The sequence below is a fragment of the Nilaparvata lugens genome, chromosome 11 (genome assembly GCF_014356525.2).
Source record: "Nilaparvata lugens isolate BPH chromosome 11, ASM1435652v1, whole genome shotgun sequence".
In the NCBI taxonomy this organism is placed as follows: Eukaryota; Metazoa; Arthropoda; class Insecta; order Hemiptera; family Delphacidae; genus Nilaparvata; species Nilaparvata lugens.
Window position 1 is genome coordinate 20,307,630 of NC_052514.1, and position 241,510 is coordinate 20,549,139.

The window sequence follows — 241,510 nt, forward strand, 5'->3', positions numbered from 1 at the left end:
AAAATATGCACTATCAGCCTCCAACCAGATGTCATTTTGAAGCTTTGGAAATATTCTACAACACTGTGCCAATAATACTAGTGTTTGTCTACTGCGAATACATATACAGAGTGGAAAGTGAAATATTGTCCCCGAAAAATGTATGTTTCAAGTTTTTGAAGTTGAATAAATCATGAAAAGAGTGGTCGAAATAAGACGATTCTCTCAAATATCATAGTATGGTTGATTCTAAACACTTTGGTGGTAAAACCAATCCTATATCTCTCACAATAACTGAATAACAAGCAATATAAAATGTCTGTCAATAATAACCGCCATCTTGTATTTTTCAATGATGTCGAATATTCTCGTTGCTTCCATCATCAATATTCTTATTCGAATTGTTATAACGAAGAGATTGAGACCATTTGCAAGTCTCTATCTTGAAGTAGTCATGAAAAAATCGATTTTATAGTTCTAGCTTGTTACCTCATGCATATGGAAAATCGCACCAGAAATCATGCAGGGTTTTCTTTGGAGGGCGCTGGAGAACTCATTTTTTGACGTACAGCGCATGAAGATATATCGTTCCAAAGTTCAAAAAACGCTCTGAATTTCATAGATTTAAAATTTATCTGTATATCTTGCACAAAAAAAGTTATAATGGAATGGAATTCGAACAAATTTAGAAAAAACGTTTTTTTGGGCTTTTGAAGGTTATAACTAAAAAGATAACTTATGCGTTTTAAAGGAACATTTTTTAAAACAAAAATTGTAAAGGAAGATTTTCTAAATATTTTCGTCAAAAAACGGTTGAATATCTTGAACGGTTATTGAAATACAAGCGATATAGCAAGACCCTGAAAATTTTGGCGGCCATCCTGTTTCCATTTGATTTCGACTTATCATCATTACGATCCTTATTATGCTAGACCTAACAAAGGAATTGAGACAACTTCCATGTAACGGCTGTTACTCAAAAATGACCACGGAGTGCCTTATTCATGACATTTGCGCCCGGACTACAGGTTGGTTCATTGATTTTCAAGTTTTCAATGGATCATCTAGCAGGCTATAATTTTTCATTTGAATTTCTCATCCATCTAAATTAGCTAGTACCGTAAATATTTTTGAGACTTTCGTCAAATCATGAAAATGTTGGTTTGAAACATGAACTAGTATTGCATTCTAACGAGATTTAAAAGCAGAGTTTGATGTTTCTCTCAATCTAAATTCTAATGAATCCCAAGTTTTCAGGTTGGTTCATTAATTTTCAAGTTTTCAATCGATCATCTAGCAGGCTATAATTTTTCATTTAAATCTCTCATCCATCTAAATTAGCTGGTAAATATTATTGAGACTTTCATGTCATGAAAATTGTGATTTGTAACATGACCTTGTATTACATTCTATCAAAATTTGAAAGCAAAGTTTGTTGTTTCTCTCACATCATAATATATGTAATATGAGTTCTGGTTAAAATAATAACTAATGTGGAGAGCATAATCAGAGCAGGCTTTGAGCAGCACGGTAAGCTACTCAAATTAAACAATAAAGCTAGAGAAAAACAGATTTTATTTACAGTAGGAAATACAATGTACACACAAGCTGCAACTAGAACGAATATTCACAATCCAATATTTACAATAATCACCACTTGTCACTCGAAGTGACAATATTATTCCAGTGACATGATTACGAATAAACCACAAAACCTAATCACTGGCTTCATATTCTTCGTATTCGTCGTCGAATACACCATACATGTCGTCATCATAACCGAGGTATTCATCATCTCCATTGTAGTCATAGTAGAGATCATCAAACATCTCAAATGGTTGTGCATTCAACTCTTCCACATCGAAATCATTTTCAGCGTCGTAATCTATCGACTTCAGCAATCTCCTTCTGACAATGGTCTTCAACTGAGCTGGCAAACTCTTGTAATCTGACTCGGGCAAAAATTCTTCTCTCTCCAGGGCATCCAGGCAGAGCCTGTAATCACAGACAAACAATAATTATTACTGTTAGACAGTCTCCAAAACTAAGGAGATTCCATGCCTGTTAACTGAACTGGGACAAAAACAACAACCTAACCATCGATCTCATCGGAAAAAATAGATATATAACTCTAGTATCTCTATGGACCTCCCTCTTCATATATTGTATTTATTCTATAATGTATGGTAATCAATAGATTACTCTAGTTTTCGCATGTGAATGGATAAGACCCGGTTTCTGAGACACTAATTAAATCTAATGAATAATTGAACCAGTAGATTCAAATAAGAGTTCTAGAAACTGAGAGTCAATCAATCAACCCATCTTTGCTCTTTCGAAAATAATTCATTCAAGGAGATGGATGTTACATTTTAAATAGACTATAACATTGGAATTTCTAATATTGATAATAACAATGACGTATTTTGGGTGTTGGGTAGAATATACAGCCACCACGAAAGAAATTGTAAACAAATGACAGGGAAGTTCATCGAATAACAAAAATTTAATGATGATGACTGTATTCATCATTATCATTCAACACAAACAAATAATTTTGGAATTGTATTGTGAGCTTTTCCTTTGGATAAAACTGGTTAGTGTTATATCAAGAGTGATGAAATTTGTGATACTATGTATTGTTAACATATACAATACTAATTTTAATAGAAATAAATTTGTGATTAAATAATAATTCGTTTTCATTATCTTTTTAGGGCTACTAAATGTACATAAAAATAAAAAATCAATTTTATTTCATGTGAAAATAAATGTTTAAAGGGTAATTTGATTTTTTATTTTCATGTAAAAAGATGATTTTGTTTTTATGAATGATTAATTCGATTCAAACATGTAACAAGGCTTTTTGTTGGTGCGGCCAAATGTCGATTTTGATAAACATGGCCCTGGAAGTGATAGTATATAAAGGCCAAATCGCTAACCGTCATCTGTAACGAACCTAGGAGCGCTGTATCACTACCTCCGTAAACAAAGCCATAGTGCATTCGTGTGACGTCAGCACAGGTAGGGCTCCTACACTAATAGAAACACTTGCTGATATAGATCAGCTGAAATCAACGAATTTTTATTGGTGTAGGAGCCCTACCTGTGCTGACGTCACACGAATGCACTAGGGCTCTGTTTACGTAGGTAGTGGCTGTATTCACTGCTGAAGTCGACATATATAGAATAGACTACAAAAGATGATTTAGACTGTAGTCGACTAATAAGTTAATGTAACGCGGCTATAGCCTCGTGGTTAATTGAACAGACGTCGCTTAGAAACTGCACCTTAAGACTACAAGAACGTCCTATTATAATTACTAGACACTAGGGAAAGATGTCCAACATCGTGAGATGATGAGAATAATGAGAGTGCTATTTTAACGGTTCAAAATAGTTTGCACATTAAAATTGATACGAAACATTTTATTTTCAATAGAAAATGGATTAACACAAAAATTAGAACTGATATGAATATTTACACTCTTTTAGTTATAACAATGTTGAGCACTTGCTGCCACTCTTGAGTAACAATCTTATAAACTCGACTTCACCAATACTAATCACTATAATCGAGGAATTCCATAAAGTCAAGATAGTCATCATAATCACTGAATTCCTGGTTATTTAAATCATAATCTTGATCTAAATCGTAATCGAAGAAATCATCGTCGAACTCGTTGAATTCATCTCGATCGTAAAATGAAAAGTGAAAATCTGTCTCCGGCATTCTTCTGCTAACGGTGACTTTCAACTGTGCAGGCAAACTGTTGAGTGCTGCTTCAGGCAATTGGCCACATCTCTTCAGCGCATCAAGACTTTGCCTGCAAGTCATAACAAAACAATTACACGCTTTCCAGAACTGAAGTTATTGCGGGTCTAATAACTGGGCCAAAAACAAAAAATATAAACTCTTCCAAAAAAATAAAACCAGCCACTATCTGGGTAGTATGCAATTTGTGTGAAGGTGACGCATCACCAGCATTTCTCATGAAAATGAGTATAAAACGTTCTGCAATCGTCGAAAAACGCTTCAACTTTGAGAAAGTCACCGCTAGTTGTTTTGCAATCGTTGAATGCTTGTCTTGCAGTCAGTGCACGATGTCTGCTATGCTTCTCGATAATACAAATTTCAATGATGATTTTCATTTTCGTTCTATGCGTAATATTCTCATAAACCAATTGTTCGCCGTTGTAGAAGAGTAGAAATTAGAATATCCGTGTTCGGTGTTACTGAGCAGGCAGTATCAAAGCTTCAACTTGAATTTATTAAATTTTATTTCGTAAAAGATGAAGAAGGCGTAGAAATAATCGCCTGAAAGTCAAAAACAATCAATAGAAGCCACCACGAACGAGCATAAATCCGAGCTAATTAATGAGTAAGGATGCTTTTTCGAACAATTTCTCTAAAAATTAGCTCAACAAAATGTAGACAGTATTGTGGATTTCTATTTAGACAGGTTTGACGTTGTCTGTGGATGATGAACCGTTATTGTTATTTAGTATCATTCAAAATACAACGAATAAATACACTAGTTGACATTTGGCGTCAACCAAATTTAACCTATTTTATAGAATTTGCGCAAAATAATAGAATTATGAATAACAAAGTGAAAATTTTAAAGTAACTTTGTCCAGAAAAATTTGTCTCAAGGAACACAACAGATCAATTTCACAATCAAGGCTGTAGTGCACTAAATGAGACTACGGCAATTGGGATGGTTAGGTTTGATGAAACTAGGTTTCGAATCTAAACTGCTATATTCCGCATTCCCATAGAATGCATTATTTGAGCTTCTCTTAGAAATTATTATGTGAATTTTAAAGTATGAAACAAACTGGGTGATCTTTCCAAGTGATCATTTCTACACTTTATTGACAGGATCCCACTTAGTTCGTATTCTCTTTAAAGTAGTTGAGTTGGATAATTCTTTATATAGATTCTACTCTTATATATAGTGTAATATTTAATTTAACGTAGATCTACTAATGTTATAGGTAAGTAAAGTTCAAGGTTATAATTAACGTTGAAAACAGGGCTCAGTTGAAGTTAATATGTTATAATCTGGTTCTAGTTTCAGTTCCGTTCAAGGTAGTTAGGCCTCGTTTCCATTACCACAGATTCAGTGCTGCAACATGACTAGAGATCGAATGACGGAAACTTTTAGAAATGGAAACGGCCTATCTACAACATTTCAACTAGGCAGTTTCTCTGCAACAATTGCGCCAGCCCAGAGCCGCAAAAGAAGTGTTGTTGCGATCTCCTTTCTCGCAAGTGATTGCTCATCTCTTTTTCTCTCAAATTTTAACTTTCTTACAAATAAAGATAGAACGATACTGTTTTCGGATTTGGATTCAGCACCACCAAATACTAAACGCGTAAGTCAGTTTTCTGAAAATACATAAAAATTAGGGAGTTTTGGTTATTTTTAGTGCTCAAGGTCTTTAGGGCAAGGTCTCACGTTAGCGTCAACGTTGTCATTGCACCCACTTTCATGCAGTTTGCTCCGAAATGGAAACAATGAGCGAAAAGTTGTAAAAATCGCTCAACAAGATGGCACAGCTCGCCGTGTTTTCATGATATTGCAAATTACCAGAATTGAAACAAAAAGAAGTGAATCTGAACTCTGCTCTTACCTAAACAATGATTTTGGTGAAAGACGTAAGTTGAGCAATCTTTCAGGATGATTGGAATACTGAAACAAGAAGAGATTGTTCACAATTATTCAAAGTTACCTGATACAAAAGAATAACTACGTGAGCAAACACTAGCTTTATCATTATTACGAAATGTTGAAATCTTATAGGCCTACAATAATTCAGACATAGTACTACACCCATTGAAAATTTCCTATTAGATGCCTATGTTTAGTAGTGGCTTTGTAAACAAGTTGAAAATCAAGTTTATTTGTTCAATAAATAATTATAAGTTCACTATAATTTTAATAATTATCAAGATATAAAAATAAAAATAAAAAATCTAAATACTTTTTTTTCAATTGAAACATGTTTCAACAGTAATGTCATTTTCTCTTGACTCACTTGAAAATGACATTACTGTTGAAACATTTTGTGAGTAAAAACTTTTTAAAAAGGGTATTTAGATGTTTTATTTGTAATTATATCTTGATAATTAAGAGCAGCCCTAACAAAAAAGGTACGTTCAATAATATATGAGCGATAGTTCAATAATGATAAGTATCAAAAACTTTGTACTACATATTATTATGTTGGCTTAGTAACAAAAATACACGTTTTGGACTATTTTAGCATTTCAAAACATTGTGGGCTAGAAAACGTTGGGATTTTGAGTGCTTTGTCAAAGATTACGAGGTGATTTTTTAAATGGTCTCTCTCCAGGGGAAATAGTAAGCCGATTGCCTTTTAATATCAAATTGATTAAATGGAAAGCACAGAGACAAGATTGAGCAAAGAATATACTGTTGACGTGAAATTGGAAAAGCAGCTTATTACCATAGAGAAAAGGTAGCTTATGCTATGTTTCCTTGTGATATTACTGTAAAAATAACCGATGAAGAACAACCACCTGATAGAATAGAGGGATACAGATGGAGAAAATTGGTTTTGAAATCTGGAGCGTTGCATATTGAATAAATATTCAAATAACTCAAAATCATCTCTCCTTGATGATTGCAAGTGGTGAATTGATACTTTTTCAACTCAATTTATTCCACATAGTCAGTAGTTACAAAAGAAACAATTCAAGCAGAATTGTGATGTGGAGTGGAAAGTAAAATATAAGGTTTTAATCTGAAATCTAAGGTTTCAGATTAAAACCTTATTTAGAACTCGTAATCTAAATTTGGGAGAGGAATATTGAAGAGTTCACCAGTTTTTGCTCTTCGAATAACATTTTAATGAAAAGTAATTTTGTCCTAATGAATAAAAGCTCTAGTATGGAATCCTAACTAACTCACTAATTCCTCAACTAACCCATAGCCCTACATAAATCCTTTTCTTCTTATCTTGTATTGCCGTTTGTTCTTTGCTCTTCTTTCTAAATCTGTAAAGGTTATATTCATTTATTTCTCTAAACTTCTACTCAACTATTTTAGTCACAAAATATCACAGTATAATGATACTCGTCCCACACACAAGTCCAAGACTCATGTGGGACTATTTCCTTTGTTGTTGTGTCGGTGCAAGTCAATGATGTATTTTGTAAGTTATATTTCTTATAGGTTAATAGGCTAGTTGTTTTGGGCCATCGGTTGTTGGCTGTGTCGTGGTTGTTTGTTATTGAATAACATACAGTATAGTGGGCATGTTTCCGATGCAGTCGTCGACCGATGGCTCGGAATTTTGGATAATAGAATTGCAGGTTTTGTTAATTTTTTTTTAAGACTTGCAAACTTTTTATGGCTTAGCAATAATATTCTAGGTCAATAATGCAATACGGTACATCTTTGTGAATTGATATTTTTTTTATCCCTTTATACTAAAAGCATATATCTATGTATTCTTGTGCACTGTATATGACAATAAAGAATTATTGAATTGAATTGAAATTGATAATAGAAAATTTATAAATAAATCCCCATTTAGACTATTAATCTAGACTGATACTATTGTACTATTGGTAAAAAATTCTGTATAAAATTCTATCACAAGGTCCAGGCATGGAAGTAGCTCAAACCCTCAAAACAAAAAATTCATCAAACCAGACACGCTATTGGAGAAAATTCTGGTAAGATAAAAGTCTGAATGATCTACAGGAATTCCTCAGCAGTTCTTGGATATGCTTTGATCTAAAAATTCCAAGTTACCGAAAACAGAAATAGGTGTTAAAAATAAAAACGAAATTTAATCAGCATATGGCAGATACACAGAATATCATCCTCTGATTGTTGGTCAAAAATTTACCATCAGAGTTATAAGTAAAAAACCTGCCAGATCTCATTCACTTCTTCTATTTAGAGCCAGAGAAGTCTTACCTTTGAGGTATCTGTATTTTTTCGAAGTTTTAGAAATATTTTATAGACAGAGTGGGCAAAACATCAATAATTTTAATTACAGCGATCCTACGTTACGGTTCAGAGGCGCTATTGTTCTCCAGGACCAAGAAAAGAAAAATGTAGGGGTTTTTCTGTATGTAGCACCTCAAGTTTTCAATGCACTGCATTGCCTTTAGAAATTAAAAATAGTATTAGTCGCTATGCTTTTAAAAAGTTAATTAAAAACTTGTTATTCGAAAGGAATGAGGTTGAATCTATGTTTTAGATTTTAGAAACTTTGTAGTATCAAGAAATTTTTCAAACACTTTCTACTGTAACATTACAAACTAGTAAACTAGTTCTGTATCTAGATGATTATTTACTTCTTAGACCAAACGTTAAGTTTAGATTGATTTAAACTACAGCAATTTATCAAATGTTTAATAATTAATAAGGATATTCTTTTTAGAATCTCAAGTTGAATTTTTTAAAAAAAATTCTGTTTCATACTGGTATGATGGATAATGAACTCATGTTTGTTTGTAATATAATCGACCCTGCACCGTTCTCTCAGGAGTGGCATTCATTATTTTTTCAAACTGTAATATATGTTTATTCTTGTTGTTTTGAAAAATAAATTTCTTTCTTTTTTCTTCTTCTTTCGTAAGTCTAAAATTATTATTATATTTGTTGCTTTGAGCTGTTTAAGTGAGCAGAGCTCCTGCAGCATACAACACGTCATTCTATATTCTATGCTATAACTTATTAATTTATTCAACAGAGACAAAAACACATAATCATAAAATGACTGGAAATGAAAAAAACAGGCTTATAGCCCTTACTATTTTATTACTGAATTTTGATTGAAAATTTTTCCAAAAGAGGACATGGCTAAAATGCCTACATATACACTGTATTTTGAATGTCTATGAGATGTTGTGTAGTCTTTTGTGGAGAACATAAGTTTGTCTGAACGTCATTATTTGCTAGGCCATTCAGCGTTGACCAAAGTGAACCATTTGGAGACTAACTAGTGTTACACATAATTGTATTTATAAAAACTGATTGGTTGAACAATTTTGATGGTAAAATTTTGTAACATTCAATTTTCAAAGAGAAAAAACAAGTTGAAAGCATTATCAAGAAGGGAATGGAAGGTTACAATTGAGAAAATGAACTCACCTCATTATTATTCAGCTCTTTGAGGCCTCCAATTGTGATGATTTCGTTTCCTTTTTGAAAGAAAACACTCTTATGCCATAGTAGCGGGCAGGCTGCGCCTCCCTCTATGATGTGGCTTGGCTGCATTTCACATTCAATCGCATCATCTTCAATGGTAAGCTTCCACACGTCATCTGAAAATAATGCGAATAAATGAAACGGAAATTAGCACGAACTACCACTTGACCTATTAACATTTTTCGTCGTCATATTTAGTACTTCATTTAGCATTCTGATCCAATCACTCCTGTCATAAAGCTGAGAGTAGCGCCACTAACTATTTCAACTATTTGAAGCACATCAAATCACAATTATTTTTTATTATTTTATTTTTTTACAAGAAAGCACTAAACGGGAGAAAAAACTAAGAATACACCTTGTACTATTTCTCTTCCAAATTTAGATAACATGAAAAATAGAATTTACTTTCCTGACATTTAGTTAGGAAAAATATTGGAACATAAATTCGAAGTTATTAATCAACAGTAAGTACACACAAAACTTTCTGACACAATTAACATAATTATTCTTTTGATACAAATGAAATCTGCAAATACAGTATGGAAACTCTAACTTTTGACTTGACGGAAATCGCGGCTGAATTAACACAATGGAACGGTCCCAGTAGTTGAGTTATTAGTTAATCTTTCATGCGATAAATAAATAAATTTATTAGTATAAAAACTATTTTACAAATAATAATAAACTTTCAACTACAGTATAAGAAATAAATTGAAGTTTTCAATAGTATTTTATTTTCAATGGAGGTGGGATAGATAATAAGATACTACAATCATTCAATTTCTAGTAAAGTCATTGTGATTAATGAAACAAAAATACCTTTCAGTGTAGTAAAACATTCTGAAGACTACTGTACTTTTAATAATTAATCAATTATAGTTTTGCAAATTCTTCTGTTATCAATAATATATTATTATTATTTTTGGAGGGACGGATTCAAAAGATCAGAGAGCCATACACCTCAACCAAAGCTTATTGTGTTCCCAAGTAGTATGTTAGTTGGGCAAACCAATACCTGTGTCCTTTACAAGAACCAGGAGTTTTTCCCTATACTAACATCCCATTCATCACCTGGTTGCTTGTCGCTATCCAGTATGATATGCTTGGCAGTCTCTTCAGACTGATTGGTCCTCGTGATCTATGTGAGTTCCACTCCTGGCCTTCTTTGAAGGTTCTTCCGCTAAGGAAGGGGTCGCCAAGTTGTCTCTAGGACGCCTGGTCACCCTTGACCCACATCTGTGCCTGGAGTTTCACCCATCTCTGGTCCCTTCGGTTTTTTCTTTTTGCCTGAGTGGTCTGAGAAGCTCCTCCTTCCTCTCTAGTTGAGATGATGTGATGTGAGATGTGTGAGCTTACATCATACATGTCGTGATCAGTAGAAGCCTTCTCAATGTTGATAGCCTCTATAATTATGAGAATGCAACGGAGCTTCCTGTGTTCCTGAAGCACACATTCCAGATTAAGGAACCTGCTCTAATGGGCCAGATCCCGTGGGTTTGGAGGCAAGGCAACTTCTGGAGTTGCCTTGGGGTTTGGTTTGTTCATGTGGTTGCCACGAACAACTAGGGAAGTGGAGTCAACCCAGACAGAGCCCCGCATGTTCAGGCAAGGCTAAATACTACAGGATGGCACCTGAGGGCTGCCCTGCAGGCACCGTTACAGACACCATATAAAAGTAGGCCTACCACTCATCAGCACGGTCCACATAACACCTTCGGTTGGCCTAACAACAAGTAAGAATATGGCCAAGGAAGGCCGACAGATAGAAAAAGAAATAAAGAATGGCACAAAGCTAAGTCAATGGAAAAAGTGCAATTCTAGAAATGAAAAGTTCCAAAGCATATTAAGAAGGTTAAGAAGGGTTTTGGAAGAAGGGCTGTGGAAAGGGGGTCCCTTTTAGTCGCCTCCTACGACAAGCAGGGATACTGTGAGTGTATTTTGGTTTCAACAAATTCTTGAGTACGATGTTCGACTCAAAGCCCCCCCAATCCACAGGGGGCTGTCAATTTCTTAAAAATGGCTTCAACGCCGAAACATGTAGAAAATAAACTAGCGGGAAAGGGTTCACGGCTTTAAAAAAGGCTTTGGGTGCTCGATCTAGACTGAGCTCCAACTGTCCCACTATTGCTCCTCTCATTATCTTATCAGATGATGAGGTAGTAAAGCTGTAAACAGGGTGGCAGAGCGGCAGCTCGCCTGACTTACATATTGAAAAAGGTACTTTTTTTCATGTTATTCTGTTATATATTGTAAATAATTGAATAAATGACACTTTACCTAGGGTTTGGTCGGAGTTGGACAGTCCTCCATGGATGAAAGCTACATTGGGCGCGGTGAATGTGAATGTATGCCACGAGCGCCCAGGCGGCCAATGGGGACCCTTCATCATGCATTTCAGGCTGAAAACAAACACCATCAACAATCGAATATCAACATCAATACAATTATTTTAGAACGAGCGTTAGCGAGTTATCACTTCTGACTTACTGAAGGCCAAAATCGTTTTCCGTCTGTTTGTATGTTCTACAATAACCTTAGCTACAAAACAATTTAAACTTTTACATCAACAAACTAATACGGGTTGAGATATCAATGTGCGATTTTTGCCATTTATTTTCTCTTGGAACTCTGTATAGAAATCATGTATCACATTACCACCTTCTCATTTCAAAAAATGATTGGTTTCATATATGAGGGTCGAATATGTTGAAGCGTCAGAGTAATTTTTCATTTCAAATGGGATTCCCAATGAAACCTACTGTCAAATTATTCTTGTTGGAGGAATATTTAGCTGTTTGCATGATTTTCATCAACTCTTTACAATTAAAAGTTGCGATTTGCAAAGATTACAATACAACAGTACTTGAGCGAGTTCTAAAACCCAGGGGGTCACTAGTAATATAGATATGATGAATGGGCGAGAGCAACAGGCCTAGCCCACAACTGCTCTACTCCCAAATTTTATAAGTTGTGCAATTTTTTCAAAAAATGGGTTATATTTTCACTGCTAAGAATTTAAGTTCAATATTTTATCTCAAAAATAAAAAACTAGAACAATTGAATTTAGGGTGATAAAGTACTGAATTAGAAACTAATATTACATTTCTTTAATAAATAATTCATAATATTTATGTTAACACATTATGTAGGGTACGGTCTTGCGCGCATTTCTGTTTGAAATTTCCCATTTCCCTGCGTGTAGATGCTAGCGATAACAATAATCAGACAGGCAAGATAAAAGACCACGGGTTGAAGCTTCAATCTGTCTTTCCCCGTTTTCAATATTAAGAGTTCAGTAGTTGTGAATCTGAAACGCTAGAGGAAGGAGCACGCTGCTCGTCGCCACAACATCACCATCACCCGCAAACCCGCAACCGCTATATAAATTCACCGCATATGAAGTACCCTGCGCAGGTAATTCGATAGGCATTATATACATTCCTACCAACAAACGGTGAGTCGCTTTATCTTTTTTATCTCGCTAAAATTATACAGTCTATTTATGCCATAACCGCCCCTCCACTGCAACATACTGTATTATAATATAACTAGTATCTTATTATTGAACTGACTCTCCACTCCAGGTCATGGTGTCCATGTTGAGCCGGTGCAGCTGGTCGTTGCGGACGTCGTCGAGTCGGCCGCCGAACACGTAGACACAGTTGCCCTGGATGGCGGCCGAGTGGGCCGCCCTTGGTTGCGGCTTGGGCCCGTAGGTGCGCGGCCACTGCCACTGCTTGGTGGCGGGGTCGTAACAGAACAGCTGGTTGTTCCAGCCGCGGCCGGTTGGCTGCTCTTCGGGTATCCATTGCGAGTCGGCGAAGCTCGCCACGTGCCGGCCGAACCCTCCGAAGAAGTACAGCCTGCAAACCAATCAATCAGTCTTAGATTAGGTTAGGTTAGGATAAATTCAATCAATTAGGATAGAGTCAATCAAGTTCATTCAATTCCTACATATTATTTGAATGACAATTGCTCAGTTGTACCATAGAGAAAATATAGCACAAGAAGATACGTATATAGGGCGTTAAGGTTCCAATTTTAAATGTTAACTCAAGCCGATAGTCCTAATAGTTACATGTGACGCTGGTAGTATTTCATACTGGGTATTCTTTTTTCTATTCTGTACATAACGAATAAGTTTTACTCTTTGTTTCAAAAAGTTTTCTACTCATCTACATATTTTTATTCTCTGTTCTGAATGAACAAGTTTTTTTCATTTGTTCTAATAAAAAAATGTAGTTAGAACGTAGTTGGCCGATAATTATTATATAATTGAATTGATTTTGGTTGTCTACTTTAATTATGATACTAGACTAATATTATTTATACTAAAAAACAAACTTTTTGAACATATTATGTTATTACCAGTGTTAGTGTTAGTATGCAATGGGTCTTGCAAAGACCTGGCTATACATTTGTCATTTGTGATAAAAGCCTAAATTAATGGTTTCTGGGGCCGCTTTGATTCCGGCATCTTTCTTTATCTGCCTTACTTTACCATCTCTAAGACTCATTAGAACTCATATGAAAGATGTGTGCCTCCACGCGGTGCGGCTGGATAGCTTGACTTGAAAAGGCTAAAGTCAAGTGAACAAAAACGGAATCACTTCACAACTTCATAATCACCCAATCCACACTTCACTATCACCTCTATTGATAACATCCTTAGTTGTAACTCGAGATTTATCTCACCCAGTGGTTTAACAACCCTCGACAGTCATGGAAAGTCTTTTAAGAAAAAATATTCCACCGCCTAGCTGCGGCCAGGGAAGACTGCATTCGGATCCGGTGGGCAGTCACTTGAAAGATAATGACAAATCAGATCGTCTGGACAAATCAAATATTCTAAAACACAAACTTAAGTTCAAGCAAATTAATTATATTGCAACACACAACATAAATTCTCTCTTGCAAGTTGGAAAACTAAAGGCATTCACTGACATTCTTAAAAAACAGAAAATACTGATTTGTGCCCTACAAGAAATGCGAAACACAGATCAATACCCAATGGAAACACAAGGATTCAGAATTTACAAGGGGATTCCTGGAAGAAAGGTAATGCGGGATATGCCACAGTTTGGAACAGGGTTCATAATTGATTTAAAGATTTCAGATGTTATCGTAGATTTCAGGGCAGTAAACTCTAGATTGGCGCTTTTGAAAATTAGAGCTTCAAACAAGCTTTACACACTAATCAACGCACACGCCCCAACCAACGATAAAAATTCAAAATTAGCCTCCAGACAAGAAACCGAAGATTACTGGAGCGAACTCGTTTAAAAAATTTAAACATAAAGAATTTCAAAATGTAAAGGTAAATAGACACAGGGTCCGATCATTACATAGTCAAAATTAAGTTTACTCCAAATAAAACAATCAGGAACAAACAAAGAATAGCAAGAAAGTATGATCCATCCAAATTAATAGGTAACTCTACATATGTAGAAATGACCAATAATTTGAAATCCGATAATCTGAAAGAGCTTACAAAAAACTTGATTCAGGCTGCTACTTCTGCAGCACCACCAAATCCACGGAAGAAACATCTTTGGTGGAACGAAGAATGTGACAAAGCATTTGAAAATCGTCACAAGTCTTGGCTTGAGCACCAAAGCAAGAAAACAGATGAATCATACAAAAATTTCATGGATATTCGCAAACAAGTCACAAAAATTTTCCGAAAAACCAAAAGACAGTTTGAAATAGAGAGAATAAGATAAAATAGAAGAAAATAGTCAAAAAGCCAACAGCCGGGATTATTTCCTAAATTTCAAACAGTCAATCTCTAAATTCGAACCAAATACCCTTTTACTAAAAATATTCTGAGGGAAAACTTGCACACAGTGACAGGGAAAATGTAGTGATCCTTGCTACTACCTTCAGATCTCTTCTGAACTGCGATGATCCGATCTCGACTCTTGAAATTGATACAAATACTCCAATAAAATCAATGCAATCGCAAATAGATCCACCTACACGGGAAGAACTCATCAGAGCAATGTCAGAACTGAAGAATTACAAAGCCAGTGGTGAAGACACATTGACTGCAGAGATTTGAAGAATGCCTCAGCTCAGACAATAAACGAATTGCATCACCATTTAATCAAAATTTGGGAAACTGAAAGATTGGAAGAACACTGGACAACTGCGATTATTCACCCACTGCACAAAAAAGGCGACAGAAGCAATCCTGATAACTACAGGGGAATTTCGCTTCTAGATTGCACATATAAGATACTGTCGCGAATAATTTAAGAATTAATTATTCATTAATTATTTTATTAATTATTAATTAAATAAACAGAATTAAAGATTAGCTAGATCTAGAATTGGGAGAATACCAGGGGGGTTTCCGACCGTGGCGAAGTTGCGCTGACCAAATATTAACGCTAAAATTAATCATGCAATATTACAGGAAACGAGGCAAACAACTAGTACTCTCTTTTATTGATTTCAAAAAAGCGTATGACAGCATCCATAGGCCATCTTTACTGAACATTTTAAGGCATTTGGGTCTCAACCCGAAGTTGATCAAAATGATTGAATTATCTTCAACAGATACAATATCAAAAATAAAGTTCAGAGGAGAACTGTCTGAGGCATTTGAGATAAAAACCGGAGACAACATCAAACTTAACTGCTTGGGTTTTGCAGATGATTTGGTTTTCCTTGCAAATGGAGTAGCAGAAACACGGCAACAAATAACATCTTTGGAAGAAATAGCAGGAAAAGTCGGACTGAAGATTTCTTACGAAAAAACGAAATTCATGATAACTGATCCTTTGTGTATAAATAAAATTAATATTAACGGAAGTCTTATTGATATTGTGGACAGTTTTAGATATCTAGGAGAGACGATCACATATAATCTTAGTGAGAAGGCCTCATGGAAGACCAGAATTTCAAAGCTTTCCAAGGGACAGCATGTAACTAGGGACACTTATAAGAGAAAAAGTCTTTCCATTCATACAAAACTAAAACACTACAAGGCAGTTCTAAGATCACAAGCAATGTATTGCAGTGAAACACTTTTCAATATTGATGGAAATGGAATTAAAGAAACTATAAGAAGAGTTGAAAGACGGATTCTTAGAACCTGCATAAACAAAAAACATGTAGTTGACAACCAGTTCAGATTCCTTCCAAGAGAACAGATTTATAGAGAAATCGAACCAATAACTGACGCAATGCGCAAAAAGAGAATTTCTTTCTTTGGACATATTCTCAGAACCCCAGCGAATCGATTGTTAAGAAGACTTATTGGAAAATTCATGAGTGCGAAAACAGACAGAGCCACAATTCCTTGGCTTGTGGAGATAAAAAAAGACATAAAGGAACTAAATTTAACTATTGACGATGTCAAAAATCGCACAAAAATCTATAGGGAAACCATCACTGACAGAAAGAGGATCTTATCTATAAAAATAATTAGGAGAAGGCAACAGGTTTGTTCACATGAATTGAGAAAAGAAAGATCTGACAGAATGAAAAGGTACTGGGAAGAAAGGAAGAGAATTGAAGCGAATAAACGAAGAAAGAGGACTAACCAGAGACTACAGTGATCCTATGTGGTCATAAAATTGAAAATAAATGGTTTCTGGGTTCCCTCAGGGTTCTATTCTGGGCCCCTTGTTATTCTTAATCTATGTGAATCATGTTGCAGGGTCGGTTACCACTGAGAATCTCTATTTTTTTGGGGGGGGAGCAATTGAAAAAAATTGATAGTAAAATAGCGAGTAGAATTTTTGTGTTGTTGAATTTAAGTAAATTAAATAATAAGACTCTATTGAAGTCGGTCTATCATTGCATGGTGGAGTCACATATAACTTATTTTGTGGCCCTATGAGGAGCTTGAGAGAGTAACCTTCAACAAATTTTCATTTGTCAAAAGAAAGCACTGCGCACTATGTTGAGGTTGCATCCACAGACACATTGTAGGGATTATTTCATTGAAATGGAGATTCTCAGTTTCCCATGTCTCTATATTTTGGAAATAAGGTGTGTATATATTAGAAGGTGTTCACTACAGACTATTAACAAGACACATGAATTTAATACACGGCATAAGAGTACCTTCTCTGAGTACCATAGATTGACTTTGTATGAAGAAAAACCTAGTTATATTGGTGGAAAGATTTTTCAAGTACTACCAATTCGGTTGCGGGAAATATTAAGCATAAAGGAGTTTAAACAAAGGTGAAATCATTTCTAAAGGAGGAGTGCTTTTATAGTCTAAAGGACTATTTTGACTACTGTAATAGTGTCGAAGACAAATAGTAACTATATACCAGATATACATTTTATGTAACATTAATGGTGTCTTGCTTTTTGCGAGCACTTTCACCTATTTGACGCCGTTCGAGGCCAACAGACGTAATACCTAAAAACAAAAAGAAGTCCGCGAAAAGGCGCCGGCCCATTTTCCAATATTAGCTGGTGGATTGCGATTGCAAAATTGGCAACACTGCTACATAGACTCAATGCTACAGGATGGGACACTCGGAGTTGTGTCCTAGCAATGCAGCCTGTATAAACTCTTACAATTTTGCCACGTTGAACCATATCGATGCTCGCTCGGTTCAATGATCTTAATCGATTACACAATCGATCAATGATCGATGATCGATGTTACAACGATCGTATGCTTCACCCACCGGCAGCGGGAAATTTGAACGTTTTATATAATTTGTATTGACTTTTTAAAATTAAAAATAGTAATAAAATCTGAAAATATGGAACAAAATAAATTATTGAAGCTTTTTAATTACGGCAATGATTTTTCTTCAGAATTACAAGGTGGACAGTGTCCGAGCTGTAGTGTCCCTGCTGTAGCCAGCCACCCCTGATTGAAAATCAACCAATCAGGAACTACCCTATATGGTAGGAGGGTTCAAATAATAGAAGAATAATACCGAATATATTTAACGTGTAAGGTAAAAAATACTTTACAACTACTATTACAAACTACAAACTATAACTATTAATATTACAAATACTATTATAAAATGTAAACAAATACCACCTAACTACCATTACAATAACAATCCAGTTTAAATCTTCCACTCTCAGTTTTACTCTTTCCTAAAATAAAAGCAATTCATAGAAATAAATAGAAAATATATAAATTCAGTCTATTTTGAGTTTCTCCCATACTCATTTATTTGAGAGAGTATCTACTTTAATCCTTTTATTCATTATTTCAGAGATTATAAACTCTAAATAGTTCAAGGGAATCTCTGTGTTTTTTTTTAAATAACAGTACTGTACTAGCAAATAATTGCAGAATAGTATTTCGTTCTTCTCAAGAAATAAAACATAATTTTAAAGTTTTGATTAACTTTCAAGGTACCACAATCTTCATTGAATTTTATGTTAGATAATAAGTACAGCACTCACTTGTCGCCATACACCCAGCCGGCCAACTTATCACAGGGAAGCGGACTCGTGCCTTTGGGAGAAATGTGATTCCACGTGAGTCTGTTGGCCGTCAAGTCCAGTCGGTGAAGGAGATTCGAGTACTCCAGGTTGTGATACGTCTCACCAGTTTGAGTAAATCCTGCACAACAAAAGTTACTTAAATTCATGCACGCAAATGTCATTCATAAGAAATTTATTCATTCATCAATATATTTAATTATTTATTTAATCATGTATTTATGTCCATGTTAATTTCTACAACAAATCGTTAATTTTAAAATTACAAATCAGAATAAAACAAAAACATTTTAATTTAGATAGGTTGATAATAAAACTTTTGAAAAAACTGAAAACAAACTTTGAATTCAAAAAATAAAGAATGAAAATATACACATTTTGAGCCCAAAAATATCGCGTTCACACTTTGAGATACTAGTTTTGGTTGTTACACCGTTATCAATCTCTAGTAAACTGAAGGCTTAAACATTGAGCAGAAGATATATTGTTTGGGTGAAGCCCTACGATTGGCCATCGGCTGCTGACTAGTAAAAGCTGAGCTCTACTAATGGCCGTAACAAGACACGCCCAAGTATTCCAGATATGATCTTCAGAACCGTTAGACAACAAGAAGAGAAATTTAGTAGCTAACAAAACTAAATGGATATGAGAAAGAATGGAAGAATATTTGAAAACCAGTAAACAATGGCATGTGTTGCTAGGTCATGGCGTTGCTAGGTTTCTGTCAACTATGGCGTAGCTAGCCATTTACACACACATTCCTTTCTATTGAATGTCAGTAATCTCTTATCAGACCAAGATGCCTGTTCAGTGGTACTATCAACTGAAGCAATATAGAACTATCAGAATCATCCATTGTGATTCGAATTGGGGGCTATGAAAGAGTAAGAAAAGCTAGTGAATGTCGATGTTGTGCTGACTTAAAAAGCATGATGCAAACATTTTATATTTCTGTACAAATTCTATATTTTTATATGAACAATGAAAAACAACAAAACGAATATTTCACATTCTACTATTAAAATTGTTTTGAAATTTTTGAATAGAAAACCTCTTATTTTCCACTATTTTTACATGTTTATTGAATCGTATTCCATCAAACTTGCAATCATTTTGAAAATGTTGATGTCCATGACCATTTGTCAATTTATTTATCTTCCAATAAAACAATACATTTAAGTAGTAATTTATGTTAATTGAGATGTTTCGATGTATAGGAAGTCTTCCGATAAATCAAATGAAATTGATATGAAGAGTATATTATTTATTCATTGGCTAGAGCATAATATTTTAGAGTATAATATTTTTAAAAACACAAGCAGAAAAACCTTGAAATGCAAACTTGATTATTTGAGGGTAAATCTGTAATTGGATCACAATTCAGTCCATCGAATTACAAGGGAAAAATTTCAATGACTCAATACTTATAGTCTGAATAAGTTGACATGATTACAAACAAATATGATTGATTGTTCTATAAATTACCTCCAAATATATACAATGAGCCGTCATGTATAACAGCACAAGAGCCACAGCTTCCAGGGGGTGCTACACCGAAAATGGCATGTTTGGTGCTGCAATAGAGTGAGAATATATGGATAAATACTTAATAACAAATGTATTGTTTCATACAAGTTGTAAAACTTTAACGACCGGCTACAACAAATTTGGGAACTTTACCAGTGGACCAGAGTATATTTTGTGTTTCTTTTTCACAATAAAAAAATTGCAACCCAAAATAATAATCAATAATGAATAATGCGTTTTATTACCACCATAAGAAACAAACATGTTTTCATGCATTCTGCTTAAAATTATTTGCTAGAGCAATGAATTATGAAAGTCGTTCAATGTTTTTAAATAGTTTAAATTAAGAGTCAACATCTTGGAGACACATGTAATGATTATGGAAATTCAAGTTTTTCGAGTGTCAGTCGTTTCGGCTATGTCTATGTAGACACATGCATCATACATCTGATATCAAGATGAAATTAATATACGGAATTCAACTACGCATTCAAGCTGAATATGGCATCTTGGCGTGGAGGGTGCCTCATCCAATGTATTGCAGCCCCTTGCACTTTCACAAAGATCACTCATTAAAACGCTTCTTTTGAAAAATAACAGATACCCTACTCATTTGTTGTTCCTGGAATTTCCAGTTTTCAATATTAAACAGCTCTTCATTAAAAGCCTTCTAATCTTTATTTTTAAAAAAACAATTCCCTATTATTTACAGAAATTCAGCATAATACCAAAAATAGATATCAACATCCAAATCCCTCGTCTCGAAAACTCAATGCAATTAATCAAGCTCTTTCAATTTGGCTCATTGGCTTTATCGTAATGCTCCTTCAGAAATTCTATCAATTGGTGAGGGGTGCATCAATTGGCAATCTATAAGCGTGGAGTGAGCAGGTGGCTTCTTAGTATTGGCCCGGCGGCTGCAGAGGCTCTGTTACGGTCTCCTTATGTCTATCTATATTGCTCCTAGTAGTCCATCCTTACCTATTGAGTTTGTTCAGTTTTTTTTCTTCCCCTTCAACCACAGATACTGTACTTTTTATTTATATTTTGATCGTGTGTTACCTTAAATGCCGCAAATTGAATTAATTATTTTTTTTTAGTTCAAGTCACTTGTTAAACTATTATTTTTGCTTACAATTTTCAATTTCTTATTTTATTATTAATTTTCTTATAGTAACTAGATTTTATATAGTATCTAGTGTCAATAAAGAATTGTTATTATTTTTTTTTCGATTGTCAGAAGACTCCTCCATGCACACGGACTTATCGTCCAAGCATGGAGTTATTCATCTACTTTCTACTTGTTTTTCATATTAATGAAAAACTATACTTGTTTTTCATATTAATCTAATATACTACGTTTACTTTGTTTTTACATACTATTTAATGTATAAAGTTTTTGAATAAAATGAAATTGAATTGAAATTCCTATCAACTTTGTTCAAGCCTTGCTAAAACGTGCCAATACTACAATGTTGATAGAATGAACATTTAAAATAGAATGAGAATTAAAAATTTTTAAGCCAATAAAACAAAAATCACAAAACCTTGCAAATGATTTGATTAGTAATAACATAGAGAAACAATAGCGTAAGTAGATATCCCATGGTATAGGGAATTTATGTCGCAACATTTACTGTTATCTCAAGCCGATTACTGTCGATTATTGTAAATTTTTACTGTTTTGTTGGGGTGAGAGTGTATGAACGGCACAATTTGAGAGACTACCAGCGTCACACAGCTGCATAGGAAAGAACTACGTGAACTATCGGCTTGGGATAACAGTAAAAGTTGCGACATAAACAACCTATACCATGGGATATCTACTTATGCTATCGTTTCTCTATGGTAATAATTTACAAGAATATTTACTTCATGAAAAATGGAACTTACTAGACATCATTCAGAGTATTGTATACCCATAGTATATTTGGATCACAGTAATCCTGGAAAAGAAAAATTTTATTTTATTTTTCAAGTGATGTAATTAAATTAAGATTTTTTAATAAAATATTAGAGACACAAGTGTTCTAAGCAAAATTGAGAGAGAGGGGGACCAATTAACGGAATATGCATTCCACAACAACAAAAAAAATGGTATTGTTGGAGAGGAGTAGGAAAATAAAGAAAATGAAGTGACAAGTAAAAAGTAAATTCGTATGGCTTTTGTTGGTGGGGAGTCCCTTGCGGGAAAGTGACAAGTATTTTTTATTAAGCAACACACTTATACAGAAATTTATATATTACATGCAATGATTTAAGCTATTATTAGAAAGCAGAAGTATGATTCATTTGTATGATTTATATGTGAAAAAGTTCCAAGTTCAAGTCAATATCACTAGAAAAATTAACCAATAGAGTTGTATGATTTAATACACAAAACAGCACAAAGCAGAAATTCAGCCAAAGACTTTTGACAAGATATAAGATAGAACACTAAATATAATTACAATATATAACACTCCTTTGTTAGTTTTTGATAAGTAATAAAATTAATCATACCAAAATAGCATTTGGAAGAATGACTATGCAGTCTATCGGTTAACTATTTCAAAAAGTAACTTCTATTATGTGTAATCCGCTAGCATGATGACACAACGAAACTCGTATCTCTGCATCTGCTCTAGTTATAATCTTCCAGTAATAATTATTGTAACCCTATTACTATCAAGAGAAATATTGTTTGGGTCCACTCTAATATATGAACAGTGAATATACAGATACTGTGTTTCGGAAATGTTTAGTCAAATAAATTTTTATTGGAATTGATTAACTCAGAGCAGAGCACTGTTGCTAAGATCACGGTGAGAGCAGAGTAGGCCTACGTGTGACTTACTGGTAAGTCAATGTGACTAACTTAGACAGACCAGTTACATAACTCAGTACATGACCGATACGGCTGTGCAGTCAAAACCCTTAACGTCACTTCGATGTAGGTCTATAATCACTTTACAGGTGAACAGAGATGATTAATTACAAATTTATTTCTACCTGAGCATAAGAGATTGGCGTCATTTGTCATTTGGTTGTTGTGTCTACAACTCATTTTTGTTTATTTCTTTGCTGCTCTATTTATTTGAGGATATTTTTCAATATTGACAAATGAAACTGGACAGTCCAGATTATATAAATGAGTTTTCCTTGATACAATCACCGAATTGGTTGTAGGCATTTCAATATCAGCTGTTGATCCAGCTATACAGGTGCTGCTCATTTGCGTCATTTGGGGCTATTGCCAGTGAGTGTCTGGTCACGGAATCAGGAAACCCTAGTGTTCTTTACTCCGTGGTCTGGTTGAGATGGTTTGAGGGCCTCCTACAGCCAGGATATGTATGGTCTCTCTGTTGATGTGTTAAGGAAGGTCATTGTTGTTACGATTGATCCCCTTGTACTGCTGGATGCCTGTTTGTTGAATGGAATATTCCCTGCTTGTCTTCAAGTCACTAAAACTGTCCCAATTTACAAAGCTATATGCAGCATGGCTTTCGTAAAGAAAGATCCACAACCTATGTCCTTTTATCTCTGATTGAGACCATGCGTGAGGCTTTTGAGAGTCGTGAGTCAGTGGACCTGAATCCTGATACTCTGAGACCTATCAAAGGCATTCTTGTGCCGCATGATGTCCTGCTCGGAAAACTAAAAAGGTTTGGTGTACATGGTCATGCAGGAACAATGATTGAGTTATTTTCCTCCACCTACTGTCTAAAGTACTTACTTTACTCCCTGGAACATTATGATAGAGTGTCACTTTTTCGCTCATGGGACTAGATAAAAGAAAAACTCCCAATGGACTAAAAGTAACTCCATTTGAATAACATGGGAAGCATCTTTATTTTAAAAGCTTACATTGGGAATAGGGTGGAAGGTTTAAGCTTAGATGAGAAACCATGTAGAGTTATTATTGTAGCTAACTGAATTCAAGACCACAACCAGAAATTTGATCAACTTATAAAATATATGTTTCAATGTTTATATGCTATACTTATTACATACTTAATAAGGATGTATGTAGACTATAAAAATTTATACATATCGTTCAAATATTTCATGGTTTTCAAAATACCAGCCTATAAATATTTTTCATCAGAATCAAATCTGAAACGATCATTTTTGAAGTTGATCAATATTACAACTTTTGCCGATAGATAGCGCTATCGGCAGTGCCCGGCTGAAAACTGTTTTCTACAGCAGAATATGATAGGTAGCCTACACTATTTGTGGAATATTAGAGGTAGAAGGGAATGAGACGTGAATAAAGTTGAAACTTACATTAGCTGGTGCGGAAACACAGCGAGTACCGCCCCAGACGATAAGCTCGTTTTCGAATGCTATTGCCACGTGACCTGATCTCGAGAATACCTCACTGTGATCAGGCTCAGGTACGCATATATCGTCGTTGTAAAGGTCACTATCAATGGAATCATTCGGCTCATAATCACTATCTGCTAATGATGACATCATTTACATCAATACAAACATGTGCAGCCTGTAAAAAAGTTATGTCATTAGGCAACTTTAAAAAAATAAAATATGAAGACACATTACTTTGTCAAAATATCGATAGTATGAACATGAAACTCATATAATGAAAGCAAACTGGAATAACTAACTGAATTAGTAACTAATCAATAACTAGAAATGAAATAAAATATAATTTATATTAGCGTTAATATTTAAACATAGTTTTCATTGAATGTCATGCTTTTGATTGGCTAGCTTGATCACGATTTACAAATCAAGATTCCAAACTGAAGGCTATAATCATTACTTTCTTATTGTATTGGAAATTTGTAACTAATCACTTATTTTACCAATTTTGAACATATGATGAGTTCGCTGTAGCATTTTGGAAGTGAAATTGATTATACTTTAATATGGACCAATATAAATCATTTTAAAAATCACTAAACTGATAAACAGTCAGTAATCTTTCAGGTTACGGTAAAGTAGGCTACCTTTATTAATACTTGTAATTATCCAGCTTTTACTTTTTCACGTTCCAAAACATTTTTTGGAAATTGTAGAACGTTGAACCAATTAAACGTGGGGATTTTACTTATAATTTCATATAAGCCCCATAATAAAATTCAAAAAGATGGAGTAGCATATTTAATTACTGCGGCGGCGAGAAACACAGTTCCAATGGCTAAACAGTAATTGTGCTCGATATCGATATATTTTAATACTATCGATACTATCAATATATTATTTTAATATTGACATGGAATATAGGCCTAGTAAAAGTAATGTCTAGGTCTAAAATAAATCAAAGTTGAATCTAGCCATTGATAAAGCAATGGAATTTTCAATTTTCAATTATTTGTCTAAAAACATTGAGGTGAGATTATATTTGATAATGAGTTCCAACCATATATCAATCAAATATGAATAAAAGAGAATCCATTAACTTTCAAAAGGAGAATAACGTTTACTTACAACTTTATAATCGTTACCAGATCATTCATATTAACTTATGTCTCAAATCAAAAGTTACATTGAAGCAAGAAGAAAGTATGATTATTAAGTTATAAATATTGACAGAATGGTCAGTTAATAATTTGAAAATACTCATGAATTGGTTTGTATTTGATTTATTCTAGATGTAGATGCGAATTTAAGTAAAATAAAATGTTAATACTAAAAAAGCCAAAATATTAAATGACTCTGTTGCATATCCATACTTTTTCACTATTAAAATTAAACTTGAATCTTAAAAACATTTATCAAGTGAAAATGCACTTACATTGGTATTGACGATCGTTTCGACCTGTTGTTGGTCATCAGTTGGTCTACAGTCTGATGATGACTAACAACAGGTCGAAACGATCGTCACTACCAATGTAAGTGCATTTTTACTCCATAAGTGTTTTTTTTAAATTCAAGTTATATATTAAATGAGCAGGCCTAAGAGTTGGATCTGCTTATTCACGAAGGAGTTGCGGTTAACTTGCAGGAAAGATAAAAGAATACCATAGTAGAATACTTTCTAAAATTTAATGGAAACTATAAAAATGTAAATAGGTATATTATTATAATAAATTTTTATTATAGCATTAAGAACAATATTATTATAAGTGGAAAAAATAAAGCCACACTCACCGCATAAGACTAGTAAGAACTCGACAAGACTTTACAAACATCAACAGGTTTTAGATCTGCCTTTAAATTATTATGTTCAGTATTGCAATTGATACCAAGTTTTCAAACAGAATGAATTAGAGAGATTGATAGTTATTCAATGCAAAAGCTATGCAATATGCATTCGATTCCAACACAAAAATATTTCTGGTAGAGCTAATTGAGGACTAACCTATAATATGAGTATGTGATGTCAAATTCTTGTGCAGTGTGCAGTAGTTACTAGACATTTTTCCACTGCCATCTTTATAATAATGAGTTAGAATAATTGAATTAAATTATTAAAAGAAAAATTATTATCTTTTTTAAATTAAAATATTGAACGAAATTTTATATTTGAATTTGGTTAGAAGTTTACTTACCTAGGCTACACTTTGTGCGACTCTAATCGTACTACTATAAATATAGACGCTGATACCAGACCTTTCAACCTGACTTATTTGAATTGAAGACTCTCATCAAGACTTTTTCAGTAGTAAGAAAAATAAATTTTACTACTAATGCACTAATTTTACTGCACAACTAAGTTAATTTGGAAGTTTTCTCTTTTTGCTTTTTCACTTTGACTCATAACCTCACTTTATTGGACCATGTATGTCTCAGGCCTTAGGCCAGTTATAGAATAGACACGCTGGGAAGTCTAGCCTCTAGCTAACATTTACTGTCAAATCCACCCATCTTGACGTCACGCATCGTATGGAAAACTTTCAGATTGTGTCTATTTCAGATTCAAGGTGTTTTCAGGTTACTAGCTAAGGGCAAAAACGATATCGGTTAAGTTATAATGTGTTATGTGATATCGGCTTCAAAGTTATAATGTGTTTTGAAAATAATAAGGTACGGTATTCTACAAAACTAATTTATTGTCATGCTGCAATGAGTCCACTCACATCATAACTAACTAGGGATAATATTACAGTTACAACTAACAACATTTATGTGTATAAATTTCAACTTACGCATGAAAAGATATTCTACTTTTTTCCTAAAAATTTCAGTGCAATTATATGCTGCGCAGGAGATTACCATTTTTATAAATAATAATTACATAAATAAATAACAATCTGCTATGGAAAACAAGCTATGTTTAACAACAATGCATTGTTTAACAACAATGTAAGTTAAACACCACAAACACACAACAAACTCAAAAAAGTTTTCTAGTTTTCATACGATGCGTGACGTCACTTGTGACGTCAAGATGGGTGGATTTGGCAGTACATGTTGGCTTCATCGACTTTCAGTATGAATATACAATGGGCCGTGTCTATTCTATAACTGGTCTAAGCTTTCAACAGTGTACAGTAGTTTTGATTTTTAGCCTTTCGTGTTTATAGAAGGCTAAAAACTAACCTATACTAAAAACGAAAACTAACTCAGATCTAAAGCAATCTGCCAATTTCATTTGCAACAATTATTGTTTTGGTGATTCCTTGGTTGTTTATTTTTGTTTGGTTGAATGTCTAAAAAATTTAGAATTGTTTCAATATAGAATTTTTCATCTTGAAGTTTAGTATCAGTATTTTGCGCATTATCGTACATTAAATTGTTGGTGCTGTTCAAAAATTCATGTCACCAAAAATATCATCGCAATTTTACAACGAAAAATTATTATGAATCAATGGTTGTTGCTATCTGATCGTGAGAAAATTTTCAGTCGACGTCCTCTTACAGATTGTGTGAATACTGTTGGAATTGATAGTGAAAATAATATGATGAATTGTGAGGTATGTAAGCCTATATTAATTAGGTATACTGCAATAACAATTAATTATCAATTAAACCACGTATTAGCTATTTCACATGCTTACATTACTGGGTTAGAACATACAATAACATTTCAACCGGCTCAACTACTTAGGTCTATAGTGCGGTCCACGTTGAATTGAATTGAAAATTCCTTTATTCATCAAAATGCACAAAATACATATGAACAGTGTCAAATTACAACAAGAATTATTAATATCGTCACAAAATCATCCTTTACACATAAAGAAGTCACAAATTTTGATAGAAAACAAAATTCTAAAATCTTGCAGTCAAATTGACATACTCCTGCAAAGAGTATAGGGATAGTCCCACCATATATTCCTTCAATTTTTTTTGTAGGTATTCAACCTCCTCTATTTCTTTCAACTCTCTAGGAAGTATATTGAAAATTTTTCTCCCCATAAAAAATGTTTTTTTCTTAAAGTAATCCAATCTATGCCTCTCCTCGATCCTTCCAAATCTGGTGTTGTAGTCATGTGTTTCGTTTCGTGATCCTGTTGACGAGTATTTTTTAAAGTACATGACTACGTCAAAAATACGCCCATAGATTGTTAAGATTCCAAACTGTGTAAAAACGAGTTTTACTGAGTCTAATCTTTTTAACTTCATTATTATTCTGAGAGCTCTTTTTTGTTGTAATAGTATCTTATCAAGGTTACTCTTGGTTGTACTTCCATAGATAGCAAGTCCGTATGCCAAATGAGAATGTATTAAAGAGTGGTACAGGCATTTCATTGTCTGTATACTGCAGATATCGGTCAATTGCCGCAAAGCAAAAAGGCCGGGGGATATCTTTTTCACAACCTGAGAAACATGTTTATCCCATGATAAGCTGCTATCAATATCAAGGCCTAAGAATTTAGTGCCATCCACTAGTTCTAAGGTTTTGCCATTTATTTCAACATTTGGGGACCAATAATTAATTCTTTGCCTTGTTGAAAAAGGAACTACAATGGACTTGCTGGCGTTTAAAAGAAGAATCCTATTATTTAGAAATTTATTAATGGAAGACAAGCCAACAGCGGATGCTGCTTCAATCTCTTCAATGGATTCACCCGAGAAGATGATGTTTGCATCATCAGCATAAAGACAAACAGCAGCTTTCCCCGTTATAACGTTAATGGCAGTATTTGACTAACTTTTATGTTGCTATCCTTTCCTATCATTCCACAAAATAGGTGGTACTATCCTTTTTTAGCTGCATAAAGATGCCAAATATGTTATTGACAATATGGAAATATAATTAATTAAGGCAGAGAACAGGCAACGCTGCTCTTCTATCTTTATCCACTGCCATTATAACGTGGACCTCACTATAGGCACTTGTTTTGACTTAGCAGTCTTCAATAATTTTTCCGGAGGTGACACACGTTATTCAACTTATGCTTTGCCAGGAAAGTCTATTTCAGTGCAAAACATTATATTGCTCACATGTCATTGCTACAAAAAATTAAATTGTACGGTAGGCTAGTTGTTTTGTTAATTCCTTCATTACTCCGGCTTTCAGGAGCTTCAATCTATTGTGTGTCTTGTATGTTTGTAAAATTAAACATAAAACACATGGAATCAATAAATTTTATTTATAGAACTTACTTTACAGTCTACAAAGATTGCGATTCGCACTAAAAGTTTCGCACTACTAAGTTTCTATATGTAAGTTATATCAACGTCTAATTCCTAAACTACGACTCTCAAAGTCTATTTATTAATAAACAGAACACAATTCTCTAAAATGATTGTGTTTATATTTCACATCTGGCTATATATGTCATGAATTTCGGGGATGCGATATTTTAATTTTTTACATACTCACTCGCTCACACACTTTTTTACTATCCACAGCTGTTTCAGACAAGGATGAATTATCCTGTTAGTGTCGTTCAGCGAGTTTTCTCAAGGATGAGACCTAGTGCAATCGAATGTTTATAGCATAAACCTACTATGTTCCAAATTTCGTGAAAATCGTTAGAGACGTTTTCGAGATCCGTTGAACATATATATAAAATAAGTTAATTGAATTAGAAAATGTGTTTTTAAAAAGATTATTTTATTTACTGATACATGTTTACAGCACGGCAGAGAAACTCAGACTGAGCGCTCCCGCCTTGAATAAGTTACAATGCAGAATGATGGCTCAGCTCTATCTATACTATACTATTGGGAGAGGGTACATAACTCCTCCCGAAAATAAATTTAAGTTTTGACAATAACATGCTAGACTAAAATTTTGCTAAGGCTAATATTACAGATAATAAAAATATCAAAAGTTATTACAAACGATTACCTAGCTGGACTAATATAACTTATAGTTGGTAATGGTTGCACTTCCACTTTAGCATTGCTAATTGCATAATTAACCCTTAGTTACTATCGTGGTATAAACTTACACTGTTACTATCCCACGTCTCTAAGACGTCTATTTTTCAAATTCGAATTTTGACCTTAAGGTATTTTGTAACAGGCCTGGCTCGTACATCATCACTTTTTCTGGTCTTTCTTCCTATTATTAATATAAATAAAACCTTTCAAAAGTGGTTTTTTTCTTAAAAAATGTCAGCACCAAAGATTGTTTACATTTATTTGACATAGTTTTTGAAAAGAACCCTTTTGTTTATAAATGTGTATGTAAATGACTAAAACATGTTTTGTATACCATTATTTGTAAGCTAGATGGCATCTTTTTATATTGGCTTTAAGAAACTTGTCACTAAATATATCTTATTTTTGTGATTTAAAAATGCCTCACAATTTAAATTTTACATTGGCGGGAAAAACTCACATTAGCACTACCCAGACGTCTCACGGACGTATTTTTTACCTATGAATATTTACTCATTTAGAAGGTCAACATAAGTTGTTAAGTGCTCATAATGTTTCTTTTAATGATTTATAGCATATATGCCTTTAAAATGTAAAATTATTTCCAAACATTATAATATATAAACTTTTATTATTTTTGAATTTCGGGACATCAATAATAACTAATTTTAGTTTTGAAGCACATGAGATCATTTATTACATATTTTTAACATATATGCAATACAAGCTTAAATTAAATATTAACTGAAATACAATATTAAAATAAGAAATAGGTATTAGCTTCTTTGAAAAAGATACAAATTACGAGCGTTATTTTATTAGTGCACAAGTTTTGGATTACAGTTTCTGCTTGGCTACTATTAAAACTAATACTATTTTAACAAATACAATATTTTAAAAAGGGAAAGTAAACATTTTAATGAATAAACTGAATATAATGAATAAATAAAATGCTGAATATAATGAATATATAGGGTCAAGAATAAAAAAGTAAGATTGAGAGTGTTACAAATAGGCATTTCAGTAAACTTACTGACTGACATCACCACTGTCTCTAGGATTGCACTTACTTCTGCTCAGCTGAAAAACACTTTCTGCAAATTTTCTTAGCACACTCCACACCGATGGCAGGGATACCTTGTCTGGAGCTTTTTCTTGGGAGGACAAAAGGCACAGGTTTTCCTCTTGGCTAAGACATCCGGCTGTTGCTGTTGTCCGGTTGGTTCAGCTTCGTCCTGGAGTCCAAGGATTCGTTTTATTGAGAAGGCCAAGTCTCTGTCGAGCCGTCCTCTTTCAAGTCTTCTTTGCATGTGGGGGTGGGTCAAAGATGCAGCAAGACTTTTCATAAATGTCATTCTGGTGATGTTTTTCGAAGTGTCTTTGTAGGATTGGTGTAATACGAACGCATTTACACCAGATGCTACGTCTAACATTGAGTAGAACACAGCCATTGGCCACCTTTTTGTACGCCTGTTAGATGAATGGTTGGCACACTTGAAATCTAGGCCATCAACACCTCCTTTAGTGTGATTATAGTACACGATGATTTCTGGCTTGCCCGTGTCAGGATCATCTTGCTTGCTATGGTGCATTGAAGACACCATTATTACTGCCTTTTTCTGCTTTGGGACATAAGACATTAGGGTAATGTCATCAGTAAATCCATAGATAGAGGATGACACGTTTCGGCCAGCACTTGGTTTAAACTCCTCTGGTATTTCCGTTTTATTTTTCTTTACAGTCCCAACGTAGGTTAAGTCTCTCTTTTTCAGTTCTTTAACTAGTTCTATTGAAGAGAACCAGTTGTCTCCAGTGATGTTTTTTCTCGACTTTTCAATCGGTTTTACCAATCTCAGCACTGATTGGGTGGGTTTGCTAAGCCTTTTTTCAACTGAACTCAGTCCCTGACTATAACAGTCCTTCCCACTATACACATACGCATTATATAAGTATTCAGTTCGAGCATCGGTCAAAGCCATAATTTTAATTCCATACTTTGCCGGTTTATTTGGCATATACATCCTAAACCAGCATCTTCCTCGAAATGCAATCAACATTTCATCAGCACATGCAGCCTCACCGGTATTATAGCATTGACAGTTATCTATAAATGACTGAAGCTGGTGAGAGATTGCAGCGGCTGGATCCTCCTTGGCTCGTTCTGTTCTATCAGCAGGGTTGTCAAACCTTAGGGCACCGAGTAAGAAAAGGAATCTTTCTTTTTGAATGAAAAAGACTAAGAAATTGTCATTCAAATTGTCAGTCTTTTTCATTCAATAAGAATAATTACCACAATATCAACTTCTCAACTACACAAAAAGTGAATCTTTCTTTACTGAAAGTGCACCTAAACACCTCACGACCAGTGCCGTCTGTTGCGTAGAAGGATAAAACAGACTCATTATTAGCTTTAAACACGGAAGTGTAGATCAACATGCCAACAAGAGCTCTCAACTCCATCATATCCATGTCTTGAATAAAAGATAAACTCTTCCGTTTGTACTTTCCCCGAAGTTGACTGATCTTTAGGTTTGTCCAACGCAAAATATCTTGAAAAATATTTTCCGAAAAGAGTAGCTCAAAAATCTGCAAAGGACTTGGATTATCAACCAAACGTTTGGCTTTCTCTTTCAATGTTGGAAGTTTCAACACAATATTGTGAGCTCGTGTTCTAACAATTGCATTTGGTTCCTGTTTTCTCCATTTAAAAGCAGTCTTGTTTTTAGTTTCTTTTCCGAAATAGTATAATTCATCATTAGATGGTTTTCCGGCTCCTGAAACAACAGATTCAATGACGTCATCCATGTGTTGATAATGTTCATCAGTCATAGGAGCAGTTTGTTGACGCTCGTCAAAGTCATCACTGATCTCATAGTCAATGTCCGGGTCTAGTTGGGAGTCATTAGGTGGAGACAAAACAGGTTGAACAAGTTGTAGACTTGGTGATCTTTGGATTCCATCATCGTCGTCACTCACCTCTTGCTCACTTTCCGATTGATGATCACTAAATTCAAAATTTGGATCTTTGTCAGTATCATCACTTCCAAAGTCAGAGAGATCACTATCTTCGCCATGAGAACCAAGAACATCACTAAGCATTTGTTCAACGGACTGTTCGTAATGCTGGTCGTTGATGGACACTCGTTGTCTCAAAATAAGTGATGGTTGATTCGGAACAGATCCAGAGGGCGATGGAACTCCAACAGGAGGTTTGTTCGGTAAACTGTCCATTATGGAACAATAAAAATATCACCTTCTTTCACTAAGACTATCGAACGTCTATCAGACACAATACATAAAAAAATTACATCATAACTACCAAACAATATGACGCGACTTAAGGACAAAAGAATCGTCAGAGTTTACAAAATCCAAATCTTTAATTTCAAGTTCATCAATTTTACTAATATCATTCAGATCAATAATTTTGGAATGTATTTTTTGTGGTAGATTACTCAATTTCTGTGCAAATGGAGTAGTAACTGACGTGAATGGAAGTTTGATACCTGTCATGTTGTCATTAAAATCGAGATTAAGAAGAAAAGATGACGGAGTATTTATAGTTTCATTATTAATATTAATCTGGTCAAACTTATATACTAGAATACAATATTACAATTTTCGTAATAATTCAAAAATACTTTATCATTGATAACTTCAATTTTCATACAATTATCTAAATTTTTGTTGTTAATCACAGACGAAATACAGTGATCATTGATTAGCTTTTTAACAGTACAAAATGAAATACTAGAAAATATTTGGCAATTGGTCAATTTCCAGAGCTCTTTGTTTTGAGATACAGACACAGAATTTTCCTTTAATTTCATTGTGTGAACTTTTGAATCGATTTCAACTGGATAGGACAAAAGGTCATCTATCAAGTAAATCATTAAATGTTGGTAAGTTTATAACATAAGTAATAAGAGTTTTTGACAAAATGCATGTACTATTGCTAATTTCCCATAAAATACTAAAATTTGTACTTGCTAAAGTATAATATTGTTATAATTAACTAATCTACTCAAGTCCTCGTTACTAAGAATAGAGGGGGGTGGAGTTTGCCTTCTCTGCTGCTACGTCGTCATTAATTTGTTGGTCTAGTAATTGAATAGTCGTCAGAGTCATTGGGTCAACTGCAACTTACATATTAACTCAACAATTAAAGCGGTGTCATTAGTTGTTCCAATGCCTTATTATTAGAATTAATATGTTCAACATCATAGTTACCTTTCTTTATTAGATCATGATTCATAGCTATATCCAATTTTTCGTTTTCAACTAAATGTAGTTCATTACTTTCAATTTGATCAATTACTTTGTCGAGGCGATGTTGTTTGTCGTCAGCTGTCATAAGTCGTGTCAACAATGATATGGCGTTCCCTAATCCATTAATTAATCCTCTTTAAATTTTCTATTACTAGTTTGAAAATCATTTCTAACTTATAATATTGGTCATGTGAAATTTTCTTCAGAGTTAATTATGTCAGTTGAAATGTAAGAGTCTTGTGAGTTATTTATACTGTCCTGTAATTTCAATGATTGTATTTTGAGGTCAGTCACATTAGTAAAATGAATAACTTTGTAGGTGTCGTTCATGTCCTATTTCAATCGGAATTATGCCGGCTGTCTTGGTCAAGTGAGTCAGTGTGTAAGTTGGTACTGCTGGGACCAGGAGCAGGAGAAGAATGGTGATTGTTGTCATGTAGAACAATAGTATTGTCTTTCATTAAGGCCAAGACATTCTGTTCAAATGAATCTGAATTACATTTCGTTTCAATTTGAACTGATCGCCTTCTCTAGTAGCTGTACTATATCTACTTATCTAGCAACATTTTTATGCAACTTTGCGTTTTTAATAAAAATCCTTTCCGGTATTTTTGGTGGTTCTTCTCTATTTTTGTTGAGCTTCCGTCCGTTGCTCTTTTTCGTCAATCATTTTTTTGTAAACAGCTCTTCTGAATTGCGGGATTATCTTCATCTTGATTTTTTGGCAAATAATTTTGGATTCCAAAAGTTAATTCGTTTGGAGTCAAGTTGAATTTATCTTTTATGGAATCGTTGTTGGTTCTCAATGCTAATCTAAGTTTTTGTTCGACACTATGTTTAGGAAATTTGATTTCGTGTGCTTGTAGAATTTCGATTAATGTTGAATGAGTTCTTTCAATTAACCCTTGAGATTGAGGGTGGTACGGTGTAGTGAAATAGATTTCAATGCCATTGACTGCTGTAAATTGTTTGTACAAAGCGTTGTTGAATTCTAACCCGTTATCGGTTTGAATACATTTCGGGATAGGAAATACTGAAAGATAATTATTTAAATTCTTTACTATTTCTACAGCATTAGCTGTTTCAGAGTATAAGCGGAAAGTCTTTTTGAAAAGCGGAAAGTCTTTTTGAAAATCCTCACAAAAACTGTGAGGATTTTGACGTTATCGTAGGTGAATGTGTTCATTTGAATTTTTTCGAAAAGCTTTGTAGGCGTGGGAGTAATTTTGAATTTTGTTTTAATCGGATTTCTTTCGTACTTTGTTTTCAAACAAGTTTCACATTTATTTACAAATTCTGTTACATCTTTGTGCATTGCTGGCCAATAATAGTTTTTACGGATCTGTTTATAATTTTAATTGATTCCTCTATGGAAGCTCTTGTCTTCATGACATCGGGCTATTATCATTTGTTGTTCATCCTTATCGGTTATGTCAGCGTTCATTCTCTTATAGATTCGAAATTTAACTGAAGGAATTAGTTTTACTATTCCCTCTGTTATTGCACTTAGTAGTTCTGTTTTCAAAGTTTCGAAAAATGGACTCGGGTTCGAAAATACTATACCGTATACAGTATCAGGTTTTAAATATTCCTTAATCTCTTCTACATTGTTTTTGATATCTCGGGAGTCTCTATACTTGAAAGTGATTCTATTTTTGTTGAAGATCTTTTTAAATTGGGGTTTTCCTTTACCTCTCGTAACTACTATTTGATTGTTTTCTGTATTTATAATACAATTATCGTCCATTATGCCTATTCTATCATCTGAACTTTCTTGCGAATACTGAGTCGATAATGAATCGTTATCATTGTCCCTATCTGTATTAATTACAATGTTTTCGTTTACAGTTTCTACATCGTTTTCGTTATGTTCAATATTTACATCACCAATCAAACTGTCACCTAACTGCACTTCTAAGTCATCAAGTATACTCTCGTTTATAGATGGAGGAGCTTCATTGTTATTGAACCTGAGAAGCTCATCAATATTAATGTCATCATACTCATCGTTGTCGTTGGCATTATTTTGCGCGGGAAAGCCTAGCAACAGTTCATCTTGGAATCGTAGAAAGTGATTGTCCTCATTTGCCATCATATTTACATTTCAGGGTCTACAAAGAGCTACAGTCAGCTAGATCATTTCATCGTCCTTTCATATATTGCACCCTATAGTCATATTCTTCCATTAAAAGTTTCCAACGCATTAATTTTGTAATCGCAAGCATCTCTTTTCTATTGTCGAAAGATTTTGTTCGGCTGGATTTAGTGTACGTGACGCAAATGAAATTGGAAGATCTTTTCCATCTGTTATCTGAGAAAGTACAGAGCCAAGGGCGTGATTTGATGCGTCTGTAGTCAAAATAAATTTTTCATTCAATTTAGGAAGCTGCAAAATTGGGACATTAGTGATAGCGTCTTTCAATAGATTTACTGATTCAATAAATTTTGGATCTTTTGGATTAATGATTGATGTTTTTCGTAATGAGTTTGTCAAGGGCTGAGCGATTTTTGCAAATCCTTGAATCATTTTTCGATAATATCCTGCTAAACCAAGAAATTGTTTTATCTGTTTTGTAGTCTGTGGAATTGGAAATTCTTTGATTGCTTTCACTTTCTCTGGATTAGGCTGAATACCTTTTTCTGAAACGATGTTTCCTAAATACAGTTCTTTTTTGAAAAATTCAGTTTTGTCCAATTGTGTTTTCAGTTGATATTGTTTTAGTTTTTCAAATACAACTTTCAAGTGTTTCATATGTTCTACTAAAGAATCAGAAAATATTATAATATCATCCAAGTATACTAGCACATTTGGAAGGTCACAAAAAATCAAGTTCATAGCTTTCTGGAAATTGCTAGGAGCATTTTTCAAACCAAATGGCATTCTTACAAATTCATAATGACCATTTTCAGTACTAAATGCAGTTTCAGGAATTGATTCCGGATCAAGTTCAATTTGATGGAAACCGGAAACTAAGTCTATAGCCAAAAAGTAGGTTGCTCTACCTATTTTGGAAAATAAATCTTCAATGTTCAGAAGAGGGTAGTGGTCAGATTTGGGTTTTTCATTCAAATTTCTGAAATCAAGGACTAGTCTCACTTTACGTTTTCCCAAAGGGTCTGGTTTCTTAGGAACCACCCATAATGGAGAATTGTAGAGCGAACTAGAGGGCCTAATAATTTTTTGTTCCAGTAACTTGTCAATTTCCCTACTTATGTCTTCTCTAAACGCGATTGGATACCTATAATTTCTTGAATATACTGGTTCTTTGTCAGTAGTCACAATTTTATGCTTTAATAGATTAGTAGCAGTTAGTTTGTCATTTTCGAGTTTGATTATCTCAGAATATTTATGTAAGATGTTAATTATATAACTCCTTCCTTCATTAGACATATGGTCTGTTCTCAATAATGTAGAAATGTCTTCAACAGTGAGTGGATGATTGATCTGTTCACTGGAGTACAATTCACACTCTTCAATAGATAAAGTTTCAATCTCAACATCTTTCTTGATATCAGAAAAATAATTAATTTCTATGTCACCATTCTTGTTTACATTTGCAGCAATATTATACAATTCTAATTCCTTAACATTTACTATACACAACGTGTCAATCTTATCTCTATAATTTGTTTTTGGGCGATGTTTGAGTAGTAATGGTGGTACCCAGCAGCTGCATAATGAGCGTCCACTGGTCACCAGGTTGTTGAGTACTGAGTCCTGCTATCCGTGATGGATGATATCCGATGAACTAACACTTTTGCATTTGCGAAAACATCTCACTGATGGATCGGGCATGAAGAATTAAAATTCATTGAAAATTTAAATGATAATTGATCACAAACTTTTTGTCACTCGGTCCCTGTTCGGGCGCCAAATAAGTTAATTGAATTAGAAAATGTGTTTTTAAAAAGATTATTTTATTTACTGATACATGTTTACAGCACGGCAGAGAAACTCAGACTGAGCACTCCCGCCTTGAATAAGTTACAATACAGTAGACAATGCAGAATGATGGCTCAGCTCTATCTATACTATACCACTGGGAGAGGGTACATAACTTATATACAAATATACAGATTGCTCGCTTAATATAATAGGATTATAAAGATATGGTTAGAAGAGGAAGAAATTTCCAATAAGATTAATAGACTATAATTTGTTCCTTTGATGCTTTTGAGGTTTTTATGAGCACGCAAAGTTGAAAAAAGTAAATTTGTTCAGAGCTAGAATTTATACAGTTTGAACGTGCATAATATGTTCAAAAACATGAAAAAATTATTTGTCTTTTTGGATTTTTTTCGACTTTCCAACCATATCCTTAGAATTAGAATTTGACTGATAGTTTGAAGTTTTTCACAAATATCAAAGAATCTATAAATCTCGAAAAATAAGGTCGATATAAAATACTTTTACTGGTCATTTTTCGTTGCAAATGTAATGTAGAATCTATGGTCTTCAGCTGTTGGGACACTCTGTATATAGACTACAATAATAAACAGTAATTAGTGATCTGGGACTCGTAAATACCTAGTAACTTAGGTAAATAGAGATTGGGTGGTGTATTTACTTGAGGCCGGGTGAATACCCAAAAAACAGGGTATCTATATAGAGGAAAAGTTTCAGGCTGGAGACACAAGGTGACTTGAAAAAGTGCTGTATCTCTGGATTTTCAATTCAAATTGCAGTTCCCAGCTCATTACTACCAACCTAGACATGTATAAGGTATTAATTTTTTCTATTGCGATGAAATTAAGGTCTGGTTTCAAGATGGCAATCATTGTACAAGAAGCAATCAATACAATATCTACAAGTGTGATTAGGTATAAGGTCCTGATATTTATATTTTTTATTTTAGATAGTTACAAACTGTTCACAAAAGCATGTAGAATGCTGTTAATGATATAGTTTTCGTCTAGATGTAGGATGAAAATTTAATTGATACGATTAAAAAAATTATGTACTGAATTCAATTCAATTTTCTTTCCATCCATGACCAGTCTTTACACTGGATAGATTTCGTCATAAGGAATTAAAAACACAAACGTTCATAAAATTTACACAAACTATCGAGATGACATGTCAAAGAGACAAATAAAACGAGTGATCTCCTCTTCACTCAAGGAATATAGTGGAAGTTTGAGGAGTTTATCTCGAAGTACATTTAAATTGTTTATATTCCAATTCACGGGCACACAATGGAAGCCTGTTGAAAATTTTCAGTGTGCGAATTGGGAAACTGGTGTGTGATCTGGCCAATCGCAATTGTGGCAGGTCTACATCAGCACGTCTTCTAGTATAATAATCATGAACCTGGCCTCTTACTTGAAATTTATGTAGCTGTTCTAATTAACGAGTTAATCAGGTACTGACTGAAGACTGTGAGAATCCGCAGTTCTTTGAACAGTGGCCGGCAATGTTCCAGGTATGGCGAGAATGTAATGATGCGGATCACCTTTCTCTTGAAGAAGCAGAACCCTCTCACAACAACCCACTTGTCCCCAAAGCACAATCCCATAATTAATACCAGGGAGGCTTGAGAAAATTGGTTTAAAGAGGCTTGAGACACATCCTTCCAATGGTTTTGCTTATACTATCTTTAACCTCCCTCTATTTTTCCTTAATATTGAACTGATTTATCAATATCAATCCTTCCAATTATTGTTTTTTGCAGAATTTATCACTATTAGAGTAATGGAGTCACGTTCAAAAATATCATGATGTAAAAAAAAAAAAACAAAAAAACAATAGCAATGGCCCTGAAGGTCGATTTCGATGTTCTTTCTGAGAAAGGAAGAATTTACTGAGGTAGCCTATTCAAATAGGTACTTCTTCCTTACTTAATCTCAAATAATAATTAATTATTTTCCCAGTTGAAGGACTAAATTTATATAAATTAATAATTTGATTAATTATTATAGATGTGGGACATTTTAGTCAAGTGTTTTTCAATTACTTTCAATAAATATCTCAGTTTTGAAGGATTTTTTTTTAATTTCATTGTGTTTAACAGGGGAACCTTGAGACAAAAAACATCAGGATGGTAAATATTGATTAGCCTAAAATGCATTATAACAGGCAGAAAGTGTACAGATGTATTCAATGGTTCACTGGAGAGGATACAATGGATAAAAAGCTGAATTTTACAATTTAGAATGATTCATGCCATAAAACATGAAAAATAGCTCAAGCCTCCCACTTCTACCCTATTAAAACTAGGCTTTATAGTTAACCTTGTTCAAACTCCATACCTAGACCAACCTAGAATTAGTGTCTGCCAGGATTTTTATTAAAAAAATCAATTGACTACGTAGGCTACTGCAGTGTTTGATTTTTGAAAAGAAATTCATGCACTTTGTGAATTAGGACAAATATGATAAGTAACTTAGCCATTTCCATTTATTTGCAGAGCCACATTATCAAATTAATGATTGAGAGAAAATCACAAGGATAAACCCAAAACTGTTTCTCTCCCAAATTCTGATGTCTAAATAAGGTTGTGACACACAAATTATCTCAAAATTTACTGAATACTTTTTTCTAGGAACAGAACAAAGAAGAAAAGTATCCCGAACTGCCTTCTTGTCCAATGGTCCAGGAATGGACATACACTATGCGCCGTTCCATGCAAGAAATAGTTCCGAATCTTTTCCTTGGACCATACTCATCGGCAGTCAAATCCAAACTAGATGCACTTGAATCCTCAGGAATAACACACATTATTTGCATCAGACATCGGCTGGAAGCTCATTACATAAGGCCTAATTTCCCAGATAAATTCAGGTTTGTTTTATAGAATATTTTATTTTATCCTCTCCCATAGTTTTACTGTGCTCTTCATGATGACCAATTTGAAAATATTTTATTGAAATTCAGTTGAAGATCATCTTTCAAATTGAACGAGAAAATTCACTCAAAAATTGGAAGAAAAATGACTCTCCATTCAATATCCTGCAAAGGGTTTGTGTTATTATTATATTAGCCGTATCTAGCAATTTCTCTGCTCCGAAAATTCAAACCACCTTCAATCACTTTCACCATTCCTATGATGTTTGCTCTCTAGATTTTTATATTGCAATACAGATCTCATCATATACATTAGGTTGCATTCTGGTGTTGATGAAATCAAAAGTAGGAAAAAGAGTTGATCTGTTTAATTATTTCCAATAGTTGTGAATGTTAATAATGCCACACGCAGTACACTGACTGCATAGGCTCACTAATTTACGATATCAAATTTCTACTTCAATTAAAGTATCATGTCAATTCAACTTTTCACATTGACATGATTTGTTTCATAGTGATTATTAATTGCTGATGGCTATGCATTTATGTTTAATAATTCGTAGTGTTTTATTCTGAATAAAACTTAGAACAACAACTATAGAGTTTTTTCAACCACTTTCATTTTTTTATGATAAATGATTGTAATGCTCCATCATTGTTGAACCTGGTCTTTTCTTGATTAGGATGATAATAGGCAGGGAATGTAGAGACGAATAGTTACTGGCGGCTCATTGTCGTACGTCACTTTCTTTTTTCTCTAGTCAGATCTTTGTTAAATGGAAATTGGTGGGAAGTGACTTGAGGTAAAGCATCTAAATTCCGACTCTACTTTCCCTGTTAAGAAAAAGTTTTTACAGTAGGGTAGTGAAATATGATATGTTGATCAATCCAGTTCCATGAAGTGACTTCATAGTGTAATGACCATTTGCTTCATTCCATGTATTTTGAATACGTTCTGATAGTGTTACATTTTTATATTGTTTGCAGGTACCTAGTATTGGACATAGCTGACTCGCCGATGGAAAACATAATTTCACATTTCGGCAGAGTCAAAACGTTCATAGATGACTGTCTTCATAATTTCGGCAAATGCCTCGTACATGGAAATGCTGGAATATCTCGAAGCGCAGCGTTTGTTCTTGGCTATCTTATGCAAAAATACGGATTGACATTGAAGTAAGTTTTCTATAGGCTAACTCAACAGTTGAATTCAGGCACTATTCAAACTGCAAGTTTTTCCTTTCATGGCCATGTTATTAAAAGAGTTGAGATAAAAATGAAAATAATAAATTTATCAATCTTTTGTGCAGATTTTAAACAACAGCTAAGAAAAAAATGAATTTCGTTTTAGTTAATCAACGAAAACATACATTAAAATAAGTATTTTTCCCTTTAGGGAATATAATATGAATGAAAATAGAAATTTAAGTACCCTTTTTAAAATTGTTTACTCACAACATGTTCGGGATATATAATGCCATTATCAATAATAATAGACTTAATATAATGACATTATGTAGCAGAAAAATGTTGTGAGTAAACAATTTTAAAATGGGTACATAGATTTATATTTTTATTTAAGTCCAGTCAAATGGTCGTTTTTCAGGAAACAGCCCCGAAAGATTTTTTCTCGACGGTTCTATATGTATTTTGGGGCGCTGAATTCGAATCTGAAATTTGCTGACATGCAAGAGGGTGGCTTCACCCCCAAAAACCCCTAAAATTTCGGGTTTTTTTATTTCTTCCATTTAATCTCGAAAACTTCGAGTTTTTGGAGAAAAATCATTCTCTACAGAATTAAAGATAATAAAATTTCCAATAATTTGAGTGGTCGCGCAGGATTCTACCATACTTGGCTCCAGAGCTACGAATTTTCAAAAAAGGGGTACTTTTTAAGGGGGTTTCAAAATTAGCATACCTACCACTTCTACCCTATACAACTTGGATATTTTTCTAGTATAGATAAAAACCACACGTGAAAGAACAATTAAATTAATTCTGAACAGGATTCCTTTGGAATTTTTGAATTTAGTAGTTGGGGGAGGGGGAATACACCCAAAAATAGAAAATCATGTCCTGCAACCAAAATACAAATTTTTTGATTTTTTATCTAAAGTATTTCACAAGATACGCAAATTTGTGATACGTTAATCATTTTCACAGTCTCGCATATTCAAAGTTGCGTATCTTGCGGTCTTGACCTGGACTCTCACCTGATTCATATGATGGTAGAGAAAAAAATGAATGAAATACACCCGTTTAACTAATATTACTGTTATATGTGATGGATGCTCGGTAGTAGTATACACGACCAAAGATTCATATTTATAAAACAATCCATTTATCACAGAGAAAATGACCAACGATTAGAGGGGGGAAAATGAAACATTAATAATTGAACTCTTCTATTATTTGCTTTCTATACCTCAGCCGCCCTCACATACCCCACGAAAAGTTTCCAATCCTTTCCATCCAAGTATTCTATAGCCTCTCTTCTTTCCAGTCTCCACTTATTGAATCATGTCTTTCTATCTTATCTCTCCTAGAATTCTACATTTACCTAAGAAATGAAACATTTCTTCGTTTTCCTGACTATTGCACATTGAACATCTGTGTGTTTCTTCCCGTCTTTCCGGTCTGTAATTGAGCGGGAATAGAGCTTCTCTAGCTTTGAAAATAATACTTATAAAATTCCGCTCATTCCTATCATTTATATATTCTCTAGTCAGATCTTTGTTAAATGGAAATTGGTGGGAAGTGACTTGAGGTAAAGCATCTAAATTCCGACTCTACTTTCCCTGTTAAGAAAAAGTTTTTACAGTAGGGTAGTGAGTTATTTTTTTCAAAAAACAAAATATGATATGTTGATCAATCCAGTTCCATGAAGTGACTTCATAGTGTAATGACCATTTGCTTCATTCCATGTATTTTGAATACGTTCTGATAGTGTTACATTTTTATATTGTTTGCAGGTACCTAGTATTGGACATAGCTGACTCGCCGATGGAAAACATAATTTCACATTTCGGCAGAGTCAAAATGTTCATAGATGACTGTCTTCATAATTTCGGCAAATGCCTCGTACATGGAAATGCTGGAATATCTCGAAGCGCAGCGTTTGTTCTTGGCTATCTTATGCAAAAATACGGATTGACATTGAAGTAAGTTTTCTATAGGCTAACTCAACAGTTGAATTCAGGCACTATTTAAAACTGCAAGTTTTTCGTTCATGGCCATGTTATTAAAAGTGTTGAGATAAAGATGAAAATAATAAATTTATCAATCTTTTGTGCAGATTTTAAACAACAGCTAAGAAAAAAAATTATTTCGTTTTAGTTAATCAACGAAAACATACATTAAAATAAGTATTTTTTCCTTTAGGGAATATAATATGAATAAAAATAGAAATTTAAGTACCCTTTTTAAAATTGTTTACTCACAACATGTTCCGGATATATAATGCCATTATCAATAATAATAGACTCGATATAATGACATTATAAAGCTGAAAAATGTTGTGAGTAAACAATTTTAAAATGGGTACATAGATTTATATTTTTATTTAAGTCCAGTCAAATGGTCGTTTTTTAGGAAACAGCCCCGAAAGATTTTTTCTCGACGGTTCTATATGTATTTTGGGACGCTGAATTCGAATCTGAAATTTGCTGACATGCAAGAGGGTGGCTTCACCCCCAAAAACCCCTAAAATTTCGGGGTTTTTTTATTTCTTCCATTTAATCTCGAAAACTTCGAGTTTTTGGAGAAAAATCATTCTCTACAGAATTAAAGATAATAAAATTTCCAATAATTTAAGTGGTCGCAAAGGATTCTACCATACTTCGTTCCAGAGCTACGAATTTTCAAAAAAGGGGTACTTTTTAAGGGGGTTTCAAAATTAGCATACCTACCCTATACAACTTGGATATTTTTCTAGTATAGATAAAAACCACACGTGAAAGAACAATTAAATTAATTCTGAACAGGATTCCTTTGGAATTTTTGAATTTAGTAGTTGGGGGAGGGGGAATACACCCAAAAATAGAAAATCATGTCCTGCAACCAAAATACAAATTTTTTGATTTTTTATCTAAAGTATTTCACAAGATACGCAAATTTGTGATTCGTTAATCATTTTCACAGTCTCGCATATTCAAAGTTGCGTATCTTGCGGTCTTGACCTGGACTCTCACCTGATTCATATGATGGTAGAGAAAAAAATGAATGAAATACACCCGTTTAACTAATATTACTGTTATATGTGATGGATGCTCGGTAGTAGTATACACGACCAAAGATTCATATTTATAAAACAATCCATTTATCACAGAGAAAATGACCAACGATTAGAGGGGGGAAAATGAAACATTAATAATTGAACTCTTCTATTATTTGCTTTCTATACCTCAGCCGCCCTCACATACCCCACGAAAAGTTTCCAATCCTTTCCATCCAAGTATTCTATAGCCTCTCTTCTTTCCAGTCTCCACTTATTGAATCATGTCTTTCTATCTTATCTCTCCTAGAATTCTACATTTACCTAAGAAATGAAACATTTCTTCGTTTTCCTGACTATTGCACATTGAACATCTGTGTGTTTCTTCCCGTCTTTCCGGTCTGTAATTGAGCGGGAATAGAGCTTCTCTAGCTTTGAAAATAATACTTATAAAATTCCGCTCATTCCTATCATTTATATATTCTCTTATCAGACTTTCCTCCTTATTTAACAGGGCATATATGGAATGAAATTGCGCAGCATTAGTTCTTGGCTATCTTATGCAAAAATACGGATTGACATTGAAGTAAGTTTTCTATAGGCTAACTCAACAGTTGAATTCAGGCACTATTTAAAACTGCAAGTTTTTCGTTCATGGCCATGTTATTAAAAGTGTTGAGATAAAGATGAAAATAATAAATTTATCAATCTTTTGTGCAGATTTTAAACAACAGCTAAGAAAAAAAATTATTTCGTTTTAGTTAATCAACGAAAACATACATTAAAATAAGTATTTTTTCCTTTAGGGAATATAATATGAATGAAAATAGAAATTTAAGTACCCATTTTAAAATTGTTTACTCACAACACGTTCCGGATATATAATGCCATTATCAATAATAATAGACTCGATATAATGACATTATAAAGCTGAAAAATGTTGTGAGTAAACAATTTTAAAATGGGTACATAGATTTATATTTTTATTTAAGTCCAGTCAAATGGTCGTTTTTTAGGAAACAGCCCCGAAAGATTTTTTCTCGACGGTTCTATATGTATTTTGGGACGCTGAATTCGAATCTGAAATTTGCTGACACGCCAGAGGGCGGCTTCACCCCCAAAAACCACTAAAATTTCGGGCTTTTTTTATTCTTCCATTTAATCTTGAAAAATTCGAGTTTTTGGAGAAAAAACATTCTCTACAAAATTAAAGATAATAAAATTTCCAATAATTTAAGTGGTCGCAAAGGATTCTACCATACTTCGTTCCAGAGCTACGAATTTTCAAAAAAGGGGTACTTTTTAAGGGGGTTTCAAAATTAGCATACCTACCCTATACAACTTGGATATTTTTCTAGTATCGATAAAAACCACACGTGAAGGAACAATTAAATTAATTCTGAACAGGATTCCTTTGGAATTTTTGAATTTAGTAGTTGGGGGAGGGGGAATACACCCAAAAATAGAAAATCATGTCCTGCAACCAAAATACAAATTTTTTGATTTTTTATCTAAAGTATTTCACAAGATACGCAAATTTGTGTTCGTTAATCATTTTCACAGTCTCGCATATTCAAAGTTGCGTATCTTGCGGTCTTGACCTGGACTCTCACCTGATTCATATGATGGTAGAGAAAAAAATGAATGAAATACACCCGTTTAACTAATATTACTGTTATATGTGATGGATGCTCGGTAGTAGTATACACGACCAAAGATTCATATTTATAAAACAATCCATTTATCACAGAGAAAATGACCAACGATTGATTAGAGGGGGGAAAATGAAACATTAATAATTGAACTCTTCTATTATTTGCTTTCTATACCTCAGCCGCCCTCACATACCCCACGAAAAGTTTCCAATCCTTTCCATCCAAGTATTCTATAGCCTCTCTTCTTTCCAGTCTCCACTTATTGAATCATGTCTTTCTATCTTATCTCTCCTAGAATTCTACATTCACCTAAGAAATGAAACATTTCTTCGTTTTCCTGACTATTGCACATTGAACATCTGTGTGTTTCTTCCCGTCTTTCCGGTCTGTAATTGAGCGGGAATAGAGCTTCTCTAGCTTTGAAAATAATACTTATAAAATTCCGCTCATTCCTATCATTTATATATTCTCTTATCAGACTTTCCTCCTTATTTAACAGGGCATATATGGAATGAAATTGCGCAGCAATAGCCCTATCCAACCACTTACCCCGAACCGTTTGTCTAATTTTAGTGACCAATAGCTGTCCCACTTTGCTCCATTCTCACGCTTATCCTGCAGATTATCTGGCCAGTCCATATTATTATTATCTCTACGAAGTCTCAGTCATTCTCCATACCAACCACATTTCTTCCTGATGAATATTTCACTGAGGATTCGCGGAAATCTATGCTCAGGCAGCGCAAGCGTTTTTAATATATAGTTGAAGTGTAGGACAAAAGTATTAACCCACATTGTATCTACTCCAGATTCAAGGTAGATGACGTAGTTCGGCGTATTTCTTGGTAGGGATAACAATCTCTTGATAAAAAGCTTTTAAAAATTTTCCAACTCTTCCGATTGCACGTAGCCCCACACCTCAGCCGCATAAGTCACCACCGCTCTGCTTGTAGCATTATAAGCATGCCACTTGCTAGAGATATGTACTTCGTCATTTAAGATAAGCCTACGCCATACACTATTTAAACCAAATTTTGCTGTTGCTACTTTATTTTTAAAATGTGGAGGCATCGATAGAGCAAGTGTGAAAGTAACTCCCAGATATTTATACTCCTTCACCACCTCCAGTCTTTCCTCTCCATAATACCACCTCTCATCCCTCCTCAGTCTTCCTCCTCTCCTAAACACCATTATTTTTTATTTGGTCATGTTCAATTCTAGATTCCATCGCATACAATATCTTCTCAAATTATTAATCATTCTCTGTAACATTACTGGGTTAACTGAAAAAATTACCATATCATCTGCGTACAGAAGAGCGTTTATTTTGGAACTATCTATAGATAGGCCTCCACCTATACTCTCACATCTGTCATGCACGAAAATAAGAAATAACAATGGTGAGGCCAAGCAGCCTTGTTTTAATCCGCTCTCAATGCTGAAACTTTCTGTTTTTCCTCCTTTACACCATACTGCAGCTTTTGTATTGTTTTAGAGACCTTCAATCAACTGTATGAATTTATTTGAGAGTCCCAAATTATGAAGCTTGTAGAATAGGGCTTCTCTATTCACACAATCGAATGCGGATTTGAAGTCAATGAAGAAACAATAGGTTTTTCTTTTCTCAATGCTCAATTTATAACTTATTATACTGTAAAGAGTAAACACGTTATCTACTGTTGAATATCCTCTTCGAAATCCCGCCTGATTCTCCTCCAATACGCTTCTGCTTTCTATTCTTTTCAATAATATTCCTACAAATATTTTAGCAGTAGAGTTAACGAAACTTATAGCGCGGTAGTTAAAAACAATTGAATTATCGCCTTTTTATGCAGAGGGAATATGATCGAACTAGTGAAAGCCGCAGGCACGGCCTCACTCGAAAAAATATTATTGATAAACTGCAATAGTTCTCTCTCTCTCTCTCTCTCTCTATATATATTCAAATGGTGACTTTTTACAAAATTCTCCTGGTATCCTGTCATCTCCTGGGGCTTTATTATCACGCAGATTTCTCAAATCTGAATTTACTTCATCCATCTCAATAGCTCTATCCAGATGACAATCCTCAACTTGTGGTGCTGCAGTTGTGTCTCTTCTAGCTAGCGAGTACAGTTGTTGAAAGTGTCTCACCCAATTTTCAGACGTGATACATGACACATTCAATGGCTGTATACCTCTAAAATTCTTTATCAGTTCCCAAAACTTTTTCGAGTCTCTTATTGAACTTAATTTGAGCTATAATTCTCTCATGAATAATTTTCTCTTTTCCTTAAATAGTTCTTTGTATTCTTTTGTCGCTACATAGTTCTTTGTATTCTTTTGTCGCGCTCAAATAATTGTGTCTTACTACTCAGAGCTGGTTTTTCTAATCAATCTTGAAAGGGAAAACATGTTTAATTTACATTTTCACAATCTCTATCAAACCAGCTTTGCTTCTCGAACATATTCTTATTGTGATTATGTATCAATTTATCGTTTGCCGAATTGATGATGAGCTCATTCAGTACAACCTTAGCGTTATCTAAATTCTGAGGTAGGCCTATATATGACTTAATCAACTAGCTCTTTCGGATAATTTTGAAGCATACTGATAATAGTCTAATCGTTTCCATTTCAATTTCGGCAGCATGGGTTTACAGAATCGCGATCAATCTCCGTTCGTTTCAACTTTACGCAAATGGGCGTATATATATCTGAGAAATATTCATTAATTACGCAAACATTTTCAACAATATCTAGATACCAATGAAACACAGCACAAATCAATTACTGTTGTACCTCTGCTACTGATATAAGTGAATTCTCCATGAGCGTCACCCTCAACCCTGCCATTCATAATTTCTAAGTTGAACTCATCGCATAATATTCTATTATCTTCTCCCTTTTACGATTACTTGTCATGTCCTTGGTAACTCTAGAACAATTTATTCCAGTATCTTCCTAAATAAGAATAATATGTTGTGGGTGATTTGCAAGCGATCCCCCAGATCTTCCGTTCAGATCCCCCATTATAATTACTAGTATCTTCCCATTCAGATAAATAATCCTATAGACAATTATATTCCCTAATCCATTCATTCTCGGACCCTCCACTGAGATAAATCGGTAGTATATAAGTTTTTCTATCATTTCTTACGATCTCTAAAATTTATGTATCATTTATATTTTTCATATTAATATCATCACAGGTCTCTTTATAGCATAAAAGTCGTCCCTTTTTTACTCTGCCCATTCGAGACTCCTTAATTGCATAATCCCAAAATACCTTATATCCCTTTAGATATCCCAAAAATTCCTCCTGCTTTAGCTCTTCAATAAATGTTTCCAGTAAAATAAAACAATCGAATTTTCTTTAAAAAATCAAACAAATCATTATAAGGCTTACCTCGCAAACCAGCCACATTATACACAACTATCCCTGGCTCACAAGTATTGTCCATTGCCGGCTGACGGTTTCACTTCATTTATTGATTGGTTGCTGGGGTGCATTGGGTGGTCCCTGGGTGGTCTCGTTCATGGTGCTCAAAATCAGCGCAGCTCGGTCCCCGACGATCTCTTCCAGCTTGGCTCTGCCATCCTCGCCTCCGCATTCAAGACCGCACTCCTCGTCCCACTTGAATGCTAGTTGTCTCACGATTAATCGGTCATGTACCTGGTATGCATTCTCAGTCTGAGTAACTTGGCTCTAGAATTTCTGGTCTCAATCGAATAGTCTTAGTGAACAAAGTAATTAGTATGTTTTAATTAGTAATTAGTCCAACAACACGTTTTTGAAGATCTTCATTTTGACGTTTCATTGTTTTTATATCCTCTTTTACTAACTACTATATTGTCCTCTATAATCGATCCCATAGTTGAATTGAGGGAAGAAATATCACTTTTTGTCGCCAGGCCTGAAAGCTTTTTGTCCATAGCTTCTAATTTTTTTCCAACTCTTCAAAATAATTTTTAAATTATCCCAACTCAATGTCAATTTTCTCTATTGTTTTTTAGCAGTTTGTCGGACTGCTTCTGGTGAACTCTTTGACCGATTACGTTTTGCAGAACCGGAAGATGATCAATAAATTTTTATGTCCTTCTGCATTCGTGAAGGACTTAACTAGGCACTAGCGCGATTGTAATTAATTTATTAGCTATAATTACGATAGTTTGTAAAACAATTCTCAATTCACAAGAATATGCAGCAAACGACAATTACACTTTCATCTTTTCACTTGAAAAAAATTACTCAACGATTAGATAACGTTTCACTTGAAACAAACAACTCAACGATTAGATAACGGAGCATCGAAAAACACGACCGTCTCTGCCGGCTGCTCTAACTCAACTCGTGAGTGTGTGTACACGTTATCTCATCTCCCAATGAACTGAATGACTTGAAATTTGAAACTTAAGGTCCTTAAACTATAAGGATCTGACACGAACAATTTCAATCAAATGTAATCCAAGATCTCGGCTAAAATGGCGAAAATATTGTCAAAAACAGGGTTTTTCGCGATTTTCTCGAAAACGGCTCCCAACGATTTTGATCAAATTTATACCTAAATTAGTCATTGATAACCTCTATCAACTGCCACAAGTCCCATATCTGTAAAAATTTCAGGAGCTCTGCCCCATCTATGCAAAGTTAGATTTTAGATTACAAATTATCAAGCTTCAGATACAATTTAAACGGAAAATTTCGAACATGAAAATCTCTATAATTAATGTCCAGTAACATTTTCACCTAAAATTGAAAATAAGCTCGAAATTCGAGAAAATGTGATTATTGAAATGCAGACTTAATGGGAGAGACAATATTACTGTAGATTCTATAAAACCATCCACTGGAATAGATAGCAGAATTGATCTCGTCAGCTGATCAATTTTAAATTATGTTTCCGAAAATTCGGCAAGGAAAGTTGTGCGAGTGCTCCACACCAGATTTTTAAGGCTGTGCAAAGGCTAAAAATAAACTATCTACTGGTGATATTTTTCAAAGTTTCTCGATTTGTATATCATCTAGCTATCATCATGAAAAAGTTATCTCAGGAAAACATTTTTTCTCCGATCATTACTTTTTGAGATATGAGCGCCTAAAGTTAAAATTTTTGGGACAGAACATTTCAAATTCGGTAAGAGATAAATCCATGCGATTTAGAGGATTGATTCTTCATGCTATTATTGATCTAGTAAAACAAAAATTTTCTGAAAATATAAATTTTTGATAAAGTTATTCAATTTACCAAAAATGACCGAAAATAACTCAACAAAAAGTCAATTTTGGTAATTTTTAGTAAATTTAATAACTTTCTCAAAAATTGATATTTTCAGAAAATTTTTGTTTTACTAGATCAAAAATACCATAAAGAATCAATCCTCTAAATCTCATGGATTTATCTCTTACCGAATTTGAAATGTTCTGTCCCAAAAATTTAAACTTTAGGCGCTCGTATCTCAAAAAGTAATGATCGGAAAAAAATGTTTTCCTGAGGTGACTTTTTCATTTTGATAAATCTTGATTATCTTTATCTTTTGATAAATTTTTATTTACAAATCGAAAAACTTTTAAAAATATCACCAGTAGAAAGTTTAGCCTTTGCACAGCCTTAATGTAGCCGTCGCTCTGTATCTCGGGCAGCGCTACACAATGGTACTTGGCCACAGATTAAACTGTGATCAAATACAAAAAGAATGAAAAAACATATTTTGGTATGAGCTGTTCATACATACATACATACATATCCGGGTCCCGTTCCAGCTAGTGCCGGGTCTGGGTGTTTACAATGCCTCTCCATCTTGTTCGGTCCTCCCACCATCGCTTGTCCTCCACCTGCCGCCATCGGTGTCCTCTCTTCTCCACTTCGTTGGCCACTGAGTCTGTCCATCGTCGTCGCGGTCGTCCTCTTTGTCTCCTCCCTTCAATCCTCATCTCCTCCATCCTCCTTGGCAGCCGATCCTCTCTCATTCTCTTCATGTGCCCAAACCAGCGTAGTCTCATACTTTCAACCTTTTCCCTTATACTCCCCATGTTCAATTCTCTTCTTATATCCTCATTTCTAACTCTGTCTCTTCGTGTCTTCCCCTTTATTGCCCTGAGGAACCTCATTTCTCCTGCCTGTATTCGACTCCACTCTCTTTCCGTCATCGTCCATGTCTCGGCTCCGTATAATATGATGGGTACGTAATACACCTTGTACATCATAATCTTTGCCTTTTCTGGTACTTTTCCATCCCAAATCAAATGTTTCACTGTTTGGTAGAAATTCCCCCCCTTTTGTAATCTTCTAGTTATCTCGTGGTTTATTCTCCCATCATCTGCAATTTCACTGCCCAAGTACCTGAAACTTCCAACATTTTTCAGGGGTTCTCCATTCAATCTGATATCTCCGGCAAAATTGTCATCCCTTCCAAAAACCATTACTTCACTCTTTTCCCTGCTTATTTTCAGACCATATTTCTCCATAACCCTGCTCCAAGCATCCAACTGCATCTGTACATCCTCAACTGTTTCTCCCCAAATCATCATATCATCCGCAAATATCATTTTCTTATCCCTTTCTCCTACTTCCTCTCTCACTTGTCTATTCATTCCTTCCATAACTACATTGAACAAGGCTGGTGATAGAATACTTCCCTGTTTTAGCCCATTCCTTACTTCAAACTCGTCTGTACAACCACTTTGTGTTCTTACTCTGCACTTATATCCCCTATACATCTCCTTTATTATGCCAATATGTTCTTTCTCAATCCCAAAATTTCCCATTTCCTGCCACAAACCTTGCCTAATCACTGAATCATACGCTTTCTCTATGTCTATAAATAGCATCACAATCTTCTTATTATATTCCCAGCTCTTTTCCATCAGTTGTCTTATGGAGAATATAAGATCTACTGTACTGCGGCCTGGTCGAAAACCATATTGTTCCTCACTTTGTTCAAGCTCGATTTTTGGGCTTATTCTGTTTAGTAATATTCTTTCGAAGATTTTCGCACAGTGGCTCATCAAGGTGATTCCCCTATAATTTTCACAATTCTTCTTACTTCCTTTTTTAAACAAGGGAATTATTTCTCCTTTCTTCCAGTCCTCTGGGATTACTTTGTTTTTCCAGATTCATTTCAGAACTCGGTAAAACCATTGTATTCCAATCGGTCCAGCTGCCCTAATCATGTCGACTGATAATTCATCAGGTCCGGGTGCCTTTCCACTGCTCATTCTCTGAATTGCATCTTCCATCTCCTTCCAGCTGATATTACCCTGGTTTGTCTCCCACTGGTTGTTTCCTTCTTCCTCTATTTCTCCCTCGTTGTTGTCTTCATCTTGTCCATTTAGAAGTTTCCTGAAATATTTTTCCCATAACAGCTGTTCATAGCATTGCTTAATAATAATATGCTGAGATACGCGCTACATTGCTCGAAGACGTCGCTCAAGCTACGGCGGTCGGCCTTAGTTTCCATATTGGCTCCTCATGCCACACTACCTTTTGACAAAATCTCGAACTACTAAAGACTCATAGCCGTATGTTATTTTGCTGTATTTACATTCACTGTCAAATAGTGTATATGGACCTTTCTATATCATCACATCAGTCCTTGGTTTCAAAAGTTACAGTCAGTGAGATTTTTTAACTGATCTACTTCTCTCATTCATGATATTTATTTGAAATATTTATTAATTTCTCTATGATATCACTGTTGATTATTACCTTTACTCTATTCTAGGAGAGCGTTTCAGGTTGTTCAGTCGAGAAGATTCTGCATCAATCCCAACGAAGGGTTCCTAGCCCAACTGATTGAGTTCGAACCGATCTACAGGGCACAGAGGATATTTCAAAATAATGGTCAGCATTCGGAAATATTCAGGAACAAAAGACCGTTGGACTGTTGACACAATCAATCGTTCATCACAATCAAAAGACTTGTCGTGTGCATTAAGCTAATTATTGAAAAACTAAATTTTGTGAGTATGGCTGACCCATTAATGAAAAACTAAAATTTGTGAAGTGAATTTTAGTGTTTTTCTAGACAATCAGCTGTATAAATTATTATGTTTGAATTTTTGTTACCATTTTTTCTCTTTTTCATTTGTAAGGATATTTTTTATTTCACGTCTTATTTGTAAATATTTTAATACATTATCTACTTAAGGATCAAATTGAGATCTTGAGAACTGTGGTATGCTAGTTGTAGTTTTCTTGAAACAAAGTTAAATTCTTCTTTCATGCCATATTCTCATTGGCTGCTTTCGAAATGAGAGCTAGCACAGCCCAATACAGAAATGTAATTTTGGAAAATACAGAAATGTAATTTTGGAAAAGTGTCTCATTGTAAAGAAAGACACTTTAAAATAATATACTACCAACATTTACTCAACTTGAATGTTATATAGTAAGCTTGATTTTGAATTTTTGCTTGAAGAAAGTATTCATAAAAAATAATTTTTCAACAAAATCCAAAAGTAAGGGAAACGTGAACACAATATTCAAAACAAATTGTACAAATCTAAAAATTATCGCGTTCCAACTTTATAATTTTACTACTTGTTATAATATTTTCTCATGGCATCATTTAAAATTTTGCATATTATTATTTGTTGTTCTTACCAATCTTGTAAAATAAATGCGAACAAATAATTTTAAGGTATAATCATTCAAATTTCTGACTTGAATTTTTCCAGAATTTCATGAAATACTATAAATAGCACACTTCCTTATTTATTTCCTCTTCGGATCACTTCAATTTATTCCCTTTCTGTCTGTCAAGGTTTGAATATGATTGCGTTGTTTAAACCGTAATAAGCATCGATTTTTCATTCATCAAGAATTATGAATCCAAGAGTTGGTAGGAAAGGTTTATTACTAATGTCGATTTGTGTTATTTGGTTGTGAATCCTGTAACAAACTATTTTTTAATTTAATGTTTGTTACAAAGTTGTTACTTTTTGAATGTTATATATTTTATCTATTATATTGTTTCAGTCTAATCTATTTTGAACACTTACATGGTTTTTTTAGCATGTTTCCATTATCTCAATGTTTCATTACTTCTATGCATGGAAAATTGAGAATATGGAAACATGTTAAAAAAACAAATAATTTATTTTTGAAAAAGTTTCAAATAATTCAAAAAGAGTCGATAATTATAGTTTTCTTATACTTCACAAACTTTTACTCTTCTTTCCCATTAATCATTATATTATCCCACTGACAGAAATTTAGAATCTTAAAACCACTAGAAATGTATTTTTGTAGTAGAAAAACCTCAAAGCGTGTTCTGATATCTCACGAGCTAACAAACTCAACAATTTGTTTCAACAAGTATTTCAACATTTATTCAACAAGTTGATTATCAACTAATTGTATTCGAAAAAGAATGAATAATGAATGCAATCCCAAGTTTTTTAAACTAAAAATTGGCTAGTTTTCCATATGCTATGGAAGTCAAAGCTATAAAAAAATGGATACGGTAACAATGATTGAACACAGTTTTCATTACAAACACCAAATAAACTATTATAGCGATAAATTCAAAGAAGACAAGCTCGAAAAATAAATAAATTTTCAGTAATCCTCTGTTACTTGTAAGCTGCAACTCACTCAGTCATTATTCATAATTTTTATGGAAAAATCTATTATGAATACGATTTCTACGTCTATTTTGACTGTCTTAAATTATTTCAGTAATAAACATTGAAATTGTTATTCATTTTAGAGATATCACAATTTTAAGGTGAGTGAGTTCATTATCAATGAGGTTGTTTGCAGCCTTTTTGAATGAAGTGTTCAGAGAAAATTTCAGAAATGTGTAGTCTAACGTGCATTGCTCTATTGATAGGCATACCACACAACATTGGAAGAAAAGAGGCGAGGAATGAGCTGTGACCATACTCGTCTGAAATCTCTGGATCACGCTTCTCCTCTCTTCTAATACTTATTAGCTGACTGTGCGAATCTTTGGTATTTTCCAGAAGAGATTTGCCCGGAGACTTTATTTTGGGCACACTATCAGTATGACTTAGGACTTTCTGTGGAAAGATCATTCTCGCTCTTTTAGCACCAATTTTATCACAATCATTATTTGAATTATCTGAGAACGCACTCATGTTTGGTGCAGATAGTGAACAGTCCATATTATCATCATTTGAAGACTGAACATTTTTGAGTCCCTTGGTGACTGGTAGAAGGAACTGTAATTGGTCGAAAAATACATACTTCCTCCTATGTTGATTGTTTTTCGGTTTCAAAACTGTCGCCTTGTAATTCCTCACAAAAGCGTCTCTAATAAACCTCCACTTCTTCATCAGATCCACAACTGAAAATAGGGAAATATCTATTCAGAAAACAGAAAATTAAAAGTGATTCAATAAATCAAACGTTTCAATTCAAGTTTTTAGCGGACGAAATGTTTCTTATATCTATAGTGAGGTCCACGTTATAATGGCAATGTGTGATTTGCAATGGTGTTGCTATCTTTGTCTGTCGTTCAACAAAGCAGATGGAGCTATCTCTTTCACGCATTGCGATGTTGCCACATCGTTTATCAACAATGTAGAAATTCATCTCATTGACAAAATATTTAATCTTGCCGTGCTACCAATTTTTCCTTAAACGGTTGGAATAGCATTTAACACCTACATTTACACAACAATGGATAGATTTTAGAAAAGGTAAGTTTTATCAACAATTTAAAGATTAGGAAAATAAGCTACTATTTCAACTTCTAATATTATTTCAGAAGAATACAAATTTAAATGACTATGGACAAGATTGGTTAAGATATGCTTCATAGAAGAAATTTACTGAATATTACACAAAGACAGGAAAGAATCGAAAATTGAAAAGATTAAGGGCCAAGAAATAGGCTACAGGAAAGAAAAAAGACACAATTATGGACTCTTACCATACACTGTGTAGCGATTATGCTATTCTGAATCCCGGCATAACACAGGATTCCTAATCATTGTGTACTGGGGAATACCCTTCCATCATGTGATTCACAGTCATCATCTTGTAAGTAAGCAACTTGAAACAACCTTTGAATACTAACACATCAATGGAAACTTTGCGTTTTGTTTTCTTCAATAGCATGATTTTATTCATAGGTTCATTTGTTTCAACAAAGCCGTTTTGCCTACAAAAGTTAGTCATGTTCACTTGAGAATGCATAGCATACACTTTTTCAATTCTAAGTTGAAAGTTGAACTCATCAACTTGACTCAAACCAACATTCATTTTGTTTACATTGTTCCTAACCTCTACAGAAACCTGTCTCATGTAATCATTCACTTTGTTTATAGTTTTCCTAACCTTCAATGTAGCAATATTACTTTCATGATAGTTGACTTTCAGTGAAGACAACTCCCTACCTACTTCTTTATTCAATTCTACTATCTCACTAGGGTTGACTTTTTCAACAACAGTAACTTGGCCTACATTGTCAGAAACTTGAATGAGTTGATCCTGTATCTTAACACTACTATTATCATGCTTCAATTTGTTTTCATCTTCATGATTGTCACTCAGTTTTTCATGTGCATCTTTCAATAGAAGGTTTATACTAACCTGCTCTAGTCTAATGCTAGTACATTCTTGCTTCATATCATCAAACCTAGCATTTTGATTTTTAAACATTTGGTCTAACTTAGCATTTTGCTTATCAAATTTAGCATTTAACTCATCAAATCTAGCATTTTGATTTTTAAACATTTGGTCTAACTTAGCATCTTGCTTATCAAACAGTTGTGTTAAGGCAGCTATTAACTCATCATCAATTTTAATATTTTTCATATTGTATGCCATTTTGCTAGTCTGCACAGATAATATATTCATTAGGACTTGATCTCTCTTGAACTGATTTCCCACTCAGCAACAAACCATTCATAACCTATCAAGATATCTATCCTACTAATAATTTCTATAACCAGGGATTTCATGGTGTACCATTTGGGACATATTTATTTTGTAATTCTGTCCCACCACAGGGGTAACATTTGCCGTGCTACCAATTTTTCCTTAAACGGTTGGAATAGCATTTAACACCTATCAACCTAAGGATAGTTCTCGGCTCCAATAAAATAGATTCTTGATAAACTGTGAATGGATCTATTGCCTATGAATGAGAAATCCAGTTTTCAGAGCAAATTAACTTATAATCTTCAGATGAAAATACACAAATACATAAAGAGAATATATGTTAAGACTAATTATTTCAGAGTTATTACGAACTAAAATACTTATCTAGTTTACAGTTGAAACACAGTGGCTATTGGCTTGAAAATACAAACCACTATTTAATAATAAACTAGTACACAATAAACTTGTATAAAACTCAATTTAAAACATTAATAAACGAAAATGATTTAGAGCAAAACTCCACGACAACACTTATAGCCAGCCATTTTTCAGAGAAGGGCCAGGAAAAAGTCAAAAAACAGGAAAAGACCAACAAGTTGCAAGTCATGAAGCCAACGCCTCGTTCAATATCGATTTTTACAGACACGTCACGAAAAAATTATAACTTATAAGTTTAGAATTCACATTCTACATCTGTTCTCAATAAAACTTTATTTTGAAAATGTTATTTTAAATTTTATATATCTCGATTTAAATAAACCATTTATCCAGTAATTTGTTAACCCTGCCTCGGTGACACCATGGAACAATGCAACAATCATTTACGATAATAAATTCTCCGTCAAAAAATTTGTCCGTCTATTGATAACTCTGACATTTACTATAAAGTTCCATAGATCTCGAATTGAAGATTCGATTCAAATGTGAGAAAAAAATGTAATATTACAAATACCCCCCTCTTGACATAAAAAATTTTACTGTTTGAAAATTTAAAGAAAAAAATTTACATTGACCCTAATGAAAATTGTTGAAATTTAAATTCGAGAACAGTAACAATTTTTTCTAGAAAAACATTACATGTCATCCAAAAATATTGAAAATTATTATAAAAATTCATCAATAGCGTTTGTTATATGTTTCCAAACAATATCTCAAAATATAGAATATCAATATTACTTTTGATTTAGCTTTATAATTTAAAGAAAAATATCTCAACAGAAAGTTTAATATGTAAAGAATAGTTTTTTGAAATTGCACATAAATTTAATAGATAGAAAAATTCAATTTTTTATTGCATAAAAAAAATTTAGTATGTTGAATAAAAAAAATTATTATTATTATTATTATTTTTTTTTAATGAATTGATGAATTGTTACATTTAATTTTCACATAAAATTTCAATAAATCAAAAAATGTTCATTTCTTTCACTATCGCGGTTGATTTTATTGATGCACATTTTTGAAAACAGTCCGTTAAGGCACTCAGTATGATTTTCAGTTAAGTGTGACTCCAATGTGATGACGTTAAGTGTTGGGCTGATCTGGATGCACGTAGTGTTGGGCTGATACTTGTAGTCGACTGATGCATATCAAACTCGATACAGGTGACATCTCAGTTAGCATTGCTTCATGTTTGTAGTAGACGGCTGCATTCCAAACTCGATACAGGTGACATCTCAGTTGGCATTGCCTCATGCTTGTAGTAGACGGCTGCATTCCAAATTCAATACAGAGTCACATAAATTTTGTATCATATTTGTAATTATACAATGTACATTTCCGGCTTGAAATGACAATGTAATTCGTTTTTTGGAAAAGAGATAGACGCTGCATACAGGATTAATTTAGGTGAGGATTAATTTAGGTAAGGTTTGGTTTTTTGATATTTTCAGCTTTCAAGGTTTAGAGTTCTGCATACAGGAATAATTTAGGAGAGGATTTTTTGAATCAATTCTTTCATGATACTGTGACTGTTCTTCTGAATTCAAAGTTGTGAATGTGAACATGGATGGCAATTACCTCCAGGTAATGCAGTAGTGTTGAAGTTTGAGATACAGAGTCAGCAATAAGCATTGGCATTGCTATTGGTGTATGCTTTGGTGTCGGCTTTGGCATCGGCGTTGATATTGGCATTGGCGCAGGCATTGGCATTGGCATTGGCACAGGCATTGACATCAGCACAGGCATCGGCGTTGATTTTGGTGTTGGCATCAGCATTGGCGCAGGCATTGGCGTAGCTATTGGCATTGGCGCAGGCATTGACATCAACACAGGCATCAGCTTTGATTTTGGTGTTGGCATCAGCATTGGCACAGATTTTGGCATCAGCATTGACGCAGATATTGGCTTCGGCACAGGCATCGGCGTAGATATTGGCATTGGTGCAGCATTGGCGCAGATTTTGGCATTGGCGCAGGCATTGACGTAGCTATTGGCATTGGCGCAGGCATTGACATCAACACAGGCATCAGTGTTGATTTTGGTGTTGGCATCAGCATTGGCACAGATTTTGGCATCAGCATTGACGCAGATATTGGCTTCGGCACAGGCATCGGCGTAGATATTGGCATTGGTGCAGCATTGACGCAGATATTGGCTTCGGCGCAGGCATCGGCGTAGATATTGGCATTGGTGCAGCATTGGCGCAGATTTTGGCATTGGTGCAGGCATTGACGTAGGCATTGACATAGCTATTGGCATTGGCGCAGGCATTGATATCAGCACAGGCATCGGCGTTGATTTTGGTGTTGGCATCAGCATTGGCGCAGGCATTGGCGTAGCTATTGGCATTGGTGCAGCATTGGCGCAGATTTTGGCATTTTGGCGTAGTTATTAGTGTTGATATTGGTGTTGACATTGGCATAGTTATTGGCTTTGGCATCAGCATTGGCGCAGATTTTGGCGTAGCTATTGGCATTGGCGCAGGCATTGGCGTAGATTTTGGCATTTTGGCGTAGTTATTGGCGTAGTTATTAGTGTAGGCATCAGCGTAGATTTTGGCGTAGTTATTGGTGTAGGCCGCAGCGTAGATGAGTCACACTAGTTCGAAAATCACCCAAATGTTCTTAACACTCTTCATGGCGTTCACTTGTTGCTGATTTCGAGATTCACATGATAACTATTTCAATGTTAATGTCTGTGCTGTACCTGTTATCTTAAAATGCTTATAAACTAAGAAGAAAAACTTGATTAGGCTATCAATACAATCTAATACACATGAAAATTATTTTTAAGTATTTATGAAATTGAAATTTGTTAACATCTTATTATACAGTCAGCAATACATAAATTGTGAAATATGGACATATCAATGATAAATTAAAAAAAAAATCATTCATTTTCATCTATTCACTGTTCAATTATCAAAATTTTAATCCATTCTTCAAAATAGAAATATAATTTCATAACACCCTGTATCATTATCAAAATTGTAAAAAACATACATCATCACAACAAAATTTAATTTCAATACATATTTCAATAATTTCAGACAATTGGTCTTCTATTCACAATCATTTCATAATATATCTGCATTTCATTATCATTTAATGTAACATTTCATTTATAGCAAGTTCATTTCACATTTATGATTTATCATTCAGGGTTTCAAAATTATTTAGTTTTAATTTTGTTTTCAAAAATTGTATAAAAAGCAAATTATTTAATATTGTTAATCATCGTTTGTTGGATACTATAGTTTATTTCGACTTTTCAATGTTCTAAACACAAACTACATTTCATGACAAAACTTTACTATCAATCATTAAACAAGAAACCATTCAAAACATCAATAATATTTTGCTTCAAAGGCAAACAATATTCATAATTAATCATCATTTTGCATCTATGGCAATCAACATTATTAATCAACACAAAAAATATTATCTCATTACTGCCTCTCTAAGTCATAACCTCTGTTATTCCTTCTTTAGGCAATAATGGGTTTCCATCTCAAAAAACAATCACATACCAGCAAAATTCTAATCAACAAACCCCACTAAAAATTCTACATACACTCCAGCATCCATTTCAAACGATAATCAATCATATCAAAATTTATAGAACAAACAATTTTAAAATTTTGAAAAAGATATCAATCACAAAAAACTTATTTCAATTAATAATATAACAAAACGTTTTAAATTGAACCAATTATTTTTTTAAAATAATTTAAAATTTAAAGACTGTATAATAAGTACAAACATTTCAAGATTATAATACAAAGATGATCAAGATGAATACTGGGTAAATAAGTTCCCTAAAAAATACAAAAAAGAGAAATAGAAAACTGGGTAAATAAATTCCCTAAAACAACACACATTTCAAAATAAGTGATACATGATGGAAAAATATGTCACAAGCACACAATTATTTACACAACAATGGATAGATTTTAGAAAAGGTAAGTTTTATCAACAATTTAAAGATTAGGAAAATAAGCTACTATTTCAACTTCTAATATTATTTCAGAAGAATACAAATTTAAATGACTATGGACAAGATTGGTTAAGATATGCTTCATAGAAGAAATTTACTGAATATTACACAAAGACAGGAAAGAATCGAAAATTGAAAAGATTAAGGGCCAAGAAAATAGGCTACAGGAAAGAAAAAAGACACAATTATGGACTCTTACCATACACTGTGTAGCGATTATGCTATTCTGAATCCCGGCATAACACAGGATTCCTAATCATTGTGTACTGGGGAATACCCTTCCATCATGTGATTCACAGTCATCATCTTGTAAGTAAGCAACTTGAAACAACCTTTGAATACTAACACATCAATGGAAACTTTGCGTTTTGTTTTCTTCAATAGCATGATTTTATTCATAGGTTCATTTGTTTCAACAAAGCCGTTTTGCCTACAAAAGTTAGTCATGTTCACTTGAGAATGCATAGCATACACTTTTTCAATTCTAAGTTGAAAGTTGAACTCATCAACTTGACTCAAAGCAACATTCATTTTGTTTACATTGTTCCTAACCTCTACAGAAACCTGTCTCATGTAATCATTCACTTTGTTTATAGTTTTCCTAACCTTCAATGTAGCAATATTACTTTCATGATAGTTGACTTTCAGTGAAGACAACTCCCTACCTACTTCTTTATTCAATTCTACTATCTCACTAGGGTTGACTTTTTCAACAACAGTAACTTGGCCTACATTGTCAGAAACTTGAATGAGTTGATCCTGTATCTTAACACTACTATTATCATGCTTCAATTTGTTTTCATCTTCATGATTGTCACTCAGTTTTTCATGTGCATCTTTCAATAGAAGGTTTATACTAACCTGCTCTAGTCTAATGCTAGTACATTCTTGCTTCATATCATCAAACCTAGCATTTTGATTTTTAAACATTTGGTCTAACTTAGCATTTTGCTTATCAAATTTAGCATTTAACTCATCAAATCTAGCATTTTGATTTTTAAACATTTGGTCTAACTTAGCATCTTGCTTATCAAACAGTTGTGTTAAGGCAGCTATTAACTCATCATCAATTTTAATATTTTTCATATTGTATGCCATTTTGCTAGTCTGCACAGATAATATATTCATTAGGACTTGATCTCTCTTGAACTGATTTCCCACTCAGCAACAAACCATTCATAACCTATCAAGATATCTATCCTACTAATAATTTCTATAACCAGGGATTTCATGGTGTACCATTTGGGACATATTTATTTTGTAATTCTGTCCCACCACAGGGGTAACATTTGCCGTGCTACCAATTTTTCCTTAAACGGTTGGAATAGCATTTAACACCTATCAACCTAAGGATAGTTCTCGGCTCCAATAAAATAGATTCTTGATAAACTGTGAATGGATCTATTGCCTATGAATGAGAAATCCAGTTTTCAGAGCAAATTAACTTATAATCTTCAGATGAAAATACACAAATACATAAAGAGAATATATGTTAAGACTAATTATTTCAGAGTTATTATGAACTAAAATACTTATCTAGTTTACAGTTGAAACACAGTGGCTATTGGCTTGAAAATACAAACCGCTATTTAATAATAAACTAGTACACAATAAACTTGTATAAAACTCAATTTAAAACATTAATAAACGAAAATGATTTAGAGCAAAACTCCACGACAACACTTATAGCCAGCCATTTTTCAGAGAAGGGCCAGGAAAAAGTCAAAAAACAGGAAAAGACCAACAAGTTGCAAGTCATGAAGCCAACGCCTCGTTCAATATCGATTTTTACAGACACGTCACGAAAAAATTATAACTTATAAGTTTAGAATTCACATTCTACATCTGTTCTCAATAAAACTTTATTTTGAAAATGTTATTTTAAATTTTTATATATATCTCGATTTAAATAAACCATTTATCCAGTAATTTGTTAACCCTGCCTCGGTGACACCATGGAACAATGCAACAAACATTTACGATAATAAATTCTCCGTCAAAAAATTTGTCCGTCTATTGATAACTCTGACATTTACTATAAAGTTCCATAGATCTCGAATTGAAGATTCGATTCAAATGTGAGAAAAAAATGTAATATTACAATCTCAATCATGAAAATTTATTATCACATCTTTAAAAAATATATATTCTTGCCAAATAAAATATGTTTAACTATTTTCAACAATAATGAACAGTTTAATTCATCAGATATACCAGTATCAGCTGTTTGGGTGGCAAGGCTGAGATCTGGCAACCCTTTTCTCCTATGAATTGAAAATTTCTTTATTCATCAAAATGCACAAAATACATCTAAACAGTGTCAAATTACAACAAGAATTATTAATATCATCACAAAAACCATCCTTTACACATAAAGAAGTTATAAATTTTGATAAAAAAACAAGATTCTAAAATCTTGCAGTCAAATTGACATACTCCTGCAAAGAGTATAGGGATAGTCCCACCAAATATTCCTTCAATTTTTTGTAGGTATTCAACTTCCTCTATTTCTTTCAACTCTCTAGGAAGGTTATTGAAAAATTTTCTCCCCTAAAACATGTTTTTTTCTTAAAGAAATCCAATCTATGCCTCTCCTCGATCCTTCCAAATCTGGTGTTGTAGCCATGTGTTTCGTTTCGTGATCCTGTTGACGAGTATTTTTTAAAGTACATGACTACGTCAAAAATATATTGCCCATAGATTGTTAAGATTCCAAACTGTGGAAAAACGAGTTTTACTGAGTCTAATCTTTTTAATTTCATTATTATTCTGAGAGCTCTTTTTTGTTGTAATAGTATCTTATCAAGGTTACTCTTGGTTGTACTTCCATAGATAGCAAGTCCGTATGCCAGATGAGAATGTATTAAAGAGTGGTACAGGGATTTCATTGTCTGTATACTGCAGATATCTTTCAATTGCCGCAAAGCAAAAAGGCCGGGGGATATCTTTTTTGCAACCTGAGAAACATGTTTATCCCATGATAAGCTGCTATCAATATCAAGGCCTAAGAATTTAGTGCCATCCACTAGTTCTAAGGTTTCGCCATCTATTTCAACATTTGGGGACCAATAATTAATTCTTTGCCTTGTTGAAAAATGAACTACAATGGACTTGCTGGCGTTTAAAAGAAGATTCCTATTATTTAGAAATTTATTAATGGAAGACAAGCCAACAGCGGATGCTGCTTCAATCTCTTCAATGGATTCACCCGAGAAGATGATGTTTGCATCATCAGCATAAAGACAAACAGCAGCTTTCCCCTGGACCACCCCAGGCAACCCTTTGATGTAGCACAGGAACAATAAAGGACCCAATATTGAGCCTTGAGGGACACCATATTTCAGACTCCTCAGGTCAGAGCGGTATCTGATTTTATATTGCAGCGCATGCGTCTCTTCAATATGCTCTATCTCAACAAATTGTTGCCTATCCTTCAGGTACGATGCAAACCATGTCTGTTCCATTCTATTTACACCTAGAGTTTTCAACATATCAATCTATCAAAACATCATGCCTCACACTGTCAAAAGCACGAGTCATATCTAAGAATATCCCAACAATTTTCTCCCCTTTGTCGATTGCATTCACGATAGAGTTAATGAATTCGACTCCAGCAGTTATCGTGGACTTTTTAGAGCGAAACCCATGCTGCTCTTTGTCCAAAATGTTATTTGTTTCTAAATATTCCATTAGCTGCATGTACACAACACGTTCAATAATTTTGAATCTGAATCTCAGTGTGGATTGACAGTTTGGATAAATCGGGCTTTCAACAGGTTCACATCTATCAGGAATATTTGGTATGACAAACTTATCTACTGCTGTAACAAAGAAATCATTAAAGATATTACTAATAGTAAGAGGGTTTGTTACATGAATTCCATTATCTATAACACTTAAATTTGAGTTTTATTTTTGTTTTTACCAACATTATCGTTAACAATCTTCCAGATAACTCTATTTTTATTTCTTGCATTGGCGACTTTTTTGTCAAAGACTTTTTGTTTACTTATTGATATTTCATGTCTTAAATCTCTCTTTCTAGTTTTAATTTGATCTTTTTAATCATTACTCTTTGTATTTTTAAATATTCTTTCAAGCTCTAATAAGTCTCTCTTCTTCCTAATGGCCTCGCTGCTCGAATATTATTTATCCTTATTTGTTTCCTTCTCATTCATAAATAGCTTTGGAAAATTAATGTTGAAATAATATGAAAAAAATGAAATAAATACATTATACTTATCACTTACTGAAGATTGATAAACATCCATCCAATTGACGCTCTCTAAATCTTCGAAAAATACATTGGAATTACAGTCGTCAAATCTCCTGCTAAGACCTCTTATTGGTTTTTTGTGAAATCTAATAACATTAAGAATTTCAAATAGCTGAGCATCATGATCTGATATATGGGTTATAATGCCTGACACTTTTAAGTTCTCATCACAAATATTTGTAATAAAACTATCTTCCCTACACTGCCATTATAACGTGGACCTCATTATACGCCACTTAGGGCCGGTTTCCAAGCTCGGGATTTAGCTAAGTTCTAGACTTTAAGGCTGTGCAAAGGCTAAAAAATAAAAATAAACTCTCTACTTGTAATATTTTCCCAAGTTTTTCGATTGGTATATCATCAAGCTATCAAAATGAAAAAGTTTTCTCAGGAAAACATTTTTTTTCGATAATTACTTTTTGAGATATGAACGACTGAAGTTTGAATTTTTGGGACAGAACATTTCAAATTCGGTACGATATAAATCCATGAGATTTAGAGGATAGATTCTTCATGGTATTGTTGATCTAGTAAAACAATAATTTTCTGAAAATATCAATTTTTAAGATAGGAAAATTAATATTTTCAGAAAATTTTTGCTTCCAGATTCGGATTCAGCGCCCTCGAATTAGTAAAATGGTTCACGGGAACTCTAAAATAAAATAAAAACTCTGTGAGCACTTTATTGTTATTAATGAAGAATTTTATTTCTATGAAGAATTTGTTTGAACCTATAGCAAGAAAGTACTAGTACTGTACAATAATAATACCATTGTTTTCCCAAAATTTTTATTAGCTTTAACATATTTCAATTTTTTATTCAATAAAAATGAACTTATATTAATATTATTTTTGTCTACTTGTGTGAAATTTTATCGAGAAAGCTGAAATTGAATCAAAATTTTTAATTTCTCTATTTTTACAGGATAATATTGAGTATGACAACCTTTTTCAATCAATGAATTGTCATAGTAAAGTTTAAAATTAAAAAAAAGTTTTAAAAAATAATGTTAATGCTAAGACCTAAAATTTCAAGTGTTTAACACTTCTAAAAACCTTTGCCTGTCCCTTTGTGAGCAAAAAAATTATTATCTTATTAACCTAGTACGTTTTTACTATTATAATAGAAAGCTATATTAAAAACAGCCATAACTCCCTTGTTTCCGGTTTTTTTCAAAAGTGGGACTGACGCTTTAAAGAATTAGGGGTCGCTGAATTCAAAGCTGAAATCAAAATTCCTCTATCTCTATTATGGATGATTTAGATTTTGGTGGAGAGGATAGCCTTGAAAAGTACGGCAGGCCGAGCTCGCGTTACTCACAACTAGTGTGTAGTGATTTTGCACAGTCGTTCAAGGACACAGGCCAAATCCGTAGATGTGTAGGGCCCGGAGTCAGAAAATTGGCTTTCCGAAACGGGGGCGTAGTCGCAGCTTTTATGATAATCTTTATGTTCTCATTTCTATAATTGGAAACGTTTTTCCTTAACGAAATGAAACATTCCTAAATAATTCAAAGTAGCTGAAACTTTACACTATTTTCTCTTTATTTTATTTTGTGCTCAATTTTCTAGTTTTTCGAAATTAAATTTAAACATTGATTGCGACTACGCCCACTACCTCTGTAAACAAAGCCATAGTGCATTCTGGTGACGTCAGCACAGGTAGGGCTCCTACACCAATCAAAATTTGTTGATATCAGCTGATCTATATCAGCTAGTGTAGGAGCCCTACCTGTGCTGACGTTTCCATCAACCAACTGTCTTGCACTATGCTGGCTTTGTTTACGGGGTAGTGCTACGCCCCTTTTCGGAAAGCCAATTTTCTGACTCCAGCTGTTTAAAGACTAGAACTTAGGTGAATCTCGAGCTCGGAAATCGGCCCTCAGCGTATCTACTCAATAGAGGATTTTTCCCACTTTATTATCGGATGGGCACGTTAATCGTCGATTCCGGATGAAATACCAATAACAGTCGTGAGGCCCATTGATGGCTTAAATTATACTCAGGCGAGGTGGAACTTCCGTCAGAGACTCCCCACCAATAAAAGCCATACGGATATTTTTTATAAATCGGCTGCTTCAGCGACAACAGAAGAAACAACCCAATATAAGGTTGTAATTTTGGCGAAAAAGTTGTCCATTTCAGGTTGTGTGCACACAGAGTGATCAGGCGTAGATATAAATAAGGGCGAGACCATACTGACCGTATGTTATGCATTTACAGACGAGTCAGTAGGACAGGAAGCTCTCCGATTGGTTGATTGTTGATAAGGGTTTTTCATTCGAGAATCAGCTGATAGTCAGCCAATCGGAGAGCTTCCTGCCCTGCCGACTTGTTTAAAAACGCCTAATATGGTCTCGCACTAATTGTTTTTATTGTCAACTAATAATGCTATTTAGGCTTCTTTTTTTAATAATATTCTCTGAAATTTAGATGTATTTTAATATTTTTTATAGCCTTGAACATCGTGTAGGTAGTCTACCTAGGACCATTTACGCACCATCCACGCTGAACAACGATTACTTGTTAGTATAGTCGCATTCATTCTAATGTGTTACATTTCGCATTTAAACGATCAGCTGATATTTCTCTGTTTTAACATAAAATGTGCATTATAATATAAGGGTCTAATTCTCTGTATTGTAACAATAAAGTTTATGTCGTCAACTACAAGAACGTTCAACAATTTTAAATATTACAATTTTTATCAGTCTCTAATTATTATTAAATTCAAGTAAAATAAGATTATCATGATTTTCCGCTTTATAATGATATAATTTATGAAGATCAACTTACCTGTGTCGAATTGTTCTTCAGAATCAAGTGTTTCCCAATCATCGAACATTGCATTTCCTATTTCAAACCAACATTTCTGCTTCAATTCTCTGTTATAGTAGCCTTCAATTTGTGTGTTGTAGATGATAGGGCGATGCTCAACTTCTTTAATAAATTTTCCAGTGTCAAACATTTTTTAAAGATTTGATAAGAAAAACAACTGCTAATAATTAACGTTTTTCAACGGACGACGAAGTTTCCACGTTTGTCGTTTGTGTGATTGTTGATTGATATAGGTCTATTACTGATCAGATCACCTGACAGTGAACAAAATATTCAAATCGCGGCAATATTCAAATTCCTTGAAAACTGATTTTGGTAAAATTGAAATAGGCCTATGCGAGCTTACAATATCAATATTACGTACCCTTTATTTTTTAGTGCTACTTACTTTACTGCTTCCGTACATTAATTTCATTATTACTCAACATGTTTCGAATTTTGAAGTGTGAACCATAACCATATTATATTATGTAGATTTTTAGATACCATATATTTTTCTGTGTTTTATTGTGTTACATTAGATACGGTAGGTATTACATTTATCAATCTCTAGTGAACTCATTCTCTTATAAATCTCAGGTTACTAGCAATTAAGAACATACAGAAAGGAATACGCTTTATTCGATTGTCTCTAATAATGGTAAAAGAACCCAAACTATTATCTCAAAAAAATCAATAAGCGGATAATTCGAAACTTTTAAATAGTTTTTATTTAAAGTATGCGAACCAAATGTCATCCAACTAGTTTGTCAATAAAGGGTACTCAGTACCCTGACAAGAATATCAATGAAAATAAAATTGCATTCCTATAGATCAGTGGTCGCCAAACAGTCGATCGCGAGCTACTGGTAGCTCGTGGGGTTGGTTTTGGTAGCTCACAGAAATGCTCGTGCAAAAGAATGTCGTCCAGTGTGAATATAAACACATTCCCAGTCTGCAGAAAATCAATGACGAGAAAAATTCTCCACAACACCGCAGCATTAACCAAGTTACAATTCTTTCAGACTTGAGATTAGATCGATCAACGATTTCAAGATTTTAAAAGCATATCAAATATGGTAAAATTCATCAACTCTCTTTTGTAGAGATCCATGCAGAAGATTTTGCAGCTTGTGCTGTAAAACATTTTGGTGGAGATCAGGCTTCAGTTGAAATAGAATTTGTGGATTTTAAAAATGATCTGTCTCTCAGATCACTTTCTACAACTGGAAATATTTGGCCTCAAGTCCCCAAAGAAAAATTTCCAAATATTATTCAAGTTTATTTATTTATTTGCTTATCATTTACAATCAACTTAAGGACAATGAAACATACTACAGTCCAAAACTTCTTTTCATCCCAATTTCATAAAATAAATTTATTGTCCAAATAAGTTGTATTGAGGTTGAAAGCTACGTTCAGCTCTACTTACTTGTGTGAAGCATCTTTTTCAAGTATGAAATTCATAAAAAATCGATATAGGAACAGACTGACTGATGAACAATTGGACAACTGCATCGAATGGCAGCTACAACGTACACTCCAAACATCAAGAAAATACTTGATAACCAAAAAGAGTTCCACTGCTCTCATTGAAATGTGCATTTCAACTTTTGTTATACTTTTTGCTGAGATAAGTAGATTTCAATACTAATGTATCTTTATAGGCAATAAAAGTGTGAAAATTTCATTTTGCATACCGTACTTTCTTCAGTCTAATAATCCTTGGTAGCTCACTAGAAGATTTATAAATTCTATTCTAGCTCGCAGGCTCATAAGTTTGGCGACCATTGCTATAGATCGATAAAAAAGTTTTAGAACCCAACCCTTCAGGAAGAAGACCCCGTGGGAGACCCAGACAGAGATGGTGGCAACAGGTTAAGACTGACAAGGAGAGGCTTGGAGCAACAGAAAAAGATGCTGAGGAGTGAACTACATGGAAACAGTTTGTTGGTGCGGCCAAATATCAACTTAGATATTTAGATGGCCCTGGGAGTAAATAAGTAATATAGATAGAAACATTTCTGTTTTGAGTATTTGAGTTGTGTTAAAAAGTATTTTACACAGTTACTTTCACTGAAAAGTGATAATTAAGAATAAGAACAGAATAGAGACATTATAATGAATACTTTCGGTGGCCCCGCTGCATCTTTACTTTTGAGCTTATGCTGATAAGCTCACTTATTGTTCCTATAGTCTTGTAATCACAAACCTTGCGATCAATTTGAAAATAAAAAGGCGAAACATACTAAATATTAATTGCAATATAATTAGAAGAAAAAATCAAACAGTAATTACTTAAGTGGATACTAAATAGGAAACAGCCCACTATTCTATTTTGATTCCAGGTACATTAGTCAACGATATCAGATTTGTCCTTCGCTACGATCACGGTCATCTGTAAAAAATAATATTTCAACTTTATGCTGCACTATATAGCAAACTTTTTTCATGAACATACTGCTAAAGCCTTCTTGAGGCAAAGAGACGTTATCCTTCTACCGTTACTTTACCCTTCTGATGGACACACACACTCAAAGAAAATTTCAACTAATGCATCTCTTATTGTTCTTATATTGCACACAATTCTTGAATTATCTATTACAAACAAGTAAGAAGTACTATTTGAACTTTATAATTTTTCAATAAATTCTAAATAATTCAATATTACTATTTGATTCAGGAATACCGTATCTAATTTTTAGTCATTATAACAACCATCCACAAAAATACATTTTTCACAATATTCATTAACTCTACCATCTATTTTTAATAGAATTTTAAAAATCATTCATATATCTTTCCTACCTTGAACAAATCTCACTACGGTCGCTTATACTTCTTTCCAATTTGCTATTCTCGACACCTGTTAAATCTTTTATAGAGAGTGTATCTCTGATAACCATTGCATGCACTTACTGGTTTAAACAAAAAAGCTTCCTAATTTATTTTGTTTGCTTTTTTGGTCGAAAAGTTTACTAAAAACTAAATTTAGCTGTGTTCTAGATGTAGAAATCATAAATCTCCCAAAGTTCCACAATCCGGCATTGATTCTCTAGAGAAAAATATAGTTATAAACAAATATTATTATCTCGGAAAATCCATATCTTTTTTATTAATGAAAATGAAAGAGAAATCAATTCTCACCTGAGGTATTGGAAATTATGGTAGAATTGCAGCTGTCTGAGTCGAGCAGGTCGTTTCTCGTTCTGATAAGCGAGGATTCTTTATGTGAACATGTATGCTGTTTCAATAGCTCAGTCCTTCCAAGCTCCTGCTCTAAAGAATTAGTTGAACTGAAAAATGTTTTCAATACGTCCTCTACACTTTTCACTCCACTCGATGATCCAATTTCATTAAGATCGGGGTTTTCAACTCCGGTTTCCCCATATGATTTTCCAGTAGATACATTTAACTTCGATTTACCTCCATCTCCATTGTTTGATAAGTTGTTATCGCTTTCAATGCCTTGATCAAGATTAGCATGAGATTGACGACCTTTGCGTTTCCTGATCAAACGGAAAAGAGAGCTAGAATCAAGCTCCTGCAGTTTTTCAATCGCCACCTCTGAATCCCCAGACTCATCTGAGATTACAACAGTTGAATGTGGCTTATCATTTTGACGGCTTTTAGTAAGAAATTGTGGTTTTTCTGTCTGATAATAATTTTCCTCACCAAATTCACTAGGTTGATACTGAAGCACTTTATTTCTAGGAGAATGGTACTGAGTACCACTTTTAGCTGCATGATTTACAACGGAAGCAGTCATCTTAAGAGACATATCACTGGTACTTCTTCTCAAGCACTCACAGTGCTTTAGAAACTGCGCATCAAAATTCTCTTGTGATCTCTTGAATTTCATTCTGGCTTCCATTTTCTCCCTTTTCAACTCATCCAAGATATTCTCCACCACATTTGTAAAACTCTTAGAAGCAGACACTCTACTCTGGGATAGTGATTTAGATTTGAACTTGAACACTCTTCTCATATCAAGGCTTATTTTTGTGCAGGAATCCACACTCTGAGACCCACTGCAGTCCGAAGATGTTCTCTGTGCATGTCTAACGCTCACCTCACCATCACTTTTCTGCAAATTCGGGTAGGATCGTTTCATGCTCAACTTTTTCACACCGTAAGTTCCACATCTAGAGCAACCAGACATTTTTATCTCGCCAAAGCTGCAAGAACAAATGGCGGCATCCATTCCAACTTCACCTTCAGATAATTCCTGTAAAGAAAGGAGAATAGTCAACTTGTTATCACCATTCAAAATGTTGTAACTATAGTACTGCAGGTTTCCAGTACGGTACCTAATATCATAGAAAAATAGCATAAAAAGATATCCCATGATAGAAAACATATCTAGATATCATATTTGAATTGTCCGGAAGTCTTCAGTTACTCACACAGCGGCCATTTTGTTTTTTCACTTATCATTCTTTTATAAATTATATGGTTAAACATACGAAATTGAAACGTTGCCCAATTTTATAACAACTAGACAAAACTACAAAAAATTATGATAATTTTTCAAATTAATAAAACAAAATGGCGGCCATTTAGAATTTTGTTTCTTTAATAACTCAGTAGCTGATGGTTATAGAAAAACTTTACAAGAATAACGTTTTTTAGTAAATTTAATTGCCTATCGATTGGTACCACATTAGACCAATATTAACTGAGATATGGCAGCTTTATTGGTTGGTGACCCACCTTCAGAGGGTTATGTAACGTTATTTTATTGTTTGAAATGGCCTAAAATCGCTCACTATTAACATTCAATGCAAATAGAGATTGTTGCATCATCGAGGCGACTCTAATAGCATGCCTTGATTTGCACTGCAAACTTTCAGTGGTCACCCACCACTAAGGCTGCCATATCTCAGTTAATATTGGCCCAATCTTAACGAATCTGGTACCAATCGATAGGAATTTACTAAAAAAAGTTATTCTTTTAATTTTTGGTAAAACCAACGGCTTCTGAGTTATTCAAGAAAAAAAAACTAAATGGCCTCCATTTTGTTTTATGAATTTGAAAAATTGTCATAATTTTTTTGTAGCTTTGTCTAGTTGGTATAAATGATTGTGCAGAGTTTCAATTCTGTACGTTTATCATTATTTAGAAAAATAAATAATAAGTGAAAAAATCAAAATGCCCGCTGTATGAATTTAAATATGATATTTAGATATATTTCTTACCCAGGAACAATGCCCTAGAGTATTGGTAGGGAGTTCTTAAACACTCTGTATATGCTAATATATTCATGAAAAAAGTAACCACTAAACGAATTTAATGGTGGGTTTCAATAGTCTTTTTGAATTTTGTCAATTGAAGAACTACAAGACTTAACCACTTTTGGACTATGTGTAACCTTATCTAAATTTGGGAGAGGAATAGCACAAGGTTACCTTATTATATACCTACAAGGTTCCTCTCCCTATCATTTTGATAATGTGCTTATTGTATAAATGAATAAATAAAGAATAAAGGTATGTCTTTAATTTTAGATAATGTAAACCATGTTGTTCATTACCGGTATCTGGAATCATTGCTATTCCACTCCTTACAGTGATTGATTACTAGTGTAGAAAAACAGATCAGAAAATTTATAATACACTGATACTTTGGTGCTTTAAAATCGGTATGGTGTATTCACTTCCACTTTTTATATTATATCATGATAATAGTGTATCATTGGGAATAATATATTATTATGGGAATTAATTTCCAGTAATAATAATGAAAAATATGATGGATGTGTGAAAAGCTCCTCACTAAAAGTTGACTTGAAAATAATAGAAATTGAGTTCTATATAGGGTTTGTTCGGGTATAATGTATTGGATAAGGTTTGTCAGATATGAACAATATCAGATTTAATAGTTGGATTAGAAAATCAATGTTTCTTGATAATATTTTATAGAGAATGTTTATTCTTAAAAATTAATCACGTTAATAATTTTTTTAATTGAACTGGCTCGTTGGAGTAAATGATAACGCGCCGGTTTATTAATCAAGAGAACCCGAGTTCGAATCTCGACCGGGACAAAAGTTTTTGACTACAGCACAATCACATAGATACGGCCACCCCGTCTTTCGGAGGAGACGATAAATCCGTCGGTCCCGTCTACCTAAAAAGTAGTCGTCATCTCTCATCATCATCCCTCTCACGCATTACCCACGCACAAGCCTAAGAGCTTATGTGGGAATCACCCTCAGTATTATTATTATATGCTACTACTGTGTATAATCATTTTCTTCTTTTGAAAGATAAGTAGGTAGTACCGTATTTAGAACTTTGGATGAGATGTAACCCATTTATAACCATTTCAATTATTGTAACTACGCATTGAATTCAAGTTTTGAAAGTGTTTTATATGAGTACTTTTTGTGCATAAAATATAGATATTAATGTAATTCTTTCAGTTCTATTTTTTACTATTATCGTCAATGAATAGGAATAAACTTAGGAAGTAGCATGTAATAAAATTGACAACGTTTATAAAAAACTTACTGATTGCGATTTCTCTTCACTTCCAGACAAACGTGGGATGGATACCAAAGATGAAGACTGTGAGCTGGATGATTGCGTTCGATATTTCCTTTGATGACAATTCTTATTCGTTGCTGAAATTTCCACTGGTTTCTTGAATTTCTCCACAGCAACTCCTCGATTTACATTGAATATCTTATTGATTTCATCCACCAATGATGTTTTTGGCATAGGCTGATCCTCCGTTGTTGTATGTAGCAGATTACTTTCCGTAGCTTTTATTAGTTGAAAATCGTCAGTTTGACAGTGAGAGGAGCGGATCTCATCCAGTTTGCAAGAAACGCCAACATGCATACCTGATGTGGAAGGTCGTTTGGCCAAGTCGCTGCTCAATTTCTCCAGCACAACACCAACAGTTGAGTTCAAAGTTGACTCCAAGCCTTCAATACGGTTTCTCAGCTGAGCAAGATCGTGAGACTTTGTTTGCCAATCAACTTGTTGTTCAACTATTTGAGCCAACCCTTCAGCTACACCTGAACTAGCTCCTTCAGCTCTTTCTTGACAAACTACTTCAGCAGCTCGCTGTGAAACTTCTCTCGGTTTACCAGCATCTTCCAACCTTTGGCTTCTAATGGAAGTTCCCAAGTCATTCCCTGAAATATTTTCAGTATTCACTGCTTTACTGGTTTTCCGTTCAAAACTTTTATCGTTATCTATTGGAACACGACTCTGTTCTCCATCATTCAACTCATTTGATGATTTTGCAGAACTCAAAGCACCTGAATTATTTTTACTCAACTCCAATACAACTTTGAACTCTTGATTTTCAAAATTAGAAGTCATTGTGATTTTATTCTTAGAATGATTCATTGTCTCTGGAATCGATAAATGGAAAGAAGTTTGTGGCATAGTATTATTATTACAGTTTCTATTATATCGTCCCATATTTTCATTCACCATTTCGCATGAATCAAGTTTTCGAGCACTAGGTGAATCCACAGTATTAATATTAACAGAATCACGCATCTCTGCAGTGGTACCGCTCCTAGCTGATAACGGTACCAAGTAATTATTACCATTAGTGTTCTTGGTGACAGCGAAATCTTCAGCGTTTAAATTTAATTTGCTATCGTTTTGCAGAATTTCAGAAGATACTGATGATGATATTGTAACTGTATTATTCTTATCAACCTGGGCAACTTCAACCACATCGAATGTTTTAGATTCACTTCTTTCAACTAATACTTCATCTACAGATTCTTGTTTGTTTTCAATAGTTTGTCCTACATTTTCAGAGATTTTCTGATTTTCTTCTGTAAAAACATCTTTATTCGAATGAAGTTTCAAACTCAATCCGTCAAGTACACTCTCATTCAATCTCAGATGTTCACCCTGATCTATTTCATTCTCTGAAACGTTGAAGGGTGATTTTTCCTTTACATAAGTCTCGCCACCACTTGAATCTTGTGATTTAGATGATTTGTTATCATCATTTTTAATCTCCGACACGACTGAAAGTGATGATGAGGAGGATGAGGATGAACGTCGTTCTTCCGTCGAATGATGTGACTCAACTTCCTTTGACTCATAATCGATGTTTTGTTTGTCATCAGTTGCGTCCTTTTCTGAAAATTTCATGAGGATGAACAGAAATATATAACTTGAAAAATAGTAACACAGAATCAAGCTATTAGTTGTATCAACTGTATAAAATAGGATATTTCAAAACGTTGTATTCTAAAATGGTAATAAACAGGAGAATTAAATTATTGAATTTACATCAAGTACATAGTGATTAAAACAAAACATCAATTGATATGCATTCGAATACCCTGAAGACTTCTGCGACTGCAACAGAATAGAAATAATAGTTATTGGGAGAGAAGATAAATGTTATTAAAAGAAATATTCGGATTACTATTCTCTATGCCGCAATATTATTTGCAGTTGCCGCGAAGTCTCCGGTGGATTCAATAGACTTTTCAATGTAATTCTTTAAATTGATTATCATAGGATTTGCCATTTCTCAAAAGATCTAAAGATTAATATACCAAGTATAATATTTGAATTCAACGGTATCATGATTAAAGTTTTGGCACTCCTTCAATCGGAATTGTAAGAAAAAATCGGAATTAAGAATTATTGTTGACATTTAATCATTTTCTTGCTTTACTCATGATTAAACTCTTAAAAAAAATATTTTTCAAATGATTACAATGATGACATATGACAATTTGTCCAGTTAGTTTAACTTTCCACTTCTATAATCAGTGTATATTTTGGAATGGAATAACATTGATTTCATTCAAATATTGAGGATTAATAATTGATATTCGAATATGAATACAATTGAACTACTCTGGTAATCCCTATTAATGCTTATTCTTATTAGAATAAACCAAAATATTCTTTCTGGGATGAAAATTGTAAATTGTAAAATTGCCATGTTACAAAAAAAATTTAAACTGATTATCAATGCATGCAATCCGGAGTAAATAGTGAGTTGGAGAGTTGATAGTGAGTAAATAGAGTTAAACTAAATTATTTAAATTGTATTTATAAATAAGCTTTTGTACCTTTATTGACCGATGCATCATCCTGATCAATCTCCCAATCATCTTCGTAGCTTTCATCATCTTTTTCCTTCAAAAATATAGAAAACATAAAATTTAATATGAGACTCATACAGTGCGTGCATTATTATTTCAAATTTTAATCATTTTTTCGGTGTAGCTCAAATCATGTTACCTATCAATAGACTACCGTTGTTAAAAACAATTGTAGGTGACACATTGACAATTTCTGGACAAAACTGTTTAAAATTGCTTATGAATCTTCAAGTTGATGATTTGTCTCAATTTAACTCTGAAATACGCCAGAGTTCAACTATGTCGACTCTGATAGAATTCCACTTATGAGACGTTGATTTTTTAAAATGTATTGTTTCTTCAACTTTGATTACGCTTACGTACAGTCCAATAAATAACTAGTTCTCTCCAATAATAGATAGGTTCATTCCAATAGTTCCTATAACATTCGGTTGTAGTTATCCCAATAAAAGTTTCATTCTTATTTTCAGAAGATGCAGTGAACATGAGAGGAAACGGTTTCATTTTGAATAGGTATATGTATAGTATAGGACCTACGCATGATGATAATATTATAAACCATAACCAAGTATAATAGTACTGTAGTAAGGATCTTAAATAAAATGGGTGAATATTGTAAATTCTCATCAATATACTGTAAAAGATTTGAGACAATTCATGTGTGATCAATTTCAAGAGAAATGCCTTACCTTCTCAGATTTTTCAGATTGATCGCTTGATTTATTACAATCAGTGCCTGCTTTATTACTGACTGATGGCTCCGTTTCCTCATCGACTGTCTCAAGCCTTATAATTTCATTTACCTCAATTTCTTCACTATCACTTTGCATCAGAGGGTATGGCAAAATCTTCTCTTCATTGTTTTGGACAACATCAACATTAGCAGTAGGCTGCGATTCCGAGGCAATATCATTGCTGTTCAATATTTCTCCATCACATTTGTCAATCTATAAAATAAAAAGTGAAGTTGATTATCATTTTCATATTAGATTACAACTTTGCAAACGTTATGACCAAGAAAAACAAACAAAATGAGTTTGCATGAGGATGAACAAAGAGATTCATGGAGAGCTTTATGTAATTTAATAGAACTATATCATATTTACTTTTTCAACATCCAAGTGATAAAATAATCTGTTTGAAATAATAAAATTACGCTATTATAGATAATAAGGATTATTGTGAAAGTCAACGTTTAAAGTTGGGTCTAGCGTCATAGGGTTCACTGATTATATAAATTTAAAATCGATAAGTTATTCTATTATTTTCAAAATTTTCAAAAAGTTAATTTCATAATTCCAAAGATGAATGACTTTTTTCTCACGCGATAAAAAGTTTCATGTGCGTCCAATACCGGACTGAATTCCAAAAATGAATTAGCCCATAACATTAGAAATTTAAATAAAATAAAAATATAAATCTCAGTGTATGAAACTCAGAAAATGGCTTTAATGTCCGAAACATGTTGTGATAAAATAATTTCAAAGGGTACTGAGATTTATATTTATAGGTATGTTATTTATATTAAAAGTGGCCCTAAAGAAAAATACATTAGAAATTTGACTGTAAATAATTATATTCAAGGTCATTTCTATAATATTCAATTCTTATTGACCATATTGAATTGGTATTATTAGTTTTCTGTATAAATAAAAAAAATAAGAGAAAACCATAGCCTTCTCATCTCAAATCAACTCACCGATTTTACTTGCTCCAATACCAGAGGTTGATTATCTTCTAATCTATCAAATTCCAATGTTGAAGTTGTTTCTCTGCTTTTGCAAATTGATTTCATGCATTCTGTTGAACGATGTCTGAAATATAAAAAGATCTTCATTCTTCATCAATTATTGATAAGTTGGTAGTTCAGACACAACCTTACTCTAAACTCTAGACATGTTTCGCATCGGAAAAATATTTTCGTAATATATAAACGAAGATTGTTATATATACGTAATTCAGAAGATTGTTATAAATTTTAAACAAATTTCCGTTGAATAAACTTTAAACTGCCGTTTTTTTTTAAATCAAATGTGAGATTAATTGGCAGTGGCATAAGAATAGACAAGCTATAATAGGAACACGATTGTAACTTCTTGTAGATTTTAGTAATGGTATGGTGGGCTACATAAAAATAGAATTTTGAGCATAAAATTTGTAATTTTTTATATCTAATAAGCAATTATTATGGAAAGGATAGTACTAGTTCAAATAGTACTAGCCGTTATTTAATTAGAATCCAATTGATGATTATTGGATTGAATAAGATCAGTAGTTATTAAACCTACCTTATTATTGCTACAATAATTGTGAATAATATTAAGTTCCATTTTTATACTAATGCAATAATTTTTTAATACAGAACTAGAATAGCTGGAAACTCAATTTTTTTCAAAATCTATTATTGTTTTCAATTTTTTAACGGCTAGTTAACTCAAATGTTCCATTTTTAAATTTGATTGATACTGTATAAAATTATGAAATGCATAATAATTTATTATTGATTTCAGAAAATCATATCTTCATGAATCGCTGGTAAGGTAATTCAATTTTTTTGTTTATTATTTTTTACAGCCATTCATGGTTAGTCAGCCAATATCATACTAATAAAGTTTGATACAGTTAAAATTATATTGATTATGAAAATCATTGATTATGATTGAAATTATGTGTTAAATTGATTTTCTTTAAGTAGATTTTCTCACCTCTCAATACTTGACGAAGAATTTGGTTTCTTTTCTTCTAAACTTTGAGCAGCTGAATTCAGTGATTCAGCACTGAATATTTCGGCAATCGTTTTATTTGGTGAATGTAGTTTTTTGTTTAACTTATAAAGTGTGTTGATGCGCTTGAACCGCATGAGGTCTTCATCATCACATCGATTCTGTGGCCTGTTGATGTCTGGGGAGTCATCAGCATTTCCTATCGAACACTCAGGGAAAACAGAGTTCTCTACTGGAGGAGCATCACAAATTTGGGTTCTCTTGGAGGGCGATTGCTTGCTCTTTACTGGATCTCGAAGAAATGGATTCTGTGCAGGAATATATTCCAATTGACTTCCTCTGTAGTTCCTGTCCGACTCCTTTCGACTTTCAATGAAAACTGGTCTTTTTTGTACGGGTTGATTGGGATATCGACTCCTCTTGAAATCTGTCAACATTTTTCTACCCTCTGGTGTTTTGATAGTTCTGGTAGTGTTCGTCTTGAAGTTGGGTCTCGATTGAGTTGTAGAAAGCTTCACAAATCGTCTCTCAAGTTGCTTACTCCCCTCTGCAGTAGAACGTCTACCTACACCACTAGTAGAACTGCATGTAAACTTTGTGGTCAAAGTCTTTTCAGTTGTACTTTTCGCAGGTTTTTCTCCAGCTCTCGATTGAGTCGATTTTTTGCGACAGTCTGAAAATGAAACGATTTTTTTTCTAACTGTGTCAGAAATCAATCATTTACAAAGTATAAGTTTATGGATCTCACCGTAACTAGAATGTAGAGAGATAAAGAAAAAAGAGAATGATGGAATGTTATTCTATTATTTATACCGTAACAAAAAATATTGACGAATGCTCTTTCAATATTTCAAATAACATTATAAAAAAGCAAATATTTGCATGTGCGGATGGAGGTTCTCGGAATGTACTAAAATTATTCCAGAAAGTTTATTTCAATACAGTATGATTATTTCTTATCTGAAAAGACGAGTATTTTTATTTATTTATTTGATAGATTAAACAATACAGTATAATATATTTCACTGAGAATGAGAAGATTGTGAGTAGTATTATTAAAAGTAATTCAGTAATATTCGAAAGCTCCATATTTGCGACCACAATAACTGTCTATTGTTATTGTAGCCGACTTACTTTTGTATTATGATGGAGCATAAACTTTTTTCCGAAGGTGATGCCTACATAAATTCTTGGCTTGTGCGTGGTTAATGAGAAGGATGATGATGATGATGAGAGAAGAGCGGACTTACAGTCTCAGGTGATTAGATTATTTACTATACAAGAATGCTTCCACACTCCACATCAAGTCATGTGCACCGGTATTGCAACAATTTCTGTAGAGAAAAGCCGCTGGTAACGATTGAATGAATATTGTCTCAGAATTCGGAAAAGTAATCACATAACTTTTAGATAGCGCAAGTCTTTATAATTTGATCTATTTTAATAGGATAAATGGCTAACATTAAAATCAATATTAAACACATGATAGGCAAAACTCTATTTGAAATAGTTTTCAATAATGTCTTCTGTCTGTCTCATTTTGTTGCCATTCGTTCAAAACAAATATACATTTGCAAACTCTTTCAAAAATTTAAATTAACTCAAGAAAGAAAAATAATACTCATAATTTGCCACATTTCATTCATTTTTATTCCATTAAATGATATAGTACAAAAAAGAACAGATAAATTAAATTAATTATTCTATCACAATCTATTAAAAATATATTACGTTGATATTAATAAAAAACAGATAAATCCATTTTGACTTCTAAAAATCACAAAAAGTATTGCTTTTGATACGTTGAAATACCGTAGTAGGATCAAATATGCTGCATTAATTTTTGTAGAAACTTTGCATGGCTCCAATAGTATCAGTTTAATTATTTTTGAATTGATGTGACATAATTCCAGAAATTTTACTCCGAACTTGCATTGCTTCTTGAAGTGGCATACTGTACAGTATTGGAGCAAAAGAGCTGAGAAAAGTGCCATGACCATACTGATCGCGGTTTTCATTTTCTTTCTTCATCTCAAAAGATTTAGTCACCTTTTGGATGTTTATATCAGTTTTCTCAGTAGAAATCATCAAATCCTCTTTTTTCTTTTCAATATTTATTCTACTATAGAATTGTTTTGAATGACTTAGCACGTTTTTTCGTGTAATTACTAATGCTTTACGAGCTACTATTGGCTTAGCAGGTTTCAGTGTAGGTAGGAGACTTGATTCATTATTCACATCTACAGCATTTCGAAATGATGGTGTGGATGGTGGATTTGAATCATTCAAATTCTCACAAATTGAAAATGCATTCTTGGAGGGCATTGATAAAACATTCGACCCATTTATAAATTCACTATCAACTACATTTTTAGTCATTGTGGAAGTTTCTAATGAATGTTTTGAATCATCTTTAGGTGACGGTACTAAAACATTATTTGTTCCACATGTATTCGGTACTGCAACATCTTCAATTGTGTCAACGGCTTCAATAGTGTCTGATGACTCAATCTCTTGTTGGGGGGTTGGATGTTTTATAAACGGCAAAAGAAACATCATCTGTTCAAATGTGGGTGATGAATTATCGTTTTCTTCTAATGATGGCTTCTTGCGTTTTGACTGATCTGAAGACATTAGCTGCAATTTGTAATCCTTTACAAATGCATTTTTCATCTCGTTCCACTTCATTAACATATCTTCAACTGCAAAAAAATAATTGATGTAACTTAGATTAAGAGAACTAGCTTCTACTTGATAAATACTACTGGAAAATCAATATTAAATTCTCTGATACATTCAATAAAAAAATATATATTTATGATAAAAATTATAATATAAGATGATCAGTGTTGAAATCGGCAATATGATTTTTAGCAACAAAGTAAGGTTTTATCTACAGCAATAAAAAAAAATACCAAAACAAAACTATAATTTATTATAAATAATGAAATATAACTATTGGATTCCACTATTTGTACCGTACGGTATCGTTAATAGTGTATAATATATTGTAAATGGTGTAGGCGTAATTAACTTGGAAAACGTTGATTATGTTGAAATGCCTACGTGAAATGAAAGCATTCAGCATGATTATAATATAGTCCTATACTTGTAAAATTCAACTACATATTTAAGTTTCAATAAAATATGATTTGTTATATTTTTCCAATAGCTGAACCAATAATCAGTTTTTATACCATTTTCCTAAAGCAAATTCATTGAAACTCGTCGATTTTATTTTTTAACATTTTTCCCAAACTGGATAACTGAGAAAATCTCTTTCTTTACGCATACAGCATTCATTTGAAATTGCAGATTGCATAATGAATTTTATTTAAACAATGTTTTGAATTATAAAAAAAACATCAACTTAACCTCAAATCACTCAACTGAATTATTATTAGTATTTCAACGACAGGATTATTATAATAAATGTATTATTTTCCAAGTAGCTCCACTTAAAACCGTTTTGTATGGCATTCTAATAAAAAAGATTCAATGCTATTATAATAAATAATTATTACTCACCTCTTTCGAATTTTTCATCATCATTGACAGCTTCCCAATCATTGAAAAGAGTGTTTCCAATTGCATACCAACATTGAGCTTTCAAATCATTATTTGAGTAATCTTGATGCTCAGTATCATAAATAATAGGATGCGCTTTGATTTGTGAGATTAAAGTTTCAATATCAAACATTTTGAGCAATAACAAAATACAGAAAGACGCGGTTATTCAAATCGACGAATCCCGATGAACGCTATGAATGACTGCTTCCGTAACAGATACAATGCTTCATTGTTGAAAATTGTTTATCAATTCTTATTTGAAAAAAATTGAATTTTATACCAACTTATTAGAAAAATAAAATGGTAATATTTTATGAGGATTCACAAAATAATTATTACAAACTTGATAATTATCTTAATTCAATAATGTAGCTACTACCACGGTATTTAGAAAATATATACGGTACCTTTTTCTATATACCGTGGCTACTACAATATACACCATGTCCCACAAAGAGGTATACACATTTAATTTTATATTTCATTCCATCCCATTCATGCATCAAACTTTTTTTAAATTTTACCCAGTTTACAAAGTAGGTTCTAAACATATTATTTTGCGAAAATTTCAACTTCCTAACCTTCATAGAAACAAAATGGCGGCATATTGAAAATTTTAATAAATTGGTAAAATTTTCATTATGTCGCCATTTTATTTCTACGCAGGTTAGGAAGTTGAAATTTTCCCAGGATATTTTCAAAACCTACTTTCTAAACTGCGTTAAATTCAAAATTATTTAATTTCTTATCCCAGAAATTGAAAATGTTAATGAATTGGTAACATTTTCAATAGGCCGCCCGCCATTTTGTTTCTACGAAGGTTAGGAAGCTGAAATTTTTCCAGAATATTTTAAGAGCCTACTTTGTGAACTGTGTAAAATTTTAAAGAGTTTGTTGCTTGAATGGGCACGTTATATAAAATTAAACGTGTAAACCTCTTCGTGGGACGGTGTATAATTATTATATAGTGCAACATTATACAGTATTTTGTTAGGCTACCCGCCACTTGTTGGTTTTGAAATCCAAGGGCCGGGTTGCACAGAAGCTTGTTATTCTAATCATGATTAAATTCCACGATAATCAATCAGAGAAGATTTTTTTGAAAAGATGGCTTCTCTGATTGGTTCTCGAGGCATTCGATCGGAATTGGAAGTTAAAAGACTCTTGTGCAACCAGGTGATAGTCTTAGGCCCAGCATTCACAAACACCTGTTAAATTTTGATCATGATTAAATTCTATGAGAACAAAACAGAAAAGGTTTTCCTGAGAAGAAGGCTTTTCTGATTGGTTCACGTGACATTTAATCGGGATTGAAAGTTAACAGACGTTTGTGCAACCAGATCATAAAAAATATTATTTTTTAGTGAGGTATTTCTATAGACCTTGCATAGATCATTGGCTATTTTAATCGATTTATTAAAATTGTTCGTGAAAACGTGATATATGAGTACGGTAATTAAAATTTTACTTTCAGTTCAACGTTATATCAGTTCATTAGACTCAAATTCTATAAAAGTATATAGATTCATTCATTGGAAAAGAATCGAAATATTGAAAGAAACGCTGAAAATGTTTGGAAATATTCTTTTTAAGACTGAGAGTAATTTCAGAATTCTCTATGAGAATTTTTGATAAGATCACTATTTCACGCTATATTGCAAATGTTATTTTCATTCATTACGAGCTCACTGAACTCAGATGCGTTTGGCTAACTGCTCTTTGGAGAATAGAGTAAGTTGTAGAACTGAAAGAAATAAAAAAATAAAACCTTTCAATAATTATGATTTCCAGAAAATCCTTGCTATGAAATTTGTTATTTATTAGCAAACATTGATTTCATTACGTTTTTGATTGAATATGAAACCTTTAAACTTTATTATCTATACAATCACCAAAACAAAGTAAATCGAATTATATGGAATCATAGAAGGTCTCATCTTAGCAAAATTCTATTTAGTTTCAGATTCTATTAATGATAATGTTGTTAGTTTTTAGCTTCCCAGTATGGAAAGGGATCGCTTTCCTTCAACCCAATTTTAACCTAGGTTAAGATTTTATCTGTTTCACTTACTGAGACTAAAATTAGTTGGTGACAAATAGTGCAATATAATTGACTAATTTGAACAAATGAGACTTCAAAAAATAGTTCTAATAAAAGCACAATGTAATACTGATGTTGTTAGAAAGGAGTTTCAACTGCCTGTACCTAAACAAAGGTGGACCAAATGGTTTGTAGGTACTATTTATACGGATTATGACAAAACCTATTACTATTGAAGTAGGCCCACTGTTGAGTCTAAAAACTTCCAACTATTTTTTTTCGAAATCTGAGAATTCTACAGGGGTTGAATGAATCGTTACTGAGTTTTAATTTTATCTACTGAATAGAATACCCAAATAATCTCACCATTTGTCAGCAAATTAACAAAACACAACCACTCTAATTGAGAGAGAAGCCATAGTATTGTTTAAAATTGTGATATTTCTTATACCAAAATTACAGAGCTCAAAGTATGGAAATAAATCGTATAAAATGTCATGTATGAGATTCGTTGATAGGTTGAAATTATTTGAAGTAGAAAAATACAGTACAATATAAGCAAGATTGTTTGAAATTATTAATAAGTATAAAATAAATAATGATGTGGATTAAAGTATTATTTCCATGCATGATTAAAAACAGAATTGTGCAAACAATGTGATGGATTCCTCACTTGAAAGAATTTAAAGATTATTTCATGTTAGACATACCCAAATGGTTGTTTTTGAGTGGCGAGTTCTTCATGTGTACTGGAGCCTTCTTCGTTTTCAATGAAACATTTTCTCTAGCTGTTGCCTTGAATGGCACATCCTCTTTGATGGCATCTTCTAGATCATGCACTAGATGATGAATGATCTGCTCGATTTGTGAATAGTGTTCCTCCGAGGGATAAGTGCGAAGTTCCAGTTCTTCCCAGAGCAACTCGGCGACAGCCTTCATGCGGTAAGAGAGAGGCGCCTGCACATCTCTGCTTCGCCCACACTGGACATACTCATTCATCTGGTTGTTGTAGAGACGCGAAATGTTGAAGCTCAGCTCTTGGAGTGTTTCTCTCAGCTGTTTTTGAATTTTTGTACTACTCTGAGAATTCAACTTGTTGGAATACGTTCTCACAGCATTGTACAAATGTTCTTGTATTTCATTATTATTCAAACCTTCCCCCACATGTTTATCAACCACCTTCGTATTCATAGGTTTTTGAATTTGAAGATGAACAAATTCTCCACCTACATTTTTTGAATCCTCAGGTCTCTTATCACAAACAGCTTTACCACCATCATATTTTTTACCAACAGCGACATTATTTTTCACTACTTTACCATTATCGACAAATTCTTGTCTAGGAGGACAAACAATAACTTCTCTCTCAGTCTCCACATGAACCACTTCTTTCAATAGAACGTTTTTATTTTTCTCACTAGACACAGAAAATTTACTAACAGCTGGGATGTGAATTGTTGGCCCCGATTGTACACTCAGTTCCGAACGAATGTTGACACCTGGTAGAAGTGCTTTCTTCAGCCTGCTAAGCTTAGAGTTGCTTGTCAGGTGAATTTCTGATTGACTATTTACGCTTGTCGAGGATTCCCGACTCACAACACGATGTACAGCCGCATTTGGTTGGAAGGAGCAGTGGATTTCTGCGTTCCGTCTTCTATCCATCCTTAAGCAGATGTCTTCGCCTTCTCCAACTTCACATGAATAGTCCAATCTTGCTGAGGATCCATATCGACTTTGTGACCTCGTATTGGCTATCAACTGAGGTACTTCATTTTCGATAAATTCTTCAGGTGATCTATCACATCCCTCAAAACATCTAAAATTCAGTTGACTTTTAACATCTGAATCGTGTAATTCGAATGCGTTATCAGGGCCAGAATAGTTCATGCTCATCAGTTTATCTTGCCATCTACAATCACTCCTGCTAGGTTGAGGCGAGACAAACTTTTCAATATATTCTCTATTTTTATTTTGCATCTCTACCAAACCTCTATTAAAACTATCAGGATTTGATTGATGAGTATTTCTGGACGTTTTTGCGCAATCATTTGATTCTTTGGAGAATTGTTGATAGTTGTTTTTTGTTGAGTGCTTCTCAGAATAATAAGAATTGCCTCTATCAACTTGATGATCATCTCTGTGGGAAGATTTCCCTTTGATTTCTGGATTTTTGTGATTTGGTGGGGAATTCTTTGGCTTGGAGCAGCAGAGGCATGTTTTCTCAGATGTGATAAAAGTGGATTGAGGTGCGATTGTTTTGAATGCGCAGTCATGCGTGGTTTCGTGATGAGACATCATGTTTTTGTCATTTTTTGAAGTCACATCCTAGAAAAAAAATTCTGGATTTATTTTCGTTATTCACAACCGAATCATGATTCCAATTTTGAAATTTTCATCTCTTTTCACATTCATGTACAGGTACATAAGAACAGTGTTAATATTAAATATTAATTAACATTAAACTTAAACTTTATTAATTAATAAAATCAAACTTAATAAATTTTATTAAGTTTAATAAAATTAAACTTAATAAATTTTATTGAGTCAAACAAAACATTAAAAAAGACAATAATCATGAACTGAACAGTCATAAAACTTCAGACAGTCAGATCTGTAAACTCTTAAAGGGAGTACAGGGATGATGCAAACAAATATTTCTTGAGTTTTAATCTCAATTTTCAACATTTTCTATTGATTGTAGTTCTTCGAGTAGCATTTCAAAGTATTTTTCTCCCCATGTCATGTTTATTTTTTTAAAAAACAGCAACCTGTATCTGTCTCTCTGTATCCTCCCAAATCTAGTACCATAGCTATGAGTATCATTTCTTATTTCTTGTTCAGGGTAGTTCCTAACTTGCATGATTGCATCAAAAAATATATATTGCTCATAGATTATGAGGATACCAAGCTGACAGAAAACCAATTTAACAGAATCCATTCTTTTTAGATTAATTATTATTCTCAGAGCTAAAATTTTTAATGCCTTCTGCATTAGCAGCCTGTTTATTCTAATATTAAAGCAAGTGCATGAATGTTTATATTTTTTCATTATTTATCCATGAATTATTCATTATTCAATTATATCAATTCAGTCAATCGTCAAAACACCCAATTTTATTATTAACAGTGCATCTTACTTCAACGTTTAGTTTTATATCAATAGTATTACTCCAAGTCTATTATGTGAGGTACATACATACCTTTTGGTCTCCTTGATTTTTCCCACTGGAATAACCACTGAAAAGAAAGAATTTGATAAGTTAATGGTACGAGTCCTTCAAGAGTTCAGTAAATGAATTGGCATTGAATATGATTAGTTTTATCGTATTAATAACAATCATAAATTCAGATAATAATTGTGATTATCTTGGTTCGAATATAATTAGTTACATCGTCCCATATATGTTATTATATATTATAAGTTATATCGTTTATTAGTTAAACTGTCGGTCCCGGCTGAAGTATGACAGTCGTAAGGCTTGTATGATAACCTATTTGACTTTCAACTAAAGAGTATTCCTCCCATATTTCCACCATAGCCTACTACTCTCTCAGAAATTGTTCCTTTTCTATTCCAACAATTCCATATAATAATATGAATAAAATAATTATAATATACAACATTGAATGTGAGATAAAATTATGAATTACATCAGATATATAATTGATAACTGTGTTTTATAATTATCAAAACTAGCATTTCTCAGGAACATCATCTTCGGAAGGTGTTCCTATTCACCATTATGCAACACTACAACTCCCAAGTGGAACTTGTAATGAAGTTATACACTGAATTCATTAAGAAATCTACTAACATATAAAACTTTTCAAGAGAAATTTTTTAATTGAGATTTCAAATGAGAAAATGATATAAAGGCTCTATAATCACCTGAACCCACTATCAATCTTTACTATTGACTCCGCTTGGATTTTGAGAATATCCATCTCACTTTGCATTATCTGCTTTCTGATGGCTTGCATCGCGCGATCGATCTCCGCCATTTTGGATTCTCGTTCTGTCGATTTGGGTATATCTGGAGTTTTCGGTGAGTTCTCTGCAGTAGTTGAAAATTTTGTTTGACGAAGACCCATGGATTTTGGGAGGTTTTTGAGATTGGATTGCTCATTTTTAGGCTCGGACATTCTTGGAGTGCCACTCGAAGGTGCAGCAAGATGCTCGACTGAAGTGGATTCACGAAAATCCGATAGCTGTAAATAATTGCCCTTTCCAATTACTGCTGGCACCTGCAATGATAAAAAATTAAGTCAAAGGGTGAAAATTTTCATGGTTCCTAGTGAGATAGAAATATTGCAATTTTTCAATGACTTGCAGTAGGCCTACTCTAGGCTACTAATCTCTTATATAATAGAAGCAGTTGACAAAATGTACTTCATTGTTAATAATGGAATTCACCTACTAGTTTTGGATCTCTATTGAAACTCTAACAAAACTCGTAGGCGTTAGTGAAGAGCTTTCCAAAGAAAACCCACAAAATTGAGGCAACTATCATACAGTAAAATGGCATGAGGCCTATATGCCTCATGTTCAAATCTGTAATATGATTTTCAATGATTATCTCTTCTTGGAAAGCATCTTAGATGAAATGTCAACTTTATTGAACATTTATCATTGCTTGGATTTGTTGAGTTCTATAAATTGATACCTATTGAATCTCTATTTTGGCCTTTTTTGAAAAAAGTCGATTTTTCTACTTTCCTTAAATTATTTACATACAAATTTCCCTTTACACACAGTGAAGTCTAGTCTAGTGAGTGAAATTCTCAACTTTGTTTAATTAGGTACTGTATTCCGCATTTCGTAATGCACAAAATTCTCTTCTAGTTGTAAATGAAAATGTTCCAATTCAGTTGATCCAATCTCTTCCAAGTTTATTAAAAAATTGAATGAATTGATTCAAGAAATGAAATAGTGATATTGAAATATAAATATGTTTGAGAACAAAATTAACAATAGGGCTAATTTTAATTTGGAAGATCATGCTAAATACATTATAAAGAACAATAATATACATTATTGTGTGAGTTATTCGGTGATTGCTCCTTCCAATTGAAAGTTTCAAGGTTTGACACTAAAAGGGATTCTACAATAGGTATACAACTAATTTTAGTTGTTAAGGTGCGTACAGATTTACGCGCCGCGAACATGAGCAATTCACTTTCAATCAGCTGATTCCAAGCTTTTTATATCTATATCTTATACCGTTTCTGTAAAAATACAGATATCAGCTGATTGAAAGTGAATTGCTCATGTTCGCGGCGCGTATATCTGGACGTACCTTTATATAAACATTCAACAATCTCAATGAGATTCATATAGTTTGTCATTGACTCAATAAATCTTGGTGAATATGTGGTAACTGTTGTGACTTCTCTTGTTTAGTACAAAATTGACGTGAAATTATTTTCAATTAATTTTCAACTTTTGAGTTGTGAGTTCTGGAAGAACATACATTAGTTTAATTTCAATTGAATGGAATTACTAATCGAACAATATTATTTGATACTTACTAGATAATTATCAATTGGATAGAGGTTCTTGTTCATAGTGGAAGTGTTATTTTGCATCGAATGTACTGCTGAATCTCTCCCAATTGTCTTAGATGGCATCACACAGGACGGTTTGTTCCCATTATTTGAAGATATAATATTGAGCTTGGTACCATCTAGTCTGTCCTCGCTTTCATGTCTGTAACAAGAATTGTAATTTGTTATGTATTTCACAATTTTCAAATATGGTACTCCTTGCTGCTGCTTGCACCTGTTCGCGGGGAGAAGTTATTAGTATTGGAAAAATTTGGAATAAAATAGAAGAAAATATTGAAAATAATAGGATAACTGGAAAGAATAGGCCCAAGCAAAATTATATAGGTAAGAAAGATAAGAGTATCCAGTTCATATTCGACTGTGATTAAGCTGGACTCGCACACAACAGTGACAGTGAACCGTGAAAATATAATTTCCATAAGTTCTAATTGCTTTATTCATACTCACTCGGCTGCGCTGAATGGGAATGGTCCAATTAGAACTGTAGGAAATATATTTTCACTGCTCACTGTCACTGTCACTGAGCGTATTGGATATTACCGTATGGAAGCAATTGAGACTTTTTAAAATTATGAAAAACCAATCATTTTAAGGTTTCAGTTATCCATAATAGTAACTAACAAAGAATCATTTTTGATCAGATAATTATCATAGATAATAATACCACTATTGTTACTATATTATGATTAGGCCTAATGTATGAATTAGTTGATCAATCAATCAAGAATTTCTTTATTCCACAATACAGTAAGTACAAAAATAATTGAGTACTTAAGTTAAGGTTTCATATTATAGTCAGGTGGTGCATTTTAATGGTGCAATATCAATATAAAAAATCTCTTGTACTGTACCCCAAAATGTAATTTATATAAGTTTTTTAAAAAGAGTATTGACTGGAGCACTAGATGCATATAAAAGCTCAAAAACACAGCTTAAACAATATATTTCACAAATGTAATGTGTATGGTTTATCAACTTTCGAAGTTTTCATACAGTGTAGGCCTACATACTTCCTACATTGGTGCAAAAAGTAACGAGTTGCAGATGAATGGTTTTATACCTCAAATATTGACTGGAGGTCTCAGAAACTTCTAAGAATTACCCGCAAAAAGTACAAAAATGTACGTTAAAAGTACTTGCATACGTTGGTGTAAACATGGAATGAGTTTATGACTGGTGTTAGGCCTAGGACAGGAAACCGGGCAGACAATGTGGGAAGACACGCCATCTGTACGTCGGTCGTTCGATAACCGACAGACCCTAAAAACCTGCCGAGTTGTTGCTTGCAAATAGCACCACCATCTGCACTTACTGCACAAGGCTGTAAAATAATTATTATTTGAAAGGAAATGCAAGACAGACGAGAGCGTGGGTCTGTATACTGGCCTGCCTATTTATTAGTTCTCAGTAAAAGAGTCTCATCGATGCCAGTTTTCTCACAAACCCATAAACGGCCTATGAGTTTCTTCCAGCTCCAGAAAGAAATGTATCATATTATTTAGTAGTTCGAGCGATTCTAATATCTGAAAATCATACATTTCTATAGAGAAGCTGTTATAGTTCATCATAATTTCTTAATCCTTGATTGATTTTATGGAGTTTTTAGATTCATATCTTATGTTACCTATTTAGTACCACAACCCACAACTTTCAATTCTGTCATTAATATAAGTTATTAAATATAACTAGTTTTTTAATGTGAGAGATTTTCTTGAATGTTATTAATTTGTATTTCATTGAGTGAAACTACACTCTCTGGAAGCTGATAGGTTCATTATAGATTGTATGGAGAAAGATTTTTTGCTTGATTAATAAAATAATTGGTAGCTATAATTAATTGCGATTGTGAGTATGAAATAGAGAGACATTATTGTATTCCAATGCCTTTCATCATCCAAGAAGAAGAAGAAGACGATAATCAACTATAGATATTGAAAACTTCATTTTCCTTGAAGAGATATAGATATTGTAATATTATGAACGACGCTTAGTCAAAATTTCGACTTTTAGTTGTTTAAGAATGAATAAATTATATACTGTACTAGATACACGAAACATACTAAACAAGAACTCCAGAAGGGACTTGTCTGATGCAAAAACAATCTACTGAGTGGTAGAAAAGACTTTAAAGTCCCAACTCTTCCAAATAAAGAGTATATATATTTCCATTCGTATTTTCAGCTTTCGAAAGTATTGCCTTCTCGAATTAATTATTTTATTTGAACAGCATGAGAGAATTAACCTTCCTCAGCACCCTCAGATTTTATACTTAACTTATGGCGTACCTAACACTGTTGATCCTCATTCATAATCAAATCTATATTATTCAAAACCGTTTCACTATTTGCTTGATAATCTACGGGTAATTTGGTTCAAGGGTTGTTCTCGACAATGGTTGTTGCCATCTATCATGTCATGGCTTCGATCATATGTTAGGGAGGCTTTCACGCTTGACAAGCTAGTCTTGCGTCACGTCACGTCAAACCACGCACGAGCACGTGCTTTCTGCAGTGAGCTTCCTCCCCCCTCCCCTACCAACCACCGTATTTCGTCATCATAACGAAGATGAAATCAGGCCCCTAGGGCTGCTGTGGAGGAGGGTAGGTGTTGAGAGGGAGGTGTAGGTGGTGATGGAGGAGGAGGAGGTAGTGGGGAGTAAGCTTTGTCAAGGGCTCGGTTCGAGTCCCGGGCTGGATGCGATCGATAGCGGGGAAATCCTGGGTTGCTATGCTCGATGGTTCGGGACGAAGGAGCCCCGCTGCAATCGGGGAAGGGTGATGGGGAACTGCGAGGAAGAAGATACGTCGAGAGGAAAGTGGGGGAATGCGGAAATAGGCTGAGATTTGCGACAGTTTACACTTGCAGTTACAAACTGCTGATTGTTGCCAAAATCCATCATCACAGATCACACCACACATGGAGTTGTAGTGGACGAAAACGTCATACGTCATATCCATATTTCAGTCAAATTTCATCACAATTTCCCGTAATAGAATATTGATGATCTGCTTTACATTCACAATGGGAAACGGGGATGGATGGACCCATTGTAGCAAACAATACAAAATGAAAACACTCCAAAATTCTAGATGGAAGCAATAGAATGTTAACATTTTATTCTAATATACCGTATGAATTTTTTTTCAAATCATCAATGAATGATTTAATATATATATTTTTTTAATTGGTGAAAAATATTTAATTAAGATATTCCTACACTTGAGAACTGTTTCATTGAAATAGACGGCTTTTAGTTGTAGAAGGTCTAGAGGAAAGCTCTATTTACTATATAAAAGGGGGTGTTATGGCAATTAGGTACTACAAAATAAAGCTAACACTTCATAATCATTGGTTGATTAAACATTCATATTATGATTTATGTTTTCTACCGAATACAGATAACAGAAGGTCATATGCACCAAATAAGATAAAATGAGTTAAAACGCTAAACTGTTTATTATCTATTTTTTTATTGTGTTGTTCAACCTGATGTAAACCAGCTGCTGGTTGAACCTGAAATGTGATCAGGTTCAACGTACAATCTCCGTTTAAACCGAGGTTTTCTTGATCAATTATTAACATAAGTCTCAAAAAAACGAATTTGAACTACAGATTTTGAAACTATTGACTACTACTAAATGCAGGATCATTTAATTTTAAGCTTCAAATACGTTATTCTTCAGAAACTGTTTAATTTTAATAGTTATTTGTATATCTAGAGTGAAAAGTACTGTTTTTTCTCCCTGAGGGAAAAGTTTGAAGCCCGAGGCGAAACCGAAGGCAACAATTTTCCTGAGGGAGAAAAAACATTTTTCATTCGTGATATACACAACATTTTTCCTCCACCTACATTTTTATAAAAACTGAAAATGTAATAATTTTTAAAAACGTACGTGATCAAACAATGTGTTCCAACATAATCTAAAAAGTAAACAGCTGGGCTGGCTTGTAATCACAGTTCTCCGCCGACAGCGCTATTTGTCGGCAAAAGTTGTAACAACAATGGCCGCCACAACTACAACTATGATGAAGTTCCCGTTTCAAATTTGATTAGTTAATGAGGAATATATTCGTTGGCTGGTATTTTGAATAACATGGAATGAAAATAATTCGTTATACATTTTTTTAGTATAGTGTTATGAAGTTTGTAATAATTTTAGCATACAAACATAAATTTCATATATTGATCAAATGTCCGGTTGAGGTATTGAATTTAGTTGATTTAATGACTACTCTATATGCATCCTCATCTGAGCTTAGACCTTCTAACCTATTTCAAATGTACGTTTTTAAAATAGAGATATGCTTCCCATGTTAAATGGAGTCACTTTTACGCTCTAGGGAGTTTTCCTTTTTTTCCTTCCGAGAGCGAAAAAATGACACTTCAGTATTATGTTCCAGTGAGTAAAGTAAGCACTTTAGACAGGAGGTGGAGGAAAAATTATTTGTCAGCCCGGGAATTTATTATAATATTATTTTATAAATATTTCAAAGATTACTATAATAATTATATTTTATGAATAAATAGAAAATAATAGGCTTGATGGTGCGGTGGGTGTGTTGAAAAGAATGAAAGGAGGAAAATCACTCATTGTGAGATTCACGTTACTTGTAATGGCAGTGGATGAAGATAGGAGAACAGTGTTGTCGATTCTCTGCCTTGCCACTACCTTCTATAAAGGATAGCTGATACCAGTATATCTGATTAGTAGATAGTAGCTAGTGACTATTGAACCCATAATGAGCTAAGATCCTGGAACATGTAGAATACAGAGTTGTGGTCAAAGAAAGTGAGTTTTGATCTGCTCTTCCGCAAATCAATAGGACGGCTGGAGTGGGAAGAGCCAGGATCTGGAAGAGTACTGCAGGTTGAGCATCGTAAAAGTCCAATGTGATCAATACTTGACAATGGCAATAAAACTCTACGAATCATGCCTGAGAATCAACCTTTCCGATATCATAAACCTTGATGGGATAAAAATTCCCAACAGAATGGCCCCCACGCCCCACATCCAAGATCAGGGCCGGGCTTCTCAATCTCCTACTAAACCTACTCCTAATCTTGAAATTTCATATGGAATTGCATAGAAATATTTTTTATCAAGATTAGATTTTGAGAAGAGGCAATTAGTATCATAAAAAAGTTATTCACAAACAGGTAATTGTAATTAATTAAATTAACATTGAAGAATTATTGTTATTATTAATATAATTATTATTATTATCATTATTTTCATTGATCACTACAATAAGTCTATGAGAAATAACGTCTAAATTAAAGCCAGGGCCAGCATCCATAACATTCCGATGACAATGGCCTAGAATTGACCATGCCACACATGATCTGTCTACCACAACCCCTCCACCCAACACAAATATCGGACATGAGTAGGATCGGAACGCTGAATGACAGGTGTGGCCCGGGCTTGATGATTAATACTGAAATGTATTTGCCACAGATTCTTACATTACAAGATACATTCCATTAAGGAAAGTCCAATTTTAACAGAAAATCTCCAGCTAAAATTATAATAACATGAAAACTTAACTGAACAGTGAACAGAAAAGTATTAATTGAAAAGCTCTCTTTTGGAACCACCAGCAAAAGAATGAATCTGGTCAATTTGATAGAGATCTTTCACAAGGAAGGCACAATATCAACAAATCAATGAAAAAACAATTACTTTACGAGTAGAGTACTCGAGGCTCCCTGAAAAAAGCAGCTGTTCCGCTCTCCAGCATCTACCATCACTCTCTCAATCTCTCTCTCTCTCTAGTCACGCGCATGCCCTCGCACGAGCAAAACTGCCCGGATTTTGACCCGGACTCTAGCTGTTTTGTCCCTTTGTCAGTAGCGCCGCACCCACCCCTCATGCAACCTCAAGGGCTTTTACGTCACAATTCAGGTTATTGAGTAAGGTTAGGCTGGGGGTTGAATCGAACAGAGTTGTTGCCCAGATGTACCCCCACAAACGTGGCCTCACAGCGCATGCGCGAGATTATCGACCTTATACTACCCACTGAAAAGCTGGAGGCGGCAGGGAGTAGAAAGTTGTATGGGTTTCCTCCCCTCTGATGAAATCAACGCGTCCTTACGACATCAACAACACATCGACGCATGCCTTGTTGATCACAGTTTGATGACGAAATAATTTGCATGAAAAATTGTTTGATGTCCGGTGTACTGAGTAGGCCTACCAAGTTACAAAATAATATAATTTATCGATTCCAGTCATTTTATGAGCATAGATTAATTCATGCTCAACTGGAGGAAAAACTGAGAAGGATATATTCCTCTAAGAGAAACACAATATCATGCATACGCTCACTCCTTGTTCCAATATGGAATAGAATTATGGGGGGGGGGGTACCTTTGACACGCACTTTAATAGAATATTTACTCTGCAAAAGCATTTAATTAGAGCCGCTCTAAAACGGCCTAGACTGTATCCAAGCAGGAATTTGTTTGTTGAATTTGGGGTTCCAACGCTACGACAGGTCTTTGTAGGGAAAATCATTACACATGCCAATAGAAATAAGCAGCATCTTACTTTGAATACACATTTACACAACCTTCGTCCGTCTGTACTCAATCCTTATACTCGAAACTTTACAAGATTAACTATAAATAAACATCAATTCACATACTTCATGGAATACTTTGCTAATATAGTCCCATATCACTTTATAAACAATAGAATAACAAAAAAACTAAGTAGTGAAATAGAAGAGTGGGTAAAATCTAGAGTTTATTTTAAGATAAGTGTATGAAATGATAATTTTGTAATAACTGTAAGATCATAGTGTATAATACGTCTGTTATAGTACGTTTTTATTGATTCTCTACTATGGATATTATAGTATATATATAGACTGTTAGTCTTGATTAATGTTATAATATTTGTAATTTTCAATCGCACTCACTGCTGGCGAACAAGTTCCACTTATGCCGGTAGTGCCTTTTATATAAATTTACTTATTTATAATATTACTTATAGTATCTATCATATTTTTAATGTAAGTACTGATTGTAAAATGTTATGGCAAATAAATTTCAATTTCAATTTCAATTTATGCTACGACAGATAATACAAAAATTCCAAAAATCTAAAACTATATCTGTTACCCTAAGCATCAACTAGCACAATGATACTAAACCGAGGTACTATTTTCTACCTATAAATTACCTTATTTAAAAGAATACTAATTTAATCTAAATCCTACTTACTATTACTTCCTCACTACTTTGTATCCCAATACTGAATAACCAATGTCTAATTTTTCTTTTGAAGCTATTGAAATTTTCCTCTCCTTCGATTTCTAATGGTATTCTATTAGATATTGTAGGCCTTAAATATCCTAGTGATCTTTGCCCAAATGCTGTATCCATTCTTGGTACTTCTTGGTTCTAACGTTCTCTTATTCTAGTATTATGGCTATGATTTATGATATGGTTCCTATTTTGATTTTTTTTCATATACCCTAATAACAACAATATATACAATTGTCTAACACTGAGAACTCTATTTTCTATAAATAGTTCTACAGTTGGAAACCGGATTTCCCAATTCTTTTAGAAATGCGTTTTTGAGTTTTAAATAATGGATCTATAAAACTGAAGTTAGCTGCACCCCAAACTAACAGACCGTACCTTAAAAGAGATTCAACTAATGTTAAGTATACAGTTTTTAACATACTGTATATCATCAGTATTTATAGCATTACAGCTTGGAAGTTGACATTTCATAAGTATCTGAGAGTAATAGGTTTTAAAAAGAAGAGCATTTGAAAGGAATAGTTGTTTGATGAGGGGTATCCAGGATGATTTTGTATTATTCAAGACAGAAATATTTCGAGAAAGAGCATTTGAGAGGAAGAGGTTGTCTAAAGGAAAAAGAATTCGAGAAGAAAAGGTTTTTACGATCAAGTAACGTTTAAGAGGTAAAGTTATATTGAAAAGCATTAAATTGTTTGAGAGTAATAGATCTATTCTACAACCATAATCCTATGATAAACCATACTGATGTCCTGATTCACAATAATGCGATGTTGATTGATTTTCAACTGCAACTGCGACTGATCTTCCAACTGCAACTTCCAAGCTTGTAGTGGAAGACGCGTTGGTGGCATACGAATACGACGCAGGTGATTTGTCCACTTCAATCTGTATATTTTTATGATTTCTGTTAGTGGTTGCACATTGCACTCATTTCGAATCTTTTCATTTCTTATGTGGTCTTGTCTTGAGTATCCTTGAATGCTGCGCGGGAACCTCATCTCTGATGCCTGAATTCGTGAGTCATCATTCTTGGTCTTTGTCCATACCTCACTACCGTATGTCATTAAAGAGATGGTCATTGTCCTATAGAACTTAATCTCTGTCTCTTTTCTGGCCTTACCCTTTAATGTTCGGTGAATGACTCCACAAATTGAGTTAAATTTTGCCATTTTCTGAAGCATATCACATTCTCTGTCATTGGATAGATACATCACAGCCGAAATTCATATAATTATCAATTATTCACAGTATTATCAATCACCCTAGTCCTTGTTCTATAGGCTACATCTCTTTTCTCCAAATCCACCCTAAAATCAAAAGTTACACGGGAAAAGTTCTTTGCCACAATTTCTCATGATTGAAAATTTTTGAGTTGAATTGAATCCCAATATTTCCTAGCTTCCTCATTTGTACATCTCACTCAGCTTATCACTTTTCATGATTGATTTTTATTACTGTGCCAAGACTGGAAAGATCCATTCTTATGCAAGGTAGAATAGAGAAGAAAATCTGTTTGAATTTTTTCTACATTTTAGAAACTTCAATTTTGAATGAGGTGAGCGCTCATCAATCAATGAACTACCAACTTATTGGGGAAGGGAGGGGATGAGATCAACACAAACAAGTACGTGTCGAGAAAATGTTACTCAAAGTGGAAATTTTCTATCTTTTTTCCCAAATTCTTATGTTGATTCCACAAATTCTTGGTTACACTTTTCCAAGCGAGTATTCCAGTTAGGAACAAAATCAGTTTTCCTATATTGGAGGCATTCATATTTTATAAAATTGCTTAAGTAGGGGCCAGATCAGATCAGTGATTTCATGATCACTCTAATTGTAAACACGTTATACAGCGCAGTCTCTGTTCAATACCTTGAATTTTCAGTTTTTTCACGAGATCGATATTGTATCGATTACGAAATACGTCAAGTTTAATCGCCGGTGCTCGGTGCACAACACATCGATAATAGTGACTCAAACATAATAGTATATATCTCACTCATCCCATCCACACAAAGTGCAAGTACGTGCTGTAATGAGGTTCACTTTAAACTTTCAGCAATAATTCTCATGAAGAACATCTATGCATTCCATTCTATCAATGCCGACAGTTTGAGATTCACTATAAACTTTTGGCATTTCTTATAAATGCAGACATCAACGTTTTCCATTCGACCAATGGTGACAGTTCGAGATATAGTTTAAATTTTCAGAATATCCCATAAATAGCATCAATGCTGACAATTACAAGTGAATCTCGCAATATGAAGCACTCAATGGCGACTGCCGGACGCGCACGAGCCACAGTGCGCCGCCAACTCGGATCGATAGAGTGCATCGCCGGTGAGGGGCAGGGGAAAGGGAAAACCAAAAGGGAAAAGGGAAAACAGAGCTTTCCCTCACGCTGAGCGACAGAGATAGCAAGTGGAGAGGTAGCGTGAAATCAAGCCACATCAATGGTGTATCAGAGCCGTACCCCCAAACCCAAGAGTGGGTGGCCGTACCCCCAATCCCTGAAAATAAGAGTGCCAGCATCAGCCAATCAATAACATCAGCCCCCAACACAGGTGGGGGCCCACCTCTGAAACCCCGCAGTTCACCCCTTCGCACATTCCAGTGAGCTCAGCCCGACACTGGGTTACAACGGGGCACCCCTCCCACCCTCCCACCAAGCCCCATAGTCGGGCGTCAAATTCACACGTACGCCTAGCTTACTCAGCTGGACTTGTTGTGTCACCAATGCAACATAATAAGGTGATTTTCATGCTGAATGTTAGGGTATTACATACGATAAAATTAATTTTAATAACTTCGAATTGGTTTGATTTTGATTTTTGTTTAATGTTGTATGTTGTATTCATACTGAAATTTATCAAAAAAGCTTTTGATTCGAGTTTATTGAATCTATTATAAGATTAATAGGTTCGGTTGCATAAAAGCCTGTTAAATTTTAATCATGATTAATACCACCGGAACCAATCAAAGAAGTTTTTTTTTTAAAGAAGGCTTCTCTTATTTTTTTGCTCTCGTGGCTTTTAATCACGGTTTTACACACACTTTTAATCAAACAGGCGCTTTTGTGCAACCGAGCCATAGTGGATGAAAATACAGTTTTAATACAACAATTCATTTTCCTATACATAGGAAATAGTTGAAGATTTCCCCTCGATGTAGGAGATGAAAATGTTGGGAAGGGAATTTTGAGAGAGTTTATGTTGGTAAACTTGTTCAAGTGACGTTTCACTATGATCCTGAGGACCGATTGTTTTGTTATTCTGAATACCACGCAGTACTGTTGATCTTTTCCTCCAAATGAGAAAAGATACTTGTATTTCTCTTATTTCTTATCTGTTATCACTCATACATTATATTACATGAGAAGTAGTAATCTCTATTAAGTGGTAATCCCACTATATCTCAATGTTATTTGATCTCTATAAATATTAATCATCTATCGATAATCGATGGATCTGATCACCTATATTCATATGAAGCAAGAAAACTAAAAAAATGTTGGGTAGATGTCATTATTTTGTTTTAAGGCCATTCCTACGCTGTGAAGCACAAGAATATTGGATAAATAAATCAAGTTTGGACAAAAACCTATTAGAGACTCTATATTTCTCAACAATGAGAATATATCTTACAGTCATGAAGATTTTCAAGAGTACCGTGGTACATAATATCCAAATCCCAATCAAACATCCAAAACTCAAAACCCAATAGCTTCATTGGTAACTTTTGTTTCAATTTCTTTAGTCAATTCTTAATTTGTAAGTTTTGATTTGTGGAATATGAAATTATGAGTTATTAGTTACAAAACTTCCAACTGCTGTTCTCTAATAGAAACTTGCTCATCATGTAAACGTCACCCCATTCATAATATTTCCTCCTTCCTTGTACCTTAATCATTCTGAGAAAGATTATCGCACTTCCTTATTTTTCTGAAAAGTACTTAACGCTAGATTTTGTTCAAATCTATCTCTAGTTGATAACTGTTCCATCACAATTTATCCACTTATAAATTATTATTATTATTTTAATCATGATAATGGAATACAGGTTCAGAGTTAGTTTTATATAAAAAAAACTCGATCATAAATAATTCTATAAATTGAATAGGAAATTTACTAGTCAATGAGAAAAAAATTACTTCAATGTTGACATTATCTTTAATCATCATGAATATCGATAAGAGTAGAATGTATTGTGTAATAATGTTAAGGAATGAAGATGGGTAGAATTCAGTCTTTTTCAATTTAACCAGAGTTCTGCACAGAAAAGGAACAGACATTTTATTTTCGTATTATTTCTCCCAAATGAGGGAATTTCAAAGCTGTAAATAAATACGTATTATGTAAGAAGTACAATTCTATTTCTACGTTCAAACTTGGAATGGAAATGACAGAAAAACCTGCTTTCAAATTTGTTTTCTTCCTGCTCTGAACAGCTATTATTTTATTTTCCCTCGTAAGCTCTCCATGAATTCCAATTCGAATCATTCTTGAGTATAACCAACTCAGAGAAAATTGAATTCAAAATTAGCTTCGCACTTGTCACTCACAACCACATTGAGTGGGTTGAAATTTCAATTGAGACTACTCAACAGATTGGAGCATCTAATAATAGTAGTCTCCATTTTGAGAGTTTTGAGATTCTATTATCAGCGCAAATGGGTGTTAGTATTTATGAATCAAATTTGATGAACAATTATTAGGAAAACCAGAATAAAAATAATAAATGGATTGACTCATTCTGAATGCAAAGAAAGTTTCATAAATCTTTTCGAAAATGAGTTTCTAGTGACTAGCTTTTCTGCCAATTTATAGTTGAGAAAATGGTGGAGACATAAGATGTCTCCTTCAGATTGTCTCCTCAGAAGATGAATCCTTGAGAGTTGTTGTATTCTTTCTAAATTTCATGTGTCAATTTAATTACTGTTATTATATTTTGAAGCCTGTGAAATAATTCAAAACTAGAAAATGAAGCCGATTTCGAATAGGCGTTCAAACATGTACCGAGAATTAATTTTTATATTTTCTTATTCGTCTTTTCCAATTCACAAGTGTCCACTTCACATGACAATAAATCCTGACGATGCGATTATTGTGTAACTAGGTTAATTTTTTCGTACTTGGATTAAAAGTTTCAAAATACTGTAATTTCTCAAATAGTTTTTAAGCTTCCATTTTCTGGAGAAAAAATGAGAAATCTTTCGTTTCTTTTTTGCTTCACTTATATTTCTTAACTTGAATGAGAAATATGAAGATATGTTACAATAATTCACATCCTAACACTTATCCATGCTCAAATAGCCTTGTCATTTATTTTTAACTCGTTCATTTCTTCATAATTTAGGGAATTATATTAGTTTTATGAAGATCTATTTTATTTTAAATCAGATATACATATTTTTTTAAACATAGCAGGCTATGTTTAGGCCTAATCTTTGATCTGCATCATATCCATCTTTCAATGTTGCAATTCTATTTGTTTCCTTCCATCTTTTATTTTCAAATGATACTTCACTCAGAAAAATGTATCTTTAAAAAAGTTCAGCATGATTTCTAAGATGGTGCTTTCCCAGATCAGAGATTCAACAGATTCGACGGTTTTGAGACTTGAATGAATTGTATCGAAACAAATGCATTTTTCACAGTAATTCTTATTCAATTTGTTTATGTTCATTATTATATGGAATTTATTCTTTTCAATTGCCAAGAAGAAGCCAAAGGCATTATTTTATGAGTGAAAAATGACAGGATGAAAAAGTGGAATCGCATATTCAAAATTGAATTCACAATAATTACAACCTTTCCATCTATAAATCGATGAAAATCTTAAATCAAGTATTATTTCCACATTTCAGCAGATAATATGTGACTCATACGTCTTTAGAGTTCGGGTGGGTACGGTGTTCACAATCATTTAAACCCTACGCATTTTATCTAAGAGTGGCTGTAGCTGGCTTGAATTCAATGACGGGCTGAAACTTATCCAAAAGCAGTTGCGAGCGCTATTTTGGAACTAGGAATAAATAGACAAAGAGAGATGAACATAGATAGTGAAGAAAGAAAGAAATTGGCGGTAGCTACAATTACGTAGTTCATAGATCTGGCGCCAAACAAAAAAAAAATGAAAAACAGTTTTGCTTCATGGCTAGTGAGTGGATGAAGCCGTGTAGGCGAGGGCAAATCTATTACGAAATTCACTTAAAACTGACAGTATTGGATGAATGAGGAGCAGTGATGTCATTTATTGGGAAAGCTGAATTGTATCGAATTAATATGACTTGTCAGCATTTATCATTAGCAACCGCCTTAACGCTTTCCATTCGACCAATGGTGACAGTATGATGTGAATCTCACTACGAAACTACTGTAGTTTGGCAGCGATCTGAAAATCTTGCAGCTTTCCTGCTCTACCTGTCATCACACCACATCCATTTCCCTCAACCAACGCAGCTATTCAACCGCTTTTGCAAAATAAACTTTCGGTTTTCAGAATAGACTCCGGATTTTATAGTCGAAGGTGATTCAGAAAGTATATATAAATAGTGATCTTTATTCGAACAAACGAATTGGAGAACAGGATGATCTGGAATGGAGAAAGTCAGCTTCCTCCCTCTTGGCCTCATTAAACTAGAACAGCAGATGAATATGACAAAAAAGCTATTCACAAATAAACTTGTTTTGTGCCTGATATACATAAGCCACTTGCCATACTGTAATTGGGGATTCATAACGTATTATGTTTGAGATCCATTCCAGATTGAGACTAATTTTATTTATTAAAATCTGGGTAGTTACCCCTCCCCCCCCTACTTCTGAACTACGGTACTTCTATAAAGCTTTTACTATTCATATAATGTGACTTGGGTATTGAGAATTACGGTATGAACTACAGTAATTCTATACAGCTTCCTAGCTTCTACTATTCATATAATGTGGCTTGTGAATGTAACAAAACATTGCTTGGAGTCACAAAACAGCACAGTACGATCATAGACGAATAATATGATAAAAGCACCTAACAGTATCTTTTCTCTATAGTAGGCCTACAATGTTCGAAATAAAAAGGTGGACGATTTTAAATAATGTAACTCAGTTTTATGTTGAATACGGCGAATGAAATAAGACTTGTACTTAGTACTTGATTGTAATATGTTCTTGGGAGTTTATTACTTTGTACTCGGTAAAGATTATGTGTGCAGCAAGTCCAATCCTCACCAGGGAGGCAGTAAGGGATGATGAGGGGGACTGATGTCTGATGTGAGTGTGATGGTCGGTCTCCCGTCTCCCATCTCCATAGCTGTGACAGTGGCATTTTGGCAGAATGCCTTCCTGGCCAGGAGCAGCTCAAAACAAGCTAGAACTGCCGATGGCACAGAAATAGCAGCGTCTCTGTGAGATCACACTATTTGTCGACGCAGCGATTTGGTGCGCTGCGCTCACGCGCGTGCAGACACAACGCTCATCGCGCATTTGGACGCGATTAGGCCAGCATCCAAAAGATTACGATCGCCGTCACCTATATCCAGTTACCTGGTCTTCAATTTTTAATGTTTTTAGACTACCCACTGAACGTGTGGTTGATATTGCATGATTCGGAACTTCGGAACAAGTACCATAGTTTCACGATTCATTTTTTACAAAACTTAGTAACCACAGTGGAGGGAAATCATCTGACCAAATAAGATAATAGTTTCTAATGAGTCACTTTTCCAAGAGTAGGACTAAATTTGTTAAATAAAAGAAATATTTTTTTGTAAAATTTCTGTTTTATGGAATAATTGAGTAGGCCTATTCCTTCCTCTTGATTACATATCTTAATATGCCTGTCAATGTAGCAATGAATGTATTAAATTGACAGATAAATATATTTAGAAGTTTGGCTTATTTAATACTGAGTTTTGAACTAGCTACTAAATCTACAACTACAATCTAATAGTTTGTATTAGAAACTATTAAATTACTAAACTCAATTATTCCATTTTAAAACAGAAATTTGACAAAAAATTGATATTATTATTTTTCAATTTATCATTTTTTAGTGAGGAATATTGTTTATTTGAATTGATTGTAATCCATTAGTGTGATGTATTGTTGAAATTTTTGAACTATGTGGAAATAAATTTGAATCTGAAAAAAATCTAGTGAGGGTCATGGATCCTTACCCCAACTATCTACCGATAGGCTATTGGATTTATCTCAAGTGTCTAGTTTCAGATACTTGTACAGTACATAGTTTTTATAATTCAGAACTATTTACACTACCAGTTTTTTATTAAATTTATTATTCTGTTTTAGTTATTTATATAAAGTTTATGATAGGATAATCAGGCTATATGGTTTTGTTTCTGTCTTCAACTTAATGAGAATATCTTATAAAACTTCAACGTTCCCTACCTTGAATCATCCTTTATAAAAGTCTGCTCCTTCTCATTCCTGAAACACGAATTGCATAAACTTGAAATTCAACTTATTCATTTCTGAAATTAATTTGAAAAAAAAACAGATATCATGGAAAAATTAGAAACACGACTAGTATAAATATTATTCACTCTTACATCCAATAGATACGGTAGATAATCAATCAATAGAATAGAATAGAGTAGAATGACTGCCTTTATTTTATACCTGGGAGGGCGAAGTTAGGGCGCAGTCGGCCCCCTCTTACACTTAACCCTCCAATACAATACTAAATTATAATTTAACAAGCAATACTCAGTAAAAAATAAATAAAACAAAACGATATTTTAAATGAAAAAAGTAAAAAAAGATGATTATAATAATAATAATAAGTAGAATAGTTGAATAAACTTAAAAGTAGAGCATTCTTAAAATGTAAAATAACAAAGATCTGTTGGGAAATAAATACAAAATTTACGACGGATCGAAGGAGCAAAAAGAGCAATATGGCTACAAACCTTACAAGGAAGATGAGAAAATGAGGAAATTAATAAATTCTTCTAGCATGAAATTAATTTTGAGAGAGAGAGAAAGAGTATTTTTTATATCTGTCTTTAGAGTTCACTTTTAAAGTTGAACTTGATTCGCCTAAAATTACTCTAAAGAAATTAATTTTGAGACTGAATAAATGAATGTATCAAAACTATGAAGAGTATGAAAGCATGAAAAGAAAGCTCACACACACACACACAGACACCCAATGATGCACCCCCCACTAAGCCCAGCCGCCCCCACCGCCCCTGATCCACCGGAAGACAGCCGCGCCGAACCGACGATGACCCTCAATGCGCTTCAATTCAGCCGGCAATCGTTGAACATGACTGTCCTGTGAATTGGGACAGCCAGCAGATGAGAACCATGCCGTGTACCACCCCGACCGATATCACTCAAATATTGAAAATCCTCTGCAATATAATTAGGTGTTCCAGTTTTTAATGTCTTATGCAGAAAAATAACAGCATGGAGTGCCCTACAATCATGCAGCCTCATGAGATTAAGTCTGTCAAAGTATTCGGTCATCACGCCTGAGGTTGAAAATGAAGCGTACACAGTAATTGTGGGCACGCTGCATCCTCTGTAAAAGTTGAACTGTCATATCAAGAGTCACAATTTCACAGTAGTTAAAAATTTGAAAAATCAAAGTCTTGACTAAAGCCCGGTCCAGACGCTCAAGTTTAGCTTCAGTCTTTTGCTCAAGCAAAAGTCGGAACACGTAAGTCGTTGCGTCTGGACGGTAAAACGGATGGGTCTTCAAGCTTTATGTCGTCAAACTTAAAATGTATCGGCCGGGAATCTTTTTCCATCCAACCGACCGTCTTTTGCCTATCCACCAAAACCTAAATCGCGTAAAAATGGAGATAGAGAAATTGTGATTTCAGATTCGGATTCAGCGCCCTCAAATTAATAAAATGCCTCGCGAGTACTTGAAAATAATCAAGTTTTTTTTATCGATTTTGTATAACGCTTTTTTTCTTTCTTTATTCTCATGATACTCTCAGAATTTGATGTTGATATTATGATTTTAGTTGTATCGACAATAATTATTAGCATTAGAATGCTAATAATTTGTTTTAAACAACTATGCTAATATCATTAAAAGCTTACCGAGTTGAAAGCAGAGAAAAGTTGGGAGAAAAAATAATAAATGCTACATCGAGTTATCAATATTGCATGCCTCATTGATTGCAATTAATAGTCCACACGACAGCTGATTTTTTACCAAATTACAATGGGATATTAATTGCATGCAAGTAATAGTCCACTCGACAGCTGATTTATGATGCATATAGTCTGATTTTTACGGTAATATTGGCGTTTGAAAGAGACTTCTTTTCCTTTTGTATTATCCTTGAAATGCAAAATTTCAAAAAAAACCTTGTATTTACGTCGACGCGCAATTTAAAGAGGAACATAAATACCTGTCAAATTTCATGAAAATCTATTGCCACGTTTCACCGTAAATGAGGAACGTATAAAAAAACTATAAACATATTTTCAGATTCATCTTGCAATTCTCGAAGCAATGCAACGTGAGAAAATGTGTGTCTTTTTAACAACCAGTCCCTACTCCAACATGAACGATGAACTGTACCTATCTTCCTATTTTTTACACACAAAACAAAAGTGGCCAAGAGTACTAGCTGATCTAGCTCTTCCATAGTTGATGAGTTAATTTTAATACTTTTTCCCACCTTCACGATGTTCTATTTTGCAAAGTGTAACTCAATATAAAGCATAAAATATACAATTGATAGTATGTTGTATGCAGGAATCTTAGTAATTTCAAGCCTATGTGTTTGAAGGTAAATCTTTGACAAAAATAAATTATAAGTTCATCATCCACTATTATTCTGATTTCCTTTGCTTAATTTTTATTTTGAATGGTTCTGTGTTTGAGTTTCCTTGCTGTTGCAACCTAATTTTCTTAAAAGCACAATGATAAGTTGAATTGTAATGTACAATCTAATAATTATTTCAATTTTGAAGGCGTTTCATGATGATATTAATGTCTTTGAAATGGGAATGCAATTATAAACAACATCGCAAACTCTAGTAAATTTGACAGAAGGAAAAACTTCTCTTGTCAAAAATTTGTGAAAAATATCAAATGAAGCCAATTTCAATCTTTCAAATTTACACCCTATTTACCACACAGTAATCAAGTAATTATCATTGTAATGCTTCATTACTTTTTTCTGTTTTGTATAATAGTCCAGTCAAATGGTCGTTTTTCAGGAAACAGCCCGAAAGAATTTTTCGCGACAGTTCTATAATTATGTATTTTGGGGCGCTGAATTCTAATCTGAGATTTGCTGACACGCAAGATGGCGGCTTCACCCCAAAAACTCCCAAAAATCCCCAAAATGTCATCTTTAATCTTGAGAACCTTTAACTTTTCGAGAAAAAGCATTCTCTAAAATATTAAAGATGATAAAATTTCCAATAAATTGAGTGGTCGCGCAGGACTCTATGATTTTTTATTCTGGAGCTAAGAGTTTTCAAAAAAGGGGTATTTTTTAAGGGGTTTTCAAAATTATGCAAACCTACCACTTCTACCCTATACAACTAGGATTTTTTTCTAGTGATGATAGAAAGCCACACATCACGTGAATTAACAATATTAATTCTGAACAGAATTCCTTAGGTACCTATTTTTGAATTTAGTAGTGGTGGGAGGGGGAATACACCCAAAAATAGAAAATCGTGTCCTACAGCCAGAATTCAAATTTTCATTATATTACCTTTTCATGGCTTTCCTCACAAAAAAGAAACATATTTCGGTTAAAAACACCTTACGAGGGTTAAGTTCTATAAGAATCACTCGTTAGATTTCAGTATTTCCTAGTGGGCGGTACACATAAGGATATAACTTCTGACTGAATGATCACATCTCCTCGTACTACAGCTCGTTCATATCAGCTCGTCAAGGCGGTTGAAAATCATGTATCATTTCACTAAAATTTGTTAAAAAAATAGGAAATTCCTCCTTTAGTGTATTTTAGCCCATAATTCAATGCATAGAAAAATGACCGATTTCTATATTCAAAACTGTGTGTCTCGGTAACTCAAAATGATACTTGGTCTTGATTTGAAGAAAAGAATCTCCTCTTTTATGTGAGGTGAATGATTTTTGTAAAAATATAATCATGAAGTAAGATACGTTTCTTTCAAAAAATCAAGGAATTTGCGATATTTTTTAGTCTCGACAGTTTTTCGATATAAACAGTAGGCCTAATGCAAGATCAATTGAAGGCAACTCAGCATGAAATTTTCTCTCATTCAAGACCAATCGCAAGTTTCTATAATGTATTTTACTCATTTCAGAGACTCTTTAAACACTAAAATCGCAAGAAAAATGAGAAAATAAATATCATCATTCAATTGGCTGTAACTTTTGAACGGTATTGAAAGCAGAAGTATAATTCATGGGAGTGAAAAGAGGAGAAAATTCGTCACAACCTAGAATACTTTTTGGATTTTTTATCTGAAGTGTTCCACAAGATACGCAACGTTGCATATGTGAGACTGTGAAAATGGGGGAAATATCACAAATTTTTCGCACATTCAAAGTTGTGTATCTTGTGGAACACTTCAGATAAAAAATCCAAAAAGAAGTCCTGCGCGACCAGTCAATTCATTGGAAATTTTATCATCTTCAATATTATACAGAGAATGCTTTTTCTCGATAAATTCAAGGTTCTCCATATTAACGTCGCCCTCTGGCGTGTCAGCAAATTTCAGATTAGAATTTAGCCCCCCAAAATACAGATAGAACCATCGAAATAAATTCTTTCGAGGCTGTTTCCTGAAAAACGACCATTTGACTGGACTATAAGTTGTTATCCTATTATATTAAGCGAGCAATTTCTGTATATCTGTTTATATTTTTCTATTTCTATATCTTGTTATCTGGTTATATGGTTATTTATGTTCAACGGATCTCGGAAACGGCTCTAACGATTTTCACGAAATTCGGAATATAGTAGATTTATGATATCAAAATTCGATTGCACTAGGTCTCATCCCTGAGAAAACTCCCTGAAGGATATGAAAAGGATAATTCATCCTTGGAAAAACAGATGATGATTTCGTCGTCAGTCGATAACAGAAGATGCCTGTGCCTGTGTGGAAGATCAGCTGTGTAATCAATTAGCTTATCGTATCTCGCGAGAAATCTAGAAATTTCAATTGACTCGATCAAAATACAGTAATCTGATTTGTTGACATGAGATGGTATATATCATAATATTCTAAGTTAATCATTATTTTACAGTTCCAAGTGGTTAGTGTGTGTTGTTTTGTTATTCAATTTGGTATGTAAACAATCTAAATAAGAACTTTTATGTTTTCAAATATTTGGACTGAAAATTTCACTTGAATTCAATTGCATGAAATATAACCTACTTTTTGGAATATTGAATATTCCAACTATAAATTTTATAGTGTATAAATCAAAATTCGGGGAAGAAACAGTTTTTGGCTGTGCCTGTTAGTCCTTCCTCAATCATTTCAGAGAATTGAGTTCTGTTTATCAATGAATAAATAACGAGCAAAGCTCGGTGCCCAATATTTGGTATTAATAGATAAAATTTACAAAATGTACTTGTTCAGATGATATCTTTATTCCAAAAACCAAACCATTTAAAGATACATTTTGTTCGACTTGTGTTATCTACTCCTGTAATGTTAAAAAGTGAATACTACCAACAACACAACATCAGTGATGTTGTTGACAACAACAACCTGTTCCAATTTATGATAAATATCGGGGCACCGAGCTCCGCTCTGGAGCACCTACAAAAGCATATAAAAATTATTACGAAAGAAATTATAATAAATATTCATAGTTAATACAGAATGGTTCTATCTAATCACATTGGATTGAGATTAATTCGCAGAGGAATGCAAAAATTTCTCTCACAAAAGCATGTTAAATTTTAATCCTGATTAATTTCACGTGAACCAAATCACAGAAGACCATCTCTAAAAGATAGCTTAAATTATCTGATTGGTTCTACTGGAATTAATCTGGATTACAATTTAACCGGCTTTTGTACAACTGCCACTAAGTACCTCATTGAATTAGGTACAAAAGTTCAACAGCTGAGTCATAATCTTGTCCCACACACATGCACTCGCTCACTCACTTCCATCATCAACAGACGACGAAATTATCAGCTGTTTTTCCAAGGATGGATAAATTCTTTTAATGTCTTTAAGCGAGTTTCCCCAGGGATGAGAACTAGTGCAATCGAATTATTCTTATATTATAAACCTACTATGTTCTGAATTTCGTGAGAATCGTTAGAGCCGTTTTCGAGATCCGGTGAAATACAAACATATAAACATCTAAACATTCGAACAGAAATTGCTCGTTTAATAGTATAGGATTTAGAATACCTAAACTTGCCGACATTATATATTGTATGAATAAAATCGTTCCAAATTTGCATGAATGTTCACCAAAATTGCTATGCAATATTCTTTTGCAATAAAAGAATAGACTATCAATGATATTACTATTCAACTTTCTATAAGTAACCTCAACATTAAAAAAGCAAAGCCTCCCTTACTTATCTTTCAATATCCTATTAAAATATTTGTCATGTAGTTTTTCCTGATGTAATGTAGTACTTTTTAGTCCTCCCGAACAAGAACGGGTGCACTGCTAGTCTCAAAAATATATCAAAAAGATACTTTATTTCTATTTTAAAGGAGATAAGAAACGATGGTAGATATTTTTACAATATTATAAAAACAGAAAGAATTTCTCACAAGAACAAAGGTGAATAATGTCCTTTGGAAGATTAGAATGTAAGATGTGGAATTTATTGTCATACACTGACTAATGTTAAAAACTAAAGGGTTGGGAATTGGCATACTTTGTGGGGGGGCATTACATGTGGATTGGGGGGGGGGCATGCGCCATTGCCCTTGGGGGGGCTGGGCACCCCTGCTGTAGCCTACTGCAATTGAACGTTGTTGATTGTAATATATGGTCCATTTGAAAAGTCAAGTGTGTTAAAGAGTCATGAGTAGCCAACCATAATTACCTTTGACTTTGTCTCATTAACTTTGAGTCCATTACTTGTAGACCATTCGATAACCCTGGCCAAGTCAGCATTGACCTCCTCAACCACAATGCTGAAATCATTTTTGTTGAAGTGTTTGTAGATTTGTAGGTCGTCTGCATAAAGGTGGTATTTAGAAGTAAGTAAAGTAGTAATCACGTCATTTATGTAGATGCTGAACAGCAGAGGACCCAAGACCGAACCTTGAGGAACGCCTCTATTTACCTCACGCCAGCCCGAACACGCATCCCCGACCCTCACACACTGACATCAACCCTGCAAATAAGACCTTACCCATGCCACAGTGGAGTTGGAAAAGCCTAAGCTCTTTAGCTTATACAATAGAGTAGGGTGGAAAATGCTATCAAAAGCCTTGCTAAAATCTATTAGAACTATAACGGTTAGCTGCCTTTTATCCATAGCCCTGCGGATATCATCAGTCACTCTCAGAAGGGCAGATGTGGTGGTGTGACCGCTTCAGAAACCTGATTGAAAATCACTAATTAAACCAGATCTATGAATATATCCGCTCATCTGAGAGTGAACAATGATCTCAAGAACCTTAGACAAGACAGACAATAAACTGATGGGCCTTTAATCAGAAGGAGAGATGGGGTTGGGGACCTTGTTTAAGGGAATCACAATTGAGAGCTTCCACTCATCAGGAAAAACAGATGTCATGAGGGAAGTGTTGATCAATGATCAATAAAAAGAGAACACAATTAATAATTTAAATGACCATGTATTGCTCTAAGCCTATACCTAAAAATATACTAGCATTTTCGAAAAAAATTATACCTATCTCAACTTCAAATAATTGCTCTTTCTGTAATGTCCATTTCGGTGAAATCCTATTAATTTTTCTTCCTGTAACTTTTATTTGATTATTGTTTATTATTTATTTTTTTATTCAGATAATAAAGCTTAATGCCCCATTAGATTTTTAATGCATTAATAGTTCTCAAATCCCATTAAAAATAAGTGTATCAATAAAAGGCAGTGTCTGATAATTGTAAATCTTTTGTTAATTTATTTTTTATACCTATTTGTATTATATTCCGAAGTTATTCAACTGATCTCCTTTTCTTGTAGATTTGCTGGTTTTATGAAATGTGAGTCTTGTAGATTGATGACAGTACTTTTAAAATTAAATTGAACTGAATACTTTTTTAATGAACTTACTGTATTTTGAAAATGTTTAGGCCTACTATTTTCTCAACCATAACTTATATCTAGTAAAAATTAGGGCTTCTTGAATTCAGAATACTCAATTCAGAGCTAAATTCAGAATTCAAATTAGAATTAGATGCCATTGTAGTGAGTGCTATGTAAGTAGGTACCTATATGAGTACCTACGTTAAAAGTTCAAAATTTGATACAAGACGTAGCTAACTGGAGTCCACGTGGTGTGAATCACACACCCACATCACCATGATTCATGAAATGTATATTCTCCCTCTACTTGGCACCACCCCAGCACAAAGCGAGGTAACAGTTGCACCTTAAAAATAGACCAAACTAAATCAGTGGTCCGATTCCTAAACTGCTTAGCAAAAACCAATCTTTGGCTTTGGACTAAATGACGCAAAACCATTTTAAATACATGAGTATTTTTAAGTCAACTTTGTCTTTGCTTCCTAATAGTAGCCTATATCGGTAGGACTATTTAGTGCTGGGCTGTGTGAAATGCTAAGCTAATTTGATAATTTATCTTTTCTCTCTCTCTTATGCATTTTGTATTTCACCTACTGTAAGGACCAACCGGAAAAAAATTAACATAAGAAAATTAATAAAAATTCCTTCATGATAAATATATTTTTGTTCATTTCATTTCATAAAAAGTAAAGACTACTTAAATTATGAATCACAAACTTTGAATTCAATATTATCAATAATATAAAATGACGGCATTGAAAATATTACCTATAAATTTTGGCAAAATATATGATTAGCAACATTTTTGGACTATATCTTAAAAAAGTAATTTTCTAGCAAAATATTGTAGACCTACTGTATTTTTAAAAACATGAGAGGTTTGAATTATGGAGATACCTTAGCAATTACTTTATGTAAATTAATTAACAGTGAACAGTAAAAACTTATAATATTGAAATGGAATTCAAATGGTTTTATGTGTAACCTACCCACAACAAAAAAGTTAATACTTTATAGGCTAAAGCTGGGTTTACACCAAAGTTATTAACAAAATGTTAATAACTTATTCCTTATAGATTCTATTAAATTGAACGGAACTTGACAAACACATATTTTTATTATGTATATGATATGTTTAATCTGATAGAATCTATAAGAACTAAGTACGTAATTAACATTTTGTTATTAACTTTGGTGTAAACACAGCTTAAAGGATTTTTCCCTTGGTAAGTCGACTTATTTTCAGTAATATATCAGAAATGGTTCGCAATAAAAAACTATCAATACTGTTATATAACAATTACAATGCTCTACAACTACTAAATATATACATATTTTAATTTAAAAAGTCAACTGTCAATATCTTCAACGTGCTGTAGCCTACCTTCAAGGTTATGGGTACCTCATACCTGGAATTTTTAATCTGGATGTCCCTTTAAAATTTCTTCAAATTTTTCAATATTCTTGAGACGCAGAATGAAGATATTCTTACTGGTGTTTTTATTCAATGTTAAAATAATAATTAAAATACTTTTTAAGGGTTTAAAATTACGGAGATAATCCGCTTTACACTCAATTCGTATACGTATTCACAATAAATAATTTGGGAATACAACCGAGATTAGTCACGTGGTCTCTTACATGTCAGTTCAGCTGGGTCGACTTTATAAAAATGGCAACAAATTAGACTGGACAATCAAAATGATGCAATAGATTTTTAAATTTATTTTTTATTAAAGCAACCCTATTCAAAGCTGAATTAAATTAGATCATACAAGCAGATTCTTTGTTTGTTTGGATCAAGAATCAGTAACGGAGCCGCATCCAGTTCAAATATTATCCACTTAATTCCAAATGGAAATATTCAAACTATTAATTGTTTGGGTAGACTGGGTGAGAATAGTAGGCTACCATCACAACTCAAGGAGGAATATTATTTGTACTGCACACATTTACTACTGTAATACTGATATGTGGGAACCCGGCACAGTAGATTTTTTATTAAAATTTCTGAATGCTTCATTAATGCTAGCTACACAAGTGGAGGGAAATCTGGTTGGAGTATCTCAAATAGCCCGCAGTGTTTAGAACTCCACTACTTTGATTCAAGATCACCCTTCGATTTAGGCTTAGGGTTTCCCCTCCACGTGTGGCTAGCTACAGTACCGGCAATGAAACAATATAGATACATTAATTTACTAATATTTTTATAGTTTGCGTTAAACCTAAGTTTTTTCAGCATCAGGTTTTCTTTTTTTAATTTGGAATTCAAATTGTACTGCCCAGGTGGTAGGAAGTGGTTTCTACTATTTTCGTAACTGGACCACTTATAGCAATAGACAATACGTTTCTTGGAGATTTTTCAAATAGATTGTAGAATCGATTCCTAACATGAAAACTGCATGAATTGATTAATTCATCAGTTATTATCATAACGATTATTATAACAGGAACAAGAATATAAAAACATTGAAAAAGCATATTTAACAATAACAATAATAATTTATTTTTTCATTAGTTCATTCATTTCAAAAAAAAAATTGGCCAACTAAAAAACTCAAACGAAATATGAGAAAATCGACAATGAACATAGGAACAAAAAAATTTCAACATGACAAAATGATAAAAATAAAAAATGCTCATTTCATCTCCACATTTGCTTATTTACAATAAAGCTGGAAAAACTATTATAGCCTCTCTATCGCATAGGATATTAAAAAAGCTGAACAATGAAAATTATCTCTTTTGTCATAGGTTAAGGAAATTATCAAAAAATTCAAAATAATATTTTCACTTTCCAAACATTTCTAGTAAGGATAATGTTAAAAACTCCACGATTGAATCTTATCTTAAAATGTTTTCATAGAACTGGGAAAAATAAACACTACTGGATGAAAACAGATAGTTTTATATTTTACAATCACAATTTATCCAACCATCCATAAAAAAAATTGTAATCTATATTATGGTACACATCAATCTTACATTTAATTTACGAATTACTGTTTGATTCTCAATTATTTGAAAGAATTGAATTTTTTATAAGTAAATACTGGTATCGTTAATTTCCATACGTTTATTAAAAAAGTACATAATTTTAAATAAATAATTTTACACATCATAGGTCCCAACCTACACATTATGATATGAGTTGGTTGAAAATTGATTAAAATATGGTGATATAATTTTGCAAGGACTTGAATGAATTTTATTCAATTAAAAGATAAAACTGAACCGATTAAAAATGCTTCCCCCAATCGAAATGTGAGGTTCACCTTTCAACTACCACGTCTTTCAGCCGTGAAGAATTATTAAAGGTGCCTCAGTTGGAGCATTTAGACCACTTTTGACTAGAAAATTGACGCTCAAGTTCCTCAAAGTCTCACTCTACATAATACAAAAATACAATCTCACTAAGATAGAAAACTAACTTTAATTCCTATGAAGGTGGTTCACTTCCGAGAAGGAATATATTTTCAAATCAAATCTGGATACCATTATCATTAATAATTACAAAATATCATCCCCTTCAACTCCACCAACTCCACCCACATAAATCCCGTTCAACATTCCCAACCTCTTTAGATTTATTTATTGGTGTTTTTTTTTTTTAAAGAAATTCGAGTCTTTACTGTAACAAGGTAACCAGTACCTCATACATATTTTATTGAAATAACATACATTATTTCAGCTTTCAACCAACCTTTTATAACGTATAAATCACTATGATCATGATGGCTTCCAATTCATTTGGTTTACAGTAGTGAATATTGAGTGTCATGCCTTGAAAGAATCGTATGAAGTCATTGGAATAAAAATTGAAAATAATTATAAACAAATAACTAGTTCCAAAACTTTAAAAATGTTCAAAATTTACGACCAACTAGTTAAAAAAAGTTTTGTAGATAATAGTGGATCAGAGATAATAGTGTATGTACACCTATATTGAATATATTAGTTAGTGATATTCCGTGTTGTTGAGTTATTTTGAATAACTATTTCAATTATTGATGATTGACATCACAAATTACCCAATCCATGATTACTTCTCCGATTCTATCAAACACATATAAAAATGTAAAACCAGTTCAATAAATATTGATATACTGTAGGCCAATATCAATATTTTTGTTTTAATCAACATTCACCTCTAAGATCACAGTATAATCAGTCAGTCATCTACATAAAAAGAAACTTAATAACATATTGAAGTTGTTATAATAAAAATACTATTGATAATCTATATTCAATAACAAATAGTCAACTTTACTGTCAACATAACTATCTAATAATAGCAATAATATACAAAGTACGGTAAGTAATCAATGAGATATTTTCCCTGAATTAAAATGGGGCATTGTGCAAGTTCGTACTTAATTTCTTCGTTAATTCCTAATTTTACTGAAAGTTTCTTGCAGCTGGAAAATATAAACTTGATAATTCGAACATAATCTGAAACCTAACAATACTGATTTGTATTACCATATCAACATTACACTAGCGGGATGGCATAACATTATTTACTGGTAATATTATATTACTAAACTTTTGCATGCTTATTCCTACAATAACATCTTACACACAGTACTCTGTCACAAGACAAACAAAGTCCTGACAAAAGAAAGCAGTAAATCCCTCTAAAGGATGCTACATTTCTATGTAATTTTATTACAACAATAATATTATGTAATGAATGAGTTCAAAAACATGGAAATCAAGTTGACATTATTAATAATATTGTGATCTGTTATTCATATAGATGATTTTATCCATAATCATTATTTATCAAACAATAGATGGAAGAAATGACATAGGTCGTACTTTGTATGTTCAAGGGTTATGGACGCAATTCAAAAAATATATACGGTATCCGAAGTCGTTTACTAGTTCGGTTTAAAATTTAGAGAAAAAAAACGATTCTATTAAAAAACATATAGATGCAGCAAATCTACATTAATACACTGTTACTATACATTCAGGTTCTTGCACAAGGGATTAGTCTATTCTTTTGGTTCAGCCTACCAACATATTTCAGTATCAACTACAAAGCAGTTTCTTGTTTATAATATACATATAAATGGATATTATTCATCTACTATATAAAAAATTGAACTACAGATCAAATAATAATTTTGGGAATGGAAAAAACCATAAATTGCTTACGATATTTTATGAGAAATTTTTACATTTTAATTATTAGCAATCATCGCAGGAGTAAGTCCAAATTAGAAACGTTGACAATACAATCGTGTAAATACGTTTCAACTACCCAAAATAAAATTCACATATATATGACTCAATTTTACATTAATAATAAGTATTTACATACATATCCAATATTTTTCTAATCTACAGGGCAATATAATTTATGGATGATATTTGAGTGGACGCGATTACCGCTCTCCTCTCTTTATAATTTATTCTATTTTAATATTGTACGCGCTATTACAAAACAACAGACACATCATTCTCTACAGTGGAACGAATCTTATATAAAATGGTCATTTCATTTTAGAAATAGAACTGTGCAAACAACTCAACAGAAAACTTAGAATTTTTCATACTATAATACGATTAACCCTAAATTTTTAAATCTAAATTGTACCTGATAATGGTTATAATCTACTTTAGTGACATTCTGTTTTGTATGAATCTCCCCAAAATGCTATTTCAGCAGGAGAGATTTCATTTAGGAGAGATAAAGTAATGCTTTCAATAATTTACATATTTACAGATACCGTGACGTTTTTTAGTCTATTCTATATAATTTTATCGAATATCATACCGTACTTAATCGCAAATGAGTCACTTACAAATAACAATATTAAAAATTCCAATTTGCACTGTGAGTTGATTATAATTTAGTTCTTATAAGCTAAATAACGTTCTTAAATGTATTATCGATAATAATATTTTCAACATATTTATATAAATTGGGCTGACCTAATGCTTGCGTTACAACGCACGAGGAAACTGCAAAAAACCGTTCATTTGTTGAATTTTTAACGATTAATTATACTTCTATTCAACAAATATGTTAATAAGTAATTAATAATAAGTTGATTGACAATTCTCTAAGCACACCAGCGAGTTTTGGAGTTCCTTTTTTAAAATTATTCCCTGGGACGATTTATTTTGAAGCAATCGGTGAAAAAAAATAAATCGTCCATAGCCTGAGAAAAGGCTTTGAAAAATAAATAAATATATACTTTACTGTATATATATATATATCAAAAAAATGTTCTCGATTAAATACTGCAATTATGTTGTGATAGAAAATGTATACGGATTATTCTATTGGTTATTGATCACCAATGGGGCAATTCGTTTGAAAAAGCTGGATTGGGAAAAATTGAACTTCATTTATCTGATTGAATTTAAATACGAGGATAGCGTACAGATATTCATTTATAGGTATTCATTTATAACATTATGATTTTTTGTTTAATCCACTGTGAGATATAATTCCCATTAGAAATATTTCAAGATGTAAAGTGTGAGGGAAATATTCTATTACTACCTATATTCTAAATTTAGAATTTTCTATATTGATGAACAATAGAAATATGTAATGTCTTTCTAATGTAATAGAAGATCCTGGAAGGATTATAAAATTGAAAACAATATTCTCTAAGTGAAAACTTCCAAGATTAAGGTATATGACATTGGAAAATGTGATGAAAGAACAAAAATTAATACCCTGAGTAAAAAGGTTTAAAAATGTCTTTGGTTACGACCGTTACGTGGAAGTATTTATGGGAAATGTTTTTAAATTATGATGGTGACCTTAACATTTCAAGAAGTCGATTGTACTATCACAAATGAATTATTCATGATAATCAAGATTATGAATAATGGAAAGAACATTTGCAGCAGGATTGGCTCAATCTCTATTGAACTGCATAGCACTTTGTTTGGGATGTAGAGCAAAGATCGTCAAATCATTCACTTTCCACTTTTCGAAAGTTACTGGGAAACGCTTCTAAATTGAAATCAAGTGCAATCACTATGATTTTTTCTCTAATGAATAGACAACTATTTATCCTAGTGATATTACAGCACCATTCAATAAACTTAGACCTATTACTATCAAAGGACCAAGACAAACAATTGGGGGTAAAAATGTTCAGCTGACAAAAGGTTGAATTAAAGTAAATTATTATTGAAACAGTTTCAAACAGGGAAAACTCAAGAAACAATAAAGTAGAAGCAACAAAGTATTGTTTATTGTTTTACAATACTAGTTTCAAGTTACAGTGGGTAATGAATTAATAATTACTCTAAAAAAATTATAGATTTCGAGACAGTTTTGAAAGAAAATAGGAATCTTCGTAAATGTACAAAGGGATTTGAAACAAAAGAAAACATTTCAAATGGAATGATAAAAAAAAGTTAAAAATCCAAAACTGGAAGATAGAAACAACAAGAAGAGTAGTATATGATAATAGACACTCAAAAACAAGACTTAAAATATCAAAAAAATAATTGAAAATAAAAACGCTTTCTATATAATACAATCTATTCGCGATAATTTACAATCATACAATGATCCGGAACAAGAGCTACAAGTAATTTGTACATATTCTCTTCAATTTAATCGACTTGTGTTGTTTTATAACACAACAATCGATAAATATGAGCTGATATAAGGGTTGTACGTACAGCATTATACACAAGGAACAGCGTGTGTTTTATATTACAATCTCAGTTACATTTTACAAACGTCAACCTCAACGGGGTCTCCCGTTCGACATCAATTGTAAACTGAGTAAATCAGTTGGTGGGATCACATCTTTCAACCCGACTCATCTCCAGTAACAAACGACAAAACCTGTACACACCATGGGAACGCCTTACAATATATAACCACGACATTGCGATAGCCAACTTAACAATACCAATCGATGGCTATTTTTACAGAACCGATTCTGTTCTGTAGTACAAAGGGCCAGAACAGCCAGAGATTTAAAGAGGGATTTCACTCCCTCCTTACGTTTCTCGTTCCTTCTTCACTTTGAAGTCTTCGCCGAGGATTGTCGCTATTTCGCCCTGCATGAACGCCCAAGGAACACTTGAGTTAGCCAGCGGACATTTCTCGCCACTCGGACAGTAAACCTGCACAGCAAAACACAACAAAATTACATTAGAAAATACTTGACAAAATTGAAACTGAAACACAAACAGATCAACCGTGCATCAAGTCAAAAACTTCATAAGCAAAACCGAAACTCATACACATACAGATAACACGGTTGCAACCGAGCTTTAATTTCTCATTCATCATTAATGTGTTTCATTCAAATTTTCAAATGTCCAGAAGTTTATAAGGTTTTTGGTAGAGGTGCATGATAGCCTATATTGACATATAAAACAATAATAATAGATAGTAGTTGTTGATTCTAATTTCCCAACAACAAAATACAAAGAAATCATTAAAAATTGCAAATTCGTTTGTTACATGGGATGAATTTAGAATGCAATAGTTTTGGGAGCTGATCTGAATTTTAAAAACTCAGAAGGTAAATGGAATATTTCATTTATTCAAATGCTAAGTATATGTAGCATAATTATAAAGAATATGTAATAATTTAGGGGTGGTTGGCAGCATTTAATTTGGAACTTTTGTTTAATGATAATTATTACTTATCTAAACCAATGAAATGGACAAACATACAAATTTATTCAAATAATGAAGAATAATGATTTTGTTGTATTAACCTATCTATTTATAGATTTGAGCATAGTATTCAAATTTTAATAAATAATTGGTTGGCAGAAGTTATTGAAAATAACTAGTATTGACCTAAGACGATTTTTATGTCAATTTGAATGCTTAAATTTCGTGTGATTGAAACTTTATAATGGGATGAAATAGATTATAAATTATTACTTGGCACGCTTTTTTATGTAAATTACTAATAACGTATTCGGACTAGTTCAACGCGCGAAACTTTCTGTCCGAGTAGGTCATATTTAGACTCACTAACATCAGTGAAGAGCATGATTTTTTCATTAGTTGACGTTCTTCAATCACTAACAATACATCCTTGCGTACTTGCTTGAATAAATGAAGCAGCAACTTGAGTAAACATCTCTGTAGATGCTGGTGCAAAGTAGCATTAGTCATAGCTGAGAAGTTGAGTCACATGTGCAGTTTGAGTTGAGAGGCCTCTGGGTTGTCACAGCTCGTTAAAAAAATATTATAGCAGTACTCTTCCACTTTATTCGAGTAGATTATTGTTTCATCGCTTGATTGGAGAGTGTCCAATTAATTTTCTTATTTGCATATTACCGAGTTTTTCGTCTAGAGTGCTGCATTTTTCAATCATGAAACAGCCAACACTTACTCCATTATGCAGCATTCAGCTGTAATAATTGGTACAATCTACTTCAATTTTTTTTATAATATTACAGTAAATTTGAATGTCCGTCTCCTCCAGACTCTGCGAAGTTGAAATTTAAATAATATAGCGCCGGATTACTAGCGAAGAAATTCTACTGCAGTAACAATATTAGTTTCATCATCTTAGTATTGATATATAGAGAAGATTATTGAGTACCAAAGACTAAGCATTCATCCTAGACCTTTATCCTACTTTCAAGCTGTGATAACGATCCTATATAAATCACCGACATACAAATGTTCTATTCTCATAATTTGTTTCTCAGTTTTTTAATACCGTACACTTTAAAGCAGATTTTTGATCTAGTAAAAATGATGGTTGATGAGGTGCAAGATGCAGCATTATGGACTCCCTAAATTGTAGGAAATACAAAACATCCTTGTAATAGTTATAAGAAAAATCCTATTGGGTTTTCTACAATGAAGCTGTCAAATAATCAGACAGTTCATTATGTCCCACCCTTGTACAATAAGAAAATAAGCATTTCTCCAAACTAACAGAAAATCATAGAAGAGGAATAACTGAACTCAAAACATCCTTCAACTTGGAATTAGAAGTGAACAAAACATTGGAAAATCTCAGCAGAAAACCCTATAAAATAAAAATTAACCAATGAGAATCATTTTACAGATGTTTTTATTCAGTAGTTTGATTAGTTTACATGGGATGAAGCATGACTATTGCTGAACTGCATGATTTAATTGATTGTTTTTGGAAACGGTAGTAAAGTGGTTTGGATTTTGATAGCATTTTACGTTTGTAATTTCCTCTATTCGAGAAGGTTGGGATATCAACCATAATTTTGCTAGATGTAATGAGTTATTCGAGTAGTAGGTAGAATAGGTTGGGCAATTGAGCTAGATTTGATGAATTGTATGACATCTAGTGGAGAAATAATTGATAATTAGCTAGAATGAACTTGCCTCAGAGCCAGCTCCCTGGCGCTTGATGCTGTCGCGCGAACAGGGGAAGCAGAACTTGTGATGCGGCACAGACGGGCACTGCACGAAATGGGTGTCCTCCAGCCGCTCCTGGCACAGAGTGCACTTGAGTGTCGTCTGCGGCACGGCCGTTGCAGCCGCACCCGTCGCTCCCGTGGCACCCGTCTGAGGCACGCTGCCTCCGCCTGCTGCCGCCTCCAGAGGCTCACTGCCGCCTCCACCGCTCACCGCTCCGCTGCCTCCGCTCACCGCTCCTCCACCTCCGCCTCCGCCTTCACTCGACGTCACCGTTGTCGAGCTCACGTGGCGGCTTCCGCTCGATCGCCTACCGCTCGATGAACCTACAAAACCAACACAAATTATTGTTAGTTTCGCTAACTTGTATCATAGAATAATTTAAAACAATATGATAAGATCATGAGAGTCTTATAAAACAATCGTAAAATACGTTTTCTCTACTATATTACGTTATTGCAATGAAAGTAAAAACAAGTTACCTTTTTAATATTTCATTAAACTAAAATTGAACTAAACTAACTATTGCATAACATGTTTCAGCAAAGGGGGTAGACTACGTTGTTTTTATTTATATTTCAATAAAAGTGGAAGCCCTAAACAACAAATTCAATTAGAGAAAGAATTGCAATCATCATGCAACCGTTATAGTAATAAGATTTCAATTTTGAAAAACGCAAATAGAAATTTAAAAAAATGGTTGACAATTTCTATTTGTGTTTTTCAAAATTAACATTTTATTACCAAAACAACCAAGATGCAATAAAAAATTGAATTTTTTGAATAGGTTTTTCAGTTTTATTGAAATAGAAATAACATCAAGGTACGCAAATAGTTTTTCATTATGGAAAAATATCACATCACGCACAACACAACTGTAAATTTTAATTTATTTGAGATTGACTTGATACCTAATATGAAGGACTTGCTGGACAGTGGACAGATTCTTAGAGTGTGATCACATTGAATGCGCTGAATGAATGTTGTCAGATCATGCATGAGGCGTAATCAGCAAATTGCCATTGAAACCACCATAGGTGGTGACTCGCATCTAGCTGCTCTCTGAACGCAATCAGCAAGTGCACGGTTCCTATTGCTCTTTCCACATTTTGTTTCTCATTTACGCGATTGGTCAAGCATAATATCATTGCACATATACGCATTCAATGTGATCACACTCTCATGACCAATGCATACTTATAAATACTGAATTTTTGGCTAACCAAGATTTAGCCGAAAAATTTAAATACATTTAATCCAACTGAATCTGCATATTTCTTGTATACAAAAGAATTGATTACAATAGTGAACTTGGTTACTTGGTATACTCAGAGGTCGAACTGTCCTCTCACCTGACGAGTTTGGAGAATGCTGGGACCCCCTTGACGCGGACCGGGGACCCGCTGCAGTTCCCGGGGGACTGCCACCCGTGCTTCGCGGCGATCCGGGCGGGATGTTATCGGCCACCGACATGAGAGCGGCCATTGGCGACTGGCCCTGGTTGGCCCCCCCGTTGCTGGTCCCTGTCTGCTGCTGGTCGGGGGGCGAGCCCGTGCGCGGGCCCAGGGGCGACGCTGCGCCCCCTGCTGTGCCGTTGCTCAACGAAGCACCCGGGTAACCTGAAATATCAAATCATATGTAATATGAAACATGTATTCGATTCATTTTTATGTGATTAACCTAGTTACTTCGATTCTTATACAGTAGATGAGATGTTTATTTCGTAATTTTTTATATTGTATTATTTTCTCTCTTCTGGATTTATTGTATGTAATTTGATTTGTAAATAAAAATTGTTTTGGCAAACTAAAACTGATTTGATTTGAATTAAGAGACTATGAGTCCATGTTACTATTGAATAGGATAGAACAGAATGACTGACTTTATTGTTATAAAAATAAGTAACAAAATAATAGTTAAATTGTATCAAAATAAAATTTTTTACCCCGATACTGGATGCGATAAAATGTATCATTCTTATTATTGTAATATTTTAGTCATTCTTAATAACTTTCTAATGTATTTATTGTGATGGATTGAAAAATAATGTCGCATTTTGTTAACAATAAAATAAATGGATTGTGAATAGGCTAAGCTTCTGATTCAATCAGTTTAATTATTTAATTCATTTATTTGTCATAGTTGATGAAACATACCAAATTGGCAATAGTCATACATAACAATTACTATACTAGGATCTGCTTTAGATATTTGATTGATATTGAAATACCAAATCTTGTATGCATGAAATGTATGAATGATCATTTTACTTTATCTACAGTATTTCTATTATGTGATATTTTTGTAAGTTATTTGTCTTTCGGTATAGATTATATAATACCGTACTTTATTTTTATATTTCAAGATTTCTAATATCTTTGAGATTGTAAATGTAATTTTTATTTAATTGATACATTTAATTCCAAGGTTCTACTTCGTTTATTGTTTGTTGGACTTTCGTAATCACTACATGTCCACAATTAAATCTTTTGCTCGTAGTACTGCACCTTAGAAATGATTAAGTAACCCACATAATTATTGACATCAGGGCACCGAGCTTCACTCTTTATTTATTTATTGACTTATGATAAACCGAACACAATTGTTTTAAATGATTAGGGAAGGACTAGCAGGCACAGCCCAAAACTGTTTCTTCTCGAATTTTTATTTATGTACACTATAAATAGTCCAGAAAGTAGGTTATGTTCCATACACTTGAATTCAGGTTCAATTTTCTGTTCAAACATTTAAAAACCAAAAAGTTCTAATTTAGATTATTTTCAAACCAAATTGAATAACAAAATAACACTAACTAATAACTTAATATTGTCAAATAATGATCAACTTTGAAAATTATGATATACTCTAGTTTAGGAGGATTATCATGTCATGTCAACAAATCAGATTATGATGATCAAGTCGATTAAATTGTTTAGCTCGATAATTCTCGCTGATTGATTATGATTACACAGCTGGAAATAATTATGTCTCTCTCTCCCACACAGGCACACGCATCTTCTGTTATCGAGAGATGACGAAATTATCATCTGTTATGAATGAATTATCCTTTTCATGTCCTTCAGAGAGTTTTCCCAGGGATGAGACCTAGTGCAATCGAATTTTCATATCATAAACCTACTATGTTCCAAATTTCGTAAAAATCGTTAGAGCCGTTTTCGAGATCCGTTGAACATAACCATATAACCAGATATAAAAATATAAACAGATATACAGAAATTGCTCGCTTAATATAATAGGATATAATATTTTTGTTCTCTATGTTCATACTTTTAGGCCATACGAATTGTACCTGATTTATTTTAGGTATTTTGAAAGAATATCTATATAAATGAAAATTGAGCCTCAAATTTTGACTTTGAATGTTTATATGTTGCGCATTTACGGCGAAACGCGGTAATAGATTTTCATGAAATTTGACAGGTATGATCCTTTTTTAATTGCGCGTAGACAAGGTATATACAAGGTTTTTGGAAATTTTGCATTTCAAGGATAATATAAAAGGAAAAAGAAGCCTCCTTCATACGCCAATATTAGAGTCAAAATCAGACTATAGAAATTATTCATCATAAATCAGCTGACAAGTATAAGCTGACACACAGATGTGTGGAGAAGCCAGTCTATTGCTGTATTTCCATAAGGTCTATAGTTTGTTTCAATCAGGTACTTGTGGATGAGAATCAATACTGCGTGAGGTCTACTGTTTACAGAACTACTAGTTTATTGATAAACAGAACACAATTCTCTAAAATGATCGTGTTTATATTTCACAGCTGGCTATATGTCATCTTATGAATTTCGGGGATGCGATACTTTGATTTTTCACATACTCACTCGCTCACTCACTTTTTTACTATCCACAGCTGTTTCAGCCAAGGATGAATTATCCTTTTAATATCGTTCAGCGAGTGGTTACGTCCGATGAGCGATTTTGGGGGTTAGCAGTCCGCTGAGCGATCCATTGTTCAGAATAACAATGAGGATAGGCAGACGCTATGAATGGGAGGCCTTGGGTGGTGTCATTAATCATCAGGGACAGTGACAGAGGCAGGCCACAAGCGTATGTGTATAGGTACTCGCAATACGATATTATATTGATGATGATTGAATCAGTACTCAGTACCTACCATCTTCCATAAAAAGGAATCAGTAATAATATTGTCTAGCAAAGATCGAATAGATTTCTGCTTCGAACAGTTCTCATTCATCTTCATTATAGCACACAAATATTTATATATAAAAATTTACAATTCCAACAAGTTCTGTCAATCATCTGTATTTCTTCAAGTGGATGAATAACAATACTGCAAATAGATATAAGGTATAAAGTATCTCACAGATATCAAGAAGATTTAGATCAACTTCACATCTAAAGGAATCTACATTCATAAGCAATCACAAATTTCAATTTTATGCCAATCTACAGTTAAATAAAATCTACAGTTAATCTATAGTTAAAGTTATAGTACAGTAAATAAAAGCAAAATGGCTCCCACATTTTATTCCAAACAGATTCACATAACAGAATAAAATTCGTATTTACGGAAGTTGGTGGGTTTTGAGGTTCTGATTCAATCATTATCATCAATACATCGTATTGCGAGTAAACATACGACACTACCCATTTCACCTTCCTCTGTCACAGTTCCTGATGTTTAATGAGACCCAAGTCCTCCCATTCTTAGCGTTTGCCTATCCTTATTGTTATTTTGAACAATGGATCGCTCAGTGGACTATTTTTTGCTGAATCGCTCATCGGATGACACCCAGCGAGTTTTCCCAAGGATGAGACCTAGTGCGATCGAAATTTTATATCATAAACCTACTATGTTCCAAATTTCGTGAAAATCGTAAGAGCCGTTTTCGAGATCCGTTGAACATAGATAACCAGATATAAATATAAATAACCAGATAAAAAAATACAGAAATCGCTCGCTTAATATAATAGGATAAGAAAATAAAAACTGCTACTACGTCCCGTTTTGGAAAGCCAATTTTCTGACTCCAGCTGTTTAAATTCTAGAACTTAGCAAAATCCTGAGCTCGGAAACCGGCCCTAAGAAAATCCTGTTATCAGAGCCGATATCATGAAAATACCGGTATTTAAATTATAACTGGGCATAAGAATGATTTTCTGAATGTTTTGAAATCATAAATGGAATTTTGGTATTTTATGGCTCATAAATGAATTTGTAATTTAGAATTGAAAGATGATAAAAATACTCCTTTATATGGCCAATGAAGAAAATAATAATATACTACAGAACTATAATCAAGAAGCTGCTTCAATATTCAATCAAAAACACAATATTGCGACGTTCTTTCAAAAATTAAAACTGCATGAAACCGTAAATTTTTATGATCAATGCAGAAGTAGCGTTGAGCGATGTTATGAGCGAAGTAGAGTTTGTTGTCATTAAAATTCCGCTTTCTCATAGCATGGTCGGATTTTCAACGATTGAATTGAATTATTGAAAAACCAAATTAGTATCGTATGGGAATAGCCAATAAAACTATGAATAAGTTGACACGTCAATCCATATTTTCAAGAATGACAAATGAATTACCTATTCAAGTAGTAACGATCTATTGTCTTCTCCAACATGGGTATATTGAAGTAAATGGGAATTAATCATTCTAGAGCCGAACGACGTTGGCTAATCAATCTTACATGCGCAATTAATTTTCAAGGTCGTCTTGAATTGATCAGTGGCGTGGAAAATTCAACGCGATAAAATTTGATACGTCGATTAGTCATTCCTTCACTCATTTGCAATAATTATTGTAGTACCTACCATGAAATATTGCAATTTCATATACCGTAGCATTCCTGTTTTTATTTATTCAATTTATTACAAAACTTTACAACAATAACCATGTACCATAAAGATTCAAATTAATTACAGTATATTTATTCAGATTCCATTTTTCCAATAAACCAGATCTGAGACTGAATGTGGCGTGGAGCTATTGATGGCAGCCATTTTTCCAGGATTGAAACTACTTCTTTGTAGTTAGAGGTTGGAGTTGATAAAAGTTTAGATTGAGTACCCAAGTGGAGAGTTTTCTTGTGTTGAAATGAATTGATAACGGTAACCAAGTGGAGAGTTTTCTTTGAAAAGTTTTTTGAGTTTGATACGAATTGATAAACTGAGTTCTTTCGAAACCACTGTAGCCTGGGAAAGGAAAACTACCTAGCTCCAACACAAATTCAAAAATCCATCCAGTTTGAGCCTTCATCCATCACTACCTGTAGAACAAAGAATAGGTAGGATATTCGCAGTAACCCAAAATCCCACAACGGTAGTATTTGTAAAAACCGGATGAAATGGATGTAGTGTGGGGTGCAGGGAAAACTACGTTTCATGGAATCTTGGTCATAGTAGGCACACTATTCTAAAAATAGCTGCGCTAAACGGACGATTCCATCCTTGGCCGACCAAATACAAAGCGAAGCATTACTACGTAACAGGGCGGAGAAAGGAGGAAGGAGAAGGAGGAAAGAGAGAGAAAGGTGTTTCCTAGAAAGCAACAAAAACGTGGACAACCCACGGTCAATGCTAGCTAGCACAGGACAGAAGAAGACAGAGGAGGATTGTGTCGTCACAGCCTACGCATAGCGTAGAGCGACGGCGGCGCGGCAACGTTGCAGTGTGCGCGTAGCTGCAAAACGCGGCAACGCCGCAAGACGTGACGTAGCAGCTGATGAAGCAGGGGGGAAGGGAAGTGAGCCATCAAGGCCCATGCAACAGCACTTGTACGATTATTGGTGGCTGCGCGGAGCGAGGCCTGCATTCCAAAGCATAGCAGTAGATATTCTATATTGTACTAGAACTACCCAGCATATCATACAGATATAGAATCTCCAATATTTTACTTGATAGCAGCCGAGCAGTGCCGAGCTGTGCCGAAGTGGCGAAGGCCGAGTGACGTCACAGATCGATCCACGTAACCATGGCAACGCGAGGAGGAGGAGGAGGACCCACTTTCTGAAAGTGGCCGAACGCCATTCATATTCACGTCAGCCGAATCAGCAGCCAAGACGTGACTTGTGTACCATGCCACACCACAATGGGGACATAGCGACGACATACCATGGCACTGCTAAAACACTTGTGTATGGTGATGACCAAACATCAGCACTTTCATAATAATACTGATAATCGGTTTACAAGGCTAATAACTACATGTATCTGTGCAAGATGTAACTGATGGTTAGCTATATTAATATAGGAGGATGTGGTGTGTATGACCCACTTCCTTCTAGTTTTCCATGATTTATGAGAATTATTGTGCAGTGATCGAAAATAAGCCGCAAAGGATGTAAGTTATCATTCAGAAGCCAACAGCAGTTGAATATCATCTGACTGGAAATGATTGAATTGATGATAGCATAATTTTAGATAAAAACTTCCGTTATTGGATAAAAATGTTTACTATTCCATTATTTTATGGAATAGTAAAATATACTTTCTGATGCTGGGTTTCACCAAGGTTAAAAGATTACTTTCTAATTATCTAAGGTATTGGGATCAACATTGATCCTGAAACAGTACCTAGCTGATACAACTTAAAGATTGAAATGATCACGATTAATAAGCTACAGCCCATAACTATCAGGTTTCTTGCACTAAACGTTAATACAAACTACACTACAGTGGTTTGAATTATGTAAGTTTAATAGTTTTCCAGAAGACCCAATACATTTTCAAGCATCATTCTCAATATTAATTTTGAATTTACGTAAATATAAACTTCTGTTTTTGAATACTTTGATAACACAAAATTAGATCCTTCACAAAAATATACATTTATTCCTGTTGGTGCTTACATAAGATATATAATTTGAATTTCCATGATGAAACAGATTCCTGTTATGCAATACTACGATTTATCTAACCGCTCAGAACGATCAATGGAACAAATAAAGAAATCATGAATTAAGTAACACCCATTCATCAATTTATAGAGCAAGTGGCACCATAGAATCCCCGTACCTCTTTCGGGTTCAGGTGAGAAGAATTTAGAATACTTGCAAAAAATTCAAAAGGATTCAAAAACCCATCTGAAAAAATAAAGCAAAAAGTTGTTCCTTTCATAATGTAGGTGTCAAAATTTGTGCTTTTTAATATAGGCCTAACAGCTGGGAAGCAAGCAGATAATACAGGTGGTTCCTCAGCAGGAAAACCCCCAAATTTAAGGATGATTGGGGTTTCTATTTTCAGATCTTGCACTGGTTTGCCAGCTGCTTCTTCCTTTATTGTGTCAATGCAGGACTGGAAAGGCGCGAACGAATAAAACGGGAGAAATTGACGATACCAATTATTGCTTACAAAAAATGTATATTATGCTACCTTGCTAAATAGTGTGAATATGTAGCTCCACAGTTTTCTGCTAAAAACTGCTTAATTCTGACCTTGCAGGAAAGCGAGAAGAAAAAGGGAATTTGAGTTACTAATGATAAGTTATATGAAAATTGTTGATGAATATATGACAACACTCTAAGATAGAATAGTTTCATTCAAGAAAGGTAGAGTTCCTCTACAATGCTTATCTGTTCAATAAATTCAAAATTTTCTCCTATACACAGGAAGGATGCAAGAAGAAACATAAGAAGTAAGTATGAGATACAGTTCGAATATTTTATGGAAAAAAGAAGAATTTATTACGAACTGCTAAATTAATAGTGTAGACTGTAGAGCTTCATCTAAACTTGGACAGATGGCGCGGTCATACAGCCAGGCGCCTCCACCAAATATGGAGTGGTAGTAAATAACTCGGTTCGTCCACTTGTCCCATGCTTGATGCCTTGCCACCGCCCCACACAACGGAGCAAAAGAGGCAAGAAGCCCCCTTCTAAACTCTACTACGCCAACAATCCCATACAAATCGACGTCGCTGTGACGTCACACGGCGCTGTTGCCAAGTTGAGCCTTCTCCGACGTTGCAGCATAACCGAGCATCTGAAAGCAAGTTTCCGTCTCTGTTTTCCTTTTATTTCAGTGCAGACATGCGTTTTTTATTGCGTTTCTCACTAACTTGGTCGCCGCGCCACATGGCATGACATTTGCACACGCACACACACACACGCAGCGCCGTGGCGGACATTCACACGCACCTCGTCCAAATATGATTGACTAAGCGTCTAGACAAGAAACGCCCTTCTGACCCCAAATTCTGCGACTTGTTGACGACAGCAACAATCTCTTGTCAAAAACTAGAAAAAATTTTCTGTTGCAATAAATTGCAATTAACCAGTTACATCTGTCTTGTGGCTACAATAATCTTGTAGACAGTCAATTAATTTGCTGAAACTCATCTCATATGCTGGAACTGTAGTTTACAAAATTATTGTATTCTCAATAATGAGTTGAGACTTGAAAGGTACCACCAATAAGATTGGGACGATATGTAGCCTATTGTAACCACTCTTATCATCCGTTGGTCCATGCAACACCAATTGCGAATACAAAAACTAGAGGGTCATGACTCATGATTGTATATGTAAATAAGAAAAGCAGTGTACTCTTGAATTGAATAAAGCCAGTTCTAGTAAACCAAAGAGAACAGAAATAATCTAGATAAATAATGGACAGAATAATCTAGATTATCAATGATAATAATGGTAATCTAGAAATAATCAGATGGTAAAGAAATATAGTTTTCTATAGTGGACAAATTCTCTGTTCAATGATCACTTGTATGGTTGCACTTTGCATACTTTTCCTTTCATGATGAGTGATTTGAAGACTGTGTTGAGAGGTGACATCATTGATGAGATTGAGGGAAGTGAACATGAGTCATCCATTGTCCAATCAGATTGCATCTGACAGTGATTTAGATGATATCCCTACTTCCTACTACTATTCTGGTAGGGTACTGTATTACTGTACACTCTACTCAAAAGTTTACAGTTTCCTCTTTACTGTGTCGACAGCAAATTTATTAGATTATATAGTGCTATTAGAGTATATCGCTATCGACATAGCATATGTGAATTTTCCTCCAGACTTGCTCATCAGAAATCTAAAACTTTACACTCAATAAAGTTATACAAAATAGACTTGCATTTAAATTATGTATCAAGTCGAAAACTGAGTCATCAAAGATGAGTTCAGAGCTTCCAACCTATGAATTTTCATATTGACAAATGGACAAACAAGGTTTCTACTAGTTTTCCGTAGAAGCTCAGAGTTTATACTAAACTTCCTTTACATATTATTATTAAAAATGACAACTTTTTTCTTATTTTTTCGAAATAAGTTCACACCAAGAACTTTTTAATGTCAATAATCGTTTGGAGTGCTGAAATGAGAACCAAAACATTCTCTACTTGGTTATTCGATGGCTATTGACGTTGAAAACAGAAGTAGTATAGATAAGATACTGCGGTTATCTGGTTTCCACGTTTTTCTCATTTCGACAAGGTCGAATAGAGTTCAAAATGGCTTTTAAAGTTTTATTTCACTTCTGATTTACAACACCTTATCTAAAGTGTCAGCTTCTTATCGTCAATCAGTCTACTGTACTTATTTTCGTATGAATACTTCTCCATTCATACTATGCTATGTTCATTATTTACGCAGTTATAGCAAGAGGGTATCATATTATCAATTTCATTCACAAGAGCACCAGTTTTGAAATATGGTGCGGAAAAGATAAGTTCTGAGTTGATAGACCATTCTATTTCAAGTAGTTCTATCTTATCAACGTTATGTTCTCATTCTATTTGAGAATGGATATAAAAATGAAGAGTTATTGATATTCAATACTGCATTGAAATTCGCACTTACAACAGCAAGGACTAAAACTAAAATTTGATAATTCCCCGATGGTCGGAAGACAATCACTTGAATACCAAGATTTGCATGAAACATGCAACAATTTCAACAAAAAATATGGATTTAAAATACTGCTGAAAAACGATTTCAACATTATTACCTAATGTAGTGTTTGACATTAATTCGAAATAATGAATGAATTTCTTCAGTGAATAAAGTAACTTGAAATCTGTCTGAAAATACCGAATTACGACATTTTCATCGCCTGATATCGACTAAAAGTAATGCTGATTGTATCATACAATTAATTTGAAAAGAACAGTTTGCGTTCAACTTCAATGTTCTTATACAATAAATTTTTATTCGAAAAATGAATTCCAGAAAAATTGGTATTTTAAGGACACGTAATCACGAGTAATGGGGAAAAACGCACCTCAAATTAACTCAATTTTCAAAACTCATCTAATAGGTATATTATATTTAGTTATGTATCCCCCTACACATCGATTTTAGGGTAGAGTTTACTACATACATCTGTCCTGGTCCAATAATAATAGCATAGAGCAGCAGATGGATGTGAATGAAATCTAGTAGGGAAGTAATATTGATGAAGAAAGCATGCGGAAGATACAATGACAAAGGGGTAGAATTTATAACAGCTGACTTGATAGGGTGGGTCACAAGCACAACGTTACAACTGAACATCAATTGAGACTCCCGTACAATATAATATATATATATATATCATTCATTTGCCTTGGGATAAAAATATTGTATAATTTTCTATGTAGATGTTTGATGATTAAGTTCAAGAACAAGTTTACTTTTACCGACTTTTAGCACGAAGTTATTATAAATTCAAGTTACTTTATACTCTATTAGTTGTTGATAGAACAATATAAAAATCTTAAAGCACCCTTTATTTTTTAAAAACTTTAAAATATTTCAACAACTAGTTTTGGTGATCACCATCGTCAGGTTATAAAATAAAATTCAATAAATGTTTACTAATTGATACAATATGAAAATTGTGCTTATTTTCATAATTAATTTAAAGTTATGTATATGGTAATAGTTATTAAATTTAAATTTGAAACTAGTTGTTGAAATATTTTAAAGTTTTTAAAAAATAAAGGGTGCTTTAATATTTTTATATTGTTTCATTTAATTTAAAAAGTAGCCCATGTGAATGAAGTGTTTTTATTACTTGTTTATACTTCGTAATTTCGCAGTGCTTACAATATTATGTTTTTTTGTGCAGCAAAATCGATTTGATCATATTATTAATTTCATCTGCAATCTCATTCTTGAATATACGAGTTCTTTTCAAGAATGGACAGTATTAAGACTGTTGGAAATGTATTGTAATGAACATAGTATTTTCTGAGATTACAGAGTATTTATTATTACAAAAATATACGACCATTTACAGAAGCATAACTCAAATATCATTCAATAATTTTGTGCGGTACCGAATCAATGATTTAGTTCAACAATTAAAACTTAATTCATTAAAAATTTGATGAGATAATTTTTTTCCAATAGCCAGCCAATACAATGAATCAATACTTCAACATAAAACCAGAAACGTATTTTAGGAATAAATTCAGTACTACTCAGTACTAAATAGTATTTAGTTGAGTATTTTATTAAAAAAATACCCTATTTTAGTATTTAGTTGAATTATAATTATAATTGAGCAATGGAGTAAAGATTTCTGCAAAGAATAATATATTTTTGCAGCAATGATTGATAGATAAATCGCCTCCAGTATAGAGTTGATAGAATTCTGTGTTCAGAGATCTATGGGAACGAACAGAGCTGTACGGTCCTGTCCTGATATAACTGAATTCATTGTACTATTTCTATCACCGAAAAATGTGTTTTGTTCTGGGTGAATTCCGGGAAACTAAAAGTAAAAGTGGAAGTCTTTTCAATGCTTTTCGAGCCCTCAGTTTTCGTTTATCAATGAACCCAAGAAGTCTGGAACCCAGCATGCATTGTATAGAACGAGCTCGTCTTCACGCTTTTGTACTAAAGAGGACTACAACCCGTTACAGTATTATTAAACTCAGGTAGAGACTCAGCTAACTGAAAATAGAAAAAGAAAGACCCAGAAAAAGAAAGTGTCTAGCTTCCAAAAGAATGCACCAGACTGGATATAAGAATTCTTCACAATATAACAGACTATTCTGTTGGGAGGGACACAAACGATAAAAATTCTCGGAAACAACAGTTGAGACTCGAAATGTAGACACAAATTAAAAAGTAGCCTAGTCTCTCACACAACTATTGGAAGTTTTATAAATCTGGAATTGAAAAATACTATACCTATTTTCTAGAATAGTATAACTTTAAACTTAAAAAGACTTGTACTTGATGAAGTGACAATAATTTAGTACTTCTAAAAATAACAATGTAGTTAATTGAATAGACAAGGACTTTACTAACTTGGTGTGATTTATATGCGATGAAAGAAATCTCCACAGAGATTGAACAAAGATGCGCTGACAGCCGTGAAGAAAAGGATGAAACCGGTTGTGAGTAGTAGAATGAATAACCAAAGAAAATACACGTTATATTACGTAAAGCGGCAACCGGCTGCGGTGCGGTTACAATGGTAGGATGCAGCTGAAACTTCAATGCATCTTTTAAAATGTACGGAGTTGTATGAACATGATAATCTTGAGGTGGAAACTTAATATTAGAAATTTTCAACGTGAAGACTACTGTGCTAATTGATTATTGAACTGGGTCAGTTACTGGCTAATGAAAAAACAATATTAATTGACTGAATAATACAGAGTTTACAAACTGGATAATTCTTCTATGAATATTGAAATACATGATTAAAGAGATATGTGTATTGTTTTGATATAAAAATATAGCGTGCCAAATGAAGCAACTTTCAGTTGAAGAGATCTGTTAAATTTGTGTTCCAGCTATGGATTCTGGGTCTATCATAATAAAGCAACATTTTTTTCCAGAAATTAGTTCATGCAGAGCAATAGTAACTCGATTAGTGAACAGTTCGGCTTCCACATAAACGGAGTTCAACTATGATCCAATATTTTCTAAATTGAAGAACTCAGAATTGAAATAATAGAAGTATTATAAGTACGAATCCCTCACATCCCTACAACCAACAGTTCTTGTTTCCACGCGACAATTAATCGTTGATAAGATGATTTCTTAATCTTCTAGCATCCTCATTTTTCAGATTGCAACTAAGAGTTCTCTCTCTCTCCACTTCACAATCATTCTTCTTTTAGAAATCATCTACTGAGAATTACAACCCTCCAGCTTCCAGTATCCTCATTCTTAACATGCCAGCAGCTTTGAAACTTGCAAGAACAGAAAGTTCTGCAACTGGTAGACAGAAACAGGCGTAGCTCGAAACCGGTTCCCGACGACGGCAGCCACTCGAGAAAAAACGACGAGTCCTAAATCGGAAACGCGGCTAAAACGCAACATCGCAGTACTCCGGTGCACGTAAAAATAGCTGTGACGACGCCGCCGCCACCGATAACCGGTTCCTCTCGTGATGTGAACCTGTTCCCGGTTACCCCGGAACCGGTTACCGCGCCGCGCCCGGCCAACAATTTCACCCGGCAAACGAGAATCCTGAACGGAGCTCGGCCATCCCAACAACCGGATAATAATTAGAAGAACTGTTAAACAGGAACTAGGCACGTGACGATGAGAGGATGGTCTTTCTAGGCGACATGAACAGTCTGTCTGAAGGAAAATAATCAGTTGGGAATTTGTTCGCCTGAAGGAGTCACATGTTAACATTTTTGTCTACTGTATTTGAACGACACACAGTTAACAATGAGATTTATTTGATATTTCAAATTTATTCGAAACCAGTTGACATTTATTTGCCTGAAGGCAAGGAGGTACCAGCTGTGTTAAGATCTTGAATGTATAGTATTATCAGAGACAAGAAATATAGAAATGCTTATGCTTATCCTTTATCTATTGTATTATTTACTTGTCCCAATGATGATTCTAACGACCACAAATTAAATGTGAACCAGTAACTATACTCTTATTGTATTTGTATTTCCACTATCATCCATTCTACATCCTTCTCCTTCACAGTGCAAATGCTGTATACAATAATGTAATCTAACCTACCGTACCAAGAGACATGGACTTAGTTTCACAAAAAATGAATAAATTAGTAACAATCGCTTGCAATTACCTACACTCTAGGTGATTCTGGTTGAATCCATACAATGTCAAGCCCCACACAAAGTTAGAGAAAACATGTGAGTGATGTGACAGTGAAATTTTATATTACATTATTCGTCAAATTTTATTCGTGGTATACAGTGTGCTTTTTAGTGGTGAGGGTTTTACCCAACGATAAATAATAAATACGAAACACTACACTAGAAAACAGAAAGCCCTTCACGATTCGCCCTTGTGTAGTCATGCGCTCTAGAGCACCTCTGACGTCACAATGAGGTCCTGGAGTATTTATATCGATCTTTCATCTGGCTACGTCACAAGAGTGGTTGCCCGCACGCGTACTCATTCTATCACATGTACCAATGATAAATAAACACGCGGTGGCATATTTCAAAAAAGGTTCAAATAGATCAGAGTTGTGCCACAGTATACATAGGTAGTGCATAAATAAACAGTAGGCTATGCTACTACGTGGCAATCTGACAATAGATAAAACTTTACAACGAATCTAAAATAAAATTCAGCTAGGTAAATTATTAGTTGATAAGTGATGTTAATTTCAAAATAATTGGAATACAAATGGATAAATTCTGTAAATAACCTTTGCAATCAAACAATATACTTTGTAAAAATTATAAATAAATAAATATTACTCTAAATAAATATTAAAATGAGATCCAACCAACAGGATTAACAAATCAGGATTAATTAATCTTTTTATATGAAAAATTTATGATTTTAATATCCAAGTTCAAATTTCAAATTAAGATTAGGCTACATCAATGCTCACATTATTCAATTTTTTTGTAGCCTATATTTATAAAAATTAGAATTTTTATTTTAAAATTTGTGATTGTGATAATTTATTTTGTATTATTTAATCTTTTTTGGAATAAAAAATCAGAGTTGTACTGGAGCAAATTAGTTCCTAATGTATTTGTCAGTACAGTATAAAAAAAATGTTCAGTGTTTTATCTTCAAATAATAATGATAGCTAAGGTACTGTTTTAGTTGCAGTGTGTTAGTAATTTTTAACGAAAAGAGAGAATGTTCGTAATAAGTATGTACTCATGTATTGACAGTTACATGGGCAGTATCAATTGGATCGTTACAATTGGCATTATCCCTACATCAACTTACCACATTACAACACCGAGAGATTGGATCGAAATGAATTCAAATTTATCCTTTGTGAGTTGTTCCAAATTTGGATTTTGTTCGATCAAGGATAAGGTTTAGTACCTATTGTATTAAATTATAGGCCTACTCCAAGTTCAGAACCAATTAGAAAATTGAAAAATAGGGTACTTCATTATTTGACGTGTTGCCTACGCATGAAAACCCAGAAGTTATCATAGCCGAGTTAAAATTTCAGTCAATCCAATCCCAATGGCATACATTTAAATCAATTTGCAATGAAAATTTGTACGTAATTGTGAAACGATTGATATCTTACTTCCAAATGAATGTTTTTTCTCCAGATAGATTTTCCAATTCTACAGATACAAAATTCGTTTTCAAAACGGTTTTTTAACTACAGTATACGGTCCTCATTGTAACTTAGTTTTGAAATAATCATTTCCAACTAAATGGTCGGGGATTGTCAATACAAATATTCAGATTAGGATTAATTTGAGAATATTAAATCGGCAAGTAGAGAATAAGAACTCACCATTGGGCTTGAACGAGGTGGCAGTATCGAAAGACGGAGCTCTGATGGGCTGGTGCTTGGGTTCAGTCTTGAAGGCGGCCGCCCTATCGAAGGGCACGGCCAGGCTGACGGCCGGTAGCGACTCGCCGCGGGTCAAGGGGGGGCGATTGGCCCCATGCTCCTCGACGGTCATCATGCGTTTGGCGGGGCCCTCACCGTTGGAGGCTGTCGCATGAGGGTGGTGACCGGGGGTCCCGTGTCCATGACTGTCGTCGTCTTCGGCCGAAGCCGATAGTCCCCGCTTCAGACCGATCGTCTGCTGAGTAAGCGAGTTGGGACGGCTCTGAGGCAGATGGTGTGCGGCGAGGTGGGTTGGCAGGCGGACGGTCGTCCTCGACACCAACGACGTGTCGTGATCTTCCGAGTTTCTGGAGCCTCGCGGAGGAGGTGGTGTTGCGTATTCCGAATGTATTCCTGGACGGGAGTGGTGTAGCGTGGCGTATCCTAGATGCAAAGATGCCCCGGGAGGTGCCGATGCCTGCTGAGATCCCTGACGATGAGCAACCGGTGGAACTCCAACGATCTCCACCCCGTTCTGCTCGGCAGACGTGGAGTTGCCCCTATGAACGGCGGCCGCCTTGTGGCCTTGTGAGCCTCCAGCCACCGATCCGCCACTACGATTCTCCTGGAAGCCGTGAGCTCTCTTCATCTGCCTGGCCGTCTCCAGCACCAGCTCTATCCTATCGGCGCCCTCATAGTTCACACATCCCCTGCAGACCGCCTCTGTGAAGTCGTGCAGCATTGCCCACGGCATCCTGGGCAGATCGCACAGGTAGCAGTGCTGACGTTTGCCCATCTGCATCACCGACATGTTCACCATTTACAACTGCCACTCACACACTTTGTACGCTTTAGCGTACTGCGACAATCAGCGAAAACTACACGACTCAAAACTAATTGAATACGACGATGATAAACACAAACCAACCAAACAACTTCCCGACAAGTAGAAATAGCTCGGTTCTAACATTCCCTCTTCACCCAAAATTAAACGCGTTCACTCTCTACTACCAACACTGTCTGCTAGTATTGCATTACTGTAATAAATTTGAACAATAACAGCACTACAGTAGTCGATTGCAAGGACCTTCTCCTACCAACACACAGCACTGAATTCAAACGAGCACTGGGAAATGAGAATGAGAATGAGAAGCTGAAACCTGAAAACCATCCCACGTCTACGTGTTTGCCAGCGAGGGGATGCGCAGAACAGACACGCTCTGTACAAACCGGCGCAACGCTGCTTGCAAAGTCTGCCGCTAGGTGCCAGCATGCTACGGACCCTTCTCCTTCCAACCTTCTCTATTTCCCGCTATCTTTCCCCGACTCTAATCCCCATTTCGCATTTCCCATCATTCCACATGAATGAGTACCTTGAACTTTATTACTGGAATACGTTTTCATTTTTTTCTTTTGTCGAATGGCATTAAAATATAATTGAACGAATTCAGTCTAATTCAACTCATGGGCGTAGAACCTGGGGGGGACGTATATTTATGGTATATGCTGAGTCCCCCAGAAACATTTATTAAAGATTCAAATTATGGCTGGTAATCAAAAAAAACAATAGAACTAAGTCTGTTTTATTATGCTGTTTTTTTTTTGTAAATAATTTTCATTTAGTAAAACTTAATACTATCAACTCAGAATTTTATTTATTTTCCCATTAATTTACCACTGCCGAATAAGAGGATTTAGAACAGTTTTGAAGTAAAATATGCCATTTTAAACCAACACCATTTTAATAAGCTATTTATCAAAAGAAACTTTGCTGGGGGCACCCCCTAGACACCAATCCCTCCCAATGTCAAACAGCAATCTACGCCAATGATTTAACTTAATAATAACATAATAAGGTATAAAATCTAGAAGTCACTTGAAAATATAAATCACACAGAACACAACAAAAACGATTGAAAGGTTTGAAATAGTTTTGGTATACTCTCAAAATTTATTGATACTGAGGGATAATATGTTGTCCTTTTTTATTATCTTTATAATTGGGGAAAGAGCCCTCAATTTTCTTTATTTACACCTCAATTCTTTATTACTCTCACTAACAATATTATTGTCCCAATCAAATTATTCAATCACTATTTTAAAATGAATTGCAATGGATTATATATAAGGGTTTGTAATTCTCATTTTAATCTATATAATATTCATTAATTGAATTATCAATGTAGAGAGTATGATATAATTTTCATTTAAAGGAAGCTTGTCATTTCAAACTTAGCAAACTTGTTCTTCAGTTCACTTATCAGCCTACTCGGCACCTGATTTCTGATAGCTCATTGCAAATTGTGAAAGCCGATAACATGTAGCTGATTGGGTGATTGGAAAAGGCAATATTCTATCAATGATTGGATCCGGTTTTCCTCCACGTAGTCAATAGCTAACAGGTCTGCTACGCTATCAGACGCGGAGGCAGATGTCTGCTTGCAAAAAATGCAGCTGCTTCTACTGCTGTTTTGTTGCTCAATTTATGCGTCAAACAATTTAGAGTTTGAAGCCACCAGCAGAAACTGGTAGCACAGTTATAATTATTTTGGTTGGTGAATATTACAGTATTTTGTGAAAATATAATCTACTAGTTCACAGAGGAATTTTTTTCAACAGATCTTTGCTTCCAGCTAAATAGAGATGCAAATAATTATTTAGGGAACGCATATCAGGAAATAATGTTTATAAAATTATACTGTAGATTGATAACTCAATGCTCTTATCTCTAATCAACCTTTCCTTTGGTAGATTCCTTATTTCTGCTAAGAAAGTTTGTTCGGACACCGTACGCCCTCTGTTTCTCTCATCACATCGGAAGTTTTGGCGCTGAAGCCGGAGGGGTTATTGAAAATTTGAATTCCAGTTCTGGAATTTCGTTTTTCTATCGTCAGGAAAAATTCTTCTCAGGAAACAGATACACAGAAAGGATAGGATCTATAAAAAATCATAGAAATATATAAAGGAGTATAAGAATAATATTTTTTCAGGAATGGTTTTTTCATTATTCTTCACTTTTAAATCTTTTTCATCTTTTTTATTTTGTTACATGATTATTGGAATGAACTTTCTTTGTTGCATCTTTCAATTATATTTCCAGTGGATTATGTATTGTTCTATTCTGATGTAGAAATAAGACGTGGTATGAAAATGTATTGACTCTTACGTTGAGAGTTCCATGTTGAACTGATATCTTCATATTCTCTTCACATTTATCAATAGATAATTCATTTGAATTTAGTTTGAATACAGTATCATGATGTCTTCGTCAATTCGTCATCTACATTGATATTGTATTTCTTTGTCACTCACTCTGACACTCTCACACACTAGCAAATGAACACCCATTTCTTCTGGTTAGATCCACCCAAATTAGCAGCTGTCATCACCCTCCATCCTGGAGCATCCTCCACATTCCCCCCAGGCCTCTAATAAGGTGCACTCACATAGGGAGACCCATCACAGCACATCCCATCCTTATCTCCACACTGCTCGTCAAGGACGTTTGCATTTGACCAAGGTCAAACCAATCATCTGTTTGTGGAAGCAGCTGGTGTGGAACGAGCCTTCACACCCCTCCCGGTCCCCCTAAAAATCACCAAAATGTTCCACCATCACGAATTTACGTAGATCGATCGCTATTGTTCTCTTGTAATTAGACGGGAGCAAGGCCCAGGTTTGGCTCAAAACATGAGTAAAACTCTTGCCTCCACAGTGAGAATCGCGTGATTACAATAATTATATTTTATTCTTTACTGTTTATATTTCACAGGTATCTACAAATTACATGGAATAGATAAAATCTTTGGAATAATATTACTTTTTTTAGTTACAAGTGAAAGTTATATCTTGAACTGATTTGTATTGATTGATATGTTTGTATTGATCTAATAGAGAATGTCTATCATGCCTTTACATTATTTGAAAACACATTTCTTTATTACTTTATAACACATTATTTTGAAAACTCTCAGTGGCTTATGGCTTTGAATTTCATAAATAAGAAATACAAAAAGTAGTATTATACCAATTATCATATAAATGTGATCTAACTCTCATTCACAAGAAGAATACCTAGTATTGATTTAAATGATCTTAGCACTCAAAATTAATATTATATTATAATTGTATTTTTATCAAGCAATTCACTTTACTTGATAGTTCTTTGGGTACATGAAAATTTTGCTGAAGATTTCAAGTAAAAGTGAACGAGATGTGATAGATAACCACTAGTTCACTAAGGATTGTAGAAACCGAAATTTGATTATCAATTTTTGATATTTCAAGTCGATTAATTTAATATCTCAAGTCCCATTATTACGTGGGTCGTGTAATTGCATGTTGGGTGGTTCAATGCAGAGAGTCACCATCAACATACAAAGGAAGTGAGTTGCCATGGTTACGAAACGTTTTGTTTCAGGCTCGGGTCAGGTCGGTTGCCAACAAGACGTTCATTCGCCCTCGTGGCAAAAAAGCAGCTCCAGATTTCACGAAGAAAGGCTGCAAACGAATAAGAAAAAGCAGAGGGGAAATGGAGTTGTTTATGATTTTTTCAGCAGGCAGTCACCGCGTTTCTCAAGTGTCCCCTTTTAATTCCATTCCGTTTCTCGCTTTTCTGCAAAGAAAGAAGTTGAAAGCCCTCTTGGCTCGAGAGCTTGGTCGCTTGCTGAGTCAAACAGAGCCGTTGAGATGCTGCTGGTGAGAGCATCCGGCTAACTTTAAGATATGATTTTCTCCCTAATTGAATATTTGCATACAGACAGGATGGGGTTTCGTGTTTATCCATAGAAACAAATAAAGAATGTGAAAATTTTCTATATTTAGGAATTCGTAAAATATTAATCAAGTTCTTTTAAACCCGCATACAATATTCTCCTAGACAGAAAAACGCAGCTTATTGAGTGCAGCGCAGGACTCTGACCATTCTTTGATTCAATCGAACTAATCCAATAATGTATTTATTATTGGCACAATTATTCATTATATGAAAAAAGGATGTCAATAATTGTGGAGCTGGAAAATCCAAGCTATCCAACCAGCTACGAGTTCTAGTGGTGAGTATTTGGAAAAAATGAATTCTCAATTAGAAATGAGGGAAACCAATCAAGAATAGTGCAGGCAGATCTATTCAATAGCAAGCTTCAACTCAAGGTTTCTAGCTTCTTGTTATAGACTTGACAGCATTCTAGGATAGAGCGATACATCCTCTACAACACATTCAAAGGACACAATATCACCTTTTTGTAGTAATGATTAGGTAGGTCTTCTAGCTCTCTGCAGAATAAGTCAAGATACATTAAATTTTTGAACAAATTTTGATGTTGCGTAACTTTTCCTGACAATATGTTCTAATTCAGATTCTCATCGTATTTCCACTTTATTGAGTCTTTGAGTCATAAGACCATGGGCTGTATGGCTGTATTGATGAAGCTGAAGGCTTCTAATTCAGATAAATCTAGATTATTCAATATTATAATCAGACTAATTCATACACAGTATGTACAAAAACTACTTCCTTCGAATCCGGATTTGATTTCTCAATTGAATCTATTAAATCACTATCAGATGTATAGTCTTACGGTTAATATAGTCTACAACATAGAATGAATAGAACAATCTCAAGTATAAGTTTCCTCTGTCTACAGTGTTTATATTGACACGAATGAAAAGCATGAATCCATTGTAAATGGGGAGGGCTGGCAAGATGGCAAAGCTGCAAAGTAATAAGTTGTAGGGCTGTGGATAAATTTGTAACTTCTTCAAATGCTTTCTCAGTTTGTTTGATGAGTTCGAGGGGAGCTATTACCATTTTGCAATTTGCAACACACAAAAATGAGTCAGACCAGACGTCAGCCTCAGATTCTATTAGCGCGGTCTGATTCATTATAGTCGTCTTTCTAGTCCATCATCCAGCGTCACGTAATGCAACATAGAGGTGGCCTCATATCCCCCACAACTAGCAGTCAGACACGTTATGTAACGTTATTGTACTATTATTGAACTGATGAATATTCATTCATTCAGCCACCATCAAATCCTCTTATCCCGTCCTCTTCCATATAATCGAGTTGGCATAAATTTCCATCCACGTCTATTATGAAAGCAGCTAGGTTCTCCATTATTTTTTTCGGCCGTCTGCTTTCTCCTGTCAGGCAGGGAAATGCACCAAATCGGTTTCCCCGTCCCCCGCTCCACCTACGTCACAGACGCGTAGGCAGGACGGCAACGTTGTAGTGACGTCACGTCACGGAAATCGGACAGCACGGCAACGTTGGAAGCGGTTACGTCACAGAGGAGTCGCACCGCTCTCTGGGAGAGAGCCAAAGCCAAGCTGCCTCCTGCTCTCTGCTCTCGACTCTCCAAGGTTAGCGGCCTATTCCCAAAATCCATTCTCTTCTGAAGAAAAGAATATTGAGAGTGAAGACCACCGTCTATTAAAATACTATAATCTCCGGCACAGCTGGGTTCCACCTTTTCTGATTGAACAGAGATAAGAGTGTGATTCAGCCAAGGCTCCACACTCCACAGTTGGGCAGTTTCCAATTCAAGTGACCGGTTCCACAATACTCGATTGCCCTTTGTCTCAAATTACCCTTGATTTGGCAATTTCCTTCACGAACATCAGAAATAACTAATTTCAATATACAGATGCCTACCAGCTACCATTAAAATAGTTCGATCGTTTTACTTCCACAAATCCTTCCGCAAGGCAGGACTGCTATCTTTCATTTCACGATCATTTCGTCATTGCTCATTGGACAACATTCCCTTGATTATATTGGATGATTTACAGCAAAATGTTCAATTGCATCCAATAACAACTGGTTGTTGTTAATAAATACAGTGGGTTGACATTAAGATTTGGGAATTAATAATTTCCGAGAATAGGTGAGATTATTTTGGAATCAAAGCTGTAAGTCTCGAAATAAAATAAAATGGAGTAAATCAATAAAATGAGTAAATGGTAGATGTTACAATCGAATAAGCATGTAGAAAAATTAATGTTTGACTTATCGTTTGTTTCGAATCGTAGATTTTCTTATAGCTTGTTTATCCAACAATACATGAGATTTACTACACTGCATATCTTGCAATGAAAGATTTTAACAACCTTTCGTATTTCCATAAAGAAGTAAATATTATTTATTTATTTTATCTATGTTATTTCTGAGGGTTTCTCAATACTGATGTATTGATGCTATAGCCATAGCATCACACAGTTTCGCCCAATGTGAGTGTCAAGCATACCTGCGCCTTATTTTAAAAATGTGACAATTCACAGGAGCATGTTTCGTTTCCACTTTCTCTCTAATTAATCAAATAAGAGGAAATAGAACAATCTTACAAGTTTTAAAGATCTTATAAGTTTCATAAACTATCGTATAAATTTTATTTGATTAAACATAAGAGCCACATTACTTAAATCACTTCAAATAAAGTTCAAATATTATTCCTTGTCTTGATCAAGAAAACATTAAAAATTAAAGAATAGAACATAATGTTTTAATTATCTCATAGTTCTTATTGACAATCCTTCAGTTGTTTATGAGAAGTATTATTTTTCATTTCATAGAGGAGATTTTACTCTTCAAGAATTGCTGTACCGTTACTGTAAATTATGATTATCTCCATATGATTTTATGAAAGCCTATTCATTATTCACAATATAATCTCCACTTTTTTATTTTATTGTTTACTACATTTCTCTGGAGTACCGGTATTAAATTCATATTATATGGTTTCAAAAACGTTTGATGTAAGTTTTAAAGCATTCATTCGATGCAAAATGTATTGTATTACTGAAGCTTTCCCATATTTCTACTGTTAGTAGAAACTGTCCAGTATTATTTTGGATTACACTAGTTCATTGGTTGTGGAAAAAGAAGAAATGAAATGTTTTTTTTATCAAAACAAGTAAATTTATACAATTGCTCGTAGTTTTTGAATTAAAAAAAAAACGACTATCAAGGTCAAAATTCTGGAACTGTTGTGTGGGGCTGGTAACGCGAACATAATCGACAAAATTGGTTGGCCTTGGATCTGATTCCCGCCACCTCCATCTGGCTTGCCCCTTCCCCCTTCCCTCATCAGAGGAGGATACAATACTGAATTGCCCTTTGTCTCAAATTCCCCTCGATTTGGCAATCGCCTGCTGGTTCCTCCTGCACCTGTCTTGGCCGATTGCGCCCAGCTACAAAAAGTAAACCGAGAGGAAATGGTCGTAAAAAGAGAACGACAAAAGCAAAGTAAGAGAGAGGAGAGCGTCTGAGAGATTATATTTGAAAGAGGAATGAAAAAACAAAAATGAGTATTGTTCTGTGGGGGAAATCGGCATTGATTGTTGGTTTGGATTTTGAAAACTCTTCAGAGTTTGCTTGAAACGTGACGAATCTCACAGAACTAGCTTGTTTGAATTTCCAACAGTTTTTCTTTTTCAATTCAGATAATAACACTCTATGAGAAAACATTTTCAAATTCTCAAAACGATCATAGATTTGGAGACTGGATAAAGTGCTTGTCACATTTTCGAAGCTTTCCCACCTGAACCGATTCACATTTTCAAAAAAAAAAAAAATGATTTTGAAGAAAACAATTTCCCTAAAACGATTCATGACGGAAACACAATTTTCATCAATCATACAAACCTCTCTGAAAAATGTTTCTAGGAAACAACTACTCATAAAGTTTATTAGAGAATCTGAGGTTGAATGTTTGTAATCCAACTGTGAGGTAAGAATTATATTCTAAATCAGGGGACCTTGAAACGTATAGAAATTTAGAAATTGGGGTACCTTATTTTTTTCGGAAAGCAATACTTTCCTTACCTATGGTAATAGGGCAAGGAAAGTAAAAACCATGGATAGAACATAGGAGCTCTAACCTGAGTGGTAGATTCGCTATTAGAACGTGATAATTTGAGATTCTAAAGTTTGAGATGGAAAAAGTAAAGCTTTATTTTATCAGAAGTGAAGTATGAAGTATCATCTAGTATTATTTGGATTAAATTCAGTATAGTATCAAAGTCAAAACACCTCCTAATTCTCAGGACAAGCATTCTTTGGATAACAAATTTTGAATAACGAATAATATAAGACAATGACATTATATTGGTTCTCATAGATGAAAATGATTGAATCAGAGATTATAATAACTTTATTATAAATAACTGTAATTAAATATTTATATTATTATATTTTTATGTCATTGTCTTAGGATAGCGATTCTAATTTCAAGTAATGAATGAATCATCATTGATATTCTGTTAAATTGTTGTGTCTATGCTATGTTGTGTTTTGAAGGGACGGATTCAAGGATCCAAAGGTTCAAAGAACCCTACACGTGAACCGAAGCATATTGTGTATCCCAAGTACCAAGTAATTGGGCCACGTTATATAGAAGAAGAATAATTCTATTATTATTCTTCTATAAACCGTGAGTTGGGCAAACCAGTACCTGTGTCCTTTACAAGATTAACGTGTTGTATCCCTATACTAGCATCCCATTCATCACCTGGTTGCTTGCAGCCAAACAGAACCCTTCTCCTTGCCCTTCGTCTCCTTGTGTCTAAATTGATAGTATTACATTGTAGATAAAAGTTGATATGAAATATAGAAGAAATATAAAAAAACGACAGGACTGATCATCGCGACAAAATTGTGTATGTTGTTAATAGTATTTCCCAATAATATTATAATGTGAAATATTTTCATAATTCAAATCATTTGAATTATGCGTTAGAGTCTAATGAAATCAATTGAGCTTTGAACAGAGGAGCTTCTTTCCCATCTCTCTCTTTGTACATATTATGTCATATGAGTGTGAGTGGGGTATTAAAATTGACGATCTTTGGTGCGTGAAAAAGAGTTTCATCAGAGATGAGATATTTATAAGCATTTCAAAGTGATGATTCAATGATTTACTGGATAAACCCTACATTCACCCTTAAATGAGTAAGATATGGATTTTTAAAAACAATGGTGGCTGGTAAGTCAGTTTTGCGCAAACCAAGCAGCTTCACACCAAATTTACAGTCCCAATCAATTCAGCCCAATTAAAAACATACTTTATAATTTCCAATAACTAGTAGTTCTGTGAACAGTAGACCTCACGCAGTATTCTCATCCACAAGTACCTGATTGAAACTATAGACCTTATGGAAATACAGCAATAGACTGGCTTCTCCACACATCTGCGTAATCACTTGTCAGCTGATTTATGATGAATAATTCTATAGTCTGATTTTTACTCTAATATTGGCGTATGAAGGAGGCTCCTTTTTCCTTCCAAAATTTCCAAAAACCTTGTATATACGTCGACGCGCAATTAAAAAAGGAACATACCTGTCAAATTTCATGAAAATCTATTACCGCGTAATTAACTTTGTACAGTATTTTAAATTAGTATTTTCCATTTAGTTAATATGTTGCAATGGAATTTGATATTTTTCGTTCAGTTCATAATATGTTGTTGCAATGATATGGAAGGCGGTATTGAGAGAGCGGATTCACCCTAATTTTATCATCCCAATAAGCGAATCTAGTAAGATGCTATTGATCATATAGATATTTTTTTGAAATAAAAATCTCTACTGGGTAACATTCAACAATATTGTATTAGCTAATTTTGCTTTGATATTCTAATATCTTTATCTGATATCTCGCTATTCTATCCTTCATTTACGAACGTTTCTGCGACTCGAGATTTAGCTACAACCAGGTTTTCCAACTGAGAGGTAATTTGTAATCAAATATGTTGACCGAAATTCTTTAAATTTCAATGTGATACGAGAAACATGTGAGGTGTCAGGGCGAGCCAACTGTTTGAAGGCGTTTCTGACAACAAAGAATGCAGATAATCGGGCAGTGGACCAATCAAATGTCAGCAAATCTGTTTTTCAGCCTTCTGCCAGCAAAACTAGATTCATTTCAAACTGTCAGCATTTCTAATCAAAGCTTCCCAATACTGACATTCTGAAGTGGATCACAGTATAGAGACCAATGTAATGGATAAATGCTATTTAGAGATCAACTGGCCAGTCACTGACTAATAACTGGTGTCTGATTTGAAGTGCAGACACAGTTTATTATTATTTGCCAGACTATTCGCTGTCCAACTAATTTTAAACACAGCGCCGTACTCCAAACAGTGCGGCACTTATCAAGAGCCAATTTAGAGCTGAAGAATTTTTCTAATTGAAGATCTGTAAGTGGGATCTATTTTCTGGGGATAATATTTATCAAGAGAAATTTGATAGCCTGTTGGTGATAAATGGTTGAAATCTAGAGTTAAATAATAGTTTTAAATAAACACAAGCTCAACGTTCTCTTGATAATGATAGGATCAGTTCAAATTTGATTGAATATTTTGTCCATTAACCGATGGAGCGATGAAGTGGAGGATAATCTCCGTAAGATGGGAATAATGGCAAGGAGACGAAAGGCATGTGACCGTGTTGTATGGAGGGCTCTTATGTGAGAGGCTAATTGCACACTGAGCTGTAATGCCAGAAGAAGATTGTTCACTTAGATTGTATTAACATAATCTCTTCTAATCCACTCAAAGTGTTCTTAAAAATGAATAGAATATAAAAGAATAGGGAAAGAATGAAATGCTTTAAGTTTTATCAATTGTTAAAATGTTTACTATATCTACAAATTTTATCCATAATTCATGAATTCTTCAATGAATAGGCCCCACACAGGGTAGACTATATGAAATACAAAAATTAGAAAACAATAATTGTAGTGGATTTTATGGAATGTATTTTTTTAATATTTTTTTGCTTGGAATATTAAGTGAAAGCTTCAGTTAAAAATATTATACGTTTGCTATGAAATTCATATTGAGGAATTCTTCTTGAGGGAAATGAGCAATTACATACAAACCAATCATGAACAATTATGCACATCTCTTGTCATCATTCATTTAAGTAGGAATTAGTTAGATTAAATATTTAATCGATTAAGGCTCGGTTGCACAAAAGCCGGTTAAATTTCAACTGATTTAATTTGTTTTTCCAATGTGATTAATTTATTTTCTTATAGCCTATACCTTCTCTGATTGGTTCTCGTGAAATTAATCACGGTTGAAATTTAACCAGCTTATGTGCAACCGGCACTAAAACTGTAATTTTGATGGTGGTTCTTCAAACATAAACCAAGATTAACCATTCACGTCATAGCTTTTCTGGAAAAAGACTAGTTTACTTCGAGTTTCACGTCAGACTTTCAAAGGAAATACCCTTGAAGTCATGTTTCAGAAACTACTTCTCAATAGAAATCAGAGCTAATGACGAAAGTCTCTGCTGTGAAATGGTGTTTCTTAAATACGTTTTTAGTCTTTTGAGACACGAGAAACTACGTTCCACAGAGGCACTTGTTGATGGTAACGTTAACACCAAACAGAATAGTTTGTAGACTTCTTGAAACACGTCTTCATGCACATTGTTTTCCCTCATACGGTGAATTATTGTCTGAGATGATTGAGTGTACAAGGATTCATCCCTATAAAAAAGTTCCAGTTCATTCTTCAGACGTTCCTTCCTGAATATCAATGGGTAACTTTCAACCAGATTTTTCAACTCTTCTGCAGGGAATTTGTTCTTGTAAAGATGAAATTTATTACTGTCCGTTAATGATACAAAAATTATTTTTGACAAATCTTGGAAGCGTGTATTAAACTCCATGATCACATTGTCCAGAATTTCATAATAAAGAATTTTGTAGTTATCGAAAATGTCTTTTTCTGATGAAGGTTTGAACTTTCTACTCCCATGTTCATTGTCGAGAGGTGTTTTTTCTACAGCTTTACTGAACAACTGATTGTAAATATCATCATTTCTTTTATTATTTATCAAGTCCACAGTATCGCGAATTTTCACTGAACAATAATTTATATCCAATGATTTTTTCTGTAGAACGTCAAACAGAATGTCTGTTGTTGAGAATATGTCATCAAAAATAACCATGAGGAAGGTAAATTCAAAGTCATTCAAATTGTTCAAAAAACCAACAGCTTGACACATGGAGGACGAATCAGAATTTGAATTATCTCTTATAGCTATAAAAACATCCTTCAGTTGATCCCAGTTTTCAACTATTGCAGATACAACTCTGGAGTTTGAAGACCACCTAGTATCTCCAGCTGATGGAATATGCTTACCAATCAATTTCAAATAATAAGAACGCTTTGATGACTGGTGAAAAAAAGTCGAAAATCCACTCAGTGTTGCAAAAAAAATACGGCATTTTGTGATTCTTCGAGTCAAACTCTGTTGCAATACTAAATTTAAACGATGAGCCATACAATGCACAAAAAGAGCTTGTGGAGCAACTTCTTTGATTTTTTTTTGAAGTCCATTCAAATGGCCAGACATGACACTTGCTCCGTCATAGCACTGTCCTATCAATTTTTTCTCAAAATTTAATGGTTGCAACACTTCTTTTAAAACTTCAAACAATCCATGAGCAGTTCGATCAGGGGAAACATCGTGGAATCCCAAGAACCTCTCGACTAGTCTTCCATCAATTGCCACGTATCTTAAAATTATTGAACATTGACAAAATTGACTTATGTCTGTTGAATCATCAACTTCCAAAGAGAAGAAAGAAGTACCTTCAATCTCTTTACAAATATTTTGGTTTATATGGTCAGCTATACACTCTATAACCTCATTTTGTATTGTCTTTGAATCACCAATAAATACAGCTTTCACTTTTTCAAATTGTCTTTTCACTTCATCGGGACTATTTTCTAAAAATAGACTGAAAAGTTCTTTGAAATTACCACGATTTAGAGAAGTATTGCTTTCGTCGTGGCCGCGGAAAGGTAATTCCTGTTTTCCTAGGAATAGCACGGTTCGAACGACAATTTTTAATAACAGCCTGTTTAACCTGACATTTTCATTGTAATTGGCCACAAATAATCTCGATGATTCTTGAAGAGCATCACCTATTCTATTAAGGTTTGTTTTCAATTGTTTATACTGTAGCATTGATTTCAAATGTTCAGCAGAATCGGAATGTTTATGTAGAGATCTGGATACATTTGTAAAATCTTGGAAACCTGTATAAGTCCATGATGTTTTCTTCGTGCTTACAAGCAAGCAGGGCCAACAAAACAATGAATTCAGATGAAAACTGCCACATAACCATTTATATTCACTGTACCATGACTTTTTGAAATGAACAGTAAAGCACTTGCCTGAGGGTCGATTTATTTTTTTGTCTACATTTAAAGTTGGTGTAGGACGAAAATCATCACAGCTCAACAAATCTTTTTTGTCTTCTTCTTTCCAACGATTGAATGGAGTTTCTAATAGACTACACACTAAATCATTACGCACTTCCATTTTAAAACGCACCAAATCAACTTCTAATCTGAACTAAAGGCTAAAGACATCATAACTTTATGGAACTGCATAAATCTGGCTACAAACACTGAACAGAAAACAGTTCATAGTTCATAACACTAGAACATAACCTAAAAAGCGTTTCCGCGCTGCTTCAGCTTGAGTCGAGTAGCTTGGAAAGTAGATAGGTCGGTCAACATGCAGGACGGTCAACCGGTTACACCCCTAGTTAGTCGAACATAGAAATTGAAGGACTAGCCAGAGCCTGTCACCAGCTTCGCTACACCCACTGTTGCCAAGTTGCGTTGTCATGGTAACCGGTCTATTTCGCTCGTAAAACCAATTTGAATTCAATCGCGACGTGAAAGACTAGACTACTCTCGCAAAATTCCTTCACTTGAATGCTTGAATCTACAACACAGTAGCCTACACAACAGTACAGTTCGGCGCTCGGCCGCTCTTCCCTTCTGCGTTGTAATATCAACTCTGAAAGCTGAAAGTTTAGAATTGCTAACAATAAAAAAGCACATATTTTACGATATTTTTTCAATATTGAAATTTTACTTTATTTTCAAAATTATAGGTGAAAATTCCTTCACTTCCGTCACCTGGCCGGCCGCCCCTGAATCGGAATACTGGTTTTGGGTAAAAAAACCGAAAAGAGTAGGTTCTTTGCATGAAGTGATCGCCCCCACTCTGGAAAATAATTAAATTTAATATTTGTACTATTAAATTTAATCAATTTCCTACTCTAGTATTATAAATTCTAACCTTATCTTGGACTTTGTCATCTATAAATTTGGAAGAAAAATAGCACAAGGACTACCTTATTATTTTATCTTTCAATGTTATTACATTAGTGTCATTTGCATTGTAAATAAATAAATAATTATGAATAGTGAATGATAGAATTTGTAAAGATTTGCTGCTCAGATTGGTTTAGGAGAAAAGATGGATGTTGTGATTCGTTAATAGAGAAATAATCTGATCAGATTGTTGATCACTAAATGATCAAGGATTCGGTGAAATAAACAATGAAATGCAATTTTCAATATTGTTTTATTCAGTTATATGGAAGGATATGATTGAAATGATCGATATTGCATGTTTGAAAGTTGTGCTATTCCTCTTCAATACAGCCTTAGCCGTTTCTCGCATACCATACACCATTTTCCCTATATCTGTCCAATTTCTTTCATTCCGATTTATGTCTATCATATCTGTTGGTCCATGATTCGGGTGGTCTACCTGTTTTCCTCCGACCTGGTGGGTTACAATTTTGTACTCTCTTTGGCCATCTCTGATTTGTCATCCGTTGCGTATGCCCTAACCATATAAGGCGCTTTTTTCTATCAGTTCCACTGTTGTATCCTGTTATATCCAATTTACCAATCCTGATTCTGACTTCCAAGTTTCTTATCCTATCTATTCTTGTCACACCACAACACCTAAGCAACAAATCCATTTCAACTTCATCAATACTCTGTCGACCCTTTTTGTCATTTCCCAGGTTTCTGAGCCATACAACAGGTTGGTTTCGAAAATTGAATGGTGAATTTGAATTATTCCAATTTGTTATACTTTCCCAGGTATTTATAATCAGCACATGCAACCAATTTATGATCAACCACCTGCTGACCCCCCCCCCCCAAAAAAATAGGTATTTTGATTTATCGAAATCGATTTTGATACCATTATCCTCATAAGCTTCAGAAAGCTTTCTGATCATGTATTTTATAAAATTGTAATTACTATAATATTGCACATCACTTTCTTAATACCTAACACAAATCATTCAATACTCAAATAAATGGAAAAGAGATTTTTCTATAATTTGAGACAAATCATCTCAGGGAAGCTTCCTGTACCAGCTCCCATGCATTATGAGATATAAATGCGAGTAGTTTTCCACTTTTAGGATGAGTCAGAATCAATAAGATTCCTTACAATAAGTTCTACAATTTATTTAAAAAATGTAAATTCTGAAGTCTGTTGTTTAATAGTTTAAAACTGATCTGGGCCTCATGATAAATATATTCAATGACATGATACGAGTTTAAAATAGCATGCAAGCTTGTGAAGACAAAACATTTAAACCCTTGTAATTCGTTCGAACGTTTATAGAAAAATCTATCCTAAAATTTCATTACCTGTATCATCAGAATTACTGAAATATGAATAAAGTATATTTTTAATTATCACATCGACATTAGTTCAGCACAAATTAACATAATATTCAGTTCGAAATTTAAATTAATATGCAGTTGAGAATAAAAGGGAAAGGGGTGGAGGATGTGATAGTTCGGACAATATTTCTTTTATTCCTAGTAACAATTGAATTGGATGGATGAAGAACGATTTTCACTTTCAGTTTGATAGCAAATGCTGTATAAAGTAATAATAATACATACATTAGTTGGAGATTATGAAAATAAAAACCACTTAATGGTCAAGTGGACTTAGGTGTTTTCAGTACCTAAGAATAAGTGTTAGTGGACGAAACATTGACATTCTAATGAGAGAACTAATCTCTCTATAGATCTGTTTTCCTCTCCTGATCAATGTAGGTCTCTCTCTTGATCTGTAAACTCACTAGGATATAAACTCTTGGCTATATTAGGAATTCAGCACGATTTATTGCAGATTTGTGCTGAATATAAGTTATCTCTTTCAGCTTCTAATTTGAAGTCACAAGATACAAGCATCTAGTCTAGACTTGATTATAATCGTATACGACAGCAACCACAGTTCAAAGAAGCACTCAGAAATTATTTTACATCTACCCATGTGAACATGTGTATAGTGTGATACGTCAAACTGTAAGCATTCCTTCTTATTGTGATTCATTTATTGGATGGAAAATTTCAATATCGGAATGACAAAGCAGGCGCTAACCCAAAACGTCTTCTGTACTTAAATGTTGTCCAAAAATGTTCAATGTAGGGCTAAATTCACATCACAACCAATCAATGTATTCCATTCAACCAATAATGACAATCTGAATATAATCTCTCTAAAATACCTGTACGAGTGTATACCTGTGTATTCTACTACCTCCTTCAAGTACCTCCTTTCTACAGTATAACCTGATCCAACCCAATAAATGTGTATGGATACCTTACATCTGAAGCTGTCAAACAGGACATTGCACTTTTCGCAGTTGTAAATGGAGTTATGTGACAGCTTCCTACAAGTTACGTGGTTGGCTACCCACATAAGTTGCTAACTGCCTGGCGGTCAGGGCTCAGTGGGTAGTTGTAGCTGTTCAGCGGGCAGGTTTCTTATTCAGAAAACAGTGGAAGTGGTTGAACCGACCACATCTGGTTGCAACGGCCTACTTCAAACAGTCCGTATTAATGCTATTTGAAAGAAATGTTACAGTTTTAGGTTAATCATACTATTATAGTTAGGTTAGGTAGCACGCACGACCCGCGTTCGGCGACCACCCTGCAAAGAAAATCACCATGGCTTCTGCTATCCAATGATTTTTTTGTTTTGTTCAGCAGAAACAGAAACTAAGAAAAATCCATTAATTCTTATGGGAGTGTTCACACTAACCCAACGACCTGCAGCCTCGCTGTGACCTGTCGCGACTTGTACGTCAAGAACAGCTTTCTAGCAGTGTGACGTTGCCAAAAGAGGAGAGTAGAAGATTGCAAGTGGGAGTAAGAAAGAGGGAATGAGAGAAGTAATGAGAGACACACCTGTGTCATGTCGTTGGCCGTATTCCCAAAGTTGTAGTGGGATTTTGCATAGATATTGCAGTTTGAAAACTGGAGAAATTCGAATGTACAAACGATTATTGTACTATTATTATTATGAATAAGGGAAAATGTTTAATTTATTTGGGAAAATGAAAGAAGAATTACGTTTTAGGATAATAAAACCAAGGGCTAAGTAACCTGTGTGGTGGAAATCAAAGATTCTAGTAAACTGAGTGAAAAAGGAAGGAAAGAAAAAATAAAATAAATGTAATCGATAAGAAGAAAAATTGCAAAAAATTGAGAGTAAAAGCTAATAAATGGTTATGTGGATCACAAAAAATAAAGTATCAGATCCATCACTTCCTACAAAAAATTCTAATTGATTTCCATGCTTTTCACTCTATCAGTTTTCATTTTCCATTGCCACTGATTTTCCTGAGCAGTTTTCCGAGTTTCTATTACACATACTCTTTCCTTCTTGTTTTCACAGTTTTTCAGATTATCTCTCAAACAGTTGGAATCCCACACTAATTCCCGAAAACTGTTTTCCTTGATTTCTACAGTATCAGTGTCTAAAACAAGATGTTGAGCTGCATTTACACCAAAGGTATTAACAATATGTTAATAACTTTATCCTTATAGATTATATTAGATTGAACATAACTTATCATACACATGATGAACAATGTGTATGTCAAGCTCCGTTCAATCTAATAGAATCGATAAAAATTAAGTTATTAAAATTTTGTTTATAACTTTGGTGTAAACGCAGCTTTAATCTCTTCATGTTTATAGGTCATTTTATGCCATTTCCATTGTTTTTGCCACTTTTTCAAATTTCAATCTTCAATCATCATGTCTCATCAATCTTTATCGCTATTCTTTGACTATAACTCTCATTTTCCTTTAAAACCTAAACCCTCCTTTTGAATTGATTCTTCCCTTACATTCAAGTGGTGATGGAATAGGTGATCAATCCAGGGCTAATCTTATTCAAAAATTGAAAACTTTGAATACAAATTTCACAGTTTTAGGTGGATACTTCATTGTTATACTATCAATTATCATTATCAAATTGTATAAAATAATTGCTCTAGAGCATTTGATAATCGAAAGAATAAGACTTTGATATTGTCAATACCACTATTTATTCGAAAATTAATTCATAATTCAGTACCAGGTTTTACCATGAATATTTTACTGAATATTATGAATTAATTTGGTATGACAATATAAAAGTATTATTCTTTCAATTATAGAGAAATACCACAACATCTCATACCATACAATCATTTGATAATCTTTCAGTTTTTGGAATACTTGATAATGCTCACATTTCCGGACATCAAAATTCAGAATGATCGGAGATATTTTGTTTAAGATGAACATGAGCAAAGTAATCTAGTCGTTCAAATGAAAGTAAATCCGATATTCGTAGAATCATAATGAAATGAAAGTTCAAGTCGTTTACAAAAAGCATTTATTTTCAAATTATTATATGAACAATAATCAAGCCGGAAGTTTCAGTATGAAATATTCTCATTTTCCATCCTTTCTCACATGAAAAGACTGATCTCTTCCCAGCATGTTGTGATGTTGATGCTGGATTTGGCTACTGGCAAGCTACCTTCAGCTATACAATTATCTCCTTGAACGCATCCCATACCGAATTCGAGTTTAGTTGGCAAGAGTTATCATTCCCAACGGCATCTCCCGTGAGACGAGTCTTCCTTTCAGTTGAAGCCTAACCTTCCTCCCTCACAGTCTACTTCGCCAACAACATCACTTGAATTTCTTTTCTTCGGTTTCTCCGACTTGCTGGCTTTGTCCGTTTCCTGAATATACAATCAGTACAGGTCGGGAATACGAAAAGGACTCAACCGAAAAAAGTAGGTAAGTCTTGTTTGGGGGAACCGGAGTATTCCCCCCCCCCTGAAACCTCATAAAACCTCCATTTTGATGCGGGGAATCTGAGCTTTCGTCTGGGGACTGTAGCCACTACTCAGTATGCATTGAATAAGGGTGCTGAAATGGTCTTGTCGTCACAAAGTCTACGAAAGCAAGAAAATAGCGCGATTCAAATCTTACTTCTCTCTTTGCTTTTCGCTGAAAAGATGGTTCCTCGCCTAAAAGACCTTTTGTAGTTTCCATTGCATTACTTCTCATCATTCTATTCAGTGTTCTTTCTGGAAAATTGCTTCTATTCAGTGGGAGGAACCCCATTTGGTATAGATCAATATCGATGCAAAACTATTGGCTCTTGATAAGTAAAGATTTTTAGTTGAACTGAGCGACTCTCGTGATGTTCTCTCGTAAAAAATTATCATTTTCCTGAAAAGGGGATTGTGGTTCTGTTGAAATGTTGATGAGGTTGGAGATTTTCTTCATTAACATTTTCACCCAATTACAATTTCCATTTTCTGGAAGATCCTTATCAATTAAAATGTATCGGAATAAGTAATAATCCATATAGATTTCAATGTTTATAAAATATTAGATCCAATATTAATGGGTACATTACCTTGACATTAGTAATCATCAAATGATTTCCATGCAGATATGAATTCTGTTGAAATAATTTCAAGAAAGGGTTCATCATTCTCATTAAATGAGAAGCTGCATTCTAATATCAACTGCCTGGAGGATTATACCTTAGAGAAAAGATAGCAAAATACCATGGGATATATTCTCATGTTTTTCTCAATGATTATACCTAATCATATTCAAAAAATAGCCATAAAATAAAATGTGGTTAAAGATGCTTACTACCATAACAAGAAAGACATTCCAAGTTGTGGAGCTGATTTCTGAAGTTTTCTATGTTCCTGAAAAGAGAGAGGTCAGAAAAATGTTGAAACAAGAAAAATTCAATTTAAGTCTGCTGTGAATTAAACATGTGGTTCTATATATATCTCAAATTTCATCATGATAATTGTCAAAAGTGTACCCATTTTGAATGATTGATTGTCGTATAAGACAATTGGGGACAAAAGTCAAGAACTAATGAAAACTGATGAGGAGGGATATACGTCAGAGAGATGATAAATTGAAAATATTTAGAATGCTTCCACATCTGGTGTCAAAAGAGTCAGGTATGGCTAGAAGCTTCCGCAATTTCCACCCATATGTAATTCATAGATGGCCTGAGGCTACAAGAATATTTTCGTACAACCGCATTGCCAAATCTACTTGGCATCCTGGCATCAAAATGAGAAAGATGGAAAGATCATTGACCTCTGGAGGCACTCTACTCTTGAAGAGGTTGAGTACTTTACAACTGCGGGTCCAGCCTACAGCTAAAAGTCACCGTGGTGGTGGTTTCGTAGCTGCTAACCAATACCGTTGACCGTAGAAGGGCCATCGCCATAGCACGGCACTCAACACTCCCAAATGTTTTCGTCGCCTGAGTACCGCTATAAAACTGCTTCGATAGCTTTGTCTCAAATGCACGCCCAGATTTCTTTGCAAAACAACTGATAGCATGGGTGAATAATTCCATTTTTGATGATATCTGGTTCTTTGCGGTCAAAAACTGTCGAGTTCAAAGGGAAAATATCGGGAAATAATGAAATAATACATTACTGGAAGGCCTACCTGGAAAACTCTTATAGTCAAAACACATTGCTAGCTCCAATTTATGTGGCTAGTAATCCAGATCAGACGTTTTTCATGTATACATTCCTTAATTTCAAGGGAAAGAGGAGAATTGCTTTTTATTCATTAAAGATTTCCTATTAAATTGGACTTGATTTATTGATTTCAAAGAAAATTATATTTTGATTTATATTGAAAAAATAAACTACGAATTACTTATTACGTCATTATCAGCTTGATTGATTATTGAATTCATGTTAGAATTTCATGATTATATTTATTACATTTTTTTTGTTCTTGTAATTGTATTCAACCAAGAATACATCTATTCACTCTTCAGTCTGTCTGTGCTACCAGGTCCCGTAGGCTCGTAGGCATGCACGTTTAACCATCTCATAAAATCACCCTCGCATTTTCCATCACCCATGTGGGGCATCAACCAGGATAAAAAAATTAATCCACAAGCATGAACAAACTTTCTTATTCCTTCTTTCAAGATACAGAATTGAACTGTAATACAGAATCTAGACTATTTTCAAATTCTCCTCTATATTGCTTTAATACATAGGATCTACCTTCTACAATATAAATCATTCTACAATACAATCATAGCAGTGACTAAGCAGTAGAGCTATAATAGTATAACATACTTTTGATCATGATGATGATGATAATGATAACTATTATTATTGATAACTATTATTATTAAAAAAGTTATCTTTAAGTACAAGTAATCCTTGAAGACCTGTTGCATTAACTGTATTATTTAATAAATATTATATTATGATTACTAACCTGTGTGTTAAATAAAGGATCTTCAGAACAAATCTTGAGAGACTATATTACATAATAATGTTATTCAAGTACATTGTACTTTAATACCAGCTTATTAACATACTTATTACGTCATTATCAGCTTGATTGATTATTGAATTCATGTTAGAATTTCATGATTATATTTGTTACATTTTTTTTGTTCTAGTAATTGTATTCAACCGAGAATACATCGTAATAGACCACCATACAACAATTATTAATTTCCCTCTTGAAGTATGTTGTCATCTTTAAAGGCTCCATTGTCTATCTAACATATTCCATTATACAATTAATTATTTTCAATTTTCTTCAATCATGAACTGAGTCTCATACTACTGGACTAACTTCATCAATTTACTAATAAGATTACGATTATGTACTTGGTGCTTTATATTTTCAGTAGCTTCACTTTAAACTTTCAGAATTGGTTGAATGAAATAGCAAAATAAACTCAATTTTGATTCAACACGCATGTAGAACTCCCGAAAGTATGATGAATTAATAAGGAGAGATGACCTTGGATAATTTAATCAAAATTACATTGAGATTGAAACTTCATAGAAGTTGAATGTTAATTCCGACGTTAATAATTCTTCCTGTTTGATTTTCACAAAGGATATTTGGGTAGCCAAAAACGGTATAGGCCAAGGAAAATATGGATGGCCAATGTTCGAAAAGAGATGGAATGCAGAGGTTTGGGAGAGGAGGACTGGAGATGCATGGAGCGATGGCGGGGAGGATGCGAGAAGCAAAGTTGCAAAACTTGCGAAAAAAAGAAAGATATTTGGGTTCATTGGACGTACAGTATTGTTCCGTTGTACTAATCTAGTACCAGAGACAAACAAATAGACAATTACTTACGCTTATCCTTTCTCTATGCTAGTACTTAGTAGGCTACTAATCTATTACGTTGAGCATTAGTCGATTCCAATAATACTGTACATATTTATGAAACTAAAATGTTACTCTATACACTTCTATAGTCTATGAGTTTCTGGAATAATGTTTTATTCACTCATTTTTCTAATGTAAGCTCATGACTTCAATGATTTCTGTTTTATTTTCCAAGAGAGATACATGAGATTTAAGTAATCACAAACATATGGTATAGCAAAATATGGATAGAAGAATTATTAGAAAATAGCAGTGTCTAGGATAAAGTTGAACTATGAGATATGATATAGGTACTTGCTGTTCATTTTTATGCTGTATACTTCTCATTTGTTATGTTGAAAAGAGTTGTTTATCTATTCGAGCATTTTTTGATTCTATGAGATTTTTGCTACCCATAAAAACAATAGATAAAAAGTTTATTGTGATGAATTTAATAAAATTCTAGTAATAATTATACCAAATAGCAAAATACGGCTGAAAATGATGGAATAAGCATAAATAGCCTTGACTTAGATGAGAAGTTGATGAGCAACGTTTTTCATTCATGTGGATATAACGATAACATTTTGTGTCCAATGTGCAGATCGATGTATGAAGGATTTAGCAGCAAATGTATGTTTCTGTTTTAAAGATGCGTGGAGTGTGGAGGTCAATTGCACCTTGTAAGGTGAGCTGGATGTGTAATAATATTATCAAAGTGGCAAGTCGAAGGTGGGTAAACACAGAGTGTGGGGTGAACTGTGAGGTGGGCGAGGGCACAATTGCACAAGAATTAGCGCTGGCTGTGGCTGTCATGTCCACACTACCTGTGTCAACACGCTAATTCACTCTGTGGGTGTCACTTAGCATGGGTTCAGGGGATGTGTGTCCTGTTTGACCTCAGAGAGCATCGTGAGCAACCACTTACTGACTGAAATAGTCATGAAAGGGGGACTGGTAGAGAAAGGAGAGTGTTATATAGTAATGAGAGAGGAGAGAGAGATGGGGAAAGGAGAGTTCATGGACTCACCATAGTGGACACGAAGTGGTGAAGGAGGAGGATGATGATGATGATGATGATGATGATGAGGAGGAGGAGGAGGTGGAGGAGAAAGAGTAGAATGATGATGATGTAGAGGAAGTAAAGAAGGAGATAGCGGAGGAGAATGAGAAGGAGAAGAAGGAGGAGAAAGAGGAGGAGGAAAATGATGATGATGATGAAGAGGAAGTAAAGAAGGAGATAGTGAGGGAGTTTGAAGAATATGAGAAGAAGGAGAAGGTGGAGGAAGAAGAGAAACAGGAGAATGAGGAGGAGGGTGAGGAGAAGCAGGAGGAGGAGATGGAAGAGGAGGATGGGAAGGAGGAGGAGGAGGAGGAGAAGCTAGAGGAGGAGATGAAGAGGAGGAGGAGGAGGAGGAACAAGGGGAGGAGGAGGAGGAGGAGGAGAATTGTGATGATTTGAAGAGGAATTAAAGGGGGAGTGGAGGAGTATGAGTAATATGAGAAGGAGGAAACAGGAGGAGGAGGAGAACCAGGAGGATGGAATGGGAGAGGAGGAGTAGGAGGAGGAGGCGAAGGAGGACGGGTTGAGAGAGGGAGTTCATGCAAAAGCTGGTGCTGGGTCGAAAAATTGGGAGTTCGAGAAAAAGATAGGTAAGGAGATGAAATGGATGGAAAAGGTGGAGGATCATTACAAAGTGGATGAGAAACATAAGATTGGAAGGAGGGATATCATTACAAACCAAGATGCATTTACTAATCTCCACATATCATGAGATGAATTTTACAATGTTGTGTTGATTCAATAGAAATAGAATAAGGGAGTAAGAGAGCAAACTTATTGTAAAAAAAACTTTGCACATTATAAGTTAAACTTAGTTTTATTTGATTTTTATAAGCCAAGTTTTCCATTCAACTCAAAGATAATACCAAAAGCATTGAAACTCAAGCTTTTGCATTGATAAACAAGAAACTGGAATATTTTAGAGAAATTGATCAACCTATTGTATGAGCATTTTATTCAAATGTGATTGCAGAGTCCCAGGACTGGCATTTTTGTGGTGTTGTCTCAATTGATGAATTCAGGGATTGAGGTTTTTGATTTAAGGACCAAACTTATCAACAATTTACCAAAACCCGGAGTTAGTTATTGCACAACCTCAGATACAAACTCCTCAACTCATATCTCAGCTCACTGAAGATGATGCAAGCAACCAAGCAGTATACATCCAAGTCCCAACAATACTTCAAATGTGTATCATATCCTGTCTGAAAAGATCATGTTCCCTGACAACAGAATATAATAGGAGAATTGTAGACAATGACAGATGAAAGAGACTGGTGACATTGTTCCCCGCTAGCCGCGTATAGTGATGTCATTGCTGCAACTTTATTACCTCCTTCGTGCCAATAACCCAGCTATGGCGTGCTTGCTGCTTGCCTGACCTTGAATATCTCTGCAGCCGTAACAACCATGATTGCTGGCTGTTTCCTTCTCCTTCTTCATCTATCCTTCCACGGTCTCCTTCTCAAGCATTTCAAACGTCTCCTCCTCTTCCTCTTCCTCAGAATCCATCCTGCTGCTTTCCTTCTTTTTAGTCGTTTTCCTCGTCATCATCCTGCTACACCTCTACCCCTTCTCCAACATCACTCGTTCATTTTCTTGTAGCTCTGTGTTTTTCTTTTACTTGTGTTTCTTTTTCGCTTCTTCTCATTCGTCCTGTCTCGCACGAAGTTCCGTCACGCCTCCGAGTCACGTTTTCCGCCATTGCGGTTTGACCTTTTATTTCTATCGCGTCATCTTCTCTTTCCTCTTTTTCTCCCTTCTACGTGTTTTCTCAGCGTCATGCCTTTTTTCAATAGTTTTTCCCCGAGTTAACTGTTTGACCAACTATAAAATCTGAGAAAACTTCAATGAGCAACGCTCAAACGACCAATGCCGGGCTTCAAAATGTGATTGCAGAGTTCCAGGTTTGGCATTTTCATGATGTCGTCTCAAGACTCAAGGGACTAGAACTCTCACAGAACGTTAGATAGATCTCGATTCATTGTTTCTCACAATACCGAATGTCAAATTTGTTCCATGAAATAAATGACTGTTATTGTCATTCCAATTTTTATCCTATATTTTAAAATCTTATACAATAAACTAAAGGATCAGAAGTGTATTCTGAGCAATAGAACTTAGATGTATCTATCTTAGGATTTCCTAAACTATGAGGCAGAGTCTCTTCTTTGATCAATTTGTAGTCAATTTAGAATTTTTTATTCGGAAGAGTTTTATTTATTTCAAGTAGCAAGATAATTTAATTCAAAGGTACATTATCTTCTTTTCTTGGTAACCAATAATATTTTTAAGAGTAGTTGTAACAATATTTACTCCTTTTGAATAGTTATTGATCTATTGTAGCACCCACATTCAGTTAGATAGTCTGATCATGGCCTTTGCATGAAAGCATTCCTTGCTCTGTTCATACGGTCTAATATCCATCCTTGTATTTCACTGAAATTCAAACAACAGTAGATGAATGGATTAGTTACAAGAATTATTCACCTCAATTTTTGAATCCCATTGCCTTGAAAAGTGTTATAAATTGATATAAATTCATGAAGAACCGATGCAATCAGAATATACGTGAATGTTAAGCAATTAATAGTCGTAGAGTGATAATTTCAGTGAGGCAATTAATTTACAGTTGATTTCAGATTTTATATAAAATGCATCACGAAGTTAGAAGTATCAATTTTGATTGAGAATTCATCTCAAATCCAATTCAACATGAGAAAATCAAGTTAATTTTCTCCACTTTTCCTCCCACTTGAGTTAGTTATCAGAATAGCTACAGAGTGTATAAAACAATTAACTGCTCATGAATATAAGATTGAGTTTATTAATTTTATTTAGAAACCAGATTTGCACACGTGGCTAAAACATGCTGTAGACTAATAATTAATCTGATAAAATGTTCGGTGTTTGTCGTTTTCAACGGAAACTGTCCAAGGTTGAAAACTGACCAACAAGCGGCATCATTCCGGTAATTCGACTTTCATTTTTTTCCAAAAAGATTATTCTAATCTAAATTACTCCCAGTGGAATACAAGCCTGCTGGCTCAAAACCTCCTACATGTTGTAGTCTCGTTCAATCGTGAATGTCATCTCAGATAGGAATATCCTTTTAGAGGCACATAATTAATGAGTGATAAGCAATGTTCTCTATCAAATTCACTTATTTGGCGCTATAGAAGTGGCGGTGTTTTCCATTTACGTATGCTCACATCCTGTTCGGAGCTGTAAGTCCAATTTTAAAAATTTCCAGGTCAATAAGGACATGTTTGTACAAAAAGATCCGAATCGTGGGAACCTATTAAAGTTTGATTAATTATTTTTTATTATTAATTCAATCTGCTGTATATTATCTGCTATTTGTGAAGCCTGAATAATATCATTATGGCAATATTACCATGAATTTTTAAAAAATTGACAGTGGAAAAAAAACACAGAATAGTAATAAAGATTAACGTAGAAATAAAGATTCAATGGATATAAAATAATTTATAAATTGGCGGTTTATTCAGTTTCAGACTAGGTGGGACTTTCCCATAAGTGACTCCTCACCAACAAAAAGTCATATGAATTTAGTTATTTATAGAGAAGGATGAATAGAGGATCAATTAATAAAGAAGCTATTAATGTATTGGAGTTCCATAATTTACGTTGAATCAATTTCTACATAGGACTAGAGAAATTAGAAACATTTTCGTTTATTTCTACTACTCTGCCTAGAATACTAAAAATATTTAGTTATGAAAGTTAATCGATATGATTTAAGGAATGGAATGAGAGGTTTGTTGTACCATTTACTTCGAATAATTTAGCCAGAAACACCTTAATGTACATTGTACCAAGAACTTTCAATGGTTTACCCGATAATTGTGCTGAGTTTGTTAATATAAATATGCGCCTGTTGAAAAGAAATTTAAAGATTTGGTTGAATAATTACACTTTAGATGTAACATAATGTAACTCATTAATGTATTGTCCTGTTGTGATTCATTCTGTTCTAATTTTTGTATGTAAGTTCAGGTTGACTATATATTATAACACTTTTTAGATTTTTGAGAGCTGAGCCAACAAGTAAAAATAAAGTTCACTGATAGATGTATATTTACCACTTTAATGTCAAACTTTTACGTATTAATTTAAGCTAGAATTGAACTGTTCATTAACCAAAGTGTTAGATTGCAGTCAAATTACAATAAAAAAATATGTATATTTATATTTGAACTTACATGTTTTGTATAATAGTACCTTGTCATGCAGCCTCTTTGAGGTTCGCTTAAGGTAGCTTATTTATTCAATAAACATTTTTTCTATTCTATTATTCTATTCTATTCTATACGAAGTATTCAATTTTTATGGAATCGAAATTCTTTCTAACAAATTAATTTAGTCAAACAGAAGTAGAGAGTGATTGATTGTGAGAGTGATAGAGATAGAGAAAAAAGAGAGAGCTGCTTTCTAACTTCTGACAATTTGAAACCTGCAGCATGATGTATGAAATTCAGTTGAAAATTCAAACCATAAATTCATTTGGAGAGAATATTCGTATGGAAATATTAGTCAGTGCTTTTGTATGGGCATAACGTTGTTTGTTCACAGAGAGAATATTCAATCCACCGGAAAGCATAATACTCAGAACTGACCTTCACAGTCAAATACGATTTCAAGGCGTGAAAAACTCATTTCTGTTGTCATATTTGTTTCTCATATTAACATCGACGTCTCTGCTTTTAGAACCCATATCGCTTCTCTAAAGAAATAGCCTGTGCTCATGAATTCTGCAAATACTAGTAGATTATTATGTTGTACAACTTTCCCTATTTAGAAACACTTAACTATATTAAAAAAATACAAGTTTGTCCAATGAACAATAATTGTTATTGAATTTTACTTGAATTGGATTGAACAAATATGTCGGGAAATAACCTATAATTTATGGTTCAATACTAGCCAGCAGGCTATTATTAGATTGTTTGAAAAATGATATATTACAGATCATTTTCATGTTGATGGGCAATTGGATAGAATATAATATAATAGAATAAGGTAGAGTATTCAAGTTCAATCATTTTATTTCTACTATACACTATTACATAATTATTATTATCTACTGTAATATATTGCTCATCAGATAAACAATACCTACGAAAATTTCATCAATTTAGGGGATGATTTGGGGTGAAAATGAAAATTCTCCATCAATTCTAGTTGAACCTGTGTAGTGAATTGAAAATTGATATATCAACTGCATTAAAACCTCATTTATTATGAGTTTCTACTCCCTACCACACTAAAAGAATCCACCAACACCCAAACCACGGAATAAGCATAAAGTAGTAGTGTTTCTTTTCTCTGTGCCAAAACCTAAAGCTTACAGCAATCTTTCTTGTGTACCCCAACTCCTGATAAACTTATCAAGCATGATAGGCTTATCAAACTGGTAGGTCTATTCTTGACTAGACTTTCGTTTACAATCCAACCTTGTCCAGATAATGGCTTACTACAGCACCCTCACATTAAGTTATCGGAATTATGATAAGGTAACAGGAAAATTTGTTGAGTATAATTCTGTGGTTGCTCTGTCACCATTGATACGGCATGGCAACATTGTAGCTGTCGTTTTAGATTGCTCGTTGTTATCATATTTTGAAGCATTTAAAAATACCACTGTTGTAAAACCCATGATTATCAGTCAGAATAGTTTAAGGGCTATCTACTACTTACACAATTATGACAACATTATGATAATGCAGTATCTTGGCCATAAAACATACACGCGTAAAAGTAGTATAGCCAACTCGATCTACACATTTCTTTACCACAACTTCTCCTTCAACTTTGAATGAAACCCCTTTTCTGCTCTATTCTTTCTTATTGAAAGTCTAGAAACTTTTTCTGTACAGCTAATAAGGTGGAATCAGATTGTAGCAAATCACCAAACTCAGTTTCTGAATATGGAAAGAGTTCAAGAGAGAAGTATGAGAGATTACAAAGGAAGATTACAAATTCTGCGGGGATATTTTGAACAAAGCAACACATTGGAAATGCACCAGTAACTATTGCGAATAGTGCGATCGTGTTTTCAGAAAGAATACTATATAATTCAGTGTTGATGTCTCCTTATAAAATTCATTGCAATACATAGCTTCATTTACGTTTTGAAAACACTCTATACATCTAGTGAAATCAAACTAATACCTTTCTTCTTCATTGAATATTTTTCACTGACACATTCTCTTCATATTTTTTCATATTTATTTATTAGACAAACACTTCAAAATAAACTGTTATTCTATTCATATATTTCAATAATGTTTCTCCTTTTTTCTAATACGATATCACTTTCCATTTAAGTAGGATATTATATAGATCAGACCATATAATAGACTTTTATACATAACGATGAAAAACTATGTAACAAAGTGGTTAAACCATTCGAGCTGAAATGAGTGGAGACAAATCTTCAAATCTAGAGAAAAGGAAGTATCAATGTTGTCATGCTTCATCTTTAATATAATATTTATTAATATTGATGTGGAAGAAATCATTTTGTAGGCTTTTCTGAAATCTTCAGCAATGGGTCTCTCTAGAAATGTTTCACTAGAAACAATTCAGAAATACCACAGTCTTTGTTTGTAGCACAGAGTAAAGAACTATAGAAGAACTTTGAGCAGTAGCCTGTTTCTTTCCTGAATATTGAGTTTCTTTGCTACATCCAATAAATAAAGTGTCTCTTCTGTGGTTGTAGTCTCACACACAGTAATACCACAGATTGAGAGTAGAGAATTCATTACAGTACCTATATTTTTCTCTGTGATAAAGCATAGAAAAGTCATCCTATGTAGGCCTACACAGGCGTTATACGAAATTCATGTGTGTTTGCATGACTCAGCGAAATGTAAGTGTAATCAGTGTGGAGTGTGGGCTAAGCAATCTATCTTTTCCCGGTCTTATCATCAGGCTTCTTCGCTGGAAGCCTAAATTGATGGAAGGCCCATGACTAAATAGAGTCTGTTGAATTTCCCACACACCAATGCATAAATTAGATACACCTTCACACGTCATCTACGATACAGAGATGATTCGTTTACTTCTTACTTGACAGGTCTGACTAGCTGAGATTGAAGCGCCTCACAAACTATGACACAGAGTTTATGCATGTTTTGCGGCTTTATAACCTAAGTTCACCGCTCAAGTAATATTAAAATAGTCTCTTAAATCTCTATTACATGCTAACATGATAAGAATAATTGAACTTGAAAATTTTTGATATTGGAAAGTAATCTATATCTTACTGTTTTTTACTAAATTTTACTGTTTATAGAATTTGGAAGAAGAGCAGTTTTGAGCTAAAGCAATAGACTCTCTCCCAGTCATTGCTATATGATTTGTAATTGTATTGATAAATGAAATGAATAATTCAGAAAAATAATACGAAAGGATAGAAAACTTTCATTTATCTGTTCCAGTTGGCATTATAATTTTATTATTCGTTGAATATATATTTGTTTTTATGGATTAAGATTTGACAAAGGCATCAAAACCAAATTTGCAATAGTTGAGAATAGTGGTATTTTGTGACGACACATAGCCTAGTCACTTCCAATAATCAATAAAATAGATTGCATAAGAGTTTAGTACAGTATTATTTGTGACGCGAATTTCTTGAACAGTTAATATTGTACTCGTGGAAAAGTCTTTATCCGTATTATTCCTTGTAAAAGATAAACATTAGAACTCATTATTAAATAGGAAAACCGTGTGCAGATTTACAGCTGAAATATTGAATTTATCAATTATTCTTCTCATTGCATGAGTTGATCATCTATGAACTCTTTTCCCAATTGCAGGTTGTTTCCAATGGATGTTCCGCTGTTTCTTCACTGAGAAAGATAAAGAGATGTTTTGTTCCATCATCTTTCGTCATGACATGACTAAACAGTAATAGATTCCACTTTCTTCAGTGGAGGCTTCATCATTCTTTGAAGAGGTGCTAATAATGAAAATGACAACTTCAGAACGCCTGGTTTTCAATAGAGGAGTATCACTTCTCTATGCAGAGTGAACTTTGCTCATTAATTAATGGTCTTCGATTGTCTTGGGAAATTCCTATTTCAGTTCACCAGAGTTCAAGATGAAAAAGTAATAGAATATCGATTCTTGGTAATGGCGCATTCAAGAGCTATTCGCAGCTAACTAGATAAGGGTGCGAATTACTAGTTACTGTGCTTAAGCGAAACAATTCTTTATTAATTTATTCATAGTACTGTACTATAACTTATTAAGTCTAGATCTAGTATAGAATCGGGAAGAGCAGAAGTCATGAATAGTTGCAGTTTTGTCAAGTTGAATATGTATCCGGTCAACCTCTTACTTTTACAGTGGAAAACTACAAATGGTTTTGGATAATTTGGAAAGTATTTGAATCATCTGAAATAAATCTATGCTTAGTAAAATTGTTATAAAGCTCAAATATAACTCATCGAATGTAAAAATCAGGATATTTTTGACATTTTTAGTTACATTGACATTGAGTAACAGTAACGTATATGTACATACAATTTCAGAATTACGTTTACATTGAGTCTTTCGAGTACATATGTTCAATGGTGGATATTGGAATGAATGCAAAATGGGGGAGATATAATGAATTTCATTGGAAAAACTTTACACATTTTCAAGATTTTTTGATCATTATATGTCGTAGTTCATCTTATATTGAGTCTATTGTTGTTTGTTTATTCAGAGTATGGCAAACACACAAAACATGTAACACACCTAAGTAGGCTTATTCATAAACTGTATATGAAAGCATATAATATAATGAATTATTATTGTCATGTGAGTTCCTATTCATTGTAGTATAATTACCTCTCCAGGTCACATTTGAAAAGGCAAAGTAAATCAGAGATGGATATCCATGCAATATGACTGTATATCTAAACATGGAAATATAAAATTTGTCATGTTCATCGTCATCATCATGATCATTGTCACATGTATATATGACTGATAACTAGTACAACATGGTGGAAGTTATCTTTATTCTTGTAAAATTTTATTACTTAATGGAACCGCTATTATTTTACTGGTAATTTTCATAATTTACTGTACGGTTAAATGAACTGTTATATTATAATGTTAGAAGCTGCAAGCATACTCGGATATGTAGATCATAATTATATTTGTCAAATTCCATTAATCATTCATTCATTTATTGTATAAAACACTATAATCATAATACAATTATGACATTGGAGGAGAAACTAGGCTGAGCCTGTACTATTTCTCTCCAAAAATTTAGATAAAATGTTAATTTTGTCCAAAAGTTAAGGTTATGTTAATCACACACTGCTTCGTCACTTGATTTTCGGTCCAGGAGTAATGATTTGAAAATTTTGAAGGTTGATGTTATACTCTAAATGAATCACAGAATGTATCACAATAAATTAAAACTTCATTTTATTGATATTTCCAATAATTGTATGGGAGAATGCTTCTAGCATACTTGGGTATGTAAAGTATAGAGATATGAACTTTGTTTTGTCTGAGTATTCCTATCGAATAGATTTGAGATGATTGATTCACAGATAAACAATTGGTAATTGTTGAATAGATTTTTTTTAAATCATCTCCATTCGACGGAATTCAAATGACAAGAGAAGGAAAAGAAGATATCGAGGAGAAAATTACCGAGTGGTATGAGGAGGAGGTGGTGGTGGAGTGACGAAGAGGGGGGAGGCGAAATTCGTGACTGTCTTTTTCGCTGTTGGGAGGGCGCTCATCGTCACGACACAAGCACTCGTGATGGCACACGAAAAATAAAAGATTCGGCAGTCGAAAAGCGACTGACTGAACAGGAAGAACGTGAGAGACACTGATAATGGAGCGAGTGGAAGAGACTGGAAAAACGGAACTCCTCCAATCGTGATACTCAGCTGAGCTCGACTCGAGAGGAGCCACACACATAGAAGGAGGGAAATATTCACTTTGAACAAATAATCTTGTTGGAAATGCCAGTTAAATTCTTCATTTCTGATAATGATCAGGAGACTGTTCCATAAAAATTGAGAGGCCCATAGTAGAAAGTCCCCCTTGGACATGAATCGTAACAATTAACGTCAAAAACATTATACTTGCCAAGCTAAGTATATGCTAAATATACGTGCCTCATATGTGACAAGCAAGTGATAATTTTGTTTGTCTAGCGAGTAGGAGCCCTCATGCTCTTTTCTCATATTACAGAGCTTCAATTTCATAAACTCCAGAGTTTTAATATTATACATATAATTGGTAATTACAATTAATGTAGGATGTCAAACACCCTTCAGAACTTTGATACATCATGAAGAGTACAAATTCATAATCGATTAGAGAGAGTTTCAAGTGCTTTATATAGTAATTAATTTATTCATAGACAGAAGTTCGGTGGGAATTCAATAAATGTAAAGTCTTCACAAATCAGTTTATCAGAATGAGAAGCCTAATTATTGTAATATTGTTTTCTACGTTTAGCAGCGCTTCATTATGGCACTATCTTGTGGGAATACTCAGCCAAGGACTTTGAACCTTTCTGCAGTGAATTCACGTCAAATTCTGCCAAAAGATAATGAAATAACAATGTTGTACAATCAGTGTTATCAGTTATTTCTTGGCAGCATTTGAGGGCGGGGACAGCCACCGGAGTTAATAATAATAATAATAATGACACAAGGTTGATAGTCGGCTATCTTTCGCTGTTATCTGACAGAAAGGCAATTTATTGGCGTTGTAAAACACGGCTTGGCAGTTCCTATGCAACTATTATGACTATAGTGAGATAGACTGTCAGCATTGATTCAATGGGAAGCATATATGTTAGTAGATGAGGAATGCTGACAGCTTGAAGTAAAGCTGAGCATAGTTATCACGTGACAATACGCCTTTCGATCAGCTGACAAATGTGGACTTTGAGTTTGTTGTGATGTGATGCGAGCACATTTTTGTTCACACCGCCATTCATACCCAATTACGATGCACTGTTGGAGTTGTAGCTGATAACAGCCGAGACTACGTGTGCGATAACTTTTTCCGCCTCGTAAAACATGTTCTGTACTAATTTGGAACGTTATTTTCAAGATAGACTGAAAGTGAGATTAGATGCTTAACATGTTCTGTACTAATTTGGAACGTTATTTTCAAGATTAGACTGAAAGTGACAGTACCTGTGATAAAACAAACTACATTGGTATTAAGTCATAGAAAGAGATTTGAAGGGAATTGTTGAATGTGGAATTCTGAAGAAAATCTGGATTCTGAAAATTGGTAGCCCTATTGAAATAAATGAGAGATTTTTCAATTTGTATGAATTCGAATTGATCGATATTTTGAGTTGATGAATTCATATTTGAAAATATTTGAGACTGAATTCAAGATTGGAATTTGCATTTCTAAAATTTGAATAATTTGAATTGATTATGGTACAGTACAATAAAGACTGTTTTCAAAACCTCTGAGATATCAAGGAATACGACTATCAACATATAAATTAGAAATCATTATAGCCTACCCTTTCAATATTTTTAAAGGATATTTATCTCGGGCCACTCCCGTGTTTCAGATCAACAAGTTAAACCCTCCTTCCCGGGTTCCAGATCATGTGTATTCTAATAATTTAAGATAGTAAGTAGATTGTGAATGAAACCAAAAACATTTCGAATGATATCAAATGCATTTCACAAATCTTAACTAGAAATTGATTAATATCTTTCTTGAATCGAGTTTTTCAATACTATTTTCAATATTGCAAAGAGACAATGGATCACAATGGTTTTGATTAATTTGGAACATAACATGTTTCGTATTTGAATGTGATGAAAAGTGGAAGATGAGACATATTTCCCTTCAAAGATAGGAATTGAAGAACTGTAATACTGTGAACTGTAATAGAAGAGTGATCAGGGATTGTAAACTACAGAGAAAAATGCTAAACAGCATCTAAGATACAATACGTTGTTGAATTTAACAAATTAATTTGAAAAAAGTGTTTTTTACTGATGTTCGGAGTTTGAAAAAAGATTACCTCGGGGACAGAATAATAATTATCAACTGAAGTCCTTGAATAGATTGATTGTAAAGAGATGCATAAATGCAAAACAAGAATATTATAATAATAATCACACAAAGATATAATTTTAAGAATTTTTCAAAAATAACTAAAACTTGGGTTTTGATGAAGAATTATTGTGGACCATTGATTAAAAAATAGAATTGCGTCGAATTCAATGCAATCTGTCACAGAAAAAATCACTCTACTCTCACATGATAGATTTTCATTATCAGCAGCCCCACAAACCATCATGAGTGTATTGTGAAATAATTGTGTAATATTATCATAATGAAAGGCAATTGTTCATAAGTCTAACAATGATTGTTCTAAAATTATTTGAGCAGCACAATCAAATATTAGGCCTAATCAAACTCAATAAAGATTTGACTTGTGCTGTGAACTGTCGGTGGATAAAAATATACATGATCACATACAAATATGGTGTGTGTGAAAGAGAGAGAATAGTTGTTGACGTGGAACAGAAAGCATGTACGATAATGAAAATCGACGATAAAGTGACATAATAGTATTGAAGGATTAGTTTATCGACAAAGTTAGCCTACAATAACAGGATAAAAATGGGTACAGAGGGCGCTTGGAAACTTTCCATACAAGTGGCCAACACGAACTCACTGCATGCTGTTCAATAGTATTTGTGATACTATCAACTGTTGAAAGCTGAACGCGTGCTTTCACATGATAAACAAACAGATATGACACAAATAGTAAAGTTATTTTTTCGAGTCACAGTTGAATGTTATCGTAGTTCTATATAAGATAGAATTCCTATAATAACTCTATAATAAGATAGGATGACATTCAATAATACAATTAGGAATGCATCCAGTACAAATAGGTAGTGAAGAGTATATAATTTTAAACTTGTGACATTGAGAAGAATTTAAAGGACAAGAAGAATGGATTGTATCTTAAGATTGTAGATGGATTTTGTAGATACAACTGCACTGTAGATGGATTGAGTTTCATGATTCAACAATTAAAAAGAAGCTAGCGTTTAAACATCATGTATAACATAATAGATGTTACATATCAGTTGATGTTGTTCGCTTTCTTTATTCCATGTCTTGTGCAAAATGTATGATTTGATGAAACCAGCATAAGATTAGATTGACTTTATGCCACAGTATATGATTATAAATAGAATGTTTACAAGCACCTATTATTAATTTCAAAAATAATAATTTACAAGCTCGCAAATATTTATAATCAGAATATATTCAACTCAATTAATTTGAGACTGTATTGGAGTGGGTTGGTACTTGATAGATTTCATAATCCTCGTGACTTTCATTTTCTAACAGCCTGTGGGAATATTAAGTGAAATCCTATATAATATACAGATGATGAGCTGTGATTTGATTATAAATACGTACAGTGGATTATTGGAATGATCATTTCTTATAGAGATTTTGGCTGGTGGACAATTGATAGGGCAACTACATGATAATTTGAATAGCTTGCCCTGCTATTACCCTAAATCTATTTATGAAACACTAAAAGCATTGAAAAAACCTTTTCTTCAATTGTTGCAACAAATCTAAGAAGAACAAAATGGAATCAAATTTCATTATACACAAATATAGCCCTGGAAAAAATATGACTAGAATGGTCAGAGTTATCTTTAGCAGATCTCAGTCATCTGGATAATTTCAAGTCCACGTTTGGTCACTCACTTGACTCACACAAAAGCACAAATCCCACTCACACACACTTACTTATATCTCACACAAAAGCGCAAGCACCCATCACAAGATGTGAGTCAAGGAAGCCATTCCTTCCATCTTCAATGTTAGGAGTTTTGCTTTGTTTATAACAGGGAGTGTTTTATTTCCCTCTCGTATTATTACTCTCCACTGAACTGGCTTCAGTGACAGAAACACTGTCCAGACATCTCTGCGAAAACTGAATTCTTTGAAGTGTAGAAATAAACATGAGAACACGGAGAACAGATTTGAATCAGGCGAAAGTTTCCTCGCACAATCACAGACGACCAATTAATTTTCAATGCTACTATTTTGCATAATGTTTTTTTTCAAAGATGTTGAGAACAAAAAATACAAATGTTCCACAACAACATCGATTAAATCAGGATTGCAAAGAAATTGAAGAACTGTATTTGGAAATTTCATTTATCATTTGCATTTCAATTTATTAATTTCAAATCATCAATTGATTTACTTAATTTTCAATCCCTTCCCAATGGTACTGAAACTACCTACCTATAGATCCATCCATCTCTTATCATCATCATCAACATCATCCGCACTATTTCACTAACACATGCACTCATTTGGGCATCACTCTCAAATAATGTTCAGAAACCACATTCAATGAATATTTTGCAACTCAAATGAAATTGTTCAGTTCTAATTCAATTTAGAATGATTATCTCATTACTGTGCATTCTTTTACTGGAATAAGCCATCTAATAATTATCTTTACACTTCATGTACTGTACATCAGAGTGTTTTCAAACATCCGATAGGGCTTGCTGACTTGATATCTTACATCAGCGTTCAGCGTTCCAGATAGGATTCCCACAACGAATGCATTCTTGTTTGATGGCTGGCTGAACTAATTGGAATAGACAGCAATGAAGAACAATACCTTTCGGTGCATATAATTAAGCAAGTGTGGCAAGAGGTCTACACTCTACAATCTGTAGACCTGGTAGACCTTCTCGTAGACACGCTCTAGCAAGCATGATCTCAAGGTCAAATTGATGGATGTTCTTCTAGATTTAGATCTTGAGAGCTGTCTGTGTCCACGAATTTGATGTAACATTCTTTGTGAAGCGGAGACGGATAGCGATCACAATCAGAATTAAGGTTTCTTCTACGAGTTTCTTACTTTCTAATTATTTTTTCCTTAGATTGTCTCTTTTTCTCTAGTTGTGGGAGTTTTCAAAGATCTTCTTCGTCCAAACTGTTCTTGAGGCCAAAGTGTTCTGAGTTACTCCTAGTAGAGGAATATCGTCTCTTTCGAGAGTTGATGAGATGCCAGCATGATGCAATTAAATTTATCAATCTTCGTTGAAACTATACCAAATAAAGTAAACAAAAGCCCGTGACTTTCAATATTCTCAGGAGCTTTTCTATAGTCGAATCTGCTGATTTCTCATGCAGTCATGTCTCTTATTAGAAGTTAAGAAAACAGTGGATCACTGCTGTAGTGGCTGTCATTAATTTGACCAGCATTTAGCCATTTTTTCAATTATTATTAATCGAACATCCAATTTGAATGATGTAAATCACCCCGAAGATGTAAAAGTCATTTCCATTAATTTAGCCTGTTAACCCTGTTGTCAATATTTGCAGTGGCAGAAGTCTTCCGGGTGATTTACAGCATTAAATTTGGATTTTCGTTTAATAATAATTATTCGTTAACTAGCATTTGAATAAATGCAATTTCTTATTAATTTCCATGTGTAGACATTTTTTAACAATTAATACATTACTAGTTTCATTAGTACTCCATATCTAAGGAATAGGCTTATGGTCTTATGAATGAAAAGTGAGGAGTTGCACTAGACTTGTACGTGTGCCATCATGATCTTGATGAAGATGATGCACATTGTTTGTTCCTGGTGCCGACTATCATTTGAACAGAGCTGCTATTAGCACGCATGCGCATTGCGTGACTGTCGCCATCCAAAGTCCACTGCGTGACGTCACGTTAGCTTGCGTGTCACACGCTATCGAGTATTTTTGAATAGAAGTAATGGGTGGGAGGGTCTGGAGTGAAACGCACACGGTCTGTGTTGGGGCGTTATGGGTCTCCAGCCAATCTATTTTATTAAATTTCTCCAAATGATTCAAGTGCATGCATAAATTATTTTTTAATACGAAGGGCACAAGGAAAATGAGAGTGTGGACACGCATTTTGGGTGGCACAAAGGAAAGGACTTATCAATTTATGAGAAAAGCTGGAGAATTTCTAAGCTGAAGGAGGTAGTGTGATGTGAACGTGTGATTGAAAATTCCAAGGTTTTTGCCTTAACGAGTTCATTATTCTACATTCATATAAATACCTATTATGGTGTTTTTTAAAATACAATTTTCATTAAAAAATCAAGTTTTTTGGATTCAAATGAGGAGAAAAAATTCATCGCATTAAGCCTACTGTGTAAGTTTCTAAAACTAGAACAAACATGCTATCGATTCCGATTTCAACTCATGAAATTCTGGCAATAATGATTTTGTATAGAATTCTACAAATTCGATTCATCTTCAGAAGTTTTTTCAATATCAATTCCTGGGTCTACCATCTACATATTATATCAATAATATTTTGTATTCTGCAAAACAAATTAATTTTAGAATCTTTAACATAAATAGACAATCATATAACATAGAAATTGTTAACTGGTAAACGTAAATAGGAGGGACTTCATCACAAGAAAACCTCAAGTGATATGAAATATAGAAATCTATATATAAAGAGTATTATACAATAATGGAGAGCAAAAGATAAGCTTGATAAAAAAACATTATTGAAACTTACATTTTTTAGTTCAGTTTAGTCTTTTTTGCAAAAAAAAACACTATAATATAATCAATTGTTTGTTTTTCTTTTGAAAAAATTAATGTTTGAAACTGATTTCCAGTTTGGAAATATTTTGGAAACTGTGACCCTTCAGCCAAAGCTTCATTTAGCCAAAGTGTAGGCTGGCTGAGATTTGGATGGCTAGGAATATTTATTGTATTATTAGTAGACAATATAAATGTTGTAGTTTTAGGACGATATCCTGGATACAAAGTTGTGGGATGGCAATAATCTTTTCAGGGTCCCTCGCTATTATTCCTTCCCGTTGAAACATTTTCAGACATCACTATCGCAATGTGCAGAGCAAAGGACAGAGTAACTGGTGGCCAATAAGAGAATTGGGCAACATCTGCCTGAGAAGGGGTCCATCAACTTTATTATCATTCACCCCTCATCACCACTTTGCTCTTTTTATCCAACTAAATTCTCTATCACTCACCATCTCTCTCTTTCCCACTCATTGCATCAATTTTCTTTCACACTCATGTTTCTCTTTTATCCTCTCTCCTTCACTTTGTGTGGCGCGTGCAAGAGTACAACGCAACTACATCCTACAAAAATGTAAGACGTCGAACATCTGCTTCGCTTCGCACATGTCTTTATTTCCTCCTTCTTCTACCTCCGCCTCCGCCTCCTCGTCCTCTTTCATTTTCCTTATCACCATTCAACAATGTCGCTTCCGACATTTCGTTTTTTTCACTCTCTCACTCTGTTTGTCATTGGATCAAGATTTGTCGAGGGTTTTTCATCAAGTTATGTATACCGGTACAGTCCTGGCACCCTTACATTACAAAGGCTGGGTGGTAAGCCTACTTCTTGGGTAATTGAAGAGGTTACACACAAATTCATAGAATTGAATTGAATTGAATTGAATTTTATTGTTTCCGAAAAAAATACAATGTAAAAAACACATGTACACAAACTTAATAAATAAAATAATGCTCACATGAACCTAAAAGGTTTGTTCGTGAGTCGTGAGTTGAATTATAAATTAAATATTGAAATGAAAGAAAGGAGTTCTGAATTTTTAGCCGACTATAAACAAAATAAAACATCTTATAATAGAAAGTAATTATTAAAAGAAGAATTACAGTTTAAAAGACATATTGAAATTATGTGATTGTTTATAGAGAAAAAAATGAAACAATAATAAACAGGACACTCATACCATCACATACACACAGGAGGGGCGCAAGCACTCACACATACACACACAAACACAGCACACTCACACAACACACACAAACACAGCACACTCACACAACACACACACCAACACGCACATAGCACATAGTACAGTACTATGAATGCAAGGATGAGCACTATCATAAGTACAACGATCTGAGGAGACTGGAGCAATCGTCATCGTTTAAAGTGGCTAACCACGATTGGATTGCTCTCTTATAAACTTGAATGGAGCAGTTGCCAGGTCGACTGATGCTAGGAGGCACATTACGAATTAATAAATGTATTAAATATGTTACATTCCTGTCACATGCAACCCGAGAATTACGTTCAAGCCCTGACTGATGTAGTAGAGAGCCTCTTGTAGGGTAAGGATGAGAAGTGCAATTATTGAAATGAATTTTATTTTTGAAAGCAAAGGAAAGTGCGGATTTAATAAAAAGTTTTTTTTATAGTGAGAACATTGAAAAGGAGGAAAAGACGATTAGAAGAGTATGTTCTAGCCAGGCCCAACCCGGCCTTAATTATGGCTTTTTGACTTATTGCAAGTTCTTTTATCAAAGTATCAAATGCACCTCCCCAGGCAATAATTCCGTAAGACAAAATTGATTGCACATACGCGTGATAAACTGTTCTCATTTCATTAATATTGAGAATTCCTTGTAGTTTTGAGAATACATACATAAGTTTACGGAGTTTCTTCTTGAGGTAGAATATATGAGGAGACCATGTCAGAATATTATCTATTATCTATTATAGAAACTGAGTATGTTCCTACTTCCTATACTCGAATAGTCTGGCTATTCAGATAATAAACTATGACAATAATGTTACATTCCAGTTATTTTATGTAACTTTCACGCTGTGAGGCAAAAGGGTATCTGAGAAAAAAGAAGTAGAGGTTTCTGCAATAGAATACTGTATAGTAATAGTATACTACAATTTTTATATTTTGATTTTGATACGGTACTATAATACTTGAAATGTCATACTTTTCAATTTATTAATTTTCTACCCTCAACTGATAAAGAACATATTAAAATAATTGTTTCTACTTTTCTAAATAGTGAGTTAATATCCTCACAGTTGAGATCATTCAGATAAGGTTACACATGTTAGATAAGCGACGTTCTATTGGCTCTAACGCTAGGGTGACAGTTTGATGCCAGCCAGCTCCGCTAATAGTTTTAAGCTTCAAAGTAACTTTTGGAACTCAACATAAACTTTGGGTCCATCTCTCATTATCATTTTTCCCATCACCCATACACAAGCCCAGGACTCATGTGGGGGCAACATGCTCTACGAAAATTAACTTAGAAAGACAATTAAGAGAGATTGACACTTATTAAGATAGATTGAGACTTGTTTTGATGGCTATTATTCATATATCTACTATGAGCGGTGAGTTAATTGATAAGAGGTGAGTGTAAGATGAGGTATAGATGAGGTAGATATGATAGATGAGGTATTTATAGAATAATGAAACTAATCAATATCAATCAATAATCCAGTATTGCCACAAAACACGGAGTGTTGTAAAAAACCGCAAATTAATAAATGAAACAAGAACCGTCAGAGGAATCAATACAACAAAATCCTTCTACCATGTCAATGATAATAGCTCCATGATTTTACTCTATTACTCATCTCCATTAATGAGTGGAAGGCGAAGAACAACGTGAAGATGTTAATATCTTTAAACTTCACAGTTCAGTATAGTATTATGACAAGTTTGGCACATAAATATTACAGTATAATTCCTGTAGGATATCAAACTTGTACATTCTGCGTTCATCAAGTGAATAATGCGGTGTAGAAAAAGTTGAGATTGAGCGATTACATGAAAGAACTGGAAGGTGAAGAATGGAATAATAGAATGATTATTTATTTAAGCAAGATTGGATCTTTGAGTTATTCCAAGTTATTGTATCATGTTGAATACCAACAATTAAAAATTTAATATAAGTTTAACTACGTGGATAACACGATTGATTCAATAAAAGCCCGTGAGTAAAGACGTAGTACACTGATCATTAGAATTATCTTTTCATTTCATTATTCAACAATTATCAATTAGAATGTAATGATTTACTCGAATGAGATGCAGATTGTTCAAGAAATTACATACGAGAATGAATTAATATCGTCAATAAATAGAAATTGTTGAGTGATTTGCAAATAATAGTCTTCTGATTACTACATCTTGCGTAACAGATAAGAAACTATTTGATTGATTGATACAATAAAAAATCTCTTGTTGAAGTCAATTATGATAAAATTGTGTATTGCACCATTTACAGTTTCAAGTGATAATTTTATGCTCTTAGTTTTTATTTGGTTGTTATCTTATAACAGTCTTCTTGTTATCTTATAGTTCAAATAATAGTCTATATATTCAAGGTCGAATGATCCTAGACCATATTGGATTGCATTGGGTGTTATTATTATTTGAACTTTCAAAGTTTGAACTATTCTAGCATAGGTTGTGCATACAATGCTATCAGCTTATCTCCGGTCGTGTGTAAATGATTTGTAGATGACGTCACTCATACTTATCTAGCATCTTGTGATGTTCTTTTGAATTCAAGCACTGAAAGAGTTGTTAAGTGCAAGTTTAGCGATCGAACCAGAGTACAGAAATATCATAGCTGGATGCAGAATAATTAACGAAGTGGCCGGCGAACCGAAATCAATGGGTGACGAGGCAATTATCTTCATAAATGTTGACTGAGCCAATTATTGACCAGCCACGTGCCGTCAAAAATAAACTCCACCAGTCACTAATGGCACTTGATGGAGAAATTCGAAAAAAAGTGACACAATACTAATTTTCAAAGAGGAAATTCGATGAAACATGAGAGTGTTCACTTTTGGGACATTTAAAAGAAGTAAGTGGAGGACTTGAAATATGAATAATTTATCACCATTAAAGAGTTGAAAATAATGATCAGTATTCCAATTGAGCGGGAAATAGAATCGACAATCAAATTACAGAAAAAGTAACATATTTCGTATCATACTACATTCATATTATCGTACTTGGTACTACCACAGAAGAAGGTAATTTGTTCTTACAAATTATTTATCCTTTACAACTGCCATAGTTCTTTACTCTGTAGTACCATAGAGTGGAATATACCGTTATGGATTATTTGTCTCTGGTAAAACTACAGTGTGTCATGGAGAGGGCGGTGAAGGCGGTGCATGATTTGTACCACATTGTGTGCATGATTTCCTCTATAACTGTATTGTGAAGCTTAGAAGGATAATGTTTTGAGAAGCTTGTAAGTAATTATTCAATTTTCTCAGCCATTGAATTTGCAGTGAGTACCAAGAATCAGTAGTTATTGGAAATTTATAATTTATGAGAATATTTTAATTGTTATCTTTCTACTCATGGTTCTATTTCTTTCCAATGCTGACTTCATCCATGCGGATGGCTTTTAAAATAGTAAATTCAATTGAGACTTTCACAAACTGATTTTAATAATTTAAACTATTGAAATGCATTCAGCGTAATTTGAAGCAACGAACGTGCTTTTTTCTACAATGTGTTAGTATATCACATTATAGAGACAAAACACATCCGTGATACTTCTCACCATTGTGAACCTTTTGTGATGATACTGCACTTTAAACCTGATTTTTATTGTAGAAATGATCAAGAATTCATACTAAATGTATGACTTCATAGAAAAAACCTAAACCAAAATACCGAACTGTATTCTATAGTGAAGTCAAGTTGTGCTTAATCGTAGATCTGCTGTGATTAATTCTGATGTCTCAAGCATTAATAGCCTTTTTCTGTAAAGCCTTTATATTCTATAGCTTATATTCTGTTGAGCGAATTTTAAAACTTTGTCGTCTATTTGGTAGCACTAACGTGAGATTGCTCTAGCGACCATAAAATGGAGCACTATAAAATACATAAAAGTGACCAAAACTTAGTTAATTTTTTATATTTTCGGAAATCTGATTTACTCATATTTTATATTTTTAGGGGGTTCCAAATCCGGAAACAGAATCTTTATCTATAAGGAAGTTAGAATTTAAGAAAAAAGAGATGAGTATTCAATTGTGAAATATGAATCAGCAGCAACACCTTGAGCCGCGGCACATTGGACTGGCGCATGCAGCAGCCGGGTTGAAATGTTGTGGACCATTTCCATTTCTACAAGTTTCCGTCATTCGATCTCTAGTCATGTTGCAGCGCTGAATCTGTGGCAATGGAAACGAGGCTTTACAAGGGAAGAGTTAATTTATATTTCCACAAGAGAAGAGAAAATTCTTTGTAGATGAACATTTTACATATTGTGCAACTGCAAATGTATGCATTTTCTTGAATTTGCAAAGGTTTGACTGAAGATTAATGACTTCCTATTTTCAGTGTAAAGTTATCTAGATCATCAAATACCGTAAATATTATCAGAGAGGAACAATTTTGGGAAACATCTATAATATGGTATTGTGATAAGAAATGAGAAGATTTTATTAGTCATGTTTGATTGGTGCAACGCTCGGCCTCTGCTCCGTTGCTCCGGTGACACAGTTCGCTGGCTGACACGCAACGCTGCTGCCACCGGATGCAACAAAACGTGCACGCTCCGTTGCACCGCATCGACACAAGTGTTGCATGACGCCAAAATGAGCAAGTTGAGCATCACGTCGCCGAAAAGTTTCCTTTTCATTACGATTGAGTGCCCTTCGCAAGGAAGACTCAATATCAATAATAGTATTCAAAGTGTTTTAAGCTGTGACCTGTGAAAGAAGTCACAACTAGTCAACAAATGGCTATATCACCTATGAGGATCAGTACAAGTTGATCTAAAAATAATAAAAGATGAAGATGAACAATCTTTTATATATGGTATCTAATCAACACATAACTAAAACTTATCAGTAGAGTCTTCCAATTTAATTTTAAATACATAGGGAAACGTTTTGCTTCTTCAGATAAGTTCAATAGAATCGTGACGCAAAGAAGAGGTTAACGCAATCATTTCTCAGGATTATTTTAATTATTGATTGCATCCAATGGTGAGTGAAATTATTCGTCACTCTTCTTTAAAATTCTATCTGGGTTTTGAAGGAATGAGAGAAAAGATTGGAGGACAGATACAGTAAGCAATGAGTGAAAAGAGAGAATTCAGAAGTCATTAAAATATTACAATGTAACAATCCTTGATTGATTGGAACATTGTAATTGAAAAATTATTTTGACATGATATGTTGACACTCAAGTACGGTATTCCGGAAGGTACAGTTGATGGACAAAGGAGTCGTGGAAGGCCCCGTCTACAGTATGTGAGACAAATGACGAAGAATCTGGGTGCTATGAGCTTTGTACAATGGAAGAGAGAAGTAATGGACAGATTTGGATGGAAGGCTGCCAACCAATCAAACGATTGAGCTAAAGAAGAAGAAGTTTACACTTATCTGATTATCGGTTTACCAGATATTGACAGATCGGTATCCAACTATTTTAATAAATTGTGTTTGTGATAACTAACTTCTTTTCAAGCAATCAGTAGACTACTCTGTGTTGATCAACGTGATTCATCTTATTCGGAGTAGAAGATTCAAAAGCGAAGACCCTTTTCCAGTTTTTTTCAATGCATTAATCTGAGTCTATAGTATATTAGCTGCAGGATTATCAAGTTGGGAAATCCTAAAAATAAAATAAATGCATGAATATGAGGTTATATAGTATTAGCTGTTGGATTATAAGTTGCAAAATCCCAAATAAAATAAATAAATAAATGCATGAATCTGAGGCCATATGGATTACGAAGTTGGAAAATTTCATAGATTGTCATTCTCAGTACTTTGTTATCATTGAACGAATCCAAAGCTAATTGAAAGAGATTACATAGAGGCTCACAAGAGAACTTAAGTGGGAATGTATTTCCAGTGATGTGTTATCCAACAATGAATGATACTAAGTTGGAAAATCCTCATGGATTTCATTGCCTTCTTCAGTACGTACTTCAGTACCTACCACTATCATATCAAGCGAATCCAAATCTAATTGAATGAAACTACAAAGAGGCTGACAAGAACACATATGTGGGTATCTATTTTCAAAAATGTGTTATCCAACAACGATTGTTCAACAAAGTGAGACATCTTGCTCCCGAGTAGTGGAACACATTTCTCCAGTTTTTCCGAGAATGCATAAATCTGAGACTAAAGACTAAAGGTTTTAGTGGAGGAGATCGCGTGACTGTGGATTGCCGTGACGTAGGCGAGTGAGTGCTGTGATGGAGACGGTGGCCTGACTGACTCAGTCAAGGATGTCGAAGGAAGGAGTGACTAGTCACTAGTGACTGTCTCAAGTCAGGAAAGGAAACGGAGCGAGACAGAATGGCGTGACAGAGATGCAACGCCCGATGAATCTAGAGGAGTCGTAGCGTAACTGGCCCGTGACGTAGTCTACTACTCTGCCACTCTTCCTTATGCTAATTCTCGATTTTCCATTTTTCAAAGTTTTTCCATTGTCAAGTGATTTATTCTTCTATCACACTGTATTCGTTTTGTACGTTATTTCATTTTCTTCTAATGGAATTATTTTCTTTTTCTATTTACTTGTATTTCATTTTTGTAATCACTCCTCATTTTCCTCCTCCTCCTCTTCTGGCTCATCCTCTTCCTCTTCCTCTTCTGCCTTCTCCTTCTCCCCTCATCCTCCTCCTCCTCCTTCTCCTCCTTAAATATAATTTACAAGCTCATGATGTTGAGTAATTCCATCAAAGATTGAGAAGAGAAGCAAGATGTGAAAACTGAAATCTGTTTTGTCCATTTTCAAGAAATTCATTTCAGTTTTCCACTTGTTCCACATCCGGGGATTCGTTTTTCACAATTTATTTGTGGGTTCTGTTCTTCTTTATTAATTGCTAATTGTTCTTCAAATTAATTTATTGCTAAGTGTTTGTAAACTATTGATGAATATTTTGATGTTGACTGGAGTCAAATGTTAAAAAGCTGATATTACTATACTGTAATATTTAGCATATTTTTTACTCATATTTTTCAAGATTTGTTGTGAACCTATTATTGTTTTTTCATGCTTGTCTGACATGGTCCATGTATTCTGGAACTATTTATAACCAATAAAATATTCAATTATTCATTCAAACAATATGATTTTTACAATTTGATAATTCACATACACTGTAGACAGTTCTTAGGAACAAACAATAATATTAGTATTATGAATAAACCATCCTTTTTCATGATAGTGAAAATGTCACTGTGATGTAAAGAGACTAGGTGTTTTATTTTGCAAGGAAACCTTTGGACGATTGGGATTTCAATTCAGGTTATTAAACTTGGGAATAAGATCAAAAATTTGTTCTACACATGAGAATGTAAAGATACTCAACACAACCAACAAGACAAGGATTATGGATGTTAGGACTAATCCCCAATACAATGAAGTACAGTTTTGTATTTATGTGAGCTGCGTAGTGTTTGTAAGTAAAAATAAAAAGATTCTCTAAGCTCCAGGCTTCCTCCCAGTGGGACGTAGGTGGTTTCCTGGCGGGGAATAATTATCGTAAATAAGTCAGAAGCAATAAACTAAAACCTGGTTTTATTTTTGTCCGTTAAGATTGAAAGATCGCGTGTACTTGCATTTAACTAATGTAATAGCCGGTACACCTCATACATTAGTTCAGGCTTTCTGCGACTAAATTTAACATTTGTAGGGGTGTGTAAAAAATGAGCCGCCCGCTTTGAAAATGACAAGTCGCGTTTATTTTGTTTGAGGAGTGCGTGTGTATGATCCGATTGACTCCTGCCAAGATTAGAGCAAGGTTTTCGTTCTAATAAAATAATAATAGGTATAAGACATGCTCAAACCTAATGAATGGCAAAGGTGTCTGGCTTACATAGGAGGGCAAATTTCTTCAATAATTATTGTAGTTTCGCGTGCGTGAATAGCATAAATTAGTTTGGGGTCTCCTGTTGAGAATGGACGGTCGTCTATGAGCCTCGACAATATTCAACATTTCTCTTCTTTCTTTTTTGTAGCCTTTTTCATTCACAATACTTGAAGTATGTTTTCTAACTGTAAAATATCCACTTGTTCCTATGTTGTATGGTTTACATATTACAGTATAGTTGTGTATTATCAGGGTCTAAATATTGTAGCAATATTCATCAGAAAATGACAAATAATTTGAAAAAATACCCTAACAGAGAAATAACGATGATTATGATAATTGTCCTGATTTATTCGGATAAGATAGAATAGACCAATACTCTCATAATATTGAGGGAGTTTTCCAACTTAATGGTTGATTCATTGAACACTATGTATCAAAATGGTTCATCCCTAAAGCAGAGAAAACTTATGCATTGCTTTATTCTATGCCTAAAGTTATGAACACTTAATGTAAGTATCAATGTGACGCCAAGTATTTAGGTTTCTCCATCCGCTAAATAAATAAATGCCAATAATTGACTTTGTTGGTCTTGTGACTTGGCACAGGTCTAGTCTCAGAGTTTTCAAGTTACACCTGATCAATAAAGGATCAATTTGAGGGATTTTTTCCTGTTACAGCCTGCCCTATGAGTTTCACTTCAAACGGTTGAATTTGAAACTAATTAATTTGAAACAAATTGGTTGAATGGGAAGCGTTGATGGTATTTATGAGAAATGTTGACAGTGAATCTCACTATAAACTATATGTAAATTTCCCTACATTTTTACCAGGAAGTATTTTAAAAAATACAGTGAAAATGAAATTTCTTCTACAGTACACTGTTTCAATATCTATATTTGCTGTATTGTAAAAGTGCTCCCAGTGCTATCTATTAGTGATTCATTCAACTAGCTCGAGTAGTTGCTAGTTTTGCTACTAGAGTGCAGAGCCTCCTCAGTATTTATTACAGTGACTATAAAAAATACGTATAAAGGCTGAATACGTATAGGCTGGTCACACACCGATTAGTCAAGACAAGACTAGTCACGTTTAGTCACAATACTTCACATAGTTGCTTATGGAGTCAGGTCAATTGCAATGCCTAATCAGTGTGTCATAAGCAGCAATGTGAAGTATTGTGACTAAACATGACTAGTCTTGTCTTGACTTATCGGTGTGTGACCAGCCTTTGTGATTATGAAAATAGTCTTCTCTGTAAATATTTATACAACAGCACAAAATAAGAAAAGACTGTTCAAAATAAGGAACAAAGAATAAAGTACGGAAATATTATTATTCCTTATTCCGTGACAGCAGTGACTATGTATATTCCATTACAAATAATTTTTTTCGCCCACTTGTTTCCAGATTCAAAAAATGAATTAGTTACGTTTCCGGTATTTTTTTTCAAGAACTAAGCTTGATATGTGCCAGTTACACGTACGTCGGTTAAATTTAAATCGTGATTAATTCCACGAGAACCAATCACGGAAGCCGTATTTTCAAAAAAGCCTTCTGTTATTAGTTCTAGTGAAATTAATCACGTTAAAAATTTAACCGGCGTTTGTGCAACCGGGCCTATATTATTCTGCTATTTCTAAGGTTTAACTCTTCATGTTGAAATAAAAACACATAGATGTTGTCAGTTTTCTACACTTTAATTTGGTACAAATTTCTTTTTGTGTTTTTATTTCAACATGGAACGTTTCTACAACATCGACCACAACTCAGTTGAAGTTTTAACTCTTCACGTGATATGAACAATGGTACAACGATAATAGTGTTAAAAGCTTGCCAAGGATCTAACTAAAAAACGAAATAAAAAAAGTTTTATAGACTTATAACTTAATAGATTTATAAATTATTGCACCGGTCGGTAGGCAATTAAAGTGTGTATAATTTATCTGACGAGGGAATCGTGAATTCAATTAGTCATTCATTTGGCGTTGATAAAATAGAAACAAATAAATCATTTCGCGTTGATGAAAAATTGATTTTCAAGTGGATCCTAGGCCTATATCAATAAATTCATTGTTATTGACTAGGTAGGTACCCTATCCAAAGGAAGAAAAATTCACATTTCTGACTAAATTATTACTTTTTACTTGCGATTTGCGAATAGGAAGATATAAGTGCGGCAAAATAACAAGGAGATTGGGATGTCCATTTCTAAGATGATTATATTATATTCCTAAAAAATAATAACTTTAAAATACATAAGACCATATACCGTGAATAATGGCAAATAAAAAATAATACAGAGATAGGCCTATTAAAAGTTACAGTACAGAATTGTACTGTACAGTTGTAGGCCTACGGTAGTAGAAAACAGTTTTATCCATTAATATTTTCCCCTGTACAGTTGGCAACAGTTTCATAAATGGCGTTAGTTCTCCCCTTTCACCACCAGCCTCCTTAGCTCAGTGGCAGAGCACTGGTCTCGTAAACCAGGGGTCGTGAGTTCAAACCTCACAGGAGGCAGACTTTTTTGTTCGATTCGGCTTCGAATTTTTTATTTTATATTAATATATAGAACATTGTATTGATGCCAGATACATTTTTTATTAGTTTCTCATGGATTGAATCAATAAATTACGATGAATATGATTAAAAAATAATTTCTTATTCTTAGTTAAAAATATGATGGTGTCCCAAACAGGACTTTTAGTCCTCGGGGTACTTGAAGTTATTTATTCTTCTATTGATGTGGATGAGTTATTGTGATTTCTTTAAAAACAACGTATTATTTTATTATCTTTATTTGTATAATTTGCAAGATTGTTATGATATACTCTACTTCTCATAATTTCTGATTATGTGTAATGTATCAATTGAAAGAATAAATGAATTATTATTTTCAATTCAAAGAGCACAGTTATCGCAGATCTCTTTTGCTCGATTCGATCTTCAGAAAAAATTTCTAATGAAGGCTGTAATAAATTATATTGTATTATTTAAATTATCTAATAATATTTTTGAGATAAAACAAATAACATTTTTAATCTCTCGCCCAACCAATTATTCAATGAATTGGATCAATAAATTTAACGAAGAGTCCTATGCATTATGAATAATATCAATTTAAAGAGCACAGTTACTGTATTGAATGCAGTTAGGATTTATTAGTGTTTACTTGATAAATTACATGGGCATTATCAACTAATTGAAATAGTCGAATTTTTCAATATAAATTGATACCTAGTTTATATTTATAGGAAATTATCCAATTTTGAATGAATGAATGAAAATTTAACTTTCGAATCAGTTAACTTTCCCACTGCAAAGGATTGAATCAATGAAGGAAATAAAATGGAATTGAAATACGGTACATGATAATACAAAAAAAATATTCATATTAAGAATCCTCTATTATAATATTGTTCTTAATATAAATTTCAATAAAATGAATAGTATAATATTAGGAATAAGCTAATTCAAAAAGTTGGAACTAGACTGAAGAAAACAAAAATTCATCATTGGATATTTAATTTCATGATCAGAATTCTATCCTGTTCTGCCAAAACGACTGCGATTGAAATTTAATGGCAATCTCAATACAGTAAATTCAATTTGAAAATGAAAATTATGCAAAAATATTTTTCACATTAAATTGCTTTTAATTGTAATTACTTTATGGTGCTTTTATATGGTTAATGACTGAAATAGTTATGTTTAAACAGTTATCTTTGTACCGAGGATCAACTTTGGTTAAATTCAAAAATTGACGAAAGACAATCGAAATTTTATTGTCAAACTAAAATGACGAAAGTCTTTCCGGGAGCAACAGCTGTTGCCGGTCAGATGTTTGATAATTCTATTCACTGGATTCAAGGAAGAGGGTTCCTACACAATGCTCCTTCCACCCTTGCGATAACCCCATTAAAGGCCTATATTTGAGACAAATATATATAGATCTGTTACACTACCCTGAATCGAACATGCAATACACATGGTGGCTTGTGCCATCAAACTTCTAAAGTAAAGAAAACACACTCCCACCCCGGAAACTTTGATAGGGTCCTTCTATCAAGGACACAACAAGAAGGGCTGTATTACTTTGGGGATCGTAAAAAGAAAGTGGCCCATTGAACGGTGCTTCACGCAAGCCACCAGTTTCCTATGAACACATGTCCTATCCTATCCTATCCCACATCCTTCAACACTGCTAGGTACCACCTATTATTCACTTGTACAAGTGTTTCTTGCTCCATCCTGTTCTATGAACAATGGAGGTTCATAATCAATGGTAAATAAATTATAGGTCTGGATTGTTTCAATACTACGATTTGAGAAGACAATAATGATTAACAAATCATTTTTCAATCGTATAACTAATGAATTATTCTTCAGTTTAATCAATAATGAGTTAAATTCATTATATTTTATTTATTAATTTAATTTAATTTTATACTGTAATACATCATTCTAATGTAATTCTATTTCTATGTTTCTAATTTTCTGTTGATGTTATTATTATTAAGGATAAATAAACAATTTTGATTTGATTTGATTTTGATTTACTATTGCAAATTTATTTTATTTTCAAGTTACCACAGCAAATTAATTTGCCCGTAGAGGGACGATTTGTTTATAAGTGGATGAGCTATTGGAAGGTTTACTTCACTTCTATTTATTCATCAAATTTACTATTGCAAATTTATTTTACTTTTAAGTTACCACCGCAAATTAATTTGCTCGTAGAGGGATGATTTTTTTTATAAGTGAATGAGTTATTGGATGGTTTACTCCACTTCTTGTTTTTTTTAAAGATTTTTTTCTCTCTTTTTCCTATTTTCTTCTCCCATTCTTCCCTTTTTCGCTTCTTTTCACTCGTCATTCCTTACTTTTATAGCCTCTACCAGCCTATTGCATGGGAAGCAGTAGTTGGCTAGGTATTTCATCTTCCTTCCTTTCTTTTCAGCACACCCCACCATGAAGCCTGTTTTTGAATTTTTTTAGAAATTTTCAATTTGATTGTGTTGTTTTGTATTTTGATTTCTTTTGTGTATCTTGTGATGATTTGAGAAATTATTGATTGATTTTTATTATTCTCTGTGTGGCTTTCGTCGTGGTACCCAAGTCAATCACATCCAATACATGAAAGTATAAATTAATCCAGTTAATTAGTTTGATGGAAAATCAGATAGAAGTCAACTTATTTGATCAAAATCGTTTTAAATAAATTTATAATTATAAAACTAATGTTTAATTATATTATCGATACGTACAGTGTACGGGGCTAAACTTGCATTGAACTTGAATTTGAAGCATTTTCAGTGTCAGGAGCTGGAATAAAATTAATTTTAATGAAGAATATTCTCGAATACTTCTTATAATTAAAATTAACTCATAGGTAAGTTTCTCTAACATTTACTATTTCAATGAAGAACTTCTTCCTATTCATTTATTTCAGAGACATGAAGTAGACAACAGAAGATAATTTGATCTTAGAGAAGTAATGGAAATAAATACAAAATTACTTTAGTGTAGAATGAATGCAAACTCACCTTTTTGTATTGGTCTCCAAATTCATTCATATCCAAGAATGCATCCGTTGAATATCTCTCCAAAATGGTAAATTGAAAAATTGTAGCATAGACAAAAACTGTGATGTAAACTCATCACCATTTCAACGGAAACAATAAATAAATCGTTCATTGATCCACCTGAAATATCCTGGAAATTCAACTTGATCAAGTGAGCAAATAACAAGAACGGTTTGATAATCTAATAAATTAAATGGATCTTATCAAAATGAGATTTTTGTGGAGAAATGTGGAGTTGAAATGAGCAATAAAGTTCTATAGATAGTGGATATCTGGCCTACCTTGCTCTGCCAAATTTCACCTCTGCATTTGTGGTTTCTCGGTCGATGAGGACTCCTTCAGTTCTTGTAGAAATTTCTCCAGGAGATTTCGTATCGGATTTCAGTCTAAAGTTTTCTTCAGCTGTAATAAATAGTGTTTGGTAGTTTAAAAAATGCTAACTCAAGTTCGAATTTAAACTTATATATTCTTGAAAATATTTAAAAAATATTTATTGTTTCTATAATTTTTTTTTCAGTTGTTCAATTTAGAAAGAAATATACAAATTTTCCAATATTGAATTTTATAGTACCTACTTATAAACAGAAATCAGTTAAAACTAATAAAGAGAAATATTTTTTCCAGGACTGCAGCTCACCGTACAATTAATTAAAATGTTGTAAATTATAGAATTATTATATTATATTTTTTTTATATAATACATTCTTAAGTGATATAATTTATAATTGTGTTATGCAAGACTCGTATTTTTAAATGTATCGGAGCTGTACGATCACGATTCTTTTATTAACGACTGCACGATGAGTGCAACATGCTTAAAGTTATAATATAGAAAGTCAATTTGCAACGATTATTTGAAATGCTAAAAACATGAAAATTGAAGCACAGAATATTAATAGAATGAAAAAACTAATGAGAACTGTTTTAAAAGATTCAAAAAAATTTTGCCGAAACCCGGGATCGAACCAGGGACCTTTAGATCTTCAGTCTAACGCTCTCCCAACTGAGCTATTTCGGCTACATGGTAGAAGGGAAAGAAATGTCTGTATATGAATGTGGACAGTTATTCAGCCTGTAAAAGAAGATTCACTATAAACAGTCAGCTTTCCTGATGAATAACATCCGTACTTTTCATTCAACTAATGCTGACAATCTTACTATACAACTATTTCTAACCGGTGCAGTGCGCAACGCGCATGAGCGAACATGCGCCGAGGTTATGTCGTTTGAGGTAATGCGTGTTGCATAACTTGCTCCTGATAATCTGACCGCATCACTAAATAGCCTACCACAACATTTTAATTTGTAGCAAATAGAAAGCAGATTAAAGTTAAAGATAGAAGATATATTCTATTAAAGATAGAAGTTCAAGACTATGCGCAAGAATATTGTTTTTATTTTTCGACTTGTTTCATGCAATCCGTTTCACTCGCGCATACACACAAAAGAAACGGGTTTCCCGTCAGTTTCACGATGGATTCCGATGACGATTTAGTCGTTTTGCCGTGGTGGCTACGTAATAAAAAGATATGACGAAAATACTGGATACACCCACTGATCAGGGATCGAAACCTTAGGCGGGGTGCACACCAGAGAAACGCGTTTTGTGAAGCCCCTTTCATGAAACAAGTTTCATGCAATCCGTTTCATTCGCACCTGCATAACAAAAGAAACGGTTTTCCCGTCAGTTTCACGATGGATTGGATTCCGATGACGATGTGGTCGTTAGGGAATAAAAAGAAAAGACGAAAATACTGGGTGCACCCACTGATCAGGGATCGAGAACATAGTTTCCTCGTTGTTGCGAACTTGCTCATAAGCGATCCTATCAAATTTAAGCATTTTTTCCAAATGTCTAAGACACTTTTTGATAGTTTAGTGGCATTGGTTTTTTTACAGCTTCGGCCAACTTCCATTAGAATGAAATTCCTGTCATAAATTTTCTGTAAATCACACAAATTTCTACAAATTACACAATTTCTCAACACGAAACGTGAAACTACAGCTAGAGGAAACCGATTGATTATTTATTTGTGTTTCACAAAAACTGGTTTCACGCAATCAAAGAAACTGGAGTATCATGAAACGCAGTGTGCATAACCCTGCTTAATCTTATCAGTCGATTGCGAGCAACTTTTGTTTTACGTTTGCTGAAACTTGTTCCACGAAACGCGTTTCTCCGGTGTGCACCCCGCCTTAAGAACTATTTGGACGTATCTAGCCTTCTAATGTAGGTACATCAAACTTCAAACTTAATCTTCAATCCTCCTATCAAATAAAAATATAAAGCACCGTATAAATTATGTGTAATAGGTAGGCCTATTCTACTGTTTGAATTGAATTATTGATGAATGAAGACTATAGTGAGGTTCACGTTATATAATGTCAGTGGTGAAAGATAGGAGAACAGCGTTCTGATTCATACCGAATCTCTGACTTGCCACTGCCTTTTATAGCAGATAACCGATTCCGGTATATCTGCTGTAATATTAACTGTCCTTTCTTGTTAGAAATGATCAATTATATCTTATTTGTCAAGAAAATATATTTATCAATGATTTTACAATAAATGTTCATAATTAAGATATAATAATATGTTAATTCGTTTTCAGTTACCCCTACATTTATGAAAAACGATGTGGCAACGTTGTGTAGCTAGAATTGAATATCGTAATCAGCTTTGTTGAATGATATACAAGGATGGCACCACCACTGCCATTACAACGTGGACCTCACTATAGTAGGTTTACAATGTGGGCTTCATCTGCTGTGACTCTTCCGTCTTATCGGATGAGCACGTTATTGTCGGTCCCGGCTGATGTATAACAGGCTCATTGACGGCTTGCATCTTCATTATATATTAAGGCTAGGTGCGTGGGACCTTCCTGACAGTTGCTTCCCTTCACTAATTCTAGTATAGCCTATTTCAGGACTCTGTTTTGCAGCTTAGGTTTGGTTTATCAATGTGGAGTGAGACATCTTCGTTGGATTTTTGTCCGACTTGGAACACGTTGAACCAGTAATTTCTTGTGTTTCCTCAATCACGTTATTTTCCAGCTCATTTATTATTTGATAGTAAGTTAGTTAGGTGGTGTTTTGAAGGGTCGCCGCCAACCTGTCTCCCCGACAACTAATCTCTTCGCTATTTTGATCATGGGCGTCAGTAAATCCCCTGGCAAAATATACCATTGCCGTCAACTAGTCTCCCCGACAGTAAATCCCCTATTGAACATTGAAACCAGCTTGAAGCGGGCGGGGAAGTAGTACAATCACACACTGTTTCACACATTCTATGAATTCGATTATTAGAAGAAAAGCTTCTTTGTCACTTCTATCACTGCAAACATAAAATGAAATGAATAAACTATTCCTTTTTCCGAATTCAACTGACTTGGAAATGTTTCTTATTGAATTGGCAAGCATTTTCAGAATGAGTTTGTACGTCTCGCGAGTGATTCCTGCATGTATGTATAGAACTGGCAACATATATCATCAAGCAAAACTCTGATCTACTGTTTAGTCTTTAACTTATGGCATTCAAAACTTCAGATTGAAACTTTATATATTATATTTTTGTTTTTCCATGTAATGTGGATTGTAGGAATAATTCTACATTGATTCGTCACTGTTCTCTTTTGAATAACTATTCATTAATTTGTAACTATTCTCTTTTGATTGATTATGATTGATCAAAGTTAATCTTGACTTTTTAATATGGTATTTCTACTAATATGAAATGTGAAGAATTGTGTGGCAGCGAGTCCTAATTTCGAGAAACTGGAAAAAATTATTCACCTCATGAAAGCGAGTGTTCATATTGCATTCATTTTTTACTGAAGAATGACAGACTAATTTACTATTTTTCAAATTAGCTAAGCTTATATTCATCGTAAAATGGAAGATGGAAAGAATATGGAATTCTGTGTAATTCATCGTACATCGCATATTTCCTGGACCATCTATTGACAATCAGCAACTATGAAAACATTAAATTCATCTTTGAAAAACTGATTTAACCTATCTATTTTTTTTAATTCAACACTTTACTGATAGATATTACTACCAATTGATTGAGAAGAATATGTTTTAGGAATAATAAATGCTGCATGACTAAGTACATAGGAAGTTCATATTGAGATGTAAATTAAAATATTGATTGTCAGATAAATTTTATGATTCACCAAATAAAGTCAAATGTGACATGAGATACACTTTTTGGTGGTAGAAGTTCGCCAGGTAAGCTAGTATTTCAATAAATAAATTATGCTTTCTGAATAATTATTATTATTATCAAATCTAAAAAAATTGGTGTGGTACACTCACACAACTTTCCTTGCTCATTGATCTATAAGCCTCATTAACGAGGATAATTTAGGGAATAACATTATGCCGATTGGCGGCTGAATAATTAAAACTACGAATTATGTGATTGTGTTCAGAGTACATTTTCCTTTGTTTGAATTATGAAATTTGAGGATTTTTTAAAAGTTGTCAAAACAGCTGTTCTACAAATAAAATATCGACATGATGTGTTCTTTTGAATAAACTGCTCTACCTACCTACCTCACGCACGAGAAGGAGGTTACAAAGTAAATTTCTCAAGGATGGGGTAGACCCCCTGTTAATTTCTCAGGGAGGAGACTCATGCCAGTTAATAGAGCTGATATATAACTATAGAGGGTATGAATTTGAAAAAAAATCGGTCAAGTCATTTTTGAGAAAATCGTGATAGAAATTTAACAAAATTCATTCTTCTCAGGAAATATTACTGAGCTCCTGCAATTTTCCCAGGAATGAGACTCATGTCAGTTGATAGGGCTTATAAATAGCTATCTAGGGTATAAATTTGAAGAAAATCGTTAGAGCCGTTTTCGAGAAAACCGTGAAAAACATGGTTTTTTAGTAATTATCCGCCATTTTGAATTGAATTTTATTGAATTTCTTATTGTCGGATCCTCATGGTATAAGGACCTTAAGTTTAAAATTTCAAGTCAATCGGTTAATTAGGATTGGAGTTATCGTGTTCACAGACACACACACACACACAGACCAACACCCAAAAATCATGTTTTTGGACTCAGGGGACCTTGAAACGTATAGAAAACATGAAATTAGGGTGCCTTAAATTTTTTTGGAAAGCAATACTTTCCTTACTTATGGTAATAGGGCAAGGAAAGTAAAAATAGGGCATAAAATGAGGAACTTTTGCTTTCCACACAAGTGACTTTCCACTTTTAAGAGTTTTCAATCAGAGTACTTAAATAATACAATTTTCGAGCTGGACTAAAAAAAAGTTGAAGTTATCACCTAGAAACTGACCAAGTTTTCAAAAGTATACTAGTTTTTTTGTTGATCATGAAGGATACTTCGAGTCTGTAAAGTCGGTTCAACTTTCTATGTACAGAAGAGTAATATCAAATAAAATGGTTTTTTTTACCTGTTGTCTCCATGAATAAATAAATAAGGTTGATCAAAGGAGTTGAATGAATGCATTTATTTTCAACATTAGAGAATTATTTTATTGTACACAGAATTATTTAATTATATAGAATTATTATTATAGGCCTATTAATAAAATATTCAGCATATTTTTTCAATATTGAAATTTCCAATGAACATTTTATAATAATTTTGATCGTTTAATGTCGACCTGTACACCTGTTTGTGGGGCAAATTTAAAAAATAACCCTTTATTGCGTGAGATTTTTATTTGTGTGGATTAAATCTATTGATTTTAATAGAATTAGATGATAATATGATCTAAAGACGAGACAAGGACTGGGTAAAAACATCTGCTTTCCTTCATTTAATATACAAAATAAGAAAGTTTTATTAAATTCGATCAATATTGAAAATTGACTGAGTTTTTATTGAGGATGAAATAATAAATTCAACTCTTTGGACTAGATTCTATTCTTGGGAATAAAATACGAATTCTATGCGTAGCAGTATTTAGTTTGCATTCGAGCAACAGAAGATTCATTGTATACTACTTCATTGTAAAATACTACTTCATTGATTGATAGAGATATCGCGTAGTAGTAATACTACTACTTGATAGACAATCACGGTATTCTTTTTTATTATTATAGCTGGTAAAAGATGAGATAAACCTACTACAAGAATTAAAAAATAATAATAATAGACATGTATAAAATTGAAATGTATACGGTATTTAATTAAATTATTAACAACGATAATCTAACAGAGCATGCAAAGTTGTGTTAGTTTGTTAGTTCTTGGAAAAAGTATTATTTAATGAACGTTTTGTCACAGAGTTAACAAGAGTTTTAAAGATAATATTCAAATGAACTGAAAATCACTTATTAGAGACCGGTAATGGAATAGTAATAGGCATGCACTGTGATACGGATTTGATAGTAGTGCTTCTATGAATCAGAGTTTCGTGTGCCTCTGTGCAGTGTCTGATCGTGACTTTAGCTTACCACTATATTTTCTTATTTCAGGATCCACTTCACTTTGAGTTCGTTCAGGTAAGTTCTCCAATGTTTTCAGACATCGATTCAACCTTTCCTCATCTGCAGGTTCAATCTGAAAGTTTTTGTTCACTAAATGATCGTTAGTTGTTTGTGATAATAGAAGATTTATCGTGGAAGTTGACTGGAACATATCCTCACTCAAACCAATTAATCTTTGAAGTGGATTAGTGTGAGTAGCACTACGAACACTCAGTTCTTTTTCGGTATAATCGCTAGGATTGTAAGGTTTCGAAGATCGTTCGAATTCATATTGTAGCAAATGGTCGCAGGATCTGGTTTTGGTTGAGTCTACCTCTTTCTGGGAAAGAGTTTTCCTTGAAGCACCAACTTTCCGAATTTCATCCAGGCGAGAAGGTTGTTCAAATTTCTTGGTAACTGTCTTGCGATGTTTTTCTGAATGAGGTTTTGTCGAGGAGTTCTCGATGAAAGCTAATTGATGCCCTACTGTATCCAAGATAAATATTCCTTGCGTAGGAATCTGAAAAATTAAAAATTACAGATGAATATTAGGGTATATTAATTTTAACTTTATTATATATTAGTAAAAAAATATTCATGGATTAGGCTCAATTGATAAAGAGTAGAATAATTAAAAGTATTGGAAAATCTGATCACCATTATTAACTGAAAGTTGATTTTAAAAATAATCTTTCAATATGTTTTCAATGAATAAACAACTAAAGTATTTTAATATGCCTACTTGAATTGTTTAATTATTATAGAAATTATTAATACCGTACCCTCTTTATACTTCAGATCAAACATTCTATTTTTGACACTTAAAAATAGCATGAGTGCTCGAAACCAGTTGTGATTATATAAAGAGAATACTAGTAATTTCTATAATCAAATAAACAACTGTATTTGTATTCCATTCAACTGATGCATGTGTTTTTTAGGATGTTTATCATTAAAAGATTTGTCACAATCATAAATAATAGTTGTTACAAAAATAATGAGCCTTGTGCAATTGTGGAGACATAGAATACAAAATCCTCAAATCAGCCAAGTTTAGGAATAGATTACTGTTAAATTAACAAAGTTAAGCCTGATTCAATATTTTATAGTGCAATAAAAATTTAGTTGTATTAAAATTTTCCTTTCATCTACATAGATAAATAAATAAGTGGAATCACCTCAACATTTTCTTTCTGAGGAACTGAACTTCCTGGTTTAGATGTTGTGTTGTCTACTGGTTTGTCTACAGATGCTGGTCTACTGGTGAAGGCACTGGCTTGTTGAGGACTGCTGATGCTGGCTTTTGATGTTCGATCAGGTTCTTTTCGGGATAGGCCTACGCTCCTTGAGGAGGGTTTCCTTCTGCTGCAAACAACATAAAATCATTATTGTACCAAGAATAATGGTTGCACTTGGAATTTTTCCAGTTATGCATTCTATAGCAGTAGATGTAAACATAGCAATATGTAATAAGGTATGAATATAAATCACGGCTGTGTTGAGAACTGAATAAATGTGTCAAATTCTTCACTACATATTCTTAAAGAATAGCGATAGACGTCACACATATATTGTCACAAAGTGAATTTTTGTGACGGATAGAGAGCCGTCGTCCAGCATAAAATTAGCGAAATTATTCTATTTTAGAATAGGAATAGGATCGTCTGCCAGATATATTTTGTTAGATTTGTAGTTGGGTACATTATCACCATCGCCGTCAACCCCTTTAAATTAGCAGCATTCGTATCATCTAAACGATAAGCGGCTACCGAGTCGGGTCAGTATCGCTCTTCATGAAATTTCTGGAATAGAAATATTGTTTACCGGCCTGAATTAGTGTAGTAATTAGTATCAGTGTCGTCATTAGCTGCACCCTTATCATCAGCACTAGTGGATTCAAGCCCTGTCACATGACTAGTGGCGTGATCGTCTTTTCAGACTCCCATTGGTCAGCAAGCCCCTTTTCCCCCGGCCTCCTAACTTTCAGCGACCCGGTGTGGCTTCAAGGAGACCTGGGAGAGAGTCAGTTGTTCGGTGGTTGAGCGTGAGATCGGGTCGCGAATCTCCTCTCCTTACGACGTTACCGACACTAATTATTATTCTATCTTGTGTTAACGTAGAATATTGTAGGTCGAGTTCCGAACAACTCGGAGTTAGAATTCCCTTGTGGGTTTTTCTTTCTTGTCAGCTATTTTTTTCCCGAATTCGTATCACTGGGGGTGAACGAATTATTCTTGGTTTTGAAACCTGTAAGGCATCTCAAGTTTGAGCTACAAACAGTTGAGTGGGGAAATCTAGCTAGGCTTTTAAGCAAATTATTTTTGAGGGCTTAATTCTTAAGTCTCGACTCTGTCGCTTCACGACGTTTAAGTTTAGTGCGGGAATTTGTTTGCTATTCTCCGTATTTAATTCTGCAGTGATTCAGGTAACTGTATGTTAGGACTGGTCACTTGTGTGTATTTCCTCTTCTGTAATAAGGTAATCTCAGTTTTTTTTAGGGATGTATTTTCCTTATTAATTTTCATACTATAGAGAGGCCCTGTATTTTAAATTCGCTTAGCAGTTTCTGACTTGCTGTAATTCCAAGTAGGAAAAGCCCAATCCTTTTTCTAGAGAACTCAGGTGCAGCTTGAGCTCGTCCTCGTCGAAGTTTCTAGACTGCGGCAACCTTTCTCTTTCTCTCTCTTAACTTTCCCTATTCTATAATCCTTCCTGTTCTCAGGTCCAGCTTGAGAACGTCCTTGTTGAAGTCACAGACTGCAACGCTTCCTGCTCTCAGGTACAGCTTGAGAACGTCCTCGCCGAAGTCCCCAGACTGCGGCATCCTTTCTCTTTCTCTCTCTTAACTTTTCCTATTCTATAACCCTTCTAGCTCTCAGGTACAGCTTGAGAACTTCCTCGCCGAAGTTTCTAGACTGCGGCAACCTTTCTCTTTCTCTCTCTTAACTTTCCCTATTCTAAAATCCTTCCAGCTCTCAGGTACAGCTTGAGAACGTCCTTGTCGAAGTCACAGACTGCGACGCTTCCAGCTCTCAGGTACAGCTTGAGAACGTCCTTGTTGAAGTCACAGACTGCAACGCTTCCTGCTCTCAGGTACAACTTGAGAACGTCCTTGTCGAAGTTACAGACTGCGACGCTTCCCACTCTCAGGTGCAGCTTGAGAACGTCCTTGTCGAAGTTACAGACTGCGACGCTTCCTGCTCTCAGGTACAGCTTGAGAACGTCCTTGTCGAAGTCACAGACTGCGACGCTTCCAGCTCTCAGGTACAGCTTGAGAACGTCCTTGTTGAAGTCACAGACTGCAACGCTTCCTGCTCTCAGGTACAACTTGAGAACGTCCTTGTCGAAGTTACAGACTGCGACGCTTCCCACTCTCAGGTGCAGCTTGAGAACGTCCTTGTCGAAGTTACAGACTGCGACGCTTCCTGCTCTCAGGTACAGCTTGAGAACGTCCTTGTCGAAGTCACAGACTGCGACGCTTCCCGCTCTCAGGTGCAGCTTGAGAACGTCCTTGTCGAAGTCACAGACTGCGACGCTTCCCGCTCTCAGGTGCAGCTTGAGAACGTCCTTGTCGAAGTCACAGACTGCGACGCTTCCCGCTCTCAGGTGCAGCTTGAGAACGTCCTTGTTGAAGTCACAGACTGCAACGCTTCCTGCTCTCAGGTACAACTTGAGAACGTCCTTGTCGAAGTCACAGACTGCGACGCTTCCCACTCTCAGGTGCAGCTTGAGAACGTCCTTGTCGAAGTCACAGACTGCGACGCTTCCTGCTCTCAGGTGCAGCTTGAGAACGTCCTTGTCGAAGTCACAGACTGCGACGCTTCCCACTCTCAGGTGCAGCTTGAGAACGTCCTTGTCGAAGTCACAGACTGCGACGCTTCCTGCTCTCAGGTACAGCTTGAGAACGTCCTGGCCGAAGTCCCCAGACTGCGGCATCCTTCCTCTTACTTTCTCTTCACCTTCCCTATTCTATAATCCTTCTAGCTCTCAGGTACAGCTTGAGAACGTCCTTGTCGAAGTCACAGACTGCGACGCTTCCCGCTCTCAGGTGCAGCTTGAGAACGTCCTTGTTGAAGTCACAGACTGCGACGCTTCCTGCTCTCAGGTACAACTTGAGAACGTCCTTGTCGAAGTTACAGACTGCGACGCTTCCACTCTCAGGTGCAGCTTGAGAACGTCCTTGTCGAAGTCACAGACTGCGACGCTTCCGCTCTCAGGTACAGCCTGAGGACGCCCTTGCCGAAGTTCCCAGACTGCGGCATCCTCTCCCTCCCTTCCTCTAAATTTTTCCTGTCCTGTATATTGCGAGATCTCAGTTCCAGACTAGAGATCGTTCCCGTCGCGGTCCTCAGACCAGCGAGAAGCTTAGGGGAATCCTTGTAAGCCCTTCCCTATCCTCTCATAATAGTCGACATACTGACTATTAATTTAAAAGCGTTTCGGACGATTGAGAGTGATTCCCATACCCTTAAGGGCAGTTACAGATTGGCCCTTAATAACCGGCGCGCTGTCATCAGATTAGCGCGGAAATCCTGTTTAGCAGTTTCAGAATTGCTGAAAATCCTTTCGCAGCTGCAGGCTCGCGATTCAGAAATCCGACACCCGAAACCTCATCCATTGAGCTTTAGTTATCATAAAATTGTAATTGATATACTGTATTTAACTAGCAGGTTCAGCTTGCTGAGAACTTTATCGCGATTCACAGATCGCGAGTTATTGAACCAAACCCCATTAGTTACAGGAAGGAACAATCCTATTAACGAATCTCCATTCCCCAGGCCCGATAAAATATTCCCTATACCTCTAACTCGGTATACCATATCCTGTACCTTATACCTCTTACGCCTCTCCAATCATCTTGGTCTAATACCGGGTGCGCAGGTTCAGTCTGCACACCGACAGCCCGCAGTCTCAGATTGCGAAAACCGTAACAAAAATTCTATATCATTCCTTGTTAAACTCCATCCCGAGTTCCTCCACCTACAACCTTTATTCCGGGCTTGCAGGTACAGCCTTGCTCGCCGTCAACTCGCAGTTGGTTCAGATTGCGTACTACCTTTACAAATATAATTATTTGTGGGGATCTGATATCCGGATCCGTATCCTTGGTTAAGGTTACCTCAATTCTCCCTAACACCCAACCTGAATTCCAAGAGCCGAGGGCCGAATCGGCCAACAACGGCACGGGCACACACACTTCCCTTCAAATTAAATACCTCCCGCCAAAGACAGAGGGTAAAGAATCAGGACAGGGGGAGAAGTGTAGGTCCAGTATCTCCACCAGTCAATACGGTCACCGACCCCGACCCATACCCGGCTGTAGCTAGTCCGCGTCGTAGCAATACTTCGCAATTATTAGAAAACCTAGAGGGTGGAATAGGTCATTCTAATAAAACTGACGTCTCCCAACGTGAGGCTAAGACGTCTGGCGCCCAAGTAGATCGTGAGCAAAGGTTAAGTAAACCCCAGTGCACGATGTCGGAACGAGGAGAGGAGTCTACACTCCAAGAGTACGAGGAGGACCAGGGAGATCACGAGACAGACACCACGGAGCGAGAAACCGACCCTCGAGTGTCGTGGGTGTACCGGCTGAGTAAGGAGGAAGCGGTCAGCTACCTGGAGAGTCTTGGCCTGTCGGCAGTGGGGACTCTGATGGAGCTGAGGAGGAGGATGGTTGAACACCATCGGTCCCGGACCGCTGCGACCTCTCAGACTCGCCGGGACGATGCTATCCCAGGCACAAGCCGTGTCTACTCCGAGCCGTCCCTCCACAACAGAGTGAATCGACCAACAGGTATAGAGCCGGCACCACACCGCTCTTCAGGCACGTATAGTCAGGGCGCTGTATGTGATAAGGTAAGAAGTTGGAATTTACGTTTTGATGGTGTATCGGATGCTCCCAGTTTCATCGAGAGGCTCGCGGAACTCCAGGGCGCATATGGGATCTCTGGGGAGCAATCTCTTATAGCCCTGCCGGAGCTGATGGAGGGAGGGGCCCTACTCTGGATGCGGAATCGTCGCTCCCAGTGGAGGACGTGGGCTGACTTTGTAGAGGCGTTTAAACTCCGATACTATCCCCATACTTATAGTGACGATCTTGAAAGTCAAATCATTGCAAGGAAGCAGAGGGAGGGCGAACCGGCTGATGAGTACGCCGAAGCCCTACTCACTTTAATGAGGAGATTAGGAAGTTACGACGGGGATAGGATATATCAGAGGGTGTATCAGAATTTATTACCCAGATATAAATTACATGTCCGAAGTGTAGGAGCCCAAAACATAGACCAGCTGTTAGATATAACTAGGGAATATGAGGCAATCCGTGCTGAGGAAAAACACTCTAGGTTGTCCTCACGGAACACTAAAATCGAGGACAATAAACGGGGAGAAAATTCAGCTAAGGCAACTACTAAACCACGGGAGACTAAAGTGATAGAAGAGAGTAGTACTAGTCAGGGTCCTGTGTGCTGGAATTGTAAAAAGACAGGACATTGGAGGTCAACTTGCCCCGAGCTTTCTAAGTGTAAGGAATGTGGGAAAAATCATGATCAGTGTAACTGTAAGTCCCAGAGTAAAAGATCGTCGGGAAATTCAGTAATTCATTCAACAAAGATTTTAAGCCCCAGAACCGTGTCGGGAGATACACGGACTTTCATTGATGTGAGTTTGGCGAACCAGAAATTTGTCGCTTTGATTGATACAGGATCGGAAAAATCCTACATCAGTACACAAGTTCTGAGAGCATTAGAACGTGAGGGGTCAGTAAAGAAAGAAAACTGCACACATAAAGCGATACTCGCTGATGGGAAGTCTGCTCTCCTCTTGATAAAAGTTTTTACCCAATTGAAAATAGAAAATATTTCTGTTTCTTTCCAGGCTGTAGTGATGGAAGGCCTTAAGCCTGACGTGTTGCTGGAGTGTCATTTATGATTCAGCATAATTAACTATCAATATGAGGCATAATAGAGTAGAATGGGAACCAGAGATAGTGGGAGCTATACGTGGTAGTAAGAGTTCAGCGAATACTTCTAAGGTGTCGACTGTAGCTGCCGTTAGACCAAGTAGGGAGGTCGGAGATAACGGGGTGTACATGTACGTAGGAGTAGAGGGGGTGGACCTGAATGCCGCTATAGATACCTCATCTCAAAAGTCATACGTTTCTAGTGAGATCGCGAAACGTCTTAAGATAGAAGGAGAGACCACTTTGCCGGTCACTGTATGTGGCAAGGAGTATAAGTGGCAAGTGTCAGTTGTGCCAGATATTGAACCTCGTATGATTTTGGGAGTGGAAAATCTGCGTAAGATGGGAGCTGTATTAGAAATGCAACCCCAGGGAGTCCGATTACGGAGTAGGGAAGGGGAAGGTAGGTTATCAGTTGTCTCTGAGCAGGAGAAATTCGATAATTTTCTGGAAGAAGAAATCCGGAAATTCTCTTCACTCCCAGGACGGACCCATATCTTGAAACATAAAATAAAACTCCAGGAAGGAGTTGAACCCTTCAGACTTCGTCCCTATCCCAGGAACCCTATCATGCAAAAAGTGATCGATGAGGAAGTCGATACAATGCTTGAACAGGGAGTCATAGAACCCAGCTGTAGCTCGTGGAGTTCTCCTATCGTATTAGTAAAAAAATCGAATGGGAAAATAAGGTTTTGTATTGATTTTCGTAAACTTAATTCTGTGACTCATAGAGATGCTTACCCCCTCCCAAATATGACTGGTATTTTAGACAGGCTTCGCGATGCTAAATATATATCTACTATTGATCTGAAGAGTGGTTATTGGCAAGTTCCGTTAGATGAGGAGAGTAAAGAATTGACTGCTTTCATAGTGCCGGGCAGAGGTCTATTTCAATTTAAAGTGATGCCTTTCGGCTTACACTCAGCTGGAGCTACCTTTCAACGTTTGCTAGATCAGGTGATAGGGCCTAAACTCGAACCATATGCGTTCGCGTACTTAGACGATGTGGTAGTATTAGGGGAGACTCTTGAATCCCATAGAGAACATCTCGCAGAGGTTTTCCAGAGGTTGAGAGACGCAGGTCTAATTATAAATAAAGATAAGTGTAATTTTCTGAAATCTGAGCTGAAATACTTAGGTCATATTGTAACAGAGCAAGGCCTCCGTACCGACCCGGAAACGATTAGGGCTGTTAGAGATTTCCCTACCCCGCAGCGTGTTAAATCTCTCAGGAGCTTCCTAGGGTTAGCCTCCTGGTACCGTAGGTTCGTCCCTAATTTTTCAGAGCTAGCAAATCCGTTACATCGTTTGTTAAAATTGAAGGTGAATTGGCAGTGGGGAGAAGAGGAGGAAACGGCATTTCAGAAAATCAAAGATGCTTTAACCTGTGCCCCAGTATTAACCTACCCTCATTTTGAGTTACCCTTTGTGATTCAGACCGATGCCTCCGACGAAGGGTTGGGAGCTGTCTTGACTCAGGAGATTAATGGTGAGGAGAAAGTTATTGCTTATGCGAGTAGGGGTTTAAGAGGTCCCGAAGTCCGATATACCACAACCGAGAAAGAGTGTCTAGCTGTGATATATGCCCTGAGAAAATTTAAGTCATATGTGGAAGGTTACGAAATTACTGTGATTACCGACCATCAGTCCTTGAAGTGGTTGCATGCCATTCCCCATCCCACTGGTCGTTTAGCACGATGGGTAATGGAAATGCAACAATATAATTTGAAAATAAAATATAGGAAAGGGAGGTTCAACATAGTTCCAGATGTACTCTCACGCACCCCCTGTAAGGAGGAGCTCACTTCGGGAGAAACGAACTCCGAGGGTGGGGTGGCCCCTATCGCTATTGGTCGAGAGAACGACGATAGCTGGGTAAAGAAAATTAAATCATTACTGATTGCAGACCCCGAGAAATTCCCCGACTATACAGTTAGAGATGGGTTGTTGTATAGACATATTTGGCCTAGGAGGCGGCTCCAGGAAGAGCAGAGTGCTGAGGGGTGGAAGCTTTGTGTCCCAGTGAGCTGTCGCTCTGAAGTTTTACAACAAAATCATAATGCTCCTACCGCGGGTCACTTTGGCATATATCGTACATATGACAAGATAGCGCGCCTATATTATTGGCCTGGATTGTTTAATGATGTTGCCACCTATGTACGGAGGTGTGATGACTGCATTAAGATTAAGGTAGAACAGAGGACCCCATATGGTCGCATGAAAAATCCCCGTAAATTGTTTCACCCTTGGGAGACTGTCAGTACTGACTTAGTCGGCCCGTTACCCCGTTCCAAGTTAGGACACCGTTACATAGTCGTGTTTCAAGATCAGTTCACTAAGTGGACGGAAGTGGCCGCCCTATCTAAGGCAGATAGCGCAGGAGTCACGAAAGCTTTCCGTGAATTGATTGTCACACGGTATGGAGCACCTAGGATGCTCATTTGTGACAATGGAACCCAATACACTAGCAAGTATTTTCGCTCGTATTGTGAGGATAATGGCGTGAATGTGTTTTTCACCCCCCCATATTCTCCTAGTTGTAATCCTACTGAAAGAGTGAACCGTGTACTCAAAACTATGATACAAATCTTTGTAGGAGAGAACCACTCGGATTGGGACCGATATTTAAGAGAATTTTGTTTTGCGATGAATACAACTATTCATCAAGGCACCCAATATACTCCAGCTTATCTCAACTTCGGTAGGGAATTGAGGGCTCCAGGTGAGTCCGCATTCGAGTCTCAAGACGATCCACGTACGCAGGGTTTTGAAAGTAGTCAGGCCACGCTACAGAAAAATATTAAGGTATTAATTCAAACCAGGAAAATTGTAGTGGATAATTTGGATAAAGCATATAGGGATGCTAGCCGTTATTATAATCTTCGGAGGCGAGATGTTAAGCTATCCCCAGGTCAGTTGATATATAAGAGAGAACATTATTTATCTTCGGGGTTGACCAGTTTGCCGCGAAGCTCGCTCCAAAGTTCTCAGGCCCCTGGAAGGTAGTTGAGATATTGAGTCCTACAGTAGTGAAGGTTAAAGTAGCAGAGAATAATTAGTGACTGTTCATGTGAAAGACATTAAGTTGTTGCCCCCATGTGTAGAGGAGGCGGAGGAGGAATCTAGCTCCGAAGAACAGGCGAACGCAAATTGCGTTGGTGGAGTGAAGTGCGGGTTGCCTATGCTAGCCTTAGACGGCGCAAGGTACGGGAGAAGCACTTTATTCAACTAGTTATTACGTTTCCCGTTAGATGCCGCGACAGGGTTGATTCACTGGTTTCTTACTCCTCTCGTTGTCGCATCGCATAAGACGTTCGAACCTTTTCTTTCAGGATATTTTTGTTATCTGTTTATTGTAGGGTTGCTTTTATCGCGTTCCCGATAATGATAATCTTGTCTTTCTACACTGTCGTTACCTGAATATTTTTGTATAAGCCCATCTAGTCGTCTTTCTATTGCTTCAGTAGTGCTTCGACTCTCTTAGCAGTATGGCGCCTCGTCTTGGTCTACTTGATCGCTTTTTATCCATCGCTGAAATGCGTTCACGTAATGTGAAAAGTAGGGAGGATGTGGTGTGGTTGTAGCCGGTATTCCCGACGTCGCCTTGTACGTTCAACGCCAATCCCCCCCCCCTCCTTAGTAGGAGTGGGGTGTCACAAAGTGAATTTTTGTGACGGATAGAGAGCCGTCGTCCAGCATAAAATTAGCGAAATTATTCTATTTTAGAATAGGAATAGGATCGTCTGCCAGATATATTTTGTTAGATTTGTAGTTGGGTACATTATCACCATCGCCGTCAACCCCTTTAAATTAGCAGCATTCGTATCATCTAAACGATAAGCGGCTACCGAGTCGGGTCAGTATCGCTCTTCATGAAATTTCTGGAATAGAAATATTGTTTACCGGCCTGAATTAGTGTAGTAATTAGTATCAGTGTCGTCATTAGCTGCACCCTTATCATCAGCACTAGTGGATTCAAGCCCTGTCACATGACTAGTGGCATGATCGTCTTTTCAGACTCCCATTGGTCAGCAAGCCCCTTTTCCCCCGGCCTCCTAACTTTCAGCGACCCGGTGTGGCTTCAAGGAGACCTGGGAGAGAGTCAGTTGTTCGGTGGTTGAGCGTGAGATCGGGTCGCGAATCTCCTCTCCTTACGACGTTACCGACACTAATTATTATTCTATCTTGTGTTAACGTAGAATATTGTAGGTCGAGTTCCGAACAACTCGGAGTTAGAATTCCCTTGTGGGTTTTTCTTTCTTGTCAGCTATTTTTTCCCGAATTCGTATCACTGGGGGTGAACGAATTATTCTTGGTTTTGAAACCTGTAAGGGATCTCAAGTTTGAGCTACAAACAGTTGAGTGGGGAAATCTAGCTAGGCTTTTAAGCAAATTATTTTTGAGGGCTTAATTCTTAAGTCTCGACTCTGTCGCTTCACGACGTTTAAGTTTAGTGCGGGAATTTGTTTGCTATTCTCCGTATTTAATTCTGCAGTGATTCAGGTAACTGTATGTTAGGACTGGTCACTTGTGTGTATTTCCTCTTCTGTAATAAGGTAATCTCAGTTTTTTTTAGGGATGTATTTTCCTTATTAATTTTCATACTATAGAGAGGCCCTGTATTTTAAATTCGCTTAGCAGTTTCTGACTTGCTGTAATTCCAAGTAGGAAAAGCCCAATCCTTTTTCTAGAGAACTCAGGTGCAGCTTGAGCTCGTCCTCGTCGAAGTTTCTAGACTGCGGCAACCTTCTCTTTCTCTCTCTTAACTTTTCCTATTCTATAATCCTTCCTGTTCTCAGGTCCAGCTTGAGAACGTCCTTGTTGAAGTCACAGACTGCAACGCTTCCTGCTCTCAGGTACAGCTTGAGAACGTCCTCGCCGAAGTCCCCAGACTGCGGCATCCTTTCTCTTTCTCTCTCTTAACTTTTCCTATTCTATAACCCTTCTAGCTCTCAGGTACAGCTTGAGAACTTCCTCGCCGAAGTTTCTAGACTGCGGCAACCTTTCTCTTTCTCTCTCTTAACTTTCCCTATTCTAAAATCCTTCCAGCTCTCAGGTACAGCTTGAGAACGTCCTTGTCGAAGTCACAGACTGCGACGCTTCCAGCTCTCAGGTACAGCTTGAGAACGTCCTTGTTGAAGTCACAGACTGCAACGCTTCCTGCTCTCAGGTACAACTTGAGAACGTCCTTGTCGAAGTTACAGACTGCGACGCTTCCCACTCTCAGGTGCAGCTTGAGAACGTCCTTGTCGAAGTTACAGACTGCGACGCTTCCTGCTCTCAGGTACAGCTTGAGAACGTCCTTGTCGAAGTCACAGACTGCGACGCTTCCAGCTCTCAGGTACAGCTTGAGAACGTCCTTGTTGAAGTCACAGACTGCAACGCTTCCTGCTCTCAGGTACAACTTGAGAACGTCCTTGTCGAAGTTACAGACTGCGACGCTTCCCACTCTCAGGTGCAGCTTGAGAACGTCCTTGTCGAAGTTACAGACTGCGACGCTTCCTGCTCTCAGGTACAGCTTGAGAACGTCCTTGTCGAAGTCACAGACTGCGACGCTTCCCGCTCTCAGGTGCAGCTTGAGAACGTCCTTGTCGAAGTCACAGACTGCGACGCTTCCTGCTCTCAGGTGCAGCTTGAGAACGTCCTTGTCGAAGTCACAGACTGCGACGCTTCCCGCTCTCAGGTGCAGCTTGAGAACGTCCTTGTTGAAGTCACAGACTGCAACGCTTCCTGCTCTCAGTACAACTTGAGAACGTCCTTGTCGAAGTTACAGACTGCGACGCTTCCCCTCTCAGGTGCAGCTTGAGACGTCCTTGTCGAAGTTACAGACTGCGACGCTTCCTGCTCTCAGGTGCAGCTTGAGAACGTCCTTGTCGAAGTCACAGACTGCGACGCTTCCCACTCTCAGGTGCAGCTTGAGACGTCCTTGTCGAAGTCACAGACTGCGACGCTTCCTGCTCTCAGGTACAGCTTGAGAACGTCCTCGCCGAAGTCCCCAGACTGCGGCATCCTTCCTCTTACTTTCTCTTCACCTTCCCTATTCTATAATCCTTCTAGCTCTCAGGTACAGCTTGAGAACGTCCTTGTCGAAGTCACAGACTGCGACGCTTCCCGCTCTCAGGTGCAGCTTGAGAACGTCCTTGTTGAAGTCACAGACTGCAACGCTTCCTGCTCTCAGGTACAACTTGAGAACGTCCTTGTCGAAGTTACAGACTGCGACGCTTCCCACTCTCAGGTGCAGCTTGAGAACGTCCTTGTCGAAGTCACAGACTGCGACGCTTCCCGCTCTCAGGTACAGCCTGAGGACGCCCTTGCCGAAGTTCCCAGACTGCGGCATCCTCTCCCTCCCTTCCTCTAAATTTTTCCTGTCCTGTATATTGCGAGATCTCAGTTCCAGACTAGAGATCGTTCCCGTCGCGGTCCTCAGACCAGCGAGAAGCTTAGGGGAATCCTTGTAAGCCCTTCCCTATCCTCTCATAATAGTCGACATACTGACTATTAATTTAAAAGCGTTTCGGACGATTGAGAGTGATTCCCATACCCTTAAGGGCAGTTACAGATTGGCCCTTAATAACCGGCGCGCTGTCATCAGATTAGCGCGGAAATCCTGTTTAGCAGTTTCAGAATTGCTGAAAATCCTTTCGCAGCTGCAGGCTCGCGATTCAGAAATCCGACACCCGAAACCTCATCCATTGAGCTTTAGTTATCATAAAATTGTAATTGATATACTGTATTTAACTAGCAGGTTCAGCTTGCTGAGAACTTTATCGCGATTCACAGATCGCGAGTTATTGAACCAAACCCCATTAGTTACAGGAAGGAACAATCCTATTAACGAATCTCCATTCCCCAGGCCCGATAAAATATTCCCTATACCTCTAACTCGGTATACCATATCCTGTACCTTATACCTCTTACGCCTCTCCAATCATCTTGGTCTAATACCGGGTGCGCAGGTTCAGTCTGCACACCGACAGCCCGCAGTCTCAGATTGCGAAAACCGTAACAAAAATTCTATATCATTCCTTGTTAAACTCCATCCCGAGTTCCTCCACCTACAACCTTTATTCCGGGCTTGCAGGTACAGCCTTGCTCGCCGTCAACTCGCAGTTGGTTCAGATTGCGTACTACCTTTACAAATATAATTATTTGTGGGGATCTGATATCCGGATCCGTATCCTTGGTTAAGGTTACCTCAATTCTCCCTAACACCCAACCTGAATTCCAAGAGCCGAGGGCCGAATCGGCCAACAACGGCACGGGCACACACACTTCCCTTCAAATTAAATACCTCCCGCCAAAGACAGAGGGTAAAGAATCAGGACAGGGGAGAAGTGTAGGTCCAGTATCTCCACCAGTCAATACAGTCACCGACCCCGACCCATACCCGGCTGTAGCTAGTCCGCGTCGTAGCAATACTTCGCAATTATTAGAAAACCTAGAGGGTGGAATAGGTCATTCTAATAATATAAATATATAAATTGAAAGATATAAAATCATGCAAATTCTATTTGAAATAATTCTTGAACCGTATATATTGGTTTATTTTTATACCAAATCTTTTTCTTAGTAGGCTATTGTATTTCGATTTCCAGATCTCTGAACGCCCTGGCAGGTGATCTATATAAATAAAAATCGAGCCTCAAATTTTGACATTTTTATGTGTCAACTTTTTTATGTGTGTACCAAATTTGATGATTTTTTAGTTGTATTCGTTATGTTCAGGACCAGGTTTATGGCCTATTAAATTTATAATCCGACTTCAGGACTCTGTCCTACGGTCCTTCAAAGTTTACATGTAATCCTTATGGGAGAAGATTTGTGAGCTCGCCACACACAGAAATAAAAATCAGCTGTTATAATCATTGCGTCATACAACAGCCGTCGGTAGATAGTAGACAAGAGTGTGTGCTGTTCCATAACCGCCCATGTATTTTATTCTAAACGCCCCGACTGAAAACAAATGACTGTAACCATTCAGCAGTGCGGCCTCAGGTTAAAGAATTACATGCTTTAAAGACATTGCTTTGTTTCGAATAATTGTGCTGTCTTCGGTGTTTAGAATTAATTGATTTTTAGTAAATTATTTATTTTGTAGTTGGAAAATTATCTATATAAATAAAATGCCGAATCGCGCCTCCTCAGGTGTGCATCCAGCTAAAGTTTGCCATGAGATGCATTAAAATATTTGGCGGTACGAAGTTCGCCGGGCCAGCAAGTTCCAAATAAGAGCTAAATTAATGTATGATTTATGATTTACACACCGTATAAGTTAATTACTCTATTAAAAACTTCTTAGATATACCCTACAGTCATTGTGATTCAAAAAGAGCAATTACTTCCATGTTCATTTTCATTACCATTAGTAAATATTGTACCGTACGGTACTCTTATAAAGTGGATAGTAAGTACAGTACCTACGAAGTTGAAAATGTAACTTATAATATTTTGATGTTGTTTTACTCAATTGTTGGAATATTTTTCAAGACTCAGTAATTCATACCCAGAAACCAAGACAAGATTTGATTTGGATGGATATGACATAAATATGACCCTGTAAAATGTGAATCAACTGCTGAGTAGAGCAGTTGATCGCCTAAATGAAGGGAAAGCAGGCGGCCCGGATGGAATCACCAACGAACACCTGAAAGCAGGCGGAAATGCTGTCATCGAAATATTGACAAAGCTATACAATACATGTCTCAGGTGCGCCAGAATTCCAGAAATATGGTTAAAAGCCAGCCTGATACTGCTTTTCAAGAAAGGTGATAGGAAGGAAATTAAGAACTATCGGCCGATAAGTCTTCTATCCAGTATATATGAAGTATTTATAACGGTTATAACGCATCGGATAGACAATTACCTGACTGAATCAACTTCTGTCGATCAAACTGGCTTCAAGAACTTCTCAACCCTGGACAACATACTTGTATTGCTGGAGCTGATAAGGAACTCGAAAGACTATAAATTCCCTCTGGTTCTGCTATTTATAAATTTTGAGAAAGCGTTTGACAGTGTCACACAAAATCCGTATTAGAAACACTCTCTGGACTTGGTATAAGTGGGAAATATCTAGATTTATTCAAGTTCATCTATGACAGAATGAAAATCGAGTTTAAATTGAGAGGAAAAGGAAAAGTCGTGGAAGTGAGAAGCGGATTAAGGCAAGGCGACATTCCATCAGCCAAAATATTCAACGCATCCTTGAAACATGCTTCAGAAATCTGAATTGGAATGAGAGTGGAATAAATGTCAATGGTAGAAAATTGAACACTTTGAAATTTGCAGATGATGTTGTGCTAATTGGAAGTAGCACAGAAGAAGTTCGCTACATGCTGATGGACCTAATCGGAGAGACAAAGAAAATTGGACTGAAGGCGAATTTTAACAAGTCGAAAGTCATGACATTCAACTGCGAAGAAAGGAAATAACAATGGAGGAAGAAATAATAGAAAATGTTAAAAATTTTATCTACTAGGGGCAGAAGATTGGAAGAGACAGTCAATGGGGAGAGATCACCCGGAGAGTTGCGTTGGGCTGGTCAATGTTCAATCGATTCAAGTACCTGTTTCGATCAAAAATCGACATGAGTAGGAAAATAAAATTATTCCAAAAGTGCGTCATTCCAGTAATATTGTACGGTTGTGAAACTTGGACACTGAATGAGAAATTAATGAAGAAGCTTAGAAGTACTGTGAGAGCTATGGAAAGGATAATGATTGGGGTGACAAGGAAGGACAGGAAAAGACATGGGTCATACATGGGTCAGGAATGTGACAAAAATTGACGATATTGGCAGAACAATTGTAGAAAGAAAATGGAATTGGGCTGGCCATATAGCTCGAACAAGAGACGAAAGATGGACAAGAGGAATATTGGACTGGTACCCACGAACAAGGAAAAGGAGCAGAGGAAGACCGAATTACCAATGGGACGAGGAGTCCCGACGAGTATGCGGCGGAGCAACCTGGAAGAGAGTCGCACAAGAAAGACAGGAGTGGGAGAGGATGAAAAACGTCTTCAAGGAGGTCAGGCTCTACAGGGAATGAACGAAAGACACTCAATTGCTCCTAAAAAAAGGATACCCCAGCAGCTGCTGAATTGCCAATAATGAAAACAAAAAAATATGTATGCAAAATGTAAATAATTTGTAATTTTTTGCAATAAAAGGGTTATTTATTTATTTAAAATGTGAATGTTTAAGAAGTTGAACATTTAGTACCGTGGGAGGGAAATTACTAAGTTCTCTACTTTCTCTGGCTTCATGGATTAGTAACTCATTCTCATTTACATCTTTAAGGATTTTTCAAGGTATTCATAATTGGAATGAAATGAAATTTATTGATTCCTTTTCACAAAAAAAAACATAGCAAATTACAATTTGAAAAGTAGGAACTAAGTTGACCACTCTAACCCAGTATTCGTGGTCAAATTACAGAAAAAATAAAAATAATCATCATTACTAAAAAATTACTTAATGGTCATAACTTGATTTAAAATTATACATAATAAAATCCATTGATTTTTGAGTCCAGCATTAATTAAAAATCTCTTGCACTCCGTGACGTCTGCAAACCAATGTGAACGAAAATATACAACCAGTACAATTTATCTTGAATATTCAAAAAATATAGGCTATCATTATTATTTTATATGAATGTATTAAAAACCATTACTACTCTACGATATATTTCTCACATGTGTTATTCACGATTCTAATTATCGAAAAGAGAAAAAAGTATAAAATGTTTAATCTGTATATTATTGTTACCTGCTTCTTCATAAACATATTCATACTTATGTCAGTGTTGCATCAAGAAAAACTAATTCTTTTACTATGTCTATCTAATTTATTATCTCTAAAAACTAATTTACTATCTCTATCAATATTTTCAACTATATTGGATTTTAAAAATCAATAACATTGGATAGATATTTTTAATAGGCTATTGATGAATTGATTGGGAAAGAACAACAGTTTGATATTCAATTATTACCCACCTAGTATTTGGTTGAGTCAATCCATAAACTTTTTTGTTGACTGCGAGAGTAGTTGTTTCCTCATTGATAATCAAAGGCACGTTGATACGACTTCCGTTGGTAGACGACTTGTTTGTAGATGATGGCCTTCTTGTAGTACAAGACACTGAAGAGTTGATCGGCTTTGAAAAGGTGGCAAAGTGACGTTTGATAGTGACTTGAGGTAGTGAACTCTGTCTATCACAGAACAACGTACTCTGAATCTTGACGCCTTCCTTTCGATTCGTCATGACCTATAAATAAAATAACTTATACATTTTTGAACCAATAAACAATATAATTTTTATTACCTATCTAACTCATGATAAACAGCCCACTGAAATCAAATACCTTGAATTTATATTAAAATTTCTATTACCGGATTCCTAGTAGGCCTACTTTGAGGAAAAGTCTTCTAATTCTATCTTGGTGACAGACTGTATAGACACATGTTCAAAATGTTAGAAAGTGAACAAAAGAATTCTTTAAGGTGGCTGATAAGGAAATTGTACAAAATACAAATAGATTGAGTTTGTATTGTTTGTATAAAATTCTTGGAGAAACTGTTTACAGATTTAATTATAAATTACAATGTACATCAACATTTACAATACATTCAGACGCGCTTTGAGAGTTTACATGAATTATTTTTTTCGGAAAAAATCCAAGATATTTTTCAATTTATAGTTTACGAATCACGTTGACGTAAAATTTCAGAATCTATTATATAAGAGTAAAAATAATATAATAAAATTGGGTAATTTTTGCAAAAGAATTGAGATAAAGGAATTGAATAGTTATAAATTGTTTATTTTTATATTAGTTAGGTAGTTAGGTACCGTAACAAATATTTCATTAATTCATTTGATTCATGGAGATCATGTCAAAAGGCTGTTAGTTGTTTCTAATATACTAGTTATAATTAATTAAATAGCATAATTATGTAATTATCCTTCTTCTTGTTTTAAACAAATTATGTTGAGATTTTACAATTCAAAATATTACTACGCTAATAGAGCTTTAATTTGTTATCGAGTCAACTGTAAACACTATACGTAAGTAAAGTAGGTTAAATTAAAAATGTTATTAAACATTGGATCTAGATGAATGTCTTACCAAAGGATAAAATAATCAATCGTCAGAATGTGAAGTCATTCTAGATTATTAATCAAAGTAATAGTGTTAATTCTACTTCTCAACACAAATAAACAAAAAAATGTAACAAGTTACAAAATTTTAATCAAACTTTGCAAACGCAAACGCAAAGGCAAACATAACCTACAAAAGCAACCGTTGCAACAAAACAAACACACACAGCTTGACAGCTGACGAGCTGACAAATTTTACAACTCAAACTAGAGTGCGCTTGTGAAGTGAGTACAAAAGAGCGGCAAGTTTAAAAAATAATATAGGTTTAGAGAAATAATAGTGTAAAAAAATATATTTTTACTAGAGATAAGAACTATTTTGTGGGTTGTGAATGATTTGTTTCATTATAATCTCTATACTGCAGCTACTCCATTAAATATTAGAGTAAAGGAGATTTAAAAAAATAAAATAAACAGGAACAGTCTATGTTAATCTAATATTATTGGCCATACTAATATAGTGTCAAGTTAAATATTTAATACATTTAATAAAAGTAATTATAAATCATGATAATGTGAATCCATTTCAAATTAAAAGATGCTTTCTTGATAGGTTGATGCTTTCTCAATATCCATATAAATCATGTACGGTATGTATGCTATATTTTACGGTAGGCTACTTAAATGTTAATTTAATCTACATCACTTCAATAATTAACTTACAGCAATAACGTGATGACAATTGTCCAAAGACAACTGTCTCGCCAATTGACGATGTTTAAACTAGGCTTTAGAAAACAAAAATAATGAAACAGTTATTAATCACTACGGTACTAAAGTAACTATATTACTGTAATACATCAGTTACTGTATACCGTACGGTACCTACTTCTTTTACCACAACACCTTTTCCAATTTTATTTGAGAAAGTATCAAGTTAATAATTGAGAAAGTATCAATTGTATTTGAGAATAAACACTAGTAATTGAGAGAATGTCAGTTGTAAATGAGACGATATCAATATTGAAAATGAGAAAATTTTCCAATTGAAATGTCGTGGCTCTTCTGTAGCCTACAGTACAGGTTTGATTTGAGCAGGAAAGTATATACTGTACTACGTACACAGTATTCCAATTACTACCATAGGCTTTGCATGGGGGCAAATTAATATTTTCAATGGTGAAATTAGTTCCCCTGTACTGTTTACGAATGATTAATGAGTATAATTTCTATGTATGTATTGGCAACACGACTTTCGTCTCCAAACAGTTTGTGAAATATCGCACTTGATGAGGATCAAATTCTCTATGTTCAAGGCGCAATTATTGATTCTTCAATGGATTTTGGGACTTGAAAACAATTTTTATTTAAAAACTAAACGTTTTATTGGAATATTAAATATATTATCATATTTTTTTATGAGTAAAGCATTGAAAAATAAAAGAACTGGATTTATAAAATCATTTCCCAATTACCATTGACAACTTCTCGATTTCAAATCGTATGTTCTCAAATTGAAATGATACTTTCACAAATAAAATTCACTATTCTCAACATCTCAACTACAAGTGATGACTTTTCAAATACAATTAACTATTCTCATTTACATCTGACGTTTTCTCGAATACAAATTACTATTCTCAATTACAATAATTGATACTTTCTCAAATACAGTTGGAAAAGGTGTAGAAGTTATACTCCAGTTTTACGTGAAATAATTATTAGTGTTTTGATTGATCAAAAAATTACTCAATTATTGTTGGGAGTTACCTATTATTGGAAAGAAATATACCATTAACGGTTTTTGAAGATTCAAGGATATCAAATTTAAACTACTAATCATTCAATTTATTTAAAAAAATACAGTTGAGAGTGACATAGCTCTACAAATCCAATACTTGGGCCTAATTTCACAAAAGCTTGTTAAATTTTTATTATGATTTAATTCCAATTAGAACCAATCATATAGAAGGTTTTTTGAAAAAAGTCTTCTCTGATTGGTTCTCATGGCATTTAATGATAGTCCAGTACAGGAAGAGTTATAGAGGGAAAAGTTTGGATGACAATTCTTGACCCCGCAGTTCTGTTTAGAGTAGTAAGTAGGTAAACATATCAAAAGTCCCCACCCCTACCCCCTGTGCTAAGGGGGTAGGGGTGGTTCGAAGGTACCATTTTTTGGTTTCTTGCATATAACTCGAAAACTATTCATCTTACGGACATGATTGTTCTATACGAAATTGAATGTTACATAAATTCCTACAATATTCATCATACAACTACTTTTTCTGTATATCCTATAGTTCACGAGATATCCGATCTTGAAGGTATGGCTTTTAAAAAAACACGTTTGCTTCCAAATTTTTGTCATTTTTGCTCTTATAACTTCTCAAATATCGATGGAAAAAATCCGTGCTGATTATGAGCGTGTAAAGCATCTAATTCTTTTCAATTTGATGTATAATTCACACTTTACGCATTTCCCTACGACTGTTGCAGAAGCTTTAGTGTTGAGTGTGAAATCTTCAGTTTTGCAACAATAGACCAATTGACAAAAGAATTTGGAGAGAGTGTTTTCATCACAATTTTTGACTTTGCAGCATTGTTGGGATCAGTTAGGGGGTGAACATATCAAAAGTCCCTATCTCTACCCCATGTGCTGAAGGGATGAGGGTGGTTTAAATGTTGCATTTTTTAACTTTTTGCTTCCATGCTTATATCTTGGCAACAATGCGTTCAACCACCATGACTAACTGTTAAAAATTAAGTTTGATAAATTCTCTACAATTTTTTTTTTCAATAAAGTTTTGTGATATTTCCAACAGTTTCCGAGATATCCGCTCTTGAAAGTGTGGAATTGTGGAAATAACAGGTTTCTATTCATTGTTTTGCTCTTTCACGGCTTCTAAGTCTTCAACAATGCATTTCAATAATTAATGCTCATTGTAGGTTTGAAGACCATTAAATTATCTTCAATTTGATATATTTTTCTCTATTCCAAGTTTATCTTCCATTTTTATAGCATCTTCAATGTAGGGGTAAAGTTTTTAAGTTTGAAACAAGTGTCAACTCAGCGGTTCCACACCTTCAACATAGGGGATAAAGATGTTTACCTTTTAACTAGTCCCAATTGAGCTGCAAAGTCAAATATTGCGTTCCACACCCCCCTCCTTCAAATTCCATTGTCAAATGACCAATTATTGCAGCTGCTATAACAATGGAAGAAAAACTTGGAATAGAGAAAAAATACATCAAATTGAAGATAAGTTAACGCTCTTCAAACCTACAATGAGCATTAATATTTAAAATGTATTTTTGGAGAGTTATAGGCCCTGAAAGAGCAAAACAATGAATAGAAAGTCAAAAATTGTGCTGAAAACACTCCCTCCAAATTATTTTGTCAATTAGTCTATTGTTGCAAAACTTAAGATTTCACACTCAACACTAAAGCTGCTGCAACAGTCATAGGGAAATGCGTAAAGTGTGAATTATACATCAAATTGAAAAGAATTTGATGCTCTACACGTTCATGATCAGCACGGATTTTTCCATCGATATTTAAGAAGTTATAAGAGCAAAAATGACAAAAATTTGAAGCAAACGAATTTATGTAACCTTCAATTTCGTATAGGACAGTCATGTCCAAAAGATGAATAGTTTTCGAGTTATATGCAAGAAACCAAAAAATGGTACCTTTGAACCACCCCTACCCACTGTGCTAAGGGGGTGGGGACTTTTGATATGTTTACCTCCTTACTACCCTAAACAGAACTGCGGGGTCAAAAATTGTCACCCAAACTTTTCCTTCTATATCCTTTTTTGAGCATTCATTGCCTGAGGATTTTGACAAAAGACTTTTGTGTAACCGTGTGTTAGGCAGGCTAGCTAGACACACATCGATTTTTGGTCATACGATTTTTTGCCGTCCTTATAAATTCTATTAGATTGAACGGAACATGACAAACATCATCTGTTTAATCTAATAGAATTTATTTATATGAACGGCAAAAAATCGCACGTCCAAAATTCGGTGTGTTTTCAACTGGCTTTAGTATTGGAAAACATTGTTAGAGATAAGTGCTGCAAATTGAAATAAAAAATGTGTACAAAATCGCTTGTATTCAACTAGGTACTGTATATGTACATGTATTCTTCTTCTTCTTCTTCTTCTTGCTTTACAGCTCGATGTGAGCTTCAGCCTCTCGCACAAGAGCCCTCCACACATCACGGTCACATGTCTTTCGTCTCCATGCTATTATCCCCATCTTCCGGAGATCATCTTCCACTTCATCACTCCCTTGATTGCATGGTCTCCCCTGTCGTATTCTGCCCTCCATCCTGGCCTTATAAATTGCTTCTGGCATCATGTTCTGCTATTGACCAGCCCAGCGCAATCTTTGTGATTTGATAAAACGGACCACATCCTCACCTCCAAGAATTCCATTCTTCGATCTTCTCCACACTCCATTGTCGTTGACACCCCCATATATATTCGCCTGATAATTTTTCTTCTTTCAAAAATGCTTAGTTCATAGGCATCAACAGCGGTGACATTCCATGTCTCCAAGTAATAAGTGATTATTACTCAGATCAGCGTTTTGTAAATTTTCAGTTTGGTTACCCTAGATAGAGACCGAGAGGTGATCAATTTAATATAATTGGCATAATAGGCACGATTGCCTGCTATTACTCTCTGGTATATTTCATCACTCAATCTGTTAGCATTAAACATTTTCACAAGATGTTTGCGATTTTATAGAGAAAAATGCTCATGTCAGTTTATTATAATATTTATAAAATAGGATTATAGTAGCCTTTAAAATTAATAAAATAATAAAACAAGAATACAAATCGTAACAATAATTGTATTCTTGTATTTTATTTTTTTTTATTAATTATTTAAATTAATTATTTTATTAATTATTTTATTAATTTTAAAGGCTACTATAATTCTATTTTATAAATACAAGAAAGTAGCCCTGAATTCATACATTTGAAAAAAATATTATAATATTATATTATAGGTATGTTGAATTTTTTCATTGGTACTAAGCTTATACCATTCTTGACAAACTGAAAGTTTTTTGGTTGGGTTTCCCACAAAAACCAGTTTTGGGCGGAAATCGTTAATAAAATAATTTGAAAAATCAACAAAACTCTTCAGGAAAGAAGAATTGGATGCTGGTCTCCCAACCAATAATTATGATTCATTTTAGTGAATTATATTGATTCGTAACGTTCCGAAATAATAATTCTTCTGTTCCTCTGATCTTCAATCTATAAGATTTGCTACAATTTCAAAAAAAATCAATCTTCAAGTTCTTCATTAGTAACGAGGCAGATCCCGCAAAGAGCCGCTTCCTTAATATTGCACAATCAGCACTTGTATGGCACTTATATAGCAAAACTTGATAATCAAATAATTTTCTAGTTTCAAACTACAAAACAGTATTCAATCAAATATTTAATCCATTTGACACTCTAATTGTTTAATTTATTGTCTTGAAGTTGAAAGTTGATTTACTTTGTTCGGACACTCTCAAACATGTGCTAAGGACCGCCGCTAGATTGTGCCACCCGTATTTGAACTTTGTTTCTTATTTTTGACCAAATTAAAATATCTTCAAATCAAAAAATACAATCTGGGACGCTGACCTAGATCGCTTGAATGTTGACCTGATTCTAAAGTTATACTCTGGCTGTCATTGGTTTCGCAAAAATCGATGAGATTTACAATAAGAAGGGTTTGTGAGTAGACTATTGCAACCCTCCATGATTATCGATACAAATTTAGTGTTGTATCCTAAAACAATCGATATTCACAAAGTCGACTAAATTGAAATCGATGGTCGACCAGACTGGTCAGTCGGGTGGGGCACATTTTCGGTTTGTTACCCCTTCCTATTTATTTTGGAAAGCGGCTGGAGACTGAAGACTGCATCTGGAGCCAGCACAGAATAGAGCTCACAGCACACTTTCCCGACTTGTTCAGCATTTTCACACAGTAACATGATAGCCTACAGTTCACCACCTCAACATTGCAATAAAGCGATACAATTCGAAACAATGTGTAGCCTGTTTTTCCTCTTACACTGCATTCTTATACGCATCACACCTATCGAATACCTCCTCTCACTATTTCGCAGGTTGAGGGCGAATATATTTCTCTTCTAATTAGGTGGAAAAATCTCATGTATTTTTCATTATCTTGAGCGCCAAGATGTTGAATTGTATTCAGAAAGATGAGCCTGCTCTTTTGTAATGAGTGAATTGATCAATAGAAATCCTTCGATGGTTTATACTTGTATTTCACATGTTTCAGTTTACACAGAAGTGGAGAAGACCTTCAATAGAAGCTCATGCAATCTTTTGGCTAAATAACGACATGAAGAAAATATAGCATAGCTTATGCTACCTTTTCTCTATGGTAATTACGTCTTCTAATCTAATCACTATCGAATACACTGAAGTATAGTACAATAGTTGAATGTAGAGATGATGATTTTAATCACAAATAAAATGTGAGACTTTGGAGTAATCTATTGGTTCAACTGGAGTCGATTAAGTTAATTATGGTCTCATAAGATTATTAATTATGATCGATAATTGAAAAATTAATTGATCATTGATACGGGATTATCATAAATCTTGAATGAAGTATGCTATCTTGAATCGACTGCTGTAAATGTTTTCATTATTGCAAATATAACATTTTTTGATATCGGAAGGATCATTCTACTATTATATTGTATTCTGATCTGGGATGAATTAATCATTTGATGCGAAGTCACTTTGCTCGGTTTCTCGTTGGAAAGGTATTTGCTTGATGCATGCCATCTATAATAATAAATCTATAAAATATAAGTTTATAAATAATAAGCCCAGTCTTCAAGTTACTTGGTGGCAGCGTTTCGCTTCATGGGCGATGTTGGCAGGGGTGGCACCCGTCATAGAACTTACTCATTGTCTGTTCCAGTTTACAGAAATGAGCTTCACAACAAATCGTTTCATATTACTGCCATTACATTATATAATTCACTTCCAATTCATGTTATGCTAGGTCTCTACAGATGACTGGTATATGTAGAAGAATTTGTACGTAGATAATGTTGCATTTTTTCACTTATTCTTAATTATTCTGAGATTACTTTCCTGGGGCTGTCCCATCTTTCCGGATGGTCTTCCTCATAGGTTTTGTTAGGGATACTTTTAAATGGCATATTTACATACATGCTTTACCCTTTTGTTGCTTTGCTACCTGTAACCTTTGAAAATTATATTAAATGTCTCTACTATAAGTTCTTTACGAATATTTTCATAAATATGTGATCATTTCATCTGAGATCCAATCTTAATTGGAGAAGTTTGAAATGATTTGTTAGCCTTATTCAGTAAACTTTACTCAATATTTATATCAACCACAATTATTATTCATGTCATATCTGCTACCAACGTACAAGATACAATTTGGATGCAAGAGCAAAAAAACAATGCTTCAAAATTAAAACTAGGTACAGTATTGGAAAAAATGGAAATGGACTTTGTTACTGCAATAAAATACAGCTTTATAAATGAGGTAGGTACAAGATCCAATACTTGAGAACGTTATTTGTAAAAACAATTAAACAAGTAGAGTCAGCAATGTAAGTTCAGATTTTTGGCCACACAGTTTATCAAAATAGAAAATAATCATATTTATTATAAAAAAAATTATTTGTTATCAACAAGCCTATTATTATGAGTGATGCCCATATTATGTGTGAAGAATAAAACAATTGGGTCCTCTTCCTTCAAAAATGTGTCATAGAACATAATTTACTAAATATTTAAAATATGCTACACAATGCTACATGTTATATGAATTATATGAATATAGGCCTAACTCTATTTGTTATCAACAATCATATAAGTGTGACGAATAAAACAATGGGGTCATCAGTTCTCAAAAATGTATCATAAAATAATTTATAAAATATTTTTAATGATTAAATTTCAAATACGCTACATGATATATAACTATGACTCATCACTACATAGAGATAGGTGAAGAACTCTCCTTCTGAAGGATTTTTGTCAAAGCTTACAACATAGTTTATTGCGCGACCGATAGAATTGAAATTATTATCGTCTGTGGGGTTTGAGTGGAAGAGACGACGCAGTAAAACTCGAGCGTGTGCTGTCGTTAGGGGAAAACGTAGCCGGGTGCGATTTTCCGGCAGGGTAAGAGGGGGGAAGGCTAGGGATGCTGTGTGTATCCCGGCTGTTCTGATCCGGCTCCATTATTGATCTGCCGACTGGGAGGCGGGCGGAGGCGGCAGAAGGAGGCTGGAGGCTGAGAACAGAGTTGGCGGTAGTCCGCCCATCTGACACAGTCCGAGCACCGCAGACAGCCTGCTAGCAGCTCGCTTCTCTGCCGTAACATCTCACCTGCTTCACATTGAAATCAGTGTCCCCCTGAATCATGCCGCCGTCGGTCCACCGTGCGGTTCGTGGTTTTACCGGTCGCGGTCTCCCAAAACGTGCGGTACTCTACTAAGCCCGCGCTCCAATCAATCACACTCACACTCACGTCTGAACGCAATAACCCTTCGGCAGTGACGGTTGAATCCATTTAGTGTGTCTGTTAGTGGGTGAGAGTGGTTGGTTTCTGTTTGTAGTCTGGTGCAGAATACCGTCCTATGGAGGCGCTAACTGATGAAGAGGAGAATTATATACGACGGTGATATTGTACGAGATTGTAGCAAATCTAGAATTATATTGTAGTATACATATGTGGTACAGTAGTATACGCCGGTGATACTGTACCAAAATTTAGCAATTTAAAATAGTTTATGCGTAATTATAGAGAGAGATTAGAGGTAGATTTGATAAGAGGTGTACAATACAATCACTATGATATGCCAGCTACTGTTTCTAACACTTGATTGAAATCTGTGTTTTGAAAGAAATGATTAAAAACCATTTATTAGTCACTTGAATCGATTTTGAAATAGTTCTTCCCCGAGTTCAAAAACCGATGTTATTCAAGTCGAAACATTTCTGTTGTTTCCTCCAAAATAAGAAAATGTTACGGTATTCAATTTGAGGTTCATTTCGAATTTTTGATTTTTGGATGGATTCATAGAATTGGGTGGAGAAGTTGTTTGAATATTGCTGACATTTATAACGGCATCAATTATCTTTCTGCATGAGTATGAATTACAATGAATTTGCTGAAGTAGAAAAAGATTTTCATTGTCCCAGCTTCCATTGAATGAATATATAACTTTAGTTTGGTTCTAATATTCTCAAGCTACTGGTCCATGTAAGTCCATTCGAATATACTTGAATATAGTGAATATACTTGAGGACTGAACATTTTGTGAATTGAAGAGCTACAAGACTTAATAACCTATTTTGGACTATGTGTTATCCAAATTTGGGAGAGAAATAGCACAAGGTTGCCTTATTTTTCCTCTCCCTATCATTTTGATAATGTACTTATTGTATAAATGAATAAAGAATGAATAAACGACTTGCCTATAAACATAGCAAAGCAAAGCATGAATAATATAAACAATTTTATAAAATACCTAATGAATCTGTCTATGTTTAATGGAAAGGCAATTAACGATGAAGTACGGTGACAAGCAAATCCCTTTAGGGGAAAGTTGAATTAAATATGATGATTTCTTGCACAGGGGAGTTGAAATATCCACCCACCACCCTATCATCAGATGTAATCACCTCCTGGCATACCTAAGCCCTTTATGGCTGTGAATTAATCTGATTGCTATCCCTGATTCGAATGCGTTGACGGGTAATTGACAATGCATGTGGTCTTCTTGTTAATAATGATAAATCAAATGAATTCCTTTCAGAGCTCCATGGATCAACTAGGAAATTCAAGTTCTTGCTATTGAAATTGTTCACGGTGATGTGAAAAATAAAAACTAATTCCTTATAGTTGAAATTATAATAATATTTTAATACGGCACTCAAGTATGGCATCATATTGATTAGTGCCAGAATTGAATTTTGTACAGGGATATGTGCAACTATTCGAATAAATTGCTATTTTTCATACAATAATGACTTGGCATACTAAGACTGATATTCGACGTCACAAGTGGTTGCACTGACAATGCATATGAGCAGATTATTATAGTATTCATGATAAATAAGATATGAACAGTTTCATAACGTTTCTATAGTGTGTATTGTATTCTATTGGCATAGTCATCAGGGAACTTTATATAATCTTTGTCCTCTATAATCTCTCAACATTCAAGTTGAAGTGAAGAAGAAAGGCTCTTTATTCACTACAATCCCATAAAAATTTAGATACACTGATAGTGAAACTTCTATGAATACTTGCAGGCTATTTGTGAATTAACTGATCCCATTTATCTAATAGGAATGATTAACTTCAATGAAAAGTTCTAAGAGTAAGAAATCAATACTATGAGAATTTTATTGCTACTAAAAATACATTCACAAAAATATATCTAGTAACTATAGAATAACTTTAAAAATAAATCGTCTAAAGATAACCAATTTTCAATTATCCAAAGCGACAAACCAATAATTACAATACTTTAAAAGCTATAGATCAATTGGATATTATTGTCAAGAATTTTCAAGTTCATCTCAATACTGTGCTTGAACGCAATATTGCATATTTCATCTCATTTGAAGAGCACAAATAATATTAAATGATTGGAATGATTGTGCCTCTCCCGAATTCTGATTGATGGAAGTTTCCAATAAAAGGATTAACATATTTCATGATTTTCGAATTACTATTTCAATACGGTATTGAATCAAATCAAAAGCTTAATATATATACCGGTATATTCTACTTCACAACAGGAGCAATGTGCAAAGTTCCAGTAGGGTACCGTAACGGAATAATTTTAAGAATAAAATTAAATATTGTGACCGATGAAATGTAGGCTATTTGTATTGTAAGTCTACTGCAATTATCGAATTAATATATTCAATTCCTATTTATTGAAAAGTAATATTCAAAAATTAATAAAAAAAATATTCGCTATGGAGACGTATACCTACTACGACATTACCAAAAATATACAACTAAATTTATTAAATAATGTTTCACCATCTTCAGTAACGTGTGAATTTGTGAATATGTGTGTAACAAGGATACAATAATAATATTTATAATAGGGAAGACGAGGCGTTATATAGTTTCCAATGGAAATAAATTGCCTTCGACGAGGTTTGGTGAATCAAACAGGTGAATTGAGTTGTAGGGTATTAGGGCCAATCTGCTCTTCACCCCATCAAATGCAGTGGTGAGGGGTTGCCACTGCCACTGCCACCGTACATCACTGCTTTGTGTTATCAGCCAACGCCCCTGATAGAACTGGTGCCCTAATAAAAAACTTAACCTAAATAATGTTGCGTGCAATCTGGAGGTTACAGGTATCCTTTTAACACACCATTGATTCGCCAACTTAATGGCTTCTGACCGCAGGGGAGAAATTAATTTCTCTGTCACACATAGACTTTGATTCTTAGTGAAATTGACAACATCCTTTCAAAAGGCTTTATAGCCAGCAATTACATATAATATGAAATTTACAAAAGAAATTTGAGGTGATTATAACTTATTCATGAGTAGAAATTTAATGTAAAGTGTCAAATGCATACCAGTTGAGGTATTGAACCCCCCCCCCATACCCTATAATAATATACCCTTTATGATGCTATATAAACTAATATAATACTACAGTAAAATAGTTTGAAAGTAGCAAACCATCGAACTAAGAATATACAAATATAAAAAGTATAGACAGTAAACATAAAGTATAGACTTGTAAACATACAAGTATATAATATCGTAATCTCTAGTACCTACACTTCTAAAAATAATTTGAATAATATTACATTCTTCTTCATAATATGGATCGGCTCTCCTAATTTCAATTGTAATGTTCATAGTTGGGAAAAATAGTGTCTTGAAATTAATGACAGATTGCCACTAGACGCAATACAGAAGAGTTTGGCCAAGAGAGGCTGAACAGAGAGAAAGAAGAGAGAATGAAACGTTGAAAAACGTACGGTATCAAAAGAATGAAAATTATAATTTAAATTGCATTAATTAATTCAAATTGAATATTATCGATACAATGATTCAATGACAGACCCTTTTCAATGATGATTCGTAATAGTTGAAAATGAAATGAATTATTGTCAAAAGTATAAAGTATGGTATTTTGCAAGCTATATAAAAAAGCACTAAAATTCCACAAAATAACATTAATAACAAATAAGAACAAACTCTTTACATCACATAAAGCATGAAGTATTAAATCTTCCAATATATCACTTTTTAGAAATTAAACGATTTATAAGTATTACAATTTTCAAAATAAATCAAATACTACTGCAATAAAGACGAGAAATACTATGAAAAATCTCAAATTTCTTAGTCATTCATGTAAATCAAAAATGGAAATGGATATAATACAAGGAAGGGTATAATAGTTGACTCTGTATTTAATAATAACTTCATAGTGCAAATACAGTGGTTTTTATACAGAGTGGGTGATAAGTCCGAGAACGGCTTAATATCTCATAAACGAAGGTAATTTGACGGTGGGTGTGATTGGGGATCGTACTCAAATTAAAAATACTACTTTACTATGACTGAAAATCTGGTCCGCCATCTTGGATCAGCCATATTGAATGCAACTTCATTTTTTTAAATAGGAAGGTTGTCATGCAGTTCATGATTTCGATACGAAATTTCAAGAACAATTGAATACCGAAAACTACACATCGATTACTCAAACCGTTTAGAAGATATTCATATTATTAATTACTACCATGGTTTCGATACGGAATTTCAAGAAAAAGTGAATGCCAAAAACCGCACATCTATATCTCAAACCGTTCAGGAGATATTCATATTATTAATCAATACTATTCAAAGAAGAAAGGAGAGAAAAACGTATGTTAACGGCTTAGTATCTCATAAAAATGTGATTCCAAGGTGGGTGTGATTGGGGATCCTACTCAAATTTGAAATACTACTTTACAATGACTTTAAAAATCTGGTCCGCCATATTGAATGCAACTTCATTTTTTTTTAATAGGAAGGTTGTCATGCAGTTCATGATTTCGATACGAAATTTCAAGAACAATTGAATACCGAAAACTACACATCGATTACTCAAACCGTTTAGAAGATATTATTCATATTATTAATTACTACCATGCAAAACAGAAATGATATTTCATATTATTAATTATGCAAAACAGAAATGATATACATAAGTGGTATTGATTAATAATGTGAATACCTTCTGTGCGGTTTGAGATATCGATGTGCTGTTTTCGCCATTCATTTTTTTCGAAATTCCGCATCGAAATCATTTTGCACATGACCACCTTCCTATTTAAAAAAATAAAGTTGGATTCAAAATGGCGGTTACAAGATGGCGTAGGCTACCAGATTTTCAAAGTCATAGTGAAGTAGCCTAGTATTTCAAATTTGAGTAGGATCCCCAATCACACCCACCGTCAAATTACCGTTGTGTATGAGATATTAAGCCGATCTCGGACTTTTCACTCACTCTGTATAAATTGCTTATTGAGTAGTTTTCCAGGGTCTTACACATGTCTATAGAGACCAGTAGTTTTCTCCAATATATTCAAAAATTACGTTTTCAAATAAATGAACCCTCTGTCGAATTTATTGAATTAGAAAACTTATATGAAAGAAACATAATAACTTTCACAAAGCTATTAATTTTAAATGTTTCTTGAAATAAGTTAAAAATATTATCCAGTGCCCTTTTATCATTTACCAGACTTCATTCCATTAGTAGCCCTACGAATATTTTAATGTTTTTTGTTATGATCATGAAATAAATTAAAAATTAAATAAATAAATTATCTCAAAATAAATGCCTGAAACTAACGGTCAAGCTGTAGCTGAGGATTTTAAAAAAGTATTATTCCTAATTTATCTCAACTTGGCATCTGGTTCTTACTTCACAAGTATAATAATGAGAAATTCACTTTGGCAAGATCTCTGGAAGAAATTAAGAAGAAGGCTCTTGTAGGGAAGATGCTCATTGTTTAAAGCTCCACCCTCTTCATCTTGGCTGGTCCTTTATGTGCCATGGAGGGTCCACAGAAAAAAGAAGTTACTTAATGAGACTCTGTGTGCTGAGTACAAAAAGGGGATGATTATGACGACAATTCTTGGCTACTGGAACAAATGACAATTTGTTTGTGTCTTGGCTCATGTTTAACTTACTGGAGATGGACGCGTTTGTTGTGAGGAAAGTAGTGAAGTGTCAGAGCCACTACACAGAGACATTGCCTTTTAATTTAATAATGAAAGTTAAGTGGTGTTGAGTAATAGGACTGACCATACGAAATTATATGGAGCTTACAAATAAGAGTTTAGAGTCAGCTAGTTTTCGACTCTAAGCGACTTAATCGAAATTTGGTTAATTAAATTAAATCTCCAAGCATCGTGGTCTAGTGTAGCTTATGAAATATTTAATCAATAAAAAAGTGAATTTAATAATTCACATAATGTCTTTTGTCAAACAATGAGAGTTCTTAATTTTCATATCCTTGTAAGCACATTATATAAAAGTTTTCAAATTGAATGTTACTTTTCATCACATGTAATCTCTAGTTGTAAAATAATATATAACCATGTTTTGAAATGAAAATAAAATGAAATTTTGCTTGAATCCTATTCATGAGTGATGATAATAATAATTTACTTTACTGCCCAGAAAGGCCTACCAGTATTACTTGCAAATTTTCTGTTATATTTATGGTTTGGAGCTTAGAAAATATTATTCTATAGACTACCGTACTTTTTATCAGCTTGGTGAATGAACAGCATACTAATGATATTATAATGGTGGGGTACAACTTGAAATTTAATAATATATTATGGATACGATAGCTGATGCATTCAGTTCAAAACAAATATTACCGTATTTGCTTTAGTTGAAATAATATGCAGGCTAGACTTAATGATATCCATTGAACATTATAAATTATTATTGTAGAGATTAAAAACATATTGGATTGTATATAGACATGTGAAGATATCCTTCAAACAGTATATAACTATTGTGGAGATTGGAGAAAATATTGAATTAGATATATTTGATTTATGAAGAGCACGAGCAATATTATTTATTTGAAGCTATAGTTGGCAATCATAGTGATATGGTATTGTATCATGTGAATATTTTTCAGGTTTCATTTTACATTAGGATTAAACCTCGAACACCAAGTATGGATTGACCTATTTTAGTGTTGAACTATAGTAAATCTCAACTGATATTAAAGATCAGTGAAATACTCAAGTTAGTGAGCCATAAATGGTTCATCCAATTATTGTTCTGTGGCTAAAGAATTGTTATGTGTGAAAAATAGGCCAAAAAGACAAAATAACAAATGATTGATGCAGAAAAAATGGAAGGTGAAATTGATGGAGGGGATAAGGAAGAGGAAGAAGAAAAAAGTGAGAGCTTGGGAGTAATAGTAGGAGAACAATGCAAAATATTCCAATATGTGAATTCAGAAGACAAAAGATATACCAAAGCAATTAATAGAAAAAAATATGTATTGCATTTTCTAGTATTGAGTTACATCTTGAAAAGTTTAATGTGCTTCATCGATGAAACATTTTCATTTGCAATGATAAAACTTCTTTTAGTGAATCTGTCAGAAAATTTATCATCGAAATCATTGGTGGCTCTCCAATATCACTAACAATGAAGTTTGAACATTTGTGTAGCAACTGAAAATAATTAATATTGACTCAAAACAATTCGACTATCGACAATAATAAAAGAGAGAAGCTTCTCAATTTGTATAGTAAAGTGTATTTGAAAAAGTCCGGGGAAAACTCTTCTGACATTGTAAATGTGGAATCTTTTAGGGTTTCTATAAAAACAAAAGGTTTCATTAATTCGAGTTTTTTTGTGACGTGCGTGAGAGGATGTTTAACAACTTCGAATTTTCAAAATGTTGATAGCTTTTGAGTGAGAATGTACGCTGTAAAGTGCGTTGCCCTATCACAGAGGTGATAGC

At 34.4% G+C, this 241,510-nt stretch overlaps 6 protein-coding genes and 2 non-coding genes across 25 annotated transcripts; 2 read left to right on the forward strand and 6 right to left on the reverse strand.

Annotated features, from left to right (window-relative positions):
• Positions 1-1,536: 1,536 nt before the first annotated feature.
• LOC111050232 (kelch domain-containing protein 1) lies at positions 1,537-51,625 on the reverse strand. 8 transcript variants are annotated; one of them, XR_002606039.2, is made up of 11 exons: positions 26,244-26,503; positions 24,414-24,630; positions 22,038-22,090; positions 20,103-20,191; positions 18,579-18,738; positions 12,752-13,042; positions 11,457-11,578; positions 9,120-9,292; positions 5,620-5,678; positions 3,465-3,806; positions 1,537-1,974 (listed from the first exon to the last, which is right to left on the reverse strand). XR_002606039.2 is itself a non-coding variant. In XM_022336514.2 (10 exons), exons 2-10 carry the CDS (start codon positions 24,603-24,605, stop codon positions 1,695-1,697), a joined length of 1,419 nt encoding a protein of 472 aa, XP_022192206.2. In that variant the 5' UTR covers positions 24,606-24,630; positions 26,645-26,906; the 3' UTR covers positions 1,537-1,694. The 8 variants fall into 8 exon arrangements, 6 of the variants coding, with proteins under 6 accessions (XP_022192206.2, XP_022192205.2, XP_039293740.1 ...); XR_005572480.1 differs by lacking the exon at positions 26,244-26,503 and adding an exon at positions 26,645-26,875 and having other exon boundaries at positions 1,544-1,974; XM_022336514.2 differs by lacking the exons at positions 3,465-3,806; positions 26,244-26,503 and adding an exon at positions 26,645-26,906.
• On the forward strand, positions 26,649-55,925 carry LOC111063100 (serine/threonine/tyrosine-interacting protein-like). 7 transcript variants are annotated; one of them, XM_039437813.1, is made up of 5 exons: positions 30,053-30,166; positions 38,626-38,690; positions 41,183-41,421; positions 42,412-42,600; positions 54,997-55,334. In XM_039437813.1, the coding sequence occupies exons 2-5, from the start codon at positions 38,643-38,645 to the stop codon at positions 55,160-55,162; spliced, it is 642 nt and encodes a 213-aa protein (XP_039293747.1). In that variant the 5' UTR covers positions 30,053-30,166; positions 38,626-38,642; the 3' UTR covers positions 55,163-55,334. The 7 variants fall into 7 exon arrangements, with proteins under 7 accessions (XP_039293750.1, XP_039293751.1, XP_039293749.1 ...); XM_039437816.1 differs by lacking the exons at positions 30,053-30,166; positions 38,626-38,690 and adding an exon at positions 26,649-26,757 and having other exon boundaries at positions 54,997-55,925; XM_039437817.1 differs by lacking the exons at positions 30,053-30,166; positions 38,626-38,690; positions 42,412-42,600 and adding exons at positions 26,649-26,757; positions 44,397-44,585.
• Positions 55,926-56,578: 653 nt separating this feature from the next.
• LOC111050226 lies at positions 56,579-70,920 on the reverse strand. The gene is made up of 2 exons (XM_022336504.2): positions 70,636-70,920; positions 56,579-57,585 (listed from the first exon to the last, which is right to left on the reverse strand). The coding sequence occupies exons 1-2, from the start codon at positions 70,805-70,807 to the stop codon at positions 57,020-57,022; spliced, it is 738 nt and encodes a 245-aa protein (XP_022192196.2). The 5' UTR covers positions 70,808-70,920; the 3' UTR covers positions 56,579-57,019.
• Positions 70,921-72,902: 1,982 nt separating this feature from the next.
• On the reverse strand, positions 72,903-225,642 carry LOC111050227 (kinesin-related protein 4). Of its 5 annotated transcripts, none has more exons than XM_039437818.1 (17): positions 225,462-225,642; positions 224,328-224,599; positions 207,544-207,730; positions 206,354-206,885; positions 200,189-200,309; positions 109,344-109,382; positions 93,621-93,798; positions 91,981-92,336; positions 91,292-91,328; positions 88,802-90,416; positions 82,463-83,153; positions 81,457-81,571; positions 80,447-80,704; positions 79,725-79,791; positions 77,170-78,773; positions 73,804-74,884; positions 72,903-73,054 (listed from the first exon to the last, which is right to left on the reverse strand). In XM_039437818.1, exons 2-17 carry the CDS (start codon positions 224,594-224,596, stop codon positions 73,023-73,025), a joined length of 7,182 nt encoding a protein of 2,393 aa, XP_039293752.1. In that variant the 5' UTR covers positions 224,597-224,599; positions 225,462-225,642; the 3' UTR covers positions 72,903-73,022. The 5 variants fall into 5 exon arrangements, with proteins under 5 accessions (XP_039293752.1, XP_039293753.1, XP_022192199.2 ...); XM_039437819.1 differs by having other exon boundaries at positions 207,544-207,727; positions 225,462-225,605; XM_022336507.2 differs by lacking the exons at positions 200,189-200,309; positions 206,354-206,885; positions 207,544-207,730; positions 224,328-224,599; positions 225,462-225,642 and adding an exon at positions 118,543-119,622.
• LOC120353578 lies at positions 84,238-86,398 on the reverse strand. The gene is made up of 2 exons (XM_039437824.1): positions 86,009-86,398; positions 84,238-85,182 (listed from the first exon to the last, which is right to left on the reverse strand). The coding sequence occupies exons 1-2, from the start codon at positions 86,178-86,180 to the stop codon at positions 84,359-84,361; spliced, it is 996 nt and encodes a 331-aa protein (XP_039293758.1). The 5' UTR covers positions 86,181-86,398; the 3' UTR covers positions 84,238-84,358.
• LOC111050229 (interferon regulatory factor 2-binding protein 1) lies at positions 120,026-145,411 on the reverse strand. Its single transcript, XM_039437823.1, has 4 exons — positions 144,162-145,411; positions 128,846-129,112; positions 127,461-127,819; positions 120,026-125,248 (listed from the first exon to the last, which is right to left on the reverse strand). Exons 1-4 carry the CDS (start codon positions 145,018-145,020, stop codon positions 125,123-125,125), a joined length of 1,611 nt encoding a protein of 536 aa, XP_039293757.1. The 5' UTR covers positions 145,021-145,411; the 3' UTR covers positions 120,026-125,122.
• Positions 196,771-196,842, forward strand: Trnat-cgu. The gene has a single exon. It is a non-coding gene; the product is annotated as a tRNA-Thr (tRNA).
• On the reverse strand, positions 200,853-200,925 carry Trnaf-gaa. The gene has a single exon. It is a non-coding gene; the product is annotated as a tRNA-Phe (tRNA).
• Positions 225,643-241,510: the final 15,868 nt, after the last annotated feature.

What these genes read in the sequence shown, in the direction of transcription:
- LOC111050232 (XM_022336514.2), bottom strand. Translation starts at nt 24,605, where the DNA reads ATGATGTCATCATTAGCAGATAGTGATTATGAGCCGAATGATTCCATT. An exon ending in CTCATTGTATATATTTGGAG is followed by an intron (nt 18,739 to 20,102) that starts GTAATTTATAGA and finishes TTTGTTGTGCAG; the next exon opens with GATTTACTCAAACTGGTGAG. An exon ending in CAACTCCGACCAAACCCTAG is followed by an intron (nt 9,293 to 11,456) that starts GTAAAGTGTCAT and finishes CATTATTTTCAG; the next exon opens with ATGACGTGTGGAAGCTTACC.
- LOC111050226 (XM_022336504.2), bottom strand. Translation starts at nt 70,807, where the DNA reads ATGTTTGACACTGGAAAATTTATTAAAGAAGTTGAGCATCGCCCTATC. An exon ending in TGAAGAACAATTCGACACAG is followed by an intron (nt 57,586 to 70,635) that starts GTAAGTTGATCT and finishes CCCTATTTTCAG; the next exon opens with TTGTGGATCTGATGAAGAAG.
- LOC111050229 (XM_039437823.1), bottom strand. Translation starts at nt 145,020, where the DNA reads ATGGTGAACATGTCGGTGATGCAGATGGGCAAACGTCAGCACTGCTAC. An exon ending in GCATTCTCCAAACTCGTCAG is followed by an intron (nt 127,820 to 128,845) that starts GTGAGAGGACAG and finishes TTGGTTTTGTAG; the next exon opens with GTTCATCGAGCGGTAGGCGA. An exon ending in GCCAGGGAGCTGGCTCTGAG is followed by an intron (nt 125,249 to 127,460) that starts GCAAGTTCATTC and finishes TTTGCTGTGCAG; the next exon opens with GTTTACTGTCCGAGTGGCGA.
- LOC111050227 (XM_039437818.1), bottom strand. Translation starts at nt 224,596, where the DNA reads ATGACGAATCGAAAGGAAGGCGTCAAGATTCAGAGTACGTTGTTCTGT. An exon ending in CTCAGAAAGAAAATGTTGAG is followed by an intron (nt 206,886 to 207,543) that starts GTGATTCCACTT and finishes TTAATTTTTCAG; the next exon opens with ATTCCTACGCAAGGAATATT. An exon ending in ACTCAAAAACAACCATTTGG is followed by an intron (nt 83,154 to 88,801) that starts GTATGTCTAACA and finishes TTTCATTTTCAG; the next exon opens with ACTGTCGCAAAAAATCGACT.
- LOC120353578 (XM_039437824.1), bottom strand. Translation starts at nt 86,180, where the DNA reads ATGTTTGATATTGAAACTTTAATCTCACAAATCAAAGCGCATCCTATT. An exon ending in TGATGAAAAATTCGAAAGAG is followed by an intron (nt 85,183 to 86,008) that starts GTGAGTAATAAT and finishes ATTTTTTTGCAG; the next exon opens with TTGAAGATATGTTAATGAAG.
- LOC111063100 (XM_039437810.1), top strand. Translation starts at nt 27,896, where the DNA reads ATGAATCAATGGTTGTTGCTATCTGATCGTGAGAAAATTTTCAGTCGA. An exon ending in ATAATATGATGAATTGTGAG is followed by an intron (nt 28,010 to 41,182) that starts GTATGTAAGCCT and finishes ACTTTTTTCTAG; the next exon opens with GAACAGAACAAAGAAGAAAA. An exon ending in AATTTCCCAGATAAATTCAG is followed by an intron (nt 41,422 to 42,411) that starts GTTTGTTTTATA and finishes TATTGTTTGCAG; the next exon opens with GTACCTAGTATTGGACATAG.